We start from the raw sequence: 205,394 nt of genomic DNA, 5'->3' as shown, positions 1-205,394 counted from the left end.
TAGGTGGTACGTTCTCATCTGTGGAATCCCTAAGAAATACATGTTGCATGTAGTAATAGTGCATCTCTTAATGGTCACACACCATTGATGGTGAGATTGGAGGCACCTTATAATCTCATTTACAGCACCAGAAGAGGATGGCAGTCTTTTAAATCTCAAAACTATGGTGCACCGTCATTTTTGTTAAATGTTAACTTTCTCCAACCCTTTCTGAGGGTAATTTTAATATAACTTATTTTATAATGTATTTATATGTTGACGAATGTAGTCAACTAACAAAGTCCTATCGTTCTTAGTTTTTCCTCCAGTTGAGTGAGGTGTTGTGACTGATGCCAAATCTGCTCCGTCTATGTGCTGCCTGTGAAATAGTCTAGTTGCAGAATATGGCTCTCGAAGAATCCCATCTTCTTGCTCACTTTGAGAAACGCCCCCTGCTGATGTAGCATAGTGACTGCTTCTTTGCATCGAATTTTTTTTTACTAAAATAGTTTTAGTAAAATAATTCGGCAAGAATTGAGAAGGTGTTACTACATCCAGTCATTATAATCAGTCCCATGTTAAGATGTATGCAAAATCTCGAGAGGGTGAGAAACGAAACAAAACTAGTTTATTTTTAAGCGCAGGATTCACTTTTCTGTGTAAAGAGGCAGTGAAGGGTTTGATCCAAAGCAAGTGTTGCCTTCACCTCACCATTCCAGGTCTATTGACAAGCCATCAGCAGTACATCAATAAAAAGCATAGTTTCCAACTGAGTTTGATCACTTAAGTAGCACTTGGCTTGCAAAATGATGTACTTTTTTAAACAAAATGTGAATTATATCAATTTACTGAGCACATCCTTCTGATTCAGGGTTTTTTCTTTCTTCTCAACTTGAAGGTTTATTTTCTTTGCACTGGTCAACTAGTCTTGTTTAGCTTCCTTATCTCTCGAGTATTAAGTTTGACGTTGAATAGCCATAATGTGCTTTTAGTGCCAGAATGGAGAAGTGTCCTTCGTAAAGCACTCATAGCAACTTGTAGGCACTGGTCTTCCTGTAGGGAGAGTGGAGCTGCTGTATGCCTCAAAAAACAAGAGAAAGTCTTTTTAACATAATCGTACTTTATGACCCGACGATCACACTTCATCCACATGTGTGAAAACTCATTTTATAGTAGGTTCACTTATGTCGAACGTATGTCCAGAAGCTTAAATATTTTTTTAATGGTGAGCAAAAGTCTGTTTTTGTAGGACCTTGAAATGATGTGTGCTTTATATTGATCCTAACTTTCCATTTGGGCTGCTGACCCAGGCAGTAACTCTCATATCTCTAAGAATGCAGTCGTTTGTGTGTGTGTGCTGCAAAACACTTGCCGCAAGGTGCAAGCCTCTTAATTCTGCTGGTGAAGCTCATTGAAAATCAGGTACTGCCTGTGCTCTGCCATCAGCTCCTCTCTAAAAAGTTTTTGACTGCAGCAATTTCCGAAATAGATTTTACATATTAACTCCCATGTTTTGTCAAAGAATGCCTCTGTACTTGCCTAACACATGGCAACATAGTGATGTGTGCAATTAATTTATATTCAACATTCTTTTGATCTTTCTTTCAGTTCTGAGTATTCCGTAACCTTTTAAATATTTTATCTGTCCTTGTAAAATATTTTATAAAACCAGTATTACAAAAAAAATGCACTTGTGTCAGACCCTTATTTCTAACATTCAGTTTAATCACGACTACAGAAATATTTATCAGGGAGAAGCAGAGGGGGAAAAAAAGTGCTTAACAGGCACTATATAAATGTGTATTGTATTGAAGGCTATCCACTTTTCCACTTCTATTTTTAGGCACTGAGGTCAAGGGGGAGTGAAATTCTGATGCATGATTAAGTGAAACAGCGAGTTCCCATTGTAAGCACAAATGATCGTAAATATGTGCCTGGATTCTTCTACGTGTGACATAATTGGATTCCACAGTTCGTATTTTCTCAAAGGCAACAGAATGTTCAAAATACTATGAGCTTGTGTTATTTCTTATGTGTCATTTCTATCGTATGATTAGCATGTGCAATACTCCCAAGCGCTCTGAGATGCTGTTTGGTGTGAAGGGCACTATATAAATCCAAGGCGTTGTTCTTCGTGCAGAGGAGTGAAGATCATGTGGAATATAAACACAAGTTGGGCTGCGTTGTAACAACAGTTTGCATTTATATGGCGCCTTTCACGTCAGCAGGACGTCACAAGGCGCTGGACAGTGAAGGGTTTGTACCTGAGCTGGGGGTTGGGAGTCGAGAGGGGTTGAGGTGGGAGGATAACCAAAGGCACAGTCAAAGAGGAAGCTCATGAGATGATCCCTGAAGGAGGTAAAGGAGGGGATGAAGCGGAGGGATTCCGGTATGGATTTTAAAAAAAATGAGACCAGTCCTGGGACCTCTGAAAGCAGTTAAGCTTGCTAGTTAGTTTGTCTAGTTGAGATCTTCAGCTTGCCTATGGGTCACCACACACACTAACTCCAAGCTTATGTTTAGGTCATTATTGGTCAAAACATCCATGTGTCCTGCATTTAGAAATGTAGTTGCTGTTCACTTCAGTTGCTCTTATTTGGAAGCTATTGAACCCTTGGTTTTGAAATTTGCATTTATAAGGTAGCAAAAATGTATCTGCATTCAAATTATTGTTTTCAATGAAGAAAGTTCTAAAAGTCAATCTTTCCTCATTGCTCTGTACCTTTAAGTGCTGAAATGAATCAAGATGCCTTTCAAAATCACCTCTTTCGACTTGTACATAAGTCTCTCAGGTACATATCCCAAAGTCAGCATGTTGGTAAGTGTCTTTGTACTGTTATTTCAGTTTATCGCTATACAAATCTAATATAATAATAATCCTTGCATTTGATACAGCGCTTTTCACGTCGGGAGGACGTCCCAAAGCGCTTCACAGAACACACTGTAAAGTGAATTGACTATATTTGTGGGCGAACGCGGCAGCCAATTGCGCACAGCAATGTCCCACAAACAGTCGTAGATTGAAAATGACCAATTTATTATTGTTTTTTGTTTTGGAGGGATTATTATTAGGCGTGTGGAGTAAGGAAACTTGCCCAAGGTTTCGCTCTGCCTGGAATTGAACTCCGATCACTCGCTTGCAAAGCGAGTGCTTTAACCACTGAGCTAATGTTGTTGTTGTTTATCAGCTTTACTCTGTCTGTCCAGCGCCTTGGGACGTCCTCCCAACGTGAAAAGCGCTTTACAAATGTAATTTTGTTGTTGTTTATACCTCAAAGCATTATTAGCTCCAAGACTCTACCTTGCATGAAATTTAACATTCAAAGCAAATAAATGCAAGCTGTTGCGGATTTCAAAATCAACCATGTTATCTCAATATTCTTCCAATTCTAGCATGTGTTGGGTGGGGGTAAAAAGAAAAGAAACTGTAGACCATTAAAGCTTCAAAACATTTATTTTTAGCAAATTGGAAAGGTTAAACAACAAGGAACTGTTTTCCGCACTCCGCAGTCCCTATTAATTTAGGATGCCATAGTAAGTACATGTGTATCACATCTGTATTGCAATGCAGGCTTGGAGGGGAATCAGTCAGCAATAGTGGTGGCATGTAATGACCTAGTACTGGCCTGTATGCTATCCTATTAATTATACAATGATTGTATAATAATGCTGCATGGAGTCATTGGATCTGCCTATTGTATACAGGGTGATATACCTACCTATAAGGAAACCTTTATGCAATATATTTGTAGTCATGTTAACGAGTTCTTTTTTTCTAAATGAAATTAGTTTTGACTAATGACCTTCCTCCCCTCCCTTGCTAGCCTTATCAATTTAGCAGAGAAGTGACTGGATAAACAAAATATAATGCTAAAATGTTAAAGGGAAGGGATCTATGTGAATTCCCAAAAGCCCACAAGTCTCTATGAATATGCCACACCAAACCTCTGAATTGTTTTGTTCAAAAAGAATCTAACTACAGTACATGACATGAGAAAGTAGAAGATATCACCTAAAATGTGACTGCAGATCACCACAGAAATTGATCCAATAAATTCCATAAGAAACATGCACAGTCTTAGCATATTTTAGCAGACAGACAGCTGGTATATTCAGCAGTCATTTCCCATTGACTCAAAAATTGGTTTATGGCAAAACATAATTCCCTGATCTGCCACAAGCTTGATCTCTTTCCAAAACTCTTACCGGGGACTTTGTCAAGTCATTCTCACCCTCCCCTCCACCCCACCCACCCCCATCCCCATTTGATTTCTCTTTGATTTTGTATCTACATAACACACTAAAGTCATAACTCACATTGCTCAAAGCAAAGTTTTTTTTTACAGAGTGCTCATAAACAAAAACACAAAAAATTTAATTCCTATTTATATTTGGCCCTTTTTTTACAATAATATCCTGTCTTAAGTTTGCATACTTTAACATTGCCCATTATTAACCTACACCCCTCACCGTGAAATCTGTAAGTAGCTGTGAGGTTCAGCTGTTCTATCAAAGGAACACAAGCGTTTCTTCCCACCCACACTACTTTTTATCTGAAGCAGTTTTGGAGGTACCATCGTCTTTGCCATAATGAATGGGAATAATGTGCATCTATTATTGTCATTCTTTATCACATTGACATGACGTGCGATGTGAGAGCAGCTGGTGCACCACTGTCAAAAAGCCTTGTGAGCAAAACCCAAGGGAAGAGACTTCAGGAGTGAGAAGAATTTGAACCTAGACCAAGATGATTGTCCGAAGCTGTTTGAAAGCAACAAGTCTAGTGGATTTAGAGAAGGATTAAATTTTCTGCACTGTGCAGAAACTTATAACTAACCAGAATTGCCATGAAAATGAACCTGAAGCTAACATTAAGCAAATGGAAAAAAAAAATTACATCTGACGAAAGCACAATCCATTATTAACCCACAGATCCCAACTATTAGGAAATGCCATTTGCTTAGCACTACCCAATCCCTGGAAAATTAACATTCAAAGCAAACAAATCAGTGCAGATGTTGAAAACTTTTTTTGTTTTTTTTAAAAAAAGTAACAAAGACTCACTTTTTGCAGTGGGGAATGTTTTCATTCTTTTGAGGACTCAGTATATTTGGTTTTGAGCAATAAACATCTTTTAGTTTCTAACATTAGACAGTTGTGTATTGTGTGTGCAATAGGAAAGGCAGAAGAATTATGCAGCTGATAAATAGCCACAGAATGGTTTCTTCTCCATTCAGTGTCTGCAAATTTCCAGTCTTGTACAGTTTTACCATTTGCACTAAATTCTACTGCAGTCCTCAAAGAGAAACAGAAACCAGTTCAATATGGTTCATTCAAAACATTAGGGTATTCAGCTGGATGAATATATACTTCTGGGTCTCAGAAATAAAACATTGCCAGTGGTGGTCAATGGCAAATTCCAACTTGCTGTTGATCAGCACATCTTGCAAATCGCTGTTTCAGTGGCAATCGTTTCCTTAAGCAACTGTATCTTCTTAATAGATGTTTATTTCCTAGAAAGAAAACAAAATAAGAAAACTGCATGGTTTAAACTGTTATTCAGGATATTTGAAAATTCCTTCACTTCCTGTTATTTATGCTGGAAAATACAATACAAAGTTACATTTGTACAGCGCCTTTCACATCGAGAGGATGTCCCAAGGCACTGAACACTCAGCGATTTGGACCTGAGCTGGGGGTCGGGATCGGGGAGGGTGGCCGAAGGGGAGGGTTTTGAGACGTGCCTTGAAGGGGGTGAAGGAAATGTGGGATGGATTTCCATAGGGTGGGGGCAGATGGCCTGACCGCCGAGGGTGGAGTGTGTCAGGCGGGGGACGTAGAGCAGTGCAAAAATCAATTCCATTTGACCTTCCTGAAAATCACCTGACTGTTTAATTCCGCCACCTTGACACAATCACCTCTCAGTCTTGAGTTAATGGAAAACTCAAGATTCAGATGACATCCATAAACTACTTAGCTAGGCTTGTGATGTCGTTTGAAGTCCTCCATTGAACTGGAGCTTCAGTCTTTGTTCTCCAGCGTCTGTTGAAACTTGCAGAGCTCTGAGCTGATGGGAGAATGCTCATGACCAATAAACCCAGTCCCCAAATTACAAGTTATTTATGAGGCTGGCGGTGTATTACAGGGTTAGGTACCTGGCTTGCTGACACAGTGCGGTTATATAGCCACGGCGCCTGGCGTGTGGTTGTTATCATCCGTGTGTATCTTCTTGATCTCCTCTGCAGTACCACTTTCATTGGTTTTTGAAGCTCTGCAAAAAAGAATGAAGTTGAAAGATGAGAGACTTGCGAGTTTAGAGTGGATTCCTATCTGATGGTTAAACAGGTAGAACTTAAGAGCAGGAGGAAAAAGACGAGGTCAGAAAAAGTCCATTAAGCCATCTCCCTCCAAATCTCCGACTTCATTGTTTCCTTCTGCTCAATTCAATGTCCTTGTACTCTTGATGCATCTCATATGTTATAATAATAATAATAATCCTTGCATTTCATATAGCACTTTTCACGTCTTCTCGACGTCTCAAAGCGCGTCACAGAATAGACTGTAAAGTGAATTGACCGTATATTTGTGGGCGAAACGCGCCAGCCAATTGCGCACAGCAGTGTCCCACGAACAGTCATGGATTGAAAATGACTCAATTTATTATTGTTTTTATATTTTGGAGGGATTATTATTAATACAATAGAGCTGTTGCTATTCCAAACCTAGGCTTGTTTATTAACAGATATTTGGTAACAAAGCTGGACCTGAGAGAAACCTTTTATCTGGCAATTAAATCCAAATGTTTCAATGTTTCTATTAAAACAAATCAATAATCAAAGCTCCGCCTGGTACGACGCTAAGCCTACAGACGCGAAGGTCACACAGGTTTGAAAGCAAGTCTGATCTCAGCCAATGGAATTAGTTGGGTGTTGCAGCTGGACACAATAGAGAAGGGAGAGTAAAAAAATATCAGTCAAGATTTCTGCATCTGATCACAATTCAGTGACCTTCTGGCTGGAAAGTGCTCATTGCAGCAACAACAAATTGCACTTGTCTAGTGTCCTTCACATTGGAAAAACGTCCCAGGGTGCTGGACAGTCGGAGTGTTTTGGACCCAAGTTGGGGTCAGGATGGGTGGAGGGTTGGTGTGGGGGTGGGAGAGTGGCTGAAGGCACGGTCAAAGAAGATCTTTAAACAGGACTTGATTTTTTAGGCATTCTGACAATGAAGCTCCTTTTTCAGATCTCATTTTACTAGAGGAGACTGGTTGATCATTGAGAGCTTTCCGAGGTTGATGTGAGAAGCTGTTAGCGTAAAAGAGATTTAAGCCCATTTTTCCGGCTCAGAGAAATTATGTTGCCGTACCTTTTCTTGCAAAACCAGTAGGCTACACCAGTGATGACCGCAGCAATCACAAGGCCAACAATCACCCCCACTATCACCATGGCTTGCTTATTACTCTTCTCCGCCTTATCTTTATTGTCTGAACAAAGGAGCAAAGCATCAGAATAATGCAGCAAAACACCAGATTTGTCACAAGCAACAATAGGTTTGGAAAATAATGACAATGATCATCCTTGCATTTTGATATAGCGCTGTATCACGTCGTTGAGACGTCTCAAAGCGCTTCACAGGATATACTGTAAAGTGGATTGACTGTATTTTGGGGGCCACACGCAGCTTGAGTGATCACATTTTTTTGGACGTGGTTGTTACTCCCCACCACCCCTCAATCGACTAACAACCGCGTCTCCGGGGAAACAACCGGGAAAAGCTCTGGTTTGCAAAGGGAGTCAGTTTTAGTGCCTCACAATTGCTAACGGGGTATCCTGACATACACTCATAACTGCCTGGCGAGTGCCCCCACAAACTACTTATAACATATTGGAATGGGAAACCCACAAGATGGCTGAATTCCCTATTCAGAGACTTGGGAGTTTCTTTTACTCAACTCTGTTGCCGATGCGAAGCACCCCCCACCCACCCCCAGCCCCCACCTCTCTTCCACTGCATACTTTCAAGTTGTGGACATAACCAGAGTCACTCCTTACTAGAGAGCCTGTGTAATATTTTTGATACACAGCCAGCTGCTCAGCGTTTGTACACACGCTGCATTTATTTAATGCAATAATGACTCCATCTGGTGGTTGCAGTAAATAACAGCAAGCTCCATTCTCCAACCACTTGTCAACATCATAAAAATAGTGTTGTTTATCAGTGAAACCCACATTGGCGTATGTATTACATTATCTATATGTATAGGATATAAACCTTTTTCGGAGGCGGGGTGCAGAGAAAGTTACATCAACTCTTACGATAGGCACATTTGTGACCCCCTTATCCTCGCCCCAGCAGAGGAGGTAAATAACTTTTATGAGTCAGTGGGGGGGGGTCTCACTGACACTCAGTTATATATGCACAACATCACAGAAATTAAATATCGCTCACAAGTATCAGGGTGTGTGCCTGCCAGATGTGAGCTCCTCTGTTAGAGAAGCTTAATATCCTTTTTAATAATTATTATAGAAACAATAACTAATTCCCCAGTAACAAGTTCTCTGTTGATATTGCTTAACATTGGGGAAATGCACTCGATAGTAAGGATTTCTAATCCTACAATTGCTTTCAACCCAATCCAAATACCAGCAAGGGAACATGTGCTAATTGTGAGCAGGGAAGATCTAAGGTCTGTCATAAGGTTGAAAAAAGGAAAAAAATACTCCCCAGAACACTCTCTCACCATCATTAGCATAAAACGTAACACATCAAAACCAGGTCGCACAGTAATAATAATCCTTGCATTTGATATAGTTCCTCACCAGTGTTTCACAGGATATACTGTAAAGTGGATTGACTGTATTTTGTGGGCGAGACAGAGCAGTCAGTTGCGCACAGCAATGTCTCACAAATAGCCATGGAGTGAGTGACCGATTTTAATTGGGAGATTGTTAGCCAAGACACAGACTCTTTTCTATTCAAAAGAAAAACTCTCTATTCTTTTCAAATAGTGCCATGGGATCTTTAACGTCCACCTGAACAGGCAGATGAGACCTCGGTTTAATGTCTCATCCGAAGGGTGCCACCTCCAACAATGCAAAACACGCCCAGCAATGGATTGAAATGTTAGCTTAAACTATATAATTAAAGACCTGACGTGGGGCTTGGACCCATAACCTTCTGACTCCGAGGCGAGACTGCTACCACTACAAGGCTGGCGGACACACAAATTTAAATATATTCCAGTAAACAGTATTCTTCACCGAATCAGCTTAAATCTACTTCAGATGCCCACCAGAAAACCAGTGTCCCAACACATACCTGGAATCTCCTTCTCAAGATTTTTGTCATTGTCATCTTCTTTGTACTTCACTGAAAAGATACAAAATGAAGAAGGGTTAATGTGTGCCCACCGTATCAGGCTCTGAAGCGTGCTCCACAGCTTTCTTGTTAATCGGATTGTATAATTTTCCACTTGCGCCACTTATGCCCCATAAACTAATCTTTCCCTCCCACCCCAAAAAGGTTTGAAGATAATAGTCATTCACATTGGAGAGAGGCTATTGGGAGTAGAGATTCTTCTCTCTTAGTTCCTGCTATAATCTTACAAACCAAAGTCCCAATGGTAGCTTGTCCTAGATGGGCAAGGAGTGGAAGCTTGCCCTGGTGCTTTCGCAGTATTCAAATACACCCTCCAATGTTCTCAGCAACACCCCCACTTCCTCCCGGTTAACCAAAGGCAAATACTTGAAGATAAAAAAAAATAATCCTTGCATTTGATATAGCGCTTTTTCGCATCTTCTAGACGTCTTAAAGAGCTTCACAGAATGTACTGTAAAGTGAATTGACTGTATATTTATGGGCAAAACTCGGCAGCCAATTGCACACAGCAGTGACCCACAAACAGTCGTGGATTAAAGTGTCAAATTTATTATTTTTTTTCTTCCTGAGGGATTATTATCAGGCATGTGGAGTAAAGAAACTTGCCCAAGGTTTCGCCCCGCCGTGAATCAAACCCAAGTTTCTCACTTGTGAGACGAGTGCTCTAACCACTGAGCTACAGGACTCAAAATTTGTGGGGCACACCCTCCAAGGCCCCTTCCTGTCCCTGTCCATCCCCCCAACAATGAGCGCTTGGGCTCACAAAGCTGAAATCATGTCCATATCTCCAGATGTCACCAATGAGCCTGGTTTGCAGAATGCAGTGGAATACTCACTTGAGGTTACGTTCAGATCTTTTTCATCCTGTCCATAGCTGTTTTGGGCTGTGCACGATACTGTCATGTTCTCCAGGGGTTTGAAAGTAAGTTTGTGGACAGTTATATTCTTTGCTTTGTCTACTTGCTGTAAAGAAAACAATTATATTTTTTATTTATTCAGACTCCTGGAAGTCCACAGTGTTTTAAGAGTGGGTTACGAAACATCTCACAGCGAGAGGCTCACTACCTGGTGCTGTGGATTAGTAATACATAGGTTTACTATAGAATGATATAGGGCTTGATCCTACAACCTTCTTGTCTTCTGAAACAAGAACGCTACCAACTGAGCACTTTGAAAGACCAAAGATAGAAATTTTAGGTATTTTAGATAATAGATGGCTTTAATGAGGTAATGGTTATTATCATTACTGTTGATCAATACTGGATTTGGACAGATCACGATGCTGCTCACAATTGTGCCATTGACATTCCATTTGATGCTTGGCCTGGGAAATCCCTCCACAGCACAGGTTATCTGCTTTGAATCATCCAAGACCTTCTTTGTCAAGCGAATTATGTGTGGTTCTCCTGTAACAAAGACGAGATTCATTTCAAATCAATGGCAGTTAAAAGTAACATCGCGCTTCGAAAAATTAGCCAGAGCTCCTGATAGGTGTCCGCAAGCAATCCCATGCATTTTTCTGATTACAAGTGCACACAAGCTATCCTCCTTCAAATCTCCAATCATGGCAATCTTATATCTGTCCACACGTTCCATTCAATTAAGCCCCCGGATCCGAAATTCAATACTTTGCAATGACCCCTGCTGGAAAGTGTGTTCACTTCAATGTTTGGTGACAACATACTCAGCTCAGACTCATAAAAGCACCTCTACTGTTTTACCTTCCACTTGAAGCTCCATTGTTTGCTTTATCTTTACTCCCGGCAGCTCTCCTATTTTGGCTTGGCAGGTGTAAATGCCAGAATTCTTGAACTCTAGAGAATCCACTGTGTAGGGGAATAGGAATTCTATGTCCTTCTAAAAATAAAGAAAGGACCTGTTAGAAACATTCAGCTCTAAGAACAGGCTGCCTTCTCATCTCTGGAAGAAATAAACGTTGTGTAGTGAAGACCTGCAAGCAAGAAACCAGTATTACTGAATAATAGAAAAGAAAATATTATTCTTGGAATAAAGATGAGCTGAATTAATTTGCAAATATACATTTCTATAGGTCTCGGCATGGGTCTCACATCATCCTCCCGGACTCAAAGTTGTTAACACACTGACTTAATGGAAATATTACAGATAAAAATTGTGCAGGAAAAACATAACCACTGTGTAAACGCCATTGTTATTTCTAACAACAGAACCATACTACACTGGGCCCTCCCCCTGAAACGAACTTTCCACTTGAAAACAGTATTGTCAGTGTCCATGATTGCTCAGTGTGTTAATAATAATAATCCTTGCATTTGCTATAGTGCCTTATCACGTCTATGAGAAATCCCAAAGCGCTTCACATAATATACTGTAAAGTGTAAGGACTGCGTGTTTGTGGGTGAAATGCGGCTACCAATTACGCACAGAGTAGTGTCCCACAAACACGTGGATTGAGTGACCAAATTATTATGATTATTATTATTGTTATCATACACATACACACTAAAGGTTAAGCTTCCATATCAATAAAGTAAACCAGTCATCTTGAAGGGCAAGGCCATCACTACTGAAATGTGTGCAATCAATGTAGAAACCAACGGGCTACCTTCAGGGAAGCCTATTTCAGGACTTCACCTCTTTTAAGAATTGAACTTGACCATCAACTTCTTTGAGTAATGACAATATCTTTCTGGTTATCATATACAGCAGTAAATGTATTTAGGGTGGGGTGTGAGTGGCATCTAGGAACTTCTGACAATAATAATAATCATACTTGCGTTTGATGTAATGCCTATCAACATTGAAAAGTATGTCAAGGGTAATTGTTGTCAAGTGCAGTGACTGTATATTTATAGATAAATGGACAATCATTTCGCTCACAGCAAGAAAGATACACAAAAGGGTAGGAAGTTAATATCAATCATACTGGGAGATGGCCAGGACACCAGCAAAATAATAATAATGTCAGAAGATCTTCAAAATCGACCAAAGCAGGCAGGCAGGCGGCTTAAATTGTCATTCAGAGGACGGGGCCTCCACCAATGCCATGCCTGCTCCCCAGCACTGTACTGAAGGGTCAGCCTGGCCTATGAGCTCAGGTCCCCAAAACAAAACCTGGCCATTCACTTCATGACTGTTTGTGGAACATTGTTGCGCGCATCTTGTCTGCCGTTCGCGAGCCCACGAAATATACAATCACTCGACTTTACAGTACATCCTGCAAAATGCTTTGAGACATCCTCCCGATGCGAAAGGCATTATACTAAATGTTAGGATTATTATCATTGTTACTACTGTATTATTAGTATTATTATGTCTCAATGCGGGAGCTGAACTCACAAATTTCTGACTCAAAACTACCAACCGAGCCAAACTTACTTTCTTCAGGACGATGCTCACGGTTCCTGAAGCGTCAGCTTTACAGTTCACAGTTATGTTTTCTCCCAGCTTCTTCTTGATGAGTCCACTGGGGCTAATAGTCAAGTCCACGTCTGTGTAATGAGAAAAAAATGACAAGTTCTTTCTTTGAAAGTTGCCAATCTCGTTTCCCCCTTTGGTTTAGTTGCCAATGATTCCTGCCTAGAGTGAAACCCGTAAAGTCTCAGAGCTAGGTATGTGTGCGCGTGTATGTGTGTAAAGTTCCCATGTCTGTGGTTTGTTTGCAGCTCCACGGACAGCCAGCTAAAGCTCTGGGATGGCAATAAACCTCACTGCTTAAGATTGTTTCACCTGGTCTTAGCCCGTGTTTGTTTTAAAATGTAAGATTATGCAGATTTATGGAAAACTCTTAAATACAATCTTAATTTTGAAGCCTTTTTGCCCAGTTCTTAAAAATTGAATTGAAAAATTTTGAAATGGGAATTTAAGATTTTCTCACAATTCAATATGATCTTAAATTTTAAGACAATATAGCCTAAAGACGCAGACTGGGTGGAACTTCTGGTTTGATCTTCAATCTGAGTTGACTTAGCTGATCTCAAACACTCCCCTTTTGGACTACAAAGAATCAGTGAAAATGTTATATTTGGTTGTGGCTGTTCTGTTCAGGATGGTTTGATTTACGGATCTAATCAGATGAGCACATTTTCAGATCCCTGCTGCTAAATTCATGATATTACAAGAAAGATTCAGATGAAGAAGACTCTTTAGCCCATTTGATCTCATCCTTCCACCAGACCACCCTATAATACGATCCCTATTGAGGGACCAATCTTAAATTAGCCCAGCATTCAATTCTCAACCAGCCTTCCGAGTAACCCGTTGCAGTCACAGTTAACTTGTTTGTGAATAAAAGATAGAACCTATAATAATCCTCAGAGAGCAGATCTGCCTTCACCATAATAAAGCGCAAGTGGAGACATCGTCACTTACGGCAGCAATTTGCCAGAACACTTCAATCACCTTCGCCTGAAGAATATTCAACAATATGTAGGAAATGAATGACTTACAGTGAACGGTAATGTTTTTGGCATCCTTTAAGCTAGGATCACTGTTCATTGAGCACTCGTATTCCCCAGTGTCATTTCGATTCACTGAATTTAAAATTAATTCAGTCTTCCCGGAAGTTTGTAACTCCCCCTATGACAAAACACATGCCCAATCAATACATTTGTGACTATTACAAAGTGGTAAATGGGTGGAATCAACAGTCTATTCAAAGCATTACAAGTACATGTTCTGTATGGTAATGATGGAATGGGGTTGATGGAAGTTACAGAGAAATCTGCAGCTAAGACCATCCCAACCCCAGCTGAAGAAGGATATAGGACTGCAAGCATTTACTCAATGGGAACAAGCAGAAAGAAGAGGGAACTAAGCCGAAGACAAGTTGTACAAATGGAAAACAAACCAGATAAGTTTAACTTACATTTTTCTTGAAGGTGAACAGCTCTGGAACAGGGTATCCATCTCCTGAGCAGGACAGGGTAACTTTGTCCCCCTCTCTGATAGCTTTCTCTGGTGACACTTTTAGCATAATCTTCGAAGTGTTATCTGAGCAAACGATGGGAGAGGGGGAACTGGTGTTTACTCATTCAGATCCTAATATCCCCTGCACACTTCCCATCACACAGTACTTTGTATTCAATTTTGTTTCATGTCATTCAACATGTGGTGCTGTCATTATTCAGGGTCATACAAATGACAACGTGCATTTACATAGTGCCCTTCATGCGGCTAGTGTCTCGGAGCGCTGAACAATGGTGTAGTTTGACACCAAGTCGGGGAGAAAGGCGAGGTGAATGTAGATGGTCAAAGAGGAAAGTCTTCAGGTGCAATTTGAAGACGGGTAAAAAGGAGGCAAAGCAGAGGGATTGATACTGGCAGGGAAGAGCAGTGACCTTTTGCAGGATGAGGCAAGCCAGAATAATTGGGGATTGCATCTGTTAGACAATGAGGTCTGTCATATGATCATTTAAAATTTACACCTTAATGCTAGAGGTAGCTCACCCTCTTCCCCCCCTCCCCCCCACCCACACCACACACACACACACACACACATGCGTTAATTCCAATGCCAGTGAAGGCAGATCTTGCAGTGGACTTCCATTTCATCACAGCATTCCCTTGTCAGTTAGCATCTTACTCTCAGTCGTTTGTTGAGAAAAAAGCCACCTCTATCCTGCTGTGTTCACTGACAAATACACAAGTCACCGCACTTCATTAGAAACTTCATGAAGTGCTTTTAGTTGTTAGAGGCGCACTACTAATGGCAAGGAATTAGTATTACTATCACTCCTAGGTGTTGCAATAAAGACTATAGAAACTCCTTCCAAAAAAATACCACATGTGACATACAATAACTTCAGCCTTCATGGAAACGTGCTTCTAATTGAAAAGGTGTTCCAGAATTGCTGCTGAACAAGATCTGTGTTTTTTACACAGAGCCTTGGTTTGGTTCAAATAAAAGCTAACGGACGACAGCGAAATGATTATGGATGACATCGGATTATTTCGCCCAGAAAATATACAGTCAATTCACTTTACAGTGTATCCTGTCAAGCGCTTTGAGACGTCCTAAAGACGTGATAGGGCGTTAAATCTAATGAAACGATTGTTATTGTGACTGAGAAGTGAAATAATCAGCTTTAACTGAGTGTGTTTGTGTGTGTGTGTGTGTGTGTGGAGCCCTCGATTGCAGTATTTCTTGTACAAGTTAATAACTAGCTTGCTCCCAGTCACCGACCAGAATGGTGTTGCTTCTTTCAGCACCGTTCTGTCAGGGGCCAGTGCGCCAATCAATTTAAAGCTCCATTGCACAAGTGAATCCTGTGAATGAGCACTGACAATGACAGTGATCACTGGTGGTCAGTCACAAGTGGCTATTCCCCCATCACTTTTTTATGCCGTGCCAACAGGAGATGAAGGAGATTTTAACTTCCTGAGGAATAAGTAATGTAGCTGGGAAGTTGCAATCTGTACTCGCACCCCTTTTCTACTGTTCTACTATACATGTGATTTAGAAGTACTCTACCCCAGGACATTAAGATTAAAAGAACTGAACGGGTCACTGACATGCCTCCGCTGGGCAATGATGCAGCAGCAACAGAGCTTGCGCTGTCTGCAAACGCTGTTATCGTAATGTGCTCATTTAAAACATCACTTGATCAGTCACGTTGCAGCTGTTTATTGGACATTGCAGTGTGCAAATTGTCTGCAGGGACAAGCACACAGTATTTATATATGCAAAACTCCGATATATACACAATATATACCCAAATACTCTGCACTTAATAATAATAATACTTGCATTTGATATAGCGCTTTTAAGACGTCTTCTAGACGTCTTAAAGCGCTTCACAGAATATATTGTAAAGTGAATTGACAGTATATTTGTAGGCGAAATGCGCCAGCCAATTGCGCACAGCAGTGTCCCACAAAAAGTCATGGATTGAAAATGACCAATTTATTATTTTTTTTAGGGATTATTATCAGGCGTCTGGAGCAAGAAAACTTGCCCGAGGTGTCACTCTGCCAGGAATCTGGGTTTCACAGAAACTTCACAGAACTTCTGATTGCAAAATGTTGTCACTATGATGATCCCGGTTAACATTTACGGTACAGCTCTATCCTGAACAAGCCAGGAATGCCACAGCGTGCAGATCATACTGTCACATCTCTTGTACAATGCCCTGTCCACATGTCATATAGCCGAGGCATGAATTGTGATCCCTACTTACAGTGTATCTTGACATGTGCTGTTTTAGACACTTTCTTTGCTTTCTTGGTTGGGCTCTCAAAATAATGCACTATACATTTAAATGAAATCTCTTGCTCATCTCTTTTTGACAAGTACTTCAGAGTCGAGTCTGTTATAAAATAACCATTCTGATCGTTTGCATTCTGCTGATCGATAGCCACGGCTGGAAAGCAAAAGGAAGAAGGTTTGTAAATCCTGTCAATTTTCAAATTGGATATTAGGGCAATTTTGCAGTATTCCTTAAACTATTCTTGAGTTAGTTAACACATTGCCATTCATTATGTTAGTTAACACATCCCATTCACTTTTTAAGGTTTTATATAAGTGTAAATTGTATTTATTATTTACTGATCCCTTTCCGAACCTTGCAATTTAATAATTCTTGAGTAATTTAAGAAATGGACTTAAAAAATAGTTATCTAGGCATCGTTCGCGGTATATTCATCTATCCTACAAGCATTCAACTTTGCTAGGAATGGCAAACTCTGTCAGTACACAGACATTGGTTTGAAACTCTATTATCTTACCTGGATCATCAATTTTGATGTTCTCGTTGTTCATCTGCCAAGTAATGTTAGCTTGCGGAAAGCTGCCATTCACAGTGCACGTACCAACCTTAAGTGAAAGGGTACGGTTAGAAAAAAATTAAACATCCCAATGTTCTTGGGCTACGAAGGACATTGATAGGTTTCTGTTTCATGTTATTGCTAGGCATCAGTCTCTGTTAAAAAGACATTGTAAAAATGTTGATGTCATACCCTTCGGGGTTAAGTGCCTGCACCAATATTCCATTCTAATACTGTACACTATTCAGGATAGCTTGATGTAAAAAAAAACACTTAGTCCAATTTTGCCTTCCAGTTTTACTGTCCTGTTTTAAAGCTTTGTCTATTCCCCCAATTATTGATTTTACGTTTCATCTGTTCTGCCTATCTTAAGGTATTTCCCTTCATTTTGACTCTTAACTCTAAAAGCTTTAACATGTGAGCACATGGTAAGCACTGCACGATTAGTTCTCCATCCATTCATCTGTGCGGTACATATAACGATGCTTTTCACTTTCAGGTACCAATCAAGTAGGTGTTTTATTTTGTCATCTGGAATCTGCTAATGCGGAAACCCATGCCTAGCAGTATCCAAATAAGATTGACAGTTCCATGTATTCATTGCACCTACTCATGGAAATTTCCTTTGTCTATGGTGGAACGCAAACTCCCTGCCCAAAGAGACGCACCCTCCTTCCTTAACAAAACAATATCATACAAAATTACATTTGCATTACATTATAACCCCAGCAAGTTGGCAAGAGTCAAGTCTTGGGGGCCCCAGAGCATGATTTGAGGTTGACCAACAAAATGCATAACAGTGCCCTGGAGTACTGAGAACCTGCCTGGCTCAGGCACCGGACAACCAAGATCTTTAAAAAGGTTTGATTCGATTCTGATAATCCAGTTCAGCCCCAAGATCCTATTAATTGTTAGAGCCACAAATCTCCCTTGGAAGTGCAAATGCCTCTTTAGGATCGCCACTAGCCCAACACCTCAAAGACCTCCCTCTAGTGGGTCAGATTTGAATGATCGGCTCGATGGGAATGTTGAACATTGCGGGAACTATCAAACGGCTTGCGTTCGTGCTATTCAGAGAGAACCAACCTGTTGCATTTTCCCTTCATTGAGGAAAGACATTGTCTGTGTCAAATGAACAGCAGATGGTATTTCTGCAGAGGAAAGTAAACGCAAGAAAAAACGGTTAAGTAACAACTGATGGAGAAAGGAAACATTTTAAATTTAATTTTACTCTATCCTTTTTGCTTCCTTTCCACTTTTCAAGCTGTCCTTTATTCAGCTCAGAACTCTGGACAGTCTAGTCTAATGGCAATAATAATAATAATCCTTGCATTTGACATAGCGCCTTATCACGTCTTGAGATGTCTCAAAGCGCTTCACAGAATATACTGTAAAGTGAATTGACTGTTTATTTTGTGGGCGAAATGTGGCAGCCAATTTCGCACAGTAGTGTCCCACAAACAGTCGTGGATTGAGTGACCAAATTATTAATTTTTTTTGAAGGGTTATTACCCCCAGAAAAGTGATCCGACAATCGACTAATAATCGGGTTCCTACTTACTGCTAAGCGGTAAACAGAAACGTGTGGAGTAAGGAAACTTGCCCAACATTTCGTTCTACTCGGGAATCAAACCCAGACCCTCTCGCTTGTGAGGCGAGTGCTCTAACCACTGAGCTACAGGAATCCATGCAATGGGACTCCATATTAGATTCTATCCCACAGTCAATTTTTACTATTCTGCTAGAACGCTATTTACACTGTATGGCTTTGTCCACCTATGCTGCTATTTTTAAAGTCCTGTAAATCTGAATCCATAGATCCTTTTGTTCCTGTACCACTCTTAGGGATATAGGGTATAACTTTACATTTCTCTATGTTGCATTTCTTCTGCCACCTCTCTGCCCATCCTACAAGTCTATTTATGTCTTCCTGCATCTATTTTGCAATCGATTATTCAAATAAATTAACAACTCTGGGAAGGGTTCCTTCACAATAATAAAAAATCACCAGATATCTTTGATTACTTACTGAAGACTCTGACAGTGACCGGATTCTCCTCCAAAACGATTCCATATAATACAAAACAGTTGAATTTCCTTTCGTCTTTGATACTAATATCGGAGATAGTTAAGGAATAGTTCTTAGACATAACTATCCTTCCCTCGTATTCAGTAACATTTACGTTTGTAGTAATGCCCGTGAGCACATTAATTCCAGCAAGAGTCTCAAGTTTACCAATTTCCTGAAAAAATGGAAAAAAGGCATATTTTAAAGAGGAAGCTCTGAAGGACAGTGATTTCATTCAGTTCTGGCAAATCTTGTCTCCATTCCTGAAGGGACATGACTTTGTGATAAAATTCCATAGCTACAAATAGTCCTCTCGTATCCATTCCATATGTGTCTCCCTCAACAGCGATCCTGAAAGTGGGGGGGGAGGTAGATTTGTGTGTGAATGACAATACTGGTGGGAAAAATGTCCCCCCTCCACGCTCCCCCTGCTAAGGTCCAGATGTGCTCAAGGCAATTGCAGCATCCAAACTATTACATTACAGTACAATACAAAATTACATTTGTATAGCGCCGTTCACGTCGGGAGGAGGTCCCAAGGCGATGGGACAGTCACGGATCTATTGGGATCTTCTGAGGAAAGAATGAGTGCAACTTTCTGGTCTGTGGAGTCTATTCTTTTTACACAGACTAAGCTACCAAGAAAGTGAATGTGTCTTTCTTTATCGCTCCACCACCATTTGTGCTTTGTGCTTTGTCCTCCCGACCTGAAAGGCGCTATACAGATGTAATCTTGTTGTTGTTGATATCTTTTCAGTATTCCTTGTTAGAAGCTGCAAACTGCAACGGAAACACTCACCGCCTTTCTAAGTGAGGGACGCGTGCTTAGCAACGGAATGCATAAATCAAGTCAACCGTTGTTCCTCGTCGCAAGTCACTCGGTTATTATATCACATTGCACATCGCCACATTGCAAACGTTCAAAACAAACAGAGAAAAAAGCAAGAGAGCTCCGGTGAACTGAACATTCTCTAAAACGGCAATGGAGTCATCCTTACAGGTGCGACAGCAATGTCATAGAAACAAGTGGGTCGCTCACCGTGTTCCATCCAACTACTGTCGGATTAGCATGTAATCGCACAGGGCAGTCAAGTGTTATGGTATCTCCAACATGGGCTGTCACGGTGACCCCCTCCAACGCTGAAAATAATAGGGGATAAAATGCAATGAATTATTCAACATCAGAACATTAGCTTTTCCAGGTTTTCAGATTTAATGGGGGGGTGGGGGAAGAGGGGAGATAAATAAAGGAAGAAAGAGAAATAATTACATTTGATATTGTGCTTTGCACATCAAAATTTCTCAAAGCACTTCACAGTTCGCAGTTCTCTGTAAAGTGCAACGACTGAGTATTCTTAGGCAAATATATCTATTCATCACTGCAGGGATCATCAATTCACTGCCTTCTCCAGGAACAACGTTTTCTTGCACAGTCGAACCTTGGTATTTCGATTCTTAAGCAATTGTTTTTAAAAAGAAAGCAAATCATCTGCCAAATACATACGTAGGCGACACAGTGAGTAGGTGCAGTTTCTTTGATTCAAGTGAAGTGCTCGGTTGGGTAACGTAATCTCCATGTGCTTATTTGTGAAAATAGACCATAAATTGGCACTTTTGGCACATAAATTAGCAGTTTTGTGGGTGATCAGTTATACAGCTCATGTGCATCTGTTTCAAAAAGGTGTGAAAATATACCTGGAATAAATTTAAAACACTACAAATATATACAGGAAACTGTTTAAGATCAATCCCAATTCATCACCAAATACCATGCCAGTCTATTTAGGTGGGATATTATACAATCATTTTATCTTACAGTAGCATATTTCCACCACTGGATGCTGCTGTGCTACTGGCCTTGGATTTCTGCAAAGTCCAAAGACATGTTAAATCTGAAGTAAACTGAGACTTCTTGGCAGTTTTCTAGCATTTTTGAGAACTGTAGAATATTTGAGAACTGTAATTTCACACTATATTCTTTAGTGTTCAAGTCTTTGATGCAAAATATTGGGAGAGAAATGGGTGCAAATTTAGTTGTTGCAATCACATCCCTGATAAACTGGCATGTGGAAAGGCTGCCAAGATTACATATATCGCAGTTTTTTTCCAAATTGAGCACTTTGCAACCTAAATTCTTTCTTCGACAGAAAACACATTTCTGTGTTTGAATGGCCATGGGTTTTGCATTGTCTGGCTTCTCTTTTTTGAAGTCTTAAATCTTCTCAAGTCTGTACTGTGGTGAAATATATTTCACTCCCTGTTGTGAAAAGTAATCTGCTTGTTGCTGCAAAGTAGAACTCATGGTTTTGTACAGAATATAATGTGACCAAGGACTGTTCAAATTGTATGCAGTTGTGAGCTTGGTGCACTGTTATTTTGACGAACATGTGCAATATATGTGATAAAGAAATAAAATGCTGAAAACATGCTGAAATGTCAATTTGGGATGTAAAATAGGGAGAAGCGTGGTGTAGATATTAAGATTAGAGGAAACAACATTGTCAATTTCATATCTGTCATGTATCCTGAGTTCAAGAAAACAACTGGGGCGTGAAAGCTCGGACATGCAGGAGACCACAAAGTTGCTTGTGCCCAGATCAAAGAAGCAGACTTCCTACTTGAGGTTCAGAGGTTCAAGCAAGAAGAGAAGCCACCTACGGGATCTTTCAGACTGAAAAATTCAACACTTCCTACCAGCGCTCTCCAACTACAATAGATTCAACACCTGCTAGCAGTGCTCTCAAACCAAACAAATCCTTGTCTGCTTCCCTATGAACTTTGATATTGTCACCACGGTGACATACTCTTAAGTATAATATTGCCTATTGTGTTAACGTGAAACTATATATGCTTGACTATGTATACATAAGTCTTATTATCCACAATCAGTCTATAACTCAGTAATAAACCAGTTATTAAGCATAGAAGACAAGTGTTTTCAGTTCCTCTGCTCCTGGGTTCTCAATCCCATAATTTGGCTCCGCAGAATAACTAGTTCTATTCTGGCCGCACCTCCGTGACAGGCGTCAGAGAGAGGTTAGTTCAATTCTAAGGATAATTATCCTTGCACTTGATACAGTGCCTCATTACATCTTTGAGATGTCTCAAATCGCTTCACAAAACATGCTGTAAAGTGAATTGACTGTATATTTTGTGGGCGATATACAACAGCCAATTGCGCACAGCAGTGTCCCACAAACAGTTATGCATTGAAGTGACCAATTTATTATTTTTTTTAAGGAATTATTACCCCAGAAAAGCAATCCGCCAAACGACTAACAACTGGGTTCCTACTTACTGCTAGGTAAATCGAGGCGTGTGGAATAAGGAAACTTGCCCTACATTTTGCCCTGCCGGGAATCAAACCCAAGTCCTGTAAAGGGAATTGACATTATATTTCATGGGTGAAACAGGCCAGCCAGTTGCGTCCTGCAGTGTACCACAAACAGTCGTAGATGAAGTGACCAAATTAATATTATTTTTTTTTGTGAGGCGAGTGCTCTAACCAACTGAGCTACAGGACTCCACTCTGGCCGACACCCAGGCTTCACAGAGTGGTTAGTTCCATTCTGACCGTTCCTATATTTCCAACAGTACTGAGTTAGCTAATCTGAGCCTGGACAGGAGTTGAGATGCTACAATTGGCCTGGGTTGAGGGGGAAGTGGGTAGAAATCTGCCAGGGTTCCCACTCTTGAGCAAGACTCGAACATGAATAATGGCTTTTCGGACAAGGACAGTAACAAATTAGCGCAGAGGAAAAAAGAATAAAAACATCTTATGCTGTGCAAAACAGAGAAGAAAATAGAACAAAAATGTTGGCAAAAAAATGAAATCATAATTTTAATGGTGCAATTGAAAAGATAAATAACAAGGTGGGACTGGCTTTTACAAGCTGCTATCTCGTGCACTGGGCAAGTAAGCCTGCTGCAGACAACAGTGTCTGCCTTTTTTTTTATAAATGTGTATCTTGTCATTCTTCTCAAACTAAGATTACTGGGGGAAAAAACTGCAATTACATTTTTTTTCATTAAAGAGATAGAGTATTAGGTTTCAGAGTCTGTCGTCCTCACTGTTAATGATTCATACAGAAAATCTCCATCTGGTCTAACCTAGCTCTCTGTAAATTGCAAGGTGGGGGCAATATTCTCCTGTAATTCATCTTCAATATGTGAAAAATCCGAAATAATTGGGTGTGTCGGTGTTGTGACTTTGTTAGCTCCTGTTTCATCTTTGTATTCATCCTGGGCTGTCTCATTGAGTTACATTGCCAAGACTCAAAGCAACCCATCTAATTTGTTTGTATTCGCTGTATCTCTGATGATTAAATGTCAGTCTGTAGAAGGGATTCTCAACTTTGTTATGCACTGATTGTACAATGTATTTCCTCCTAACTGATGCTCTTGCCTTCAGACAATTTTGGGCGAAACTAGATTGCCTGGTTAATCTGCATATAAATCAGAATATTTAAAATGTAATACTGTAGCTTGGTTTTTTAAAAAATTGAATTACCAGTTTACTTTCAGGAAAATCTTATCTCTCCGATGAATATTTAAGGACTGCACTCTAATATAAAATAGGAGTTGACATCTGAGTATGCTTTTAGAACTGAGCAACATCAGAACTACCCCACAGAAACACAGCTCTGTTATGGACATTGTTTAAACTATGTTTCATGTTAATAATCCGTTTTTATCGGAATAATTCCTTGGTGCCAACTGAATCTCACAGTGTACCCACTCATCTCCACCTCCCCCCAGGTTATATTCTAGACAGGTACTTATTTTTATTCCTTTGGAAAGGGTAAAGGCCTCAGTGGGTTTACACACTCAAGTCCAAAAGGTTTTTTTAAATTTCCCCCCAAATAAAATAATAGTAAATAATAAAAAAAAGTTGGTCACTCAATCCATGACTGTTTGTGGGGCACTACTGTGGGCAATTTGCTGCTGCATTTCACCCACAAAATACACACTTTACAGTATATCCTATGAAGCGTTTTGAGACGTCTCAACGACGTGCTAAGGCGCTATATCAAATGCAAGGATTATTATTATTAAATGAAAGGAAACAAAAGTTTGGGGGCTCCTTTAAATCCGAGGAATTAAGTATTTAAAATGTGGGCAGTACCTGCTTGTAATTGCTTTGTTCGTATCACCTCCTGATCTAAGTTTGTTCTGGAACAATGGTGAGGAAAAGAGATTGGTATTTTGTTCCATGTGAAAGGTTACATACTCAGCAGTGAATGTGAGAAAAATATCCCCACAGACTCTCGATTGTACAGCACTTCCTTTGGTTCAAGCCAATCATATTAATCTCCTAATCGTTTCTACAGCAACAGAACATGGCTCTCACAGCACATGCCATGAAACACATGGGCTATTTTAGCTTAATAACTTTTAGGCTTGTTGGGAGGGAGGGAGGGAGGATGTTTTTTTAAAGCGTGGGATTTTGTAACTGTTTTTATCACCCTGGTTGTGCCAATTTCTGTTACGGTAGATTAAAGCATGTTACACTATGTGCTGTGATAATAAGTATCACTTATTCATTTTCACTCCTTGCATTAAACAATTTAAAAATGAAGACCAACAGTACTCCTACAACAGTTCCCAGAAATAGGTTGTTTTGAAGTAAATGGGATGGCTCGCAGTATTGATAATATTGTGCAGTTTTGATAACATTTCGTATTTTTTTAAAAAATACTTCAATATTTCTCCTCTCTGCCTAGGAGAGTCCTTATGGCTGGAGCTCTTACAAAGCTCTGAAGCTGGATGCTGTGTGAAGGGCACTATATGAATGCAAGTTGTTGTGGATACTTTTCTTGTCAATTATTTTCCTTTCTCTTCTGCTCTTCTATTTTCCCAAAGCTGTACAAACCTCAAATCTGTTGGCTTCCATCCACACAACACAAAATTACATTTGTATAAGTGCCTTTCATGTCAGAAGATGTGCAATGCTAGGACAGTCACGTCCCAGTCATGCTAGGACGGTGGTGGGTGGGTGGGGCGTTGTTACCAGGGAAGGTGGAGGGTAGGAAGGTGGCCGAGGGCACGGTCAAAGAGGAGGAACGTGAAATGTTCCTTGAGACGATTCATAACCAGACACCTCATCGCTTTGCCTTGACCATCTCCCATCGCTCCATCCCTCAGAGTGGACCATGAGTCACCTCCTCTCCAGCTCCTTCATGCCATAGCTTTGCCTTCACAGCTGTGGCCTGCCCTATTCTCCTGGCACCATTCCTGCTAGAAGACTGCTTGGCTGTTCTTCCCCCTTCCTCTAAAAAACATCTCTGTCCTCCTCACAGCTGTGGCTTGCCCCACATTTCCCATGTCCCTGCCCTCACAATAATGGCTCAGATCTGCCCCCTCCCCCTAATAGCTGTGTCCCTTTCGGAAGTAGCAACACAGTGGGAGCCAAATAAAGAGATGCCATTTTTCGTGCATCTATTTACAATAACTGATCAGGAGACTTAAGGTGCAGTGCCCTATCTCCTCTGGGATCTGCTGTTAAATCAAACCAGACCGGGTGAGATGAAAGTCTTTTCTCTCTAATGGCTCCAAGAGTCCCATGTGAAATGAGTCTGGAGAATCTCAGTTCCTATCAGTCACCATCCAGAAGCAACACTAACTGGAGATGTCATTCACAGACCACAATGCTTGGCCGATGCGGGAAACATTATTCTGATGCAATTGGAACATCCTCTTCTGAGATTTTCATTAAAGGGTTGCTCTGTTCTGCCATCTAACCATCCTAAACCAGACCTGGCAGTATCTTGGTTTAAATGTGTAAAAAGTTCCGTTGCCCCAACAGCGATGGCAGGACAGTAAACTCAGTGTTTGCTACCACTTCAAAATGATTCTGGTGGAGTGCTGCTTTGTTGAGATGTTAAACCAAGGTCCCACCTCCCAGTTTCCTGTTCAGGTGGTCGTCAAAGATCCCGTAGCATTACTGGAAACATAAAAGAAGATTCTCCCGGTGTCCTGGCCAGTAAACCCCCAGAAAAAAATGGTCATTCACTTCACAGCTGTTTGTACGATATTGCTGTGTGCAAATTGGCTGTCGTATTTATCACAAATACACAGTCACAACATTTTACTTGATCAGCAAAAGAAAAAAAAAGAATCGATCTGCTTTTCCTTGAATCAGTGGAAGCAGGTTTTACATTTTGAGCTAACTTCTATTAATTTTCTCCGCAGTCCCTAGTAAACAACGCGTTTAATAAGTGCCTGAATCATAGCAAAGGAAACATTGTTTGAAAGGTCCCCTGAAGTGTGTGGAAAGAATTATGATAGGAAAACACTGTTTAAACAATATTGTATGTTCTGCAGCCACACAATAGCTTTGATTAAGTGATATTAAGTAATGGAAACAGCTGCTATCCTGACCTGCCTTGTTAAAAAGAAATTAGGTGACACTGTGCACTGTCTGTGACTATTACCGTACCATACAGGGAAAACACACACAGCTGAGAAATTGCAGATTAAATGATGTTGCTGGTGGCAGCGATGACCTTTCTCTCCAACAACAACAACAAGATTCCATTTATAGAGCGCCTTTCACGTCGGGAGGACGTCCCAAGGCGCTGTTCTCCTACAAAATACAGTCTCTCATCCACTCATGTTGGGAGTCGATCTATGCTCGCTTGCGTTAACAGTGCGCGGGCTTCCCTTCAGTGTGTTTATAATAGGATTGTGACTGCACTGGTGATGAGTATTACTTGCTGAATCGGTGCACTATTGTGCAATGGCACACGCTAGGGAAGAAGCGTACAACTAACAAGGAGGGCTCTGCGTGGAGGTAACTGGCGTCATTACCAGCAACACTAACAGTGAAACAGAAGCAAATCACAGATCACAGTGTGTCACCAGAACACAAGATTAAGACTCATTGAAGCATGTTCATCTTTCTAAGGAATTCAGTTTGCTGCTCCTGCTTTGATATGAAGCTTTCTTTCGTGCTTCCCCCGCCCCCTCCATCCTCAACAACTATTCTCCCCTGAAGGCAAGGATTCATGCTACCATACAGTCCGCAGCTGTGTGTTGTACCACTTCTCCCAAGTGGTCACTCTTCACATGCAAACCTAGAGAGCTGAGTGTTGTCAGATTTTTCAACGGGAAATCACAGCCTGGGTCAGTGATTCACTCATTTTCCGACAATGGTCATTGTTTGTCTAACAGGAATGCAAAGCAAATTTCCTCCACCCCTTGCCCATGGTCCCTGAAACCTAGCTGGCATCCTGGCATAGAATTAAAGTAAAGAATTAGCAAAACAAATCTTTACATGGAGTATCATTGGAATATGGAAATCTCTACCACAAATCGTTGTTGAGGTAGTCTATAAATTATTTTAAAAGTAAATAATAATAATAATCCACACATTTGAATACAAACAACTGTATTTTGTAGGAGAATGCGTCACCTACATCAATGTACAGCGTACATCCCACGGTACTCAGAAACAGTATTAAGGGTACGGAGAATGAGCAGGAGGATGGGATTAGCAGGATGGTTTCTGTGGAGAAAATAACAGCACAGACTAGACTGGCGATGTGACCGGTTTCTGTGCTGAAATATTATGCAAGACCATTCTATGATCAGATAACTCAGCGCACATTGATAATTGAATCTGGTACCTATCTGACTTTTGTAGCTCTGTTTCATACTGGGAAGCAGATTTGCTAGTTCCCCTTTCTCGTCCCGTGACAGTGCAAAGCAACACAGAATGATATAAGACATGGGCAAAGTGATCAACTACAGTACCACACCAATGAGCTCACAGGATTGCAGATCCTCAGATCAGAGTCTCCATAGAATGAACAGAATATCCAGTCCTGGGCACCTCCAATGCCTCAGTGAGTAAATGCACCAGGAAGCTTCTGAGATTTGATATCTGCTGTGCGCTGAGATGGTCTCATGTAAAGCTTGACGCTATATTATGCGAATCGATCAGATGGGTATTTTTGGAAGGATGAGACCAAGTGGGCCGAAAAATGGTAGTCTGGACTGGGAAATGCGGGGGAAGAGGATACAAGGAGATCCCCTAAAGTCTAAAGCCATGTCTGACTTTAAGCTCTGAAACCCGGGATCAAACACGAGCTGGGAACCTTTATTGATAATACCTCATTGTTTCTGTGCGTGCCGACCCTCACACAGGGGAAATAGATGTTTGCCTCTTGCTACTTTAGTCTGTCCAGAGTGAATGAGAAATAAATTTGTGCCAAATTCATTAGAGGGAGGAATGACTATTAGTGTGCTAGTGACTATGCTCCAGCTCTTTTAAACCTTCTTACCATATTTCTTCAGACTTCAATGCATGCTCTGGGCCCATAAGGCATTAACTGAGCAGCCATAGGATGCAGGGGAAACTAAGAGAATATATTAATCAAATGCAGGACAGACTGTCTAACTCAACTAATAAATCTTTCATAAAACACAAAACAAGGTTTTCTTATGCCCAATTTGGAGAAGAGGATACAAAGAGTACTGCCAATGTAAAAGATCATTTCTCTTCAACCGTGCCTTCAGCTCCCCTCTCGACTCTCTACTCCCTCCTCACTCCCTCCCTTCCCTCCCCTCACCCTGACCATTTTCCCCCTGCTCGGGTCCCGACCCAACTGTCCAGCGCCTTGGGATGTCCTCCCGATGTAAAAGGCGCTCTATAAATGCAATCTTGTTGTTGTTGTTGTTGTTCCCTCCTTTCCCTGAGATTGAACTGAGTTACAAGAAGCAAAGAAATTTTGTTTGTTGCATGGATTCAAGCTGTTCCCTGACATACGTGATCAACGTGCGCAATTGGCTGTCTCGTTTCGGCCACAAAATATACAGTCAATTCACTTTACAGTATATTCCGTGAAATGCTTTGAGACGTCTCGAAGACTGTTTGCTGGTTTCAATTCTGGTCTGTGCTGGGTTTGCCTATCTCAGCCAGGTTTGTATAGAGAGGTTAAATTAGCCCCGAACTTCCCAATATTAGGGAGGGGAAAACCAACCAAGCCTCCTGCTCCCTCTATAGCACTCTGTACTGGATGTGTGGGTGTAGGGCAGTCAGGATATCTGACTTGGCTGTGCCAACACTCATCGCCAAGGTTCACATATGAATGGTAGCCAATGGGAGGTGGGGGGGTGGCGGTAACTGAAGGGCAACTAGGGCCAGGTGGATACATGTTAAATCACGCAAAACATGGATTCTTTCTCTGTGGGGGGATTATTGGAAATAAAAGTCTCACAACACTTTTCTAAGTGGATCCCAGTTACCTGCAGAGCTGTTACCCACGAGGCTTTGATAAGTTTGACTCTTGAACCTGCCAATTAGTGCTATGCTGCCTTGGAAAATGGAGCCATCGCTCACTGTGCAGAACTCACTGTTCACTGCTCCACTGTATAGAACACTACTGTTGTGTCCTTAAGCGCGAGTCAGGAATTAAGAGGATCCCCCGCATTCTGTAGGAAGTGCGTAACGACTATTTAATTACAATGAACACCATTCCTTACCCTGTTGAAAAGTCACACACAAGAAAAACAATCATGACCTTATTAACTACAAAAAGAACACTGTATTCCTGAGTGTTAGCTCCAGTGAACCCATGCCAAATTTATATGAAACATAAAGAATCATGATCTCCAGCGATTAACACATAAACATCGACTATCATTTTTGTAAAGTTGTGCCAGTATTTAAGTGCACAATAACTTTGGTTGTCAGTACATCCTGCGGCCGTTAAGATACCAGAAGACCACAGACCTGGGTGGGGATAGTTTTAGAGCCAAATATACTTTTGGCTTTCATGACCAGCTCTGGGTCAGAACCCTATTTTTAGATCAACGGGCCAGTACTTTTTTTCCATTGTTTGCTACTTAGGCTTTATTCCATATGGTTTATCGTCAAATTCCTGAGACCCTGGCACATTGGATAAATGACCTTTTACTGAACCAAATAGCAGATCAAAGGCACAGGAATCTTCACATTCCTAGACTCAAAGGCCATTGTCTTAAAAGAACATCAAGATTGTGCAGATCTTTTTGAAAATTTCCAAATTAATTTATAATTTGCGGAAGGCAGCTTTCCACAAGCAATTCTTTTTAAATTCAACCTCTGATAGTGGAGTCGTGTTACTTAACCTTGATAAAGCTATTCTCAGTGCTGGAATGGCATTCTTTCTTCAAAAGGATGCCAATTCCTTCAAAATAAATTTAAAAAAATAATTTGGTCACTCAATCCACAACTGTTTGTGAGACACTGCTATGCGCAATTGGCTGCCACATTTTGTCCATAAAATATACAGTAAATTCACTTTACAGCATATTCTGTGAAGCTCTTTGAGACATGTCAACAACGTGATAAAGCACTATATCAAATTAAAGGATTATTATTATTATTACCATTCATGATCTCTGATCAATCCACAGGGACAAAAAATCAAATCTTTGGCACCAATTTAATAAACACCAAAATGTTCTGAGTTCTGGAGCCCAAAAAATTCACATATAAACAAATTGTCAAAATGAAGGAAATACTTGAATGAGGTGGTCCTAATTCAAGCTTTTCCTTCACTTTTACAATTTGATGATTTTGCCTTTATTGTTTACAGGCAATCCCAAAGCCAATGTCTTACAGTACACTTGTACCATCAGATCGATTCTTTCAGGAAGCAATTAGTCAAGAACTACTTGTTCTGCAAGGAGATATCCTGTGAGAAAGGTAAAGTCAAATGAACTAAGTCCCAGATCAGCACCAGTTTCAATGAAATATAATGATTGTTATTATAGAAAGACAGGAAATGTACGAGGATAAAATCAAATAAGTGGAGCCTAAGAGCTTTTTAAACAATAACAACAGATTACATCAATCATTAATTAATGCTATTCATGTCAGGAGGACTGCAAGATCCTAATCCTTCAGTTTGTGGGTGATATTAACATTCTACAAGATGATAGTCAGCTTGGCTCAGCTGGTAACATTCTTGCCTCCGAGTTAGGAGGTTGTGAGTTCAAGCCCCACATCACGGCTCGAGCTCACAGTCTCGGTTGACATTCTGGGGGAATGCTGCATTGTCAGAGGTGCTACTCTTTCAGACAAGGTGTTAAACCACAGATCCATCTTCCCGTACAGGTGGATATTACATCACATGAGTCAGTCATTTTCTCCCCCTCCTCTCGTGACACCTAATGCTTAGCTACGGTTCCATGAATGCTGTCTGCCTCCAGTACCAAATGGCCATTTTAATTTGAACCCCAGCAGCAGGCTATTCAATTGTGAAGGCATTCACAATCTTATCCTCTGACATTCACATATGTGTACTTTATAGCAGCGGTTAGTGGCTAGTGCTAAGGAATGAGATTCTTGGCTTATTTCCTTCTACTCCCTTGCCTAGGAATGCTAAATTTAGATTTAGTTTTTTAGTTTTTAGCCACTCTGTTGCTAACTCAGAACAGACTAGGAATTGAATTTAAGAACTTTTAGGTCTCCAAGGCTTAGTTTGACACTTGGCAGTAGCTTTGACAACTGAGCCACTGGGTGATATCGCAATGAAATATGAAGGTAAACCCTGAAAGCTTAGAAACTCATTCATATGGCGCTATTTACAGAAAAGAAGAATCTTAAAGTGAATAACAGCCGATGTTGGACACCAAGTCTGTAAGTAGAAATGATCAAAGGGATGCACCTTTAAGAGGATTTTAAAGGCAAGCCCAAACACACCAAGGAGAGGTAAATTTACAGTTTCACACGGATGTAACAGTTGTGTGCATACTGTATGTCTGTCTCATGACAGGTTATAGAGCAACACTTGACAACAAATCACTGGCCTCTTGGAAAGTGAAGGGTGGAGAGAAGAAGGGAATGTGAAGTGGGGATTTTTATTTCAAGTAAAATAATTGTTGGAGGATTGATTTTTGGAGATAGTTTGTAAAAAAAAACATTCCAAAACTCTTCCACCATGTGAAAACTCACTCGCCTCGAGCTTCCCTTTTGACTGAAAGTATTGGGCCAGTCTTACAGGCACCATCACTGACCACTGCAAAATGTACCCGCCTCGCTCCAGTGAACCAGGACTAATGTCAAGCCCTTGTTCTGGTGAGTAACTTCTGAGGTGACGGGTGGTGAAAAATAGAACACTATGTGACCCAGATAACAAACACAATCAAAACGGTTTGCAGGTCATGCGGAGTGACGTAACAAGGGATCGTTTCCCCATTGCTTATTCCCTCTTTACTCTGGTGCAAAATCAAAACCAGTAAAACACGTGCAGAGTATAAACTGGGCTCACGGTAGGAACTGTTCCAACTCTCTACTATTTCTTATTGTACAATTGATGTGAAGCCCCAATAAGGCTTAGCAGGACAGATCAGAAATGTTAATTGAAGGACTTGAACCCAACAGAAAGTTTAACAATATCGGGTTAGTAACAAACTCTGAGTTTAATAGAAAACCAACCTTCGGCTGTTCTAACAAATGCCACTGCTGCTCTGACTGTTACTAGGGAGACTTCTGCAAACATCCACAGCACTTTCCACACGGAGGTGGGATGCATAGAATTCGCAGCTTGGTTTGGATACTCTTAAGCATGGTGATGGGTTTCTGGCAACAAAAAAAAATCACTGCACCTGACCTAACTCCAAACTGGTCTCTTTTTAACTGAGATGAAATAAATAGTTTTTTTAAAAAACAAAATATTATTGTTACAATGACAAATAACTAATTTGATGGGCGTCCTACCCTGTGTAAATGATTCTAATCTACTGCCGGACATTTCTGAGCCCTTTGAGAACTGAATAACCTTTGTTTAGTCTTGAGGAAACAATCAGCTTTTCCTTTATTCTCCTCGCGGTTGTGAATTCTAAGAGTAACTTGTGCTATGGACTGGACTCAGACTGAGCTGAGGAATTGTGGTTTGCCGACTTCCTCCCTTTTCCGCTCAGCCTCTCCTGAGATCAGTGACTCGTGCTGAAACACATTCCACAGGCTTTGGATCCTTATGGTACCCAGTTGATTGGCAACTTTTCACGCATTAGTCTAGACACTGAGTGTGGGCAGGCTGTGGCCACACGTAGCAATCAAACCCGATTCTGTTCTCGTGTGAAGCCCATATGCATGTCCTTCTCAGTACAGTGGCTGATATTAGCTCTCCTTGGCCCAGTGGCACTGAGACCAATTGTGACCAATTAAGCTTTAAATTGTGACCTTCAGGTCCCTATTGATCAGTGGTTCACTAGGCAGTTCCTTTACCTGTCAGAGAGGAGGCTTAAAGACTGCCAGAGAGAGTGAAAACTGGTAACTGTTTGGATTGTATTCTAACGTAACTTACCAGTGGTCAAAGCATAACGATCTAACACATAAACCCATGTCAATTTCAGTGCCATCATACACTATAGATGAAAAGGTCTTTTTTCCTTTATTTTCTTGGGGAAGGGGAGGAGGTTGTTGTTTTCCAACCATATTTTGATCTGTATTTTCCTGGCCGTATTTTAGACCCCAGTTAAGCGCTCTGGGACGCTACCCTGCATAAGAGCACTAAATAAATGCAAGTTGTTGTTGTTTCTTTAACCACTCTTGCTCCCATTCAGTTGGAAGGCCAGGATACCTATCCACTAGATTTCATTCAATGTGGGTTCTTGCTTAAACCAGGAGGTGGTGCACTGCTTGGATGGGAAGCTTCCCCTTCACCTGCCGAAATGGAGCACTATGCTGTGGCTGGGCTGAGAGCCAACTCAAACGTATCCATGACACTGGATGAGGAAGTATCCCAGAAAAGGCCATAGGAACCCACAATCCTCCATCTTGGAAAGCTCAGTGTGCTACCACTACCTCACTAATCTGACGTTTATATTTCTAAAATGATTACTGTATTCAGAAGAGAATATCCACTACCAGTGCACAAAGATAGCACAGAAATGGAGGTTGTTCATCACTATTAAAATCCACAGTGAAAACAGGAAGTATTAAATTACATTACAAGCTAGATTGCTTCCTAGTAATCAATTTTGATTTCCCTATAATTGTCACAAATGCTATTTCTTCAGCATTTACACTGCATGCAAACAACATTAAGTATGTCAGCTGCCAATATCTCAAAGAGAATCTTTCAACCTGATTCAAACCATCCCTTGCACCTTACATTTTTTTTAATTGCCAAACTATTTGAAGGGTCACGGCATACAGGTGCACGGTGGAGAAAAACAAACTGAACAAGTAAAGTGGTTAGGTGTGCAAGGCTTGGGTTTTAAAAATCTGTAGATTGAAGGAGCGAGAATGACAGAAGGCTATACAACAGAAGGCATCTATCGTATGCTGATAGCTGCAAATAGCAATTTTTTTTACACAGTGAATTCTATGCTTTGAATACTCAATTTAACAGCAAAAAGGAGGAGCGGGTTGGATCCCGCATTTGAAACTTGAGAGGAATAAGAGAAGAAAGTTCATCAATAACAATAAATTACATTTGTACAGAGCCTTTAATAAATAACAATAATAATAATCCTTGCATTTGATATAGCGCTTTTCACGTCAGGAGGACGTCCCAAAGCGCTTCACAGAACACACTGTAAAGTGTATTGACTGTATATTTGTGGGCGGACGCGGCAGCCAATTGCGCACAGCAATGTCCCACAAACAGTCGTAGATTGAAAATGACCAATTTATTATTGTTTTTTGTTTTGGAGGGATTATTATTAGGCTCTGTGTGGAGTAAGAAAACTTGCCCAAGGTTTCACCCTCTGCCTGGAATTGAACTCAGGTCTCTTGCTAGCAAAGCGAGTGCTCTAACCACTGAGCTACAGGACTCCACGTTAGAAGGACGTCCCAAGACGCTGGACAGTCAAGGATTTGTACCCGAGCTAGGGGTTAGGAGGGTGACTGAAGGCGCAGTCGAAGAGGAAGATCGTGTGCCCGTAAACAATGAATAATGATTGCATCAGGATGAACAAAGAAAAACAGGAACTAGTGAGACAGTGAGCAATTAGGAAAGAGAACTAGAGATAGAATATCAATGGATTGGAATGTATCTTGTACAAAATTTGAGCGAGGCTCTAGAAATGCCTTTATAGATAATAACTTTGTATTTGATGGTATCCTATCACATCAAAATGTCTTGAAGCTCATCACATGATGTTTACTGTAAAATGCAATCACTGTATTTGCAAATGACCAACAGTCAATTTGCACACAGCAATGAGGTGATTGTTGGCCTGGACATGGGAGAAACTCCTTTCTCTTTTTGAATAGTGCCACTGGATTGTTAATGTTTACTGACACAGACTGATCTCAGTTTAATGTCACGTCTAAAGGGTGGCACCTCTGAAAATTATGTAGGAATCTGTCAGTTCAAAGTCCTGATACGATGCTTGAACACACAACCTTCTGACTCAGAGACAAGAGTACTACCAACCGAGCCAAGATGACAGCTCAAATATGGCAACAGGGCTGAAACCTTGGATGAACTCAATGGGAGTTAAAAGTCGTTGAGAGGAAAATAAATATTTAGCATGAAAAGGGAAATCGAGCAATCTTATCTTGAGGTGCAAGATGGTTTTGCTTTTGTGGATTATTCTTGATTATGTCTGCTATTCATTATTCAAAATCTAATTGTAGGTCTGGCACGGTCAGATTGTGTAACAATGCTGTCTATTAATTGTGTTAGTCTGGCGCGGTGGAAGTGCTCTTACCTCTAAGCCAGAAGGCTGTGGGTTCAAGCCCCCACTTCAGGACTTGAAAACACATAGTCTAAGGTGACACTCAAATGCAGTGCTGGGGATGTGCTGCATGTCGGAGGTGCTATCCTTTGGATGAAATATTAAACCGAGGTCCCGTCTACCTGTTCAGGTGGACCTTAAAGATCCCATGTCACTAGTTGAAAAGTGAAGAGAGTTTTTCCCAGTGTTCTGACCAATAAATCCCACAAATAAAATTGGTCACTCACTCTATGGCATTTTGTGGGACATCGCTGTGCACTAAACTATCTGCCATATATCGCCCACAAAATACACATACAATCCACTTTACAGTATATCCTGTGAAGCATTTTGAAACGGCTCGACGACATGATAAGGCACTACATCAAATGCAAGGATTATTATTATTACTACTGCAGATGGGATAACTAATGGACGAATGCTTGTAACTCAGAACCAGAATGCAACAATTCTTCAGGGGATCCTGAGAAAGAAAGAATTAGCATTTTTCAAGCCTAGTAAACCTCTGTGCTTTTTCAGTACATTTTAATGGGAGGGGATAGAATGAAAGTTTGAACTTTGTCTGTACTCTTCCGTTCCAAATCAAACACAGTTCCTCTGAAATGTGTGGTTACCCTCAGCCACCATGCTCAGTCTTTGAAAAACACCAAAAGATCATTGACAACTTAACAGGAATAAGCCAAACCAGTCTGGGTGGGAGGAATTGGAGTTGCACAAGCCAGATGCTCTTAAGTACACAAGAATAGCCCTAATTTCACTTCGAAATAGTGCTGCATCCTGTTACATAGATTCAGGCACATAAACATCAAGAAAAACGCATCAAAACCCTGAAGCACAAACCTGTATTGGAATAGGTTTATAGCAGTGATTACTTTATAAAGAGTATTTGAAACTATTTACCCACTTGCTTGTGCCAAATTCAATATCACACGTCATCCTTTTTGGGTTATCGGGTCAGGGACAGAGTGAGGGCTGTGTTTAGATGTGTAGGAATGGCTGTGTAGCCAACAAGTTGCTACTATGTGATTACACTGTGCAAATTGGGCTTTGTTTTTCTAGTGTGGGCTGCAATACTCACTCAGGATAACCTAGCACTGGAAGGGTTGTCTTTTCATGTGGTTGTTCCCTTTGATGTTTTCTTTTTGCTAAGTTGTCTCAAATACAGACGTAGCACCATTTGTGCGACAAAGATCTGCTCATTCTTGTATCAGAGCAGCACGACAGACTCTAATGTAAGATCTAGCTACACCACTCATGAGGTTTTGCAAATTAGAGGGGGCAGCGAACCACAGGTTTGAAAAAAATTGTTCATGCAGACATGATGGTGCCAGGCTCAATCCCTGTTTCTGTGCAGAGTTAGTTTGCTGACCTCAGCTGAGAATACAGATAGGACAGATGAACCTCATCTCGATCCAGTGATTTCTGCTGCATGCATTAACTTCAGATGAAAACGGAATTTCAATCTCCTTCCCATACAACAGTGGATTACCCTGTTATTCCTCTCCCCCCCACTCCCCACCGCTCCCCATACACACATCTAAGCTCACACATGAAAAATGGGTATTTGGGGAAGGAGCAAGAGTGAAGGACCCGGGTTTGATTCCCGGGTTCGATTCTGTTTACCTAGCAGTAAGTAGGAAACCCAGTTATTAGTCGGTTGGCGGATCGTGTTTCTGGGGGTAATAATTCCTTAAAAAATATTAATAAATTGGTCACTCAATCCATGACTGTTTGTGGGACACTGCTGTGCGCAATTAGCTGCCAGTTTCGCCCACAAAATATGCAGTCAATTAATTCACTTTGCAGTATATTCTGTGAAGCGCTTTGAGATGTCTCAATGATGTAATAAGGCGCTAAATCAAATGCAAGGATTTGTAGCTCAGTGGTTAGACCACTCGTTTTGCAAGCGAAAGACCTGAGTTCAATTCCAGGCAGGGCAAAACCTTGGGCAAGTTTCCTTACTCCACACGCCTAATAATAATCCCTCCAAAACCAAATACAATAATAAATTGGTCATTTTCAATCTATGAATGTTTGTGGGACATTGCTGTGCGCAATTGGCTGCCGCGTTCGCCCACAAACATACAGTTAATTCACTTTACAGTGTGTTCTGTGAAGCGCTTTGGGACGTCCTCCCGACGTGAAAAGCGCTATATCAAATGCAAGGATTATTATTATTAAGACAATTCTGAACTTCTGCAAAACCATATTCCAGCACTGACTGCTTTAGGACTCACTGCTCAAAGTACCTCCATGTGGAAGGGTTGTTACTAAAAGTACATGTGTGAGATTAAGTCTGTGAGATGTGCTGGAACAAAGTTAGAATACACAGATCAAGGCGAGCCCTTGTTAAATTTCCACATCAGTCAGTCAAATTTCACAGTCATCCACGAGGAAAAGATAAGGCTCTGTGCTGTCCAAAACAGAAAATAACTGCATTTCTTTGGTGAAGTACTGAACCATCTAAAAACTCCTTACAGGCAATTACTTTCAAGGGCTGCCACTAAATTTTTGTAGGCAAACAATGCAGCAGTTTTGTGCAAAGCAAGGTCTGACAATCTATAATAATATAAATGATAATCCTTGCATTTGACAAAGCACCTTATCACATCTTTGAGACGTCTCAAAACGCTTCACAGACTGTAAAGTGAATTGACCGTATATTTTGTGGGCAAAACCCAGCAGCCAGTTGCGCACAGCAGTGTCCCACAAACGATCGTGGATTGAAGTGACCAAATCATCAGTGAGTGAATGGACGATTTATTTGGAGTACTGTTGGCTAACAACTTTTCATATCGTGTTGTGGTATCTTTGATGCCTATCTGAAGAACAAGCAAATGGGATCTTAGTTAACCTCTCACCCAAAGGATGACAAAGCAGGGTTTCTTCGGTATTGCAGTGGAATATACTGTATAAACTATACCTATATATACTATGCACTCAATATCAATATGGACCACAACCTTTTGACGGAGGACAAGAATGCCACCAACTGAACCAAGGTGGCACTTATCAAGCCACCCTCCTTATTATTGACTGGCTGACTGAACAGGCCAGCTCGCTGCATCATGTATATGACACTTTCGACAAAGATTTCTTTCTGCTGAGAACAGTATTCTTATTGCAACAGAAATCAAAGCTTCAGCCAACCTACTGGCAAGCAGTACATTCCTTGGAGCATGTGAGGCAGTGATGAAATACTTTATCTGTTCCACATGCCCCTGTTCCTGATAAAACGTTTGGGTGAAAATATCCGTGAAGAATGGGCTGCTCTACAGAGGTGTTAGCAACAACTGTGGAATTTTTAGGAGACCACAGGCTCAACCAGATTGGAGCTGTGTGGTTCCCACAGCTCACTCTGCCTGTGGCACAGTTAAGAATGTGAAAGAGTTACAGTGCTTTAGCCAATAGCAACGTGGATACAAGGATGATGTGAACTCAGAGCTACTGCTCTCAGGCGCTTTTGTTGACAAGTTTAGAAAGTCAGAATATTGATTTGCAGCATTACAATATTCCTTTGTGTATCACTGAAAGGAAACCAAGTGATAGAAAAAAATCACGAAGAATTGTAATACCCTTTACGAATCATGAGGTCAATAAAATAATGTTATAGGTCTATTATAGGTCTTCGCAATTTGCATTTACTGACATCATTCTCTCTGCACCACAAAATCATGGGAGAAGAGCTTCATCATCTGCTCAATTGCTCTTTGCAGGTCAGCACTACATCTGAGTGGAGCAAACACACAATGAATATTTTCAAACTGAACAAATAACAATCTGAATTCGATGGTCTCTTCAGTGCACAAAATGAATAAGTACACAACCCATAGGCTTCTCCCCCCTCGATTTCTGTTATAAAACTAGAAATAGCGGTTACTCAATCCACAACTGTTTGTGTGCAATTGCCCACGAAAAAAGGAGTCAATCCACTTTACACTGTGCTTCCTGAAGCTCTTTCTGAACAACGTTAGAAGGCACTATATCAAATGTAAGGATTATTATTTTTATACTACTAAATTGAAATGCTGATAATGGCACCTAAAAGGAATTTCAACATGCATCACACCAAACTGTGGGAATTGCCTCTGATGTGGTTAACTTTTGGAGCAGAGACAGCGTGACATATTTCTAATCACCGGATTAAGTTGCTGTGTGGGTTCCTCCTGAAGAAATTGTGTTTGAAATCACTGCCTTTTAGACTCCAATGGTGACATTTTCGTTTTGATCGGCCAGGAGCCTGACACAAGTAGAAACCTATCACCCCGTTCTTAAGGGCATTCAAACCAATCACTGTTCCATGCATCCCGCATGAAAATTCATGTGTATTGGATGGGAATGCACACTCTGTCCATGGATAATGGCGGGTTTATCAATGCATCGGCTACATACTTCTTTAAACAATTAGATCGTCATATTTGTAAGAGGACCTATATATTTGAGGCAGGATTGTGCACCTAATTGCAGAAGAAAAGCCAAACCAAGGGATCCCAGAGTGCGTTTAGAGTACTGATGGAGTTTAACAAGTTGACATGAATTGGTGACATTAATTTCACACTTACTGATGCGGTCATTTGTCGTTTTAAGGACCATATGAAAGCACTGGAGTCTGTACCAGATTTCAGATGTACCATCCCTCATATATATTTTTTTGTGTGAATGCTATGGTTGTTACAGCCAGTAAGTGCTATGATTGGAACATTTTCCATTTTTGCATCTAGTGTTATCACCAACCAATTCCAGGTCAAACTTGGGTTAAAAGCTGAGTAAAAAGATCTGTTCCATTTGTGTGCCTTAACTACACCACAAAGTAGCCTTCTGCCAACTATCTTCTGTAAGTGAGAATGCCAATTTTGTGCTAAATATAGGCAATTTTTGAACTGATGAGTCACACCTATTAGGAAATGGATTTTCACTATCCCTGGAAATTAAACAAAGAAAGAAGATTTTCTTTCACTGGTCTGGGCTGGCTTCAAATGAAGCCTCTGGTTTGTAGCACTCAGTCACTCTATTCAACACAGAAAACGCAGAGCCCTGCTTCAAACATACAAATATGATATTCTTGACAATCTAATTGTTTAAAGAAGTATGCAGGCGAAGCATTGATAAGCCCACCATTATACCATTATCCAGCCTACAGGATATAACATTTGTGGTCCAAGTAATAAAAGATCTTAATGAGACAGTAACTCAATCTCCGTCTGTTGCTTATGATCATCACCATGGAAAAAAAACCCTGGCATAATAACCATTGTTTTTTATTTTGTGCAATACTTCAATATCATGAGGCTGTGTCTTCAACTTTTTTTAAACATTTTGACACAATATATCTCCTTAATTCTTCAGATGTATCAATACGTCACTGTAAGTGCACACAAAGCCTCATTATGCTGCCAGTGACTAATTGGCATGTTTTGCAAGGGTGTTTGCCCAAGGGCAAGTGAGATCATCCTCTTAAACAAGTGCCATTGTAACGCAACATGTTCGCCCCGCCTCGAGACATTCAGCTCCATCCATGGGAAGACGTGGAAGCTTTTTGCTGGTAAAATTAGCTTTCAGACAATACAGCTAACCCCCAAATAAGCACCCAGACACCTGCCTGAAAGAACATCAATCTTTCTTTTGCCTTTCGCCGACAAAATACAGTCAATTCACTGTACCGTATATTCTGTGAAGTGCTTTGAGGCGTCTCGAAGACGTGATAAGGCTCCATGTCAAATGCAAACATTATTATTATTATTATAATCTCTGTGGTGCAGACTCATCCACTCAGTGAGAGCCCTGCTTTGATTTCTGCACATGATTTTTCCTTTGCTTCTATAGCACAACATTTCTGTTACTTTTATGCAGTTATACTGATAAGCAAGTAGCTAGAATTATTTTTTTGAATGCAGTGCCTGGCTATTTTCTCCTCTCTTGATATGTTTCTCTTGTTTCTTGGTCTGTGGCATCCAGTCCTGATCTCTTCAGTTCAGAGAGCAGGTGTGCTGCTGCCTATTCCCAGGGTGCAGGCGACCAGAAGGCATCAGGCTGGCCTCCTGCAGCCACAGGGAGTCTCCTCACAATCTGCCACACTGAGGTCAGGGAACTATTGTGTGCACAGACTCCATAGCTTTGCAGCAGTAGAAAAACATGCTGTTGTTCTCTGATCCTGGGCTTAGGCTAAGAAACTGCACATCACAAAGTGGCAGTGCACCAGTTCTATCGCTGGATATATCCCCTAGCAATTGGCACGCTAGCCAGCATCAGCAGGTTTGTTTTCTGTAAACACATGAAACTGGAAACATCAACTTGGAACCAATGTCAAATCACCCACCTAACCAGTCTGGTAGCAGTCGCTGAGTTACTCAATATTCAGATACAGCTCTGTTTTCACGATTGCCGTTTAGAGGCTGATAGAGTAATTGGCTTGGATGGGTTATTGAGCTGACTGCGAAAGGAAGATGAATTAACAGATAAAGTTGCAGTTTCAAGATTGTGGAAACACTATTTGTCAATATGTGTTAAAGGGCGTATTTGTGCTGTTATTAATCTAAGTCCAATACTCACCGGCAAGCTATACCCATCAATGAACTCACCAATATTCACTGTTGCCCTCAGTCCCAGCTTCCATTTATCCATACTGTGCAGTACAAATAATAATTGGAAATAAATAATAACCCTTACACTTGTTATAGCGCTTATAAGAGACATCCAAAAGGGAACTGCTTTAAAGTGTAGTGACTCTGTATTTTGTAGGTGATTGTGCAACCTATTGGCACACACCAATGTCTCACAAACAGCCATGAAGGGAATGGCCAATTTATTATAAGGATTGTTGGCCAGGACACCAGGAAATAGTCCCGTCTGTTTACACATCGTTTCATAGAATCTTTAACATCCATCTGAGTTGGGGATTACATGGCTGTCAGATAGTGGTTCAGTAGGCTGGTGAATTTTAAAATTAAAACACTGAGTTACACCAGAGTGGATTTGTAGCAGCAAAATAGGATGTAATGTCACTTTCCCCATACAGCAGGTTCCTTGTCTTACCTACACCTCAAAGGAAAGAGGCACAAAGTGCAACTTAGGAGCTATCAGTAGTTCAGTAAGGAATGCTGATAAATGGACCAATAGCTGGCTTAAGAAAGAAAGAGAGAGAGGGGGGACCTGGCAGGAATCTGTCTGCAGATATACCTGCCTACACTAACACAGTGCAACCTAGGAGCTATCACCAGTTCAGTAAGGAACGCTGATAAATGGACCAATAGTTGGCTTAAGAAAGAGAGAAGAACTGGCAAGGATTTTCTGCAGGTATGCCTGCCTACGCTCTCACGCACAGAATGATGCACGACAGGCAAGCAGACAAGGGAGAGAGAATAAAATAGCAAATTATAATGACATTGCAGACTATTCCACTAGTAAATCATTCCCACTACAGAAGATTTAACAGAGGGGCATAATTTAGTACACTGGAATTCTCAAAATAATGCAAGTTGAACTGTTCATATATTTTATGAAAGCAGTAAATTCATTTACAAGGAAACTGGGCAGTGTCACTAATTTCTATTGCATCTTCATGTGAAGAAAATAAATTTATTTCCCAAGGCTCTATTCAAAAAGAGAAGGGAGTTTCTTCCGGTGTCCTGGCTAACAAATCCCCCAAATAAAATTGGTCACTCACTCCAGTACTGTTTGTGTGCAAGTTGACCACCGTGTTTCACCCACAAAATGCACAGTCAATCCACTTAACAGTATATCCTGTGAAGCACTTTGAGACGTCTCGACAATGTGATAAGCACTCTATCAAAATGTAAGGATTATTATTATTTTTATTGATCCATTATAATCGAAGCAATCGAGTTCAATAAACTAAATTTCTTTTTCAAGCTCCACCGGTGGCCAAATGGGTAAATACACTTCCCTTTTGTGGTTCTTAAGTCCATTAAAGTTGCCGGTTTGAATCCTGCTCTGCGCTCATTTCAGTTAGGACACTGTCTCGGCACGAGAATTAGCCTTATCACTACTGGGCCCTGGGATACGGAGACAAAAATAAGGAATGCCTCCTTGGAACTGCAAATCTGCCCGGTGTTACAATCAAGACTCTTGTGTTAAAATTCAAGATTGCGTAGAATCTTTTGTTGGGAGGTGTGTGTGTGTGTGGGCTGTGGAGGAATGGGGCGGGTGGGTGGGTGGGGTGGGGGGGGGGATTAATTCACTCTAAATTTGGAAGCCGGTTTTCTGCAGTGTGAGATTCTAAAAATTTTTAATTCTCAACCTACCATGTGGCTTGTTTTCCAAAGGAACAAGATTTATTCTTGATTGGTTCCTTTTGAAATTTCACACCCAGAGCAGAGTCTACTGTGAATGGCTGTGCTGCTTTGCCGAGCTGTCTAGCTTTGTTCCATTTGGGAACAGCATTGTGTAAACCTAACGGCTGAACGTGAATAAAGACTCCTTTGAATGTTGTGGCTGCGTGGGTGGTGGTGGTGACGGAGGAGCCGGTTCTACAGGGTATTTTTGCAGATTCCCCCCACTCCCATTCGGCTCAAATTCCCAGCTGGATCGCCTTGATTTCACTAACAAAGCGAACTGGCTTGTCCTGACTGGGACTTTGCAGAGCACACTGACTGCCTAAATGAGACCAAAAAAGAATAATAATTTGGTCACTCAATCCACGACTGTTTGTGGGACACTATTGTGCGCAATTGGCTACCGTGTTTCACCCACAAAATGTACAGTCAATTCACTTTACAGTGTGTTCTGTGAAGCGCTTTGGGACGTCCTCCCGACGTGAAAAGCGCTATATCAAAAGCAAGGATTATTATTATTATTATTATTATATTTTGTGAAGCTCTTTGAGACGTCTCGAAGACATGAAAAAGCGCTATATCAAATGCAAAATTATTATTATTCCTGAGAGACAGAGAGAAAGTAAAATACGTACTTATTATGTTGGTAATCTTCAATATTCAATAAGTTTAGTTCTGCTGTAAAAGAAGTGCACCAGAAGGAAACTAAATTTTCTCTCCCACCTACAAAAGCCAGAAGCTAATTTCACAGTGAAATCTGGCACATTAGTGCCCAGAATGAGATGCTTTGAAATGAGCAAAACATGTAAATTAGCTCAAAAGGCTTGTCGAGAACACAGCTAACTTCCTCTCTATTACATCAATCATTTTGCCCTCACTTTTCTCTAGGACAGGTATTTATTTGATGGTTTGGATTTGCCCAAATAGACATGTAGAGCAAAACCTCCTCGTTCTCATTGCTGTCTGTGCCAATTTCAGGTCAACCTCAGCTATTTGACAATGTCCCTTCACAGTCACCGAACACTCGGTTTCATTTTGTTTAGCAAAGATACGAGGGGGAAAAATAATTGTTTCTGCATCCTGAAAATACAATCAATAAATCAGTATGAATAGGTACAAACGTTCACAGAGAGGTCAATGCTCACTCCAATCCTTTAGTGTCTGAGTGATTTTTCACGCTATTTTATATGCTCAGGGATCTTTTGTTGTCTCACCAGATGTGTTAAGCAAGTGCTTCATGTTAGGAGCAGCCCACACTTTTAACAGCATCCAAATGACACAAGTCTATATCTCAAGTACACTGGTGCAATCGGGCAGGGTGTTAAAATCAACGATGTTAACAATCAGTAATGATCAAGCTGAGTCATTCGTGGTTACTTGGATTCTTGTCTGCAAGTAAGAAAACGATGGATGCACTTCCTTTGAAATGTTTCGCCTCTCTCGATTTTCGCCCCCCACCACCCATATTTCCTGAAGGTGCTCACACAGTGAGATTTAACACTTATCCCTTTGTGTTGTGGTCTAGTATTACTAAAGATATTGTGGAAGTCTTGCTAAAAGTAGCATTTTTTATGTGTCTTTATAATAGCAAATCCCGTAACAAAAAAGATCACTAGTCTTAGCCATCGGTTTCCTGACCCCAATATTCTTCAGGTGAGATGTTGTTGTACAACCAGATTTTAAGCAGGTGCCTAATGTTAATCCTCATTAATGCATCTAGGTTGGAGAAAAACAAGTGCTCATGAGTGGTGCAAGCACAGAGCTTTAGTTTTTATCCAAACATATTTGATTAAAAACCTACAACATCAAAATATCTCAATACACTTGAGCTAATTCCCATCAAATATGGCCATTGGGTGTTTGTTGGTACAAATAACAGTCAATTTGCATATGGGAAGGTCCCTAAACAGCCATACAAATAGTAACATGAACTAAAATGCTTTGCACATATTGTGTAAGACCTCAGTAATGCACACCTTTTACAGCGTATTGGACTAGAGAGATCCTCTAAAGAAATGCCATTGATCATCTATGCACTGTTTTCGGCACTGGCACAAAATCCTGTACCTTATGAATATGCTAATGTGTTATTGATGCAAATAGAACATTTATGTACCATTTGCATCACTCCAGCTTTCCTCAAGAGATTACAATTTCTTTTGCACTAGTTGCAGGTTCCTGTTATTGTTTCTCCTCCTCTATTTGGCTCCTCTCTTTAGTTATCCTGAAGCCATCTGCCATTCCCTGGTTGTTGTAGCGTGCAGGGGGGAGTGTAGGTAACCAACAAACAAGCCTTTTTGACTTGATTCCAGCTCAATCTTTGCTGGAAAGCACCTCGGCTTTTCATTTGCTGGATGATATGCTTGAGACTGGGGATTTGTCACGTCTGGAATAGCAGATGTGGATCAATAGACACGGCAAGGTTTAAATAGTGCTGCTTTTATTTCTTTTCCAAAATTTTCTTCTGGAAGCATAAGCAACAGCAACAAGAACTTGCACTTGTACAGCACCTTTTATGTAGATTGACTATCTCAAAGCATGTTACTATTTGATGGGAATTAGCTCAAGTGTATTGAGATATTTTGATGTTGTAGCCTCAGGCTCTTACGCAAGTCCAGGGTACAGTTCTGCAGGCAGCTAGCTACCTTTAGTATTTGACCCAAGTGGCAGCCCATCATGAGTAAACAAACACACTAATTGTCATCCGGCTATTCAACGGTAGTAATAACACATCATTGACTAAAGGAACCAGTTAATTATTGGCTGCGTTAATTATCTGGTCTGCTGGAAGTGGACCTATCTCCCATCCTAACACACTGTTCGTACTCATACACTGGGCATGTCGTACAATGCATTTCTGGCTCGTGGATTGCTGTATTAGTTTATTTGCTAGTGGGATACTGGGCTGAAACAAAAGATTAGTCAGTGTCCCAGTAATTACCAGACCACTGCATTGCACCGTCCATTTGTGGGCTCAACAATTGCATCTGCCTTCAGCACATCCGTAGAACAGCTGATAATTAACACATTGACGGTTTGCTTGTTTTTCACCAATGTGTTAATTAGCACATGCACGACGCACTTTACCCCCGTCATGATTTTTTAAACTTATTAACTATCCTCTTCAAATCGGTGAAGTGTGCAAATATTTCAGTTGCATCAAGCTGACCTTTTACTTCTTTGATTAAAAAATTAGCAGCAGTAAATGGTAAATATAAGGGAACGATTTTTCCCTCCAATTTCTGAGTGTCAATTAGAACAGAATGGTCGGTTTGTTGCAGACTGGGAATTCGGCCTGAGATCGGCCAAATTAATTAGGCTCACACTAGAATTTCTCAATAGCCATTAGAGAGTGTATACCATCATTCTCATCTGTCTGGGCTGGTTTCTGGGGTCCCGAAGGTAAAAGGGCAGCATACAAGCACACTTTGTATGGTAGTTGTGTCTCAATGATATTCAGCCTGGAGGCCATGTGCTATTTTAACAAAGGAAGCTATTTGCTGTCACCAGATATGGAGGAAATGATTCATTCTTTGTAATAGTTGCTGATTAGTGCTCAGCAAAACGACGCTCAAAACCCATTGAGTCGCTGCAAATGGAACAGGAACAAAGGTTTAACAGCTAAGGCAAGCCGGTGAGCAAACCTGCACCAGTGTGAGACTGAAGTGATGGTAAATGAGCAATCAATGTCTGCAGGGAACACAGATTTTCCAGCTGTAGTGAGAAGCGAAAGAAATAACCTCTCCTGTAAACAATGGTTTGATTGTTTCACGTTTGCTCGGTTCAGTTACAAGGCTCCCTCTCCCTCCAATTCTGACAAATGCATGTCATTTCTTTTACCCTCGCCACAATCGACATTGGTTTAGTTCTATTTAAGCGCATAGTTAAACAGAACGGTGCATGTTCAAATCCCTTCACTCTCTGGCACTTCCCTGCGTCTCCGACCTCCTCATTCGACAATCTACCACCCGGCGCCTCCGCTCGATTGGCACCAGCCTCTTGCTCATCCCTCGCACCCACCAACAGAGGTTGGGCTTTCAGTCACTACGCCCCAAAACTCTGGAACACTCTCCCTCAATCCCTCCGCCTTCCCACCTCTCTCCCCTTTTTCAAGTCCCGCCTGAAAACCTTCCACTTCGAGTGTGCTTACGGCCATCTCTGCCCCCCCACCCACCCCCGACTCGGAGTCAGGCTCCACCACTGAGACGCTACCCTGCTTGGAGTGTGCTATATAAGTGCAAGTTATTGTTGTTGTATCTCATCCTTGGCTTGCACTACAGCTATCTGGCTCACCTGTTAACATCAAAACATCATTCCACTTATACGCCACTCTAAGTCAGGACTATCACCCACGCAAAATTTAGGGCCACTTTTAGTATTGTCAGTGGCATCCCTCAGCTTTCCAGGTCACCTTACTTTACCAAAGTAATCTGCCAGTGGAAATCTAGGCAGTAAAATGGATACCCACATCACTCAGAGATATCACATCAAGTGATACACATGATAATAGTAGTGCTAAATCTGTTCTAAATCCTCACATTATTAAACCCCAATGACTGAAGGAAATTACAAGTAGCCACGGTTAATGACACAGAGATACAATGGCCCATCATTTGGGAGTATTAACCAATGTTTCCTGATCACTATCCAGATCAAATGTCCACATGTAGATATCAATGCGAATAAGGCCAGGTTTAAATATCCTGCTAACAATTATTGTCCATACTTCATACGTAAAGAATTGGCACGCATTAAAGTCACAGTAGCAGACAATTGTGGAACTATACCCCAGCAAACGTTAGCATCTTCATGAGTGGGAGGGAGGGAAGAAAGTAAGAAAATCAGGGAAATGAGAAAGTTTTTGTGGCTTATGTTTTGAATGTGCTGATAAGGTTTTTAATGAATCAACAGCAAAACAAAAACATCAGAATTCAAGCCATGATTACACTGCTGGCCCACTCTCGCCTCCTGCTACTTTCTCAGTTTAGTCTTGGCAAACTTTATGATAATAATCCTTGCCTCTGGTACAATGCTTTATCATGTCTTTGAAACATCTGAAAGCGCTTCATAGGAGGGTGTGAAGTGTGTTGAATGTGTATTTTCGTGGGTGAATTTGATTGCAATTATATAAAACCACCTGGAGGTCTCCATATCTTCCCTGTCACTCTTTCCATCCGCAGTGCACGACCCTCCAGTGCTTCTTCCTTTCAATAGGAGATGCTCTCCGAACAAATCACTTACTATGCCAATGTGACCGAGAGCAACACATGGCTTCTACGAATTTGGTGTTCTGCTCGGATAAAAACTTCACCTGTTAGATTTCAATTAAAAGAACAATGGACAAAGCACTCGGTAAACAGACCGACTGCTGTCAGCTTGAGGAACTCACAAGCTCAAGGCTCTGTGTGACATTTCAATGAACGCAGATCTTTGAATGAGAGATGAATACTGTAGCTCTGTGACTTGGATTTTATTCACACCATTCAAATCGCATTGTATTTGAGGCCCGCATGTATATTTTATACCAAACTGACCCTGCTTCACTGGGAACCTAACAATGTAGCATACAACGGCACATGGAGCTTGCAGACTGCCTATCCAATTATTCAGAGAACAATCAAGGGCTTCGAGGAAGAGGGAAGATGATAAACAGATATCAGTTTTAACCCTTAAACTGTTGGTGGCAGCTCTGGGGAAATATATAAAAAGTAGAACCAGTTTCTACCTTTTAACAAAGCGAATTGTTAAGGCTCAAATAACTCCCCTGAGGGAGGGAATATTTGTGTCTTTCCATCCTTTGTGTTCTAGTAATCAATCACCCAGACCCCAAACCTCAATCCTGACCTTATCCAGTTCATCAAATGGCAATCTGCTGATTCAGAAATGGCTCTCAGTGAGAACAGGCAGTTAATAAACTGAAGAGGGTGAAATAAGTTGAATGAGAGAGAACAACTGAGTTAATTCAAAATGTTGTATCAAATAAAGGTCGATGACTGATAAAAGTCTTCACGCAGGTTTATACTTTGCATAAATTTGAGTAGCAACAGAAAATATGTAACTGGTGGCTTAACGTCTGTGTGTTTTTGCAAGACCTTAATTGTTATTTCATACTACAGCATTGTCTCATAATAACCCTTACATTTGTATTTCACCTTTCGCATCGGGTAGACATCGATAGCGCTTCACGGGATTTGCTTTGAAGTGGAGTGATGGTACATTTGAAGATGAATGCGGCATACAAATATGCAGTCACTCAGTTGCACACAGCAATATCCCACAAACAGCAATAACGACAAAAAACTTGCATTTCTATAGCATCCTTCACACAGGAGCATCTCGGAGGCTTGACAGTGGCAGAGCCAGCCACCAAGCCGAGGGGAGGGAGGAGGTGACCGTAAGCACAGTCAAAGAGGAAGGTCTTCAGGAGCGACCTGAAAATGGGGAAGGAGGAGGCAAGGTGGAGGGATTGAGGGAAAGGGTTCCAAAGATTTAGGGCATAGTGGCTGAAAGCATGGCCGCTGATCGTGGAGTGGAGGGGACAAGGGACAAGCAGGAGGCCAGAGCCAGCTGAGCCAAGACAGCAGGTCATGGAGCTAGGAGTAAACAGGTCAGAAAAATAGGGGAGTGCCAGGGCCTGAAGGGATTTGTAGACGAGTGTGAGGATGTTGAAGTTGATCCGTTGGTGTGATAGGGAGGCAGTGGAACCTGGCAAGGACTTATGTGATGGGGTTATGGGGTTTAGTGTGTGTGAGTGTAAGGATGACAGTTTTAAATTAGTTGGATTTTCTGGATAGTGGGGAGACTGGTGAGGAGAGCATTGAAATAATTGAGGCGGGAGGTGACGAAAGGGCACATGAGAGTTCCGGCTGCTTTGGGTGTTAGGTATAGTTGGAGGTGGGCAATGTGATGGAGGTGAAGGAAAGCAATCTTTCCTCCTGGTCAGGGACAAGATGGGGGTTAGGAAGGATATCTGGGGAGTTAAACCTGACATCAAGGTTACGCAGATGTTCATAAGTCTTAGGGATAGACCGGGGTGGTTGAGAACGTCAGAGCCGCAGGAGAAAAGTTGACAGGAGCCAATGAGTATGCCATTCGTCTTGTCAACCTTCAGCTGCAGGGGAGCAATCATTCAGGCCTTTTGCCACTTGGTTATCCCCATCGTCTTTGTGCAGCACTTTGAGACGGCCATCCCATTGTGAAAGTGTCTATGTAACTGCCAGCTGTACTATGGTAACACATATGATAATCGAATGCTGAATAATTGGGGGCTTGTAGTTAGGGAATACGTTCAGCCCCAGGCAGTGGCACATGATACAGTTGGATGATACTGCATTTTGTCTTTGACTATTTGAAAATGGTCTGAAAACGTGGAATGCATTGCTCGCAGAAGCTCACAGACGCGTAACCAATTGAGGTATTCAAAAGGCAAATAGTTAGGTATTCAGGAAGCAACAATATTAAAAGGCATGGAGAAAATGCATGACATGGGATTGACAGGATAAAGAGCTGCTATGAACTTACAAAATGGTGCAGCAGGCTCTGTGAGCGTAGTACAGTAGAGCTGTTTCAAATAGAACTGGTTGTGAACTAGCCCGAGGCTGTTGGCCCCTGGAATCTTTTTTTGTTAAATCTGTAGAGCAGAATTTCAGGAACTAGAACAAGTGCATGCACAGTTGTTCCCATATTGCACCTTTATTTTCTGGCTTTAGAACTTCTTAGCTTTGAAGATAGGGCCAGTCAATCCAGCAACACCAAAACCATGTTGCTAGTCTGTCAAGGAGGGCCGATGGCTTGTTTACTTTGCTGTGTTGACAGCTGTTACTTCCTGAGATCAGAACGAAAAGGTGATAGAACTGGTAAAAGCATGGTAAGAGTGGCAGAAATCGGTTTTTTTATGGAAGTGGCACAGAGGATTAGTCCAATATTGACATCTTTGACCCAGACAATTAGCAGAAGGATGTATGTGGCTTCTGTTGGTCAGACCTGGTACACTAATTATCTGAAATGGTAAATGTACAGTAATGATACAACAGAAATCCCTATCTACAGGAAGTGCTTGCAGTTGAGCCTAGCTGTTGAAAGGAAAACAAAATATAAAAAGATAGTACTGTACTTATCAGAACTGGGAAGCTTTATATTAGGTTCACCCAAGGTTCAGTCTGATAGGATTCTTCTAAATGGGCGTGTAATAATAATAATATTGCATTTTATATAGTGCCTTATCAAATCTTCAAAATATCTCAAAGCGCTTCATAGAATATACTGTAAAGTGAATTGACTGTATACTTTATGGGAGAAATGCAGTACCCAATTGCACACAGCAGTGCCCCACAAACAGTTGTGAATTGAGTGACCACTTTTTTTTGATGAGATTATTACCCGTGGAAAAATGATCCCCCAATCGACTAACAGCCAGGTTCCTACTTAGTTCTATGCAAACAGGGGCATGTGGAGCAAAGAAACTTGCTTAAGGTTTTGTCCTGCCTGGGAATCCAACCCAGGTCTTCTCGCTTGCGAGGCGAGTGCTCTAACCACTAAACTACAGGACTCCACATGGTGTATGGTACAGTAGGAACAGCGGGACTTTGGTGAATTTGCTGTAAACAGGTTATGGCACATCTAGATCCCTGTACCCTAAACACTTCTCCCAAATAGTATAGTTTGCATCACAGAGGCCAGATCATAATAACAACAACAAATTACATTTGTATAGCGCCTTTCATGTCAGGAGCACGTCCCAAAGCCCTGGATAATAATCCATAATAATGATAATCCTTGCATTTGATATAGCGCCTTATCACGTCTTCAGGACTTAATAGTGTTCACATTAAGGTTGTGAAGAGCCCCTAAAAGCTCCTAAAAATCTGTTAATTAGGGTGAAAATTATGTTGGGAGAGGGCAAGATTGGGTTTGGCTATGACGTCCTCTTTGATTGAATGTTCAGGCTCACAGGTGAAAAATGGCCTTGGAAACAGAGAGCTGCCAGTGATAGTGAAACTGAACCTCAGAATGAATCACCCACAGCCTTGAGGGGAGCAGGAGAAAAAATTGGAAGGAAAAAACATTGTGTCATATTCTCAGATTTCATGAATTCAAACAAGCACACAAAAGTCCACAGTCAGACTCTGCAGTGTTTTTCTTCCCAACCCAAAGGACATTTTTTTTTCAAATCACGTCCTCATTTTTGAGCTTTTCTTTCAGATCTAACTAAGCAGGGTTCCTGTTGTGACCTTAAGACTTCTCTCTAGTCTTGTGCAGTTCAACATTTGTTTTTATAGATTATAGAATTTGGTGCTGCCTGTAAACAAACTAGTGTTGGCAATCAGTAAATTCTACTGGAGCTCAGTTCCTGAACAGTAAGCAGTTTTCAGCTGCAATTAGTTAAATCTGATATAAAAGCTATTGCCAATTTGAGTACTGTTCACCTACAAAATACACAATCACTACACTTTACAGAAACTCCTGTGAAGCATTTTGAAATGTCCTCCTGACTTTAAAGGCGCTCTGTCATTATCGTTTATTTATTAACACTGTAATTAGGTGATCCTGTAGTAGAACAAATGCAAATCCCATTCCCAAATGGTGACTTGTTTATTCTGAACTAGCAATGGGATTTCTTCATTACTAGCATGGAATAAAACATTTGCTAATGTTAGTGAACAGCAAGCGTAATATGTATAAATATCTTGAGCTTACTGTTGGCTCAAATTATCTTTGTTTTCTCTCAGTTCTTCAATGAAAAGGAAACTAGGATAATTGTTTTTTCTTGCTGGTGCTAGAGTTGGAATAGGCAGAAACATCCCTCTAGTACCTCACTGAATGGCCATTCATCATATGTGAGCCTAGACAATAAATGTCAGTACATTATTCATACATTATAGAGGGGCCCATTACAGCCAAGCCAACAATATCATCAATCAGCATCCAGACTGCTGTGATTTTCCAGCAGAGATCACTGGACACCAACCAGGAACATGTCTTTTTTGCCCTCCTGCCCAAGGACACAAAGTCCACAGAAGCTAACATCTGTGATTTAGCTTGTGGCATTTGTGGTCTGAATGGTTTTGCAGGACATTTGGCCCATTTTTATTGCAAAACAATTTAATGCCAACAAACTGTACATCCAACTAAAACTGCCTGAAGCACTTCTCCACCTTAGATTATATCTAAGAATGAATTTTCAAACATAATTGCATGAGATAATCATTGATTTGTGAAACAGCTACAAAAGAAATTAAACATTACCCATAAAGTTTGGGAAAGGGAATTTGAAGCCGCAGTTTGTACTTTTTCAAAATTGAGACATTTTTAACTGAAAAATATGCATGGATGGAGTACTATTCCCAACAGCTTCAGTCCACCACCAATGTTAAAAAGAGTAGGGAGAAGACAACAAACACAATAACTTATATATATACATATATATAATGCCTTTTTTGTAGGATGATGTCTTGAGAAGTTCTTCACAGAGACAAATGTGACCACCAAAGAGGTCAAAGCGATAGTACTTGCATCGTGCAATGTACCTATATGTTCCATTGGTTTTTGTTGCAGAGTTATCATCAACAGGAGGAGAATAGCAGTGAGTGGTGCCAAAAGACATTTTATGATTACCTGTTGTGTGAGGTGAATTATATTGAGTCATTTGGTACCAATCACATTTTTAATGCGACAATGTCCTTGCCTTCCACTCCATTATGTTACTTTATAGCATTCTATTCTTGGCCAATATTAGGATGAATGAATGTAAACTTTTAAGTGCTGGAAGGAAGAAGCAAAGACGGCTCTTTCTGGTTGCCAAGCAAATTCCATCCAGGTCAGTACTGTACCACAGAGTTATGGTGCAGTTGCTCGAGAAATACTCAAAGCCCAGTAAGAGGAGAAGCAGCAGGCAAATTCTGGGACATGATGGAACAGTGAACAAAAGTTGTATCACTCAAGAAGTAGTGGTGATAAGAGGCAAGGAATATAAAGTGTTTGATTAATTTGGGCAAAATTCCCATTTGTTTAGAGCCGCTGATGAAGTAATTGCTAAGCTATAGAGTCTTATGACTCTGATATTCTATGTCAAATGAGTTTCTCTGGCAATGTGTTCGTTATCCTAAAAACACGATGAAGGAGACTTTGCGGAACCTGGAAATCCTCTAGCTGGATCAATAGGAGGTATTAAGTTAGACCCCATGCCAACAGAACCTCAACCTTTTTGCAGCAGAACAAATGCTGCAGTCTTACAGTTACGCGAGCCATTATTTAATGACAATTTTGACTGAAGCAATATACAGATCACTCTATGGTCTCATCTTCCATGTCTTCCTGATTTGGCCAAGGACATTAAAAAAACAACAAAAGAATATGCAACATATATCATCTTCTTATGACTATATACTGTAAATTGCTTTGCATAGGTCAGGTAATTATTGTCTTAGGCTCTCTTTTTCCGATTTTTAAGNAAAAAAATCTACTGTGGAAAGACAATATCTAAGGCGCCTCCAGTGCAGCTTCCAAATTTACTCAATTTTTTCTTATCTCAAATCAGCCAATGTACTGCATCCGTATAAAGTAACTGGCAGATGTAGTATAAGAACATAAGAAATAGGAGCAGGACTAGGCCATTTGGCCCCTCGAGCCTGCCCCGCCATTTAATAAGATCATGGTTGATCTTCTAACCTAATTCCATTTACCCGCCCAATCCCCATATTCCTTAATCCCTTTAGTTTTTAAAAATCTATGGATCTCAATCTTGAATATATTCAATGACTGAGCATCCGCAGCCTTCTGGGGTAGAGAATTCCATAAATTTACTACCCTCTGAGTGAAGAAATATTTTCTCAACTCAGTTCTAAATGACTGACCTTTAATCCTGAGACTATGAGCCCCCTAGTTTCAGATTCTCCAACCAGGAGAAACAGTCTCTCCCTCTCTACCCTGTCAAGACCCTTAAGAATCTTATAGGTTTCTAATTCTTCTATATTCTAGAGAATAGTGGCCTAGTCTACTCAACCTCTCCTTGTAGGTCAAACCCCTCATCCCAGGAACCAACCTAGTGAACCTACGTTGCACCCCCTCTAAGGCAAGTATATCCTTTCTTAGATAAGGAGACCAAAACTGCACACAATATTCCAGGTGGGGTCACACCAAGGCCTATACAATTGCAGTAAGACTTCCCTACTCTTGTGCTCTAACCCCTTTGCAATAAAGGCTAACATGCTATTAGCCTTCCTAATTGCTTGCTGTACCTGCATACTAACTTTCTGTGATTGGCGTACAAGGACACCTAAATCCCTCTGAATACTAACACTATCTAGTCTCTCCCCTTCTAGAAAATAATCTGCTTTTCTTTTTTCTACCTAGGTGAATAACTTCACACTGCCCCACATTATACGCCATCTGCCACCTTCTTACCCACTCACTTAACCCGTCTATAACCCTTTGCATCCTCATTGTGTTCTTCTCACAGCTTACTTTCCCACCTAGCTTTGTATTGTTCGCAAATTTAGATACATTAAGCTCTATTTCCTCATCTAAGTCATTGATGTAGTTAACAGCTGAGGCCCAAGCACTGATCCTTGCAGTAATCCATCAGTCACAACCTGCCAATATGAGAAGGACCCATTTATCCTACTCTCTGTTTTCAGCAAGTTAAACACTCTTCGATCCATGCTAATATATTACCCTTAATTCCATGAGCCCTGATCTTATGTAACAACCTTTTATGTGGCACCTTGTCGAATGCCTTCTCAAAATCTAAGTACACTATATCCACTGAATTCCCCCCTATCTAACCTGCTAGTTACATCTTCAAAAAACTCTAAACATGATTTCACTTTCATAAAACCGTGTTCACTCTGCCTTATGATATTCTGACTTTCTAAGTGCCCCACAACGACGTCCCTAATTATAGACTCTAGAATTTTCCCTAACACCGATGTCAGGCTAATTGGTCTATAGTTCCCCGTTTTTCTCTCCCACCCTTCTTAAATAGCAGTGTTACGTTTGCAATCTTCCTTTCAACGGGAACCGTTCCAGAATCCAGGGAATTCTGGAAGATCAAAAACAATGCATCACTATCTCTGCAGCCACCTCTTTTAAAACCCTGGGATGCAGGCCATCAGGTCCAGGGGATTTATCAGTTTTTAGTCCCATCAATTTCTCTAGTACTATTGCTTTACTGATATTAATTTCTTTAAGTTCCTCACTAACATCACTCTTGGTTCCCCACTATTTCTGGTAAGTTTTTAGTATCTTCTAACATGAAGACAGAAGCAAAGTATTTGTTTAGTGACTCTGCTTTTTCTTTATTCCCATTATAATTTCTCCTGTCTCTGCCTGTAAGGGACCCACATTTACTTTTGTTAATCTCTTCCTCTGTATATACTTGTAAAAGCTCTTACAATCTATCTTCATATCTCTAGCTAGTTTACTCTCATATTCCATTTTCTCCTTCTTAATCAGTTTCTTTGGTTATCCTTTGCTGATCTCTAAAGCCCTCCCAATCCTGTGGTTTACAGCTCTTTTTGGCAATATTATAGGCCTCTTCTTTTAATTTTATACTTTCCTTAACTTCTCTATTTAACCATGGTTGAACCACTTTTCCCATGAAATTTTTATTTCTCAAGGGAATATGCGTTCGCTGGGAATTATCTAATATATCTTTGAAAGTTTGCTATTGCTTGTCTACCATTATATCTTTTAATTTACTTTCCCAGTCTACTTTAGCCATATTGTCCCTCGTACCTGCAAAGCTGGCTTTATTTAAGTTTATGACCCTTGTTTCAGACTTAACTACATCACTCTCAAATGTAATATTAAATTCCATCAAATTATGGCCACTCTGGCAACCTACTTCTAAACAGCTTAACTTCCATGTGTATAATGTTTGCCATTGTTGTGTCAAATTAGTGACACTGAATAAACAAATTCCTCAAAACAAAGCGATTCAAAATAGAGAACATGGGAGGTAACCTCCTTCAACTAGTACAGACGGAGTGGGGTTTATTTGCTGAACCTATCACCTGAGTGCATAAATAGCCTATGTGGTTTGTGTTTTGGATGAAATGTTAAACCACAGTTAAGTCTGCCATGGTTAAGTTTTTCAGGTGCACAATAGAGGAAACCATTATATTATTAGAAAATTCATCCACAAAATGCACAGTTATTACACTTGTAGTGTAATCTGCGAAACACTTTTTGATGTCCTCCCTCTGTGAAAAGCACTATATCAAATGTAAGGATCAGTATAGGATTATTAAGAAAATGGAGTTTCTCTAAGTGTCCTGGCCAACAATCCTCCAGATGAATTGGTCAATGAACTGATTGTGGGAACTTACCAATGCAAACGGCTCCCATGCTTGCCAGCAAATAAAAAGATCACTAAACTTAAGCAAGCCACTTATGAAGCACATTGTTTTGTCATGACAGTGCAAAGGTTTCAAAAGATACTTATTTTTTTTAGAAAAATCCTTTGTTTCATAAAGGAACTGTTCAAGATGAATAAACTTAGCAACAATCTGGAGAGACCATTTATGCTCACCAATTGAGAACCGAACTGGCTACAAAATGCAGTCAATCCACTTCACAGTAAATCCTGTGAAGTACTATGATACACCATCCTAATGTGAAAGGCATTATACCAAATACAATTATTATAATTTATATTTTTTACTTTCTTTTACCAGGAGACATTTGAAAATATTTAACTCAGTAAATCCACCTGTAAACAGCGGTAATAGGTCACGTAGCTAAATAATGAGCTTCCACGAACATTTCATTCTGCAATCAAAAACAGAATTTTTTTAAAGCTGATTTAAGGCTCAAAAAAAGCAGCTGCTGTTAATATGGATTCTTACTCAAGGTTGCATGAAATAATTGGCCTTTTTGAAGATGGGAAGATTTGCAAAGAAATTAAAGCTTCTGCTGGGCTGTCATACTTTTGGTATCCTTATCTTCCAGAACACTACAGAGCAGGTTTAGGTAATTTTAATGTTGTCACTCTTCGTCAGGGAAGATTTGTACGTGCTACTGATGCCAGGAGCAGGTGATAGCTTAGCCTGTCCCAAGGCAAGACAACTACACACCCAGAATTGGCCATCTATCCCGTTGTCTCCCTGCTTTGGCTTCCAGAGACAGGATACGTAATCCCCTTGGAGGTTTATATTGCAAACCTAATGCCAAAGGCAGTATTCAAACAGAACTGAGCATATGGGTAACCAAATGCTTGTAGACTGAGTAATTACTTCAATTAGTTTTGTGGTATAACTTGTTTGTGCAGGTTTGTGCAACCTTGCACTCAAAGCATGGCTTCTGCTCTGTGTGAACCATCTTCATTTTTTTAATTGTGTTTACGGTCACCTCTCTCCTCCCTCTCCCCTTAGCTCAATGTCGAACTCCGCCACTGTGAAATGTTCAGTGGCGCTACTCTGTGTGAATTGCGCTATATAAATGCAGGTTGTTCATTTCATCTCATCAGGCTTGCAGTTTCACAAAACCATAGCGAGGAAAAAGATGGAATGGCTTTGGTTTGATAAAATTGGACAGTTGAAAGCCCCTCCCTATATGCCAGTGCATTTCTTTCTTGTGCATTGCTCTACAGGAAACAAATGATGGAGGATCCAAAGTAACTGTGGAGAGGGAAGTGCCATCAATGATTAATCTCCACTCCCACAAGTACATCTGAATACATAATTTCACGAGAAAATGATTGCTGTTTGTTAAATGGAAAACGTGAAGATCAATGCATTGATAGTATTTCAAAAGAGGACGAGAGACTAAGTAAATTAGAATCATTTTCTTATGTCTTCACAAAGCCCAGATTGATATTCTCCTTTCTCTGCCCATAAAGAAGACTCCGAGTAAAATACATGTAGTATTCTTTACCAATCAAGTCCCTGATGATCATTAACCTGCAGCAAAATCTGCCGATCTCACTTGGACAGGAAAGAGGAGAGGAAAAATCAAAAAAACAGTAGGAGGGAATAATGTTTCAAAGCCTCCAGTTAAAGTAGCAGAATACAAGGAGCTTTGCTTTGAGTCTTGCACTGAACCTGTAGTGGTAGAGGGGCAACACACAAACCTTGGATCTCTTCTGATTTACTGTCCACCAATATCCATTACCAGAGGAGGTTACAGAACAACGGTCATAAATAACTAAGATTAATTGTCAATTCTCATTCCTCGCTCTGTTTTATCTTCTCTTTCCCTGGTCCAAGTAAACTAAGACCAGTTGCAATCCTCTCTCCTAGTTGATGTTAACCAATCCTGTGCAGACTGGTGATCCGTCGGAACCTGTAAGAAGGCTCAGTATAACAATATACAGTTCAATTACTTACTGCTGCATTTCGCCCACAAAACACATAGTCACCCCACTTTACAGTATATCCTGTGAAGCGCTTAGAGGTGCCTCAATTACATGATAAGCAGCTATGTTAAATGCAAGGATGGATTGTTCAATTGTTGTTACTGAGCCATCAGTTAGAGAGCCCAGAAAAAATAGATTGGGCATTATAGGAGGAAGGGAATTGGAATCTTAAACCAAACCAGGTATTGCTTTCATCTCCATGGTGCTACTGCCTTATAAAGCAGCTTTAGATTGGGTCCTGCACTTTCATGAAATTGATAAAGTTGATGTTTAAAAGCCTTGGTTCCAAGATAGCACAGGATTTCCGATTTGCTCAAAAAAACGTAGTAATTTGGACAGGGTTTCTATGGTGACAATGCTGAAATATGGTTCATAGCAAATCCCATTCAGCTTTAGTGAAAGACCTGGGGCTGAAATGTAATCTTTTCCGTAGTGATATCTCTTCTGGAATACTGAGGCAAAAGTTCTTAATTTTTAAAAAAAATCCTCTTATGGCAGATGAAACTTCTGTAAAAGATTAATCAAGAGCTGATTGGCTTAACTGATCTGGCATCTGAATTGACCAATTTGCGTCAACCTGGGTTTCTAGGTGACTTTATGGATCAAGCATAAGAAAAAGAAAATATTTGCAGAAGCTAAATCTCACCATGAATCTCTCCATTATCATTCATCTGATAGTCATCTACACAATGCTTCCCAATACTGCACCACAATTTGACTCTAGGTATCTAGATTGTGGTACATATGTCTGGCAAGCTTTTCCGCTGTTTGTCCAGGTAGCACCACCCTACCCGTTAGGGATTTGACTTCCAGGGTTAACAGGAACTGAGTGCCACCAGTGAATGGTCCTCCTTTCCAAATCCTGCCGATGAGCCAGGCTGGCTGTGCTGTCATCAGCAGTGCCTTGGAGTTCCCCCAAGTTGCCTGGCTCAGGAACTGCACTACCAAGAACGGTCACAGAAGGTTGGCTTGATTCTGATTTTCTGTTGCCCACAGGACCCATGTCAGCACCCTTGGAACTGTAATCCAATCTTGTAATATTGCTGCTCTGAATAACAGTGAACATCAACACAGAGGAAAGATTGAACCTGAAACCATCCTGCCAGCACTAATATCGATATCACGGTAGAGACTACATCTTTCATAATCCTTTATTTATCTAGCGCTTGTCGCATGCAGGTTGGGACAGGCAACATAACATGTATATGAGCAGGAATAGTAGTACTGTAGTTGCTACAACTACGGGCAAAATTCTGCACATTTAGTGGAATGAAGTGTGCATTTCAGTGCATCCAAACACGACCTCCTTAGCAGTTATACTACAGTCTCAATATCAATGGGATCATTTTACTGAGTTCTGGTACATTTTGTAACGGTGATCAAACCAAGGTCTGTTTCCTAAATGTAGCGATCTTTACATTCCATACTTATGATGAGAGATTGGGAAATGCCATAATGTTATTATCTAATATTTATGATGCTCATGAACTTTACCAACAAAAATGATACTGTGGCAGCACGAGACCAACATATACTGTAGTAAACATTGAAAAACATAAAATCTATTATTTTATCCTCTGTCGTGCCTTCCCCCCATGATTTGTAAAGCACACCAACGATGATAGTCCCTACCGTACATGCCACGCCCAGCGATCAGCATTAAGCTTTCAGACATTCTGCCTCCGCTCTCTGGAACACCATCCCGGTAGCTCCTCCAATTTATTTTCTCCCACCCCCAGTTCAAAACCTACTTCCTTTACTGCACTTTCAGTCATCTTTCCCTTGTCCATCCCCACCCCACTCCACCTTGTATGGCCAGGTAGTGTCAAGTAGTTTGAGCCATCCTCCCGATGTAAAAAGCACTGGATAAATGTGAACTGTACTGTATCAAACAGATAATGGATGTCGTGTTACCTCTATTTTTCAACTATGGGTAATGGCAATGATGTAAAGGATTTCAGGAAAATGTGGTGTGTGGAATTATTATTATACTATGTCCACTTTGAACTGTGAAAAATGTCAGCAGTGCTTTGGAGGTGCTTCTTTAAGACTAGCTTTGGCAGGTGAGTGCCTAACTCTCCCTCGGTTGATAAATTCACTCACTGTAGAGAATGAATCTGGTGCACCAAGGGCAGTACATTTTACAAGGATCAGAGAAACAACCCTTGTGCACTTCAAAACGTCTGTCTGGGAAGAGTGTTTTGAGTTATACAAGGCTGGAGTGAAGTTAACTTGAGTTGACTGCAGGTCTATCACTGGCAGAGGTGATAAATTTCTTAAGAGCATATTGGCATCTACTATCTGAACAAAACCTACTGCTAGCATCAGTACAAGACTATATCTAGGCCAGTTTGCCTGAACTGAATTCTCCTGTGGTCAGGTACTGTCTGATATAGCCTGAACACAGAAGGTTGGAAGTTTGATTTGTGCTGACTTAGATGATCACAGCCATTGGAGTGAGTGGGAGTCTACAGTTGTTTTTTTTTTGGGAGGGGGCGTTGTAAAGAGGGTGAGAAGGCAGTCAGGATTCCTGCCACTGACCCTTATTTTGTCATTTCTGCTGGGAAGTACAGTGCTATCTCTGAAGGCACACCTGACGGGACATAGTTTTTCACCCCGACCCGTGGAGATTACTGCTTCCAGGATAGGAAGCTAAACATTTTCTGGCTGTGGGCTGGGTCCCTTAGTGTAGGCTGGGGGAGGGGGAAGTGCACAACCAAGGAAACAAAGTTGTGGTTGTTCCCATGTTGTTGCCAATTCTGGCCCATAAAGGAAATGGGAAGGGTTCCAACAGGCTCCGACTGCTTGAGCACATATTTTCTCTGAACCAGTTGTCAAGTCATCTATAAGTTAAAATGTGCCATACGTTAAGCACTGTGATAACATGGCTCAAGAGTGTGCTGGCAAGTAAAAGAAGGAAACTGTGCCAACACTGGCTGCCAACAAAAACAGACAGTATAATCCCAGCTGTAGATAAAGCAACATGTAAGGTAAACAATAAATATTTTATCTTTATTTCATGCGCTTGAAACCTACCACATTTCCAATTCTTTTCACTTGTCTAATATGCTTTTCCTTTATAAGAGCAATAACTGCATCCTTCGAGCTCAACTGTGATCTGAGTCTGTAACAGCATGGGGGATTCCCAAAAGCAGCCTTCGACACTTAGTGAATGCATTTGGCCCAATCTGCACATAATAATCCTGGGATAGGGCCAATCAAGTCAGGAGGATGTCCCAAAGTACTTCACAGGATACATTGTAAAGTTCAGTGACTGTGTATGTTTTGTAGATGAATGTGGCAACCAATTTGCGTAATGACCGCCATGAAGCGAAAAACCAATTTTATTTGGGGGAATTGTTGGCTAGGACACCAGGAGAAACTCCCTTCTCCCTTTCATCAGACCACAGGAGCAGAAGTAGGCAATTTAGCCCCTTGAGGCTGTTCCGCCATTCTATTAGATCATGAATCATCTGTACCTCAACTCCATTTATCCGCCTTTGCTCCATATGCCTTGATACCCTTACCTAGCAAAAATCTATCAACCTCAGTCTTGAAATTTGAATTGCTTCAGCATTCACAGCCTTTGGGGGGACAGAGTTCCAGTTTTACACTAGCCTCTGTGTAAAAATTTCACTCCCAAATGACCTAGCTCTAATTTTGGATTTCCCCACCAAAATAAATAGTTTCTCTGTATATACTCTATCGAGCTATTTTATAATAATAATACTAATTCTTGCATTTGTTTTCTGTGCCTTATCATGTCATTGAAACGTCTCAAAGACGCCTCTATTATTTTAAACACCTCAATTAGATCAACAACAACAACTTGCATTCATATAGCGCCCTTCTCGTGGGTTAGCGTCCCGCTGGACTAGGTTGGATCGCTTCTCAACTTTCTAAACTCAACGGAATGCAAGCCTCCAATGGCACCTATAACAACCCAACACATACCCCAGTACTGCACTGAAGTCTCAATTCAGATTATATGAATTCCAAGTCCCATTATAGGGGAAGTAGGATGGGATAAGAATGAGGCTGTAGACCCATACTCATGACAGTTAGCTAGAGGTGGACCTATTGAATACACGATATGAGTACACTCTGATAACCTCCACAAGATTACTTCTTCTGCCCTAGAAATAAAATGGGAATAAAAGCGATCCATTTATATTGCACTGAATGTGCATCATCAATGCAGACATCCTTCTTCAAATGATGTTTGAAGATGTTGAATAACGTTTTTCTTTTTTGTCCCATTAACATTTAAAAGCACATTGTATAGGAGACACAATGCAGAATTCCAAACTGAGAAACACAATACACTAATATCCAGAGGGGATCAAATTTGATATGTAGAGCATTGCATAACTTGAAGTGAGAATATCTTCCCCAAAGGTAAATTACTCCCTTCTTAAAGGTAAATAATCTCTTCTTAAATGTTTTATCATTTACACATCTTCATTTTCCAGGAGTAATGTCTCTTGAGAAGGGATGATCTTTCTGCTTATAAATATGGTAGGGTTCAGTACAGATCTGCCAACTAGTGGTTCAAAATGTACAGTAAGACCATTGTTTTCAATTTCTAAGATCTGCAAGATTTTAGAAAATTCTTAACTTCAGTCTGATTTTGGAAGCAGTTTAGTGTAGTTATTTTTAAGAACAGCATAACCTTAAATTTCAACACAATATCTATTAAGGCTGTGAGAATTTCAGACCTCTAAAGTTTGTAGAGTCCTGTAGAGCACAGAGTAGTTAGAGCACTCGTTTCGCAAGCAAGAGGATCTGGGCTCAATTCCCAGGTAGGGCCAAACGTAGGGCAAGCTTCCTTACTCCACACGCCTCTGTTTACCCAGCAGTAAGTAGGAACCAGGTTGTGAGTCGATTGCCGGATTTTCCAGGTGTAATGATCCCTTAAAGAAAACAATTTGGTCACTCAATCCATGACTGTTTGTGGGACACTGCTGTGTGCAATTGGCTGCTGCATTTCGCTCACAAAATATACAGTCAATTCACTTACAGTATATTCTGTAAAGCACTTTGAGAAGTCTCAAGGATGTGATAAGGCGCTATCAAACACAAGGATTATTATTTTTATTCATTGACTTAATGAATAAGTCACAGAATTACATAGAATCTACAACCCCAAACAAAGATATTTGGCCCAACTAGTCCATGAGCGTCTACCCATCCTAGATTCCCCCATAGCCCTATACTTCCTTCTCTCTTGTATATGGACTGCATTTCCTCTTAAATATGTTGATGTGTTCTGCTTCAACAACAGCTTCTGGCAGTGAGTATCATGTTCTCACCACCTTCTGTGTAAAGAAGTTACTCCTAAACTCTCTTTAGATCTGTTAGTGTCTTTCTTTTATATATGTTCCCTTGTAACAAGCTCACAAACAAGGGAAACAGTTTACTTGTGTTTACCTTATCGAACCCCTTCATAATTTTAAACACCTCTGTGAGGTGCCCTCTCTATCATCTCAGAAATCGTTTCTAATGTTGTTCGAAATTAATCTCTGCCGCGGCAGCTACCACATGTCCCTAAATCCACACAGGTCACTCTGCCCTACTAGTACAGTGAGAGTTCGAACTACAAACCAATCCAATGGCTTTTGTTTAATGGCAGATTGATTCATATTCTTGCCTTTGACTACAAAGTAATAGATAATGTATTGAATGATGGAAACCATGTTCTATTTCAGATTATATATGGAAGAGGAAAGGACAATGGCAGGTGATCTCTTATCCTTCATGGAATTCTGATAACATCAGGACATTTGGATCCAGTTCACGTAATGTACAGTCTTGACACCAGATTAGCTTGGAATGTTCGTTGCCCAAGGCATCCAGTCCACACCCACATAGTTTTGGGACTTAGTCAAGGTTTTAAAATTGGAACTTCGGAGCACGTGAAATATCATCAGTTTTAAAGAGAGGTTACATTTGTTTGCTTTTATTAGAATCAGCTGGCTCTACTTAAGATCGAACAAATATTATTCCATGTGGTGCTATGCTTTCCCATACAATATATTGTATAAACAAGACATTTATATGGGATACCCCATATTTGCTTGTTGGACAATGCTATGCAAAAATTGGTTGCCAAGTTTGTCCACATAGTATCCAGTCACGTGCTCCTAGATTTGAAATGTTTTATGTCAAATTTAAGGATCATTATTATTATTCAGAGAACTATGAAATGCAGGTTATATTGCACTTGCGACTCATTTCCTTAAGAGTTATCGCACTTCACTTCACTTTAGGAATCTATTTCTGCTCTTATAATACAGAACTGCTTCAAATAGAAGTAGTTATACTAACTATAAAAATTATGCAAACATTCACACAAAAAACAGCTCTACTATAAATTCAGTTTACAGTACAAAAGAACAAAACATTCAGGTTTTGCAAATTGCTTGACAGACTCTTCTGCGCAGGAGATGAGATCACTTGAAGGGTTGATACTAATTTATTACTGCACAACATATTGATTCTCTAGTTTCCGTATCTGGACGGTAGATCTGTCCATATAACCCAAGAAAACTGTCAGAATATATCATGTCCTTTTCTATCAGAAATGCTCTAAATGTATCACGCTAAGCCACACCCTTCCACTGCTAGTTTTTAAAGCCTTCACCCTATTGAATATTGCACAATTTATCTCAAGGTTCTATCTTCACTACAGTTTTTTTTGTTGTGTGGGGAGTTTCCTAATCTCAAAAACTGGTCTCAGTTTTCTTTCAGACACAAGCAACCATAATCCAGATGTGGGTTTAGAATGCTACTTTCTGTGGGCCAACTTCAATTGTATTTCAAAATGAGATAATGCAAAACACACACATAGCCTGTAAAATATTTGAGTTATTTGTTAAAAAGGTCGGAACCTCCTATTTACAAAGAGTGCGGTTCTAACCGCCAGGAGAGATGCTTGTTTGCCACAATTTGGGCAATAAACATATTTTGGTTAAACTCTGCTGATGACCTCGTGATAAACGTCTCGTGAGCACTGAATCACAGAAGACAAAGGCTGTACCACTGAGTCACAGAAGACAAAAGGCTGTAGATCCAAATCAGAATCTGTGTCGAGTTAGCTGATTTGGGAGCCAAATTTGATCTCATAGATACATGGATCTCATAGACATAGAAAGAGGAGTAGGCTATTCAGCCCCTCGAGCCTGTTCCGCCATTCTGTAAGATCATGGCTGATCTATACCTCAAGTCCAGTTACCCGCCCTTGCCCCATATCCCTAAATACCCTGACCTAACAAATATTTATCTACAAAAAACACAAAATACTGCAGATGCTGGAAATCTGAATCAAAAACAGAGAGAGCTGGCAAAACTCAGGAGGTCAGGCAGCATCTATGGAGAAAGGAAAGTGAATCAAGATTTCGGGTACATGAACCTTTGTCAGCATGGTCGAATATTTATCTACCTCCATCTTGAAAAAGTGAATGGATCCAGCATCCACAGCCTTTTGTGGGAGAGAGTTCCAGATCTCCACTACCCTTTGGGTGAAAACCTGTCTCCTAATGTGGCCTAGTTATAATTTTAAGATAATGCCCCCTTGTTCTGGACCTCCCCTACCACAGGAAATAGCTTCTCTGTATCAATCCTATTGAACCCCTACATTTTTTTTAAAAATCTCAGTGCCCTCTTGGTTAGGAAGAGGTGAAGTCAGCCGGGGTTTTCATTCCTAATTGGCATCTGTTGCCTGTAGAACCATGCACCAGTAGAAGGGGAAAGAAAAACATTTAGACAGCTATCGGGTAGAAGGGAAGAAAACCATACGAGAAAAATTGGCGGAGAGAGAAAAAAGATTTCAAAAGACTTTATATAAGTGTTTCTGCTGTGTAAGTAATTGTAGGATGGTCATCTTCTGAAAACGTCAATACCTCATTGCATTAAATTCACAGCAGGTTAGCGTTCCTCGGATAAGTAAAGAATGAATACTGTTACCTTGGTAACAGTTTAAGCTGCCCTAAGATGTTACCATAATCACCCTGCCCCCCGCCATTGTCTAGTGGTCATGGTAAGTTGATATGCAGTGGTGGTGAGAGTGCTCTCTTCACAATCCGTTTATAGCATGTTTTGACGCAAAGGAAGCAGCTCAACTTCATGACACAAACATTGACAGCTGGTGGCTCCACACCCCTATCCCTCATGGAAATATTAACATTAGGGCCGAACCCATCCTCCAGAGAAATGCAAAATTAATCATCTCATCTTGAGCCCATTGCTTGGGCTCACCCCATTGCCTACAAGAATACCGTGGAAGAACAGAAAAAAATGGAATGAAAGGCGGGGGGGTGGGGGGGGGGGCGGTGGGAAAAAGGTCACGAAAATGTGAGAGAATAAAAAGGCATAAATATTAAGTGAGGAGAAGTACTACTGAGAAGGACTGCACCAAAATATACAGTGGGGAAAAAACAGAAACTTTACAAAAAAGGAAAATGCAAGCGAAAGAAAATTAATTGAAAAAAAATGAATTATCTGGAGAGGAGATAAAGATTCCAAAAAAAATATCTGAGCTCACACCATCATAATTACAAAGTTGATCCGTTCGCCTTGGAGAACATTAATCTCGCCCCCACATGACGTGTTTTGCAGCTGAAACTTATTATAAAGTAATACTTTCATGGGCTGATGAGTTCTCTCCTGCGCCCAACCACACCAATTAAAGTATTGTGAGCTGGGAGGGTAATACTGTACTACTGACAGGTTCATATGTACTTATCCAACTCTGAGACTTTTGCCCCAATTCTATCCATTTGTACCCAGCCAAGCAATTTCACAACAACTCAAGCTACCAAGCTATGGAAGAAACAACAACAACAACAAAATTACATTTGTATAGCGCCTTTCACGTTGAGAGGACACCCCAAGGTGCTGAACGGACTTCATCAGAAAGATACCACCACTGGTTCATTTGTGCAATTATTAGAATTTCCAATTTCACATATAGATTCATCATATACAGCAATTGGCTTCCGTGTTTCGCCCACAAAATATACAGTCAAATTCACTTTACAATATATTCCATGAAGCGCTTTGAGGCATCTCGAAGACGTGATGAGGCCCTATATGAAATGCAAAGATCATTATTATTATCGTCCTACATGTACGAACCCACAACAAAACCAACTGTTAATTGTGTACACAAACGTATATCCGTAAAAAATACTGACTAAGCATATTTAAGAACTAAACGGTTATCCAATGTGAAATATTTATTGAATTAAGTATTCACATAGATAAGTTGAACTGAAACGTAAATACTGAATGCAAATCATGCTCTCAAGCCAGGTTTAAACCATTATTATTTAAACTGATTGCCATGTGACTGTAATTCTTGCCTTGCAGCAGCTGATGGCCAGTCTGTATCAGGGCAGAGACAAATGCTATCAATATTTCTCTACACTTTCACTACTGTGAACAAAGACAGCTCAATGGTTCAATGGTATCTTCTGAATCATTCAAAATATTGGATTGCTTCTGATCAGTATTGAATATGCAATGGATGATCTCAGTGTAGATTTGATGATTTTGTCCAGATGTCTCAAACACTAACATTTTGAAATGACGACCTAATGTGAAAGGTGCTATATACGTGTAAATTGTATTGTATTGCATAATTTTTTTATGCAGATTTGCATGAACCAAATACATGCTCCCCAAATGAGTCCAGTCAGCTCGAATTTGAATCAGCATTTACAGTTCTCTGCGCACAGCCTCCCACCCACCTGCAGTACAAACACACCGCTTCTCATTGGAATAAACATCCATACCACAGGGATTGCAAGATTTATCTTCCCCTCGACAATGAGAAAATCGTCCTGGTAATGATTTACCCACTGCATGGCCATCATTTGGAACTACTGTCTTTATTGCCAACACAGCCACTGAATTTACAGTGAAAAATTGTCACATCAGTTTTAGAATGATCAGCTATATTATGCCTGGTAATTATAGAAGCATCGATAATGTTCAGGCATGCAAACAACTTTTTTTGACCTTATATGTTACATCAACATAGCCAGTTGATGCATGTAAACATACCGTTTAACAAATCAACTGTACGAGTGCCCAAACTTATTTTGATAATTAGCAACTATGCAGCAGTGGTACTCATTTAACTAGGACTGCCTTTAAGGCAATGATTCTCAGGGTTGAGAACACATCTACATGAATAAGTCTGCTTTGAATCACCACTGAACCTGCCTGACTATGCCAATCTTATCTCTCGAAGCTCGGGAGACTTACCTTTGCCCACAATAAGGGTAGATATTTTATTTTACTTGTTTTATTAACCTAAAAGGTTAAAGGGACATCTGAATTCAAACTCATACCTTTCTGCTCCCAAGACCCAACTGACGCAAGACTCCTGGGAAGTTAACTTATTCAATGTAAGATTTTTTTGACAGCATAATTCACCCTTCCATGTAATCTATACCTTTTCAAAAGCATGGAAGAGCACTGGAAGCATTCTCACAAATATGTAGATAGATAATAATAATCCTTGCATTTGATATAGTGCCTTATCAAGTTGTTGAGACATCTCAAGATGCTTCACAGAATATACTGAAAATGAATTGATTGTATAATTTGTGGGCAAAATGCGGCAGCCAATTGCGCACAGCAGTGTCCCACAAACAGTCGTGGATTGAGTGACCAATTTTTGGGGGATGGATTATTACCCTGGGAAAGTCATCCACTAATCAAATAAGAACTAGGTTCCTACTTACTACTAGGTAAACAGAGGCATGTGGAGTAAGGAAACTTACCTAAGATTTCGCCCTGCCCAGAAATGGAACCGGAACAATGCAAAGTAGTGCACATAAGAAATACCAACAGGAGACAGATATACTCCATGTATGGGGACAGAACATGCCATGGGTGAAGTTGAAAAAATACACTAGTTGTTATTTAACTTGTTGTTCATTATGTCCAAGTAATGCAAGTCAGCAATAAACAAAGTGAACAGGATACTGAGCTACATTGCCAAATCAGTTAAGACCTCCAGAAGGTATGCTCAAGCTGTACAAGGCTCTGGTCAGGATACACCTGGTCACCATGACACAGTTTTTCCCAGTGCCTGGAGATGTTGGAAATGAGAGCAACAAAGCTGACAGTCTCCAGCATTGGAGGGTGTCAGTTTTGAGGAAGAACTTCATAAGTTTGAGACATTCAACGCAGTGAAGAGAAACAATCCAAATGTTAATATATGCATGATTTCTTATCTCATGGAGAAAGCTTGTTTTGACCATGATCTAGTTTGCTTTGATGCATCCTGTCAATCGATATTTTGCCCAGAAAATATTTTGTCAATTCACTTTAGAGTATATTCTGTGAAGCGCTTTGAGACATCCAGAAGATGTGAAAAGTGCTATATCAAATGCAAGAATTATTATGTATCCTACCCATTGGTGGATGTAGTCATCATGTAACTCCAGGAATGAAAATAACATAAGCAACCACTGGAATTCAATAACGCTAGTGCTGCTGGATTAGCTATGCTCATTGCCAGTTACTACACAAGGCTAACCGGTCTTGGTTGTGACTGAATATCCATCCATCCTGCATGTGGAGAGAAGCAGCTGCGCTAATGATGCTGAACACGTTTGTACAACTCCCAACAGAGAGATCTAAAATCCTCCAACTAACCCAGCAAATGTCACAGTCACCTTCGGTTCTGACTTAATCGAGGTAATTCTTAAACTATGGAAAATAATGCACCACTTGGACCTAAGAGGAAATGTTACTATTAAATTAAAAACGTGCAGAGAAGTTCAATGGATGGGTGTGGGAAGGAGAGAAGGGGGCACACATGAATTCTAAATATTTCATTCTCACTGGGACTTTGTCAATACTGATTTCATCAAGGCTTCTCTTGCTATTGGCAATTTAACTGCTATAAGCACTATAACCATCCAATTAAACTGCTAAAGCTTCCCCACTGATACTAAACCTGCGATTGAAGCAGGCAATGAAAAGCTTAACTGATATCAATCAAAGGTTAACTGTGAGGTGTTGCTTGGCTCGCCAGGCAGGAAAAACACTAATTAAGCATCTGTCAGTTACAATTAAAAGGAGCAAATAAGCATCTGTCAATTACAATTAACAGCACCAAATTGGACCAAACCCCAGAAGGTCAATGAATGCAACTATTAAATAGTTGTTTGCCCAGGCATGGATTTGTCCTGCCTACATTCTCTTATGCCTCCTCGATGCAAAGGTTTGGATAAAGGGTCTGTTTGCTCTCTACATGAGAACTCATAAAGAGGCTTCCATTACTGTTTAAATCTGATGGAACTAAGGGAATTGTTTTTAAAACTTAAGCAGTGTTTCAGTGGTAAAACGTTGTGCTGTGGGTCTCTCGGTGCAGTGGCATTATTAGCCAAAATCTTATAAACCAAACAACAACAAAATTACATTTGTACAGTGCCTTTCATGTCGGGAGGACATCCCAAGGGAGGACAAAACCATTGCAATGGATATATACATGTACCAAAACATACATGTACAAAAATATACATGCATGGGTCAACTCCATGTCTGGGCAAACAACCATTAATAATGCAAAAGTCATAGGCAGAAATATTAAGCATGGATCGTTCATGGGTATTATGCCATTGATTATCACGGCGTTGACATTTCCGACCTCAGCATAGTGGACAAGGCCAATTCGGACCACTTCCTCATCTCCTTCTCCTACTTACATCCCTCTCTCCTCCACCAAGCCCACAACCATTCTCTACCGCTCTTGGAAAAGGCTACCCCCTGAGACCCTCACAAAGGCCCTCACATCATTAAATATCCTATCCCTCTGGCCTTCCACCTGCAGAGATCCTGAAGCAGCCATCCAGCTGCTCCATCATCGCCTCTCCTCCACCTTCAACTCCCTTGACCCCCTGAAATCCAGTACCATCTCCAAACCCACCCGATCCCCCTGGTACAACAACCATCTCCACTGCCTAAAAACACAAACCTGGCTGCTCGAGCACAGATGGTGGAAAACTGTCCTGATAGTTCACCTCCAACTGTGGCTCAAGCATCTCCAAGCTACCGCTGTTCTTTGACAAGCACAAAAATGGCCTTCTACTCCAACATTATCTTGGAGGCTAAATACAACCCTAAAATCCTTTTTTCCACCACCCACTACCTTCTCCGTGTGCCCCCTCAGGCCTCCTCAATCTTCACATCCAATGTCAAGTGCGAGGAGGTCATGGACTTCTTTTCATCTAAAATACACAACATCCACCAGGCAGCCTCATCCACCTGCCTGTTGTCACTCACCAGCATGCCCTCTCTGTCCCCCTCACCCTCCCCATCATCTGCTCCTACCAAGACCACCATCCTACATTCCTATCTCCCCAACTCTACCTCCTCCCTCTCACCCACCATCACCTCCATGAAACCCACCACCTGCTGCCTCGACCCCCTCCCCACCAACTTGCTGGTCACCCAGCTCCCCTTCCTCTGCCCACTACTGGCTGACGTCATCAACCAGTCCCTCTCCTCCAGATTAATCCCTGCCCCCCTCAAAACTGCTGTCATCACACCCCTCCTCAAAAAACCTTCCCTAGATCCCTCAAACCCCAGGCCTACCACCCTATTTCTAACCTGCCTTTCCTCGCAAAAGTCCTAGAAAGGGTTGTTGCCAATCAACTTCACGCGCACCTCTCCTCCCACTACCTCTTCGAACCCCTCCAGTCCGGTTTCTGCCCTGCCCACAGTACAGAGACTGCGCTTGTGAAAGTCACACACGACATCCTCTCTATCTGTGACCAGGGCTCCCTCTGCCTCCTTGTCCTCCTGGACCTCTCTGCCGCGTTTGACACAGTCGATCACGCCATCCTCCTCCACTGCCTTTCTTCCATCATCCACCTCAGTGGGACCTCACTCGCCTGGCTTGAGTCCTACCTCACAAACTGCCAGCAGTACATCTGCACAAACGGCTTCTCCTCCCGCTCTCATCCGCTTACCTGCGGGGCACCCCAAGGATCCATCCTTGGCCCCCTCCTCTTTCTGATCTACATGCTCCTTCTTGGGGATGTCATCTGCAGACGGGGGTACACTTCCACATGCATGCAGACGACACCCAACTCTATTTTTCCACCTCACTTTGCGACCCCCAGTCCCCTGATGTTCTGTCAGCCTGCTTGTCAGACCTCAGGAGCTGGATGAGCACAAATTTCCTTCAGCTGAACGTTGACAAGACGGAAGCCATACTCTTTGGCTCTCATCAACGTCTAAAATCTCATAGTTCTCAACTCCTCCACCTACCCGACCACCACCTAAAACTCTCCGAACCCGTATGCAACCTAGACGTCAGGTTCGACCCCCAATTATCCTTCTTCCCCCACATCCAGTCCCTCACCAGCACTGCTTTCTTCCACCTCCGACGCATCGCCCGTCTCCGCCAATACCTCTCTTCAAAAGCTGCTGAAACCCTAGTCCATGCCTTTGTCACCTCTTGGCTGGACTATTCAAATGCCCTACTCGCCGGTCTCCCCTCCACTACCATCCCTAAAATCCAGATTATTCAAAACGCTCGCATTCTCACCCGCACCAAACTCTGCTACTCAATTACCCCAGTCCTCGCCAGACTGCACTGGCTCCTTGTCCCAGAGAGGATCGACTTCAAGATCCTCACCCTGTCTTCAAATCCCTCCACTCCTATGCACCCCCCTACCTCTCTGACCTCCTCTCTCCTCAAAACAGGATCCGTTACTGTGAAGCACTCTGCGACGCTCTCCGGTGTGGAGGACGCTATATAAATCCAAGTTGTGTTGTTGTTAATGTTATTCAATGGGAAACTGTGCAAGGCATCTCTATTTTATAATAGAGGTTCTTACAATTGACTATTACTGATAATTGAACCTATTGAGCTGTCTGGTTTAATCTACTGAGCTGTCTGTTTTCTGAACATCAAAATTTAAAGAACAGACTTTTTTATTCTTTAATTACCCTAATTTTTTTTGTGAAAAAGGAAATTTAAGTAGAGCAAATAGTCTCAGTGGGAAACTAGTAGGGCACAGACATGATGGGTTGAACAATCTATACTGAAATTTGGATGTTTTCTTCCAACTTTTGCTTTCCCGCTGTCAGGTAATGCCTTATCTCTGCTCAGCATCTGTCTGAAGTGTAAGCGTTGGAACTCAGCAATGATCTCAGGCTGACCTCGGCTGACCTTTTCAAGTGACAGAAATAGATTTTAACTTTAATCAGAAAAACGAGATCCTAAAAAGCAATAAACTCTGCAGTGCATTGCAAGCGGTACCATTCCTTCAGATGAGATGAAGTTGAGATGATGTGTTAAACCGAGGTCCCATCTGCCTCTTCGGGTGCACGTTTAAGATCCTATTGCACTACTCGGAAACAAAAGGGAGATCCTCATGGTCTTCTGTTCAACAATCGCTCGAAATAAAATTGGTCCCTCACTTCATGACTGTTTGTGGGACACTACTGTGTGCAAATTGACTGCTGTGTTCATCAACAGAATACACAATCATGACACTTTACAGTAAAGTGCTTTGAGCTGTCCTCACAACATGAAAGATGCTGCATCAAATGCAAGGATTATTATTATTAAGCTCCATCTTTGATATAGACAAGCAGTTGGCCAGCGGAATAAGTGAGAACTAAGTCACAAGAAAATTGTTCCGGTGAAACGCAGTAATAATGTTATTTTACGTTAGCAAATTCCTTTGTTAAATCAAATTGAAAGAACTTCTATTTTTATAGTGCCTTATCACATTTCAAAGCACTTTACAAGTAATTACTGTCTAAGTGTATTTTGTTGTGTGGGGGCAAATGCAAAAGCCATTTGCACCAAAAAGGTCTCACTAAAAGTTTTAATAATAATAATCCTTGCATTTGGTTTGTTGCTTTAATGTTATGAGGATGTCTCAAAGCCCTTCACTGGATTTTACTGTAAAGTGTAGTGACTGTTTATTTGTAGGTGAATCTGGACTGTGAAGTGAATGACCAATTAAACTGGAGGACTGTTGGCCAGACCACCTGGAGAATGTACTTTCTCTTTTTGAATAGTGTCATGGGATCTTTAACAGCCATTCAAACAGACAGATAGCAGAGGTGAGAGCCAACTTGCTGCAATCTGCACTGAAGGTATGTTGATTAAATGTTAGAGAACACAGAGACAGTTCACAGAGGTATTAAATCTGTTTTTCAGTAACTAGGATTAGCAAAGAGCAACCAAACATGTCTGTGCTCACATCATTCGAAAGTTCCCTGATTCCACCTCTGCCCCAAGGTTTTCAGATTACTCACTAACTATCTGTGAAAGCAACAAAACTACCCAAGTCATGCTCCAACATGCAGAAAGAGTGTCACATAAAACAACAGTAATGTGCTGATGCAAAGAGAAAACATGTGTCAACTTAACTTAAAATCCAAAGAGGACCGAACTCCAAAATGTGACACTCTACACAGAAGTTTCCTAGAATTGCAAGACCATGACATGAAGGGCTCGGCTAGAGGAAATCATCTGTGCGTATCTCATTTCATACCTCAAGGTCACAAATATCACAAAGCACATTTTCCTTCCTCTTTAATATGACCCCATTGAATGTACGAATGTCCCGTTGAATGTACAAATTAATCCAGTGCCAGTTTGAAGGAGTTGGTGCACTGGACGGTATCCGATTGTTTTTTCCAGCACACTGCTTGAAAGATGTTCCTTCAAAGCAGATGCTTAACTCAGTGACTGGTCTTGTATTAAGCCTTACAAACCAGAGCTTGCAGTTTTTCTACCTGATTTTGTTCTAGAGATCAAGCCAGGATGTTACAATCAGTTTTTAGCATCCCTGGGATAGGAAGGGGGAATAAAACAACCCTAGCAAAACAACGAGACACTCCCCGGGGTGAAGAGTCCTATATAAATGCAAGTTATTGTTGTTGCCCTTAACACTATCCTGTCACCAACCTGACTTGGAAATACATGTGGTGTGTGGATATCTGGTGAGGAGAGAATCTATTTTGACGTTGTTGGCCTCTGCAGGTTAATGATCACTGTACCAGCACATTAATTCTGTTCAATATAAAAGGGTGAAATGTTGACTCATACTGTGATTATAACTCTACAGCACCAGAAGACTTTTGGTACATTATCCAAGCTACTAATTTTCATATGTGAATTCACAGTCAAAACGGCATTCACCTACACACACCCTTTCCAGCAGAAGTCACTGGATAGTGATCAAGACTAGCTGATTTTCTTTCCCCACCCAGAGGTTGGAGATGCTGACTTGCTTGTCATGGGTCTAATTACCGCCTTATCGGAGACCAACAACCACAGTTCATGCCAGGATTTGAATCTGGATCAAATCTCTGTTGACCCAACAAAGTTCATTTAAGCATTGAGTATTTCAGCAGCCAGTTTTTAAAAAAATGCTCTTCCCTCACTCTCTTGATATTCAAGCCAATGACATTTATATTGGCAGTACTTTAAGGAAGATGAACTAAACGACCCAAGGTTGCGTGGTATCACATTATGGATCAGAAAGATTCCAGGTTCAGCTTTGGTTGGGCTGAATTAGCTGGCGTGGAGAAACGATAACCCTAGAGTACAGAATAAGATAGACGTTGGTTTGGCTTCCAAACCTGACCGCTTTACATTTTCTCCTGCTGGAAGTACACTTGTGCTGATCTGATTGAAAACATGTCACAAGCAAATTATTTTTGGAGTCCTGTAGCTCAGTGGTTAGAGCACTTGCTTTGCAAGCAAGACACCTGGGTTCAATTCCAGGCAGGGCGAAACCTTGGGCAAGTTTCCTTACTCCACACGCCTAATAATAATCCCTCCAAAAAACCAAAAACAATAATAAATTGGTCATTTTCAATCTACGACTGTTTGTGGGACATTGCTGTGCGCAATTGGCTGCCGCGTTCGCCCACAAAATATACAGTCAATTCACTTTACAGTATATTCTGTGAAGCGCTTTGGGACGTCCTCCCGACGTGAAAAGCGCTATATCAAATGCAAGGATTATTATTATTATTATTATTATTATTATGTTTTGATTGTCTCTTTGGGCAAATTTATCTGAAATTATATGACACTCCTTTTTTTACGTGTGTGGGGGGGATTGGAGGGGTGGGGAGAGGAGGGAGAAAGAATAAGGGATAGAAATTGGGTTTCTTCTCAAAATGTCATCTATTTTTTTCACACTGGAATTCACCTCCAACCATCAGTAAAATTCACCAACCCTGGCACAGTCTCTGGGTAACAAGACGTCCAATTATAAATCCTCTCCACTTAAAGGTAAGTAATTTCACCGACAATAAAAGAATATTCCACTTACCTTAAGGTTTACTACAAGTCGTTAATAAGAGTTCTCACCCTGAGTCAATTATTTTTTTAACAGGATTTCCCTGCTAATTTAAGTGCAAGGCCACTGTAGCAACATAGGATGATGAAAGGGCTCAATTTTTAATAAACAACAACTGCTAATTGGTTTTATTTGTTTGATGAGCTAACGGTTGTTGCAGTAAAATAAAGCATTCTTTGTAGTTGTCATAAAAAACTCCTTTAAAATCTCCGTGCTTCAGAATCCAACATGGATTCCAGCTAATCAGGATTTGCTGGCAACGTCATTCTGCCTTGAATCAAATGCCACACCTTTATATGGGATGGACTAATATCAGTTGACACTGCGGAGGCACTCCTAAGATCACATGCCACACAAAGCCATGTCATAAACTATGATTAGGGTAATTTAAAGGACAATTTTAAGGCAATTTAAATCTCAGCAAATGACTTCTCCTCCAGCCCCCTCACCGTCTCGTGCGGTGTTCCTCAGAGCTCTGTCCTCAGTCCCCTCCTCTTCACCCTCTACATGCTCCCCCTTGGTGACATCATCCGCAGACATGGAGAAAATTTCCACATCTATGCGGATGACACCCAACTCTATCTCTCCACCTCCACCCTCAACACCAGGACTACTGGCGTCCTGACTGACTGCCTGTCCGAAATCAAGTCCTGGACAAGGGACAACTTTCTCCAACTGAACGTCAGCAAGACTGAGGCCCTCCTGATTGGCTTGTGCCAGCGCTTCCACACCCCGGGCGCTGGCAGCATCAGCCTCCATGGCTGCACACTCAACCTCACTAAGCCAGTCAGGAACCTGACTGTCTTGTTTGACCCTGAACTGTCCTTTCTCCCCCATGTCTGCACTATGACTGGCACTGCCTACCACCCTCACCCGACTCCACTGGCTCCCTATCCCTCAGAGGATCAAATTCAAGATCCTCGTCCTCACTTTCAAGGCGCTCCATGGCCTTGCCCCCTGACCTGATGACTCCCTACCAACCTGCGCGCTCCCTTCCGTTCAGTGTGCTCCGGTCTACTCCATGTCTCCCGCCCGACCCGCCCTACTATTGGTGGCTGAGCTTTCAGCATCTCTGCCTCCACACTCTAGAACTCCATCCCACGATCCCTTCGCCTCGCTTCCTCCCTTGCCCCCTTCAAGGCTGGTCTCAAGACCCTCCTCTTCAATCGTGCCTTCGGTCTCCCTCCCACCTCTCTGCCTTCCCTCACCCCTACCCCACTCCTCCCCCATGCTCGGGTCCTGACCCCTGACTGTCCAGCACCTTGGGATGTCCTCCCGATGTGAAAGGCGCTCTATAAATGTAATTTTGTTGTTGTAATTGTTGACACTGATTCACCTGCTAATTTTAGGAGACTCCAATATCATAGGGCTGAATAGCTTCCCATGTTTGCTGTAATTTCTATGATTCTATCCTTTTGGAACACTGAATCATCCAAACTCAATTAACAAGCTCAAGAGTAGGAGTTTACAAAGACTTATCATAACTTGCTCTGACATTCAAATCAATTGACATTTGGTCTCGCTCCTCTGATTATTCCTGGTTTATATTTTCCTTTTAATTCAAATATGTATTAAGTGGATAATTACAGGGCAAAACCTTAGGCAAGTTTCCTTACTCCACATACCTCTGTTTACCTTGCAGTAAGTAGGAACCCAGTTGTTAGTCGATTGGTTGATTGCTTTTCTGGGGGGTGATAATCCCTCCAAAAAGTAAATAAAAATTATAAAAATGGTCACTCAATCCACGACTGTTTGTGTTTCTGTTAAATTGTTTCTTTAATATATCCAATGCAATTTTATTATTAATAATAAAACAGTCTGTTAAGATCGAACAGATGTCTCAAATTATAGAGCACACACAGTGATTTTTCATATTAAAAAAAAATTATTGGGGGAGAATATCCTTCCCTCTCGGTCAATTTCTTCAGTCTATCATTGCACCACAGGACGGGTAATCAAATGAATCATGTGAGCAGCATTTGCACGTTGTTTGTGAGGCAGTAGCAATGGCCAACGTGACAACACCCAAAACCGCCTGCAGACATCAATTGTATTCAGCAGACACAAGAATGCAAGATTTGGAATACTGCTGAAATTAGTTTCATTTTCCAACATTAAAAATGACATTTGTGTAGTTTTTAGCTGAGAGGTGGTTCTTCCATATAGGTGTAATGGTGCTATGTGATCCTTGCACCTGTCTGATTCTTTCCCACCCATTTCTTTTTCTCTCTCTCGCTCGTACTCCGGGGTTATAAACGACAGATCTCATTCTACTTCACATGTCAAATTATTTTTACAAGGCAACTAAGTTCTTAGCAGCAAGCAAGATTCCTGTGAAATATCTCGAAAACCTCGGTCAAAAATACACCATGAGCCTCAGAAAGCAGCTGGATTTGCAACCCTCCAGGTAGAAAATTAAATTGGATGGTTTAAGGTGTTCTACAATTCTCACATTATTAATAAATATTAATAAATTGGTCACTCAATTCACGACTGTTTGTGGGACACTGGAAGACTGCTGTGCGCAGTTGGCTGCTGTGTTTAGCCCACAAAATATACAGTCAATTCACTTTACGGTATATTCTGTGAAGCACTTTGAGACCTCCCAAAGGCGTGATAAGGCGCTATAACAAATGAAGGCTTATTATTATTATTGTATTACTTCTCGGTTTTCTCAATTCCTCACAAACTATTCTTTTTCATGTACGCCCAGGCACGGAAGGTTTCCTTTCTGTGTGTCTATTCCACGATATTCTGTCACTTTGCATTTGTCTGTTAAAAAAAAATTATGGAGGAAAGTGCGCTCTTGCTCTGACGGCTGTGTGATGCAAGATGATTTGTGCTGACACTTTCACAACTTAACTTAATACAAACAATTAGAATAATAATCATCCTTACTTGTGATATGACGCCTATAAAAAAGCAATGCCTCACAAACAATCATGAAGTAAATAATGTTTTGCAATTTCCAGTCATTAACATTAATAATTAACATATTGACTGTTCCATTGGCATGTTGAAATTGAAATGCCCTCCCCATTCTTTTCACATGGAACTACTGATTAGCAGGATTTTTCTGGCTTTATTCGATTAATTATGTTTCCTTGTGAACTAGCTACCTTGGAGCCATATCGTAGTAGAAGGAAGAAGAACCAAATGGTTTCACGATAAGAGGAGGTGGAGAAGAATTGGAGGAAACACTTGGGAAAGAAAATACTTTACTTTTGTGGGTATAACCACTCCAGTGAGAAGCTGTAGCTGCGTTAAAAAAAAGCACTATATAAATGCAAGTTTATGTTGTTAAAATCAGAAATGTTGTGAAGACCAGATGATTCTCCGTCACTTGTCAATGAAGATAGTTGAAGCACAAAGGTTGCTCACAAAACTCATTATAGACTTTATTTTTGGAACGGTCTGCTATTGTATAATTAACAATGCTCCACCTAGTCATTTCACTGAGAACGTCTGAATGTAACACACTCATTAATGGCAAGGTTCAAGTGTCAACTGGCTTTCCGAGACTAGATCCTTTGACCAACATGATTATATTCACAGAGGTTTTTTTTAAATCACAGTACTACCATAAAGCTTGCTGGAAAAAAAATCCCAGCTTCACATTTGCAATTCACCAGCCTCTCTTGCTTCTGAGTTCAGCTCAGCCAACAAAGAGCTCCCTTCAGCGATAAGCTGTCAATGAAATGCAGAGCTATCCAAGTCCAGAGTAAAGCTCAGTCTATGCTAACGAATTTATGCTATGATTTCCAAAAGCTCTATAATACAACAACAAAAACTTGCATTTATAAACCACCCTTTACATAGGATAATGTCTCAGAGTGCTTCACAGGGGAAGTGTTGGATGCCGAGCATGGGAGAAGGGGGAGGTGGATGTGACCATGGGTGTGGTTGAAGACATTTGATAATATATAACAATACACATGATATAGCACTTTATCACACCAATAAGTCAGTTTTAATATGGGATTTAAAGATAGTATATTTTGGGGACATTTCACCCACAAAATATACATTTAATTCACTTTACAGTATATTCTATGAAGCGCTTTGAGACATCTCAGAGACATGATAAGGCCAAAGTCCATATCCCTGCTTGTCCACTGTGAAGGTCAACAAGTGTGGTGAGAGGAGAGTTGGGCCGACAGGAGTCTGTCTGCATGTGGAAATTTTGGGCTCATTTGAAATTTTTAACAAATTTCCATTTCAGATGCGGTACGAACTCCGGATACCCAGAGTCCGATAAGCAGGGTGGTTACTGTAAATACGAGGGTGCGAACCTTGATGTCGATCCATTCGGAGTCAGTGGAGCCTGGCGAGGGTTTTGGGTGTGTGGAGTTTGGTGCAGTGAGGATATGGAAAGTGGGGTTTTGTGTTAGCTCGAGTTTGTGGCTGTTGGAACTGGGGAGACCAAAGAGGAATCAAGACGGAAGGTGACAAAAGCATGGATAAGGGTTTGAGTGGCATTCGGTGCTGCTTAAGGTGCTAATAGCTGGGGGTATTATACAGTACTGAAAACAGTAATGAGCAACGCTGGTTGCAAAAGTCAAAACACATGACATCATTATCCAGTGCCCTACATCTCCAGGAAGTGTGTTCTACTGGTAAATTGAAATGTACTCTAATAGGCACCAGTAAGTCTGGCGACCGATGCTTATCTGACAGCTGAAAGCAACAGGAACATGCACGGCTGTGTTAAATAACAGGTTACATATTCGCCCTAATTAGGCCTTTGAAAACAGGAGCTGCAGCCCAAATGCAAGTAGTACAGTACTGTAGTTAGCTTGATTTGACCTCCCACAAACCCGGATTAAACTCTAATTAAAAATATACGCGGGGTCGCACCCCTGGGTGAAAATGTTATTACCCAAACAGTTTGCTACTGCTGTTGCTAAAAGCACAGCGGACTTCTTTCAGGCTAAAATTAAGTGCTTCCTCCACACTTTTGCGTAGTTTCGTTGGTGGCCTTTCACTGACTTCTGTTCACTCTCTCACTCTCACCAGGATGTGACTTGTAAAGGATTAGAAGGTAATTAAAGTTTTGGCATGTATAAATTGTTATTAAAACTCTTACAGGACACAGTGATACGCTGTCTGACCCTACCCCTGGTCAAGCAAGTTGTTGTTGAGAATTGTTGGCCAGGATGTGGGGAGGTGAAAATCCTTTATTTTTTCCAATGGTTTGATGGGATTTTTTACTTCCACCTAAAGAACAGAAAGATGGCATGAATTTCTTCTCAGGAACTGCCTGTGATACTTGTGACTGAATAAAAAGAGGCTGAGAAATCAACGTGTCTCTCAAACACAAATTCTCTCACTGTGAAAAAAAACACTGGTACAAACATTGTACGGGACAACTTGCGTAAGTCTGATGTATATGAATTGTATCATTGTCGAAGTCGGTACATCTAAATACACTAGTGATATTAACAACCGTGTAATATGGAACGTCACCACCGCACTTGCCAAGTTAAAACTTTTTGCCACACCTCCTTCAAATGGAACACCGCACGTGAGCGCCACAACAATTTCCCTGGAGCGGGTGGTTGGGATGATGCTCCAGCCAACTAACTCCTTGTTCCATGACTCTGCTTTGAACGGCAGCCATTCCAGCCGGGGAACTTGTTTGACATACTTCATACTTTGCATAAATCATATTAAATGTAGGGTCCCAACTGATACGACTAGTGTGTACTCACTTGGGCTTTCCTCCAGCAAATTGGACCCCTATATTTCTAACACATGATCTTTCGAAAGTGACATGCTGTAGAGAAACTGTAGAGAAATTGTAGCAGTGCAAAACTACAAGTATGTTCTTGTTCACATTCTTTTTCGACACTCAGCCCACATTTTCCAAATAGTTGACTGAAACCTTTTCATTGCGAGTTTATATGCCTGCCTGTATGCAATTCTCTAATTTTCCAGGTCTCACAGGAGCTTCGGATTCTTGGAACAGAATATATCAGACTGGGGCGCGGACGGGGAGAGGGGAGACTTCCAATGGCTAAACCCAATTCTCGGTGAGGTATTGATTCACACAGTTTCAGAAGGTTCTACTTCTGAATGTGCTAATCCTGCATTAGCTAATCGTGTTGGGCAACAACAGGGTTACTACAATTGGTTTGGGTGCCCTTAAGCCAGTGAATGAGGTGGATGGAATTTGTGGAATTGCAATGCAACATGAATCACCATCTTTAGGACAGGAGGAAAATAAGTCTTGCATTATTATAGCACCTTTAACAACTCGAAACTTTACACTAATTACAGCGAAGTGCAGTGACACTTTTTCTTGCTTGTAAATGAAGCAACCATTTTGCGCAAGGCAAGGCTCCGCAAACAGCTACAAGGTGATTGATCAATTTATCCAGCGCTCCGAGACACTACCCTTGGTAACGCATGCTATATAAATGCAAGTTGTTGTTGAGAATTTTTGGCCAGATGTGGGGGGGGGGTGAAAATTCTTTATTTTTCGAATGGTTTGATGAGATCTTTAACTTCCGCCTAAAGAACAGAGAGTTGGGATGGCTTATCTGACAATAGGACTCTTCAGTGCTGTTGTGTGAAGGCAAATTAGAAGGGGGGGGGGGGGAATTAGCTACGTTTGATAACCGATCCGATTTTAAACTAACTGTTGAAACCTGAGCACGCCACTACACTGATGTTATTCAGGAAGCACAATGGAGGTGAAGAAGTGAAGGGGATTCATAAAAGAACTGAATGACGTATGCATACAGGAAACAGCAGTCTATCATTGACCAATATGCTGAGCCCATCTTTTATTTGGTTCCATTAGATCCTGTTTAGGATAACGTTCTTTCTTTCAGCAGCTTGTTCTCTGCAGGCACAAGCTGAATGTTATTAGGTTTCTGATACACTTGCTGTTCCTACCTAGGTGCCCCTGCCAGGAACGTGCCTACTTTTCACTTAAACAGTGGTTTATATTCATCTTGTGCCAGCTTTCCTCTTCTCTACATGAATGCCTTGGAAGTCACACCATCTGGTGAGCGTGGTCTGTCTTCTGATATATTGGCAGAGCAGCCTGATAGAGGTTCCTGACATCAGGTGTTCTAAGCTTCAATTCACTGAAGGTGAAAGCAATGTATGGGAGTCCAGACTTGTCTCATACTGATCAAAAGGTATTAGAATCGTTCCTCTTTTAGCAGTTTTATTAATCTTTTGTTGGGAGCCACATCTCAAGCATCGCTTTGATCCAGGGCCGATTTCATGAATATTTCAACATGCTGGATCGTGGAATGATAGCTTGAGACTACAGCTACCCACATGGTGAACACTTGATTTTGAAATGTACCAACTTAGGTAGCTGCTGAATGGAGGCAAGGTGCTTCCATATAGAAAGAGAGGGAACAGTGTAAGAAGCATCAATGATACTGGGGACACAGACTGTCAAAAGCGCCCTTTCAATGGTGCCGTCTTTTGGGTGAGACACTAAACCTCGTCTACCACTTCTGGTGGACCTTCAAGATCAGGTTAAATTATTAGGAAAGAGAAGAGAGTTTCTCTCTGTTTACTACTCAACAATCCTCCAGATTAATTGTTCATTCAGCTGGTGTTTTGCTAACAATAACAGGCACGACACCTAAAGAGATGACACTTAAAACTTATGAAAGTGTTATAGAAGTTCTTTCATTTTACCAATAGCAGATCCTCCTCAATCGCTGGATTAGCTCTGCCTCCTGATAACGTATCCTTACTTTCTCTCACTGAAGCTATGTTTCTGTAGTGTAGTAGTAATTACAACTGCCTTAAACACAAATTGTCCTGGGTTCGACACCTACTAGGAATGTACTCTCTCCAGGACACTAATGTTGACAGACCTGCCAGCCTGACAGACTCATCAGCAGGAATTGGGAGGCATATCAGTCACTGGAAGCAGAGATTCTTCCCACCCAGCTCCTGCTAACCCTGCAAGACAAAACCCTAATTGGTGGGGTGATCTTAGCTGGACAAGCAGTGAGAAGCTGTCTTAACAGATAGCACTCTCAATTGCAGCTGTACGGTTTTAGCTGGTTGAAATCCAGAAGTACCACATTGAACACTCCAAGGACCCCAAGTTTTACCTCTCAAACCTGCGTCTAATAGTCTCGGGATGCAGGTAAACAGGATGAATCCCTCCAGGGAGAAAGTGTCCATTCCATTCCAGACACAGAGAAATTTCCATGTATGGATAGCATATATATGTGGAACTTTCAGTCTGGTTTGGATACTATAAAGCATGGTGATGGGTTTCCACATATGTCAGACACCTAGCTGACCAAAAGAAAAGCTCTGACAACATTCTAAGTGAACATAAGAATTGATTAGAAACTGAAAAGAGCCGTTTGACTCAGAAGTTCTTGCTTCCTTATTTTATTTCCTCATCACTACTTCCTCTCCTAATCCCTTTTCTCTTCAGAAATACATTGAGGTCTCTTTACAGTCTACTTCAATGCTTTCACGATTCTATAATCCATTGTGTGCTTTTAATTTTTTTTATGTGCTTTTAAAAATAATTATCTCCTTATATTACCGTAATGTTTAAGGTATCCCATGGTACTTGAACCCTTTTGCCACAATAAACAATTCGCCTCGAATCAAATCTTGAATCATGTTGCTCACCTCTATCTCCTCAAGGGCAATATTTTTCTATGCTATTATCCCTATGGCATTTCCAACCAGGAGTCAAAACAACAATATGCCCACTTGTTGGCTGGTGCTCCATTTACTGCAGTGGCAAGTCGCAAATGTGCGTAATGCATTAGCACTCTAAAGTCAACCAATTTTTTTTAGAATATTATCATTAACAGTAACGGAAATGACTGGTATCGGCAATGAAATTTGTAATTCATGAATCCACTAACTGTCATGCAATTTTAAACATCTGTAGCAATAAAATAGGATTGAAATCCATTTCCAAGTCTCTGGGGCCTCCAGTACTAATGTCAAACTGCTGCAGGAACCTTGCAACTAATACGTCTTTTCAGAATTATACAGTTCACTATGGTTATTACACATTTGGGGAGATTTTGATCTGTATTATGCAAATAAATAAAATGATGAATAATAATGATTAAAATGAGAAACCGAAACAGGCCTCAGCCCAGGAAATGTGTTTCTGCTTAATGCAGGGCCTGACAAAAATCCAACCATTGTAGTGATCCATGCCATAGTTTTTTGGGCATTGACCAAAATCACTAGTAGAGATCTCCATCAATTAACATCTCTCAATGTGGAACACACTGCCCCTTGAAGGCCAGAGAGACAAAACCATTTGGGATATTTAAATGGGAGATTAAATTGACAGACACACATAATTGGGAAGCAATGGCTTTAAGGGGTATGGGGAAATAGGATTCAAATAGATGCCATGATCTAACATTGGATACTGGTGAACTCTCTCAGTAGAATGAATAATCTCCTCCTATTCCTAATGTTACCTTGCTCAGATTCTTCCCCAAAAAATAAATTTAAAGCTTGATCTTCTTACATCTCATTGGATAAAGCTACCGCCATTGAGCTCCTGAGCCATATATGAGACAGGAAAAGTCCTTCAGGTTAACTAAAGCTGAACTTGACTGAGGTGCTCCCAGGGGTACAACAATTGATCTCAGCATTGCAGAGTTTGAAACAGAATATAAAAGCAGTTGTGGTTCTTAATCCTCACTGATATCTACTAATTTCTGCAGTCCCACTATTTATGTAGCCTTTCAATCGTTCTTGCCAAACTCAATTGAAGACTTGGGTGTGGTGTTGGAAGGTATCCAGGAACAGTGGATCCTCACCCCAGCAGGAGTCAGTACTTTCAATAAGGTAGGGAAGAAAGTAGGAGGGGGAGAGAAGAAGAAAAATGGAACAAAATGCCATGTGACAAATTAAAGAGGGTTGGCAAGTTTGGTATGGTGGAATCATTAAGACTTTGTGCTTATAAAATTACTCATAAATTGTGTAGCTAGCCAAGATAAATCATTTCACTGTTGACCTTTTGCTTTCCTTGATGTTGGAGAACACATTCACCCACTCTTTCCTTCTCAGGTCTAAACGCAAGGACACTACTGCACAGTGCTAATTCACATACAACATAACGAGTTGAGATTTCCAACTGTTCCCGAGCTAATCACATCACCATTTCTGTGATGCATCATCTATAAAACATGAGGTACTGCATATTTTTGATGTCTCAAGAAAAGCATGCACCAAAAAAAAATCCACAGAAGCTATCTAAGGGAGTGTGAGATAATTATACAGCCCGGTAAAAAATAATCTGTGTGACCCCGAATGAAAAATAACAACAAGTCAGATGTGAGTGTTATCAATTGATAGTTAGCAGTGCAGAGTGTTCCAGCATTTGCACCAAGGCTGCCTGAGATTCGCAGAATTAAATGAATTGGCAATAGACTGAGTATCTCGTCCATTGTATTGAGGACTAAGTGTTCTACCCCTTCTCATAGCTCAGCAGTACCTGAAGTCTTCATGAACGTTCCTGAACAATCTGAGATCTTCTCAATGCTATTGACGATATTCTTAAGGGACAAAACGGTGGCAAAAAAACCTGTTTTGTTACATATTTTAAAATCTTGATAAAAGCATTCCAACAATGACAAGATAGGACTTGGTGAAGGTTAGAGAGTCCGCCTACAACTCCCTGTGACAAGCAAACTTTTGCATCTGATTTAACGGCTTAGACATTCATATTCAATAAAGTGATCTTAAACAAGAAAGCCCAACTCTTTAGGGCTTTGGCTCACAAAGTTGAGGCCATGTCTACATCTCCAAGCCTGCCTAATGTGGAATTACATAAATGGTGACAGCACGGAAATAGGCCATTCATCCCAACTCGTCCATGTTGGTATTTAAACTACGCATGAGCCTCTAGACTTCCCCTCTCCCATAACCCTCTATTCACTTGATAGAGGGTGGAAATTTGTGATTACAGATTTATAAGCTTTCAAATAACGATTAGGGAGAAACAGCACATTATGCTTGGTAATGTAGAGGGAGATTTTGAAGACACGGACATCTTCCTCATGTGAAAGGCGCTATATAAATGTAATTTGTTGATGTTGAAGAACTACGATTGACTCCTGAAAGTGTTAAATCACTCTGTCAATGTGGTTAATGCCTCCTAGTACAGCTTTTATATTAAACAAGTAAATCTTGTTTTTTAGTGCATCATAATCTGAAATGAGGTGTCTTGCTACAGAGTATCGAATACAAATATAAACAGCAGCTATCTTGGAATCTCAGCGTGGGTCAGGATTTTATGGAGGGAATGTTTCACCTTCATCCCAAGAAATATTAGAATGTGGAACAAGTACCAGAGAAATAAAATGAATTTTTTTTTCTCTCCGCCAGTCTGCATTTTTCAATTTGAAGCATGTCACGAGGGCACCGAGAAGTTATCTGTTGTTTACGGCTCTAACCGCTGTAAAAGTTCCGATGGATGTCATTAATTCTCAGTAAAGAGCTGCTCGGGTTTGAATTTGCTTAATTGAAAGTCCGAGGAGAATCAACAAAAAGGGAACGCAACAAAAAAGGAAACGGAGCAAGTCTGAACACAGAGTACAAATTCACGGAGGGGTATTGTTGTTCCCTGAGTTAGGGTCTTGCAGTAAGAATCCCCTTTAAAAACTGCTCTGACGGAATCTTTAGCAGGTTGCTAAGGAGAGCAGTGCACAACAACAACACAACTTGGATTTATAAAGCGCCCTCCACGCCTGAAGGCGTCTCAGAGAGCTTCACAGTAACAGATCCCGGGGCCGAGCCAGGGGGAGGGGGCGGAAGGTGACCAAAGGCGCGGTCGAAAAGAAAGGTCTTCAGCAGAGACCTGAAAATAGGAAGAGAGGGGGGAGAGGCGAAGGGAGTGAGGAAGGGAATTCCAGAGCCTCGGGTTGAAGGCTCGGCTACCAAGGGTGGAGCGGAGAACTGGGGGGACAACAAGGAGGCCAGACCCGGAGGATCGAAGCAACAGACACACAGTGTCTCTCAATTGCTGGATTTGTCTCCTCCTTTAAATGTGTGTAGCTTCAGAGAAAGCAGAAGCAAACTGAAAATGCATATTGAAACAGTTTGTGCAGCAGCTGCTGCAGGATAAATGTACCCCGGCAGCTCATGTAGCAGTGCTATCAGAACAGGTTATATCAGGAACATAGCCAGCCTGAAAGCACCAGCCAACCAACAGTAAAAAAAACAAAATCCTGCAAATAAATGTTAATATAACTCATCCCGAGACCTGCATTAAGGGCTGTGCTGAGCGATCCAGAAGGTTTTATGTTTGAACAAGGAACCTCAAGTTAATTAAAGCTCTTGTCTTGTGTTTTAATTAGCTCCACTCTCTATAAATCCTGCTGGAACTAGGAATGGAGCCAATTAACTCATGGGGCAATAGCTGAGTCTTTTTACAAGCAGTTTCTTATACTCCAACATAAAACATGCTGGATTATTCATTCCAGTGTGATTGAAGATTTCCCCTTCCCCTCCAACTGTGAGGGAGATAATTCCTATTGGGATCAGAAAACTACACAACACTGTTTACAGTAATGTTAGAGTCAAGATCCTTATTGCTAAGAGCTGTAGTGAGCAACTACAGTTCAAAGAGAAAAAGCTCCCCCATTAGCTCAGTGGGTAAACTCACTACCCATTGAGGAACTGAGACTCGCATTGTGTGCACCACAAGATCCCAAGCTCAATCCTTGGCTTTGTGCTGAGTTAAACTGATCTCAGTTGGAACACTAATTGGAGCTCTATAATTTGATTCAGTGCTCCTGTCCTAGGGAGAGAAAAATAAACCAGGGTTTCCACTTTCTGACCTCCATCCTGTGACCTGCACAATTGATGCCTCTCACCGTCAAACAGCTCAGCACATACACTCTCCTAGGCTCACACGGGTGAAGAATTGCCACCCAGGGTACATATTGTTTATAGTACTATACCCCAAATTGTACCTTGGCTTTAGCAATAGAGGGGAAATAAATGGATGATAAGAGATGGCAGATTAATATTTCCCTTCCTCAATCCCTCTGTCTTGCCCCCTTTTTTGCCTGTCTTCAAATCACAGGTGAAGACTTTCCTCTTCAACTCTGCCTTCGGTCACCTCTCCTTCTTTTTCCAGCTTTGTGTCGAATCAAACTGTTGTTAAAAGGCTCCGAGACCCTACTCGGACGAAGGTCATTAAATAAATGCAAGTTGCTATTGTTTTGTAATGTCAGAGTCCAGCACTAGCACTATATCTGACCAACAGTCTCTGGTCTAGTGTGGCTGCTATAAATGAGGTTCTTTCATGCTATCACACATGACAACATACACATCATATAGTTCTAACAGGTTTTGAATTCTCTTGTCACTCAGACTGCACCCTCATTTTGAGCGATGTAGTTAGCGACACCTTTAACCGTTGACAACTCTCAATACCGTTGACCACTCTATTCTCCTCCACCGCCTCCCCTCTCACCTCAACCTTCATGGTTCTGTCCTTGAATAGTTCAGATCGTACTTCTCACACTATCTCCACTTCATTTCCACAAACGGTTTCTCCTCTTGTCCCATGTCTTATGCGGAGTTCCTCGGGGCTCTATCCTTGGTCCCCTTCTTCTTCAATATCTAAATGCTCCCTCTTGGTGACATCATCTGCAGGCATGGGAGTCAACTTCCATGTATAGGGGGATGACACCCAACTCTATCTCTCTGCCTCCACCCTCAATTTCAGAACCTCTGCTTTCCTGACAGAATGTCTGTCAGTCATCAAGCCCTAGATGAGAGCTAACTTTCTTCAGTTGAACGTCAATAAGACTGAGGCCCTCCTGATTGGCTCCCGTCAGTGTTCCCACACCTCAGGCCCTGACAACATCACCATCCAAGGATGCACACTCCACCTCATTGAGCCAGTCCGGAACCTTGGTGTCTTGTTTGATCCTCAACTATCCTTTCTATTTCACATCCATGTCATGACCCGCTCTGCCTTCCTCCATCTCCGCAACATCTCCCGGCTCCGCCACTGTCTCACACTGAAACCCTCATACACGCATTCATAACATCCAGGCTTGACTATGCAAACTCACTGCTTGGCGGCCTCCCCAACTCCTCCCTCCATAGGCTGCAGATCATCCAGAACTCTGCAGCCCGTGTCCTCTCCCGCACCAGGCTCTGTGACCCTATCACCGATGCCCCCACCCTCTGGAACTCCATTCCACAGTCCCTCAGCCTCGCCCTGTCCCTTGCCTCCTTCAAGACGCACCTCAAGACCCTCCTCTTTGACCATGCCTTCGATCACCCTCCTTCTCCCCCCACTACCCTCCACCCTCCCCAATCCCGAAGCCCAGCTTGGGTCCGAAAGACTGATTGTCCGGAGCCTTGGGACGTCCTCCCAGCGTGAAAGGCTCTATACAAGTGTAATTTTATTGTTGTTAACTATTGGTATAGTGTTTCTGGGGCCTTTCATCTCGTTATCACAAGTGAGTCCTGATATTAATTTTATATTTTTCTCAGACTTTGTCTTAGCCTGACTTTCAAGTCTACCAACAAAACATCTGAGAACAAAATGAGCCAGTGTGATTTTAGATCTGCTTTCATTTAGCTCTTCAAAAAAAAGGGCTTGGAAAAGCAAAATCAAGAAGACATTAAAGGAAACAGTGCTTCTGGAGGCAAGTCCAACCCACTGTTTAACTCTGCCACATGTGCATGCTCTTAGATTTGTCAACCAAGTTAAAAAATATTGCTCTGTGGTGCAGTGTTTCCATCTGATTACGATGAAGAGTAACATGCATGGTGCACGGTCCCACGACCAAAAGAAAGGAGTTTCTCTCTATGGTCTGGCCAACAATCCACCAGATAAAAAATTGGCCCTTCACTTTATGACTGTTTGTGGCATATCGCTATGCAAATTAGCTGACATTGCACATTAGATCAGCTTATTTTGTAACGAATTTTGGTTATGAATCCAATGGAAAAATGTTCTCAGATGTTTTGTTGGTAGACTTGAAAGTCAGGCTAAGACAAAGTCTGAGAAAAATATAAAATTAATATCAGGACTCACTTGTGATAACGAGATGAGAGGCCCCAGAAACACTATACCAATAGTTAACAACAATAAAATGACACTTGTATAGAGCCTTTGTACTGTTGGACTCCACGAGGTGCGTTCCTCAGCTCTGGATGGAGTTGCAGTAGGTTGACCCTCCATCCACATCAATGTGGAAATGGCAATTTGGGGCAATGCGCCATGCTGAAAGATCATTGCTGGTTTATACTTGGAGCAAACAATCCTTTCAAAAAGTGTGGCTCCCTTTTATTACTTTGTTTACCAAGCAGTAAATAGGAACCCGGCTGTTAGTCAATTGGCAGATTCAATTCACTTTACGGTATGTTCTGTGAAGCGCTTTGAGACGTCTCGAAGATGTGATAAGGCGCTGTATCAAACGTAAGGATTATTATTATTATTATTAAAATGAGTGGCTCCTCAAACCCAGTCAAGGGTGTACCACCGTCTCTCCTTTAATGGGTGCTCGAACTCCTCTCTTCACCCCTGCCGTTCCACAAAATCCTGATCTCTGGCAATGTATCAGATCTGGAAATGTCTCTTTGTGCCGGTGGTTCTTCCATTTCACCCTTCCCCTCCCGTCCTGCTCCTGTCTCGTCCTCCAGTATGAACTCTCTTGGTGTGATAACGGTTAGGTCCCCGTCCAGCTCTCCTACCCCCTATACCACCATGAGTACATCACCCATCAGTCTGCATATGCTCCTTCACCCCCTTCCCTAGGTACACAAAATCTCCTGTTACACAAAAATTAAAATGCATTCGATAGTTTTTGCTTCATTAATGGGTTATCTCTTTATCGAGGGTCGTGCAGCTGCAACTCGAACAAAAATACCCACCCATTGTGGGTGAATTCAGGGGAGGGGCAGGAAACGGGGGTGGGCCGCGGGTGTATTGTACAACATGCTGTATTTGTACAGGATATTTCCTATGCTTCTCTTTTCTGGATGCAGTGTTTTGAGTTTGTTGCTTATTGAATATCAGTAAAACCTTTAATTAACAAAAAGGAAAATACAACGTGATGTAATTACTATCATTGGTGATATTATCACACTGGCAGTGACATCACACTTCGTCTCAAAGTCTGCCTCTGCAGATATCTCAGTTGTCTCCCCGACTTGACAAAATAATTGAACCTCAAGATTTAACACTAAGTTAACTGGTATCCCAGTTACATTTCCTGTACAACAACAATAACTAATTACATTTGTATAGCGCTTTGGGAGGACAGCCCAAAGCACTGGACAGTCAAGGATGTGCACCCGAGGCTGGGGGTTGGGATCAGGAGGGGTGGAGGGTAGTGGGGGTAGGCGGGTAGACCGAAGGCACAGTCGAAGAGGAAGGTATTGAGACGGGCCTTGAAGGAGCCAAAGGAGGGGAAGAGGGAAAGGGACTGTAACATGGAGTTCCAAAGGCTGAAATGCTGCGATTCGCAGGCAGCAGAATGGCCCCTATCAGTGGCTGTGTAAACTTAATCATTCTGACATATTGACTGAGCCAAAGACTGCAGCAGAATTTCCAACTATGTGATAACATTATCAGCGATAAACATCACGTCATATTTTTCAACCCCGTCTTACAGATAGCAGTGCCTTCATATGTCCTTATAATGCTCTCGTATCAGATAATATAAGATCACACACATGCTATTTGGTTTTGTCGCTTTAAAATCTTAACCTTTGTCCCAGTGCCAAGGAAACGCCAGAGGATTCCAGGTGATAGCAAAAGAACTGAACTGTTCACTTTGGAAGAGAGAAGGTTAAGGAGTGATCTGATTAAAGTTTTCCACATTTCAAAGACTACAGAGGTAAATAGGCTGAACTCCAAAATATGTTCATTATAATCAAAGGTCCACAACAAGCAGTCTAGGAATCAAGCTCAGATATATGTGGGGAGATAAACAGTTTAGATTTAACTACACAGAGGGTGGTTGGACAGTGCAGGCTCTTTCAAGAGCATGATGCGTTATGATAGAGAAGGGGAATTGAGCAGATATGAGATAGGGAGAGATGGCACTTTGAAAACACGACTAGTCACACACATTCCTGTGTTCTTCTTTTTAAGCCAGGGCTTAGGATAGTCATGTACATTCAGGAAAATAATTTGGAAGAGGGAAAATGAGGCCATTGATCATTGGAAAAAAAAAGCTGGAGTGAGGCATCGCTGATCAGCACTGAGTTCGAGTCATTACTGGTATAGTTTCACAGGCGCTAGCTGCCTTCTCCTGCCAACGCATGTCCATTCTTCATCTGTGAGCTTGGGGCCCAACTGCTTATCATAACCCACCTGTCAGCTGTGTTTATATATAAAGATGAAGAACGATAACTGAAATATTGACCTGTATTTCTCTGCCTAGATGTCAAGGTCAAAATAATAAATACTTAACAAACTCGCAAACAAGCAAACTGGTGTAAGTCAACGTATAGGTAGGTTGGCTAACCACTGTCGTAACAAATATCTGTATGACTAACACACTTTCTGTAAGGTTGCGAAAACTCACGCAAGTATGCAGCATTCAAGGAGTTTCTAAAGGACACAATTTGGCAGCTTAACCTGCGTCACATTTCATGGACGAGAAAGATGAGTTTTGTAGGAATGAGTTCTGGTTACCCAGCCCTTTCTTTACAAATGACACAAATGGTACATTAGAGTTTCAGCCTGCCTTATTTTCTTATTATACGTGTGGCAGCTCATTTATCAAGTGAAAGAGAGCCATCATTTTGTTTAAATACGCATTCACCTCTTGTCTGACAATAACTTCATTACAGGTTTTAAACCACAGTTAAAGTGGGTTATGTGGCAAACACTGTAAATTTATCTTTTTAATTGAGTTATCACAACCTCAAGCCATTATGAGGGAGTTTCTCCTGGTGTCCCTGACCAACGATACACCAAATAAAATTGATGATTCACTTCCTGGCAATTTTTTGGTTTGTAAGACTGCTTGGGGTTTAGCCAGCAGCCTACACGAGCACAAAAATTGCTGTGCTAACCATCGAGACCTCACAGAAGCAGAGTTTGTGTTTGTTAGTTCTTCGAGAGCAAACTTCCCCAGCAGAGTGAAAGGTTAGTAACCACACCCCACCCCACCGCTTGCTCTTGCCCAGACAACACATGTATTGGCAGAAGCCAAGACACAAGGATCCCAAATACAATTTGACGTACTTATTGCAGGAGTTTAATCAGCTAAAACCATGCAGCACAGTGCTATATCAGTTAAATACAAGAACATTTTTTGGAAAGTTTTTTTACAACTTAGTCAAGAAAGATGCAGATATGAATAATAGAAATAAAACAAACAAGATAAGCAGCTTATTCTCCCCGCTCCCCATAACTCAGTGGATAAATGAATCACATACAATGTGACAACAGAGCCAAACCATGCCTAGCTTCCATCCTGGATCTGTGCTGAGTTTGCTGATCTTAGCCTCGACGGGTTGGTGTGTATATGTAGATGTATCAACAACATCAACAAAATTACATTTCGGATGGAAAAGACAGGTCATTTGATTGTCTTTCACATCTTCAAGCTGAGGAGGAGAAAAAGTTCAACTTGAGTAACCAATGTCTGGTTCCTAATAGCAGAACCCGCCTAGAAGACCATATTTGTGAAGGAAGAACAGGATAAGTCCCCGATCCCAAAGCTCCCGATGCTTGAACAGTCTGTCAATACTAGTGTCCACACTTGAAGAATAACCACTTGAAGAAAAGTATCTAAAGGACTGCTGCTACCTCACACTAATACCCAGCAGGAGTTATCAGATCAGACTAAAAAGAGAGAAGAATTGAAGGGAGAGCAACAGGGAGTTATTTCCTACACGTCTCAGCCTGACAATGAAAGGTTATAAAATGTTACAAACTGTGCAATTGAAAGACTGACACCAGGAGAAAGGTGCAATCTAGATTAATACTACTGAGAAGGCATTTTGTTTTGCAACTGGATTCAAAGTGTAATAAAACCCTGCTTTATTTTTACTCTATTATGTTAATGGCACAAACATTCTAACACGTTTTCCTAAAAACATTCGCACTTTTGTTTTCAATTAACACATTTTGTGCCACAAAAACTTGCATTTATATATAATGCTCTTCATATAGAGTCACGTCATGTAGCACTTTACAGGGACAGATTGGATGCCAAGCAAGGGAGAGGGGAGTGCGGGAGGTGGCCAAAGACGGGTTTGAAGAGATAGAGTTTAAGGTGTGACTTAAAGACGGAAACAGAGGTGGCAAGATTAGAATGGTCGAGCGAGGAAATTCCAGAGATTAAGGAAATAGCAACTGGAGGCCTGGCCACTGAAAGTGGTGCGGAGAAGGCAGAGATCACGCAGAAAACCGGAGTAAGCAGAGAGAGAGAAAGTAGGGTTCAATGCGTGTAGAGGGTATTGTTTTTTCATGGAGTGTAAACAACCCAAAGGTCCAAGTATCACAGCAGGGAATGATTTTCATTCAGGCTTCAGTGCAAACAAATGCATTTCAGTATCGGGCTCTCATTCGTGTCAGGTTCTATTTATGTTATGCAAATTTATTCTGGACTGTTTTACGTAATATCATGGCTAAATGATAATTAACAGCAGCTAGAAACTGTTACAATTTACAGAGGAGAAAGATGAGCTTTGGAGGAATGAGTTCTGGTTACCCAGCCCTTTCTTTACAAATGACACAAATGGTACATTAGAGTTTCAGCCTGCCTTATTTTCTTATTATACATGTGGCAGCTCATTTATCAAGTGAAAGAGAGCCATCACTTTGTTTAAATACGTATTCACCTCTTATCTGGCAATAACCTAATTACAGGTTAAACCAGAGTTAAAGTGGGTTATGTAGCAAACACTGTAAATTTGTCTTTTTAATTGAGTTATCACAACCTCAAGCCATGATGAGGAAGTTTCTTCTGGTGTCCCTGGCCAATAATACCACAAATAAAATTGACGATTCACTCCCTAGCTGTTTATTGGGATACTTTCCAACTGCTGCCAATATCTCACCTAAGCATCAATCTTCAGGTTTGAGCCCAAAGAATGAATGTCGACAGGCAGTTCCAGCATGAAGTCCTCATACCTGATGCCACTCTCACCCAAAGCCCAGCAAGTAGAATGAGAACCCTGACTGAAATATGCCTTCTCATGCCCAGGAGGACAAAAGACATTCATCCTATCAAAACCTCAGCTGACAAAGCTCGGCTAACAAAGCTCCAACTTGCCTTTAATGCTTTGCTTTACATTGCAGTGTTTTTACCAAAAGAATTGTCAGAGGGAGGCCCCCAAAAAGCAATTGGAAAATAGACATGGTACACAAGCATGTAATATTATGGTATTTACAATCTTAAAGGGGCTTTACCATCAGTATCTTTACATTACAAATAAGGGCCATGCATCAGAAGGCATGTGTCCATCACTGTGAAATCAGTACAACTATGTGTTACTGATCAGAGAGCTGATGGGCCTGCATACCTGATAAATAGATAACTGCGAAAAGGAGTTTTGTATTGTTAAGAGCCTCATGCTAGATCCTCATCATTTCCCCCCACGTTTACCCATCAAAGCCTCTTTCAAAGGAATGTTTTTGAACTTCCCTGGTAGAATAAAGAGAGATGACAAGTTTTATCAAGTTACAAAATGTTGTGCTCGATAAGACTGTTTGGGGTTTAGCAAAGAGTCTCCACTTGAGCACACAAATTGCTCTGCTAGCTATCGAGACCTCACATAAGCAGGGTGTGTGTTTGTTAGTTCTGGGAGACAAAAACTCTCCCAGCAGAGTGAGAGATCACCACACCCACTCACCGCTTGCTCTTGTCCAGATAAAATGGCAGAATTTTGTGCTCAATAAAACTGTGGGTGTTTAAACAACTAAAACATGCAGCACAGTGCTACATCAGTAAAATGCAAGGACATTTCTTGGAAAGTTTTTTTTACAACTTAACTCAAGAAAGAATAATACACATAATAATATATGAATAATCAAGACAAAACAAACAAGATAAGCAGCTTTTTCTCCCTGCGCACCCATAACTCAGTGGATAATTGTATCACATACAATGTGACAACAGAGCCAAAACATGCCAAGATTCAATCCTGGGAGTGGGGAAGGTGGCCACAGATGGGTTCGAAGAGAACAGAAACAGAGGGGGCAAGATTGGAGTGGTCGAGCGAGGAAATTCCAGAGGGTAAGGGAGTAGCAACTGGAGGCTTGGTGATTGAAAGTGGTGCGGAGAAGGTAGACGCAGCAAACCAGAGTAAGCTGAGAGAAGGAGTAGGGTTCAATGCATGTAGAGGGTATTGTTTTTTCACGGGGTGTAAAAAATCTATAAGTTACAAATGTCACAGCAGGGAGTGATTTTCATACAGGCTTTAGTGCAAACAAAAGCATTTCAGTATCGGGCTCTCGTTCGTACCAAGTTCTATTGATGATATGGAAATTTATTATGGAATTTTTTACGTAATAAGGTGGTTAAATGATAATTAATGGCTGCTAGAAACTTCTTAATTATATTGCATTTAGTTACGACTCTGCATTGAATTATCACTAGCAGCCAGACATATGCTAGACATATGCCGGTTGTTATGATGGTGTCTACCCACTTTTTCTCATTTATTTTCCCTATCCATAATTTACATCCCAGGAAGAATGGAACTGAATGTTAAGTGTGGGATGGTAAATTTGAATAGCTAGGGCCTAAACAAGCTAATTTCTAAAGGTTACACGCATTACCGGTGCATTTAGACGTTTTCTTGATGTGAAATGCCTGTATATTTGTAAATTATACTGTATTGTGCCATTGATCAGGAGATAATTTCAGCCAGTCTGCCAGCCCTGTCACTTTCCCAAGAATGACTCTGTCTGATATTGTGATCACTTATGAGAGAAGGGTCAGGGAGGGTCAGTATTATTAACTGGTCACTGTTTGATGTCTCACCATCTCAAGCACAATGAAATGAGAGATTAAACCTGAGTCACATCACTTTCTAACTGGTTCTCTGACGTTTTGTTCTCTTTGAGATGGCTAACCTCAGTCTCTGGTGAGAATGTTGGGCTCAGTGTCACTCTGGGTTGGGAAAAAAACATAAGACAGGGTTTCTGCTCCTTGCTCATTATGTCTAGTGGTCTGCTGGTTAGCCCTTATGTGGGTAAGAACAGTATTAGGCTCAGATCTGAAGCTCTCCACAGTAATAACCTCATAGGAATGTAGGACCAAGAGGAGGTCATTCAGCTCATCCAGCCCTCTGCAGAACTGCTGTCCAGGCTCACACACAAAAAAAGGACCGTTTGGGCAAGGTACCAGAAGGTGCCTGTTACCCATGGACCCACATCCCAGCAAGTTCCCTTCTTCAGGCAGGGAGGAAAGTAATAAAAATAATAATTCTTGCATTTGATATAGTGCCTTATCAACTTATTGAGATGTCTCAAAGCTCTTCACATGATATACTGTAAAGTGAATTCACTGTGTATTTTGTGGGCGAAACGTGGCAGCCAATAGCACAAAGCAGTGTCCCACAGACAATCGTGGATTGAGGCACCAAATTTTTTTGCTATTATTTTGGAGGGCTTATTACCCCAGGAAAGCGAGCTGCCAATCGACTAACAACTGGGTTCCTATTGACTGCTGAGTAAACAGGCGTGTGGAGTAAGGAAACTTGCTTAAGGTTTTGCTCTGTCGGGATTCAAACCCAGGTCCTCTCGCTTGCGAGAAAAGCATGAAGAAATTAAGAAATAGAAAATGTATATTAACTTCTATTTCAAAAAGTTACACACCTTATTTCACTAAAGTGGCAAAATTGTCCTCACTCAAAGATGAATAGCTAATTAACTGTTTTTCCCTAAGGAGCAATTCCTCGTCTGTACATTGTGTTGCTCAGTCGACACCGGTTGAAAGCCACTGCTTCATTTCCCAGCTGTGTGCTTGTGTTAAAAATGGTCTCAGAAACATTCATTGTATTCCTGGCTAATGCTTGAGCTGATTTGTTATATAAGTATACACCTAATGTTCCTCCATTGAAGACAAAACTGTGGCAATTCCCTGAGCTATTCTTATGAAAAGTACATTACAGGGTGGTTCAGACTGCAGACTCTGGTACATCTGGTTTCAAAACAGGACTGCCTGTTACTTGACCTTTCATAGCTGGGATATGTTCTGTGAGTCCTTGGCCAAGTCTTCAGTGCATTGTCTTGCTACAGTACGATGGTTCATCTCAAGGTAGTAAAATTGGCCAAAGTGACTCCTTCGGGAGAAACTATCCCACCCCCAATCCTGCCTTACCTGTAACTAAATGCCATTAATGGCAATTGTGCATTAATTTACAATCTAGGTCAAGGTGTTATCCACCTACAGTCTATGACCTTTAATTGCAACTGCAGGATAATATTACACTCACATTTTACTCATTAAAGCTATAATTAAACGGAGAAGTGAACTACCTGCATTCAATATCCTGAGTTTATTCAATTCATTGGAAAAATCTACAAAACCCATTCAGGACTTCATTACTTATGGATTATAGGGTTATCTTTTCAATAATTTTTCTTTTCCTTCCAATTTTTGTCCCCGTTGCCCCTGAAGAATTACTTAAATATGTGCTGATGGCTGACCTCAAGAACCTCACCTAAGTGGCAATTCTTGATGCGCGAGCACATTGAGTGCTGGCAGGTTATTCAAGCATTGGAGGCATGACAACCGAGGCTTCTCATCCAACATCCAATACATGGGATGGGAGCCTTTCAGGAGCAGGCAGGGGGTCATTGGCTAGCAGTAGGAACTCTAGCTAACTCTTCCCCCTTCCTAGCCCCAGGGGAGCTGAGGTCAATGTCCTGTCTGCTGCCCCGTATGAAATCAGCTAACTCTGCAGACTGGGGGATAGAATCTGGGGACCTTCCTAGCTTAGTTTATGAGCAGGGATTGTTTCCAACAGAGCTTGTGCAGAAACTCTGCAGATGGACGACGCCAGCCATTACAAACCACTGAATATAAAGCAGTAAGAAGTATTCTTAACTTTCCAAATATGTGCCAGAAGTACAGATGATCACTTCATCTATTTTGTGACTTGTACTTGAAGCCTTTTGTCTTCATTCTATGAATCAACAAGTTATTCGGAGTATGTGCTCTAAGTGAAAAGAAGCGAGACACCAGCATAAACTAATGCAACCAAACTTCTACTTGACAGATCTTAGATTAATAGGTCAGACTTCACTACCACCTTATATACATGTATGGAATGCTAAATATTCAAGGTTTTTCAGAAATACTGCCAAGGCATCCAAAGGTACTGTACTTTCCACTGAAATATTGATCAAGGTGTCAAAAGTTGTGACTGTGGGAATTAATGCACTGGAAAAAACATACAAGGATGAGGATGATTCCATTATCGTACCTTTATGTGGAAATACTGAAAAAAATCTAAATGCTTATAGACAAGATGTTCAAAAGTGGACCTGTGGCAGGATGACAGGATGTTCAATGGATCTCCAGACTTCATCTAGGGAAATACTGACAAGCTGTTCAATGGTGCATAGAATGACAACTTATAAAAGATGTTTGGATAGAAATGTTAATATTGAGCCTTGAAATAGAAGCACTATCTGAGATTGTTGCAAAGTAGTTTTAATGCAATCCAAGCTGTTTGCAAACTCAAATCAACTCCAAAGCTCCATTCCAGCCTATCGATGCTCTCGCCAATTTAATTTTATTTAATAAAGCAAATTTATTTTTACATCCGTGATTTTCACTTCCACTGTGGTTCAAGCTGCTACTGCCTATTTTTTATTGTTTCCATTAAACTGCCAGATCTGTAGTGATGAACATGCACTTGACAGAAAGATACAGTGAAAGCGGTCTACTTCTTTGTAACAAGCTCCCCCAGGATTGTGTATTTAACAGTGAATGCGTTTAAGGAAATTTTCAGCAATGATCTCAAATTAGAGAAATAGAGGCAGCTGAATTTGAATGTGCTTGTATTAAAATGCTGGCAGTTTACCCAAACCAGGAAAGGTAAGCCCTCACTCCGGAATGTTGTTCCAGACAGTGGGGCAGAGTGGCTGAAGGCTTGTCCACCGGTGGTTGGGGGAGCAAGCATGGGACTTGAAGCAGGCTGAGTAGAAGATGCAACTGGGGCAGTAGGATAACAGGAGGTTGCTGTGGAGGAAATTGCATGTGAGAGCAAGAATCTTGAAGCTAATCACCGAGGGATGGGGAACCGATTGATCTGAGTGAGGATGGGGGTAATGAACTTGTGGTGCCTGATGCAAGAGTCCTGGATGGTCTGCATCTTGTGGAGGGAGGAACTGAGGAGTCCAGTGAGCAGGGCATTTGAATAATCCAGCCTGGATTGATAAATGTGTGTTTGGGAGTGTCAGCAGCCTAGGGAGAGGCACTGATGTTTCGGAGCTTAGTGAAAGCAGTGCCAGCGGGAGCCCAAATATTAGGTTTGAAGGAGAGTGAGAGGTTGAATAAGATACTGATGTTCCACTCCAGAACCTTGTGCATTTTGCGTAACATACATTGTTTATGGCTGGCTGAAGAGACAATGGAGTCTAACATATTAAAAATAGTGATTCTTTTCGCTAAACGGAAAAATCGCATTTAAAGAGGTAATGAAATATGGCCATTATTAACAATCAGCAGGCCCTACACCCCAGTATAAAACACTGTCCTATATGTGATTGATCACTTTTCAGATAGGATCTAAAAGTAATGTTATAAGGTAATGTCCTGGCAAAACATTAAGAGTTCAGGATACCCTGGCAATGTTTCAGAAGGTTTCCTACGGATGAACGTGCAAAATGTCCAAATACGTTTCTATGGAAATACTGGTAACATGTCCAACAAATCTTTTACAATTACAATGGCAATGTACCCAGGTGTTTCTATGGAAATGTTGGCAAAGTATTCAGAAATATCTTTATGGAAACATTGGCATTATGTCCAAAATAGTACTTAAGGAATTCATAACAAGTGCTTCAAACTCGAGATAGTTTAAGCTGTTTTATTTTATTGTTACCACACAGATTATAAAAGTGAAAACATTTTGCACTTATAATGGCCAGAGTACTGAGGAACTATACTGTTAACTCTGTTAACTATGTATCCATTTGACCTTTTTGGATGCATAGTAAACAGATTTGCATTTCCAATTAAGGGAACATTGACTTTTGAGCATGGAGTTGATAGCAACGTTGCTTGCGTGGATTTAACATTAATCTGATTTCTGTATACTTTGTAGGAGACTAAATTTACATAAAATAGGCAGCTGCTTCAATTGGTCTCACACCCTGGAATGGGAGAGGAAAAGCAGGCAGTCACAACTTCATATCACTATCCATTGACCACCCACCAACCCCACTATCCCTTCCTCCACCCACTCACACCGGAAACTAAAGTCCACGTATTTGGATGCTACAGGCGAAGACAGATTTTTTGACTCGGCTGTGATGCTCCGCTCTCCAATAAGGTTGAATAGCTTTTGATTATCTGGCCCACATACCAAGAAAGGCCACCTAAACAAGGCACGAGAGAGCTTCTTGTGTCTGTGGGAACCCAGCATGAATAATAATAGTAAACCCAGTATGATTCAGTGCCTTTATGAGCGAAAGGGTGAAAACTGGAAAGGAAGATTTAAAAAAAGAAATCAACTGAATATCACTTGAAAGGGTTTTACACAGTACGGGTGCCTCGTATAATGTAACAGACTGCAATAGACTGAACTGCCAAAGTGTTCAACAGCGAAGATACTGCTGAGCTAGTTTATACTGTATAAGATCCTAAATGGGCTATTTTTCCAGCTCAGCCTGAGAATGTTGTCATGAGCAGACAGAGTGCTTTATGCCTACGCAATTGTGAAAAGGGGCCTTAGCTCTTGTGCCAGCAAAAAAAATAATTTTGTTTATAGTTTAGTGCCAGCACTAGGAACTGGCAGCACAGCACAGAAAACAGGCCACAAATTGTGTGGCATCATGGTTCTGGGTGAGGTTGCACAAATCAGGCCCTTTACATTCATTACCATCTTTCCTGTCCCTTAAACCATCTGCTGAAAGCACAAGTAACTGGTATCAAGAGCCTCCTGTAGCTCAGTGGTTAGACCACCACCCCCACCCCACTGCAAGTGAGAAACCTGGGTTTGATTCCCGCCGGATAAAATATTGGGCAAGTTTCCTCACTCCACATGCCTCTGTTTACATAACACTAAACCTAGCAATTATTATCCCCTTTTCCAGTGGTAATAATTCCTTAAAAAAATTCTTAAAAAAAAACTGGTCACTCAATCCACGACTGTTTGTTGGAAACTGCTGTGCGCAATTGGTTGCTGCGTTTCATACACAAAATAGCCAATTCACTTTACAGTATATTCTGTGAAGCGCTTTGAGACGTCTTGAAGACGTGATAAGGCGCTATATCAAATGCAAGGATTATTATTATTTATTATTAATAGATAATAATGACGAGATTGAAGGTAGATTGGTGAAAATTGTTTAATTGTTTGAATCTTCACTCTACCCAGTTCCCAAACACCAGCGCCAGCACGAGCAGCACAAGCCAAGCAGGATGTTGCTCTCCAGCAGGATTCAGGGTTGAACAGCATCATGACACAATTCATGTATTCCTCCGCGGATTGGCTGGCTCGTAGGTACGTTTACAAGGCATTTGCAATCAGTTTTCATGCAGTTGTGAAATATGCCTTGAGTCAGAAGTAATGTAGGTCCCCAAATTTGAAATATACATCAGGCAAAGATATGGCACCTGTGTTTATCCATGCAGAAGTGAAAACTGGATAGATCTTATCTGTGAGAATTGTTGTTTTGCACTGTAACAAAGAGCCTTCTGCTTTCAGAAGCCCTCAGGATGCGCTCAACAATGTTGAGGTTCATTTTAAATTCAAATTGCTCGTATTGCCCGGAATCAGCACGAAACATGTCAACTTCTTTGTGCTTTGCCATCTTGCTTCTGTTGTAGGCATTGACCTCACACCACAAATAATGAGCTGTTCCAGCAGAATATAGAATCGGTTAACATAACTCACACCACTAATAGCCTGTTTCAGTTTTACTGCATCATATGCATGCCAATGGGGTTTAGAGTTTAAATCACAAATACATTAAGAGCTTCCAGATAAACGGATCTAAATATTCTGTGAACAAAAGTATAGGAATCCAAGTCCTTGGTTAAATTAAAATGAATAGCTAAACCATAGGCTCCCCAATAGCTTACTCACTCCATCCCCACTTTCAAAGCCTGCCTCTTAAACAGAGTTTTGGTCATTTCCTCCAAAGTAAAGCACTTTGAAGCATTCTCCCGACATGAAAGGCATTCTGTAAATATAAACAACGTTAAATAGTGTGGAAGGTCCAGGCTGGTACAGCACTAAGACAAGTAGATTGGAGACCTGTAGCTCAGTGGTTAGAGCACTCGCCTTGCAAGTGAGACACCTGGGTTCAATTCCAGGCAGGGTGAAACCTTGGGCAAGTTTCCTTACTCCACACACCTGATAATAATCCCTCCAAAACAAAACAATAATAAATTGGTCATTTTCAATCTACGACTGTTTGTGGGACACTGCTGTGCGCAATTGGCTGCCGTGTTTTACCCACAAATATACAGTCAATTCACTTTACAACGTATTCTGTGAAGCACTTTGAGATGTCTAGAAGATGTGAAAAGCGCTATATCAATTGCAAAGATTATTATTAATATTGTAGTTTTGAATCCCAGTCTGTGCTGGGTTTGCTGATTTCAGCCAGGCAGTAGTTGAGGCTTCACAATTACTCCTGGTGCCCTCTAGGTTCAGGAGGGGATATCAGTCAGAGGTCCTGATCCCTATCCAGGTTCTATTGCTGGAAGGACAATGTATGTGGGTGTGTGTGTGAGACACAATAAATTTACATAGATATTGGGTGACGACAGGATCAGCCTCAGTTTAGCCATCTAAAGTTGAAACACAGAATGTCAGGGATCGCACATTGGGTGATGCAGTGGAGGTCTCCTTTGAAGTTGAACCCCAGCAGCAGAAGGTAAAATAAATTAGAGTAGTTTACTGATACTGCAACGATAGCTTGCATTTTTATAGCGCCTTTCGCATAGGACACATCTCAGAGTGCTTCACAGGTGGAATGAAAACCTGAGCAAGATGGGAAATAGGGGCGCAGGAGGGAATCGACTGAAGGTGTAGTTGATGAGATGTGTGGTTTTCTTTGGAAGGGTTTTGACAGCAGAGAGGGGGTGCTCCAAGGCAGGGGGATTTGGGAAGGGAGGTCCGGAGAGTGGGGCAAAATGGCTGACAGGGGTGCAAGGTCTATGGTTTGTGGAGGGGAAGAAGACTGCAGAGATAGAGCAAACATGGAGGGATAGTGAAAAATTGACATAGACTAATGGGAGAGGTTTATGCAGCTGAGAGGAACTCAATGGGGTTGGGGGGGCTGACACTTCTGGGCAGGAGGGAGAAATTTAGGGCAGAAACCCTGGGCTGCTATTTCAACATCTATCTGTTGCTTTACAGAGTAACATTGTCAGAGTTTGGGGAGCGGGGCATCTGGATCATCGCTGGTGCACAGGGAAGTGAAGAAGAAAAATAAGAAAATGTAAGAGATAAGAAACAAATATACAACAATAAAAGCATGATTTATTTGGGATTTTTGAATAACTTGCTGCGAATGGTGACCCTACATAACACTCTCCATTGTCCTCATAAACTATTTATTCCAACCCAATCACAGGTACAGTGCCATGAGCTGCCAGTTGCATTTACATACCATTTGAATGCAGCACTAGTGTCACTCTGGAGAGCACTGAAAAATTGCTGGAAATTCAAACACGAATCTGATATCAGCAAGTGCGTGACTTTGTTCTAACACTGTTAAGCGACAACAACAAAATTATATTTATAGAGCACCTTTCGCATCAGATGGATGTTCCAAGGTGCTAGATGGTTAAGGGTTTACACCTGAGTAGGGGATTAAGCAATCACATAATGCAGTAAATTAAAGAACTAATTAAAAAAAACCTTAGATTTGTTATAACACACCTTTTACATCAGCAAACCCTCCTGCTAAGAGCTTCACAGGATATAACGTAAAGTGCAGTGAATCTGTGTTTTATGAGCTTTCTGGATAACTTAACTTAAATATTTATTTAACCTTGTGTTACTCAACTTTTGGAAATTAGCTAACTATTTAGAGCTCCCTTGAAGGGTTAGTGTAAAGTTTACTCTAAAGTTTACAAACTGTATATTCTCTAGATAACCATGGCAGTCAATTTGCACGCAGCAACATCTTACAAACAGCCATGAAGTGAATGACAAATTCATTTGGGTGAATCTTCATGGTAGTCAGGTCGGATAGGTCTGGCTGCGGAATTGCTGAGACAGAAGAAAGCTTTGCCCTAAAAGCATAAATAACCAGGCTGGTTCCGAAAGCACCTACTACACACTGGTGGCCAAGAACAACATACACTACAGTACATGAAAGTCTAGTAGATTGATATTTCATTACAGGATGCTATTTTTGCTCTGAATATGTAAATAATCCAAACATTCAGTGTAGTTGAGTTACACAGAGCGATGAAGTCCAACTTTCATAGTCATTGAAATGTTATAGCACAAAAAACAAGATGTGTGGCCATAAAGTCTGCAATAGTGTTTTTCTCCACATGAGCCAATCTAATCCCATTTCCTTCTGACCCCCTACAAGCTTTAATATTCCTCCTCAGCTCCTGGATGCTGACCCCTGCTGATAAGCGAGCATTTGTGAACAGTGCTTAGGAAAAGGACTGGACCAGGTTCAGCCAGGTTCCTTCTCTTCGTTGAACTGCCTGTCAATATTGACTGTCCAGTCTCACATGTGAAGAGTGGCTTCATTGGAGAGGTAGTGGAGGGCAACAGGTACCCCTGAGTCTACTCTCCAACGTGAGCTGGGAACCTAGCACCTTCAGGAGAGGAGAGAAAATGTGATGGAAGCAAATTCACACCCTCAAATCTATGAATGCCTGGAATTTTTGTATAAAGTAACATCACCTAGGAGTCTGCTACACCTAGAAAGTTAGCTCATTAGGGGTGCAGTGGGTGGTGGGCGTGGGGGACATATGTACTGTTCCACTGTTTGCCAAATGTAGCAAATGTATTAATGTGCATTTATAATAGGAAACTGATCATGGTAAGGGTTCCCCCAATCCTGTCCTCAACTACAGTATTGGAAATAAAGCACGTCGCAAGAAATTCACAAGCAGTTAGTGCAGAAGCAAAACGGTGCCTTCAAGTCAGTAACAGGTTAAAGTAAAATGACCGCATTTTACAACCCATCATTTCTGACTCTTCAGAGATTTATAATCTCTCTGCCCCATTTGCAGCAATCGGGAGCTGCAGGATTTCTATCTGAAATGATTCTCTCCGAAACTGGACATTGATATTTACCAAACTAATCTCTCTCATAATGAGCCATAATCTCTTTAAATCAGGAAATTTAAAGTAAACCCAATCATGATCCTTTACAAACTCTCCTGACTTGCTGCTGTGTTTCTCTCTGGGAAACTAAAGGCCAGTGTGCAAGGACGCCAATCCACAAAAATGTGGAAGACCTCCCATCTTCCAAGTCTGTTAGCGTGATTTGTTCTTGTTTATGGCTTTCAGTCGTCTGCCTGCCCGAACTTGAAGGTGCTTCCTATGTTTTCCTTCTGAATGAGAATATGGGAGGTTTCAGATAACAATCTTGTCACGTTCTGTGATTTTTCTTGTGGGTTATTTGCGTGGGTGAGGACTTAGTATAAAGCATCTAGCTGGAGGGTAAACCAATAGGGCAGGTAATCAACTGCTGAACATGTTCGTTGCTGAACATGAAATGCAAGCACTCTTTACACCATTGCAAAATCTTCCCATTTGCGCCTACAATATTCTCTTTCTGCCTGCAAGGAAAGATGTCATTAGTATCCTGTTTTCACAGCACCCTGTCTCACTCTATTAAATATCATTGGGTAACAGCAACCTGTCTGACTCTGTTACTCATTAATGAGTGTAGCTGTGGACTCAGAACTGCTTTTGCCCCGACTTATATCTTGTTTTTATTTGAACTTTGAGTTGATATGAAAGTTTATTGAAAAGCCTTAATATGACTGATTTCCATCATTCTGTTTCTGGAGGAATCATCTCTAAGTATCTATCATAGCACAGCAGTCCAGGAGGATTTGTTGATCTGCTAACAGGCAGTGAGTGCCATTTCCTGAGACTTTTCATTCCTACAAGCTTAGATGGAGGAGAGAACTTTGGCAGCTGTGCCTCAAAGCTTTCCCTCCCTCCACATTTAATGAGAATTGTGTATGTTTAGCTAGAATTCTGCAATGTAAAGCAGGTACTGTAAGGTGATCGTTAATATGGAACTTTACCTTGAAGTATTCAATCAACACCTTCAAAGTGTTACTTTATCACTGAAATTGGGTAAGGAGGGGATTGGGAGCAGGGAGAGGAAGTGGGGAAATCCCATGTGGTTTCATATTTTTGTCAGTTTAGTGGGAACGAGCATGTGGATTTTCCCCGCCATGGGCTGTGTCAGACAAGTGCACTTCAGCTGCAATATTCGAATTGACACCAATTAAAACATGCTAATTTGTAAACCTGTAAAGGCACAATCTGAACACCGATCTCTGTAGTCTGTACCAAGTTACTGTCAGAATCATTCTCTTGCCGCACATTGCTTACCGAAAGTAAAACAGCATTTCGTTCAGATTAGGCGGTTTTATGGTCATGATCTGAATACCTGTGGTATACAGTCACATGAGGTTTGAGTTACTCCTCTGTAGAAAGTGGAATAGAGCATTTCATTTGGAACTTCTTAACGCATAGCAGCTATAATCATGATACAAAAGACGAATTTGTGGCTGATGTACAAATGAGTTTTTTTTTCTTTTACTCTGTGTTGGTAAACTCACCACATGCCCGGCAATTATATATATATATAAAAAATTCATAGCAAAATGCTGCACCAGCAATGTATGTGTGTATGTGTAAGTAGATCCATAAAAAAAATCATTCAGTTTGCAAATATGTAAATGCAATCACAAGAGATTGGGTGAAAGGGTCCACTTACACTCTTTGAGAAATCTGCGTTGTTGGAGATATATTGGGAGCAAATCCACATATCCTTAAAACTCTTGCTCTTAATGGAACTTTGCAAAATTCCAGGTGTCCTTACTGCATTAACTACAAAATACGCAGTCATTATCACTACACTTTACAATAAAACCAATGAGGTATTTTGAGACGTTTTGACCAGGTGATAGAACTCTCTATTGAATGCATCTGTGGCATGTTTTTGTGCATCCAAAATAAACTGATGTGTGATGCTCAACGAGTTAAACCTCTACAAACCTACAAGCGTTTCCCACAGGGCGTACACACAAGTAATTTCAGCACACGTCAGCCATTGATAGCTGCGAAATCTGAATTGATACACATCACCTCTTCAGCCTGGAGTCTCAATCAGCTTTGCACGAGAAGCAGGAAATATTCAAATGTACAACTAGCTAAGAACAACAAGGGAATTGGAAATATGTGGTGGTGCACGTAGTTTGCAGGATGCTTCAGAATCGGTTCCAACCAAACTTAAGTTCCCTATGTTCCTCCTGACGATAAGATGACACCCTCTCTACTCCAAAGCACGGACATCAATATTGAAACTATTGTGTCTGTGCACAGGAACCTACCCAGGTTCAGTCCAGTGTTGCAAATTCTGCGATGGATGTTTCACCATTTCCAGGGACAGGGCCATCTCTTACAGAGTGAATGAGTGATATTCAAGTGCTGGTGCACACCTTTTGAGAATCGCAATAGATGCACCCCCGCCCCCCCCCCCCCACAGCTGTGTCTTTTATTTAAAAATTCCTGGTGTGGGACAGTCTTTCGCCACTTTCTTTTGAGCACTGTGGGCCTTAAGCACCTTGCGCTCATTCCTCCTGACACGAAAGTCGCTTATATAAACTTGGATTGTGTTGTTTTTTGGACAAATCGGGGAAACAAATTGCTCACATTTCAGGACAACATGAACAAATTGCATTTGTAGAGCACCTTTCATGTCGGGAGGACATCCTACGGTGCTGACATGCGAGGAACATCGCTGATAAATCTGGTGACAATGGAAGAGATGTCTGGTAGCAAAACTGATTCAGCCACTGGAGCTTTATGGTAACCCCCCCTTTCTTTCACTGTGAGCCAAAGGGGATACTTTCTGCTGTCAGCCACACATACTACAATGCAAATGCTTCATGGACAAGATGGGTATCTGACATGTACAGAAACCCATCAACATGCTTAAGAGTATCCAAACTAGACAAAGTTCTACATATGTAGGCCACCTACACATGCAAATTCCTCTGTGTCTGGAGTGAGATGCACTTTCTCTCCCTGAAGGGACACACCTTTGCTTTCCAAATCTGGAGAGTATTCAGCACAGGTTGGCAAGAGCCAAGGCTTGGGGATCCCAGTTTTGTATCAGCTGTAATATGGATGTTTGTACAAATAGACACAGACCATTTTATCAAACAGCTCCTAGCAAATAATAAATACAGAAGCATTCCACAGAATGCAATACCTCCAGCTGGGACAAAAGCACCACTGAGTCTGTCATAAATGAAAGTAAAGCATAATATTATCAAATTTCAGCTTGTTATACATTTGATGTGATCTTATAGGTTTTCCATTTGTAACCAGAATTTTTTTGAAGTTACTAGCTGTAGGATGCAGTCAGAAATGTGCTGACTATTACAATTCTCTTATTGGGTCATTTATTTTGTTAAACTGCATGTTAGACTGAAATAAAAAAAACAGAACTTGCTGGGAACACTCAGCAGGTCAGGCAGCATCTATGGAGAGAGGACAAAGAGTTAATGTTTCAGGTTGACGACCTATCAGATTTCCACCATCTGCAGTACTTTGCCTTTTGTATGTTGGACTGTGTGATTCAAATAAATACATATATGCATATTTTTGATATTTGATCTGATTAGTGAGCTTCAAAGATTATCTTATTATAGGATTATCTATTTTATTTTAAACACAATGACTGACCGCCTCTGCAGTTCCGCTCTCGCCATACATCTATCCCCCTCAGTCCAAGGATATGCAATAATCCCTGTCATAAGAATATCAATGTGTGCATATATAATATCTTTTTATTATGTAAATTTAGTGAGTCCAATTATTTTTCTATTCTTCTCCCCATTGACATCTGCTACTTGTGCAGCCTCCTCTTGCTGGAGTGTTGTTCTAGCGGTTGCTCTCTGGTACTATACCTTGCCCAAAAGTGGCCATTACAGTAAAGCTCACTGATCTGTATCCCCTTGCCTGCGTGGGGGGGGGGGGGGGGTGCACGACATAAATGCAAGTTGTTGTTCTTGTTGTATAAATCACCTAAGTGTTACATCTGCTTAAGACCCGTACACGAGTTTATATTCTATACAAGTTTGACATGACTCATACTTTTGCATAAGTCATGTTTAGGGACCTTACAGCCCTCTGGCCTCAATGTTGATTTCAACAATTTCAGACCGTAACACTCCCCCTCTTCTGTGACCATTACCACATCACCTGGGTCCCAGACACACTTTTTCTTTCTCTGGTCTGCCTATTTTGTTGCAATTTCCCACCCCCCCTCTCCAAAGTTTTGAATTATCAACACCTCTTTTCCCCCGCTTTGTTGCAATCCCCCCCATTTGTTTTGCATCATTAACACCTCTTTAACCCATCATCCCCTGTCCTCTACCGCATTTTCTCCTTTGTCTTCCTTGCTCTGCCTCCCCCCCCTCTCTGTTAGCCCTTAAAAGCCTCTCCCTCCCAACCTGCCCCATTTCTGATGAAGGGTCATGGATCCGAAACATTGACTCACTTTTCTTTCTCCATAGATGCTGCCTGACCTGCTGAGTGTTCACAGCGACTTCTGTTTTTGTTTGTAATAATCCTCACATTTGATATAGCGCGTTATCATGTCTTCGGGACACACTCTAACTTGACCTCTCCCTACCTGGCTGCTGCACGAACACACACACACACAGGAAAGAATGCCAGCGAGGACAAGGAGCTGGTTTCCCTCTCCTCATCTCGGGAAGCCTGATGCAGAATTTCAAAACCCTAAAGCTGATATATAATAATTAATTAAAATAGAACCAACATTTGTGCAATAGGAATCAATGACATTGAAAATGATTCCAACCTATAAAAAAAATAAAGTTTACCCAAATAATTATAATTAGATCCGTCCAATATTTGGCGAGAATTAAATCAATTTATGTCAAAAATATTTTATTGAAAACCTACTCATATTTGTATAGTATGAATGCTTCAAATATTAATTTATTTTAATTTTTTAAAATTCAAATCACTAACTTCAAACAGTGCTCAAAATGAAGGGGTATAATTCCATCAAGGTATACCCCAGTAAGACTCACAGATGAGGGAACTAGAGCAGTAAAAAAATAGGTTATAAAGCAAGGGAATATTTAGAGCCAGCTCAGTGTTTAACCTAGGCATCAGGTTCAACCCCCAATTATCCTTTCTCCCCTACATGCGGTCCCCCACCAGCACCGCTTTCTTCCACCTCCAACACATCACCCGTCTCCGCCAATACCTCTCTCCGAAAGCCGCTGAAACCCTGGTCAATGCCTTTGTCACCTCTCGGCTGGACTATTCTAACGCCCTGCTCGCCGATCTCCCATCCACTACCATCCATAAAATCCAGATCATTCAAAACTCTGCCGCCCGCATCCTCACCCACACCAAATTCCGCTCCCCGATCACCCCAGTCCTTGCCAGACTACACTGGCTGCCTATCCCAGAGAGGATTAATTTCAAGATCCTCACCCTTATATTCAAGTCCCTGCACTCCTCTGCACCCCTGTACCTCTCTGATCTCCTCTCTCCTCAAAACAGTACCAATTGCCTTCGTTCCTCCAGGTCTGGCCTCCTACTTGTCCCTTGAGTCCTCCGCTCCACCCTCGGCTGCCGTGCCTTCAGCCACTATGCCCCGAGACTCTGGAACTCCCTTCCTCACTCTCTTCGCCTCGCTCCCTCTCTTCCTATTTTCAGGTCTCTGCTGAAGACCTTTCTTTTTTTTTGACCGTGCCTTTGGTCACCTTCCTCCCCCTCCCCTTAGCTTGGCACCAGGATCCGTTACTGTAAAGCGCTCTGAGATGCCATCCGGCATGGAGGGCGCTATATAAATCCAAGTTGTTGTTGTTGTTAATTGTACTTTTCTTACAAATAATAATGAACAATTTTTGAATCTGATATGGTGTCTTGTACATCATGTCTTGTACAGTTACAGTTACGTCTCAAAGAGTTTCACAGGATTTACTGTAAGAATAGTAACTGTGTGTTTTGTAGGCAACATTGCAGCCAATTTGTGCATGACAGTGTCCCCCAAACAGCCTTGAAGTGAATTACTAATTTTTACCTGGAGACTTGTTGGCCAGGACACCGGGAGAAACTCCCTCCTCTATTTGAATAATACCCTGGATCAGGCTGTGCCACACCTCTGGTTAGATCACACTTTAACTCAGGGAATGATTAACCAATAAAGCAACCAAGCCGTAATTTAGGGCACTTGTCTAAACTGACTAGTTATCCAAAGCATCCACCTCTTAGCATACCTTTATGTGTATGATTAATTTATCACCATGAACTACTATCAGCTATTAAAATGTAATTATCTGAATCATTCACATATGTCAACTAGAGTGCCTCTTGTGCTGTTCAGAAATTTCCTCCTACTGTATTCTGCACAAAGATTACATTGTGCTGTGCAGGTGGATTAACGTTCCATCAAATTTGTGTAGTCTTGTAATTTAGTCACATGTTTTGTTTTACAAGAGGATTCCAACTTTGAGTGATATCACATTGGATCCCTGCTTTCTTTGCAATCAATGCCGAAATTACAGACCAAAGAAGAAAGCCAACAGGAGCCAACGCATGTGCAAAATATCTCTAGCACTAATATCTGGCACTTTGTCAATGAAAAGGATTTCTGCTGTAATAATTGAGTCAAAAATCCAACACCACTGAATGTAAAAATTACTTCAATCTCATTTAGAAGGACTTCTACAATTGTATATTTTAAGTCTGGGAAATCAAAAATCGGATCATAATTTGCCACAGCCAGGGAAAATCTCAGTTCAGATGAATAAAGTGGATTTATTATCCATCAATTAACTCTTTGCTCCTCTTGAATTTTCTTTCCTCTTTGAGGATGGACTCCTGCTGCAGTATATTTCAGTAACTACCCTTTGCTAACTCCCATTCTAGCCATTCTAGCTTGAGCCTAGAAAGTCAGTATCAGCAGGATATCAACACATATGGGCTATCGAAGACAGGTCAACAGGTAACAATTATGACATAAACCCCAGAAATATTTCCCTCTCCCTAACTCAGAGTGCTAAAGCTCTAAGCCTAGAATATGAGCTGAAATGTAGGCTCCCTTTTATTACCCCAGTTGAGTTCAGTAAACTCAAAAAAAAATTCATACTTCTTCTTGTAAACATCTCAAGGTACTTCACATGTGATGACTGTTAAACATGGGAGCCATTTCAAATCCCATCCGAGGTGAATGACCAATTTATCTGAAGGTTTGAAATATAATAATATAATAATAATCCTTGCCTTTGATATAGCGTCTTATCATGTCTTCAAGACGTCTCAAAGCACTTCACAGAGTATACTGTAAAGTAAATTGACTGTACAGCAGTGTCCCACAAACAGTTGTGAACTGAAGTGACCGATTTATTATTATTGTTTTATTTATTTTGAAGGAATTATTACACCCGAAAAAGCGATCCGCCAATTGACCAACCACCAGGTTCTTACTTACCGCTATGCTAGGTAAACAGAGGGGTGCGGATTAAGGAAACTTGCCCAATGTTTCACCCTGCTGGGAATCGAACCCAGGTCACTCGCTTGCGAGGCGAGTGCTCTTACCACTGAGCTACAGACGTTCTGACGAAAGGTCATCGACCTGAAACGTTAACTCACTTTCCTCTCTGCATAGTTGCTACCTAACCTGCTGCATGTTCCCAGTGACTTCTGTTTTTATTTCAGATTTCCAGCCTCTGCAGTATTTTGCCCTTTGTTTATCTGAAGGTTTGTTGGCCAGGACACCAAAAGGGAATGAGTTCAAGCCATGGAGGATTGTTATCTTTGAATGTTTCTTTTATAAGTTGATCTGAGTATTTTATTATAAACGAACTCCCTTTTCCAGATGGTGAAGTGAAAATTAAACCAGACTATGTGTTCCTGACATGAAGGAGAGGATAATGGTTTTACTGTCTCCAATTAATGTGGCTCTGAGATGTGCTGTGGAAATGGCTTCCCATTCAATTTTCAGTCAGACAATAGAACTAAACGGTAAAGTCAGTGCTGTGTGGTGTCTCTGGAGGGCGGCAGGCCAGGAATGGATCCTGGAGTTCTTTTCAATTACCTTTTGGGATAATTTATGTAGAATGTTCCTCTCAGGAGATTAAGTGGGCGAGATTCCACGATAGGAGAGACTGCACACAGACTGCCAAAGTAACAGCCCAATGAGCCAAAAGCTTTATGTTGTTCCTTGTGTTCTTGTCCATTTAATTTGTGAACAGGACTTTCAACGTCCTTAGAATAAAGTTTGAGTTACTTGCTTCAATTTTAACTGGGGGGAATTGATCCTAAAAGGGAACAGATGAAAGTGATGCATATGATAAGGAGGCAGTTTAAGAGCAACAATATGGTACTAGAATCGACTACAGCAAGAAATGAAAGATTGGAGGTAAACACATTATTTAAAATCTGTGGAATAGTCTTTTTCAGTTTCCCCAAATTTGACTGCAACTCTCCTCAGGCTTGTTAGCAATTGCAATGTTCTATCTTTTTGATAGAGACATTATCCTGGTAATTTAGCAGGTCATTGCAAATGCAAATGTACTAATCGTCAAAGCCAAAATGATGGCAGTTTTTTTCCAGATTCCACAAGTGAGACATCTTAAGCCTTTATTCTGATACTGCACCACAGCCTTATTTCAATCAGAATCCATTTTGTGCCATTGGCTACCACACCCACTTCCAGTTATACTATGATGCCATCCCCCGCTGTGCCTTCTCTCTCTTTCTCTCCAGTTATTAGCTTATACTCATGCAATCATGCTGCACACATGTACACTTTGCTCTATATTTTTCCAATTCAATCTTTTCACGAAAGATCAGTGTGGACGAAGGCCCTTTGACCCATTTGATCTCATTCTTTCAGAATACCAACCCTACCATCTTTCTACCTCAGCATCAAGCTGTTTATTTTTAAGAGAGGCCTCAACCACCCTTTGTGGCAACCTGTTTCAGTCATTAATTATCTTCTGGGTAAAGAAATACTTGTGCACTGAAATTGCCTTTGGCCTAGCATTGTCTAATCCTTGCTCATAGACCCATCCTCTTAACTGGGAATCATTCTTGTTCCTCTCCTCTGCCTGTAAGGCGGGGCAGCCGTCTTTTTGCCTTGGAACGTCCCCCCCCCGCCCTGATGTGAAAGGCGCTATACAAATGTCATTTGGTGGTGGTGCTGTTGCTTTAGTAATGTTGTGCATACAGAATTGTATACAGTACTCCAGGTGCAAACTGACCAGAGCACTTTTTGATTTGAATATGGCTCCTGGGTATCTGAAATCACCTGATCAAGCAATATAGCCCAACATCCTGTTTGTCTTGTTTATTTTTGTTTGACATATTCTTGTTTGACATATTTTGACATGGTGATCGACAATAAATCAACCTTAGATCTCTTTCAGTTGCCTCCTTGGCAAGTTGTATCCCATCCATTTGTCACGTAAGATTAAGGAGCGCTGCCCATCCACCTAATTAGAAGCTCATGTGCTGCTCAACTCAGGTGGATTTTGAACCCAAATTCATGGCTTCGCCCAAACTTGCTCAGCAAGTTTATCCAGTGAGCAATCCTATCTGGAAAGGTCCCAGTATTCATGCCAGCTCTTTGCTGTCTGTTGATCTCGGACAGGATGGCTCTAGGGACACAAATAATTAGCATCAGGGAAAGAGGGCACCAACACCCTGTTGGGGTGGTGGGGGGGGGGTGGGAAGTGGGCAGTCAGCCAGGGTCCCTGCTTCTGATTGCCATTCAGTGATCCTTCCTGGAGATGCTTATATCAGGGAATCGGGTTGCGGTCCGAATCAGGCTTTGCCTTGACATCCTCTATGGTTTAACATTCACTGTTTAGGCTCACATTTGAATGCTAGCTGCTTGGATGAGGTACAGGAGGATAACCAGCACCTGAAGCTTTTATAGCACATTGGAATTTGGTTTCACAGCTGTCAGCCAACCAGGGGATCTTTTTTCAGGTCCCTTTGGGGCAGGTAAAATGAATGAATCTCAGGGCTGTGGTTGGTATTTCAGTAACGCCAACCTTGTCATTTCTATGTCCTTTGCATCAATAATTTAGGTCTGTCTTTTAGGTAGTAATGTACACACTTGCAAATACTGTATGAATGTTCGTGTGAAATAATAATAAGAACCATTGCATTTGATATATCGCCTTCTCACGTCTTCGAGACGTCTCAAAGCGCTTCACAGAATATACTGTTGAGTGAATAGACTGTATATTTTGTGAGCAAAACTCGGCAGCCAATTGCGCACAGCAGTGTCCGACAAACAGTCGTGGATTGAATTGGCCAATTTACTATTATTATTTTTTTGAAGAGATTATTACCCAGTAAAGCAATCCATCAGTCGACTAACAACCGGGTTCCTACTTACTGCTAGGTAAAAAGAGGCGTGCGGAGTAAGGAAACTTGCCCAACATTTCGTCCTGCTGGGAATTGAACCCAGGTCTTTCGCTTGTGAAGCGAGTGCTCTAACCGCTGAGCTGCAGGATTCCACTGCTCCCTAATTATCTGTGTTAGGGATATCCCTGCTATTATCTCTGCTATTAGTATCCCTGGTCCCTAATGTTTATACTGGACCCCACCTCCTCTAGTGGACAACTGTGTGAGATGCAACCACCAGGTCAAAGATGCAGTGATTTTGCCACAGTCCTTAACAGGATATAAAATAATAATAATCCTTGCATTTGACATAGCGCTTTTCACATTTTCTCGACATCTCAAAGCGCTTTACAGAATATACTGTAAAGTGAATTGACCGTATATTTGTGGGCGAAACGCTTGTCAGCGCAGGTGTAGTACCGGCACTGAGGGATGAGTGAAGCCAGCACACAACTTGGAGACTTAAAAACCAGGTGCTAGAGACACGACTACTGGCTCCCTGCAGGGATGTCAGCCTTCCCTGGAAACAGCTGGGCTCCAAGTAGCTGAACCTCACATTTCCTTCAGGGAGGCTTTTGTCTGTAGATGGCAGAAGTGGGAACACTTAAACCAAAGTGAATAGCTAGCAACAGAAGGAAGACTGGGCCTAGAGACAAAATAATTGCATCATACATTATTTACCGGAAAAAAATTGTGCACTTTTCTGATCGTTAATTTTTAATTGCTGTGAAGTCATTATAGAATTAGCAGCCATAGGTTTCCCATTATTCACTCGCTTCATATGACCCTATTGAAGAATTCTGTTCAATGCACGATTAACAATTTAAGAGATCTCTTATTTTGATAATACAAGACTCCTATTCATATTGGTAAAATTAGAACAAGTATTTGTAACAATGGATGCATTTATTGTTTTTAATTCAGTGGGACAGCATTTTGTTTGGCAAAATAGATGTAGGTCATAGTAAATGTTCAGCACATGTTTAATTCACTTGAACCCCTGAGGTCTATAATAACTCTCAAAGGATCGGCACAGACTGGATGTAGGGTCAAGTAGGGCACTAATGTGGCAATAATTGTACGTTGTAAAACATGCTTTCCTAAAGTTCCAAGCAATATTTTACATTAACTCTTCAACATTTAGCTTTCACATACATTTTCGGTGTGATGTGTTCATAATGCAGAGCCACCATTAATCAATACATTCAGTGCTTATTTGTATAATTTTCAAATGAGTTTCAACTGCAAAATAAGGGTTGTTTTCCCAGGGAGTGACTAGCGCATGTCCCTGCTAGGATCCTGGACTCTCTCATCCCATCGAGTCTCTCTGAACACAGCCCTCAAATGTAACTGTAGGTTGGTGTTGCAGCTTTCAGATCAATCTCCACCCAAGCAAACACATACAGTATTTCTATCCAAGCAGCTTCTGAAACAAGTTGTCATTTTTCTATTTATTTAATCATTTGATATCATTACAATGGATTTTCCCAGGAGGAAATTCACTAAGCTTTCTGTACAGTATTACATTATTTGAAAATCATTACCAGCTCTGTGCTATATGCAGAAGAAAGGTCAAACTTCCCTGGCGAGCTTCTCCAGCTTAATGTGTTGAACATTTTCTATCGTTTGTTATTAGGTCCTCTCCACACACAGCATGTTTCCCACTCCAGAAACAAGACACTGTTCCTGCTTCTAAACTTTCCTACCCATGTCTATGCAAATCCCCTCATCTACTGTGCGTGCAATAGATTTTCCTATCAACATTACTGTTTGTCCTCATTTACTTCAAAACGCCATGAGTTCTCTAAAGGGCTCATGGCCCTAGTTATGAAATCTATTCTCATTCTACCTGTAGTATAAAAAAGCTAACAGTGGGCTAACACAAGCACACAAATGTTAAATTAAATTATTGCATGAAATTTAGTGTTGGTTTGATCAGAATCAGACCATTGAAAATGCTGCACAGTAAAATCAAAAAGGACCTTATGATTGTATCTAATAATAACGTTGTCATTAGAGAGTTGATCTCTAATCAATTTTCTCCATTTCTCTTTTAGATACTTTTCCACAGGCTGCCTCTGACACTTCACCCAAATAGTCATTATTCTTGTTAAGCCTAAACCAGAAAGGAACATCACACCCACCAAACTCATTTTTGTTTGGTTGATACATCCCTATGCTTATCTAAACCAGACTGAGAAGTTCACATATGCATGCTATGATTAGAAATTTTTCCTGTGTCTGGCATGTATAGTGCACTCTCTGGAGGGACACACCCTGTTTATCTAAATCTGGAGAGTATTAAATATTGGTTGGTAAGAGGCAAAGCTCGGGGAACCCATAGTGTGGTACGGTTGGAGTTTAACCAAGTAAAACCACATAGCTTTCCGTTAGCTCAACTCTGAGGAGATCCACTTACCTTCTCCTCCCACCCCATCACCTGGATAATTGCTGGATGGCAATCAAGAATTGTAAAAATTTGTCTTGATTCAGCATAGATTGTCAATGAAGCTGGGATTTTCTGTATTAGTCAAGAACATTTATGTAGAGGGGTGGGAGGGGGGGGGGGGGGGGAGAAAGAGTACTTCCCCTTCTACATAAATCTTTCAACATTGACCTTCCTTCACCCCTCCCCTCAAAAGGTCCTGAGAGCATAATTCAACATAGACTATTATTCACTCTTCCAAGATCTTTGGCAATCACAACTCCTCGTTACAGTAGCATTGCCCCTTGGAATAATAGTTTGAGAACTGGAATCCTGGCTATAAGCAGCACTTGACTTTCTTGCAAGAGCAAAAGCTCATTAAGTTTTGAGTGCCGTGTTCTAGTTTTAAATATAAATTGAATAGAAACAAAGTTAAGACAATATATTATATATATACTGTAATCTTATTAGAAAACTAACAAGCCACAAACTATTTGTATAATAGTTAGACCATGATTGGCTGAATAGCCAGAGCAAATTATTTGTAGCCTGTAGTGAAAATACTTAACATTGAAATATAAATTTTACATCACTTTTTTTTATTGCAGCTTGTTTTACTTAATATGAGAATAGGCCCTGAGAAATGTATCCATTGTTATCACTATTCGGTATGTATTCACCCAGTAACATCAGTAATTGGATACAAAGTAATTGGAAACTCTTTCCTCTGCCCCTTCGTAAAATTATGTTTTCAACTTCAGAAGAGTACTTCAACACCACATCGGTGAAATTTCTCCCCACCCCCATTTCTGCCGCCAACAAGCCCATGATTTCTTTCAATAAGATTGGAAAGTCAATCCCAAAGCGAAAGATTGGTTAATATTTTGGATGCCACCCTTCAATAGAACTGGAAAGGTTGATCTTGCTTAAACGGTTTAAGGATCCCAATAGAGTGCAATGGGATTGTAGTAATAGCATGATAGTAAAAGAAATGGAGAGAGCGAGAGAGAGAGTTTTAGTCTGTATTGGAACCAAGGTTTCAGAGATTCCCCCCCTGTGTACCATTAAATTGGTATTTATGTAGAGGGGTTTTATCTAAATTTTATCTAATTGTATTGGAGATATAACAGCTACAGATGTAGTTCTCCTAATGGCTTAGTGACTGCGTTAACTGCAAGGTGTGGAACTGAGAGCTTAATTAAAGTAAAGGGGTTCCAGGTTCAATCCCTGCTCTTTGTTAAACTGGATATTCTTGCAAGTTGGAGGAAGGGAGACACTTTACTCAAATAAAGATGAGGGAAGTCCATTCAGATAAAACTAATGCTTTGATAATGAGAATATTCTGAGAGAGCAACTGATTAAAATCAATAAAGGGGAATCATTTTCTATCAACAGGATATTCCAATTAATAGGCTTGAACTGAATATACTCCATTTTTCAAATAAACTCTGTTTCATGCAAATCATAAAAAAGGTTGAATTTGGTCATTCAGTCATTCATCTCAATGCTCTTTATAAATGTTCTAGGCAGTGATTTTCATCATAACAGTTACTACACATCAACACAACACATGAGAAGTGCTTTGAGTCATTTGAGTATGATAAGGCTCCATATGAAATGCAATTATTGTAAGTGTTATAAAATGAAAACTGCTTGATCCCCAGCTTCAGCCTATCTTATATGCACCATTACTCTGTATCCATTATGGTTTATCTTTTGATTTGTTTCATTTTTTGACTCAGTTTTTTCACTTTCTTCTGTTTATCTTTTCCGCTCAATTTTCATGAGATGGATGGAGGGAAAGACAGAAAGACAGACAGAGTCAGGGAGAGGGGAAACAGACAATCGAGAGAATGTTAGGAACTGATTAGATAGTCTCAAATTATTTATTTTTATTCCTGAACGAAAGTGGCGCAGGAATAAATCAGAAAAACTGAGACTGTAAAGAAAAGCATTAACCAGAACATGTTCTGCAGAATCAAAGTGTTTATTGATATATCAAAGCTTAACTGATCTATTCTTGTTATTTGGCAGTGCAATGGGTGCTCTGTTATCATACTGCAGGGTTATGCCCTTACTTCAGTAACTTATCATTCCCATTATTTATCCTCAAATAATTGCTGAGGCACATGCTCCTAACCTGATTGCAAAAATCCCAGACCAGTACTCCATGCAGCTCTGATGATTCAAAGCACCACACTGAAACAATCTTGTTTTTTGGAATATACAGTATATGTAATGACAACTTCTACTTATACAGCACGTTTCACATAGAATGAAAGTCTCTTGAGCACATGAAAAATCACCTGTTGCAGTATATCTGCGGCTTGTGATACCAAGTTTGATTTAATCAATTCGTGCACAGCAATATCCCACAAACTGCCATGAGGCAAATCCCCAATTTTATTTTGGGGATTGTTGGCTAGTACAATGGGAGAAATTCCCTTCCGTTGATGAAAAGTGCCATGACATTTTTAACATTCCATCAGAACAAGCAGACGGGACCTTGGTTCAGTCTGACATTGAGGCACTCACCCAGAACAGTATTGGAGTGCAAGTTGACATAGGGCTTGAATCCACAACCTTCTGAGGCGAGAGTGCTAACAACCGAGCCAGAATGACGACATATAAGGTACATGATATAGCTTGAATATACTCTTCCAGCCATTGTTTCCCAGCTGTACAGCTCTCTTTCCCCCCCATCCCCCTTCACCGTACAAGAACTGCAGCTAGTTCCACCAGGACGCCATGTTCTCTCTGCTTTTGGTGGATTGATAAGCTGCAAACATGCAGAAATAATGTCAACCACCGCTACTGACTTGACTGGGGTGTGGAAAGTTCCGGATTCTTTCCCTCAAATCTAAGACCAACATTTCCATGTGATATGCTGCATGCATAAACATGGAGGACAGACAACAGGAGCAGTGCACTGTGCAAGGAGAAATATACATCAAGTGTAACAGCGTCAATGCTACAAGAATCACATTGGCAGATTGCAAAGGAACCCAATTGCTTCTCTTCAGCCATTGATGGAGGGGAAGGGGAGGCTGACAAATAAACCATCAACTCTCTGCAGCACAAAGATGGAATCATTGTACTCTTCCCAGTATTGTAACCCAAAGGCATAAGTTTTTTTTAAGAGAAAACAAATAAATACCTCTGGATTCCTTTGCAACATTTTGCAAGAATTTGGGGCTATCTGAAGGCATATGCAGGAATGCTGTTTACAACTGTCAATACAGGGTTTAGTGCTTCTCTGCTCTGTCCGAACATGAACATTTCAAGAGCCTTGGTGTTGGCTGAAAGCTGTAAGACTGCAGGGTGCAGGCTGAGTGTTACACAGACTGCATGTAGATGTGAAGCACAGCCCAAGGGTCTTGAACCAACCATGTGTTTTTATGAGGGTAATTCACGTGCAAAGGAGAAGGTATCAGATAGAAAGAACAATTAATAGAGCTATAGTTTATGGACTGGGAGCTTATTGGTTTGAATCTCAGATTATGTTGACTTTCCTGGTCTCAGTCAAGCTGTATGGGGAGCTCTATAAATTGTATCTTCTAAAGGTTAGGATGTGGAAAGCCAGCTGGGTTCCTGTTCTTGTTCTCTTTAAAGCACCCTCTACTGGTAGTGTATATGTGTAGGAGAGGGTCAGGCTCGGCTCTGAAACCCTCCAGTCGAGTGGCCCACCAATACTCACTGCCAAGTGAACAATAACACTTGGTAGAGGTACGGGAGGGCAACCAGTGCTTGTGGAACTGCACTCCAGCATTTTATTTTGGTCAGCCAAGTGTCTGACACATGCGGAAACCCATCACCATGCTTAAGAGCATCCAAACCAAACAGAGAATTCCATGCATCCCACTTACTTATGGAAATCCCAGAGATAGATTGTTGGAATGGAATTCGCAATCTCTCCCTGGAGGGACACATTCTGTTTACCTAATTCCAGAAATTATTAGGGGTAGGTTGGCAAGAGCCAAGGCTTGGAGACCCCAAAGTGTGGTGCAGAACGTTCACCAAAGTGCAAATTGATCATCATAGATCATCAGCAGTAATTCCACGCTGATATCACTAGCTATAGGTAATGTAGGGGATCCAGACGTGGGTAAGTAGGCTTAGCTGATAGTTCAGTTGGTAATGGCACTGCCTAGTGTTAAAGTGAGCCATATATGTCAGCCATAGGTGATTGGAAGGACTCTCATTTCACAGTCAGAGTGGGGATCTGAGCACATTGTCTGTGCAGTACTGGGGGAGTGCTCCATTGTCAGAGCAATCTTGTGGATGAGGTACTAATAAACTGAGTTCCAATCTGCCTGTTCTTCAGGTGGAGCCAAAATCCCATGGGACTGTTTGGGAACAATAAAGAGTGCGCTGTTCTAGCTATCAATTCTCTGGGTGAGTTGATTATTCACCTTGTATACTTATTTGTAGGCTCTTGTTACATGAAAAATGGCTGCCACATATTCCTACAAAAACAGTATTTAAGGTTGAAAGGAATCACTTATCACACACTTTGAGTCATTTCAATGTGATTAGGAGCCATAACAATGCACGTTCCTTCCTTCCTTCTAGTCGTCAGTTAAAATCTGCAATCCAGTCTGTGGGTGGGGTGGGGGAAATCAGCCTGGTTTCATCATCTGGTGACCTCTGCTGAAAAATGCACATATGAGCACAACAGATGAGGACAGAACCGACCTTGTTTATGATAATTTAATACTCACTTATGCTGCCACTAATTGCCTAGGCTCACATATGGGGTTAGTGACCCGGTTGAGATACCAGAAGGTAGTAGGTGCCAGTGGAATCTCAACCCAGCAAGAGTCAGAGGAAGGAAGAAGATTGGATGGGAAGCAAATCAAAATCACGGGTTATAACAACCAGAGATGTATTGCAGAGGGTGCAGACACAGTCAGAATCGACGGTTCATGTGAAGCCAAGCTGCTTCCTTAGAAGAAGTTTAGTGCTAATGCTCTCGGCTACTGCCAAAAAAATAAATCTGCTTCTGCTTGGTCCTGAAATGAAATTGAGAATGAGGGGAAAAAGTCATTATTTACAAAAAACATGCCTTCATAGTTTTCTCATGTTAATAAATCAATATTGTTTCTCGGTCTTGTGAAACGTTAGGAAATGGACGTGAACGTGCCTGCCCGAGCACATCAAGTGGAAGTTTTGTTGTTTACCGCTTAGGACAAGGTGCTGGTCCTGACTGCAGTAAACTAAACTCACTGTTACTAAGATTGCAACAGTGATTATAGGAATTGGGAATGGCTCACTGTGAACAACTGAGGGGGCTTTGCTTTGACTGGATCAATTTACCAGCAACATCCAATGTTGCTAACACAGTTTGATATGCCATTGACCCTGCGGTCGGATTTTGACCTTATTTATGCTTCAGTTGGTAGTCATCGCAAGATTATAAATAATTTGTGTGCAGCAGCTTACTCAATTGTAGCAGACAAGCTGGGCTTTTAGTCGAATGGTTAACTTGACCCTCATAATTAGGAGTGTCTGAACCTTCTGTGCCTGAATCACAGCAAGAGCAGGAGGGAAATTCACTCATCTTATTGTATTTTTGTTAGAACGGTGGGAACTTCCAATAAATGTGATCTTCTGCGAGGAAAGTAAAGACCTCTTTTCATTGCAAATCTGAAAAGGTAATGCAGCTTTCCTCCTTTAATAGAATCTGCTGCTAAATTATCCCATTGAACATAAGCAGTACAAGCAATGTGGTGGTCAAAGTGTTTTGAAAGCTTCCATTGTTACATGCTTCAGAAAAAAACAGTTGCTTTAGAGACATTCCTTTGGAAAGGATTAATTTTACACTGATAAATGTCGGTGCTAGTGCAGCCTTGACCCAGGATGTGGCCAGGATTGTGCTCAGGTATAATGCCTGCTCCCTCCCACACACGCACTCACAGACACACATACTATACTGTCTCTGCTCATGCACAAGGAGGGTGGTGGGCCAGATAGATTCTGGAGGAACTGTTTCTCAGTGTAAAGAAAAAAATTAGACAAGTAGGACAAAGAATTGACAGCATTCCAGGTTACTTGACCATCCTCCTACACAGTGGGAGGAGGGGACAGAAAGAGTCCTTGACAGAAAATATGGTGCCAGCAAAACAAATTTTTTTTAGATAGTAAAAATTCCAGATTATCGACTGAACTAGCCTCTAGCCTACCTATCCAATTCCCCACACAAGAGATTCCTTCAAATTATCCATCTCTAAATCTAATAATACCGGAAACCTTTCAGTTGACAGGAAGGTAAAAGCATGTATTGCATTAGGAACTTTTTTAAAAAAAACTCTTGGATTTGGCATATTGCTTTCTGTAAAATCACATTAGGAGCAGCAATGCTAGCGGCAGCATAACCCCAACGAGGTGCATACAGACAGGGATCCTCTTCCATTATTTTTCTCTCTCCATGGAAAATCTTTTCCTTATGAATTTCGTACACTTCCATCCTGTGCGGATAAATGAAATGACTCAATTTATTTCCTCGATTTATCTGTTTATTCTACAGGAAGCTGATAGTCATTTTGGACCAGTGACTATTCTTTTCATTTATTAGATCACTCCTGACATAGAGGAACAAAATTAGACATCCTGTATTTCAGTATCCTGTCATGAGGGGTTGTGAAAGGGCTGCATCACTAAAAAAAACTCCATAAATAGTTTCTTGGGGGAAGGGGAAAATGTCTCATTGAATAGTTTCTGAGGCTATTCTGAGTTGAAATTATTCAGAATGGTCCTGGACACCTTATGGAAAAGGTGCATTTACTTGAAATCTCCTCCAAAGCATGTTAAAACAAAGCCAGCAGCATTCCCACCCCCACAGCAGAGTCCTAACATACAATTACATTGGTAAATACCGCCAGCAAGGCAATACAGCATTTCAAACCATGCACAACAGAGTCAATTAAAGCTAGTGGAAACTGTGAAATCTACTGGGACTTTTTTAAAAAAATCACATAGAATCTGCAGACACATTCTGGATATCTATTCTCGCTTCCCCTATCCCCCCCCCACCCAACCCCCCTTTCAGGTTTTCACCCATTAAAAAGGCCTTAGGTCATATCCTTCCACAAGGGAAAAAGACACAATGAAGCATTAATGCTGGCATGCGATGCGTTAGGGTTAGTTGATCTTAGACATTCAGCAACTACGGTACTTGTTGATATTTTATATTGCCAATGGACTGCTAGGTGAAAAGGGCTTCCAGTAGAAACACACAAACGCTCCACAAGCAGCCGGCAGTCCAAACGAATGACATTCTGTTTGAACAACCACACCTATAGTTTGGAAAAACATGTTTCGTAACAGCTATCAGACGCCATAACTTTCAATAGGCGAAGCAGCTACATCAGAAACAGCCAGTTTACTACAAACCAGCACAGAAGAAGTCCTGGTCAAAGTGGCATTGTTTTACCGAGAAACCAGTGCCTTTCAGGATTCAACTTTATTAAAGTTGACAGCTGTAAGGCAATCTCCCTTTACTTCTCAGACAGACTGATGAGATGAAGATCGCATCAGCCTGCTGGCTACAGGAGTGTAAAATGAAAGTAGTCCTCAATCCAGCTCCTTGTGGGGACCCAGCATGATGTTTCTTCATTAAACACTAAACTAGCATCTTGTACAGAGAAGCTGCAGGGTGACTGGTGTAGGAAATGGAAAATGACATTTTGTTACAGTGGAGAGGAGCTGGTTTGGGTGGAGTGTTCTCGTCAGAGTTTTGAGTTAAGGTACATTTTAGGAGCAAAAGAAAATGAAGCTGTAATCTCCAATTGACTGTGGTACATACATAACCTTTAAGTGCTGGATACTGTCACTGGGTGACTGACATTGGCAAAGTAATAATAATAGTAATAATCCTTGCATTTGATATAGCGCTTTTCACGTCTTCTAGATGTCTCAAAGCACTTCAAAGAATAGACCGTAAAGTGAATTGACTGTATATTTGTGGGCAAAATGCAGCAGCCAATTGCGCACAGCAGTGTCCCACAAACAGTCGTGGATTGAAATGACCAATTTATTATTGTTTCTGTTTTGAGGGATTATTATCAAGCGTGTGGATTAAGGAAACTTGCCCAAGGTTTCACCCTGCCGGGAATCGAACCCAGGTCTCTCGCTTGTGAGGCAAGTGCTCTAACCACTGAGCTACAGGACTCCGCAGTAGTCCATCCTCTAGCGCTAACATCCTTTTGAAACAATCCTTTTGAAACAACACAAAAATTAGATGCAAAATCAACCCTTTTATGGACAAAACTGCCAAGGAGTCCTATAGCTCAGTGGTCAGAGCACTTGCCTCGTAAGTGAGAGACTTGGGTTCAATTCCCGGCAGGACCAAAAGTTGGGTAAGTTTCCTTACTCTTTTTACCTGGTAGTAAGTAAGAACCCAGGTGTTAGTCAATTGGCGGATCGCTTTTCTGGTGATAATAATTTCTTCAAAAATAAATAATAAATTGGTCACTCATTCCATGACTGTTTGTGGGACACTGCTGTGCGCAATTGGTTTCGTCTTGAAGATGTAATTAGGTGCTATATCAAATGCAAGGAATATTATTATTAGTTTTCTAGGCATGATTGAATCACTAGGTATTGGAAATTCTGCACACTGCTGTAATTCCAGGCTGCAATATTCCAAAATATCCTACAGGTCAGTAAATCTAGTCTAATTTTGCAGTTAATAATCCTTGCATTTGATATGGCGCCTAACCACGTCATTGAGACGTCTCAAAGCGTTTCACAGAATACACTGTAAAAGGGAATTGATCCTCTGCGACGCAATTGTTGAAAAGCTTCATAGTATGTTTTCGGAATAATTATTCCTAAGATGCTGCTTTGATGACTGTCTTGAAGAATACTTGCAATAGCAATTCCACAGCCCAGCACTCGAGGACGATGCACCCTCAGTGGTTGCTAGGCTACAGAACACTGCTAAACTTTAAGAGTGCTTGCTGTGCACTCTTGATTTTAGACGGTTCATTCCAGCAGGTCTCCGTCATTTCAAATGTGCATTAGGACGAAGGACAGAGTGATAGATATCCTAGAATCATAAATATTGTCAGAACAGAAGAAGTTGACCCTTTGGCTCATTGTGCTTGTGCCACTATCTGCAAGAACTATCTGTAGAAGTAAGAAGTAGTCTACACTTTTCACTAAACTGTTTGTTTGTTTCTGCCAAAGCCCTTGGCAAAATAACAAGCATCCACTCGAATGAGCTTGGTACATTTTCATTCTAATTCCATAATTCAGGTTCGGTGTGTGTGTACCTTACCAAAACAATAGTGATAATAATAATAATCCTTGCATTTGGTATGGCACCTTATTATGTTGTCAAGACATCTCAAAGCGCTTCACAAGATATACTGTAAAGTGCTTTTGGCTGTGTATTTTTGTAGGCAAATAAGTTGGTGTATACTGACCTCGACTGGAGGCAGAGACAGGCTTCTGGATTACCTATTGCCAAAGGACATGGACCAAGCACTTGATTTCCAACAAGTGTGGTACAAAGCATGAGATTTTTTGACCTCTAAAACACCAAGGAGGTTGCCACATCAATCTCCTAAATATCCTGCCCTAAACAATGTGCCAGCCAATGCTGTGATGGGTAGGGAACTCTAAGCTGCGGGAAGCTTACCAGAGGCGTGGTAAGGTAAAGCTAGATTTTTTTTGTTAGTTAAATTCCAGCACACTTTGGGCACACCTTAATGCCTTGACACCCACAAATCCAATCCTACATCCCTGTAAGCAAAGGCAAGTGGGTGACCCTTTAGGGAATGGATCACACACACTAGAACAGACAAACAAGCTATTGTCAGTGAGTTTTCAATACCTACAGGTTGAATTTGAAACGCAAGTTTGTGTATACAGAATTAGTCACCTTGTTGACCAAAAATTCAATGTAGAGTGTTTGAATAATCAGTGGAGATTTATTCAGCAAAATATGTTTAAAAGACCCCAAACAATTACTGTAAATAATGTTCTTCTATTTCACCGCGTTATTACTTCAGTAAAGCTTTCAATCCAACCTTCAAGTGGTCATTTTTGGTAATGTGCCATATTTATTATTAATGTTTACTAAGTAGAGGATTAAAATGTTTTTTTTAAATATTGATGCTATCATATTTATTGACGCCACTTAATGTCCACATAGCGTCATCCTGAAGTGGTTGTAATTGGCATTTTGTTTTCTAAAAAAAAATCATTAAGTAACCAATAGTTCTCTGCACCAAACAGCGTCACCTCATTTGTCAGTGTACGAAAAGCCATTGTAACTTTGTTTCAAACAAAATATGTTTGATGTTTGGATTGAAGCCTCATTGTTGCAGAATTTCAAGTGCCAAACACCTTTGTGAAAGGAAATGGAGGGACGGGGAGAGGAGAGGGAAGGATGCAGAAAGAATTGGAAAAATATAATAATAATAATAATCCTTGCATTTGATATAGCGCTTTTCACGTCTTCGAGACATCTCAAAGGGCTTCACAGAATATACTGCAAAGTGAATTGACTGTACATTTGTGGGCGAAATAATAATAATAAATAATTCGTCGATAAATAAAACAATGAGTTTATTACACAGAGATCGAGTCTGATTTCCCCCTGGTCTGCTCAAGTCGGTACACAGCAGGGTTATTAATGAATATAAAACAATCCAGACTAGGAAGCATGTACGTAACAGGGATACACTCCATTGTGATTTGAATGGGATCAGAACGCAATGGTCCAACGCCCTGATCCGCAGATTGACGCTAACACTTCCCAGTCAGTTGAAATTGAATGATATTCCTTTTCTCAGGGAAAACCCATGATCGTTTTAAACCGCACAAAGCTTCCCGCCTGGAGAGATCACCAGCACAGGAAAATGCAAAAGGGAATGAATGATGCTTTCTATTTTTTTTTGCCTCACTGGCTTAGCTTTTAAATCAATGATGTTATTCCTATCCCCACCCCCCCCCCAAAAAAAAAACAGACACAAAAGGGTTCCCACTTTCCACATCCTGCTTATTCAAAGTTATACCCTTAACAAGGTTTTTTTTTCTCTCTCTCCCACCCAGTAATAATTTAATCCAAAGCAGAGCTTGCTGTGTGTCTGCTTGCAAACCCAGTCAACAAAAGAACTCTATTGGGGAGGGGTGTGTGGGGAGAGAGAGAGAAAGAGAGAGAGAAAGAGGAAAAAACTTTTGAAAACATCTATAAAAGGCACGAGTTCCAACAAGGGACAAATCTCGAGTTTTGTTGTTGTGCTCTCTCTCTCTCTCTCTCTCCCCTAAAGTGTTAGGGCTCTCTAGGGCTGTTGAGGTCGTTTTATTCGTTCAGCAAGAGAGGAATATGCTAACAGAACTTGTGTGACTGGCTGCACATTGCAATGCATATTGCTCACTCATATGAGGTGAGATCTGTCCTTTCTGTTCACTGAGCTGAATAAGGCAATATTCAACCGATATGGGTGACAAGTGAATAGTGGGTGGGGTGGGAGGGGGGTGTTGTGTGTATGTGTTGTGTGTGTGTGTGGGAGGGGGGGAAATAGAAGGGGTAGTTTGGTTCCAGGCAACATGTCAAGAGTTCAACAAGTGTGCCCCTAAGTAATGAATGCTTTTGCAAAGAAGGAGAGTCCTTTAGACGAACTAACACCAAACGCACATTTATACCGTGTGGGCACTTTTTGGGGTTAGAGATCACAAGTGGTTTGTGAACTCATTTTTTTCTTTAAAAAAAAGCAAAACACCATTGGTGGTGTTTCTTGCGATTTAACCCTCAGCACATGGCAAACACACACACACACACACACACCGGTCCATCATCCATCTCCTCGTTTCTAAGGTTCTGTAGGGGGTGGGGGGGGGGGGATGCATTTCCAGGGATGTGTTGTTTGTTTTAAAAAAAATTAAAATATGTTGAATCCAAATGCACGAACAGCCTCGATACTGGATCTGCAGGACACCTGCAGGACCAGATTAACAAGTCCAGTCTGTCCTCTTCTCTCCCCTCTCCACCACCATCAACACAACCACCATCACACACCACCATCCCTCTGGTCAACTGAAACCCTGAACCAGACACATTTAAGGCAACTTAGCTCGCGTTTTAAAAGGATCTTTTAACCACCACCACCACCACCACCAACAACAACAACAACAACACAAACAACAACAACAACAACAACAACAGCAAGCAACAACAATAAAATAACAACCAAGTGCCAAGCAGCACATCCACACGACACGAAGCAGGTTGCTGTAAGGCAGGGCACAGGTAAGGATCCACTAGGGTTTTTAAGGAACCAATTGCAGAGATAACATTGCATTCAACATCACCCACCAACCACCCCCCCCCCCCCCACCCCCCCAACTCACCCAAGACACACACACACACACACACACACACACAATAAAAATCACATGCAAATCAAGACTTTGTGCAAAAAGTCACAGGCAGAAAGAACCACGAAAAGTTACAAGTGTCAGGACTTTGAGCACCACCCCCCTCCCCCCTCCCCTCCAAGAAAAATAAATAAAAATAAAATAAAAGTCCATCAAAGTGTTTTGAGGTCGATTGTTACCTTGAATCACTGTCCCCAACATGAGGATCAGAGACTGGCAGCAGAGGATCCTTGCGCCAAACGAGCCCATCCTCAAAAACAATCTTCCCTTTTTTGTTTCTTTTTTTTTCTCTCTCTCTCTCTCTTTCTCTCTTCTCCTTCCTTCCTTTGCAGGTTCACAAACAAACCAGAGTCGATAGAACCGAATATATATATATATATATATGTGTGTGTGTATTATATATATATTTTTTTTAAACAAAAACTTTTTTTTTGTGTCTCTCCACTTTTTGGAGTGTGTCCTGTTTGGATGTGGCAGAGAGGGGAGGAGGTGAAGCAAATGGGTTGTGAGTGTGTGGTGTGTGTGTGTGTGTGTGATTTTTTTTGGGGGGGAGGGGGGGGTGTGGGGGTAGCCAGGAAAAGTCGGTCAGAGCTGTCAGGCTGTGATTGATCAGCAAACGAGCAGGTTTTCGAGCTCCTGCAGCTTTGCTCCTGGAGCAGGTGAATGTCTATAAAAGCCACAGCGCTGAGCAGAGCTCAGCTGCGGACGTGCGCATTGGCTGTGGGGAGGGAAGAGGGAGGGAGGGAGGGAGGTGGTGATGGTGGTGGTGGAGGTGGACACACACATACACACACACCCACACACACAGTCTTCTGGGACCTGTAGTCTCAGCACTTTTACTCGTTCAAGAAAGTGCCTCCCGAGCCTGACAGCTCTGCTTAAGCAGCACAGCACATAGCACAGCACTGAGGACTGGACTGTACTGTACAGTACAGTACTGGACTGCATTGCATTGCATTGCATTGCACTGCGCTGTGAGGTTCAGTAACGATGCACTCACTACACTTCCCACCTTTTGGCTTTTGCCAACGCCTCTGCGTAAAGATCACATCGATTTGGGCATCGATGCTAAGTAACTCCGGATTTGCAATGGTTTCATAACTTTAATCCCATTATACTATCGTGCAAAGTTTATATGTGTACATATATATGTGTGTGTGTATTATACATATAAAATGTCTCACAGCAAAGCTTCACATTTCAATGAAAATATAGCACCTGATTTACATTTTATACATATAATCACTAATCCTGGATCTTGAGAAATCTAAAAATCTATAAATGGACAAACAATACAGGGGGAGTGGGGAATCTATGTCACTGTTAATTGCTTGATTCTATAACAACGAAATTCAAAGAAGATGTGGAAAGAGAAGCGTCATTCAGGGCTCACAGTTTACATGGCATTGGACACGAATTGTTTTGCAATTTGCTCAATCCATAAAATGGAAATGAAGGGGTGGGGGAGGGAGAGGGGAAGGTTTAGGTTGTCTCTCGGAATAGGACACGAGTATGAAAGGGAATGAATGATGTGTTCCCATTTGCAGAAATATATAAATCGGATATTCATCACCACGTTGGTTTGCAGCCCCACTGCCACTGATATTTCTCTCGCATTCACCTTCATTCATTGCCACGTCCACCTGACACTCCAGAACCTGTGCAAAAGTTATCCCATCTGTTGATTTCAGATGAGCACAAATGACCCAACACAACCACAAGAGATCTGATGTACCAAATCACAGCTTCATGACCAGTGTCTCACAGCTCAGCCAAATCCGCGACTGACCACCACACCCCCCACCTCCTCCCTACATTTGAACAGGAAACAATCAATACATTTTAGGAGCACTGCAAATTGTGTTGCGAATTGTTGCAGCAGAAAAGGAAAACGCACAGTCGTATCGCCACCGCATCCGAAGGAGCAAAATGTACAATTGAATGGCAATTTTAGCCATCAGTCAAAACTGCAGTTCGAGTCGCACCACCACCACCACCACCACCACCATCAGCAGCAGCAGCAGCACTGTCATTCTGCTTCCCAAGTTGCACATCTTATATATATACATATATATATATATATACACGATTCACGACGATGCACCTGAATTTTCCCCTTTGCAACAAGGGAATCGTGCAGCTTCAAAGTATTCCCTACGTGGAAGTACATGTCAATCGTGGCTGCATTCCCCCCACACCACAAATAGTAATATAATTAAGTTTGACATTCGAAATACTCATTATGTCTGTGAGAGTTGTTGTGACCCGAATTACATGTTGATCAAAAAGTTCTTGCATTCGAAATATTAATTATATTTGTGACGATTAAGGTATGAATTGTATTTGGATAAGTCGATTGTTAAGTTTGAAATTCGAAATACTGTATTCATTATTTTTATATATATCATGAGGGCATTAATTATATTTTGATAAGTGAAAGAAACTACACGTCTGCATAAGTCTGATACTTTAACATTGGAGAATTGTCAAATCCAAAAGGCTGATTGCCCAAATACCTAAAGTCTGCTCTTATCAGTGCTAAGCAGCCCAGTAATACTATAATAATAATAAGCCTTGCATTTGATATAGCGCTTTTCACGTCTTCAAGATGCCTCAAAGCGCTTCACAGAATATACTGTAAAGTGAATTGACTGTATATTTGTGGGTGAAATGCAGCAGCCTATTTGCGCACAGCAGTGTCCCACAAACAGTTGTGGATTGAAATGACCAATTTAGTATTGTTTTTTTTTCTTGAGGGATTATTATCAAGCGTGTGGAGTAAGGTAACTTGCCCAAGTTTTCTTCCTGCTGGGATATCGAACCCAGGTCTCTCGCTTGCGAGGAGAGTACTCTAACCACTGAGCTACAGGACTCCATATTGCAGCAAGAAGTGGAAGAAATCAGCTTTATAACCCAATATTCCTCATGTGCCAATCACAGATCTTTACTGAGTGTTTTCCATGGTCAGTTACATTACAGAGTAGGTTGATTTCTTACTTCCCTCGCTATTAGATAACGATTAGTGGTTTCTCAGAGAGGGAGAAAAAAAGGAGAAATTTGGAAAAACCTTTACTTCTTTCTGAATTTTTTGATTCCCCGCACCCCTCTTTGAGAAACCTCAACATCATGAATGCTGCATTCTCTGATGTCGATGTTAAAAATCCCCATGATGCAATCCACAAAGAAAACCAATTATTTTTCTGGTGCCCCAGCCAAAAAATCTCCAGCTTTATTGAGCATTCATTTCATGGCTTTTGGGGGGATATTGATGTGTGCAAATTGGCTGGTGTAATTTTACCTGCAAATGCTCAGTTACTACTTTCCATGGTCAGTTACATTACAGAGTAGGTTGCGCACAGCAGTGACACTTGACAACAGCTACCTATTAAATACTTTGAGACAGTTCAATTGTATAGGGGCTCGACCAAATGCAAGAAAAAACGATTATCATTACATCTATAATAACATTGGGGATGTGATACAGGCTGCCAAACGAAGGTAAGTTTACAGAAGGTTTTAGAGGTAAGGTAGGGCAAGGTCATGGAAGGCTTTGAAATGAGAACAAGGATCTTGAATTCGATCCTGTGGGGGATGAGGAGCTAGTTGAACCCCTATTAGGAAGAGAGAGCTAGGCTCATAAAGCCTAGTGTGGGAGAGGACACGAACTGCAGAGTTTTGAATAGGCTGCAGCTTGTTGAGGGAACAGTTGGGAAGTACGGCGAGCAGATGGTTAGCATAGTTAAGCCTGGACGTGACAAAAGCATGGGTAAGGGTCTTGGCGGCCCGAGGGAAGAAGCAGTGGTGGAGGCAGGCAATATTTTGTGGAGATGGGGGAAAGCTGAACGGGTAGAGAACGTGAAATGCAAGTGAAATCTGTAAAGAATGTGAAGGACATTTGCGACCTGCTACTGTTAAGAGAACTTGTGTTTAGCTTATACCTTGGGGGCAAAATGTGAAATGTAAAAAGCATAACGTACACAGAAATGCAATTTGAATATAGGTTTCACCAATGTTTACTTAGTTTGACAAGGTTTCACAAGTGCAAGGGAGTTTGCAATTACAATTTGTTAACTTACATAAATAAGAGTACTTTTGCAGATTATATCTTGAATATACTGTATATGGTTTACAGAGTGGTTGTGCAGCATAAAAGTAGCTGCTTATGATTGCAAACGACTTGTAAATAACTAGAACTTTAAGACAGAGCATTTGTGTTGAGAATGAAGACTTGTCATTTACAATGATAATCAATGTATATGTGATTGCTCTACGTACACAACTAAACTAAATGTTTAAGATTCTTATTGATGTTTGTCTGGCTTGAATGCAAGTGTTTACACATCAAATTACAACGTGTAGATTTCAGCTGGTGGGTATGCAATTCACAAATTGTAACATTTTCTTCTGTGTTACAACTTACAGTCTACGCATGGCTTTCATGAATCAAGTACATTGTTTTTTGGACAATTTCTGCTGTGGAAGAGGCACTGCTCTTTTGCAAGGGCGAAATCAGCCATTTTAATTGGACAGTTTGGACTGTTGGATGCATTTGGCTTTGGTTGAAAAACATTTAAAAAAGGGCAGCAGAGATTGGCATGCACTTTTGTTGGCTATTGTGCTGATTTTCTTTGACTTGTACCTCCTACATTTTTGGTGTAACCCATGGGATTTCAGGTCCGAGAAGCGCTCTTTCTCTGCTGCTGTGTTATTTTGTGAGTGAGTTCCAGCAAAGGGTGTGACAACTGGAAGGCAGGGGCCTTCACTCTTTTTTTTGGCCATTCTCCAGCCACTGCTATGTAGACCTTTGATGTAAAATCCGGTGCAGAATGCATACGCTGTAATGGATGATGTTATACCTAATGTGAGATGAAAATGCACTTGATGACAATGTGATGTTGTCACTTCTGTTGGCAACAGGTACTTTGTAACCTATCTGCTGCAATCGCAGTCTCTAGCGCATACCTCCCAATGGCACACAATGAAGATTATTTTATCAACAGTACAGTGCTAGCTTTCAAGGAGTGACAGATGAACTGTTTTTTGGCAGTAAAATCTCTTCATAGGAACACTCTTGTCTTACACAGATAAGAATTAGATAAGATTTGTATACAGATGATTTCAGTTGTCACTATTGTTAGGTAAACAAACAAGAGAAAGTTACTTGGCAGAACTGCAATTAGTCTTGGAATAGCTAAAGGTTGCAAACTCTGCTGGCTGTTGCAGTTTCTGGTGAAGAGCCAAGATTTCCATAGGATCTTTGGTTCTGATCTAAATTTTGATAAGGTAAATCGATTAAGTTACTTTTTTTTGCCTTACAAATTAGCATTTTAGTAGTCTTTAAAACACATAGGGAATCTTTGGGGCTTACTATTCGTTTATTGGAAATGTATTGATCTTGGTGGTGTGTAAATGGAATCAAGAACTTAGTGCTAAAAGGGAGTTTACCAACAAGTCAATATTACCCCTCATTAAGTCTTTCAATGGGGCTCAGTTGGTAGCATTCTCAAAGGCTGGCAAACTCTGCTAACGTCAAAATCCTATAAACTCATGATCTGAATGACTGATTTATTGGTCAATAGGTTGCGGGTTCAAGTTCCCCATCATGGACCTATGCATAGTCCAGGTTGACAGTTCAGTGCTAAACTGGGGAGCACTGCACTGCTGTTTTTCAGATGAGATATTAAACTGAGGTTCTAGCTGCCTGTTTTTCAGCAAGATACTAAATATCAGTTGGCACTTTTTGAAAAGAAAAGACTTATTCTCCCAGAGTCCAACAATCCTCTAGATAAATCAATCATTCAGATCATGAGTTTATAGGTTTTTGACATAAGGTAAGGAATATTCTTATTATGTGCGCAAAATGGCTGCCACATTAACAGTCGCTACATTTGACAGCGACAATTGTAAAGTACTTTTCAACATTATAAGGTAAATATAAAAATATGTCTTTTTTTTAGTACCTGCAAAACTGGCCCTCCTCACCCATCCTCCTCACCAGTCTCTCCTCCTCCACTAATCACAAAATTCAGCTCATTCGAAACCGCCGCTCACATTCTCACCCGAACCAAACTTTGTATCCCAATTACTCCAGTCCTTGCCAAACTCAACTGGCTCCCTGTCACAAAACAGATAAACTTCAAGATCCTCACTCTAGTGTTTAAATCCCTCCATTTCTTGACACCCTCCTATCTCTCTAACCTCTCTCCCCACAGCAGTACCCATTGCCTTCACTCTACTGGGTGTGGCCTGCTCCAGGTCCCCCAAATCCTCCGCTCCACCATCGGTGGCCGTGCTTTCAGCCACTATGCCCTGAAACTTTGGAACTCCCTCCCTCAACCTCTTCGCCTCATCCCCCTCCTTCCCCATCTTCAGGTTGTGCCTGAAGACCTTCCTCTTCAACCGCGCCTACAGTCACCTTCCCTCCCCCCACTGGCTTGGCCTTAGGCCTGCTATTGTTAAGCTTTCTGAGAACGCCCGGCATGGAGGATGCTACATAAATGCAAGTTGTTGTTGTTGTTGTTGCACTTCCTTTAGTCTTCTGTTGAATCTGCAATCCAGTTTACAGCTCTTCACTATTTAAAAACGTTAAAACATTCAGTCCATTGTACATTTTTGGTTCCTTAAAACTTATTTTAAACTCAGTTTCTCAATCAATTCTCCAATGTTTGGGGTTTTAGACTTGTATTATAGGAAGTTATGAAGAGTATTAATAATATTATAAATATGTGCAAGACCTTAGCCTGAATTAGTGAAATTAGTGAATGAAAACAGACAAAGACGATAAAAAAACAACTATTGAGATTTGAACTAAAATGCAGAGGAAGAGGGACTTACCAGCTTCAACAAATAGATTCATTCATCCATTAAATTCATTTAATTAGAGTGTAGTTGCTGTTTTGATGACATTTTCTTTTAATCAGAATCTGCCTGGGAACAACATCAGACAATTTAGGGATCAACACAAACTGAGATGAAGAAATACTTTATGAAACACCTTAATTTATGTGGTACTGGTGTGTTACTATTGATGGAAGGCAGGATTGAATGTGGGAGGAAACAAGCTGGGGTTAACTGGTAGAGATGTGAGGGTCACTGAATAGCTTGGATTTATAGCATGATTACCTTGGGTTATCAGGAATGGTCACGATTTTGTATTTGTCTGTTTTCAGCTTATTGAACGCTCTCTGCACTTATTTACTTTCAAAAGCGGCCTATCACTTTCAGTGACCCAAGGTCACTTTATTCAAGCCTCATTCCTCTGTGTCCCACAGGTGTAAACGACAAGTTGAGACTGGTCCAGATTGAACAAACCCAAATCACCATTGTGTTTCCCAGTCTCTGTTTTCAGGAGGTGAAAATGCCCCAAATTCTCTACAAATTGAATGTTTCCCAATCAAAATAGTTTAATTAATTCAACATTGTTTTAAAGATAAAATTGCTGAATATGCATCGCAGAATGTAAAGGATTAACGAAAAACTATAAAAAAGGCAACTAAAACACAAGGATTATTGATAATTTCAAAGATGGTTTCGAAAACAGGCTCTTTAAAGCACAAACATTCTTTGTGACAGGCTCCTTTTCTTTATCACTGAAGTTACTTTCTCTCTCTTGCCCTTAGCCTGATGTGTGTCTCTCTCTGATATTTTGTTCCCCTCTTAGAACTAAGTATTTTTCCTAGACAGGTTTTGTACTTCCGTGCTTATATATTTGTTCATTGAAATTTAGGTTGTGAGGTGGATCTCAGCATTTATCCCTCAATATTGTTTTAACTCACAGCAAAATATTACAAACAACTAGTCTCATTAACACTTCGTTGTGAACAGAACTTCAGAGATCAACCAAAAGCAATGATGTTTTATGGTCTCCTAGCCTTTGTTCAAGAAAGTAGCAGATAAGACAAATTTTAAATTGACACAGGGAACATCTGTGCAGAAGATGCACTAGATATATAATGGGTCAATAAAGTCCAAGGTGTGTGGTTGATTAATGGAAGAAGTGGGCTCAATGCTTTGAATAGCCTATTCATGTCTTATGTTTCTTTGGTAAAATTGGAGAGATAAATTATGTTGAGAGTGGCTGCGGAGGAAATTCAGGGACAGATCGGTAGATATGTCAAAATACCATTTTCACTATTGATTTGTAGAATCAAACAAGCGACTATTGGGTACTACATTAGCCAACACGTTGAGTTGATTGGCATGGGCAGGACTTTGGTCATTTTATATTTTGACTGCAGCTATTGAATTAATTATTAATCTATTAATCCATCTTAATTTAACTTAAAAAAGCGCTAGTTCTTATTTTATAATAATAATAATCCTCGCATTTGATATAGCGCCTTATCACGTTGTTGAGACATCTCAAAACACTTCATAGAACATACTGTAAAGTGTTAACAATAAAACTAATCCTTGCATTTGGCCAAGTGCCTTATCATATCACAAAGTTTCGAGGTGCTTTACAATATTTACTGTTATGTGTAGGTGTATTGGTAGGTGAATGCGGCAGCCAATTTGTACACAGCAATGTCCCACAAACAGCCTAATTTAACTGGAGGATTGTTATTCAAGACACCAGTGGAATTTTTCTTGTCAAATACTGTCAATGGGTTCTCTATCATAGGTCTAATCAGATAGAGGGGATCTCAGTTTAACATTGCACTATTGTGAAAAATTAAAGTCTTCATGGGAACCAATGTGTGATACACAAGATACATGGAAAAAAATCCATTCACATTAAATTATCAATGCTACTCAGATCACTACTGATACTCCTTTGATATAAAATACGACTTGTAATTCAGGTGATATGATTCCAGACACTGGACAGTCGCTTATATAAAGTTTCCTCATTAAGAGGTTCTGTGGATTGGAAATCAGATGCAGCCTTTTTCGTGGAACTGAAATACTGGAGGCTCTGAGAAATTGGCTCTGTTTTCTTATGTCTTTCTTGTCTACAGCGATGATATATTCATTGTTTTGTCTAACTTCACTGATTTGATCAGGGACAATATGATCTAGTCTGCAATGCTTCCTCTTGGCTGTGTTACAGTACTGTATACCTAAAATTTTCAAGGCACTTCCAGGATCACAGCGTGTTCACAATAATTGAGGTGTGCTTCCAGCGGTACCCCTTCTCTGTGTGAATTCGTATGTTCTATGAAACCTTGTTCAAAATATGGACACGCAAATGGTTTCCCAAAGACACCCACTAATGCAAGCTTTATAATGACACAGGAGTGCTAAAATGAGTCCTTGGATAGAACTTGTGGACTTTTTCCAAGAGATTCAAATGACTATCTTGCTGCAGTCCACTTCACAGGTTGGATAATGCAGTCCAGTGGGGCAGGGATCTGGGGAGTGAATGAAAGAAAAAATACTAAACATAAGAAAAAATAATAAAACAAGAAATCTAGAGAAAGAGAGAACTGGAGAAACTAAAAAGAGTACACAAATAAGGAAAATAAGGAAAATCAGAAACATAATATCAAGTCCATGTTCAATAAACTTGTATTCCAATATTTCCTTTATACATATAATTGAGGAAAGGCAGCAAGGAAATTTCAGAAATATAAATCAAAAAAATTATTTATGCATTGTTCTCGGCCTACAGATAGCCAGAATTGTTCCTGAACTAATTACGGGTAGATTCAACTCACTTAAGATCATTATTCAGTGACATCTGGTAAAGAGAGCTTGTGTGTGGACATTAGATGAAGAACAGGATGGTGCTGTATTGTGAAGTCCTCCATGGTCAGAGATCCTGTGGACACTGAGTGTCTGGACTACCTCATGCGATGAATGATCATTAGATGATGAAGAGCCTCTGGCACCTGTGAAGCTGTTAACACAGCAGATTTTAGGGTCTTCAAAAATTTCGCTCAGTCTAATCCTGTAAAGACCATTTTACCTTAGAATTTAGGATCACTCCAATTTGCACAAAATGATTAATTTCAGTCTTAATTAACGGTTATTACAAAAAAAGGACCGGCTCCTAACCGAAGTCGGACTGAGTATAAGAATTTTCGGATAAAAATGATCATAAAGACTGAGACTAGGTATTTGGGCCTCAGAGGAAAGGAAATTGAGAGAACTTTGACGAAGACAAGTTTCCGTTCATTTTTAGTGCATTTATGGTCACATGTATACAGAGGAATTAGTAAACTAGAAACATCTTACATGATATCTTGTCAGTTTATGAATATGAAATAATTAACTTTCATTTGGTTGGGACAGCTTAAGCACGATGGGTAGTGACTCATTGTGGCAGCTTCCAATTTGGTTCAGAAAATTAAATGTTGCCAAGTGTATTCTAATTATACCGCCATTGGAGGGAGACTAACGTGTGAACTCTCGGTGCCCATTAAGCTGCTTCTTCTCTGCTCTGCTCAATTCTGGTATAACGAACTGGCCTGGTTCGACAGATACCAAAGTTGCAAAGATTGTTAAACTGCTGGTGACTTTGCTCATTAGTAGTTCCTTGACAATCCACAATGCATTACCATCATTTGCCATTTCACTGAGTGCAAATGGTGCAGCCATATTAAATCTGAAAGCTCTTATCATTGAGCCTGAACAAAGACCTCTGACCCTGCTCCCGATAGCTCAGTGGATGAATGAATGCATGAGGTCCTGTGATACTGAGCCATACAGTTACATGCTTGATCTGCACTGAGTTAAATGATTGATGCAGGGTGAAAGTGTAGCAGTACAGTGGGTCTCAACACCATACCAGTGAGGCAAAATCTCAGCCAGTGACGCTACCCAAAAAATTATCTGATGAGGATAATATTGAAGTTTTCTGTGATGCCATAAGCCAAATAGCTCACAGAAGAATAACAACTCATTGCTCAAAATAAAACAATTGAATCCATGCTTGAGTCAGGAAAGCAAGGAGATGTGGACAGAATGAAAAATGGCTCATTCTTAGCGTAACTAAAGTAGAACTCCAATTGTATTAAAGAGCTTCCTTTGAAAGCAGCCCTGGCTTCAGTGCAGTGCTGCTATATAAATGAGGTGGTGCTCTTGCCTCCGACTGCGCTGATTACCAATCCCAACTTTTACTTTTATCTAGGCCAGCAATCTGTAAGGATCTTTCCAAGAGATCGGGGAGGTCTGTGTCCAGAAAGAAAAGTAGTAACTCATGGCCTAGAAATAATGGAGCTTGTGCATGTTGTTTCTCTGTTGCCAAAGATGCTTTTGATTCTAATCTACAAAGTAAACAGGATAAGATCTTTGAATGAGCAACCTCAGACTTCACAAGATCAAAGATTGGTCTAGATTAAGTCCATCGGTCCTCCGAGGTCATCCCTCCAGAACACCCACCCTACCTCCCCCCAAATCACTACATCAAGCTATTTTTTATAATAATCCTTGCAGTTGATATAGTGCCTTATCACGCCATTGAGCTGTCTCAAAGCGCTTCACAGAATATTGTTCTACGGTCTTGTTGCAACCTGAACTCTTGATTTGGGTTTACTTTTCAATCCCATTAAAATGTTATACGTTATGTCTCCCTTGAGTTGTCTTCTCTCTAAATTGAAGAGTTTAGCTTCACATGCACAAACTCCATTATTTCTGAGTCATGAATTACTACTTTTCTTTAATAATAATAATAATCATGCTTACATTTGATATAGCCCTTTTCACATCTTCTAGACGACTCAAAGCGCTTCACAGATTAGACTGTAAAGTGAATTGACTGTATATTTGTGGGCGAAATGCGGCAGCCAATTGCGCACAGCAATGTCCCACAAACAGTCGTGGATTGAAATGACCAATTTAGTATTGTTTTTTTCTTGAAGGATTATTATCAGGCGTGTGGAGTCAGGAAACTTGCCCAAGATTTCACCCTGACAGGAATCGAACCCAGGTCTCTCGCTTGCAAAGTGAGTGCTCTAACCACTGAACTACAGGACTCACTCTTTCTGGACACAGACCTCCCTGATCTCTTGGAAAATCCTTACAGATTGCTGATCTAGATATAAGTAAATTGACAGCTAAACTCTAAACAGGGTGAAATGTTGGGCAAGTTTCATTATTCCACACACCTGTTTACTTTACCCAGCAGTAACTAAGAACCCGGTTATTAGCCGATTGGCGGATTGCTTTTCTGGGGATAATAATCCCTCAAAAAACAACAAAAAATAATAATTTGGTCACTCAATCCACGACTGTTTGTGGGACATTGCTGTGTGCAATTGGCTGCTGCATATTGCCCACAAAATACACAAAAGAGTCGAGCCAAAAGCTTGGCCACTTTAGATTCGGACTTTAACTATTAATATTTTTTTACCACCTAATTTTTTTTAACTTTTTGGCCTGTTGTTGCGTTGTAACTTTTTCAGTGTGGGTCTGTTTGCTGTTACATCACTGATGTTGGCTACATTGAAATGTATTTATTCTTCCAATTTAAGAGCAATTGGGGGTGAGCAGAGGTGCTGTGTCGGCTGTAAATAAATTGTCAGGTATTCCGTAACCACAATAATTCTATATGTACTTTTACGTTTTATGGTATTAAATTACATTGCGTTTCGTCCATAAAATACACAGTCAATTCGCTTCTGTGAAGCGCTTTGAGATGTCCAGAACAACAACAACAAGATTCCATTTATTGGAGGACGTCCCAAGGCGCTGTACAGTTAGGTCAGGACCCGAGCAAGGGGGAAATGGTCAGGGTGAGGGGAGAGAAGGGAGGGAGCAAGGAGGGGATAGAGAGTCGAGAGGGGAGCTGAAGGCACGGTCAAAGAGAAAGGTCTTGAGACCGGCCTTGAAGGAGCAGGCAAGGCGAAGGCACTGGGGGATAGAGTTCCAGAACCTAGGGGCTGAGAGGCTGAAGGCCCGGCCACCGATGGTAGGGCGGTTGGGGCGGGGGGTGTGGAGCAGACCGGAGCCAGAGGAACGGAGGGTACGGGCAGGTAAGTAGGGGGATAGTAGGTCGGAGAGGTAGGAGGGAGCAAGGCCGTGAATGGCCTTGTAGGTGAGGATGAGGATCTTGAATTCAATCCTCTGGGGGATGGGGAGCCAGTGGAGGCGAGCGAGGGTGGGAGTGATGTGGTCCGAAGCCTGGTGCGGGACAGTACACGAGCTGCAGAGTTCTGAATGACCTGCAGCTTGTGGAGGGAGGTGCCGGGAAGGCCGGCGAGGAGAGAGTTCCCATAGTCCAGCCTTGAGGTGATAAAGGCGTGGACCAGAGTTTCAGCAGCGTGAGGGGTGAGGTAGTGCCGTAGTCTGGCGATGTTTCGGAGGTGATGGAAGGCGGTGCCAGTTGTGGCGCGGATATGAGGAAGAAAGGACAGCTCAGGGTCGAACAGAACCCGAGGTTCCTGACTGGCTTTGAGAGGTGGAGAGTGCAGCCTTGGATGCTGATGCTGTCAGCGCCTGAGGTGCGGAGGCGCTGACGTGAGCCAATCAGGAGGGCCTCAGTTTTACGCACGTTGAGCTGAAGAAAGTTGTCTCTCGTCCAGGACTCGATGTCGGACAGGCAGCTGTCAGGACATCGGTGGTCGTGGAGTTGAGGGTAGAGGAGGAAAGGTAGAGTTGGGTGTCATCCGCATACATGTGGAAGTTAACCCCATGTCTGCGGATGATGTCACCAAGGGGGAGCATATAGAGGGTGAAGAGGAGGGGACCGAGGACAGAGCCTTGAGGGACACCGCACGAGACAGTGCGGGGGCCGGAGGAAAAACCATTTGTGGAGACAAAGTGAAGACGGTGGGAGAGGTACGACCTAAACCACTCAAGGACAGGGCCTTGAAGGTTTAGGTGGGAGGACAAGCGGTGGAGGAGGATAGCGTGGTCGACCGTATCGAATGCTGCCGATAGGTCGAGGAGGACGAGGAGGCAGAGGGAGCCCTGGTCACAGATGGTCAGGATGTCATTGGTGACCTTGACCAGGGCAGTTTCTGTGCTATGGGCAGCACGGAAACCCGACTGAAGGGGTTCGAATAGTGAATGGTTGGAGAGGAAAGAGCGCAGCTGGGAGGCGACAACTCGTTCCAGGACCTTGGACAGGAAGGGGAGGTTGGAGATGGGCCGGTAGCTTGATAGCTGCGACGCATCAAGGGAGGGTTTTTTTAAGGTGGGAGTGATGGTGGCAGTTTTTAAGGGAATGGGAATAGAGCCAGAGGAGAGGGACAGGTTGACGATATCTGTGATATGTGGGGCAAGGAGGTGGAGCTGGGAGATAAGGAGTGGAGTGGGGATGGGGTCAAGGGAGCAGGTGGTGGGTTTCAAGGATAGGATGAGTTTGGTGACAGAGGATGGGGAAACGGGTACGAAGGTGTGTAGGGGCAACTCCCTTAAGTTGCAGTGATCAGAAGTGTGTAGAAGACGTGAAAAGCACTATATCAAATGCAAGAATTATTATTATTATAAAAGCCAAAGCTTGTCGAGTCATCGCTCATAGTTCATTCCTCTAACAATGCTCTAACATCTTTTTGCTCTTCTCTACCTTCTCTGGAGCCGAGACCCTTATATTGTGGTGATAAGAATTGTATGCAGTATTCAAAGTACAGTCTGATCAGAGCACCCGAGTATGACATCGGGGAATCTGAACTAAATTTAGCAATACTTTCTCAGAAACAGTCCTATTTGAACCGATTATGAAGTATCTTGCAACAGCAGGGGATAAGAATTAAAGCAACAGAAGCCTCCCCAATGGCCAAGCTGGCACTGCCTTACAGACTGTATCATGACAAATCTAATAAAACTTGGCAAGAGCGAAACTAAAAGTGACTTGAGTTATTAGTTGTCTCATTGCTCACCATTTCAAAATATTATGAGGCAGCGATAAACAAGGCAAACTGGTTTCTGGGCTATATTTACCAAATCTATTGAGCTCAGATATTCGGAAGTACCCTGATCAGGCAGCACCTTGAGTGCTGTGCACACTTCTGATCACTGCAACTTAAGGGAGTTGCCCAAGCCTTAGACTCAATGCAGAGAAGAACAACAAGGATGATTCCTCGTGTTAGAGGAATGAGGAAAGAAACAATCAGGCGCTCTTCAGTCCAGAAAAGAGACAGCTCAAATATGTGATAAGGATCTATATCAAATGCAAGGATTATTATTATTATTATTATCTTGAAGACAAGTATATAAGGCATATAAGTATATAAGGTACATAAGGTATATAAGGTTTTAAATGGAATCGAACGAGTAAACTCAAGTAAGATAAGATAACAGAACAAGAAGGCGGGGATTTTCAAACAGACACCAAGAAGTTTTGTTCTTTACCCAGAAGGTAATTAATGACTGGAATAGGTTACCAGGAAGTGCTTTGAAATGCTGCCGGTGTGAAGGGCGCAAAATACATTGTTGTTCTTTTTGTGATTGAGGCCAGGAAACTGGCATCTTTAAGCCAGTTTCGCCCTTCCAAACTAGTAAATAGAGTTTAGTCAGATTAATTGTGTATCCCTACATGGTAGCATTAATGCACTATTTTAAACCACAGAAGACAGCCTATATACTGCTGATTTATCTTACAAATACTTTCTTCAGCAGGCTCAGCCTTTGCTATCAGTAACATCGGCTGATCAGCAAAGTGCCTGAAGCGTTAGGGTCCAATGCTGGCCAGACACCCGTAGAATAAACAAAACACCTCTGATGTGAAAGATAATCAGAATTTATTTGTTTCTGCAGAGCCTGAGAGCTATGGGTCATTCCCATTTGTGAAATAAATCCTCTAAGTTGCTGTCAATGGCAAGTATTCTTCTCGATTTATCACATCCCTTGTAGCAGAAATGTAAATAAGAATCAGTGTCAGTCATTGTCGAGCTGAACAACTCATGCTTAATCCTCAGTCAGCAACAACAACAACAACAACAGAATTGCATTTATAGAACGCCTTTCACGTCGGGAGGATGTACATTCTTGTAGAACTGACTTCTCTTACCTGGATTAAAATATGTAAGTGTTGCAAAATATTTTCTCTTGAGATAGTGCCATGAATTTCAATCCAGCACAAATGCCATTCTTTCAGCGTAGCCCATCATGGCCAGAAAACAATGCAACCTGCTTAGAACATTTTTAACATTTCTTGCATTTTTTGCCTGCTTGAGCAATGCTTGTGAGTGATGGTGTTGTCTCTAATTCTCCAATTCCCCTCCTTTTCTCTTCCTTTATGAAAGATAGTGACTTATGCTGCTGCACAACTTCCCTTCTTCAGCTCTGACATTCCCTCTAAATAGAGACCTAGGCCGAGTGTGTTGCCAGGGAATTCGACCAATTTCCAAACAAACACTTTCCGGTGAGGTGACTGAATGGTGATCAGAGCAGAAAACCCTGTTTACTTTTCCCATTTCTAAACTGGGAACACTCAGCTCAACCCTCCACCAACAACCTCAAGTTACATAACTCAGTTCAGACTATATCAAATTTGGTATCTGCTCCTCCTAATAGCCAATTGTGCTGCCAACATGGGACTTGAGTCAGGTTCAGTGCTCGGTTCAGCAGATCTTTGCCAGGGTGTTGGTAAAGGAACCTCCTAACCCCCTACCAACCTGTCGGCCTGCTTCACGTTCCCCGCCTTGCCTGCCCTACCATTGGTGGGTGGGCCTTCAGCCTTGCTGCTCCCACCCTCTCGAACTCCATCCCACAGTCTCTCCGCCTCGCCCCTTCCCTTGCCTTCTTCAAGACCCGTCTCAAGCCCTTTTTCTTTGACCTTGCCTTCGGTCACCCTCCTACCTCTACCCTCCCCACTCTCCACCCCTCCTGATCCAAACGACCAGTTTGGGTGCGGATCCCTGACTGTCCAGCGCTTTGGAAGTCCTCCTGATGTGAAAGGCGCTATACAAATGTGATTTGTTGTTGTTATTCTTTTTCTAATATCCTTTCCATTGGCATATGTTTCAGCGCTTTGGGACATCCTCTTTATGTAATTTGTTGTTGTTATTGTTGTTTGTTGTTGTCCCAGCTGCTGGTTCCCAGCATCCTCATACTGGGGCGCATTTCAACAGGAGCTAGTTGCCCTCACCTAAGTGGCCACTTTCATTTGTGAGCCTTGGTAGTGAGTGTTGGAAGGTCATTTGACCATAGACCACTTCCACTCTTTTCCTGGTTGCACACTATCATTAGAGGCTGCTGAAGAGGGACTAAGAAAACAAATGGGTTTTACCCTCCCTGAAGGCTGGGACCAATTTAGCCTCGTAAAGTAACCCCAGCCTAAACTAGAAAACTTTATCCATTACACCATCAGGGCTGTTAGTGAACTAAAATTTAGAAGAATGGCCATCTGGCAAGGTACTAAAGGATTGTTATAGTCTGCAGAACTGTAATGAAGGGGATGTCATTAACTTAGAAGTGAAAAAAATGGGGGGGGGGTGGGGGTGGAATTAAACATAAATTCATAAATTGCTCTATCAGATAGAAGGAGATTTCAAAGATGAGTAAGAGAAATTGTTGAATTGTTAATTGCTCATTTGGTAAGGCTCCGACTTGAGGTCAAACTGAGTCATAAAGCCAAGTAAAGTAGCAGGCTCAATCCTAGGTTTGTGCTCAGTTTGCTGCACTCAGTAATGGAGCATCGCATCAACCTAAGTCACCCTGGGCTGAATGGAGCCAAATTTTCCTGCTTCTTCTAATAATAGCAAATATACCCCAAACCCCTCTTTTCCCCACTTTAGGCATTGGAATGGTATAGTTGAAGGGGGTGGCATATTAGGAGTTAAACACTNGGGGGGGAAGCAGGGAGATCGAAAGCACGATCGAAGAGGAGGTTCTTGATGGGTCTTAAAGGTGGCAAGGGAGGGGATGAGGCGGAGGAACTGCGGGATGGAGTTCCAAAAGGTGGGGACAGAGTGGCGGAAGGCCTGCCTGCCAATAGTGGGGCGAGCAAGGCAGAGGACGTAAAGCAGGCCGGAGCCCGCTGAGCGAAGGGAGCAAACAGGATGGTAGGAGGTTAGGAGGTCGCAGAGGTAGGGGGGAGCAAGACCGTGAAGGACTTTGAAGGTGAGGACCAGGATCTTGAACTGTATTCTCTGTGTGATGGGAAGCCAGTGGAGTTGGGCAAGGATGGGGGTGATGGGGTTGAGGAGCCTGGTGCGGGAGAGGACATGGGCTGCAGAGTTCTGGATGATCTGCAGTCTGTGGAGGGAGGAGTTGGGGAGGCCGACAAGCATGAGTTTGCAAAGACAAGTCTCGATTTCGGCAGCCTGCGGTGTGAGACAGTGGTAGAGCCGGGCAACATTGTGGAGGTGGGGGAAGGCAGAGCGGGTCATTGTGCAGATGTTGGGCAGAAAGGATAGTTGAGGGTCAAAGAAGATGCCAAGATTCTGGACTGGCTTAGCAAGGTGGATTGAGGAGGTGCTGACCGGAGCCAATCAGGAGGGCCTCAGTCTTGTTGATGTTCAACTGAAGAAAGTTGGCTCTCATCCAGGACTTGATGTCTGACAGACATTCTGTCAGCACAGCAGTGGTCCTAAAGTCAAGGGTTGAGGCAGAGAGTTGGGTATCATCCGCATACATGTGGAAGTTGACTCCATGTCTGCGGATGATGTCACCAAGAGGGAGCATATATATAGAAGAGGAGGGGACCAAGGACAGACCACATGAGACAGTGTGGGGGCTAGAGGAGAAACCGTTTCTGGAGATGAAGTAGAGGTGGTGTGAGAGGTACAATCTGAACCATTCAAGGACAGAGCCGTGAAAGTTGATGTGAGAGGAGAATCGGTGGATGAGGATAAAGTGGTCGATGGTGTCGAAAGCAGCAGAGAGGTCAAGGAGGACGAGGAGGCAGAGGGAGCCCTGGTCACAGATGGGCAGAATGTCACTTGTCACTTCGACCAGGGCTGTTTCTGTGCTGTGGGCGGCACGGAAATCCGATTGCAGGGTTTCGAGAAGGGAGTGGCGGAAGATGAAAGAGCGGAAAGAGGAAGTGAGAGAACTGGAGAATAACAGCACAATGCAGCTTTTCCATTCTCTTAGCACATGAGAGGAAAGACTTTTCAGTCACTACCTCTTTTGCTAAAATGTAATGGAGCCATTAGACCCCACCCGTTAATAGCCATTGTTAATGGGGAAGATTCCACCCTTTATCTTACAATTACCTCTGACAGGCATTAATAAACACAACGGCATCTTTTTGCTCTTGCCAAGTATAGCAATTAATGCATTTTTACAAGAGGCTTCATTCAAATACTTTACAAATGTTTGCAGGATGGAGTTCCAGAGTGTGGGTGCAGAGTGGCGGAAGTCCCGCCCACCAATAGTGGGGCGAGCAAGGTGGGGGACATGAAGCAGACCGGAGCCCGCTGAGCGGACAGGGTGGCAGGGGGTTAGGGAGTCAGAGAGGTAGGGGAGAGCAAGACCGTGGAGGGCTTTGAAGGTGAGGACCAGGATCTTGAACTGTATCCTCTGTGAGATGGAAGGGTCTTATTTTTCTTTCTGTGGCATAGTTTTGTAGGCACTGGCTGCTCTCTGGTACTTCCTCTATTGTTTCACCTACGAGGCCATTCACGGCCTTGCTCCCTCCTACCTCTCTGACCTACTATCCCCCTACCTACCTGCCTATACCATCCATTGCTCTGGCTCCGGTCTGCTCCACATCCCCCGCTCCAACCGCCCTACCATCGGTGGCCTCTCAGCCCCTAGGCTTTGGAACTCTATCCCCCAGTGCCTTTGCCTTGCCTCCTCCCTTTCCTCCTTCAAGCCGGTCTCAAGACCTTTTTCTTTGACCGAGCCTTCGGCTCCCCTCTCGACTCTCTACCCCCTCCTCGCTCCCTCCCTTCCTCCCCTCACCCTGACCATTTCCCCCCTGCTCGGGTCCTGACCCAACTGTACAGCGCCTTGGGACGTCCTCCTGACGTGAAAGGCGCTCTATAAATGAAATCTTGTTGTTGTTGTTGTTGTTATATTATTAACAATAGCAATTTACATTTAAATAGTGACCTTTATGTGGGGTGGACTGAACAATGGCAGGCTTAGATGTCAAACAAGGGAGAAAGGGGAGTTGACCAGAGGCATGGTTGAAAGGTTAAACCTGGCCAGGTTTCCCCCCCATTTGTTTTGCATCATTAACACCTCTTTAACCCATCATCCCCTGTCCTCTACCCCATTTTCTCGTTTGTCTTCCTTGCCCTGCCTCCCCCCTCTCTGTTAGTCCTTAAAACCTTCTCCCAGGTTTCTAATGCTTTTACTACTAGTTCGTAGTACTAGTCCCAGTTCTGATGAAGGGCCATGGACCCGAAACATTGACTCCCTTTCCTTTCCCCATAGATGCTGCCTGACCTGCTGAGTGGTCCCAGCAACTTCTGTTTTTGTTTCAGGTTTCTAGCATCTACAGAATTTTGCGTTTTGAAAGTTTAAACCTTTCTGGGTTACCCTAATTCGCAAGCACACGTGCACCTTTCTGGAAAGGTGCCTGTTTATGGAACTGTGCCTGTTTATGGAACAGGCTTCTTTGTACCTCCGTAGCCAAGGGTCACTCTAATTTCTGCTCTGTCTGATATTTGAGCTCATAGTCTAGGCTGACACTCCAGTGCAGTGATGTGGGAGTACTGCATTGTCATAGGTGTCCTCCTTTGGGGGATATGTTAAACTTTGGTCCTGTCAGGCTGTTTAGATGGATACTCAAGATCCTTTGACACTATTTGAAAAGAGAAGGGATTTCTCACAGGTCAGCAATCCTCCACACAAAAAATGGTCATTCACTTCATTGCTGTTTGTGGGACGTTGCTGTGCGGAATTTGTGTTATAATAATAATAATAATAATAATAATAATAATAATCCTTGCATTTGATATAGCGCTTTTCACGTCGGGAGGACGTCCCAAAGCGCTTCACAGAACACACTGTAAAGTGAATTGACTGTATATTTGTGGGCGAACGCGGCAGCCAATTGCGCACAGCAATGTCCCACAAACAGTCGTGGATTGAAAATGACCAATTTATTATTGTTTTTTTTTTGGTTTTGGAGGGATTATTATTAGGCGTGTGGAGTAAGGAAACTTGCCCAAGGTTTCGCCCTGCCTGGAATTGAACTCAGGTCTCTCACTTGCAAAGCGAGTGCTCAACCACTGAGCTACAGGACTCCACAAGTCCACCTATGTTCACCTATGAATACAAAGTCACTACACTCTATAGAAAACTCTGTGATGCACTTTTTTAAATTCTATGGCACTATATCAAATGATTCTTTAATTCAACTAGACACCCATTTTCCCCAAATCTTTTGTTTTGTTTGGGAGATTAAATAGAAGCTGGAAGAGCTGTGTGTTATCATATGATAATATTGTGATATTGTGACACATTTTGGATGCTTTGTATCAATAATTGTTATAAATTGATAATCAAAAAGCAAGTTTGTGGAAGACTTGATAAGGTTCTATATCAAATGCAAATATTATTATTATTACTATCTTTTCATGATGACACTGCTCCATTAACAATTAGCTTCCTGTCCCCAGCTCCAACTGTATGTCTTGTCCTGTCCTGTTAATCTGGTTTCTATCTTTTGTTTTGTAGCTTTCCTTCCTCTGGATATCTAATGTTACTTTTCCCGTTATTGTTAAACTGGGACAAATGGACCTTGCTCCAATTTTAATAATCCTTGATAAAAATGATGCTCACCTTTGGTATAGTGCCTTTCAGATCTGGAGTATGTCTCAAAACGCTTGGATTTCAGACTACAGTAATCTCTACCACCAGCTTCCTAATCTAATTACTGAGAAATTGGGGTAGGAAGGTTACATTCTAATGTTGGCACAGATTGTTCACACTGAAATCAAGGCCAAGTAAAATTTACACACCATGTTGAAAATATCACCATGCATGCAAGACTGTTCATTAAGCAGGTGGTGAAATGAGAAGAAAAAATTGGCATCAGTTGGCCCTTCCTCATAAACATTTAAACACAGGGATTGCACTGAGAAGATAGGGATGCACATTAATAATTGTAGACATAATACAATGTAGGTTCTAAAAGTCTGAAGGTCCATCACAAAATCTGAAGAAAATGTTAGTGCAGCCACGGTTATCAGATAGCCAGAAAGGTTCATTCTCCATTATGTGGGGAATGGGATTGATTTGGATAGCTCTTTCCAAAGAGCCACCACAGTCACGATGGGCCAAATGGCCTCCTTCTGTGTTGTATAATTTATGATTTATAATCTATGTTTGGAGACAAGCATCTGAGCGCCTGTACTTTTTTAAAAGCATCCTTTCGGCTTCAGCTATAGCACAATGAGATATAGGTTTTTGCTGTTCATTAAAGCAAAAACCTTTTGAAAAGATTCTGGACATTTTTCACTGATGGCATGAGTGGGATTTGACTGAGAGCACTGCATTCAATGTGCACTCTCAGGTCTAAAAAAGATGTTGTTTTACCCAGACGTCTTGGCAGATGCTGACCTGGTGTCAGTATCTTGTGATGCTGCTAATTAGGTTCTCGTCTGGGTTGATGGCAGCTGCCAAGTCTTAAAAGTCCATTTCCAATGTATGATGTCTGGACAAAGCAAATTAATGGAGGTAATTGGATTGGAGATGAGTGTTTTTTTTTGTAATAACATGAATTATTCAGAGCTAAGTTTTCCTGCATTCAAGATCGTTCTGACAAGTAACCCAAGCAATAAGCAATGACATTCGTATTAACAAACACTTGATGAATCTATAGAATCAGTATACTTTTAAGCTCCAATTCTTTCTCTGAATTCTCAAAGGGCAGATTGTTTTTGTTGGGTAGGAAGTCCCACAGGGCTCTGTCCTCGGTCCCCTCCTCTTCACCCTCTATATGCTCCCCCTTGGTGACATCATCCGCAGACATGGGGTTAACTTCCACATGTATGCGGATGACACCCAACTCTACCTTTCCTCCTCTACCCTCAAATCCATGACCACCGATGTCCTGACAGCCTGCCTGTCTGACATCGAGTCCTGGACGAGAGACAACTTTCTTCAGCTCAACGTGCGTAAAACTGAGGCCCTCCTGATTGGCTCACGTCAGCGCCTCGGCACCTGAGGCTCTGACAGCATCAGCATCCAAGGCTGCACTCTCCACCTCTCAAAGTCAGTCAGGAACCTCGGTGTTCTGTTTGACCCTGAGCTGTCCTTTCTTCCTCATATCCGCGCCACAACTGGCACCGCCTTCCATCACCTCCGAAACATCGCCAGACTACGGCACTACCTCACCCCTCACGATGCTGAAACTCTGGTCCACGCCTTTATCACCTCAAGGCTGGACTATGGGAACTCTCTCCTCGCCGGCCTTCCCGGCACCTCCCTCCACAAGCTGCAGGTCATTCAGAACTCTGCAGCTCGTGTACTGTCCCGCACCAGGCTTCGGGACCACATCACTCCCACCCTCGCTCGCCTCCACTGGCTTCCCATCCCCCAGAGGATTGAATTCAAGATCCTCATCCTCACCTACAAGGCCATTCACGGCCTTGCTCCCTCCTACCTCTCCGACCTACTGTCCCCCTACTTACCTACCCGTACCCTCCCTTCCTCTGGCTCCGGTCTGCTCCACACCCCCCGCCCCAACCGCCCTACCATCGGTGGCCGGGCTTTCAGCCTCTCAACCCCTAGGCTCTGGAACTCCATCTCCCAGTGCCTTCACCTTGCCTCCTCCCTTTCCTCCTTCAAGGCCGTTCTCAAGATCTTTCTCTTTGACCGTGCCTTCAGCTCCCCTCTCAACTCTCTACCCTCTCCTCGCCCCCTCCCTTCCCTCCCCTCACCCTGACCATTTCCCCCCTCCTTGCTCCCTCCTTTCCCTCCCCTCAACCTGACCATTTCTCCCCTGCTCGGGTCCTGACCCAACTGTCCAGCGCTTTGGGACGTCCTCCCGATGTGAAAGGCTCTCTATAAATGGAATCTTGTTGTTGTTGAAGTCACTTTTTTGCTGGTAAATATGCACTTATTTACTGATTATTCAAAATAAATTATTCTTAAGGCATGTCAACTAAAGTACCTTTTGTTGAATTACTAGGACATATATGATACACATTCAAATCACTGTCCATGTTGAGCAACGACACTTTTATATTGCAGTTCTGGAGTGGTGAAGGCCAGCACTAATGCAATACTGAAGCTTTTAGTGAGCCCCTGGAGATAGCGTGCAGCAAATGTAATTCGTGCATTCGCATTGTATCTTGTGTCACCAGGTAAGGATGGACATTTGTGGCCCTGAACAATCGTCAGAATTATTCTTGTTTAGTTGCTGGTACATTAATAACTGTATCGGAGGCTGTGAGACGTGCCTAAAAATCAGACGACTTTACTGCTGGCTTTTATTTGTAATTCTGGCTTTGTTTGCGATGGCACTACAGTCATCGGTGAAGCAAAATCATCCAAAAAAATACAAATGGCGGTTGGCCGAAAAGCAGAAACATCTTGAGCTCATTACGTGCTTGCGCACTGAAGTCAAGATAGCCACATGTACGAGGAATGCCATTTGCCCTAGGCAGACGGCAGAGGTCCATTCACTGCATCTTTTGCTTTCACAGGTTTGCCCCCAGTGACAACCAGTTTTAAAAGTAGTAAGAGCTGATTTCAATCAACTGTTGGCTGTAGTGCTACTTCATTGCCAAGAAAAAAATCAGACACTGTTCCCTGCTCTCCATCTCAATGAGGACACTGCTGCTGGAAGGTGCTCATGTGTGGATGTGAGCTGAGAACTGAATCAGGGTTAGCTGTGTTACTTGGCAGCACTCACCAGCTTAAACATGAACAATGGATAATAGGGCTTAGGTGCTCGCGTATCGCCAACCGTAAAACCATATCCATTGAAAGCCATGAGGCACGAAAGGAGTGGGTTCTGCTCCAAGAGCATCCGTTTATGTAACTGTACTGTTAGATAAGATCCTTTTTTTTGGTTAGGATCACACTTCTTTTAATGCTGTAACATTCTTTCCACTAGAATCCGTATCTCTTCATTCTCGCTCTTTTAACCACATGTTTTCTCTAAGATGTACAGCGATTACATGTACACAACTCATCCAAAGTATCACTGTCCCCAACACAAACCTATGCCAGAGTGGCTCAGTTAATAGCACTCTTGCCTCTGAGTCAAAAGACTGTGGGTTCAGCCCAGATGTTGGGATAGTTTACTCAGAGTCTAGGCTGATGTTCCAGTGTTGGGGGAGTGCCATTATTTGGATGAGACATTAAACCAAATTTCCACTCTGTCTGTTCATGTGGACTTGAAAGGTCCTATGTCATTATTCCAAAGGAGAAGTGAGTTTCTCCTGTTGTCCTGGGTCAGCATTTCCACTAAATAAAATTGGTCATTCACTTCACGGTTGTTTGTGGGAAATTGCTATGAGCAAGTTGGCTGCTTTGTTTGGCTATAAAATATACAGTCACTACTCTTTACAATATATTCTGCTTTGAGATGTCATTCTTACCTGGAAGGCGCTATATCGAAACTAAGGGTTATTATTATGACCTGCTGCTTGGTATCATTTTAATGTTGTGTAGTCTGAGAGGTAGTTTCCCAGATTCTGTGCTGGATAGATTTAAGGTGTACACTGTTCAATATGTTTGCTTCATTCGCATCTACTTCTGTTGAATAATTTAAATGTAAGGATTATTAATAATTTAATGTGTTGTGCTTGTATTAGCTCTGAAGCTCCCTCCAGTGGAAGGTGAACATTTCAATGAGGGAAATGGGTTTAGGCCATTTAGCCCCTCAACCACTTTATTCGATCATGTGAGATCTTTTAATCTAATTTCCCCACCTTATGTTCCTCAATATTCATTAAAACCTTTACTTACCAAGTATCTAATTATCTCCCTTTTAAACATCCCAATCGATTTTCTGTTTCTACAGCCTTCTCTGGCAGTGGATTCAATACTCCTCACCATGCTCGGTGTGAAGAAATGTCTTGTGATGCACCATCTAATTGGGTTATGGATAACTTTAAGATCACATCACCACGGTATGGATACCTCCACCAGTAGGAAAAAGTAAGTGCCCCTATCAGTCTGACATCATTCGATATTTTGCTTCGGCAAAAGAAAAACTCAGATTTCAATGAGGGAAATCTGAGCGTCCAGAAGTTCACAGAGTCCAGAATTTGACAAATTAATGAATTAAGTCTTATCTGTAAAACTGGATTTCTGTAGTTCATAAAATAACTTGGGTTTGTGCGTATTGCTATATACACATTTGTTGCCTACAGATACACAGTCACTGTATTTTACAGAAAACTCTGTGAAGTGCTTTGAAACATTTTTAAATGAGGTGTTTTAACAAATTGAAGGACTAATAATATGATTAAACATATCAGTAATACATGTACTGTTATGATGTTGAATGGCAATTCTGCTCTTCGGTGGATCCAGGCTGCAGATGATGCCATTCGTCCACAAAACATACAGTAAAACAAATACTTTACAGTATATCCTGTAAAGTGTTTGAGATGTCTCAACGACATGATAAGGTGCTATATCAAATGCAAGAATTATTATTATTTCATTAAATCCCCTGGCACCTCATCCAAGGTACCAAGGAAGTGATAGGTTTGATTCCTGACATGTACTGAATTAGTTAACTGAGGTTAAACTGCCAGTAAAGGTCATTGCAATGTGCTTGGCACTTCAGGCGAGGGAGAAGAGAAAGAAATCAACTACAATTGTTACTCCCATCCCTATAGCGACTCTGCTGGAAAGCACCTATGTGTTGATATCACGTAAGCGTTGTAACAGGGTGCATAGCCTGCCAATGCACAATGTCACACATGACAAAGAATGACCACTTTCGCATGGTTACCCATGGAGTGCAGAACTGTATTGCAACATGAATTATTGTGATCGGTGGGAAAAAAATTTGCTACTGAGGTAATTACAAACCTTAACCTGACTGAAGTGAACAGCTCTAATTACAATTTAAATACCATTTTTTTGGGTGTCTGAAATTCCTTCTTGCGTAAGGCAAATTCTACTGTGAACAATCCCTTCCTCCACCTCAGGCGAGCTGAGGTGTCACATTTTCAGCCCGGTGTACCAGGCAGGAAAACAACCTGGAAACTCAATACCCAGATAATGTATAACTGGCCCGAAGCAACCAGTTCAAGGTTATGCACAGAAAATATAGACTTTTTAATCCACATTAAGTCAGTAATTTGGTATGCTTGGGAAAGGAGAGAGAAAAAAAAGTTGATAATATAATGAGAATTGCTATCCAATAAACTATTGTTTAAAAGCCTTGTTTAAAGTCCATTTCAATAGTTTTTTTAATATAAATGTATCTAAAAGAGAACGTCCCAAAAATGTGTGCACATGCTGTGTGCATTGTGAACCTGTCTGCATTCCCCATAAAGGGGAAGGAATACATGCCCCATCTTGTAATTTGTTCTGCTGCCCCAAGGCAGAGAAGCCTTGGTCCCTCCACCAAAGTGGAGTGCACAGAGGCAACTTCCACTCTCTCCCGCCCCCCTCACCACAAGGGGTCTGTTGTAACAAAAAAATAATAAATTGGTCACTTCAATCCACGATTGTTTGTGGGACACTGTTGTGCAATTGACTGCCGCGTTTCGCCCACAAAATATACAGTCAATTCACTTTACCATATATTCTATGAAGCACTTTGAGACGTCTTGAAGACATGATAAGGCGCTATATCAAATGCAAGGATTATTATTATTATTAGTCCTGTAACAGGATAGTAAATGAGTTGCGTTCTTCTTTCTGTCACGAAAATTGTATCTTTGATCTAAATGTAAATATATATTTATTCTATCAGTCAATAAATAAATATATATTTTGTTTCAAAAATAGTTTTTTAATATAACTTTTGAGTTGGCTAAGAAGTTACTTAATCAGAAAAGGCTCCAGCAGTTGCCCGACAATTCTGCTCAAAAAAACAAAATTCTGGATCAACAAATATCTGGGAATCTCCTGCAAATTTTTTGTAGTAGTGCCTCTACATTTGTCGTACAGTAATTTTTTCTGCCTATAATAAAACGCACCTTTTGGAAGTCAAGCCACAAAAAGGAGCAGCATTTGTAGATAGATTTAAGATACTGTTTTAAATTATATTCTCAAAGAGAGAGGCATCCAAATGAATACTAACATGCACTTTCATGATTCCTGTAACAAGTTTAAAGATTTATGAGATGATAATTGCCATTAAGCACTAAAATACTCCTTTGATTTTCTGTCTAATTTTATTATCAATCCATCCAAGTCTCAAAACAAAAATGAAAGGCTTATGAATATTGCAGTAAAATGTGCAATTTTTATTAAGTCACATCAATTAGCTTCTTGCTTGAAATAGGATAATGGCTGGATTACATCCTGTTGGTAAGTGAATTCTCAGGAAATATGAATTTGGACTAGAAAGTAATGTAAGGGTGAATCTGTATTACAAATAGTAATTTACAAACCCATATTACTGTGTGTTTTTATAAATTACATAGCACGCTGGCACTGCGTTTCAGAACACAGATGCTTAGTGCCATGGAATGGGAGAATTAAACTTCAAACATCCATTCTGTTCAGTGCCCCTTGAGCTACTTTGAGGACATATCTAGTAGGCAGAAGTAGTGGCTTGTAGCTTCAAAAGTAGATCTTTTGCATTTTTATAACAGCAACTTGCATTCAATGCCTTTTATGTAAAACTAAATGACTCAAAAGTGCTTTACAACACCAGGTGTTAGCCTGCCCAGTTGGTTAAACTCTTGCCTCTGAATCAGAAGGTCGTGGGTTCAAGTCCATGTCAGAACTTCAAACCCAAGTCTAAGCTAACACTTCAGTGCCGTGCTGAGGGGAGAGCTGCATTGTTGGAGGTACTATCCTTGGGATGAGATATTAAACCCACTGTCCGTTTAATTGGACATTAAACAACAACAACAAATTACACTTGTATAAGGCCTTTCACATCGGGAGGATGTCCCAAGGCGCTGGACAGTCAGGGATTTGGACCTGAGCGGGAGGTTGGGAACATGGAGGGATAGAGGACAGGAAGGATAGGTGTAGGAGGTTGACCAAAGGCGCGGTCGAAGACGAGGGTCTTGAGATGTGCCTTGAAGGAGGCAAGGGAGGGAGTGGGATGGAGTTCCAAAGTGTAGGGGCAGAAAGGCTGAATGCCCGATCGCCGATGGTGGGGCGGGCTGGTGGGGGGATGTGGAGCAGGCCAGATCCTCCTGAGTGGAGGGAGCGGACAGGTCGATATGGAGTGAGCACATCACAGAGGTAGGTAGGAACAAGTCCGTGGAGGGCTTTGAATGCAAGTTAAAGAGTTTCTCCTGGTCAATAATCTCACTCAGGATAAAATTGGTCAATCATTTCAACAATAACAACTTCATTTACATAGCGTCCTTCATGTGGGGTAGCATTTTGGGCTTTCATAGCTGTTTGTGGGACATTGCTGGGGCAAATTGGTTGCTCTGTTCACCTGCAAATTATAGTTATTACACAACACAGTGAATCTTACAAATGACTTTGAAATATCCTCTTGATGTAAAAGGTGTGAACAAATGCAAGGAATATTATTATAATTAAGCCAGCTCATTAACAGCAGAAATTAAATGAAGTTTGCTAGGCAACTGTAGCTGTTAATCTGTGGCAAATGCATAAATTAATGCTTTCTCTTTTCTGGCGGAATAATGTAACTTGCTCGAAACTTAGAATTTCCCCCTTTAGACATTAGTTTATTGTATATTTCCCATTTCCTGCACAGCTATGTTTTGTGATCAAAATGAGATTGCAATTTAGAATCAATTAGTGCAGATGAAGGAATTGTTTTGTGCTAGGGACCTGGTCCCACTAGAAGCTTGGTTAAAGGCTGTCCCCGCTCATTGAGGAGACATCTATCTGAGGCTTCCTACCATAGCCTAGAGGCAAAAGGCCAGTGTGCTAACCCTTGAGCTATGCAATCTCTGTGCCTTTACAATTCAAACTAAAATACTGTAAGCAGAGGGAAAACAGTTGGAAAGAAACACAAAGTATTAAAAACAGATTTGTTTCAACTGGACATATTGCAGCTTGCCATCAGCAAAAAATAGCACAGCTTCAACCGTAGATATTTTCAAGGCCTTGTTGAATTGACTATTTTAAATTTTTGCCTGTGGTATTAAACCACTTACTGCCTGAATTGAAAAATCCGACAAGGACTGAATACAATTTCAGAATATCCCTGTACCTTGATACTGCAGAATCCTACTGCTGAGGTCTGGAATTTCTCATCGTCTTAGTCTTAAGACCATTGGCTTGAAATTTAAGATTGTGCAGAATATTGGAAAAAAAATTTAAATGTAAGAATCTTCCAAAATTTTTACACGGTCTTATATTTTAACACAATGGTCTGAAATTTAAAACCATGAAAAATGTTGGTCCTCGGGTGAGATGAGGATCAGACACAGCTATAATGCCCTTCACAGTCAAATAACCTGCCGGGGTTGACTGTCTGCACTAAGAGATGAAGAATGGCCACTCAGACATCTGTGGAACTGTATTTCAGCAAGATTCATTGCCTTAAAATTGTCCAAAAAAAGTTTGCCTTCAGGGTTGCTGATAAAAATGCTTAATTCAGTGGAAACAAGAATTGGAACAAAAAGGACAATGTTTTTCTGTCTCCATTTTATTAAAAACATTTTTTGAATAACTCTCAGCATAATGCACCCTCAGTCATCTCTGTGCCCTGGCGAGCCTGTCTTGGACTGAAGATATTCAAGGTCACTCAAGGTCAAGTGCTGTGTCAAGCCTGCAGACCCATATGTTTGTATGTGACTCAAAAGGCTTTATTGGTGTTTCAAAATGCCTTTGCTTCCAAAACTAATTCTGAGTTCTTTGTTTGCAGTGCTGTGGTTACTTGACAAGGCTTATTTTTCTCACTCTGGGTTCCTTGATCTCTGCTGGATAGGAGCACCAGTAGCTGATTAAATGTTGACAACAAAGAGATAATTTTATAATTCGGGGATAGCTGGAGCTCTATAGCTATCATAAATTCTTTAAAAATTGTCAGGTCATACAGATTTAAATGGGTTCTATTGGGAGATACATCTGAACCCAATCATTTGTATGTGAATAGTATTTGAGTACTTCTCAATCTTTCAGATAACTCCTGTTTAAATTTGTGCTTAGTGCCTTTGCTCACTCTGCCCCTCATCTCTTTAGCATTTAGATTATACACAAAGTAATCAACAAACATCAATTCTTTACATCCATGATCTATGGAGTGAAGCTAACCTCATTATACAAGACCGCTCACACATTTTAAACGTTTGCTAAAGGGATAACTTTAACACAAAGCAATCAGTACTCTGCACTCTTCGGTCAGACACAGATTTGAATGCTTTAATGGTCTGTGATACTGAAGTCATCATATTTAGAAACACATTTTGGAGGGTGGGATGGGGAGACGGGAGAACTGGGTGAAACCTGCCTTCTTATTGACCTAACCCTGCCTTGCCATGCCAAGGGGGAATAGTGAGATGTGCTATTGATTCAGCCTCATCCATGCTCCCTTTACTGGCGATATGAAATGGAAGAAAATTCCTGTTCAATTCCCCATCCCAAAGATTCAATTGGATCGACACTGGAGGAGGAGCATCAAGTATAATTTTTTTATTTAAAATGATTACAGGAACAGGTTACACTTATACAGCATGAAAGAAACGTCTGTCATGTTACGGTTCGTTGAATTGTTTCAATGTCAGAGTGGCTGCACTTGCCCAGTCTGTGCTGAGTTAGCTGATCACAGCGAGGAGAACGTTTCAAGAGATCTCACCTGCCCAGGGCTAAGAAGGGCACAGTTTAACCAGGGATTTGCTCCTGTTTTCCATCATTGCTGAAAAACACGTGTGGAGGTTGGAACAGATGGAAATCGGCTGTGACCATTCCCAGAGGCACATAGCCAGTCAACATTCACTATCGCACGTCAAGAGTGGCTGCAGCAGTGAGGTACCAGAAATGATCAGCACGTGTGGAACTGTGGGCAAGCACAACTTCGGGAAAGGCTTCTAGAAAAATGATGTGTCTCTGTATGAGGTGAGAGGGGTAGGGTTAATGTATAGTTGTAACACTTAGAGAACCATCCAATTGAATGATGGACAAAACGCAAAATACTGCAGATGCTGGAAATCTGAAAACAAAAACAGAAGTGGCTGCGAACACTCAGCAGGTCAGGCAGCATCTACGGAGAAAGGAAAGTGAGTCAACATTTCGGGTCCACACCCCTTTGTCAGAATGGAAGGGGAATTGAGGAAGGATCGTGGACACAAAACGTTGACTCACTTTCCTTTTTCCATAGATGCTGCTTGACCTGCTGAGTGTTCCCACCCTGCTTTTGTTTCAAATGATGGGTTTGTTACATTACAAGAAGAAACGAGCGCAGTAAACCTTTGAACACGTCCCAATCCATTTCTTATACTTCCTGTTGGAGTTTCAATGTGATCTGTAGTAAATTTATATTACAATACAATTTTAGGTTTAGATAATGCCTTTCATGTCTCGAGGACATCCCATGAAGCTAGTTTTGCACTTGAGCTGGGGTTGGGGAAATGAGGGGGTTGGGGGCAAGGGTGGTGAGGAGGAGAATGATGATCTAAAATGCGGTCAAAGTGGAAGATCTTGAAGGAGATGAGAGAAGGAGCGAGCTGAAGATCCGGGATGGTGTTCCAGAGTAGAGCCAGATACACTGAAATCCTGACTGCCAATGATGGGATGGCTAGGCAGGGGAGATGAAGCAGCCTGGTGCCCACTGAGCGGAGGGAGTGGTCGGTTGGTAGTGTTTGAGGAGGAGGTTGCAGAGGTAGGGTGGGACAAGATCACAGAGGGATTTGAAAGTTAGGACGAGGACCTCGAATTTTCCTCTCTGTGCCGGTTTCACAACAACTGGTGAATTCTGGCCATTCTGAGTCTCATCACAGGCAAGGGTACACGTTCTTGTTAATTCATGGCACCAGCCCAGAAAGAGCACTTTACTGAAAAATAATACACTCGGGGTGGGAAATTATAATACTTTTGTATGTATTGGAACATATTTAAATGATTTAGATAATATTGCAAAGTAATTTTGACACCAATGTGTATTGAAAGTCTGCAATGCACCATTTTTGCAGTGTTTTTAAAATCAATATACAAGTTGGTTTTATTTTTCAAATGGTTTCCTGTCGAAAACAGCTGAGTCATAGAGCTGTACAATTCCAAGGGCAGGTTTCGGTATCTTGCACTCATGTCTATTCTTCACATTTCAACCTAAATTGAGTGATAGCATGCTATTCAGTCACACAAGCATCACATGCCAACTCCAAAAAGTCCTCACCACAAATCTAGAATTTCTCATGAACTTAAGCTTTAGGTATCAGATTGGCCCAGTCGTGACACTCTTGACTCTCAATCAGAAAGTTGTGGGTTTAACCCTCATGTCGGGAATTGAAACTCATAGTCCAGGCTGACTCTACAGGGCGATTATGGGGGACACTACCATGACTCATGACACTATTTGAATAGCCTGTGGCATCCCTTGATCTATGCAAATTTGGCTACTGTGTTTGCCTACAACACAGTCCCTACATATAATAGTAATTACTGTAAAGCACTTTGTCATGATAAACAACCAGGTGCATTTATATAGCGCCCTTCACATGGGGTAGCATCCCGGAATACTTGACAGTGGTGGAGTTTGACACCGAGCCAGGGGCAGAAGGAGGGTGGAGGTGACCATAAGCACAGTCAAAAAGGAAGGTCTTTAAGCGGGATTTGAAGGTGGGGAGGGAGGGGGAAGGATTGAGGAAGAGAGTTCCAGAGTTTCGGGGCGTAGTGGCAGAAGGATTATTTGAATGCTTTTTGATGTTTTGTTTGGTAATTGAAGCATTGAGTTACATCGCCTTTGATAGCGTTTTAATGTAAACACGTTTCTTTTCCTTCCCAGCTGCTCAGGCTCAAACAATTCATCACTCTTAACAGAATGAAGGGGTGATTGAATGGCACCCCATCACATGTTGAGACTCTTTCATGAGGGCACCATCTGCAATTGAGCCTCAGTAACCTCAATGGGGTTTGAAGGTATACTGCCCAGTCAGTCGGAACACTGTAACTTCAAATGCTACAATTCAGTGCACATTGCTGTTATTCCCAAACAAAGGCCATTTGAGGTGCAGACAGTTCCACAAGTCACCTGCCGCTACAATATTTATACTCTGCAAGAGATCAAACGTAGTGGAGTGTCAGATCAAACACAGCTGCTTCTGACTGGAGCCTTTGAATCAGAAATATCCATTCAGATAGAATTAAAAGGCAGCTCCCTCTCTGATTGGGTAACATGAATTCAAATTGTGCAATGGAAAAGGTTATGGACAGTTCTCAGGATTTCAATGTTAATTGCCATTGAATCAGACCTTCCAGCACCCAATGCTTGTGCTGCCCTCTTGTGAGCTTGGCCTGATCACACACAAAGCCATGATGGGATCTTCTGTTCACACCGTACGTTTATAATAGAATTGTCAGACTATGCTAAGCTCCGCTCCTTAAAACCCCTTCCCTCTTAAAAACACAAGGCTATCGGTCGGAAGGCCAAAACCTACCCTCATTGCCTCAATACCATAAATTAGAAACACTGAAAACCTTTGAAAAAAGGGAATTGTGTTCTATGTCAGACCGAGTTTCCAGAACCCACGTCTGTTGAAAGGCTTATTAAAAACCAATGAATCAATGTCAAAGTCTTTGCGAACTTAATCTGAAGAGGGTTCACACACACAACCTGAAGTCGTTAATAAAGACTGGAATACACAATATTCTCTGTAATAGTGTAAGAGATCAGATTTTGGCTTCTAAAAATCAAAATCTAAGACTCCATTCCAACTTTTCAAGATATGTGGCACATTTGTTTATCTTTTTGAAGCACTCTGAGACGCCATCCGGCATGGAGGGTGCTATATAAATCCAAGTTGTTGTTGTTTGAGGTCTTCTCACGTTTATCCTCCCACTCTACAATTTTTTTTTTTGGATTCATTATTCTTTTTGCTGTTTTGGTCACGGAAATATACCTTGTATGGAAACATGCCTTCTGCTTAACATGTTTATAACAAAGGCAACCAATTTATTGTTATGGAACCAGGTGTGGAATGGTGTCCCTCTGCTGGTGAAAGCTACGTTGTTAATGGCTGGATGTCTTAACAACAGCAACAACTGATTTAGCCATTTTTATAATAATAATAATAATCCTTGCATTTGATATAGCGCTTTTCACGTCTTCCCGACGTCTTTTATAGAGAATCACACTTGTGAGCGCACTGCAAGTTTTCAGACTTTGCTAATGCCATCATCTTCATTTTGTTTTTACTAAATTAATTGTAATTTAATTCAATAATTCTTATACTTGGCAACTCCTTTCACTTTGAGAGTATGTCCCAAATCGCTTCACAGGATTTACTGTAAAATGGAGTGACTCTGTTTTGTGGGCGAACGGGGCAGTCAATTTGCACAATATCCCACGCACAGCCGTGAAGTAGATGACCAATTTTGTTTGGTGGATTGTTGGGAGGACACCAAGAGAAACTCTTTTATTTTCGAAAGTGCTACAGGATCTTTAACATCCATCTGAACAGGCAGACTGGGCCTCAGTTTTACATCTTATCCGAAAGTCAGCACTTCCAAAAATGCAGCACGTCCCCAGCAGTGGACTGGCGTGTCATCTTAGTTCCAAGATCCGTGGGGCTTGATTACACAGGCCCGCTCAACCTGGTGATCACCCGGGGCCTCAGCATCTCGGATGTCACCATCACCGATAAGGCCATCGCTGACCACCATTTCATCTCCCTCAACTCCTATATCCCTCTCCCCACTGCCTCCAAACCTACCACGATCTGCTACTGCCCGTGGAAGAAGATCTCCCCGCAATCCCTCTCCGCTGCCCTGGAGTCCTCTGAACTCCTCCCCCTCTGTCCCACCTCCCGCACCAACCCAACCTCCGCGTTTACTCTCCTCCACAGCACCCTCTCCACCACACTCAACGCCCTTACCCCCCTCAGCTCCCGAACTACCTCCTATTCCCGATCCTCACCCTGGTTCACCAGCCACCTCCGCTCACTCAAGGGCCAGTTGCGGGCTGCCAAACGCACTTGGCTCAAATACGGCCTAACCGTCCGCCGGCATATCTGGTTGGTCCACATCAAAACCTACAGCTCCACTCTCGCCTCGGCCAAATCGTCCTTCTACTCCAGGTTAATCCTGACATCATCTGCAGACATGGGGTAAATTTCCACATGTATGCGGATGACACCGAACTCTATCTCTCTACCTCCACCCTCAACTCCAGGACTACTGGTGTCCTGACCGTCTGCCTGTCCGACATCCAAGTCCTGGACGAGGGACAACTTTCTCCAACTCAACATCAGTAAGACCAAGGCCCTCCTGATTGGCTTGTGCCAGCGCCTCCGCACCTCAGGCGCTGGCAGCATCAGCCTCCGAGACTGCACACTCAACCTCACTAAGCCAGTCAGGAACCTGGGTGTCTTGTTTGTCTCTGAACTGTCCTTTCTCCCCCACATCCACGTCGGAATTGCCTACCACCGCCTCCGCAACATTGCCGGACTCCGCCACTGCCTCACCCCTCAGGCTGCCGAAACCTGCACCCACACATTTGTCACATCAAGGCTCGATTATGGAAACTCCCTCCTCATCGGCTTTCCCAACTCTTCCCTTCGCAAGCTGTAGATCTCCCGAAACTCTGCAGCTCGTGTACTCTCACGCACCAAGCTCTATGACCCCATCACTCCCCATCCCTCAGAGGATCGAATTCAAGATCCTCATCCTCACTTTCAAGGCTATCCATGGCCTTGCCCCCTCCCTAACCTCCGTTCAGCGGGCTCCGGTCTGCTCCATGTCTCCCACCTGACCTACCCTACCATCGGTGGCCGGGCTTTCAGCCTCTCTGCCCCCACACTCTGGAACTCCATCCCACAGTGCCTTCGCCTCGCTTCCTCCCTTGCCTTTCAAGGCCGGTCTCAAGAGCCTCCTCTTCGATCGTGCCTTTGTTCGCCCTCCCACCTCTCTGCCTTTCCTCACCCCTATCCCACCCCCCTGACTGTCCAGCGCCTTGGGAAGTCCTCCCGACTTAAAAGGTGCTCTATAAGTGTAATTTTGTTGTTGTTTTCTGACTCTGAGGTGAGAGTGCAACCAACTGACATTAGCTGACACACAAACTAACAAACCAAATTAACAAACAAGAATTGATATGTAAGTTGGTGAAGAAACCAAATACTGTAGTCAACTACACTATTTATTTCTATAAATAACTATCATAGTTCTGTCTTGATTCACACGGCACAAAATACTTTTAATACTCTTCAGGTTAATACTAATTGGCCCTAATTCGAATTCAAGATCCTCACCCTCACCTACAAGGCCATTCACGGCCTTGCTCCCTCCTACCTCTCCGATCTACTATCCCCCTACCTACCCGCCCGTACCCTCCATTCCTCTGGCTCCGGTCTGCTCCACATCCCCCGCCCCAACCGCTCTACTATCGGTGGCCGAGCCTTCAGCCTCTCAGCCCCTAGGCTCTGAAACTCTATCCCCCAGTGCCTTCGCCGCCTCCTCCCTTTCCTCCTTCAAGGCCGGTCTCAAGACCTTTCTCTTTGACCGTGCCTTCAGCTCCCCTCTCGACTCTCTACCCCCTCCTCGCTCCCTCCCTTCCCTCCCCTCACCCTGACCATTTCCCCCCTGCTCGGGTCCTGACCCAACTGTACAGCGCCTTAGGACGTCCTCCCGACGTGAAAGGCGCTCAATAAATGGAATCTTGTTGTTGTTGTTGTAATCTCATTACCTTAACTGAAGCGGACCATTTTCTTAATGAGTCAATCATACCAGTGCTTTAACAGTGTACACTTAAGATACATCTTTGCCTCTCAAACAAAGGGTAACTAGGGTAACAATCTGCTGTCTCCAGTTACCGGCACTTTACAGCATTATAAAATATAATCAGATCCAAAGGAAAACAAATTGTGCTTATTGGTGACCTTTGAGAACTGCTTCAACAGACAGATTTCATGACAAAGAAATTTGCCATATAATATGCCAGCAGATTGCATGGGTAGATGTTCTGGGGCAAAATAGACCTTGTTCACGTAAGTGTCTGTGGCAACTAACTACAAGCAAATCTCACTTTCCAAAGCTTTCCATATGTAGCTGTGCCTTAATAGGTCAAATGAAGGTTGGCCATTATTAGTCACATCTGCAGTTTAGATCTAATGGAGTTACAGGAGCTTGAAATATTAAATAAAGTGGAACAAATGACTCTATATCCATGATATTTATTTCACTGTATTGGTTTTCTACAAGGGCTATAACTAATTTAGGTATCTATATTCAGGAGTAGCTGCTGTCAGGAAAACCCGAGAGGCTACTTTGCAACCCTAAGAATAAACATTAATTGACAGAAAATGACAGGATATGCAAAAACAATTCACAGGATGATGAACAAATTGCTTGAGTTTAATTATTTCTACATTTCCTACCACTCCCCAAATGGCTATTCTATTTATATCAGATGTTGGTAACATTGATGCTTTGTGACCTGAGGTCATGTGATGAGAAGTGCTACTACTGGGTTTTAAAATAAAGTCTCTACTCTGACCTGAGAACTATTTTCATCAGCTTTCTCACCAACTTCAATAATATGACTCAAGACACTAATGTGTCAAGATATCCATTCTGGATTACTGTTCAGCAATTCCTGCTGGAGTTGGTTTGGCTGTGATATATTCCATCATTGAATAGTTTACTCACTGACCACTGTAGAATGACTCAGAAATAGGTTGTACCTTCAGTAGAAAAATGCCTTAAGAGATTAATCGCTACCTCTCTAAAGACCTCTTTTGTTTTGTTCAAATCTCTCATTTCCCCATTTCCTTTCTAACTGACATGGATATGAGAAGCACAAATTCTTTTAACCACTTGATTTGTAAAACATTGGGGGCAATCTTGAACAGCATGTCTTATAACCTCCATGTGTTAAATCAGAAATGGAACATATTATATGATTGTTATTTCCCAAGATTGATATTCCACCCACAAAAAGAGTAATGTTTTGGTTCTGAAGAGGGCCTTTATCATCTGTATAGTATATGATTATGTATCATCACCATAGACTTTGCAAATTCATGAATAAATTTATAAATTTATGAATAAATGAAGATAATGTTTTGTTTGAAAGTAATTTTCATCGACTTCTGGATTTAGAGAAAGCTGCAATAAGTAACATTTCTGTAGCAAAGTAATGGAATATATTTAGGAAGCCAGCACATAAAACATGTTTTATTTTCTTATTTTTTTATTTAACCTTTTAACATCAGAAATATATTTACCCAGATTTTCACAAACAGTAAAAGATATTGGAGATCTCAAAAGGGTAAAATGTAAAAAAAATTAATTTTGTTTTCTGCCATTTTTTCTCCCTTCATTTTCATCTCCTGAAGAGCTGGATTCTTTGCTGGAATATTAGTTAGGCACCCTCCAACACATCGTCAAAATAACCATTCTTCATGTATGAATCTTGACAGCGAATGCTATGAGTTGTTTAGATATGAGGAAGGGCAGCAATGCCAAGCCATTTCCTCTTCTCACCCAAACAGAAGTCACTGAAGAGTTATCAAAAGCAGGAACCCGTCACGATTTTAACGACGACCCCCTTCAACCCTCTCTTAAAACAGGCACCGAACCGGATTGTGATAGCCCAACAGTTATTCTGGCTGAGATGAACTAACTCAGCACAGACCAGGATTTGATCACGACAAACTTTCTGGTCTGTCTGGCTTGTCTTTCTTTACCCAGTAGCCCATCAAGGGAACTTCAGAATGAACACGTTAAACAAAGATAATACTAATACTTTTCAGACATGAGGTTGCATGAATAAGACTCTTTGGTTTCTTTCTTTTAAACGAGTATTCAAAATCTTTCCAATAAATCTTCACTTGTTGGAATGGTAAGCAGCTGATTTTGCCAGAGTTACTGATAGGAAGCATCTCAATTTTTGGACAGCTGTGGGTAGTCCTCTGGCTTTAGTACAAGAATTCTACAAATTGGACATGTACTCTGTTCCTTCAGCCAGTGGTCAATACACTGTAATGAAAAATGATACAGTCCAAATAAGAAAACGAAAAACTGCTAAAGTGTAATTGCAATGCTAACTAGGGCAAGAAATGAATGAGTGGCAATGAAATGTGTCAAAAAACAAAGCTGCTCAACCAGTGATTACTGGAGTCAAAGTATTCTAGGCTAAGTTCTGCCACAGTGCTTAATTAGGTAGTGAATGTTGATGAGAACAGTTACTGTAAAACTTCCAAGACTTTTCAGATGTACTCAAAAATATTTCTGTACATACCTTTTGATGAAGCACAGTAGCACTAGGAAATTCAATACATTACAATTTTAGGTCAGGTATAGCACAATTTAGATGTAGATTATAAGCGCTCTATGCTCTGCTTCAAGTAACAATCAATGCTCAAGACCACAGTGACCATACAACAAAGTAGCTTTGAGAGACAGACACCCACCTTTCTGTGGAAAACATGTTTACACTCCAGCATGTAGCAATCTTCTGATGGAACAAGCTCCTCGTGGCAGATGACACAGGGGTCCTCTTCAGTACTCTGTGAGTTAAAGAGTCCAACATTAATTAACATGGTTTGAAGCTGCCACAATGGTTCAGTGAGTCCATCCAAGGAATAATAAGATAACAATAATAATCCTTGCATTTTGATATAGCATCTATCATATCTTCGAGACGTCTCAATGCTCTTCACAGAATATACTGTGAAGTGAACTGACCGTATATTTTGTGGGCGAATAGTTCAAACAGATCGAAGACATTTCAGTTTCGATTCCTGGGTCATACCAAGCTATTTGATATTGACATAAACATCATACACTGATAAATTTACATTAATATTTAGACCAACACAGCAGCTAGTCAATTTTAGTGCAGGAACTGAGCCAGCCAACTGGGCACATCCACAGTAAATGGGGTCTACATGCCATTTGCATTATAAACTTTGAAACAAGGTGAGACATAACAGAGCGGCACTCTACTACTACCTGCAGCTGCACACGTGTCTCAGAGGATTTTTGTTTCCCAAACCCCGTCCATAACTCCTGTCCAGTTTGTACTTGATCAATGAAACTGTTCAATTCTAACCTGAAACCGAAACAATTCATAATAATAATAATAATATACTACTTATAATAATAATTCACTACTTATTCCTAGCATCAATATACGTGCTCAACAACAATGGTAGCAATTTCATTAGAAATAAGGACTAAACACAAATCTGGAATTAGTTGTGAACATACCTATTGTTGTAACCTCGCAAGGAACTGGGCATGACAGGAATTGGGCTTCCAGTGTATGCCTGTAAGGAAGGTTGTGATCCTAGTGAATGCAGAACATTCGCTTGGTTCCCAGATTTCTGCAAATAGATACACACAATCAAAGGTAAGCTGTAGATATGCACTGAATGATTTTCAATGCTATGAGGCTCTTTTGATACTTGTCATTAAGATCCTGAATCCAAGTTTGATTTATGTTTTAATAGGTAAATGGAGCAAGTGGTGTGCTATTGTATCGTGAAAACCAAGAGGGCCTCGGGTTGTGTTAGGTGCTAACAGCCAAGGAAGAGCAGAAGCACTATAATGGGCTAGAGTTTAAAATCAATTATTTCAAATGTTACACTGCTGCTAAACTTACATATCTGGCTCTCAAGTGTGGACACATTTAGGTGTGTGTAAAAAAAAGAGATGAATTGTTTAAGATGGCTAAACTCTAATGTGAATGAGTGTTCAGGCCATAAATAAATAAGAACACTGCTATTTATACAACGCACTTCACGTGGATAGCATCTCACAGCAGCAGCAGAGCTCGATGTCGAGCCAGGAAGAGAGGGGAGGTGACCGTACGCAGGGCTAAACAGGAAGGTTTTCAGATGCGATCTGAAGACGGGCAACAACAATAACTATGCAGGAAGTCTCCAAATGTAAATACCTACAAATTCATATTAATGTTTAAAATGCATATTTTTAAAAACCTGTGCTGTGACTTGAGCAGACATTTCCAATGCTTGTGATTTCTTGTTTAATAGTTCTTTAACAGGTTCTTGTTTATTTAATACTAATATGGCCTCAAAAATATTATTGACTCCATCTGCAAGTACGTTGGCCATTATTACAGTCTGCCCGCCTTCTCTAAATTACTCAAATTCCTGCATCTTGTAACTGTGCCGAAAATGAGACTGGCTATTTCATTTTCTTTGAGGTTCAACCATCCCGTTCCAAATTGGCATCAACACTGATGAAACCCAGTCACATCAGGGACAAATCCGCACTCTTGGAGGTACTCAAGTTACCAAGCAGATGACGCCAACCATTTAACTTCAGCTAACAATACAGATATCCATCTCCCCCCAAAGATTTGGGGTACATTCTTGTTTAACATGGTTTCAGGGTAAGATGTTAATATTATTTTGTTAAAAATAAGTGTCAAGTTTCACCAGACAAAGCGAGATCTGCCCATGATTCTCTTTCCTCATCACTCCATTACATTTACGGCCACACGTTACAGATCTTCAATTCTCTCATTTTTCCATTCACAACTGCTTTTCATTTTCTTTTTCCTACTTTTACAATTTAAACTTTCTGGTTAACCTGTAAAGATCCATTCAAAATAGTGTAAGATGCACAGTTTATTAATGTTCCACGTGAAACCATATTTGAATTAGCTCTACAGTATTAGATTTTTCTCCAGACTATTGTACAAAGAAAATAGCCATCTTACCATGACATGCAGAGAAAGAGGATACGGTTGTTCAGGATTGTTCAGTGGAGGAAGACTCTGGAGTTTGGCTCCATTTTTAATCATATATATATGATTATTGAACTCTTTCTAAAAAGTGCAAAAAGATAAATATAGTATTTAATAACAGTTTTATTAATATAAACAGAAAATATATTATTTATCCATAGGTGTTCTGCAGTAGCAGAAGCAGCTATGGATGCCCCTGGTTTCGGGAAAGAAATGTCAGCTACACTATCACTGGTTTGTCGTCACATAACGCCAATATACAAGCACTTCCCCAAATGGTTCAAAGCAATTAGAAGTGACATCCCTGACCTATTTCCTAGGGTTGCTGAGACCAATATTTGCACCTCTACTGGCACCCTGGCAAAGAGTAGATAAATTAGCACGCACGGGATCAAACCTGGAACCTTTCTTGTCTGGTTTTACACTGAACAGATACTTTGCATAGTTAAGCAGATACATCACCAGTCGGGAGGGTCAGTCTTTTGAAATTTGTGGGTCCTAGAAATCTGGACAACATAATCAAAACTGTAGGCAAAGCATTCTAAGACACCAAAACATATGGGGATATAATACCAAATAATACAGTAGAGCCCTATTATAATGTGGTAGTTAGGAGTCCATAAAATGGCAAACAGTCTTGGATTGGGGATGAATTTTACATTTTCACAAATAAATCTGTGACCGACACAAGATATTCAGTTTTTTAAAATTTGAATTTGGAACTGTTTTGCGATACTCTAAAATCAATGAAATTCACTTTTCTTCTTGTGCCCCCTCTCCCCAAAATAAGAGAATGACCTACCGTAGTATAGTCAATCTTGTTTCTGAGATCAGTGGCAACACCTTCCCACTTGTTCAGAGCTCCCTGGATTAGTGGTGGGACAACAGTCTGCCTGCAAATTCACAAGACACCATACGTAGGTACATCAGGTAAGAAAAATGGCAAATGTTAAAAATCTGAAATGGAGGAAATGCTGCATTTGTACAGCAGGTCGACCAGAAGCCAAAGAGAAAGATAATCTTAGCATTATTTTTATTTCAGATTTTTAACATAACAATTTTTATACAAGGTAACAATCTCTTCTTTTGAGTTATATTTTCAAACAGTATCTATTGTAATTGAGCATAAATATTGTGCCTGTTCTCCGGGGGCCTTTTGATAATCAAATCGTATTTTGCATAATAAAGTGAACACTTGATAAATTACGCAACCTTTACATTTAAGGCAGAAAGAGCTGAAACAAGGCAAAGGAAATTTGAGAGAGAGTTCCCAAGTACAGAGCACAGTTGCTGAAAGCTTGCGACTAATGGGATATATGTGGAGAAGTATATGCATTAAGCTTGAATTGCAGGAATGGAGCTTGCAGAGTTAGGGAGGGACGAAAAACGAGCACAAAAGGATCTTGAAATCGATAACAATAATAATTCAATGGAGACCAGGGAATCAGTGGAGCCTGGTGAGAATAGTCATGATGGGCGGATCCTGATGCAGAAGAGAATATGGACTTTGGAATTCTGGGCAAAGCATGTTATAAGACTGCGTTATACAAGTGAGAAGATAAATATTTTTTCTATTAACTTAATCAAAATAAAATACCCTTTAATATGATCCTTGAGGTTGGTTAACTGTTGTTCAGTCTCCACCAAGGCACTCTCCAAGTTACAGACAAAGAAATCTCTATGCATCTCCAGCAAGAAAACCTGTTACAGAAACAATCATTTAAGATTTAGTTGAAGACTGGCTTACTAAACAACACATTTCCAAAGTACATTTGGTTGAGCTAAGTGGTTATTATTTGTTATTCAATCCAATAAGCGTGAAAAAAGCGTGAAAAAAGCAGTAAATAGTTTTACAGCCATTTGAAAATTAAGGCTCTGCCATCAAGATTTATTTGTTTGCATAGAACAAGAATTTCTTGGTGATACATTTTCAGAATGTTTAAGTGGCCTATTTAAAACAGAAAAGTATCATCAGAATCCATTAAGGTCTAACTTTAATTTGTACAGTTGTTCTGTTGTAATAACATGTCAGCAAAGGACATTTTTAATGGTTGTTGTTCAAAACAATTTCTACTGTACAACAAATCCATCTATACCGTTCCATCTTTTCTACTGTTGCATAGGCAGTAAGTATCATATATTCATTATTTTCATTAAAACTTGTATTTGATCTTCTAAAGTAACTTGAAAGCTTTCTGGTTAATGTACTAAGTAATCTGTCCTAATAAAACACTAATATTTGGAAAGTTAAGTGACATGAAGGTCATTTTTAAAAGGAATGCCCAAAACTATAAATCTTAAACAAAATAATGCAAATATAAGTAATACCAATTTCAAGATCTTCACACTTGTTTTCAAATCCTTCATGCCCTGGCACCTCCCTACCCCTCTGACCTGCTAACTCCCCAACCCACTACCTCTGCTTGACTGGCTCTGGCTTCCTGCATGTCAGCCACTATGCCCCGAACACTCTTCTTCTATGCCTCCGCCCTGCCCCTTCCATCCCCATCTTCAGATTGCGCCTGAACACCTTCCTCTTAAAACCGTGCCTATGGTCACCTCCCCGCTCTTGAGTCAGGCTCAGCCACTGTCAAGCACTCTGGGACGCCACCCTGCATGAGGGGCTCTATATAAATTCAAGTTGTTGTTGTAATAACAACTTGTCGGGTGTGCTTCATGACAGAAGACCTTTATTTGTTTGAGGCAACAGGAAAGGAGCTTCACCCCAAAGATTTGTTATGAAGTCCACCTACAGAACCAAATAGCTAATTTCCTTTTGATCTGCATTCCACACAGTGGATAGAGGCTGGAATAAGACTTAGTCCTAATTGGTACCGGGATAAGGAAAGAAAGTATTGCCACAGAATATTCATCCTCACTCCTAATCCTGAAGGTGATGACTAATGCTCCAGGACAGTTCTCTACTCCACAAGTTTGCAATTATTTCAATAGTAAGGCATTAAAAATTAAACCATTTCTGACATCAATGTTTGTAAACATCAACAAATCTGTAAGAATCGGACTGTGGATGTCTCACCTCCTGATTAATGGCTTTTCTTAGGGTTTCTAATTCAGTTTGTTGTATGTTTGCGAGCTCTTCCTCCAATTGTAGTTTTTCCCGGAGCCATCGCTCTCTGTAAAAATGACAGAAAATGCTCAGTGCTGCCTGCTACAAATCTGCACGTGGATCATAATTGTGGGCCTTTCATCCACAAAATATACAGTCAATTCACTTTACATTAGATTCTGTGAAGCACTTTGAGACGTCTCAAAGACGTGATAAGGCGCTATATCAAATGCAAGGATTGTTATTATCTTATAATACGAAGTAAAGGATATATAATCTGATAGAGCCATCAATAAATCTGCTGTACTGGAATTTAATACCTTCCGTTTTGGAAGAAATCCCCCTACGGTACATTCCATTGTAAAATGTAACAAACATTACATTTACACAGGAATAAATTAAGAACATGAAGCAAAAACAATGAATGTTATAAATCGAGAGCATGTCAATCAGCATCTCAAAGAAAATAATAGTTTAGGGATTATGGGATCTAACCCTCATCCAAACTCTACAGCAGTATCTGTAAAATATTTTGAAAAAAGTCGTCTTAATGCCTTTTTTCTCAATATGTCCTCTTTTTCCATGCATTTCGCCCCAAAATACAGTCAAATCAATTTACAGTATATTCTGTGAAGCGCTTTGAGGCGTCTCGAAGATGTGATAAGGTGCTATATCAAATGCAAGGATTATTATTAACATTTCTGCAGTCCATTGTTTCAGCCCTGATGCAAGACCTGAAACATCAATCTTTATAAAGGATTCTTTATATAAAAAAAAGTCCTTCTAAATGTGTTTGCACCTGCAAAACAATTAAACACCTCTTTTGGCTCATACTATCTTCCAACTCGCACAATTACATTGATCTGAGCTCTCGTAGCAGTAGGGAGCTCAAGCTTTGAAAAGCAGTCTTGGTCAAGAACAAGTTTTATTATTTAAAAGAGAGGGCCAAATAAACTGCAAAGATGTGTAATGGCCTGAGCAAGTGGGGAGGTTGATAAGGACAGAGCTGTAAGCAACCAGGTGCTGACCAGGTGGAAGCCAAACGGATGGATTTGGTTTAATTTATATTCAACTGAAATTGAAGCTCAGCCAGGACAGCAGGACTTGGTTCCAGTGGTGTACATGTGGACTCCATGTTTGCAGATGATGCCACTGAACTTCATATAGATAAGGAAAAGAAGAAGACTAATGGTAGGAGTGATGGTGTACATCATAATCATGAAAGGGGAAGAGAAGCGGATAGAGCAGAGAGAGTGAAGACATTGAGCTGGAAGTAGTGGAACCAGGAGAGTAATGCAGAGGTGGATGAATGGATTAACAGTGTGAAAGGCAGCAGAGGGGCAATACAATACAAAATTACATTTGTATAGTATCTTTCACGTCAGGAGGACGTCCCAAGATGCTGGACAGTCAGGGATTTGGATCCGAGCTGGGGGTCGAGATCGGGGAAGATGGAGGCCAGGTAGGGTAGGAGGGTGGTAGGAGGCTCAGTGGAAGAGGAGGGTTTTGAGAAGTGCCTTGAAGGAGGCCAGGAAGGGAGTAAAGGCGAAGGGAATGTGGGATGGAGTTTCATTGAGCGGGGGCAGAAAAGCTTAAGGTCCGGCCGCTGATGGTGGAGCGGGCTGGGAGAGGAACCAGAGCAGGCCAGAGCCCGCTGAGCGGAGGGAGCGACAGGTTGATATACAGGAAGACCAGGTCACAGCGGCATTAGTGATGTGGGCAGGACAGAAACTGGACATCAGGCTGTAATTTCCTTTTAAGTGAATGGTGAGAGAGATGGAATCATTCCAATATTTTGGCAAGAAAAGTCAGTTTGGCGATAATGAGCGTCTGTGGGGGTCAAGGTAGGGTTTCTTATGGAGGGGTCTGATAATGACAGACTTCCCTTACTCATTAAGTTCAGTAATAATGGACTTAAGGACAATGTTCTTAAGGCACTTCTCACAATGGAAACACATGCTACTGGTGAGATCTTTCAATTATTCTGGGATCACTGTTAGCCGAGAAGATTAAATTGCTCCAGAAGTTAATTGTAAACAAATAAATTTACCTTGAGTGAAATCACTCAGGGAGACTTGTGGAAGAACTAAAAATGTCCAGATAATAAATGTACATTTTATTTGGGTTATAAAGTACAGCTCTCACCTCTCCTGCTGTAATTCCCTTTTAACCTTCATGATCTCTTTATCCTTGTCAATATTCGACTTGATGCATCTTCAAAAAAAAACAATATAAAGGCTTCCGTGAAGGCATTGGACACATAAAAGTATATCTGAATTGCTCAACGAAAGTGAAACTTCCAAAATATTTCTCACAGGTCCATTAATTCCTGAGAGATGAAAAGAATGCTCCAGTGACGACGCCTTATTTGATACCTTCATTAAGAGATCTAATCAGATCACAGAATTTTTCAAAGTATTTACATAAAAGTCTCCATGTTGATACTTCCTTTCCTGATTTCAGCTGAGTTCTGTTAGTAACAATCTTGTCTCTGGGAGTCAGATAATTGTGGGTCCAAGCCCCAGGTCAGGACTCCGAGCCTAGCCTGACACCCCAGTGTAGTGTTGGGGGTGTGTTGCATTGATGGAGATGCTTTCTTTCAGATGAAGACATTAAACCAGGAAGCCATCTGCCTGTTCAGGTAGATGTTAAAGATCCCATGGCTCTATTTGAAAACTGAAGGGAGTTTCTCTCTGTGTTCTGGCAAACAATCCTCCAAATAAAATTGTTCATGGCTATTTGTAAGGCACTGCTGTTTGGAAATTGGCTGCCAAATTTACCTGCAAAATACACAGCCACTACACTTTATAGTATATGCTTTGAGGTGTCACCATTGCTGTGCGCAATTGGCTGCCGCGTTCGCCCACAAATATACAGTCAATTCACTTTACAGTGTGTTCTGTGAAGCGCTTTGGGACGTCCTCCCAACGTGAAAAGCGCTATATCAAATGCAAGGATTATTATTATTATTATTATCTTGATGTGAAAAGCACTATACCAAATATTATTATTATACTCCTTTATCCCAGGCAGCCCTGTTTGAGACAATGAACAGTCCCTGACAGAACTGATATATTTTCCAACCTACTCTTACTGTTCTCCCACCATCTCAACTAATACAAGAGCAGCACATGGTATAAAGTGCTGATGCAGAAACAAATTTGGACGGACTGAGCGGAAGGGGAAAAAACATACCATTTGTATACTTGGAGAAGTCCTGATTTTTAGTTAACCGTAAATTAAACTTGGATAGCATATAGCATGTAACCAAGGCTAGCTGCAGCACTGTGTGTAAACACACACACACGCGGATTATTCTTGTACACTCTTTCGAGAAGTGTAATGGTCTAACTGAGATGGAGCCATTTTCTTAAGCATTTAGTGCTAACTTTGTTAGAAAAAAAATCTCAAATGAAATCAATAACAAACATCATGAAAAATATGAATAAATACTGTGGTTAACAGTCAGGAGAGCTATACATATTGTAGATTGCATCAATGGGCACAAACTCCTCCAGGAAGTCTTGTTATAAGGAATTACCATTAAAAGCAAATACACAGTATTAATGCAACTGGCTACTTATTATCTATGTTGAAAAATTAATTGCAGCATTTTTATTGTTTTTTGGGGGGAAAAAAATATCGGTGCATTAACACTTACTCTTCCTGTCGGCAATTTCCCACAGCTTGTCAAGACATTTTCTATAGTTTAGATAGGTTCTCCTGGCAATATGCTAAGATATGAAATTGGAAATGAAAAATATATATTTCCCTCCACTTTTTGTAGTCAGTAAATGAGATCCAATACACTCACAGTTCATTTTTGAGGCAAAGATAAAAAAACAAAGAAGTGGATAGTGTAGGAGTGTAAAAAAATGTTGGCAAACAGGACTGAGCAATGCATATTTTTCTCTTTCAAATCCTGATCATTTTCTTCTTTGTGGTCGCTAAGACAGTACTTCAGAGTAGCACTCCCCATGGTATCCTAGCTGTAGAAGGCAGAAACACCTTTCACCTCATTATTGTACAGGTTTCTCTTTGGGCAACCAAATTGTCCAGCTGAATCTTTGACCCTCGTACTTAATTAAACTTTGAAAACACCTAAAAATATATTATTTGGCTGCTGTTTATGATGGTGAAAGGCTAACACAGCAATCAAAATCATTTACATGGGTACTTTTAGTATAAATCTTATGTGTGACTTAGTATTTTATTTCTGCTGTGAATTATATAAAATGCAATAATTGCAGAAAAAAATGAAGGAAAAGTGGCTTGCCTGTAGTTGTTTTCTAGGACTTTGCCAGCTAGACAAACAATTCTGCTGAAGTTTCTAGAATTGCTTTTCCATTCAAACTACATCCCTGTGGTTCAATGGCCTGAAATTGACCATTAGCCAGATTTTGAAAACAAAAACAGAAGTTGCGGGGAACACGACTTCCCCAGCAACTTCTGTTTTTGTTTTCAGATTTCCAGCATCTGTAGTATATTGCGATTAGTCAAATTGTGTTGGAAATCCAGCAAGTCATGCCATTATAAGCACTTGAGTACCTCTCAAGTTCAGATTTTTTTCCACAGATTTGGTCTTTGACTTTCAGCAGTTGTGTCTGATGGTCTTCCTGCTCCTGGGCCATCCTGCGGAATTCCTCTTTTAGTTGCTGGTTTAGGCTGACAAATTCTTGCTGCAGGCTCTGAAAATACAGGTGGAAAGTTGTAACTATTTAAACAAAGTAAAAGCAATTTACATCTGAGATGCCAGAACCTAATAGAACTTGTATATATAATAAATGATCTAACTATGGAAGAATTTCTGAAACATTTCTACACACTGTTAAGGTGCAATGTTGGAGCTGAGCAGATTAAAGCACAATATGAAGCTATTTATGCTGCAATTAGCTGTGCTGCATCTGAACTAAAGTTGGTTGACACTGGGTATCTAGAGTGGAGAAATATCTCACTGCCAATGGCAACTCTTAATAAATACTTTATAAATGATTGCCCCCTATCTGATTAAATGACAACAGCACTAAATATTTAAAGTCAAAAATGCCTTCAGAATAGGGATTAAAAATAGGCAGGAAAAATAATGATTTAGGATTATTACATATACCGCTCTTCAGATTACATCTCTGCAGCTCGGGTGCTCTCCCCCACTAGGCTCCACGACCCTATCACCCCCATCCTTGCCCAACTCCACTGGTTTCCCATCACACAGAGGATACAGTTCAAGATCTTGGTCCTCACCTTCAAAACCCTCTTGGTCTTGTTCCCCCCTACCTCTCCGGCCTCCTAACCTCCTGCCACCCTGTTCGCTCCCTCCGCTCAGCGAGCTCCGGCCTGCTTAACGTCCCTCACCTTGCTCGCCCCACTATCGGCAGGCAGGCCTTCCGCCACTCTGCACCTACCCTCTGGAACTCCATCCCGCAGACCCTACATCTTACCCCCTCCCTTGCCACCTTCAAGACCCTCCTCTTTGATCGTGCTTTCGATCTGCCTGCTTCCCCTCACCCCGGCCCTCAGCTCGGGTCCGTAACTGTCTGTCCAGCGACTTGGGACATCCTCCCAAGGTGAAGGGTGCTTTACAAATGTAATTTTGTTGTTGTTGCTGCAAGTGCCTTTACACAAATATTGGATGAAGACAGGATGAGGATGATGATGATCAGTTCTGAGTGTCCTGCTGAAGAAGCTGCCATGTCTCATTATCTGGGTTTACATAAGAGCAATTTGGTCACTCAGTCCATGACTATTTGTGGGACACTGCTGTGCACAATTGGTTGCTGAGTTTTGCTCACAAAATATGCAGTCGATTCACTTTACAGTATATTCTGTGAAGCACTTTGAGACATCTCATCAACGTGATAAGGTGCTATATCAAATGCAAGGATTATTATTATGTTATATGAATAGTCACATGGGTAAGATAGAAAAAAAAGTCTGATGTTCATTTAACTGCAACCCAGCAAATGCTTCCAGAAAAGAAGTTATAAGAGGGGAAGAATGTTCAATAGCCGTATTCAACTATCCTATATTTGAATAACTACAAATAACTGTGAATGTAAGATACGTACTTGACACTGCCTCTCTTTCTCTCGGATTCTTTGCTTCCATGCTTTGATCTCGAGGTGGCTTTTATTCTCAGTTTGTTTGCATCGGTCATTCAGATTTTCAATGTTCTGCATTAGGGCGTTCCTCTCTACCTCTAACCTTTTGAAGCTCTCCTGCAGAAAGAGGAGAATTTAGACCAATAACAGGAATGTCTACTCAAGCAAATAAATGTGTTAAAATTTTCCTAAAATTTTGAAAACTATTCTTGTAGAAAATATAATTAAATAAGTTTTATATTGGTCGGCTTCAAGCCATTGTTAACAAGTAATACATTCAGGTATTTCCTGCAGGCACAAAGTTGGATGTACCGGTCATATTTGAGAGTCCGTAGGGTCATTGTTTTGGACGTTTTAAATAAATTGTTCTTCCACAATTTTATGTTCTATTGGGGAAAAAAAGTGGTTAGAGCAGATGGGAGTGCAGCAATTTAGCTGGTAGCAATGAAACCAGAGGTGCAGAAGTGGATGGAGTCCTGTAGTTTAGTGGTTAGAGCACTCGTCTCACAAACGAGAAGACTCGGGTTTAATTCCCGGCAGGGCCAAATGTTGGGGAAGTTTCCTTACTCCACACGCCTCTGTTTAGTTAGCAGTAAGTAGAGTAGGAACCTGATTGTTAGTTGATTGGCAGATCGCTTTTCTGGAGGTAATAATTCTTTCAAAATAAATAAAAATAATTTGTTCACTCAATCCACAACTGTTTCTGGGACACTACTCTGTGTAATTGGCTGCTGCGTTTCGCCCACAAAAATATAGTCAATTCACTTACAGTATATTCTGTGAAGCGCTTTGAGACGTCCCAAAGACATGATAATGCGCTATATCAAATGCAAGGATTATTCTTATATTATTATGGGATAACAGTGCAGAAGGCAGCAGAGAGGTACATGACATCACAAATCAGACCAAGAACAAATCATACTTTGAGCTGTTAGTGTATATCCAGTTCCAATAATAGCTAGCTTTATCCTCATCTCAGTGATGGGCAGACGATGGACAGTTCTGTACGGAACTAACGAAACTAAATGAACTCAAGAATGGCTTCACAGACAGTGAGCACAACAAATCAGCTCCATAGGGAAATAACTGTTTTAGTGCAAAGTTTGGTTTGTTTGATGCATATAGAAAGGTGGCAGTGGCATCTTGAATGTCAACAAATAATTAAAAAAGTACAATTGTTGGATGTTTAGAGTCACTTTGTTTCACTGTAGGGTTGAATGCTTACAAAAGCATTGAATTTATACCTTAAAATCAACGGGATCAGTGTTCACACAAGCGTCAATCAATCTGTCCAAAATCTGTCAATGAAACCAAGCAACACGTGATACAGAGAAACATTTTTCACTTGTTCTCTCTTCAGTCCTTAAGTAAATATGGTTTGCAAGCAAATTGGCTATCTATAAACTTTACCGACATACTTTCAAACAACTACATTTTAACAACAGTGAAGAAGTTATGAAAGAAAATTACATACGTTCGCATGAGTATTTATATTCAGTAACACATCAGGCAGGTATCAAGGAAACACAAAACCGCCTTATTTGAACTGTATATTTTCCAAATGTAACATATTTAGATCCGACTAATATGGTGCATTGACATTTTGATTTTTTTTAAAAATTAAGTATAGTCAGCAAGGTATCAATAATTCACGAGCGTAGGTTTTAAAATACTGCCTCATTTCAGGTTAAAAGTATCGCCTGATGTGTTGATGCGTTTTCCCACACTTGTGTTGATATTGTGGCCAGAGTTCCATGGCTCCCTCTGGTGGTAGAGATTCGGATGCCTTCTGGCAGAGCATAGTTTCTAAGGGGGAAAAACATTTGCCATCTCATGGCAAGAAGACCCCAAGTCAGCTGTTCACTGGTACATTGGCAATGACGAGCTCAGCAGCCCTCCATACTGCAGGAGACGGCAGATGGTGGAAACAAAGTGCCAAAGTATACCCACTGAGATCAGTGCAAGAAACAAAAACAACGCTAATCATATTTTTTGCAAGCTATCCATTCATTATCCTTACATTAGCTCATAAATGTATGCAGTCATGTGGAAACAGGCAAGGCCAACTACAAACATTTGTATTTGCCTATTTAAGTCGAGTAATGTTGGCCTGGAAGCAACCCTTCTCGCATCTGACATAGGAATGTATTGCAGATGCTGATGTGAAATGACAGTATTTCTGCCCTTATAGCTCACCTTTGTGTGGCTAGTTTCCACCTCAATCTCAGGTTTTTCATGTCTATTTTCACAATATTCGGGTTCAGTTGGACTGGTTGAGACAGCCTGAGAGGCCACAGGCACCGACTGATCAGTCTCAAGATGAGACGTGTTTGATAAGCTGTCTTGCTCAGATTTTAGGTCTAACACGAGAAAACAAACACAAAATCTACTAGTATACACCAAATTTTAAACATGTTCCCAAATATAAACATGCTGAAGAATATATATCTGATTTGTTTATCTATTTTCAGTAATTTAAGTAAACCTGTAATTCTTGTTCTACCTGGTTCCCATCCTTGAAGTAACATTTCAAAACGTAAATAGTATAATCAAACATAGAATTTGTGATTTACTAATAAGCAACCACAATTGGATTCTCTGTTGGATATGACCAACATTATTATTATTATTTTGTTTTGAAGGAATTATTACCCCCAAAAAAGCAATCCACCAATCGACTAACAACCAGGTTCCTACTTACTGCTAGATAAACAGAGGCGTGTGGAGTAAGAAAACTTGCCCAACATTTTGCCCTGACGGGAATCGAACTCAGGCCTCTCGCTTGCGAGGCGAGTGCTCTAACCACTAAGCCACAGGACTCCCGAATAAGTTCCAAGTTGCTCACCTTTACCAGTTTCTGTAGCTGGAGACTTCTGTGTCATTACTTGCTGCTCCAGTGGCACTTCACTGCTCTGAGGGGAGAGACTGCAGCACAATATTGGTCAATAGAGAGAAAGACAATTTTTGCTGATATTGCATTTATCTTGTGATTATCTTCCAATATCATCAATGTAATTAACTAAAAACACTCACAAATAATCACTGCATCTTTTTGGCTCAATGTGTTCAAACAACAGACTCACGATAGCTAATCTTTGTTAGTGTGGTACTTAACCAAATGCCTTTTGGGAAGCTAGATACACTATAATCACATGGCTTCTCATCGTCAATTTAGTAATGTCATCATCCATGCAAAGTTGAAGTTGCTCAGGTAGGATCTACCAAAGCAGTAATGATGGCCATACTAGGATTGATTCCGAACTTTATTAAATAGGTTCTTACCATTTTAATTCTCCAAGGGTCTCAACTTCCTTTGTAAGTGTCGGGGCAGCAGCATCTGTCGTTTTCCCCTGTGTTCAGAAATTATTACAACAGCAAAACTCAGGTTGTTACTAACAGATCAATGTTGCATTAGAAACAAAATCCTTAAAGAGTAATGGAGATACAAAGGAGTAAAAATGTTTTTTTGCCCAGGATACTGTAGCCAGGTCTTCATATAACTCTTTGATACATTCTCTCTGAAGAGAGAAAGCTGTCGCGTTTCACCCACAAATTATAGTCACTACACTTTACAATGTATTCTGTGAAGCGCTTTGAGACGTCTCGAAGACGTGATAAGGTGCTATATCAAATGCAAGGATTATTTATTATTATTATCTGACATAGGAAAACAATGCAGATGCAGATGTGAAATGACAGTATTTCTGCGTTTATAGCTCACCTCTGTGTGGCTGGTTTCCGTCTCAATCTCAGGTTCTTCATTTCCATCTTCATAATTTGCACAATATTCGGGTTCGGTTGGGCTGACTGAGACTGCCTGAGAGGCTGCAGACACCGGCTGATCATTCTCAAGATGAGACGTGTTGGTTAAGCTATCTTGTTCCAATGTTAAATCTAGCACAAGGAGACAAACACAAAATCTACTAGTTACACCAACATTTAAAAATGTTACCAAATCTAAACAAGCCCAAGAACATAGATCTGATTTGTTTATCTATTTTCAGTAATGTATGTAAACTGTAATTCTTGTTCTACCTCAATGGTCACTTTCTCTTCCTGGCTTCCATCCATAAAGCAACATTTCAAAATGTAAATATTATAATCAAACAGAATTTGTGATTTACTAATAAGCAACCACAATGATAAAACCAATGCTACAGGCATGGATTCTCTGCTGGGTTTAACTCCACAGATGCTGTTATCATTAACCACTTGGGCATTCTTCATGTATGAATTTACCTGACGAGTGTCAGAAGCTATTGTAGATATTCAATTCACAATTCAAACCAGTTTTCTTCTCAGCAGATGTCCACATTTCACACATCCAGTAGGTGACAGAAATTAAGGAATAAAAATTCTGGTTGATATTCATCTCCCTAACACAGCAAACAGCAATTGTGTTGCTAGTATTGCTCACATCAATTAACTAAACACAGACTGGTACCCTCCTGGTCCTTATGGTTTGTCACTGGACCAACTCACTTGGAACCATCAGAGGTGTTATAATAATAATCCTTGCTTTTGATATAGCGCCTTATCACATCTTCTAGAAGTCTCAAAGCACTTCACAGAATATACTGTTGTGAATTGATTGTATTCTTTGTGGATGAAACGCGGCAGCCAGTAGTGCACTGGAGTTTCCCTCAAACAGTCGTGGATTGAGTAACCAAATTGTTATTAATTTTTTGAAGGAATTATTACCCCCAGAAAAGCGATCCGCCAATCGACTAACAACTGGGTTCCTACTTACTGCTAGGGAAACAGAGGTGTGTGGAGCAAGGAAACATGGACATATTCAGATTTTTTTTCTATTTTGCTTGATTGTTTATTCCCTATTACTATGAGCTATACTGTCTATTCAATGTGCTTTGGTGGGGTGTGGAATTCAAAACAGAAAACACCCTACAACGCAAGCTGTGATTCAAACATTTGGCTCTTGGATACAACAGCAGCTTGGATTTATATAGCGCCCCCCATGCCGGACGGCGTCTCAGAGCGCTTTACAGTAACAGATCCCGGGACCGAGCCAGGGGGAGGGGGAGGAAAGTGACCAAAGGCGCTGTCGAAAAGAAAGGTCTTCAGTGGAGACCTGAAAATGGGGAGGGAGCGAGACAAAGGGAGTGAGGAAGGGAGTTCCAGAGCCTCGGAGCATAGTGACTGAAGGCACGGCAGCCAAGGGTGGAGCGGAGGACTCGGAGGATGCCAGACCCGGAGGATAATGTCGATAGATTGGCACTCAGCTCTAGGAACAGATATAAATGTACTTAGAAAAAGTTGCAGATTTGTGTACTTGTTTTGAAAGATTGTGTCGGAACATGAAAGGCTTTAGCCCCAAACAATTATCTATTCTTGGTCTCAACTCATTGCTACACAAATAAGTTCCAAGTTGCTCACCTTTACCAGTTTCTGTAGCTCGAAACTCCTGTGTCATTACTTGCTGCTCCAGTGGCACTTCACTGCTCTGAAGGGAGAGACTGCAGCACAATATTGGTCAATAGAGAGAAAGACAATTTTTGCTGATATTGCATTTATCTTGTGATTATCTTCCAATATCATCAATGTAATTAACTAAAAACACCCACACATAATCACTGCATCTTTTTGGCTCAAACTGTTCAAACAACAGACTCACGATAGCTAATCTTTGTTAGTGTGGTACTTAACCAAATGCCTTTTGGGAGGCTAGATACACTATAATCACATGGCTTCTCATCGTCAATTTAGGAATATCATCATCCATGCAAAGCTGAAGTTGCTCAGGTAGGATCTACCAAAGCAGTAATGATGGCCATATTAGGATTGATTCCGAACTTCATTAAATAGGCTCTTACCATTTTGATTCTCCAAGGGTCTCAACTTCCTTTGTAAGTGTCGGGGCAGCAGCATCTGTCTTTTTCCCCTGCGTTCAGAAATTATTACAACAGCAAAACTCAGGTTGTTACTAACAGATCAATGTTGCATCAGAAACAAAATCCTTAAAGAGTAATGGAGATACAAAGGAGTAAAAATGGTCTTTTGCCCAGGATACTGTAGCCAGGTCTTCATATAACTCTTTGATACATTCTCTCTGAAGAGATGAACTTTCGCTGTCGCGTTTCACCCACAAATTATAGTCACTCCACTTTACAGTATATTCTGTGAAGCACTTTGAGACGTCTCGAAGACGTGATAAGGTGCTATATCAAATGCAAGGATTATTTATTATTATTATCTGACATTGGACTGCAATGCAGATGTGAAATGACAGTATTTCTGCATTTATAGCTCACCTCTGTGTGGCTGGTTTCCGTCTCAATCTCAGTTCCTTCATTTCCATCTTCACAATTTGCACAATATTCGGGATCAGTTGGACTGAATGAGACTGCCTGAGAGGATGCAGGCATCGGCTGATCAGTCTCGAGATGAGACGTGCTGTTTAAGCTGTCTTGTCCCGATGTTAAATCTAGCACAAGGTGACAAACACAAAATCTACTAGTTCACACCAACAATTCAAAAATTTTACCAAATCTAAACAAGCCCAAGAACATAGATTTGATTTGTTTATCTATTATCAGTAATTTGCATAAACTGTAATTGGCACTCAACCCTAGGAACAGATATATATGTACTTAAAAGTTGCAGATTAGTGTACTTGTTTTGGAAGGTTGTGTCGGAATATGAAAGGCTTTAGCCGCAAACAATCATCTATTCTTGGTCTCAACTAATTCCTACACAAATAAATTCCAAGTTGCTCATCTTTACCAGTTTCTGTCGCTCGAGACTCCTGTGTCATTACTTGCTGCTCCAGTGGCACTTCACTGCTCTGAGGGGAGAGACTGCAGCACAATATTGGTCAATAGAAAGAAAGACAATTTTTGCTGAGGGAGCATTTATCTTGTGATTATCTTCCAATATAATCAATGTAAATTACTGCGAACACCACAAATAATGACTGCATCTTTTTGGCTCAAGGTATTCAAACAACAAACTCACGAGTAGCTCATCTTTGTTCGTGTGGTACTTAATCAAATGCCTTTTGGGAGGCTAGACTCACTATAATTGCTCAATTGCTGGATTACTTAAACTCACTTCTCGGTGGTCTCCCCAGCTCCACTATTCAAAAAATCTAGCTTATTCAGAACTCTGCTGCCCACATATTTGCCTGGACCAAACTTCAATACCCCCATCTCACCAGTTCTGGCCAGGCTCCACTGGCTCCCCATCACCAATCACAGGATTGTCTTAAGATCCTCACGCTCGTGTTCAAATACATTCACTCTCTGGCAACTCCCTACCACTCCAAACTCCTCACTCCCCAAGACCTCCGCTCTACTGGCACCGGCTTCCTGCTTGTTCCTCGCACCCTCCGCTCCACTATTGGAGGTCGCGCATTCAGCCACTATGGCCCGTAACTCTGGAACATTCTCCCTCAATCCCACCGCCTTGCCCCCTCGCTCTCCTTTTTCAAGTGCCGCCTGAAAACCCTCCTTTTCGACCGTGCTTACAGTCACCCTCCCACACCCCATCCCCCCCAGCTCAGGCACTGTTAAGCGCTCTGAGACGCTACCCTGGATGGAAAGTGCTATTTAAGTGCAAGTTGTTGTTGTATAATCACACAGCTTTACATCATCAATTTAGGAATGTCACCATCCATACAAAATCTAAGTTGCTCAGGTAGGAACTTCTAAAGCAGTAACAAAAACAGAAGTCGCTGGCAACAATCAGCAGGTCAGGCAACATCTATGGAGAAAGGAAAGTGAGTCAACGTTTCGGGTCCACGACCCCTCGTCAGAACAATCCTTCCATGATCCTTCGTTTTGCTGAGTGTTCCCAGCGACTTTGTTTTTGTTTCAGATTTCCAGCATCTGCAGTATTTTGCATCTTGTTTTCTACTAAAGCAGTAATGATGGCCATATTAGGATTGATTCTGAACTTTATTAAATAGGCTCTTACCATTTTAATTCTCCAAGGGTCTCAGCTTCCTTTGTAAGTGTCGGGGCAGCAGCTTCTGTCTTTTTCCCCTGTGTTCAGAAAGTATTACAACAGCAAAAATCAGGTTGTTACTAACAGAGCAATGTTGCATTAGAAACAAAATCTTTAAAGAGTAAAGGAGATACAAAGGAGTAAAAATGATCTTTCACCCAGGTGACTGTAGCCAGGTTTTCATATAACTCTTTGATACATTCTCTCTGAAGAAATGAACTTTAGTAAGTTCTAACTGAGACTTAAATCAAGTGGATATATCACAACAGTTAGACTGAATAGTCACATACNAAAAATAAATCAGTGAGAATCCAACTTTTTAAATTTGGTTCACTTGTTGACTTGAAAAGTATATATTTAATTCCTTGACTATGAATTGCCATTTAAACCTGAATTAATAGACCCAATACTTTAATTTTCTGAAAACATTAAAATCACACAAGTAACTCCTGCCACAATTGTGGTGTACGGAGAGTTAAATGGAAAAGACAGCTTCTTGCACTTGAAAGCTTTATGGTAAAGAACACACAAAGAGCCCTACCGTTGTAGGGCAATCATCTCAGTTCCACCGTACCTTTTTACCTCTTGCCCTTTTCCGTTTTTCTTTGATTTTGTGTTTTCCGCTGTTGTCTATGGCACAAAATACAAAGCATTCACTTGCTGAACTTATTATTATCATAATTACAATTGATATAGTGACTTTTACTTTGGGAGGATGATTCAAAGTGCTTCACAGAATATACTTTAAAGTGTAATGACGATGTGTTGTTTGTTTTAAAAAGGTGTATGCTGAAGCCAATTTGCGCAGAGTAGTCTCCCACAGCCATGAAGTGACTGACCAATTTTACCTGGGGAACTGTTCACTAGCACATGGGGAGAAACTACCTTCTCTTTTTGAAAAGTGCCATGGCATCTTTTACATTCACCTAAACAGGCAGATAAGAACCCGGTTTAATATTTCATTCAAAGGTCTAACAATGCAACACCTTCCGCTTTCCCCCAGCACTGCAATCAAATTAACTTTTGATATAATTCAGCAGCAGAGCAGTCAAGATTCTCACTTGAGAACCATGTGAATGATGGACTTGGGCTCCACAACAACCTACAACCCAAATTATTTTGTTTGATCAGTTACTTGGTTTGGCTCTGAGACATATGGATGAAGAAAATTGTCACTTCTCTTGACAACCAATATTTTCAAGTGAGCAGTAGGTTGCCTGGAAAATCCAAGGCTTCCAGTGTAAAATAGATGAAGGCAACTCATTTAAAAATAAGGGGAAATATGTGTATGTGGGGTAGGGGATGTTAAAGTTAATTGTGAAGTCCTGCAGATTAGTAGTTAGAGCACTCGCCTCGCAAGTGAAGGGACCTGGGTTTGATTTCCTGGGCAGGGTGAAACGTTGGGTAAATTTCCTTACTCAACACACCCGTTTACCCTGCGGTAAGTAGGAGCCCGGTTGTTAGTCGATTGGCAGATCACTTTTCTAGGGATAATAATCCCTTCAAAAATAATAATATGGTCACTCAATCCACGACTGTTTGTGGGACACTGCTGTGTGCAATTGGCTGCTGCATTTCACCCACCGTTTATACAGTTAATTCACTTTACTGACGAAGGGTCGTGGACCCGAAACGTTGACTCACTTTTCTTTCTCCCTAGATGCTGTCTGACCTGCTGAGTGTTCCCAGCAACTTCTGTTTTTGTTTTCAGATTTCCAGCATCTGCAGTATTTTGTGTTATTCAAGTATTATTATAATATTTTTCCCACGGCTCTTTTCTTCCTTATCTCCTGAAGATGCTGACTCCTTTTGGGGTCCCACATGCACTCATAACCTTCCTCACTCAAATAGGCAGTCCTTATGTGTAAACCTAGATCACAAGTGTTGGTAATCAACTGTGGAGGGCATCCCAATCTCCTTGATAACCAGATTGGGTAATTTCCCCTTCAGGAGTCATTAGATGGCAATCATAATCCCTGGCTGAAGTCAGCAGCATGATTTGACTGAGATCAGCTAATTTAGTATAAACCATGAATATAATCTGTGACCTGCTGAACAGTATGGTTAGTTTGTCAGATGGTGCATTTATCTGCTTTGGCCATCAGGAGAACAAAGGATTTTTTTTTGCAAAAGTGCAAACAGAACAGAAATCTGATAATGTAGCAGGACTAAAACACAAAGACAACCTATAGAATTAATAGGTATTTTTCTGTCATTGCCTAGATCCACAATACGCAAATTGTTAAACGGTGGTAGCTATGTTTGTTTGGGGTCAGCTGCTAGATTGACATCTTGGAGCTCATTTTACTGTGATAATGATCCATTTGCAAGTGCAGGTTGATATTAATATAAAGATGGATTCGCTTCAAAGTGCATGTGATTAGGCCTTTGATTAACAAAATTAGCGACATACACTCACAAGTGGTTCAGATTCATCCTCTGATGTATCTTTTTCTTTCTGCTCCTTTTTTGCTTTTGTGTTCTGTTCCTTGATGTCAGCTACTTTAGCTTTTGTGTTCTGTTCCTTGATATCAGCTACTTTAGCTTTTGTGTTCTGTTCCTTGATATCAGCTACTTTAGCTTTTGTGTTCTGTTCCTTGATATCAGCTACTTTAGCTTTTGTGTTCTGTTCCTTGATATCAGCTACTTTAGCTTTTGTGATATCAGCTACTTTTGCTTCAAGCTTCTTTGGTTGTTCTGAAATACAAGAGGCTTGATTTTCTTACTTTGTCTTTTAATTAACTTTGGTTTCTGTTAGACACAAGATTAACACCCAGAAGGCGACACAAAAAGTATATTAGTTACCATCCGTAAATCAGCAATACAAGCATTTAATTATTTTAAAATATTACAACAATAAATGCAATATTCTTACAAAATACTGCAACAATTCATTTGCAGCAGCTATTTTTCTGATTATGGTGACTGACAGCATATATGAGCTTCAGTGCAAAGATATTGAAGAAACACAAAGCTGCTTCACCAACTTGATTTGCACCATTTATAAATCCTATTTATTATACAGCGATTAAATATTTCACTTGGGATAATTAGGCTAGGTGAGAAAACAAAGCCTCCAAACAGAGACACTGAAGTGTCACAAGACCCACCTGAAGGCAGATTCTCCTCCAAGGAACATGCACAAACTGAACTGATACCTGAACAGAGAGAGAAAAAGAACACTGTAATGCATGAAGTAAAGGAAACTGCAGGCACACACTAGTCATTTAAGGAATATTTAGCTGCAAAAGTCTAGTTGACATGCAGATTGTACTGCAAATAAAATGGATGACTGGCAAATCTTTATTTATCCCACAATAAATGCATCCATTCATGAAAAATGTAATTAAAACAAACGTACAAAAAACATAAGGTAATGAGAAAGGATCATATTACTTGCCCTTTTGTAACAGCAGATTAACTTGTCCCCCATAACTCTCCAAACTGACATTGCTTTTTGTTATACTCCCACCCCCACCCATTTAATCTTCTTCTTTCCTCTCTTCAAGGTAGAGATTGATGGATGCTGAGGTAGCAGGTAGCTGCTCTCCAAATCTCTCACCCAAGAGGCTATCATCCATGAACCAAGACAGAAGATTTCAGCAAAACACAAAATACTGCAGATGCTGGAAATCTGAAACTAAAACAGAAGTCGCTGGGTACACTCAGCAGGTCAGGCAGCATCTGTGGAGAAAGGAACTGACGAAGGGTTGTGAACCCGAAACATTGACTCATTTTCCTTTCTCCATAGATGCTGCCTGACCTGCTGAGTGTACCCAGCGACTTCTGTTTTTGTTTGTAGAAAATTTCAGCAGGTTATTCAACTAAAGGAGTATGTCACAGAGTGTGCTCTGACCCACCACCTACGTTTTCCAGCTATGACAACTGCATAGTAATTAGCCGCTGCTGAATTTTCTCTCTATAACTCTGAATGCTGATAATTATAACACCCCCTACTGCTGCCTCAGCTAAATAAAGATTATAGATTAAACATGGGGTTTCCTGGTCTGTACAGCTCACTTTCTAAGTATAACAGATCTTTATGAATTGAATTGGGGTACCCACTATTGCTAATCTTAAGCAGATCAGGTTTCTGGTTCCTATTTTGTATAAATTAAATTCCCCCCGCGTCACCAAAAAATTTAAAAGCAACCTTCAGCGACAAAGGAAGTTTCTGTTTCCTTTTATAACATAGATGAGGCTCAGGCTGGAACCCTTTTTTTTCGCTGACTGCTGTTACAAAGAACTGTGGAAAAATAACTTCCAAATTAAGGCTGAATTTAAGATTTTTCCATAATTCATAAGAAACTCAATTTGAAGACAATGGCTTTAAGCCTAAAGCTGAAGCATTTTAGCCCTTTGAAGAGAAATATGCTGGGCATTTTCAATGGATAAGAAGAGTAAGTTTACAGCACTTGTGGATTTAATTAACAAATATATTATATTACCTTTGTGGTGTCTAACAATGAGCTCCTCTAGTAGTTGGGATAAAGGTTTGTTGAAGTATTTCTCCATATATTTCCTGTCCATGAACACAGCACTCATCGGTTGCGTTTTAAGTTCTTGTAGCCTCTTATCGCTGACTCCAAGCTGAACCAGTATCTGTGTAATTTCATTCCATAGTTTGTCAAACTTTGAGTAAAATACATCTGTGAAGAAAATGTCCTTCAAAAGAGAATCACGCATCTCACAGATCCGTCGCAAATAAGCTCCCGAAGAAGTGTCCGACTTTGCAAGCCGGCCGGTCCAGCCCTTTTTTGGACGTGGAAACTTCTTCATAAATACAGCGAGAAACTGAAACAATGGCAATGTAAAATGCACAGTTTTGAATTTCTCCGTTGAATAAATAATATTCAGCCATATTTTACTGAATGAGCTAAAATCTTTGCCTTCCAAACGATTCTTGATTAAAACTTTGTTCTTCCTAACTTCTTCTTCCAGCTCCGCTGATGTGATGTGGCGATCAAAAATGCTCCGAACAGCCTCTGTGCCTTCCACATGGATTATATGAAGCAGGCGATATAAATTAACATAGCACTTCCCAACCAACAATGGTTCCACTGGCAATAGGGGGTCAAAACGTGGAGAGAAAAATCCAGCTAAATTCAAACATGAGAAAAGAAAGTTACCATAAGAAGGATCATTACAACATACAGATTTTTTCAGTAACATTCAGCATATTACGAATTTGTTCCAAGGTACTTTCTTTTAGTATTTCTTCATTGTCTTTTAAAAAACTGATAATAATATTAAATCCCGAATAGTGGTCACCTCATCAGAATGGTCTAAAAGATTCTTATAAATGAATTTTTGTTCACATGGATCAGAAGAAATGAATAATACCCCCTACTAGATTTGATAGATAAAAATAATTACTTTGTTCATCGAATGCATCCAGGAAACTATCAATATACGGTCCCAGATAAGGAATTTCATGTCGGAACTCCACTAAAACAAACCACATGTTTGCGACGGTGAGAATGGTTGTTTTGGTGAAGAGGATGTGCATAAACTGTTCCGCTGCCTCCTTAAAGCTGTATTTGCATAATTCCTCGATCTCTGAACTGTTCAACACGCCCGATTCCTCAAAGTATTCAGCAAAACTCTCGATTCCTTGTTCCTCCAGGGCATATTTGAATACATTGCTGTATCTCTTAATGAAGAACATGCAGCAACTATCACCTGAACAAAGCAGAACCAAAGGAAATATACATCAGATACTGTATGCTAACGTTCTGTGTCACAGATTGTCTTTAAGTCATCATGATACTAGCCAGATATAAGCAGCATTTTCATTATATTGGTTGGCAACTTAATTTCAATGACAAACTCAGAAGAGTACTTCCAACCACACCCCTGTAAGATTTCCAAAACAATGCAGATATCAGCTTCGGCTACCTGAGCTCAAAACCCTGACCTGTCATTAAGCCCTGACCTGGAGGTGGAGGCAGCTTCACAGCGGGCACATAATTTTGCCAAAGCCTCTTGCATGAAGACCTAGATTAAGCAGCTGGTGCTGAATAAGCTGGTATAAGGTATTAGACTTGCATCTCAAGAACATCAAGGTGGCTAGCACATAACAAGCTGTTGTGGAAGGCAGATGCCCACCAAATATCTGATGAGGAAACTCAGAGGCTTGGGGCGACAGCTGCTGGAAGATGTAACCTGGAGTCCAAGTTTGTGACAAACGTTTGTACATCCAGAGCCTGGAACCCCCTGGATTAGTCTGCAGAGAGTCAAGCAGCTGCTGCTTAAACTCCACACCACCAATTGGTGGAACCATTGCTCAATGCACATGTGCCCGGGGGGAGGTGGGGGAAAGAGGTAAGTGGAGTGGAGTCCTGTAGATAAGTGGTTAGAGCACCCGCAAGAGGACCTGCGTTCGATTCCCTGTAGGGTGAAACGTTGAGCAAGTTTGGTTACTCCACATGTCTCTGTTCACCTAGCAGTAAGTAGGTATCTGCTTGTTAGTCGATTTGACGGATCGATAAGTGGAGAAATCGCTTAAAGAATACTTACTACAACCTTGCATATATTCAGCCCACTGTAGTGCTTCTGAATTCAGAATCAATGGATCCCGCATAAAAGAAACAAACTGTCTTAAAATGCCATTGTCATTTATCTTTGAAAAGTGATCCAGCAAAATTCGTGTTCGATCTTCTTTAACTGGATATTTAGTGATTTCATTCAAGGTGATAAAGTCCAAATTGCCTGATGTTATGAGTTTAAGAACAAGTTGATCAACATCCAACATTCCTTTTTCAATCGCCATTCTCTTTGCAGTAAGTTCTCGTAGTAAATAACACTTCTTTGGCACTTCCACCGGTAATGTGGCTAGGTAGAAACAGAATGAAAGTGATTGCTGGAAAATGCTTGTACACCCAAGTCGCATGATCAGGATACATTGTCTTATAGCATAAGTAGTATGGTCATGATGCAATGCCTTCTAGGATGAGTGGCCCACCGTTCACCCATTCAAACAGTAAATATATTGGTTCTAGGCATTAGTGTCAAACCATTGTGGCGATGAAAATACTTTCAGCATATAATATTCAGGCTTTCTGATTAGGATTAAATATTGTGACAATATAGTGTACAAGAACATCTAACAATATATACAAAGGTGTATATTCTATTTAATCGATATAATTGTATAGAAAAGCAGTTAACACTATTTTGACAGTTTTAACATTGAATATCTGACACCACCTTCATTAATGGGTATAGGCGAGATTCCTATGACTATTAGCAACGTTGAGGAAAAATACATTGAGCTACTGCTAAACACAAGCACTGATGTCTGATCTAAATATCCAAAGATGCAATAATCTAGTTTTACCTCTTCTAGGACGGGAGGCTTCATTCCTTGACCGAGACCCCTGCTTTCCCCTTGGAACAAATTTACAGTCGTTTATACATTGAATGGAAATTGTACTATATGAACATCAGACTAATTTAAAGGCAGATGAGTTAAAGGAAGTAATAGTTTGCAATGTGTTGGACAACATATTTAAGTTATGATTCATCTATTCATGCCTTGCTGGTTTCCTTGACCTATATCCCTTTGAATATTGGATTTGCTCACATATATTGATTGTATGTAAACCTAGATCTTTTACTGTTATACAACGATCGAGATTACTTATAAATACTGTGCTCAGCAGATGTCACAGGATTTGGTTCCAGATGTACTCTGCCAACATTAAACCACCCGGTGACTTCCATTAAGAAGCAATTTGTTGTTCAACTTCTTTTAAAAAAAAGAATGTTTTACTTTCTCCTGTCTGAGCTTTGAATTAATGAAACAGTGACATTGTACTTCTGCTCTCAATTAACCCAAATCCCCCAAATAAAATTGATCATTCAAATTAATCAAAGGGTTCCAGAAGTGCTCTGCCACGAAAATTAAACCACCCTTTGATTTGTGTTCATAGTTGCTTGCGGGATATTGCTGTGTGCAAATTGGCTGACCCATTCCACTCACAAAACACTATACTGTGAAAAGCTTTGAGACTTTCTCCTACACAAATGTAGGAATTATTATTCTGATAACAAAAATACAGTGGAACCTATTTTAATGCGCTTCATTACAACGTGGGTTTATGTATAACATGGATGCCCCACTGACCCCTGGCTAGCTTCCTCCAAGCTAGAAAATGGAAGATGTCCGGGTTACTTCCTACATGTCGCATTGTGACAAAGCTATTGTTGGAATTTTATGGACCCAAACTACTGCGTTTATAATGGGACTCCATTATGTATAATTTGCTTTCAGTGAAGCATCACTTTGTATCATTCACAGCCATTTCCCTTACCTGGTACCATTTGACGTTTCTGCACTTGAGTTACCCTACAAGGAAGTTAAGCATTGTTAATAAACAAAACAATTGAGATTTGACAGATACACATTTTGAAAATTAGCTTCAATTAAAAAACATCTGGTATTATGCTCTACCTCTGCTGTCTTTTCCTCCCTTATCTCCTCCCTCAATCTCTCCCTCCACATTCACTCCACCACCCACATCCGCGGTCACCCCCTCAACCTGGTGATCACTCGGAGCCTCACTGTCTCGGACCTCACCATCATTGACAAAGCCATCTCGGACCATCACTTCATCTCCCTTAACTCCTCAATCCCTCTCCCACCGCCACCCAACCCACCTCTATCTCATACCGCCCCTGGAAAAGAATCTCCCACCCCCCGCCCCCACTCCCTCTCGGCTGCCTTGGAGTCATCTGAAATCCTTCCCCTCTGGGCATCCTCCCGCAGTGACCTATCCTCCTCGGTCACTCTTCTCCACAGCTCCCTCTCCTCCACTCTCGATTCCCTCGCTCCCCTCTCTTCCCGAACCGTCTCCTACTAACGCAAATCACCCTGGTACACCAGCCACCTCCACTCCCTTAAAGCCAGGCGAGTTCCGCTGAGCGCACCTGGCTTAAATCAAACCTAACTGTCCATCGGCAGATTTGGCTGGACCATGTCAAATCCTACCGCCCTCCCCTCACTTCCACTAAATTGTCGTTCTACTCCAAGACAATCTTGGATAACCCCAGGCTCCTCTTCTCCATCACAAACCGGCTCCTTCGCCCATCCTCTCACGCCTCACCCATCCTCACCTCAAATGCTGGACTTCCTCGAATCAAAAGTCGAGGGAATCTGCTCAGCTGCCTCTGCCACTGCATCTGCTACCCTCTCCCCATCTCCTCCCCCACACCGGCCCCTACCCATCCCTCCCTCCACACCTTTGAACCCGTCTTCCCCTCCTCTCTCATCACCACATTAACCCATATGAAACCCACCACCTGCTCCCTCGACCCCATCCCTACCCCTCTCCTTACCTTCCAGCTCCATCTCCTTGCCCCTCTTCTCACTGATATCGTCAACCTCTTCCCTGTCCTCTGGTACTGTTCCCACCCCTTTAAAAAATGCTGTCATCACTCCTATAATTNAAAAAACCCTCCCTGGACCCTTCACTACTCCCTAACTACCGCCCCATCTCTAACCTCCCCTTCCTCTCCGAGGACCTGGAACCAGTTGTTGCTTCTCAGCTTTGCTCCTTCCTCTCCCGCCACTCCCTTCTTGAACCCTTACAATCGGGATTCCGTGTCGCCCACAGCACAGAAACAGCCCTGGTCAAATGACATTCTCTCCACCTGCGACCAGGGCTCGCTCTGCCTCCTCGTCCTCTCGGCTGCTTTCGACTTCGTTGACTACTCTATCCTCATCCACCACCTCTCCTCTTACCTCAACCTCCGCAGTCCCTCTGTCTCGCCCCCTCCCTCGCCACCTTCAAGACCCACCTCACAAATCTCCTCTTCAATCGTGCTTTCAATCTCCTTGCTTCCCCCCTGCCCTCCGCCCTCGCCCACCCCGACCCCCAGCTCGGGTCCGTAACTCTGTCTGTCCAGCGCCTTAGGACATCCTCCCGACGTGAAAGGCACTTTCCAAATGTAATTGTGTTGTTGTTGCTGTTGTATCTGTGTCTCTCTCTCTCTGTGTGTTTGTGAGTGTGCCTGTGTGAGGGTGTCTCTCTAAGTGTTTGTGAGTGTCTGTGTGTGCGTCTCTCTGTGTTTGTGAGTGTGTTT

The 205,394-nt window shown here is 41.3% G+C and overlaps 2 protein-coding genes, 1 long non-coding RNA gene and 1 other non-coding gene across 4 annotated transcripts; 2 read left to right on the top strand and 2 right to left on the bottom strand.

Annotated features, from left to right (window-relative positions):
• Window positions 1-3,414: 3,414 nt before the first annotated feature.
• On the bottom strand, window positions 3,415-135,974 carry LOC103180129 (CD166 antigen). Its single transcript, XM_007895789.2, has 16 exons — window positions 135,628-135,974; window positions 20,208-20,308; window positions 19,130-19,343; window positions 18,187-18,251; window positions 17,062-17,149; window positions 16,515-16,697; window positions 14,204-14,328; window positions 13,785-13,914; window positions 12,715-12,827; window positions 11,079-11,214; window positions 10,648-10,763; window positions 10,194-10,320; window positions 9,298-9,348; window positions 7,345-7,462; window positions 6,135-6,250; window positions 3,415-5,492 (listed from the first exon to the last, which is right to left on the bottom strand). Exons 1-15 carry the CDS (start codon window positions 135,695-135,697, stop codon window positions 6,157-6,159), a joined length of 1,731 nt encoding a protein of 576 aa, XP_007893980.1. The 5' UTR covers window positions 135,698-135,974; the 3' UTR covers window positions 3,415-5,492; window positions 6,135-6,156.
• Window positions 99,957-108,573, top strand: LOC103180128. Its single transcript, XR_488062.1, has 3 exons — window positions 99,957-100,055; window positions 106,378-106,503; window positions 108,370-108,573. It is a non-coding gene; the product is annotated as an uncharacterized LOC103180128 (long non-coding RNA).
• Window positions 131,339-131,410, top strand: trnat-cgu. The gene has a single exon. It is a non-coding gene; the product is annotated as a tRNA-Thr (tRNA).
• Window positions 135,975-174,638: 38,664 nt separating the features above from the next.
• LOC103180127 (E3 ubiquitin-protein ligase DZIP3) lies at window positions 174,639-202,080 on the bottom strand. The gene is made up of 25 exons (XM_042334037.1): window positions 201,828-202,080; window positions 200,685-200,990; window positions 199,757-200,407; window positions 197,728-198,005; window positions 195,279-195,346; window positions 194,088-194,161; window positions 193,616-193,788; window positions 193,178-193,245; window positions 192,741-192,820; window positions 191,068-191,240; window positions 190,629-190,696; window positions 190,192-190,271; window positions 189,543-189,706; window positions 188,591-188,644; window positions 187,314-187,463; window positions 185,797-185,936; window positions 183,394-183,462; window positions 181,219-181,315; window positions 179,779-179,882; window positions 178,984-179,074; window positions 178,155-178,262; window positions 176,678-176,793; window positions 176,420-176,519; window positions 175,879-175,974; window positions 174,639-175,444 (listed from the first exon to the last, which is right to left on the bottom strand). The coding sequence occupies exons 1-25, from the start codon at window positions 202,078-202,080 to the stop codon at window positions 175,349-175,351; spliced, it is 3,657 nt and encodes a 1,218-aa protein (XP_042189971.1). The 3' UTR covers window positions 174,639-175,348.
• Between the last annotated feature and the right edge of the window lie 3,314 nt (window positions 202,081-205,394).

Source organism: Callorhinchus milii, unplaced genomic scaffold (genome assembly GCF_018977255.1).
Source record: "Callorhinchus milii isolate IMCB2004 unplaced genomic scaffold, IMCB_Cmil_1.0 Scaffold4, whole genome shotgun sequence".
Taxonomy (NCBI): Eukaryota; Metazoa; Chordata; class Chondrichthyes; order Chimaeriformes; family Callorhinchidae; genus Callorhinchus; species Callorhinchus milii.
This window is presented reverse-complemented; position numbering and strand designations above follow the sequence as displayed.

Excerpts from the sequence above, each read along its gene's own strand:
- LOC103180129 (XM_007895789.2), bottom strand. The coding sequence starts at position 135,697 with ATGGGCTCGTTTGGCGCAAGGATCCTCTGCTGCCAGTCTCTGATCCTC. Across the intron at positions 12,828-13,784 it reads CAAAAACATTACCGTTCACT|ACGTGGACTTGACTATTAGC; the intron begins GTAAGTCATTCA and ends CTCATTACACAG. Across the intron at positions 6,251-7,344 it reads TACTGGTTTTGCAAGAAAAG|AGCTTCAAAAACCAATGAAA; the intron begins GTACGGCAACAT and ends TCTTTTTTGCAG.
- LOC103180127 (XM_042334037.1), bottom strand. The coding sequence starts at position 202,080 with ATGGCGATTGAAAAAGGAATGTTGGATGTTGATCAACTTGTTCTTAAA. Across the intron at positions 191,241-192,740 it reads AGCTACAGAAACTGGTAAAG|ATTTAACATTGGAACAAGAT; the intron begins GTGAGCAACTTG and ends TCCTTGTGCTAG. Across the intron at positions 190,272-190,628 it reads ACCCTTGGAGAATTAAAATG|TCTCTCCCCTCAGAGCAGTG; the intron begins GTAAGAACCTAT and ends ATTGTGCTGCAG.